Here is a 288,358-nt window from a genome sequence, read left to right as displayed (position 1 = left end):
ACTTAAGAAACAATATAGAAACAGAGGGCTTTAAATATAAATGTTTTCTTCACATAGGAACCAGAACATACTAACCCAAAGATTTCAGTGGTTTGTAAAGATTCAGTGACATCTGACTGCATTTTTACCCCATACAAAGAGGTATTTTCCATACAAAGTTCTCCCCTATGGTATCGTTCCTCCTGCTAAACCTTTAATCTGGCCTAATTTCTATCAGAAGGACTTTAGTCTACTCTGCTTTCTTTTTTTTTTTTTTTTTTTTTTTTTAATTTGCTACTCTCAGGACAAACCTGAACTAATCTTTTCCTTCCTTCATGGATAAACCTGAACTTGCAATCAAACAAGAAAACTGGGAACCAGCCACTGCTCTGATGTGAGTCCTTTCAAAAGCACAGGTACCTATATGTATAAATCATCTCTCTATTAAACCTAACGAATGCAGGTCAACTAACCATGGACCTGTGCATTAGGAACACGTGCGTGAGTGTGTACAAGTGTGCATGAAGCAGAAGATCAGAACATACTAAGTAACAGTGTTGGATATTAGAGGGGGGCTGTGGAAGAGGCATTTAGGGTTTAGGGAGATGAAAAAGAGCAGGACAAGGGGGCAGGTGTGTTTGGACATGTTATGTGAGGCTAGAGAGAAGGGAGTGAGAATGAAATCCAGAAAGGGCATTCTGTAATGGATGGAGATAAAGGCAGACTGTTCTGGTGAGAGTGGGATGAATAAACTGAAGGAGAAACAGCAAACCACAGCAATGGACTAAGCAAAGGGAGGCTGGTGCAGAAATAGCAGACATCTAGAGTTCAGAGCATCACTGTGTCCAGAAAGGTGAGGCTCTTCCCTGCTGCTGCTGTGTTTCTCTTGAAAGGCTGAGAGACAGTGAAGTGTTCAAAGGCTGTGGCTTTTACTTCCTGCTCTCAACCCCAAAAGGCTGCTTTAAGGAAGAAAACTAAGATTTTAAGCTGGTAAGGAACAGAGAAAGGAAGAACAAGTGAGAGGGAAATAAGAGGTTGGGCCCAACTTAGCTTGTGATTTTATTTCATGCTACTTGCCAACAATAGTTTAGTTATTTTTCCGGTTATCATTAGATAACATTAAGTTGTGCATCAGGTTGTGACCTGTTAAAGGTGTTCAGAAGGCTTTCAGTCCTCAGCAGGAAATGATTTCACTGCTTCCCCATTTAAAATATTTAATTTGGCCAGAGCATGTCTGTGAGTGCAGTGCAGGACTCCAGCTGGAGCAGAGGGGTGGGAGGTGGTCTCTGCTGAAGAGAAGTGAGATCAAACTGGAAACTAAGCTGTGAGGAGCTTGTAGGTGTGAATGTCATCTGTAGCCTTGTATCACATTGAATTAAAATGCATTTGTAATGAACTCTTCCTGCCTTAAGAAAGATTTGGATCTATTGATGCCCTGGAGTGTAGTAGAGCAGCCCCTGGCAACCTCTCCCTGGCTGCCATCACTGTTCCCCCAGAGGAAGGGAGGCTGTTGGGGCTGAACCAGCTGCCCAATGGGGCATAGAAGTTTAGATACCCTGCTTGGCCCGTGAGGTCTTGACTATGGCTAGTTTTGATGGCACTGAGGAGCCCCTCCTCAAACCCTCTCTCACCCCAGATATCTTTATCGCTTGTCCCATCACCCTTAAGAGTGAAGAGGAAGGCGGTAAATGTTCACGGGATACTACCACTAACCTCCAGGGATTAGGGCTCCAGCGCAAAGGCGCTGCAGCACCCCTTTCCCTGAGGAATGGGGTCCTCCGTAAGCTTTCACTAGCGCAGCAGTAGGCTCCCAGGGTTAATACTTCAAAGCAGCTCTGCTAGCCAGCCTAAGGAGCAAGAGAAGGATGAATGGGTTTATTTTACCCCTTCACTGTTTCCCGTCATCAAATAATGGTGCAGGCAGCAGTGAGGTTTCATAACACACTACGGATGATCTAATTAAGAGTTGCTGGTTTTGTTTTGAAAAAGAATTGACAAGTTGCAGGATTGTCAGCTTTGGAGCCAATTTCTTGCAAAGAGTATCCTGTTTCATGTTGCTGGCTAACACACTCATATTCCGACTGTACATTTTCCTGTCCTCTCCATTTAATAATCAGATTCATTTTCATTCTTTATTACCATTCCTTTAGCTTTGCACAGTTTATTACTGTAAATCCAAATAATCCCCATCTGGAATATCACTTCAGCTCAGAGAGCCAAAGTTTTCATATTACTGGGATTTCATTCTTTTTCAGTTTTGAATTCAGAATTCAGTTTTGTCAGTGTTTCAGTTTATTTAACTCTGTCTTCAATTTGTTTTTCTTTTTAGTGGTGAATTGCTGGAAGGATGTTAGCTGAGGTTCTGAGTGTATTGCACTAGATCCTCATTCTGATTTGAAGGTACCAAGTGCTAAAACTTGACAGTTGTGTCACAGAAGAGATTTTACATGTTTTTCAACAACCGAGAAAAATGGTTATAATGAATTTCTCCTTTGTCCTCCTAATGCTATGCAGTATCTTCATGACAGACAGTCAAGACAGGCAGTTTAGATGAGCTTTCATAGCTGTTCAGTTGTGCTTCTAAATTTCTGTTATTCTTTCCTTGGAGAGTCAATTTTAGTGGTTGCTTTTTTTCCTTTGATTCTGTACTTTCATGTCTCACTAATCTCCCCTAAAATGTTTGTAGTTAATATCAATCATGTGAACTTTTATATAGCTTTACTTGTCTTACTGTAAAATTAGTTTATTCTGGTGTTCTTTTCCCACTTATCCATACAATTTGAAAAAAGCTGTTAGAACAGACTTGTTTCGTGACCAAACTGCTTAAATAAAAACAACTAAATCCTTCTTCTCTTTATGATTTCTATGCAAGCAGAGCAGAAACCAATAAAGTAAGTCATTCGGGACTGGTTCTGTCCTCTCTTTCACAGAAGTAAATCTGGAGATCTCTGCTGACTGCTCTGGAGTTATTGCCAATAACAGTTCAAATGAGAACAAAATTTGTGCTTTTATTTGTAACCAGCACTGTAGTTCTCTCATTTTCAGCAAGATGTTCATTCCTGGGTGTGTTTAGTCACTGACTGCAGGATGGTTACAAAGACGGTCATATCTCTTTTCAGCATGCTGTGAACTTATGCTGGTAATTAAGGGTGCTTTTCAAAATACTGCAGAAATTCATTGCACTATGAATAAAGACAATTTTTTTCACTTTCTCTTCAAATCTTAATGCATTATAAATCTCTTTGACCTTGCTGGCCTTCCTCTCCCAAACTATGGAATTACAGTGCTCCTGCACTAGGCTGTAATACCTGATCACAACCCTTTGTGATCTCAGAGGTCATCTGTTAATCTCGTATCTCTTAACATTTTCTGCTTTTTATTGGGACTAAAATTTGGCAGATGCACACTCCATAAGAAGGGTTTTTGTAGTATCTGTTCAAGACAAATGTCTTGTGTTTGAGACTTAAGCAAGCCAAGAAAAGGATTTAAAATAAATTACTATTTTTCTGTTTATTTAGTATTGCTGAGTGGTCTGAGATTTTCTGGTAGAAAATTAGTCCCCAGGTTGCTGATGTGATTTCTGTGATCTGCAGTAAATATTGTGGAAATTAAAAAGCTTGAAAAGGAGTTTTCACTTTTCCTGGAATTTTCATCAGTCTATCCTTCTAGTTATCCAATACTGTGTATTCCAGTCTTTGCTTGTGCATGCAAGTTAAGGAAATTCTGCCCCAATAAATGGAGCTTTCCTTCAACAAGCAGGTCTGTCAGAGAATCCGTGTTATTTTCCGATGCTTCGCAAGTAACTCGTTCCGCACAGATAAGCTCCTTTCTGCGGGCCAGCATTCTTGGGCTCAGATCCTAGGCTGCAGGGAAATAGGAGAAGGCCGGATTGTTAATTCCTTGGCATTTGCCATTTCTAAAGCCGGACTGGGTATCCTGCTACTAGAAATGGTAGGCTTGATTTGTGGAATTCAAGTGCCTATGTTATGCCAGAGTGCGACATGATGATATGCAGTGGTGCTGCCTGGCTTACGAGTAAACGAAGAGATGAAGAGGCATAGAGAGAGAAGCTTGTGTTCCTGGGGAGTCTCCTCTTGCAAGAGGAACAGTAAATATGTTTATATGCACAGGAACTAGAGTTGGAGAGGCCTAGATGACCTTCAAAATATTATTTCCTAAGTTTCATGCACTTTGCTTAATATGCTTTTAAGGTAAAGGTTTTCCCATGGAATTCATCTGTAATATGAACACTTCTGACACTTTTATCCCTACATTTAGATTGACGTTCTGCTAAGATTTATTATTTTTATGTAGTAATTGTATTCTCCTCCTGACAGAGTAGTGCTGACGCAGTACTGACAGGATCGATGCAGTATTCCCATGTGTCATTCAATCTGTCAGAACACATTTTTTCACTTCTGAAATTTTCTGAACTTTTATTGACTGATCTCATCAATATGCTACACTGAAAAAAATCAAGGTCTGTTATGATACATTTGCTTGCTAGAAAAGTTTATTCTTTTTGTGAGATATTTACTAAAACTAATTTAGTTTTAGTTTTAGAAAAGATGGGAGTTGTATTATTGTTTTTAAAAATTGCAATGATTTCAATAAAGCCCCTTTTTGTAGCTTTTCACATCTTAAGGAGCGTAAGTTTTCCATAAAAATAATCTTTTATTTTTCAAAAATGGCTGATTTCACTCCAGATGCCAAAAGCCAAGACACTGGAGAATGTGAAAATCTTTTTCTATTTTCATTGGCAAAGAAATCCCATTTCTTATGATATATGATTTTACAGCTTTTTAAGGTGATATGAGCCAATATTATTGCTAACATTTATTTTGTTTTAGAGGAAAAATCAGCAGGGAAGAATATGAGGCTTTGCAAGAGCATACAGAACATTTTAAGTACATTTATTATCCTGGCACTTTTAATACTTCTTCAAATAAATTTATCTTGGTGTTAAGCTCCATTACAGTTAAATGCCAGTCAGCTTTTCAGTGTTCTAGTACTATTTTTAGGACTTAGAATGGTACCATATGAAATCGTCTCCAAGAGGCCCAGTGTATATTTTTGCAATAAAGCTAATTGTTTAGAAAATCGGTTAGCTTGTTTGTTTTTGTTCATATCCCTTTTGCTTTCCAGAAAAACCCAAGATTTTAAGTAAGTGAGTCTGCTAAATTGCCATATAAATTGAAGAGTTCCTTTTAGATGTGCATATCCTGGAGAAAGAACGACTTGGTCAGAGCATTTCAAGTTCACCGTGATGCACGTAGCTGAAGCTCACCTCCTGGGTAGCGCTAATTCCGTTCGGGTAGCAGTCATTCAGTGCCCGCTCTATCCCTCCCCTCCCTGCTCATCCACACAACAAACTAAAGGCCTGGGGTCGTGCAACGGCAATGAATGCTGAAGCAGTTTTTGTCTGTTGCACGAAATGAGAGGATGTTTTTGCAGTATTTGAACATCTGACCTTCATGGTCATATAGAACAGGCTTTGAACAAACTCGTTCCACCTTGGAGAGCTAAAGATATAGAGTAAACCTATAGATAAAGCAGGAAAGCTGCAGGAAAAAAAAAAAAAAAAAACTACAGGCCTAGCTCTCACCTGCTTAAAATTTTTTCCATAAATTTCAGCGGAGTCAGTCTTTTTACTAAAACAGGACCACAACAAAGCTCTGAGTTTCTATTTCAGACAAAAATGATTCTACCTCAACCTGCAAACTTCTTCCATATTGCCCTGCTCTCCGTTATCTGTTCTTCCCTCACTACTTCTACTGCCCCTCTGCTTTTTCAGTACTGCTGGGATTTTTCATAGGTCCTTCTCTCTCCACACCTGAGCTAGGAGAGAGAAGAGAGAAGAGAGAAAAGAAGAAGGGAGAAAAGCCCTTCAGCATGCCTCCTCATTAGAAATCAGCAACAGTGGAAATCCAACATGTGTTAAAGTTAAAATCAGAACCTAGAACTTCACCACCACTTCACCAGAGGTCACAGGATCCCATCCACTCTGGTACTGATCCCATACTACATAAAGACCCTGGAGAGCAAGCTACCAAAGGAGCTGTGGGCTGCCCCTCCCAGCACAGTCAGGCATATTCCACCTCCCTTCCCCTCTCCACCATCTGCTGCCCTGTCCTGTATTGGTCATGAGTGCAAGCACAAGGAAATATAAACAGAATACACTGTTTTCAAACTCAGAAGTATGAAAATGATCTTTCCCTAATAACCTTCAGTTCCTGAGAATGAGGAAAGTGTAGAAGAGAGGCTCAGAACTACCCCTCTCCCTCTTCCTCTGGGCCATACCAGAGTGAGCAAGCTAGTCCATTTGTATTTTCAAAGCATTCAATCCTATTTTAACAGGGAGATAAACTGCAAGAAAACATGATTATTTTTTAAGTCTAAGAAAGTAAGTAAGTGCATAAACACAGCAGATCAAAGCTACTTTCCAGACAACTAACAAAATTCAGTCAATTAAATGATGAAAATACAGGGTCCAGAACTAAAGTTGGCAGTCTGGGCCTATTTCCAAGCAGTTCTCAAAATACATCTTTTTGTTGTTGTTATTTAGAAACACTAGATTTAATCCTTCACATTGTAACAATGAGCAGAACTAATCAGCTTGAACATAGTACAAAGTTTAAATATTCAGAGAGAACTCAAAACAGAGTAAAAATAACCCATCAGATTTTAGTTAGGACTAACAAACAAACAGAGCTATAGTCTGACATCCTTATTTGGTCCCACCATTATTTGTTTGATGTTTGCACTTTGTCTGTTATGGCATTCTAGACATGTACAATACAACAAAACCCAAACAAACAAAAGATGAACTAATGAAGTTAATATGATGTCAAAATTAACCCTGAAAGAAATCCCTCTTCCACAAAAGAAAAACAAAACCCTCCCCATTTGATCCCCTCAGAGAAAGCCCCAGGTCATGTCTGTACTGGAAGCCTGTGTCCCCTAGAACCTGCAATGGTTCGTGCTGGCTGACATTAGAGTATCCTGAGAATACATCTAGACTGGTATTTTGCCAAGGGCTGAATTTTAGTGAAGATTAGGTGTCTTTCAGGAAGATGGTTTTATTCAGGTGACAGAAAGGCTAGGTTTTGCTGGCTAGCATCAAACATGTATACAAATATATGCAAACCAATGGTGACAAAGGCATTTTCTGTTGATAAATCTTTCTAGACCAGATCAGCATTTCCCACCAGTTCTGGAGGTCTTATAGGTTTTGGAAGCTAAGGGAAAGACTCAAATTCAAGAGTTCTCCTTCGAAAATAGCTACCCCCAGACCTTTATGTTTCGGGCAACCAGATGAGCTGATCTCACCAGCACATGTAAAGAGCCAGAAGAGCGGAATCCTCAAAGAATTCTCAAAAACATCTATGCACAGTCATAGACACACTTGAACTGGCTGTAAACTGCATAGCATGGATTTCCATCTAGGTGTAGTTGTAGCATCATGGAACTTGCTCCCATACTTGTAGCTAGCATCTTAGGTAGATTCTGCAGCTTATCCTTAGGTTCATGTTGCTATTGTTTAGACCGCTGTTAGCACTAAAGCCAGCAGGAATACCTCAGGTCCGAGACAGTCACCCTAGCACAATTAATGTAGAGATACCCCTAGACAGTGTCCAAGCCTTATAGAGCTTTGGATGACAAAATAAACATTTTAACTGAAAATTAAGTGGAAGTCATTGCAGTCTATATAAGAGAGATGAAATGTGCTCTGTGGATGATGCAGAATGGGTACAGCCTTCTTTTGTACTAGCTCAGATTACCTTTGTTCTAGCGCAAGTGAGTGCAGCGACCCAGGATGGAAGTGAGAAACGCGCGAAGGGAGGCAGCAAGGTCCTCGTCCAAGACAGGTGCTCACAGGCTGGTAGTCAGGCTCCACTGCAATTTGGACATAGAGAGGCAGCCAAGGAATGCAAGCTGTAAGAATAAAAGGCAGGCGTATGATTAAATTCACAGGGAAGGTCGCAAATATCTGCCACTCCATCCGAGCAAAGTAAATACAGTTTTTACTGAATTTTGACATTACCACAGAGAGCTAGAAATCTAAAGCTGGAAGAGATTTCCCAGTATCATTTAGTCCATGGAATGAAATATATCAAGCTATTCCTGACCACCAACATGGAATGAAATATATCAATATATCCTGACCAATGCTTCTTTTCTGAACAGCTTCCAGTGAAAGTGATTCTACAATTGCAGGTAGCATTCCTTGACCCCCATTTCATTTCTCTTCTAGAAAAAATCTCTAGGAAAAACCCTTCTATATTCTCTAGAAAAAATCTTCTAGAAAAATTTTCTAATTGCTAATCGAAATCTCTTTTGTTGCAAAATTAAGCTAATAACTTCTTAACTTCTTAACCTCTTGCCTGCACCGAACATAGACAACAGTGATCTACTGGGTAACAACTTAAAACATACTTAAAAGATTGCTATATTTCCTCTTCCCTCAGTTTCCTGTGGGTTTTTTTTTTTGTTTGTTTGTTTTTTGTGTGTGTTTTTTTTTTTTTAGCCTATCTTCCTTCTATCTTTCCTCAGAGGTTAGGTTTTCTGAGCTGCCTGTCATTCCATTGCTTCTCTGTCAACTCTTTTTAGTTTTTCTATGTCTTTTTTAAAACACAGTGCCCCAAATAAGCTGAAAAATAAAAATTCAGTACCAAACAGACCAGAAAAGTGACCTTCTTTGTTTTTTGCATGACCCTGTTATTAACACTTCCCAGAATGTCATTTGTCTGTTTTGCAATCATATCACATGCCTGACTCATATGCAGCTTACGATCCACATAACCCCAGATTTTTTTTTCTACAGAATTGGCTGATATGGACCCTCCGTAAGGATTTTGTGCTCACCCTAAAGGAGAGACTAGGATATTGTGTTGTGACACTTACGAGAGAAGGAAGCCTCAGGACCTATATTCACCAGCCACAATCAAGCTGGACACAACTCAAGTAAGGTACTGTCAACAAGTTTGAATATTAACCTGGGTGGAATCAGTCCCCAGAGAAATGCTTAATCCTGCCATTTGCTTTATGAGTAGATTCATGAGTTCATCAGATCATCTAGTACAACAAAAAGCAATCTAAAACAGATACAAATGGAATCCACGGGCAGAGGGCAACAGGGAACAGAGATGCCAAGTGCTGCCAATCAGTTCATGCACTTGCAGAACACAGTTCTCAAGACTGTCCAGCCTGTCACCTGTTCCTCCTATATGCTGAATAAACCTGAGAGAGAAAGGGGGATTCACAGTATTAGGTGATGCGAGTGCATTTTTCTTCATTTGTTCTCTCCTTGCCTTGCTTCTTACCTCTCCCTTAGCACAGGATTCATCTCACCTAACTAATCTAAAATTGGCATCATGTCTAAGCTTGCCTTTAGGCTTCTTCTACAATCCAGGAAGGGAAGAACTACCCCGTGAGCTCTGGGTTGATCTCATGCCGAAATAAATCTCAGATACTCATAATGAATCACCTTCTGAAAATGCTTTCTCTCTACATTTACTGGAGAGGGAGAGTAAAGGACAACCTTAGACCAGAGGTCTAATTCTTTCACAGAAAGAAGTGTTTCCACTGAAAAGAAAAATCACAACTATTTCTTTAATAATGAGTGAGGCTCTAGTCCAGCTGATTACCTTTCCAGAAAAACACTCAGAACTGTTCCTTGCATAGCCAAATTCAGTGTATGTATGAGAATCCATAAAGTTTCATTTAAATGCTGAATATCCACTCTGTTCTTTCTTCTACGCATCCTCTGCCTCTATCTCTAGTTATCTATAGCAGATTGTCTTTTCCCAGCCATTCCTGGCAACACCTCAATAACCAGCAGCTGGGTCACATTCGTGGAGTCACAAGAAACAAGCAAAGCTATCAGTTAAAAATGATATGGCCTCTCCCAGGCCTTTCGTTAGGCCTGGCATAAACTGACAATGAGATGTAATTTTCTTTTTTACTTGACCACATTTCTCATAGCACGTAGAAGGAAGCGTAATTTGCTATCACAGCAATTTTTTCCCCTTCACACTTGGCTAACCACACTGTACATTTCACACAGATCTTTTCACTCAGCTGCTGCAAGTTATGGTCCCAATATATCAGAAATCAGAAACTACATTCTCTCAGCTTCATTAGAAGCCATAGAATTCTATACTAAAACTATACATTTCTTTTTTATTGATCTTAATGCAATCAATGCTTTGGTAGCAAACCAAACCTTTTTGACAGAAAAGCTTTGATGGTAGATTTTTTTGCAGACTTGCATATGTAATTATAGATCACATACACTTGTAATTATGGTTCGGTTTCTGAAGAACTCCCTGTAAGAACTGGAAGGTCAACATCATTCCCTAGAAAGGGGGATAAACATCAGCTAAATTTAGGATGCCGAGGGCTGCTGTTATGGCTTGGGTGAGGAGCAGGCACCAGTCTAGGAGAGGAGCAAAATCATTTTCTCCATCTGAGCCATGCCTGAAGATTCATCTAACACCTCCTTATTTCTGTGATAAGTATTGTACATTTGTCACTAATGGGCACACATCTGTCCATTCCTGACACTACGAGGAAGCCTGAATTGATTTGTTAGTTCTACTTCTCACCATGAGACAGAAGAGGGATTGGAAGCCATACCCATGGAAAAGAGTCTGCATATTCTCCTCGGGTATATTTGTATTCCGCACCTGGAAAAGCTTAATTTCATGAAATTAATTAGGGGACGGTTGCCAGCACCACTAGTTTTTATTATAGTTAAACCTTTTCGTAGAGCTACTCTGTGCCCAGAGGTCTAGAGAGTTAGTCTGCATATTCAAACACTAGGTGGTGCCAAGGGTCTATATATTAAAAAAAAGGCTAATTTAAAAAGAAAAGAAAAATGTTCCATTTAATGGCAATATTAACGTAGTTTGGTCTCTGTGTGATTCTGTGAATTAGTTCAAAATCTACTGTTAAAATATCTCATTATCTAGGAGGTGACATAAAAAAATATATACAGGGAGCTAGTAACCCAAGTCTCCAGAGAGTACAGCAATTCAGAAATGAAGTTTCAGTAAAAGGATGTTACTAGTGCAGATGGGTCATATTCATCTAGTCCAAAACCCTGTCTCTGACAGTGACCAGTGCAAAGTGCTTGCTCCTGTAGCAAGCAGACAGTCAGATCCCTATCTTAGCCTTAGGTCTTAGCCTAGCACCAGACACTTAGAGGTTTGCTTGAGCACAAGCATATGCAACCAGACTTTTCAAAAAATGTATTTCTAATTCAAAAATTGAATGTTTTTACTCAATATATAAAAACTAGGTGACGAATTTTATAACTTAACTACACACGTAGTTTGCAAGGTTTAAAAATTCAAAAGGCTGCAAACAGGATCTGTGCTCACTTAATATCAAAGAAACTAAAAATATTTAACTTTTTCTAGATTCAGTGTTTTCTCAAATAGCAATATCATATTTGCTCACCTAGTAGGCTTATTGGTCTCACTACATGTCTGAACTCTTTAGTGAATGAGAAACAAATTACCATAATTTTAAATCAGAAGTACATAATGCCCACCACATATTAGGGAATTCCTATTATCTATAAGATAATCACACTGATAGTTTGGAGGCAAACTGTTATTAAGTTACTAGCAGGAAAGGGCAGAGAGAGAATGAATATTTGATGCTTTATTAGCATTTTTATCCTGATATTCTATTGTTTCAAGTTCTTGACATTGTTCTCTTTTCCCAGTACAGATTTTCCTGTTTGTACACATCTCAAGTTCTTTGGAAAGAGGAAGTTTTGCTTGTCACAAACATGCAAGAGGGCGCAACTAGCTTTTCTGGGTCTCTGGAGGAATTCATGTGCTCATTTGTCAGTACAGATGGCCCTGCTATCAGAAGGGTTATCTTAGGTTACATCTCATGCACGTCAATGTAGCTGGGCAGAGGATCTGTTTTCTCAGTGGACAAGTGAGTATCATTTTTTCAATCTTTCCAACCTGAGTTTGGTGGATTGTCTACTGAGCATTAGCTTCTAATGTGATTCTGTAGCCAAGAGAGCTAATACAATTCATAAATTTACAAACAGATCAAAAGTGGAGAGCTCTATTTGATATTTGTTTGATTGATCTCCACTAATTTAGTATTGAGACACTGAAAAGGTTCACAGAAGACACTCGAGTGCCATTAAAAACTGGAAAACATTTTGTAGTCAAAAATTTCAGGAATGTGCTTTGCTTTACTTTTGAAACAAGCGTAACTCCATAACATCTTGTACAATTGCTCTGCAGATCAGCTATATTTCATATGCCCACTGAATCCAATGTGTCAAGCTCACTGCACCTGGGTAGATTAAGTTCCTTGGATGGGTCATTTTCAATCCCCACTTGACAGTCACATTTTGCAAAGATAGATTAAATATTGTTAAAGGAATAGAGGACCAGTGATAACAAATGAGTCTGTTACCCATTTATTAGGGACCTAAAGGAACAAGAGACTTTGTTTTAAAATCCTTTTCTGAGAATCACAGAACCACAGAATCACAGGATCGGTAAGGTTGGAAGGGACCTCTGGAGATCATCTAGTCCAACCTCCCTGCTCAAGCAGGGTCACCTAGAGCATGTTAGACAGGGTTGCATCCAGGTGGGCTTTGAATATCTACAGAGAAGGAGACTCCACAACCTCTCTGGGCAACCTGTGCCAGGGCTCCGTCACCTTCATAGTAAAGAAGTTATTCCTTATATTCAGGTGAAACTTCCTGTGTTTTAGTTTGTGCCTGTTGCCTCTTGTCCTGTTGCTTGGCACCACCGAAAAGAATCCGGCCCCATCCCCTTGACACCCTCCCTTCAGGTATTTATAGATCCCCCCTCAGTCTTCTCTTCCCCAGGCTAAACAGGCCCTGGAGAAGCTCTCGCAGCCATTCCTCCTAGGGCAGGTGCTCCAGCCCTCTGATCATCTTTGTAGCCCTACGCTGGACTCTCTCCAGTAGCTCCATGTCTCTCTTGTCCTGGGGAGCCCAGAACTGGACACAGTACTCAAGATGAGGCCTCCCCAGGGCTGAGTAGAGTGGCAGGATCACCTCTTCAACCTGCTGGCAAAACTGTCGCTAATGCAACCCAAGATACTGTTGGCCTTCTTGGCCACAAGGCACATTGCTGGCTTATGGTCAACTTGTCATCCACCAGGACTCCCAGATCTTTCTCTGCAGAGCTGCTTTCCAGTCAGCCACTTCAGGGTTCAAGTCATGTTCATCTACGTGCCCAGCAGCTAATTGCTGTTACTCCACTGCCCAGAGAAGCCTGGACAAATAGAGCAATCAGCAGTACTCTGATATGACAGAATGATGATGGGAAAGCTGGTGCCTGGCACCAGTGGGATTTATGCTTTATTATCAATTGTGCTCACAGGCCAAAACTAACAGCCCCAGTTTCAAATATTCCCATCTTCAGGATAGACACTCTCCTACCTACAAATCCACCTCAAGCCCAAAGCCGGAAATCTGAAGACTAAATGATACTGCTGCAATGTTCCATAAGCAGATTTTCCCACTGACAAGCAAGGAGTCACATAAAAGATTTTAATCTAACCCTTTTTAACTGGAGACAAGAGAAAAGGGAAAATAACACCATATCCGCTGCTAGGACCTGGACTGCCTGAAAAGTACATAATGCACAGACATATCACTTCATTCCCAATATGATGCTGGGAACAGACCCAACCTAATCTTCTTCCAAAAGCTATCAGGGCTGGCTGAGACAGCAAGTTACTACTTTCCTGTGACTATACTCACACTGATGTCCAGGCACAAAAAAAGATGAACTGATGAGCTGGTTTATGAGCAGTCCATGAAGAGGCTGCTCATTCTCTTGCACATTGGCAGCTGGCTTAAAAAATTAAGTTATTTTGTGGTACAGACCACATCAGAATTTTCAATCTACAAGACAGAATTGTTCATCGAGCCTTAAACTTGTCTTGGGTAAGAATTATACTTTCTAATTTCTCTTTTTTATTAAAACCAAACTTACTTTGAGATACAGATCATGCCAGAAATGTCACTACAAAAAGTGTTTTGGCTCAGGGTAAAGAATCATACTGATTCAGATCACAGCTCATTTACCAGTTTTTATGGCCATTAACAAATTTCTTAAATTATCTATGTCTGAATTTTTCATCTGCAGAAAAGAAATCTTAGGATTTACATACTTTATAGTGAAGTTAGAAGGTCTAATTTATTAAACTGTAAAGTGTGGTGAGATCCTCAGGTAGAAGATGTGGGGAATAAACAAGGTCTACTTAAAAGTATAGAAAATGATCTCAACAAAAACCAGAATTGGGTAAATTAATAGGAGGAAGATAGACTTTGCTCCACTCTATTAAAATGAATGGCATTTTGCCTGGAATATGAGTCACAGAACAACTTTATTTTCTGAGGGTAAGACAAGGCTAGACAACAAAGAAAGGGGAATAGTAATCTGAAGGATAAATTGCAGGAAGAAATAACCAGGAGTATAGTGAGATGATAGCAATAGCACACGAAGAACTACTTTAAGACAAAAGGTAAATTGCATTTTAATACTGTGAAAGCCATTCACGTTAAATGGTTCAAGGCTTCTGCTAAGAGAATAAACCAGATCACACAGAAGGAATGAAGCACGTGAGAGCTTAGGACAAAGTATTCTCAGCTAGGAAGACCTGGCTCCGGAAAGAATTTTCAGTAGAGATTAGATGAATCACAGTCTGAGCTTTCACGATTCATTTCAAAACCTTCGTTAACACTTGTAGACCCAAGTAAACATTCACAATACTGACTGAAACTCCCAGCTCTTTACTCAGCAAGCGCTCAAAGCCAGGGAGCCTAACAAATGATATGAACTCATGCTCTGATATCTAATACCACTGTATAGTGCAACACTTAATTATTTGTTGTGCTGTGCATAAGTGTATCAAATATCAACTGTACCACAAAACAGGGTATTTGCCATAGGGTGAAGGCATACAAATAACTACCATGGTGCATCCTGACTACCATACAACAGCTTGCTACTCCCTGGTAATTTGTCCCTGTTCCTGAGGCCTCACTAAAGTTTCACAACTTCTTATCCCTTTGGAGGGATAAAAATGCTTCTGTTCAGCTCTGAATTTTACCTCTTTTCCTTCTGGCATTCAGGCACTCAGGCATTTACAACAACATGTTGGTTTCTACTTTTCTTGAAGCATCCCACTTGTTTGCAGTACAAACAGTGTATTTGTTTATTACTGCAATGCTATTTCGTTTTTCTACAAAGGATCCCCCTGGATTAGTCTCTGGTCACAGGCAGTCATGCTGTCGGTGCTTAGGAGATTTTGGCAAAATGACAGTAGCAATGCTGGCATCTATCTCCACACACAGCAATATCTCAGCTTGTGATGGCAGAAAACTCCATTTGCTCTTTTCCTGTGGACTAGGGTCACCTTTTTGTGGTATTTTTCAATTTTCTCTCTCATTTAGAGTGTCAGAGTGCTACTCACTTCCTGAAGGTTCACTTTTCACTGAAAAACTTCATTTGCTCAGCAAATTCTAGTTGTGGTTAATTCTGAGCCTTCCAATCATTTCTCTGAGTGTTTTAGAGTCCAAATCACAACTTCCCACAGTATACATGTGGAAACATGGGCACCAACGCCAAGTTCATGCAGCATGCTGCCAAGGCCCATCCACTACTCTGAATATCTTGGTGTCCACTATGTGGCCCAAAAGAAGGTGCACTGCCTGACTTCCACCACTATATAGTTCCTTATAAAAAATGGGGACTGACACCTTGATCTTTGGCTTTATAGAGTTCCCAACAACCTCCTTGTCATCAGACTCTCACTGGGCCCTCACCTACATTTATACCGAACAACTCACGAAGCATCTTTCTCCATAGGTTTGGCCAGCCTGAACCTTAATATACATGAAGGCAAATACAGAATGTGGGAGAGAAGAAGGCAGTGCAGCTAGCATTGCAAATGATCAGGAGAATAACTGACACAGAATAACTTTACCATAGTAAAGAGTCCACATTTCTGCTGATCATCATGCATGGAAACCCTGCAGTCTTGACAGCTTTGCACATCCTGACCTCTGCCCCAAACTAATTCCAAGATTGTATTGTAAAGAGAGACAAACATCACTCTGGGATGCATTGAAATAAATGCCTTATAGAAGACTAGAGCTAATCAATCTGCCATACATCAGCACAGATGAGCTCTTAGTTGGAATCCTATGTCCTACTTTGTGTATCACTCTTTAGCAGAGATGCAGAGAAACCAGGGAATCCACAGAAGGAACAAGAGTAACAAGAAGTTTGGAAAATCTGACCTGTGAGGCAAGGTTAAAAGAACAGATTTTAGAAAAGATAAAAACTGAGCAAGGCATAGGATAACTTTTCCAGAATGCAAAAGTAAGGATAAGAGTGTACTTAATAACTGTTTTCCATTTCCACTGTCAATTGGATCACTTGTAAGTGGTTTCATTTTCAATAAGGGAGATTTATACTAGATAATAAGTGTCTTGTACAAAGACAGTTGCCCTGACAGAAGACACAGAAGACTTCTATCACTAACAGGTGAGATAAACATATACCAGGAATGACCTACAGTGCACTTGAGACTTTATTGTGTTGGATAGAAGGTAAAATCACAGCACTGTAAACTCTTGTAATTATTGCATGGATCTGTAATCTGTTGACTTAAGGTTTCCAGCTCAGCTTTCATTAAAAAAAAAAAAAAAAAAAAAAAAAAAAGAAAGAAAAAAAAAAGAGAGAGAGAGGAGAAAAGTAAGTTAACTGCTTCTAGGACTACAGTGAAAGATGAAAAATATTAAAACTCAAGACCTCAAAAATAAAAAGGCCAAGTCCCTTCCCCAAAAATTATTTGTGGCAAAAATGCTACGATTTCTAAATCAGCTTCACAGTTTGGAAGCCTGATTCACTTTTAAATGTTTGGTAAACTTTTAAACACTTTTAAATGTTAATGCCTCACTCTCACTATGCTGGATAATTTATTTTTTGTGCTATAATAGTGCCGAAGACTCTCAACAGCGCTCTCATCATACTGTCCAAAAAGCCAAAACTTAAAAAGGGAAAAAGACAAGTAGCATGCTAGCAAAATAAATTTTACTAAGAGTACCCATGCAAATGGATAAAAGAATTGCTGTTTAAGCTACTACTTTGTAGTCTGCTTTGATCATTGTACAAAATTGAACTGAAATAGATGTTAGAAGACCTTCTGCAAAAGTGTATAAGAGTGCATCATTATTTTTTCTATAGTCACATATAAAATAAAATACAGCTTAGGCAAACATATACGTGAATGCTTATGCATATTTGAAAAGCTATTTGAAATTCCAAGACACTGTTACTGGTATTACAAAAATGATTACTGATAGTCCCATGTAATTCTATATATAATCTACTGCTCATCCACTGCGCCTAAATTTCTTCAACTTAGAAACTATTGCAAGAGCAGCTACACTGTATACTGCTCATAAAAACATCTAAATAATTTATTAGCTTTACATACCTGGTTGTCTTATGCTACCCTTGTAAGAAAAGTGCTTGCAGTGTTCAGACTGAATTCATATTCTTCTACATTTCCAGTGCATTCTAATCAATAAGGAGGATGCAGAACCACTTCACCCACCACCACCACCAAATGAGGGCATCATGTACGGAATTTCAAGGAACTTACTGTTATGTTATTTATATGCTATAACATTTTTACAGAATCAGAATCACAGAACAGTTGGGTTTGGCAGGGATCTCTGGACATCTTCCGGTCCAATTCCCCTGCTCAAGCAGGGTAAGCTCGAGCAGGTTGCCCAGGACTGTGTCAAGCTGAGTTTTGAATATCTCCAAGGATAGAGAGTCCACAAACTCTCTGGGCAATATGCCCTCATAGTGAAAAAGTGTTTTCTTATGTTCAAGTGGAATTTCCTTTGTTTCAGTTTGCGCCCATTGCCTCTTGGCAATAACGTTAGTTCCATCTTTGCTGGTATTTTGATACAACACTAGTAGTAAAAGGAACTTTTTATGGTTTATGGCACCTGGTCTGTTCTGAAATTAAGGGATATTCATGAATATGTTTGGTCCTGAAGTTCAGAAGAGGTGACATCAACTTAATAGAAATCCAGTCCTAAAGCCTACTGCCCGCTGATTTCATTGGCTACATGCTTACAGTTAGCACAAAGTATGACATTACTATCTAACTGCTCATCAATTACTTTAATTTTCTGTACATCTGTCCCTACCATCTACACATCTTCAGGATGAATTCTTGAAGGATTGCTCTTCTTAAGAACTGTTAGGCTCTCCCTATCTGTCTTTCCAATTGCTCTTCTCTTAGTTTTTTTTTTTAGTTCTTATTCATATGGTTTCTGTGAAGCCCAGTTGGAGGTTGGAAAGGATGCTTCCTATTCTCATTCCTCCCTTAGGCTCTTTTAAAGTACAATACAGGGAGATTCAATGAGCTGGTCTGATTCAAATACAACAGGCATCTCTGCATAAGTATCTTTCATCCCAGGTGACTGCTATGAGCAGAAAGCACTTTGATGGTTGGGAAGGGTTCTTCTCTTTTCTTTTAAGGGTGCCTATAGGTGGTTGGTTGTTAGGGTTTTTAGGTTTGCTTGTTATGAAGAACTGTGAAAGCTGGTAAAAAATCCACACTGTGTGGACTAAGACTTGTTTTGAAAGTTCTGTGAGACAGGAATTTTTTCTCCATCTAATCACATGTAGGTGGATTAAAGGGGGTAGGCAAACTTTGGGAGAATTAGAACAATTTTCTTTTCTGTAGCAGAGTCATCAATTAAAAACAGACCTTTGTAAAAACATTGTTTATAGTATATATTTTAGCTGAATAATGATATCACATGCCTGAAAATGTTGGTATACAGCTTAATATATTTTAATATAGAAAGAAAACATATTTATATGAGTGCATAGCAAAAAAATATAAATAAACATAAATACGCATCTTAGACAACCATTCTAGGTATATTTACCTCATATTTTCCAGGATACTATTTATTTAGCATTTGTGATCTGTAGCATTAATTCTTAACTACTCTCTAGATAAATATGCAGGCAGATGTACTTACTGTACAGAACATCATTGTTTCAAGAACTGCACAAAGTTAATGATGAGTGATATGCCTTGCCTCAGAGAGTTTTTTGCCTAAAAGATGAACTGGAATGGAATTTTTGAACCATAAGAGTGCAGGGCCAGGAGACAGCATAGTCTGACTCTATGCATTAAAGCCAGCTCAAGCATGTTTAGATGGAAAGATATTTGTCTGTTTTCTTCAAGCTACAATGAAGGTAATTATGCAGCATTCCTATACAATCCATTCTAGCACTTAACATAATAGGATGATGAAAATAAATTGCAGCAATTTTCAGCACAGAACATACACACTTAATATAGGACTATTTTACTACAGTAAGGACAAAGAACAGCTGAACATGGCCATTTTTATAACATCCATTTATGCACTGGAAAACTGTTGGAATCTCTACCCATAAGCTTCCCTTTTTTTAAGCAAACAAACCCATTCCTTAAGCTTTTCTTTCAACTGTGTTTTCTAAAATCTGTCATCAGGACAGAGTTCTCCCACTGAGTCTTTAAAAGGATCAAGTAGAGCAGAATAATTACTTCCTGTGTTTAAAATATGACAGCCCTGTCCATTCAGCCTAGAATGACACTATTTAGTTGACTCAGACGTAGTTTATAATTCACCTTTGTTCCCATATACTTTTCTACCATAGTGCTACATAAGTAGTTATTTTCTATATATACATCTACTGTTTCTGCCTTGCTTGCTAGACTAGTTATGCTCTTAAAGAAGCAAATTAGACTCGTTTGTCTGTTGACAGATTGGCGTAGGGGTGTTGTGGATGCATGCTTATCAGCTTATATTCTAGGTACTCACATATTCTTTCTTCTGTGTTTTATGCAATAAATCTCCTGGACACAAAGTTAGGCTGGTAAGTCTATCATTTCCTTGACCTCTCTTTGGAAAGGGATGGGCACCATCTCTCTTGTAGATATCACATGTTGCTCCACGGGGTTCAGAGATTAATTTCAGCCATGGGCTTGAGTAAAAGAAAAACCAATAATGCCATACTTCCTGTGAACAACAAAATCAGAGCACATGCCCAAGTTATCTACCGTTTGATCCAGAACATCCACTACTGTAAGTTGCCCAATGCATGCAATGTTGCCCAAAAATAATATATACGAACAGACTTCACCTTGTTCTGATCTGACAAGAACAGAGCCTGGCCATTTCTCTCTGCTGTCAGACACGGCAAACCTGTCTTTTACTTACTGATACGTACAGAGCTCCTGCTAGTACTGGGAGGCCCACACCAGTTGTGTGTCTGCTCTAACAGCTTTACAATCTTTGTAATGAACATCTTCCAAACACAGCACAAAACCGATTTCCTAGTAACACGAGCTAAGTGCAATCACTGGGAAAAGCCTGGATGGTTGGATTGATATGATACATGAATCAAGACTCATCAAGACAGGCTGTTTACCATCACCCAAGGGCAGCTTTAGCAGGATGTGAGATACGGGAAAGGATGTGCAGAGATGCAGGTGCCAGGCAGCATGGAGCAGAGCTGAGGGGCAGGCAGCTGTGCCATGCCACACCAAACTGTGCTGTGCCAGGCCATACTGTGCTGAGTCCTTGCCATACTGTTCTGTGCCAGGTTGCACCATACTGGGCCATGCTGGGCACCAGACTGGGCCCTCACTGGCAGCCTCAAGATCTGACTAACAGGATGGAAGATCACTGGGGCAGACAGGAGATCCTCCAGGCAGGACAGGCTGTGCTCCAGGCACAGGCACCTATGGGATACCACAGCCTTTTCCCAGCTGCAGGCAAGCCTGTCTTGTTGGCACGACACCACTTTTACCTCTGCTGTGTTTTGCTCACCCACTGCTGGATGGGTATATCTCCCCTGGATTTGCCTTTTCCTGATTTCTCCATCCCAGACAGTGTTGGTAGAAATTGTCATCTGTAAATGTGAAATTAATTGTTCAGCTCATCAGTGCTTAGATTTTCTTGGCTCAAATCACTACAGATAAATGGAGTCATGCATCACCCAGTAAGGTCTGCACCTTCTGAAGGAACGTTTTGACAGTTTGTGTAAAGAGGTCCTTCCCCTAAGAAGATAAAATTCAATACCAGTCAATAAGGAGAGGCATTCTCAGAAGTTGAGATAACTGGGTTCTTTTCTACCTATTCCCTTCCTAGCTGTGAACAGAGGTCCTTTTGCCCTGTCAGGTCCAAAAACTACAATCATGCTGGTCTGACAGGGTTATGGAGGAAGGCTCTCAGAACCTCCTCATGGCTCGGTCTTAATGTTAGGACAGTGTGGGGTCCGTCTCTGATCCTCTCTTCTTTCTGCTCTCTTGACGTCTGTTTGCAGAGAGCAAAGCTCTGGTCTCTGATGAGAGACAGCCATTACACCTTGCTGATCACCCAAAACTGTCTTTTCAACAGCTAGTCCATGACAGTAATATCATTTTATATCTTTCTTTTGGAGGTGGCTTCTAAATTCCCTGTTACATCTATACTTCTAAACACGTCTGTAGCTTGAGGATTGAGAAAAGCGCTGAGCAGGAATGGACAACATACAGCTTTTGAGATATACCCCAAAAGCGCTCATGCATATGCTCTTGCATGCCATGCATAGCTCATGGCAAGGCTCTGCTGTGTGGTAGGCATCCAGCTGTGCTGGCACAGGGGGTCTTGAAGAACCAGCTGCCAAAGGGACAGAGCCAACTGGGCCTGCTGGTGCCACTATCTTGGAATCACTCCGAGGCTCAACAGGACACTCAGACCAGCTACATCCCCTTCCTCCAAAAGGGCAGGAGAGCCCCTGGGCAGTAATTGTCATTTCCTAACTATGAACCACTTCAGGAGCCCATGGGTTCCTGAGGTAGGGGAAAAAATGTCTTACAGATCTCAGCCACGGTAAGATTTCAGCATGTGCCTCCTAAGGTCATGAAAGACAAACACTCCTGACACAAACGATACAGCCTAGGTGCTGGCTGGTTTCTTCTTTTCTGAGCAGCATCATATTTCTAGTTCTCGAGAGATTATTTTTACTTAATGAGATGTTCTGTTGCTATAATAGACTATTTGAACTGATAGGTCTGCCCTGTCAGATGTATGTGCAAAGTGTCTTTTTAATGGAAAAGTTGTTTCTTTGTTAAGATAGGAAAAGATCTTGCTTCCAGAACTGCCCAGAGTTTGTATTCCTTTTCCTCCATTTTTAATAACAAGAATTATAAATAATCTGAACTTTACTCCCACACATTACATTTGTGTGCTCTAGCTTCCTCATCAGATTCCTTTAGAAATCCATTATAAGTATTATTACTCCTACTATTGCTCTTGTTATGTTTTCAACGCTGGATAAGCACATAACGGTAGGTTAGAAAGTCCCTTAATTTCTTTCGGTGAAAGTATGTCAAGGATAGGCATTTTAGGAGGGTTTTTTATGAGACAGTCAAGATAAGGCCAACTAGAAAGAGAAAAACCAGAAGTAGTCACAAACATATTTGTCATTAATGAAACGAAAGTAAGAACAAACGGTCACATAAACTATTTTGTTTTTATCTTCCACTCTGAGAATCCTTTCAAGTGCCATCTTAATAGGCTTCCCCTTCAATTATGTATGATAATCTGATCGTACTAAAAACAAAGACCAGATCTCGGAAGCCTTTATACATATGCACTATCTCAGTTCACACGGAGTTTGCTGGAGCTAACATGAGTAAAGTGACACTCATGCCTAAGTGCTCACTGAAGCAGGTCATACATTAGTTCAGAGTCCTTATGGCCCGCACTCTTGAGACCAAGAAGACTGTCTAGGAGCAATTTAAAGAAAACGAACACTCAGCAGGTGACGAGAAAAAGAGATTCGCAGGCTCATCCCTTACACTTAGTCTGATTTTGTCTTCCCTTTCTTTCCCTGGGTTGATCTGGCATTTTCCTCTCTTTTTCCACTGGCAAGCTGCATAGTTCTTTGATATGTTTCAGGCTATGATAACAGTGTAACATTGTTAAGAGCTGTTAAATGCATTTTTAGGTAGCACTGCAGCAATGACTTACAGAAGGATTTAAATGAAGAAAAAGGCAGACAAGCTGTGGGGAAGAAAGTTACACTATGGAAAATGTAAAAATTGCTTTACCCACAAAACCTATTTAAATAAATTGCCTTTTCTTCTGCTCAGCTTTTCTTAATCCTGGAACACTTCTTTCCTCTCAAATAAATGCTCATTATTTTTATCACAGCTTTCTGGTCTGCCATCTTTTATTTGTGAGATGGAAAGTAATGATTTATCTAGCACTTTTGCCATGACTCTCATTTCATTCAGAGATCATGACATCTCTGTGTCGACTGGATTTTTCTTTCACTGTAATTCAAATGTTTGGCACAAGGTTTCTCTAGTGCTGCAGTGTGCATGGGAGAGCTTTTTTTCTCATCCCCTCATCTCAGCCGTCTCACTACTTGTAAACTAGTTTGATTTTCAAAAACTTTTTCTGTATAACAAATCCATGGCATTGACAAAATATTAAAAACTGACTTTATAAGTATTTTAAGAAATTGCATTTAGAAGGACATGTCACTGTGCCTTGACTTGCAATCAGTAAAACAAACATTCTTAATCCTAGAAATTTGTCACATTGTGACTAGGATTGAAATTTGTCAGAATTCAAACTTGGTCAAATCTCAGCAAAATTCAGATCCAGGTGGATGGTTCCAGTCAGGAAATGCAGTTAAGTCAAAGAATTTGAACCCATTTGAATCCGAACTTTATTGAATTAATGGAAAGAGGAAAGGGCAGGTTTGAATGCAAACTCCTACCTCTTCTTAGAACTACTGAGTCTTCAAAATAATTCTATAGGTTAACTGCAGGTTTCTTCAGGTCAGAATACATCTCTATTAAAGCTATTTTCAAGAATTGGAATGTATGTCTGCATTTCCCACTGGGCAAATTTCTCTTTGGCTTTCTAGGCTGTACAGCTCATTTGTTGCCATACCACCTTGTGGTAAAGTGCTATCCTTTTACAGCAGAATTTTCCATAGGTCAAATATTTCCTTTCCATTGAAAGCTCATCTCTGTCCTTTCAGGTCTACTCGGTGATGCTTTCTTTGATGAAGGTCATAATAAAGTATTTGTCACAGATATTGACCTGCTATCCCTCTATAAGCACCACTTTGTCTCTTCTTTGACAAGTTAGTTGTTCTCCAGCTATTTTATGGCAAAGGTGTGTTTTTCAGAGTCTTGGATTTTGTGCTCAATTAAATGAAATAAAAGGGGAGATAACAGTAAAGGGAATGAAGGAGGAAAAAATACTACTGTGGTACTGCTGTTAATGCCCAGCAAAGTAATACAGAATACTTAAAGAGATATATAAAACACAGTCTATTAAGTGGATAGTTTGAGGAGCATGAAAGGGGAATTCATGGGTAACTATATGATAAAGCAATCCAGAGCTCATTGCTGCAGATACCCATTAAAAGTGATTAAGACTTACATTTACTTCTACAGCTAGAGGTCTGAAAGCTGATGGCCAACAAATTTAATCCAAATTTTACATTCTCTAGCTTCATCTCGAAATCCTTCTGCAGCTGAAACTCACTGCAGTTATTTGTTAAAGTGACATGTAAATAAACCAGTAGATCTTTTTCTCTCCTGTAGCATTTCCTTTTTTTTTTTTCTCTCTTATGCCTTACACTTTGTCTATACAAGTGCTGCTTCCCTAAAGCTTTCTCTTTTTATATCCCCAGTACTTATTCCAGGGTATTTTTTTTTAAGTTTATATAATTTGGAACGGGCAAGGATAGTACAGCCTGCTAATTCAGCAAATGGAAATTCTTTACTTAAATGGTTGATTTTATCTTCTTTTCCATTTCCATATTTTTGTTACTTCCCTAAAGAAGTTTGATTCTCATTGATTGGTCAACTTTAATACAAACTATAGCAAAATACAGCCTCTGCATTAAATTGTGTCTTCTTTTTGCTAATGAGTAAGATGCACTCTCTACATATACAAGCACTTATTCAGCATGATACGCCTTTATTCAGATTTCTAATGCTTATATTTTCTTAGAAAAGGGCTAACTGATTTCTTAGAGCTGATTATTTTTTACTCATGATTAGCATTAAGCTATATTTAGATGGAAATTGGAATTCAACTATAACACAAATATCCAGAATTTTAAAGACATATTTTATTAGTTATATAAAATCAGATTACATTCCCAGATATAAGTGTTAAAAGGTTTGTCAAAATAAAATTTTTATTTAAAATCTCATCTTCCTGAACTGAATGATTGTTCCCAGGGACTCCATCCTTCAAAATACGGAAGACGATTTTTATTCTGAAACTGAGGGAGAAGCATAAGTGTTGACCGTGTTTTCAAATCCAAAGCAGTTTCTCAAGTGCTCAGTATCTCACCTGTAAAATCTCTCTAAATGTGTACTGTCTATCTACAACTAACATGCTTTACGCATCTGACTTTCTCAGGACTTTTTCAGAATTCCCAATGCTGTAATAAATTTCCTGTTGGTACTAATAGGAAAACATGCAGGCTCGAAAACCACAGTTTGAAAGCTCAGTGTGTACAGTCTTTGGTTTGTACTTACACTGCTGTGACCACGGGCAACCCCATAGACTTGGCACAGAAATCTGCTTCAGTCCTTAATTTAGACTTCACCTTTTCTTCCAGGATCATTCCCATCATTCATTTGGCATTTATGCTCTTTCTATTTTCAGACATACATTGAAAACTTACCAAGAAAGAAAGTTGGTTGCCCTATGTGAACTCACAAAATAGCTATGTATATATTCACAAATAACCTGTCAAGTGCCATAGGAAGGGCGCAAGAGGCAAGTCTGATTTTCAGAACAAAGATTAAGAAGTGATGAAACCACTCTAAGGGATGGATTGGCAGCCAGGACTGAAGTCCTGATACTGCAGTAATGCTGTGCTTCCTGCGAGCCACACGGAAGCGGGCAGACAGCTCTGCGGTACCTCCTCTCCTGAGCAGGGAAAAGCCCTGCGGGGAGCAGCTACAAGGTGCACGGCTGGAAACCACCCTCCACCCCAGGTCCTGGGATACCATCTCCCTTCCACAGTAGGCATATGTCTTTTACAGACAACAGCAACAGATTATCTGCTGTTCGTTTAAATCAACAGCAAAGATTATGTCAGTGATCTCAGATTTTTTTTTCTGTGGGAAATTAGGGTTTACATGTTATAATTTTTATATGTTTTATATAGTTGTTTGCAGCTCTTTCATGGCAGGACTCTTCTGAGTCATGGAATTACTGTCTTTTCTGACATTTTCCAATCACATTTTTTGAAAGCCTGCATGCAAAACACTGGCCATCATCTACAGGCAGAAAAGGGGTGGCAGGAGAGTGCTCCCTGTGAGAGGTGTTTAACTGAGGAGTTGGCTCCTCACCCCGAACAGAAATAGCCTCTTAAACATGCTGCAAATATTTTCCTATTGCCCAGACTTCTACACAGGGAGGGACTTGACAGGGACCTAAGTCTGTATGAAGGCTATATTCTGTTACATGTTCAGCAAAGAGCTAACCACCAAGTGCACATGTCTTACTGGCAGCTCCTGATGGCCCTGATGGTCATTTGCTACATTTGCCAGATTAGTTTGTAAGGTATCAAATAATGAAGATGCTTCACACATTTTTTAAAAAAATCCACATACACAACATAGAGCCAAATACAATTAAATGTTTGTCAGTGACCTTTCTATATTCCTAGTGTATTCTGAACTGCAGCACACGGTGATATTGAAGCTGGCTTTATATTTGTGGCAACAAGGCTGATAATCCACTGAAAATAGAACATACTGACTAAATACGGTGTCTTTGTTTTGGTTGACAGTTATCTCACTGGAAAAGCAGGGGTTTTCATACGCTGACTACTGAAGATTGCCAATATATTTATAACCTACATGGATTAAAACGAGTGGGTGCTGATGCAACTCCAGGCTGATAAAGACTGGGTTTGGAGGGATTGCAAGTGGCTCAACCACAGCTGAACCACATGATGTGAGGTATGTACTTCACTGGCTTATGCTAATAGCAGCATAGGTCCCTAATGCTTCCTTTAAATGAACCCCAAGACTACCATAACATTCACATAACATAGACTGTAATAGCAACTTAATATTCAAAAAGAAATACCAAAAATATTTTAAGAGAGAATTCTACGAAGCAGAATAGAGTAACGATAACCAACATCTAAGATATTATAAATGCACTTGTATGTCAAACTCTTTTTTAACCAAATTATATATTGTTGTGTACAATCAATTTTTATTTCTTAATAGCCAGGGTAATAGCCTTTTCAATACAGAGTATTTGAGTCACATTGAAATGTTTTTAATTCAGGAAAATACATTTATTTCTCCTGTAATATTTTTCCACAGATTTGTTGAAATCTATAGTTGAAGACTGTAAGGTTTGTATCTTTAATTACAATACATCACTGTGCTAATAACTATGTTTTAAATAAATGAGATGCTAAATTAAGAAAATGTACGTATGCACATCTCAGTATGCAAGCATGTTGAATTCAATCCAGGTTGATGATTTACTTGAAGTCAGGCATCTCATTGAACTAGAATCTCCTCAGTGTGACTTACTGGCTAATATCATCTATGAGCCAAGTATCTGTATCCAAGTGTTCACATGAAGTGAAAGCAGTATGGCTCTAACTGTACAGAGGGCCACATATCTAGCAAAATCAGAAAAAATGAGGTACGTAAGGTATGTATAGCATGATATGTAGACTATGTCCAGGCACAGTATTTACAATCAACAAAAGTATTGGCACCACAGAAGATGTAAGAAGCGTTGAGGAAGTGTTCCCCCTTTCTGCAAGAACTAGGTAAATGCTCAGTGCGGAGGCCATCTCTGATAGCTAGCCATTGAGGAAAGCAGTCTTCATGGTCCAGGGAAACTTAGTTTAGAAAGGAAGAGACCTTTTGTTAATTTTTGCATAATCTACAGACTGTCAGAAACAAAAAATACCTGGTCTCTAGATAAAGAGCAGAACTCAGGGCTTTAGAATTGCCAATCCAGTACTCTTCACAAGCCCTAAAGCTTTGGAAAGATAGTAATGAAATGCTTCTATTACAGGAGCGCATTTAGTTACTTGGTGCTAGAATTTGAAGGACTGTATCTGGCGTACAGTAGGATCATCTCACCTTCCTTTGCAAGGAGTATCAACAGTAGCAATAGGGTTTGTAAGATCCTAGTTTTTTTTCTGTAACTCAAGAACAGCTTACCAGATTGTTCTTACAGCTGCTGAAGCTCTGAAACCTGCTGGAGTGCCCATGCAGAAGCACGGTAATTCCTTATTTTTAATCACAGTGCCTGCTGTGAAAAAGTCAAGAACAGCTACATTTTCACAATGTGTGAGATATCATTGTCATCTCCATCTTGACCAAGTGAGATTCTGAGGTGTGTTGCAAAGCCGATTCAGCTAATGACACAGATAATGGGACTGCAGCGGTGTCCTTTGCAGCTAGCTCCACAAGAAACTCTGGTGTTCCTGTGCCTCGCCATCAGGCCAACTCATATGCAGTGGGATCTTCAGCCTTGAGATGGGCCCTGCAGCTCTCCTGCACAAAAGCCTGTGTGTTGTTGGGGGCTGAAGCATGAGATGCTCAGAAAGCAAGAAGCTGAGCAAAAAGCTACATAAGCTGAATCCATACCTTATCTCTCAAAGGTTGTCAGAGTATCTAACTTCCAAGATGAAGAAAGGAACTCGTTTTCAGTTAGATTCTCAACCATATACTCCATTCTACATAAAAAAGGATCTAACTATTTTTATGGGAAATAAGAATACACAGTGAGTGCTAGAGAGGGTTTCTGATTAAATGAAATATACTTAAATGTTGATTATTGGAAAACAAATATTGGCTCATTTCAGAGCTCTTTTTCAGAAGTTAAGAACATTGCTCCTGCAAACTTTTATCCAGACATATAAGATTTTAGAATACTAAACTGAGATTGAACATGTAACAGATCACTTTATGGACAACAGGGCAGCCACCATCATTACGCTTGGAGTCCAATAAAAAGATCCAAAATCTAAGGAAGAATTTGTCACTCCAATCAAGAATTAAATAGAAACAGCTTCTGAATCACAGTTTGATGGTACTAACAGGAAAAACAATTGCCAGAAACTGATAACCTGATATTTGGTATGTTTAGAGAATCCTCGCATGAGAAACAGCTATTTCACAGCTTTGTTCTCACTTCTCATTAACACACCTTAGTCTCCTAAAATTCTTGCTAAAGAAGCAAGTATTTAAGTTATAGTTACCCAAATGAAAAGAGACAAGGTGTTTTCCCACTGTTCACAGTATGTCACTATGACATTGTACTAGCTTGAGTCTAAAATGACCTACTCATCCTTTCTCAAGAAATCAAAAACAATCTCATCCCAGTGACAACCAACAAAGCCTAGAGAAGACAAACTTAACCCCAGTTTCCCAAAGATATTCAGATATTAAGCAGATTTCAGTGAGTGCTAGATGACTGCACACTTTTAAGGATCTAGATCCTAATCTTCACTCTTGAAGATTGTGTCCCACTTCAAAGGATACTGTTGGTTACCTTTCCAAGGACACTTCAGGGAAAATAATAAGTCTCCTCAGCCGGTGTTCCCCCCTATGAAAACAGCCAGAAGATACAGTACTGATGTAATCTGCTTCTACACTGTCCTCTATTCTTTCTGGCTGGCAAAATTAAGGTGCATGCTAAAATTACCAGATGGCATGAAAAGACAGGAGAGCCACAATGCCTCAGGAACTGCTGTCTGGGAAGCTGCCATTTGGAAGTCTTATCCCACTGGAGAAATCGTGAGGCAATTACTTGCCCATTTCTAAGAGTCACCAGCAGAAATTTGGTTAAGTGGACTAGAATGAAATATGGGTAAGTGCATGTGGAGAGCCATTGTCCAGAACTGATCCTTTCCTCAGCATGAATGTTTCCACATCTCGAAATTAGGATTCTCAAACACATACAGTTTTTAATGTGGACCTGCTGCAGAATCTATAGAAGAGAGGATGAAGATGTATTTGCTTAGCCGTCTGGTGCAAAAATATGTTTTAATCCTTTTCCTTAAACTGAAGCAATTTCCTAGGATACATTTGCAAAGGGTTGCATTATATCACAGTAAATCAGTAGTGTACTATTAACCTGTTTCAACATATGCCGAATGTTCAGTCACCAGTTAACAGGCTAACTCATACCCACAAAGCAACTTATTTGTTGCTAGATTGGAAATCTTGCAAGCAGAGATCTTGTTTGCCACTTTTGAAGAAAACACACAATCAACAATGTGGCACTAGGATTTTTCTGAAGATCAAGATCTCTGGAATCAAATCATCTTTCCAGATCCTAATGAATAGGGAAAAGATCTACTACTACTATATCACTATTTGCCTTCCTAGTGGCAAGCTGAATTTTTATTATTTGGAATAACCCTGCAGTGACCAGACAGCAACTCTAAACTAGACAGAATGTGTCTCCAGGAGATGATAAATATAATTATTAGGAGGCTGCTTTTTGTCCTGTATTCATGCTGTGCAGTACTTTCCCACACAGTTTGATGTGAGCAACCATTCTCAATGAAATTGAGAATTCGGTACTAATTAGATTCCTAACTACCTCTAAACACCTGGGCTTTTGAACCAAACTGGGATCACTATTTGGAGAAAAAGGTACTATTTTACATCAGGCCAAGTGGCAGACTCTGACTGTTAATCTGAATTTGAATTCAAAGTTTATCTTCTATAATTTTTTCCCCTTGTCAGATTACTGATTGATTTAATATCTTTTTTTTTTTTTTTTTTTTCCCAGCATTCTCAGTTGGAACAATTTTATATTACCTTTTTCACACACAAAGGTATTTTGACATAAAGTTGTGTAATCCTTAAGGTATTGTCATCCTGTTTACCCATCTCGATAAAAACACTGTCCTACAACAGTCTGCAATGTGCATTTATCTTCAGTGGAATAAGAGAATGTATCATAACCCATAGGTGTTCAAACAAAAACAAGTTTTACTGATAAATATTGCTTTGTGTGTGAAACAACACAAATAAATATAATCATATATTTCTGACCTAACTTCACTCAAAACTGAAAATTGAACTCATAAAGAGAAGAAAATGTTTATATGAATAAAGTGCTGTATAACTCAAAGTATTCAGTACTTGAGCTAAAACTTACGTACACACACATGTGCATATGCATACACACTAAATGTTACAGAAAAATTGCTTGAGTGGACTTCCAGTAAAAACAAATAAACAACAAAAACCCCTTCTTTCTTTAAATACCATGTTAAAAACTATTTGGTTACTGAATTAGCTAATTCCCTCATTAAACAGTCTTTCACGCCAAACTCTCATCTTAGCCTGTCCTGGTCACACAGAGATCAAAAATATTTTACACCTCAAGGCCACACAGAGACAAGTCATCTCCTAGCAGTATACATATGCCCCAATTTTTTAAATGAGCTCTAACACCAACCTGATACCAGCTCCCTTGGTAGCCTTGGACAAATCAGCTAAATGCTTCGTATTTATCTACCTCACATGGTGTTGTGAGGGAAAATTAATACTTGCCAAGGGCTCAGTGACAGAAGTACCTAGGTGTGTACCACACACTTTTATTGTTGCTAGTGTTACAGTTTCCTGCCTCAGTCTGAGCATTGATTTTTCATTACTAATAAAGACAGAAATAAAGCTGGAACAGATGGTATTTTATGGCAGAGCAGTCTTTATAAAATTGCATTTCACATCTAGCACGTGACAGGTGCTCTCGTCAAAACCTGAGTAACCCATATATTTACATCCAAAAATTATTTATGTCATATTTAGCCTAATATATGAACAATCCGAAACGTTTAATTATTTTATCGAATAAATTTAACAATCGTTTGGAAAACTGTTCCTGGCACCCAATTCCCATGGTTTTGAATAAAAACATCTTCATATAATCTTTTATAGAATAAAAAGGCATGGAGATTCCAAGTGATTTTACATCCCTAGTATTTGCATGATCATTTGTTTTGAACTTAGCTGAGATCATTAATTTAAAAAAGTTTTCTCCTTTGTAATGAATACATGTGACATTCTTTAAAAACATTTTTATACTTCATGTACAGGTTGTCTATTTTTAAATTATTTTTATTAATGCTATATTTAAAGTTCAGTGACAACACATGCCTGTATGTTAGACAGGTATAGGAGGGTAGTTATAATACAAAATCTGGATGAAATAAAAAATATGGAGGTATTATCAGGAAAATCTTAATAATTCAATTGCTTTCACTGTTCTCTGCAAAGTCCTCATAAAAGCTTCATAATAGCTTCACAGGTCAGTTTTTGAAATGTTGAAATTTGAAATCTGCAACAGACATTAAATTTGAATATTGACTCCTAAAGCATGAATTCCACTGCCCTGGAAAACAAACACATTATTCTTAGCTACTTCTAGAACAGGCACATGGAGCCTTTCTGCACAGAGCCACCACAATAACACTACAGGATACTGCCCAGAGTGACTGTGCCATGCCCCTTCCTTCACCTTCACTGAAGCCTCATCAAATCCATGTAGATCCACCTTGGTCTGCATACCTCTCCACTCCCTCCCAATGTAGGCTGGAAAATTATCTTCGAGAAATGTGCCATTTTGGTGTACTTCTGAATGAAGATTTTACATGTCCTGATGAGAACAAGCGCAATTAATGCAACTAATATCCAATCATCCAAGCAGGGATCTATTTTAAGACCTAGCTAATCCAAATTACTGTTTCAGGCTCTCTGCAAACTCAGGCTGACACCTTCGAAATACGCAAAAATACACTTGCACTTTTCATGATTTCTGTGAAATCTTATTAGGTAGAGACTACTTTAAAACAAAATAAAATAAAATAAAACAATCAAACAAATAAGTTTCACAATCAGTACAATAAATTTTCGCTTACATCACTTTTGTGTACTTCCCATCCTCTAGAAAACAATGATTTTAGAAGCCAGGAAAGGAAGCAAATCACTGAAATTGCACATCATCACTTTTTTCCAATAATCTTCCATGAAAAGATAGATATTTAAGACAGCAGAGTAACCATTTTGCTTAATCCAATTAGCATTTAATAATCTTAATTAACAAAAAATGGCCGTGCAACAGGGCTAGACGCCCGCTCCCTGAGACCAGTGAATGCCTCTCCACATACAGCCTGTTGCACTGAAGGGTTACTAAACAAAAGTATCAGAACCGTGAAGTGTTAGAACAACCTGTGACCTTACCATTTTTACTCTGTATACTAGCAAAACCAGTAACAGAAAAGTAATGGTGGGGAATAACTTCCTGATGAATGGCCTAATAATGATATGTTTAAGATGCCTATGAGACCCATGAGCCAGTAGAAAATGGCAACTGCAAACTTTGTGCGTTTGTATGTGAACCAAAACAGTTAACAACATTAATATTCAATCATCATGGCCATAACGAGGAAGAAAAAAAAAATCAGCTTTTGTTTCTCCAACGCCTCTTGGCAGACAAGCATATAATATACTCTAAGCATATACTCTAAGCGCTTATGCATTATTTCTGAAAATCACCCTGAATGAATTGCTAACATTGTGGAGTTCAGTTTGCACCTTCAGTTGCAAAGAGAGAAACAGAAAGGATGAAGTAATAGTTTCTAGAGCTTTTCTACCACTAGAAAGGCAATCTGGAAATGTCTGCTTAATAAGATAGTTATTTGGCCATCATTTCAGTGGTGCCTGAATAATCTACTTGCTATTCATTACAAATGAGTTACAGCAAGACAAAAAATAACGGCATTTCCAAAATGTCCTCACAAACCCTGCAAGTAAATCATCTTTATCAGCAAAATCCAAAGGGAGATTACTCCTCTCAGCCTTTTTTGGTAAGATTTCAAACAAAATCTTCCAGCTCCCTTTGACACATCTGTTCCTGCTGCCTTAAACAGGGAGAAGCAAGTACTCCTTATCAACAGAGAGCTCGTTCTCTGCTGGTGTTAGCCAGACATGATGAGCACATGTATATCACATCTATGTTTGGCCTTCTAAGCAAGCTACCTTCCGCCCTGCTGGTGCAAGCCAGCAAGAAATCAGTTTGTGAGCAATTTCAGATGATAACTTCTTTCACAACAGCACATGTCTGCAAGAAAGAGAAGCAGTTCAAAACCAACCGCTGTTCACTGTAAGACATTTATAATCCTCACTGAAAGAAACATCTGGCTCTGTTATTTGTCAGGGCCATCATCACGTCTAATCAGGTTGTCCATCCAGTTCTGCTGACAAGGATAGCAGAAATATCGTTCCTTCATAGCAAACCTTTGCTGTGATATGGTAATGTGTTCATTCTCTGATGATATTCAGGGTGAATTTTCTGTCACCAGTATTCAGTTCTGCACCCTGCCACTTCCTTTCTAAACCAGTGATCTGGTAAGATACTGTAAGCATGAGAACCCCATGATGCCGAAACAGCATTCTTGGATAATACAGCTACAGTATTTATTAAACAACTAATACTATAAGCTAACGATTGGCAGTAATATCTTAAAGACCACTCCTGGATTCTCCAACCTCCAGAGCAAATCACAGAAATTAGCCCATCTTTACAATATATGTAATTACAGCAGTACAGAAAGCCCAGTTCCAATCCAGAAAAAATTAATGACTTGTCTCTTACCTCCAGAATCTTATGCTCAGTGTAGAGGTCCCATCTCAAATTAAACTTCATCCCAGAAAAGATAAAAAGCCACAGCTCTGACTCCATGTTACTCTGCCAATAATGGCAGATCTGATTTAGGAGGGTTTCACACAGACATCTGTCTGCACTACTTTCTAGTCCCTGCCTCTCACCCTCTCACTCTGCTGGACACAGTTTCATGGTTTACTTGGCTAGTCCCTAACCTGATTCCATACCGGCTCCAGTAACTTCCCTTCCTGAAGCTTGTTTCTTTTTTTTTTTTTTTTGTTTTCTGTTTTTGTTATTAAATCGTATCAGTTCACCAAAACAGGTTAAAAAGTGACTATAGTCACTTTATATAATTGAACTCACGCAGCTAAGTGGAGGTCAGATGGGCAGAAGTGGCTAATGTGACAAGACGGAAGCCTGTTAGAGCAGATCCGCCACACAATGAAAAGAAACGTGAAACCACAGGCTCCTTCTACTAACTAGACGCATTGCCCTCGTACTGAGGGCACTGAAAGCAAGACCTCTTGATGTGACCAATAAGCATATCTACTTCAACTACTAATGCTAATTTAATAACCTGCTAGCTGTACATGGCTGTGCCGCTAGAAAACTATATTCAAACAAATTCAGAAGCATTATGCTCTTGGTTTCAACACTATGTTTTGAACTCTTAGCACAGAAAGCTTGGAGATACTAATGTTCTCACAGTACGTTTCCACATGTACCATGAAAGCCTTTTTTCTGCTTGATCATATCCCCGAGAAACCTTACATTTGCTTTCTTGTTATCTACAAAGTGCTTACTGTCCCTAGCCGGGTAACTTGCTCCTTCTCTTGGTTTACTGTCTTTCAAAGAACAATGAATATCTCATGCTGCGGATTCTCTCCCTGGCTGGGAAACTTGCACTTTTATGTGTTGGAAAAATACAGTGACATGGTCCTTTGTGTTGCTTCATGCAGCTGTTTAATTCAATCTATCATTTTTTAATTTTGGAAAAATACCTCTCATGCTTACAGATAGCACAAAGGCACTATTCATTCTTGCCCCAGAGCTTGTGACAGTGAGATTGGCAAAGGGTCCTGGCCTAACTGTTCAGTGCCTCTCAGTACAGTGATGCTCAGCTAGTACTGAAAGGGAGTATTAGTGCCATGTTCTGAGGCAGTGCGGAGATGTGCTAATGACAGGAAGTGATATCAGAACAAATAGATAGGTGGAACAGGGTTATAGCCTTAAAACTGTACCTCTCAGTTTTGTTGAAACATTTGTACAAGTCTGGGCCATTCTCAAGAAAAAGTCAATGCAGAGAGATCGGTGATACCCCTGGATATAAGGCATAAAGTTTTTCTTGCCATCCTTCCAAAAAGAAAGGGACAGAATAAGCCTAAGAGGAAAAAGAAACATTTCTACAGGCAAAAAATTAAAATAGCCATAGCATCTTGGTATGGCATTTCTGAATGACTATCCTGAATGGTCTTTTCTCTAGCTTACGCAGCAATATGAACAGGGTAAAATCACAACAACACTTGGGAAGGATGGGAAGAATACAAGAATGCCCTGATACAATGAGGACACTTCAATGGTCCCTGTTAGATTTTCCTGTGACTGACTGCTACGTGCATGGGCACTGGCTACATGAACAGTAATACTTTTGGTATCACAGGTAATCCCTTTCCTGTCAATCAACACCTATCAAAATGTTGTTTATACTTGGCTCAAGCCAGTTATCATGCAAAAAAAAGCAAGGACAGTACAGGAATTCAGTAGTACTGAAGAAAATTCTAATCCAACTAAATTTGGCAGCACAAATCTCTTATGTAACTTGTGATCTAGAGGACAGTCTGATCATCTGGGAATATTAATGTACTGAGCAGAATACATTAAATGGAAATGGCAATATTCCACTACAGATTTTTTTGCTTTTCCTTACGTAATGTCTCTGGAAAGGCAGCAAGTGCTAGTATGAAATTCTTAGTATCAACATCAAATGCTTTTATATAACTATTCAATCAGAACAGAGCAATACATAAACTTAACTCTTAAGTACTTGCTTACTAAGATCTCTTTGAACTTTGGTGCAGTTCTGAGATACAGGAGAGGGCTTGTGCTCTATATCTAAAGCAATGGGTTTCTAAGACAATGCTCTTTGAGGAAAAGAGGCTTGTATGAAAGTTGACTATTACACCAACAAATTTTACAGACTCTCATGAGCCTGAAAAGGTTTGAAATCTTCAAACAGAAGATCCCAAACATATACACATCAAAAACAAACCCCACTACTCATCTCCACTATAACAAAAAAAGCCAAAACCAAAAACAAATTCTCTTCCTTTTTTTCACTTGAGATGCATTCTAACATGCAAAAGCAGCTGTACAATAACAGAATATAGATAAAAGCTCTATTCACAAAATAATTATGAGCAGAGGACCATACTATTTAAATGTACAATGCTCTTAAATAAAATGCAAAATGAGATAAGACTTTATTCAAAGCCAGTATTTACAGAGTGCAATAAACATTCAATTTGTACAGTGGATTCAAGAGGAGTCATGCTTTGAAAGTGAAGATACTGGCAAACGTTAGAAAGACAAGAAAGGATGTTTTATTCACAAAATGGCAAAACTAGTCTGACAGAACATATCTACAGAGCGTGAAAAGTTCTCTAATATCACAGAATCTGCCACCCTGAAATCATCTGTAGCAATTTGACCCAAAACCTGAATTCATGCATGTGAAGAATAAATTGGAAACATGCTGAACATCTGCTAATTCCATAAAGGAAGGAGAAACAAAATTAAATATACAGATTTATATATATAACTCAGTCTCCCAGAAAAACACAGTAGTCCTACCAATATATTATAGATTATAAATCTCATTTGAAATTTTTAGATTTTCATTTATAAGCTTACTTTTTGCAACCGTTTTTAAAATGTTCCTTATTAGCACGAAACTGATTCACTTAGCTGTGTAGTTAACCCAGGTTAACTCTTTAAAGTGATTAGAATGACTTAGTTTGCAACTGTCACTTCTAATATTCTTCATACATTTAACCCTATTCTACTTGTACAGTAATGAGTCCTAGTTACAGAAAATACGCTGAAAGGCAAAGGACAGAACAAAAGAAGTCAGAGAATTAGCACTTTCAAGTAAGTTCCTTTGATGAAACTCCTTTACATAAAACCAGCACAGTAACCAAATTCAAACAACCATCTCTTCCCTCTATTTTTTCCAGCATGAGAAGGATTTCCTCCAGAACACGCTCTCCACACTAACCATGGCCTCCTCTGTGCCCCATGGCTGTAGCCATGGCCCATGGATCACTGTTCACTGTAGCAACAATTCCACATAATAATAAGTATGTTTTCCACAACCATCAGATGGTTCATATCTTCTCAGGTGGTTTAATCATTTTTAAAACTATATGGGCATTATGGATTACAGCTCTATCTTTTCAAGGTAGGAATCAGGCACATGGACTTACAGAGATGTATTCACATTTTGTTGCTGCAGCCAAGACAAGCAACGTTACCAAACACTTTTGGCCCCATTTTTTGCAATTATACATAAAGCCTTCCTTTTCATGTCTACAGCCGCTAACTTAAGGGTACAAAAGATCAAGAAATGGCTTCAAAATGGACTTTTCTTGTACCTGCTACAGCTTGCTGAGCTCAATTGGGGGACTGAAAAAAGACAATGACTAAGCAAGAGGGTACTGCAGAAGAGACTGTGGCTGACAAGCACCTACTGCAAAACGTGAAGCCAGTATGAGACATTTTGTACTAATCTGTATAAAGGACGCTCCAAATTTAGAGACCATGCATTAATATTAGAATTCCTTGAGCTGTTTGGAAATAAATGGCCAGCACCACATGGAAATTAAGTTTCTGGGCTACCAGTCACCACCAGCTGATCCACATACCTTGGGCATGTCAGCTGGGGCTGTTAAAAAAGCAAGCTGTTCAAGACAGTGGCTTCTTTTTTAAGGCTTAAAGCTTCTCAGGAGGTAGCTGCTGCTTCCACATTCCAAGTTTTTCTCCCATTCCTGGATATAATTAGTAGACTGCCTATGTTTCTACCTCTGTACACACTCCACCTCAGATCTCATTACTAGAAAAGGTTGTTTCTCATTGTACTTCAAGGCCACTGCAACCAGCTCACCAACTGTAACAAGTCAGAAGACTTCACAATTCCAGACTTAGTTCCCTGTCCTTACTGACAGAAAAGAATGGCAATTGCTCACACAGGTGGAAGCTATTAGGATGAAGGGCAGCAGCATTCCCCTTTTCTTTTGGAGGAAACCCAGTTTGTTCAATCCTGACAAAGCTTTTTAGTAGACATAAATTGTTCAAAAGAACTGCTATTTTAGCAATTGCAGAAGGTCAGCAGAATTGGCAGGATGTGTCAAACAACCTTGCTTTCAAGGGCTACTTACAGCACAGTGTGGCAGGAGCTAGGAGTAAAGAGAATAACAATATCCTAGGTACTCTTTATTTTCTCCCACTACTATATCGAAAAACTGTGCAGTCTCCATTACTTAAGCAGTTGTCTCAGGAACAGATAGCAGAACAAAAGGAAAACCTAAACCGGAGTATCTATTAATAGGGATGTTCCCATTGACAGTTTTTTTATTATGATTGAAAGTTGCAAAAGCATAAGAGGTTGCTAAGAGGAGTAAGCACTTAAGGGAGTCTTAGTTAAAACTTCACCCCATATTAGTGCAACGTTTTTTTCGTTTTAACTGTTACAAAGAATCCCTGCAAACAGTAAGTGCTATTCTGCATAATAGAATTTGTTTTCTTATGTAGATACTAACCAAAAGAAATGCAGAGGCACATTCAGGCCAACATGTTAAAAGATGTCTATTTAAAGTCTTATCTCAAACTACTGCTGAAGAAAGGGTGTTTTGATTTTTCAAATTTGACTGTTACATAAGCAATCACATCACAGAATTCAAGAACCAATTTCAAAGTGAGTATTTAAAAGGATGACTAACTCGAGAAATGACGAGACTGAGACCTAGCATTAGAAATTGCTGCTCATTTTATTGCCTTGGGCCACTAGGTGCCATACGTAAAAAATCCTTTGAGGCTGACAATAGCTAATCAGTCTTACTGCAAAGGTAAGAACTAGTAGAGTAACACACTAGATTTTTATAGTTAAACAGTTTGTGATTTAGCCAACCCTACAGTATACAGAAACAAATCTCAGAAGCCCAATTACATTAAAACCAGAAGAGCAGTACTTCAAAGCAGAGCACATAACAGTTTGGGATGAGAATAATTATAAATACATATAAGCATAGAACTAAATGAAGATACTACTTTAAGAGGGTGATAAACTCTTAATTTACACATCCATAAAACATTATTATCATACAAGCAGAAGATGCAAGATATAGCAACATAACAATAAAAATATTAACTTCAAGGATCTGCATTATCATGGTAGTATAATTTCAGCCTACCTACTAAGCTCTCACTCATTTTGAACTTTATCAGTTGCTACAAACCTTTACCTTTAAATAACTGTTAACATTAGTGCTAAAACAAAATTCAGCTATCATACACACTTCTTGGCAAACAATCTGACTTTCTTTACCTCTCATCCCATTCCAAGATTTATTATCTTCTAGAAAGTAAAATTCACAAATGATTTTGGAGAAAAGTTACTGTACAAAGATGCAGAAGTTAAAGTTCATGAAAAGACCAAGCAACATAGTTAGACAGAGGTTTGCTTGTAGTTCTTCGTATCCAAGACTTTCTTGCCACACATTGAGCAGATGCCTATAAGCACACAAAAGGTGCATAAGTTATTTAAAACTCACTAAAATTTTCTTCAAAAGCATAGTTATGTTCTTGTAAAGATCTTTTACAAAAAATAATTATGAGAGCTCTCACCAGATATTGCAAATTCAGAGGTAGTAATATGCCTTCTAATATAAATTAGTATTTGCAGCAAATATCTAAGTACTTCCACTTAAAAATAAAGCTCTATAAGCTCTATTCTGAGAGTACATAAAAGTGCCTGAAGCCTTCATATTTTACCAAAATACTCAAACACAGCCAAGAAAGGCTCCTATCTGGCAAGGGGGTAAAAACATCATGTTATTATACTTTGTAAGTCCTATAGTCACATTAAGGCCCAGGAGGGACAGAAAGCAATGAGGCTAAGAAAATTTACTCACCCACATAAGCTCACTAACTGAAAGACTAACAAGTGGGAAACGTCAGACAACTGAGAAAGTTAGGAGTACAGTTTCATATAATTAAGCTATTTACAGAGAAGTGGAAGAGAGGAAAATGGACACCAAGAACATATGAAAATTGAAGCAGAGCTGACCACTAATGTCATAGGGAACTTTGACCTAATACCAAAGAGCAGCAAGCAGAAAAGCTAGAGCAGGGAAAAGTATGCAAGTTTGGGGGTGGTGGTAGTGTTTGTTTGGGGTTCTTTTTGGTGGTCTAAATATTTCCTGTCTTCTGTCTAAAACAGAAAGGCGCCAGGTCTCTTGTCTGGTAGGGCAACATATCCTTTTACAAGACAATACATCAGCAAATGAAAAAACATCAAGTGACAATTCCTCTTGTTGCCTCACGCTGAGTTACATGCCTTCACATACTGACATCGTGATACTGGACACGTGTAATAGTCTACTAGGGAAAGTAACAGCAGGGAACATACCACATGATTTATTCTGGAGTGCAAAATTCAACCCACAGACTTTTAACTCCAGGTCTAAGTAGAGTAACTAACTTTGGAACATTGAATAGTCTCTAGATTTCAGAGATACACAACAGCTGAAGTACTAAGTTGTAAGACCACACCTGTTTCAAGAAACACATCATAACCATGGTCTCTGATGGTCAGAGCTAGAACCTAAAGCAGTTAAAGTTCTGACTTTCACGAAGAAATCAGTTTCTAGCTGGACAGATATACAAGCAGACAAAACAAAAGTCCTGAAGCCCACCCAAACCAACTATAAATTTAAGAAAGAACAAGGTTCTCTCATGGGGGATTCAGGCAGCCACCCACTGAGCATCCAGCAAACCAAAAAAAACACCAATCATACAGCAGGTGCTAAACCACTGACACACTGCACAGCTGTAAAAGAAATAATGTCATTGCATGAACAACATTTACTGCTGGTTAGATATGCCTCTACAGCTAACAATTGGTTTAACCTGTGTCTGTGCTGTGTGGACTTTTCTGAAATCAAAAATATAATTGAGTACATGCTGCCACTTTTCCTCGGGAAATTACAAGCTTGGGCCTTCCTTCTGCTTACCTACTCAAATTCACAAGACTAGTAAAACTTTTATATCTTAATGTTCAACTTTTACACAAGGTTTGCTTGAAATTGGTCAAAAGTTCCTTGAGGAAAACGAAAACCAATTTTTAACAATCCTAAAGCCTTGTTGTGAATACAGGAGACAGAAAGCTTCCAGGTAGAAGCAGAATTTCAGTGCAATTCTTCATACATCATTCATAAGTACAGAAAAAATTTACATATTATATATCACATGCTGCAATATCTTGCTTTCTAGGGATAAAGATTTAACTCTTTTCAATTTTTAGTTGCAGCTTAAGCTAAGCTTGACTTACAATGCAAGAAGCACATTCACAATTCAGGCACAAAGATACAAGCGTAATTTTCCTTCAAAGATACTTTATTAACTCTTTTTATAACAGAATTTGTTTTTCTCTTTGCCTTTTACTCCCCAGGTATTCTATTTTTATTAGATTAGTCTATTACTTTACCAAGATCAGAAGTCCTTGGGACAGGTATTTAGAATTTTAGATTCTTTATAAAGGGGGAGTGGAGGGAACAGAAGGAAGGACAAAAGTGACTGCAACAAGCAACTGACTTTTACAGAATCCCCTTTTTTATATACTAAGAGAAAGATCAAGCTTGCTATAGGTGACAGTTTTTTATGCAATTATCAAGATTGAGCTTACAGTTATTTTTTCAGTTCTATTGCTTTAGAAATCAGAACCATTTTAGAAGTAGCATCATAGAACAACTTATGTTGGAAGGGATCTCTGGTGCTCTCTGATCCAACCACGCCCCACTCAAAGAATGGCCAACTTGTAGGGGGCTCATGATTTTTCAAGTTGAGCTCTGAATACCTCCAACAGAGATTCCCCAACCTGAGTCCCTGTTGCAATATTTGACCACCCTCACAGTGAGTTTATTCTCCCTATATCTTACTAGAATCTTCTCCATTCTCACTTCTGTCCACTGCCTCTTATTCTATCACTGCGCACCTCTGAGAAGAGCCTGGCTTCATCTCCTCTAGACCCTCCCATTAGTAGAGGAAGAGAGCTGTTAAATCTCATCTTAGCCTTCTCTTTGTTAGGCCAAACTTACTAATTTCAAACCGAATTGGGGTAATTCAATCCTCAGTGAATCTCACCTTTTTTATAGGCACATCCTTGACAATAGTGAGACCCTGGCTGATGGACAGAACTCTTACAAATCCGACATATTGCAAATTTGTTCTTTCCATAAGGATCAAACCTGAGGAAAAGGAGAAAGGAAACATGCTCTATTTATACACCATGAAGTACAGTAATTCCACTATCTCATCCTAAAAAGTCTAAGCCAGCCAGAAATTCCAGGGGAAACTACAACTTAGAAAAGATGGATTCAAAGTCTCCAGAAAGACAGAAAGAGAGGCTTCCTGCCTTATGAAAGCACCAGGTGTCTTTTTATTAAGATACTAGACTATTTTGAACTAAACACCTCCCAGCAATGGCTTGCCCCCTGTGCAAAGAATACACTAAAGGTGGCAGAAGGTAACAAAATAGCCCCCAGACATTAAGTATTGCTGAAGAGACTGCAGAGGTGGTTTTGGCAACAAAGTTAAGTCTTTCCAGCTTCTCTTCTAATATGAATATCAAACTTAACATTCAATTTTTTGTGATGACTACAATAATATATTTGATCCAGCAGAAAGCTCCTATGAAATACGTAAGAAACATGCTTTTGCTAATTATTTACTAATAACATGCTGCAATCCCCATAAAGAATTTTAAAAACAAAATGCATTTTGGACATGGTTTGAGTAGTTGCTCAGTTGTGCAGACAATAGGTCTCAATTACAGCAAACTGACTTTTTTAGCCAAGTAAAATCAGGATTAAATACTAACCTTGCTTTCTTTGAAGTCAAAGCCTTGTTTTCATTCAGTTTTCGGCCACCACTTTCTACCAAAAAAAAAAAAAAAAGAAAGAAAGAAAGAAAACGCAAGTAAATGCCCAATTAATTAAATTAGCATACTAGGGATACTGTGAAAGTACAGCAGTCAAAACAAACAAACAAACAAACAAAACGGAGTGGTTATTAGTCTTGGCATAGGACTGAACAACAATTGCACAAGTGGCTTTAAAATATCTGAATGAGAAGTGCTGAAGCCTCCCCACAATCAAAAGTACCTGTCGTGTTTCTTGCGCCATCCTTCCACGTATCAGGCGTGATCACCGTACCGAGCTTTTTCTCGCCTACACGAGGAAACACAGGCACAAAGCAGAAAGCTAAAGTGGACTCGCCTTAACCCCGGCAGCAAGCGCTGCCCGCCCGCCCCGAGCCCCGCACCCGGCACAGGCGACCCGCGGCTGCTGCTCGACCCCGCGGGCAGGATCCGGATCCGGATCCCGATCCCGATCCCGATCCCGATCCCGGCCCCGGCCCCGGCCCCGGCCCCGGCCCCGGCCCCGGCCCCGGCCCCGGCCCCGCTCACACTTCTCGCACACCATGGCGGGCCTCCACCACAACAAACAGCCGCTTCCGGCCACGCCCCCGGAAGTGACGCGTCCCTCCGGGCTTCCGTTGCGCCGCGGCGGGGCGACGCGCCGGTAAGAGCCGAGCCGAGCCGAGCCGAGCCGAGCCGAGCCGAGCCGAGCCGGCCGCCTCCGCCCTGCTCCCGGCTGCTGGGGCGCTGCGGCCGCCCGTGGCGGGGTGGCGGAGGCTCCGTGGCGAGGCGGCGGCGGCCGCTGAGCCGGCAGCGGGGCCGCTGGGGGCCCTGGCCCGGCGCGGCGCCGTGTCCTCCTGCGCGCGAGAGCGGGACGCGCCGCTCTGAGGGGCCTCGAGCGCCGCGGCCTTTGGGCCTGGGCAGCGTGGCGAGGGGCAGCGCTGGCGCGGGGCCTGGGGGCGGTCTGCTGGGTTCTGTCGCTTAAAAAAAAACGATTTGAGCTCTTGCCACAAAATATCGCCCCCAAGCTAAGTTCAGAGTTTCCGCTGGTGTATTTCAGCTAGGGGAAACGCGAGTGGGTTGTGCCGCGTCCCGGTGAGTAAGTGGGGCTTGCTTTCTTGCAGGTGGCGGGCTCACAGAGAGCACCATGAGAGAAGCAGAAATAAAGAGGCTCTTGGCTGCAAACCTACTCTGTGTTTTCTCAGTTATTTTAACAACAACTGTTCCAGCTTTTTTCTTGGACAGCTTCTCGGTTTTGGGAACACACCTCACCTGGCTGTGTATTTGTTCTGCTTCCGTTAGTGCCCTTAATATAGTCTTGTATTTAATCCTCAAACCACATCAGTCTCCTAAGAGAAGTTCGTTTGCTCACAAGGTAAGACTTTTTATTCTTAAATTACTACCAGGCAGCACTGAGGGGAAGCTGAGTTTTTTTTCTTCTTTTTTTTTTTAATAATGAAACGCAAAAGAGAAAACAAGTTACAGTTTTAGGTGGTGAAATCTTGTTTTCTATAAATGTGTGAAGAAGTATGTTTATCAATATTTTCAGTGTTAAGTATTTTCTACGTGCAAATAGTCTGTACAGTTGAGTGATTCCTTGCCTTTCCTTTACCTTTCTAATATGTTGTGGCTTGTAGTCTCAGCCCTTGATCCTCTAGCAGCTTGCATACTGGCAAAAATCAAAGCAAATCTGAATGGATGCAGGAATCATTTCATGATCTAGGCTGAATCCCAGTGTTATGAAGAGATATTTTTCTTCTGAGTAATTAGAAATTACTAATAACTAAACATTTCTTAAACTATGGGTGGTAAAAGAGAAAACAAAGGGCTCGCTAAAATTTAAGCCAAGCTAGTAAATTTTAAAAGATGAAGTGGAAAAGCATTGAAATGGTTACATTTCTGTGAACAACTAAGTCTGCACGCAGAAGAATTTAAACCTGTGACAAAGTTTTGTAGTTCCTATTTGTAACAGAAGCATTGAAGATGTGAATCTCCCAAAAAACTTCTGAACAGTGCAAATTTGGAGCAGCACTCAACCCTTCCAGGAGTAGTGGAATACAAATGCATTCAGAAGTCAGTCAGCTGGGTAGTCTTGCACTCCCAGCTTGTGGAGTCAGACAAAATTTAATGTTCTTAAATGATGATTCTTAAAAAGTTATGCAAGTCAAGTATCCTTGAAAGCAGTAACTTTGCCTATAAAGCTTCTGTCTAATTTTGCTGGCTGAGGGGGGCATGAAATATACAAAATAATTACAGAAAACAAGAATTTTAACCATATGTATTTAAAAAACCAAAAAAAAAAAAAAAAACAAAGCAGGCTTCAGGTTTTAGGTGAGATTTCATCCTAAGTAGTATTGGAATATTTCCCACTTTTCCTCCTTCACCCTCCCTCGTTCCCTACCCCCCCCCCCAAAAAAAAAAAAAAAAAAAAGTATTCAGGTGAAACTGGGGGATTTTTTTTTATATGATATAGTGGATACCCAGAAACTGTTGTTTAAATTCATGGAAAATTATACATATTTTGTAGCTTTAGAAAGTCATGGACATTTCTCAAAAGGGTTTAGACTTGAAGGTGGCAGTTTCAAAATGCAGTGTATTTTATTTCATGTAGTTTTAAGTATTACATTTGATTCTGAATATCATATATATATATATTATATAGATTCTTTTAAAATAATTTTGCGCATTCTGTGAAGGATATTTTTTAACAAATGGATATAATGCTGAATTGTAAAACAAACATAAAAGTAGGCAATATTTTTTTTTGCTTATCTTGTTATTTCCAGTCATTTTTTGCATGTTTGGTTTTTAATAGTATGATCTATGAAAAGATTTTTAGATTGAAGCATGATCATGTTTTTAATTAATGATTTAAAATACTAAACATGGGGAAAACTGTCAAGAAATATACCAGAGTGTAATCATACTGTGCTGCAGTTGAAATCAAATATCAAAGGAAGCAGGTACAGTGAGGTGCTACTGATAAGATATTGACTATATACATTGCTCATTGTTCTCTTTTCTTTTGAAACATTATTCTGATATTTCATTGCTCTTTTTTAGATATCCAGATTTCTAAAATGCTGTATATACTTTTTCATGTCTTGCGTACTATTTCATGTGATTGTTGTTCTTTATGGAGCACCTCTCATAGAGTAAGTTGGAAGAACCTTTCTTTCTCTAACCACTTTAAGGGGCAGTTCTTGCAGATATTGGTTTAAGTTCTTGTGTGGTACATTGGGAGTTAGAGGATAACCTCCTGGCTAGAGGAAGAAGAATAGCTATTTTTCGTAGAAGCTGGCACTTACAGTTTCTGTATATTTGGAGACATACAAATATAGACATACTTTACGCTTGTATGTTATATATATGGTTACAAACATTTTCCAATTTTCATTTAGTCATTTTTCTAAAGAAAGACTGCTTCACATCTCTCCTAACTGATTTTTGAGAGAGATGATGAATTACTGAATAGCGGTGTCGTCATGTGGCTTGATTTCATGGTTGCTTCCACTAAGTCAAACTAGAAAGATAAATAGAAAAATAAAGTAAATACCTGGGTGTACGTAAACTAGAAAATAACCTTTTATGTAAGGTATTGCTGTGTGTGTTAAAATGATACAGGTATCAGATATATAAAATAAGCTGCTACATTTCAAATTTTGAGATAACGAATGGATGTTAGAATTCTTTCCATCTTTCTTTTCTCTTCTACAGAGTAAGAAGAAAAACTTTTTTTCTTACATAAACTTAAGAAAGAATGCTTTCAAGTTGATAGTTTTTTCCTTTTTCTTGGAACTCTTAGAAAATTAGTAATTCTACCTCAGTTAATTTTGTTGCATTCCTTCTTTGTAGGTCAGTGACTGAGACATTTTTGTTTGCAGTTCTCCTGTCTACCTTTACAACTTTACAATGCTTGTGTATGCTGGGACCAAACATTCAAGCATGGATACGAGTATTTAGTAAAAATGGGTAAGTTCTGTTTCAAAATTTCCCTGTTTTTACCCATGGAAAAATGGATAGAGTTGCCATAAACAGTATATCATGGAGTTTCTTGTAAAGCAAACAAAACATCATGAATTATAGGTTATTTTCACATTCATAATTAAGGGCTTGTGAAAGTTTCTCTGGCAAAGAGAACTATTTTCTATTTTGAAGATGTTACTGATTTAGAAAACTTTATTTCTGGTGTACAGAGTTTAAATCTTACTGTAGATGCATTTGGAAGAAGCAGAGTTTCAAATGAGCATTTAACTGGTGACAAACCGTTGTGAATTCTAGTACTATGATAGTCAAATAAAGAAGAGCTCTGTGGATAAACTTAGTACCCTCATAAACATAGCTTTTAAAGTAGAAGTAGCAAGACAAAACAAACATTATTCTAATGATATCTTTAACTTGAATATAATTGTAAAAATACGTAATTTACTGTGGTCTTAAGCATGTAATCCTTATCCACACTCTTTTTCAAATTTCAGAGAGCTGTTTTTGGTGTGAGTTTTCTAGCATTAACTTTTTTAAGAGTATGTTTAAAGTAAAATGAGCCTTTTTTTACTTGTTGAAAGCCATAATATTGGCACCTGTCAAGCATAATTTATTTTTCAGAAGTATTTTCTAATCTCTGCTACCTTTTTTCACTCTTCAAATAACAGAATTGTGGGAAGACTTAGACTCTGAAACAGTAAAAAAAAGAAAGCCCCGCATATACTTGAGGTTCTAATAATATGATGTTAGTATTAACCCCCTTGTGATGTGTCCTAAGAGTGAAGTCTAATCTTAAACAAAAGTAAAAAGTTGTATAACCCTGCTGACCTAAGGAGTTACTTTTGATTTAAACTTGTGGAGACAAGGCCAAAAGTAGACTTTTTGCAATAATTTAATGTGTTGGCTTTTGTAGTAAATCAGTTTTCAGCTTACTGAAAAATATCTTGAATCCTCACTCAAGTCAGTTATGCTAGTTTTTTATTTTAAGGGGTGAATAGTGTAATAGAAATGACGCCTTGTAAGAATTTAATAATAAGATGGAATCTTTTAGCCAGAACAAATTACTGTTAATTCACTTAATCGTGTCTGGAATCTTGCATCGGGAAATAATAGAAGTAACAGATGTTTGACAGCAGTCTCTCTTTGTGCCAGGCTGGATTTTTGAATACATGTCAATTTATTTCTTTCCTAGTCTAGATCTTAGTATTACTTCAGCATAATTATTGCATAGGAAACAAGGGTTGTCGTGTTCTGATATTTTTACTATGACAATTTGCACATACTTCTTACTTTCTAATGAGCCATGCAATGTTATCTGATTGAAATGCTCATTTAATATAATTTACCTAGGCTAGCCTCTTCATGAAAGTAGACGAGAAATAAATAGGGTAGGATTTTTTTTATGCGTCATAGTAAACAGCTCTTTTAAAAAATAGTTGTGTAGTTTTTCATTTGACTGTATGAACGAGGTGTAGTTAGACATGAGCTGAGTGTAGGCATGATTTATTTGCAGGCTGTGTCCCCTCATTTAACCATGTAGCATGAGGTCAGACTGGTTAATGGAGGGAATGCACAGTTAGGTGAGTTCAATGAGCCTGTTTGCCTTGAAAGAAGAGTTTAGTGAATTGAGTTTCACTGGGACAGCAAGTTGGAAAGTCTGGCTGAGAGTATAGCTTAGAACAAATGAGGATTTTTTTTTTTTTTTAATCTCAGAACAAGTTTAGACTCAAGTTACCATCGGAGTTTATTTTTCATATTCTTATTTGCCTGTGCAGTCATCTTAAGGTCAAGGTGTATTTTTGTCCGTACAGAGAAAGAAATCTAGAAAGAGAACAGTATATTTTAATGTATCAGGTATAAAAAAGTAAAAGATGTTAATATTATCCAGCTATTGCTTTGTATAGTTTTGAAAAAATTCTATTTTTAAGGTTGTCTAGGATGAAAATATTGACATGCATAGTATCTTCTCACAAGACTATTCAAAGTTGAATTCAAGTAACTTCTGTGTAATCCATTGCATAATAATAGCGAAGGTACTGCTGAGACAGCTTTGCATAAGTATTTTCTGGATGATCCTGCAGAGTGCTTACGCTTCTTTACAGGTGCTTAGCTGCCCCAGTTTTCACTTGTAGCTTTTGAAAGCAGTCACTGCTGGTAAAATCACTTCTGGAATGTTTTTACAAGATCAATCTTTAAGGCTCTCTGGCTCTAAAAGGAGGATTAGTGTCATGATAATATGTAATCTGTGACGCTGCAGGGTTTTTTTTTATTTTTTTTATCTGCGTTACAAAAGTTTGGTGATGTTGAGGTTTTGTTTGTTTATTTTGAAATACATGAAACAAATGCATGAAACACAATTGTAGGTCAGACAAAATTCACATACTTGATGTTTTCAAACTGAGTGCACTTTTGGATTTGAAATGTTGATTTGATGGACCAAATAGATTTTTTTAAAGTACTTTTGTTTTAAGGAATTCAAACAATTAGTTCTTACTTTAGTTTTATAGTCTATGTACATTGTGGAATGTGTGAGAAAAGTAAGCTCCTCTTGTCTGTCATAAAAACTTCAGTCCAATTTTAAGTAAGCCCTCACCTCCCTGCTCTCCTACTAATTCTGCATTTGGGAATATGTAGGTCTATGCCAGCTGTCTCTGGATTCAGTGTATTCTGACATCTAGTGTTGTGACCAATGTCATGACACTGATCCCATACTACCATGTGCTGCTGCAAGCAGAGAATGGGAAATAAAAGCTTTAAAAATGGTTGTTGGTGTTAATGGAAGCAGGAGACTGTTCTTTGAATGGCTTTTCAGTAATTGTTGGCTAAAATAGCATTCTGTATAAAAGCCTTTAGATATGAACTTGCAATTGCTGACTTTTATTGCTTCTTTGGGGAACAGTTTATTTCAAGACAGTAGTCTGAATAATTGTGTTGAAATTTCTGATATGATAGCAATTACAAGATGTCACCAACAAGCTGTCAGAACTGAGTATCAAATAGATTGTATTTGGAGCTTGTCAGAAAATAGTATAGCACCATAACTTCAGGGCTCCATCCAGTTTTCATTTCTCCTATTTCATTACTCGCTACATACTTTTATAGACTTGGAAATGTCCTTTGCAAAGACAGACATCATTGAAATGGTGCGCAGCTTTGTATTTTCGTCCTGCCATAGTGCATAATTTTCACAGAATCACAGAATGGTTGAGGTTGGAAGGGACCTCTGGAGATCATCTAGTCCAACCTCCCTGCTCAAGCAGGGTCACCTAGAGCATGGTAGACAGGGTTGCATCCAGGCAGGCCTTGAAGATCTCCAGAGAAGGAGACTCCACAGCCTCTCTGGGCAACCTGCTCCAGTGCTCTGTCACTCTCACAGGGAAGAAGTTACTCCTCATATTCAAGTGGAACTTCCTGTGTTTTAGTTTGTGCCTGTTGCCTCTTGTCCTGTCGCTGGGCACCACTGAAAAGAATCTGTCGCCATCCCCTTGACACCCTCCCTTCAGGTATTTGTACACATTGATAAGACCCCCCCTCAGTCTTCTGTTCTCCAGGCTAAAGAGGCCCAGCTCTCGCAGCCATTTCTCATAGGGGAGATGCTCCAGGGAGATGCTGCAGTCCCCCTTATCATCTTTGTAGCCCTACGCTGGACTCTCTCCAGTAGCTCCATGAAATTTTGGATCTTGTCTATCTAAGAGCTGTCTTAGTAAATTCCATATGTTAACTAACCTCTTAATGTGAGCATTATTTTAAAAAAAAGCACTTAAGGTATAGTTTTATTTAACAGATTCAGATAATTATTTTAGGCTATAAAAGGCCTGTTTTACTTGTGCTCATTAATCATCTTAAACATTGCTAGTTTTGTCTCCAGAATAGCTTTAGAAAACATTCATATATAAAATATATATTTTATACACATATTTATATGTATAAAAATGTTAGTTTATTTATATATATATATATATATATAAAAATAAATGTTGCTGCTGCTATTAGCATGAAACTGAGGGATTTTTGTAATAGGTTAATGAATACCTGCAAATATCCTGATAGATTACATTCTATGCAAAAAAGAGAATAAACAGAACATTGTTACCTTTCTATGAATCATTTGCATAGAAAGCTGAGGTAGTGTTAGTGGACAAATAAGGCTTTGAGTAGCCAGTGTTGGTGCTGCAGACTGGGTAAATTAGCAGCTCAAATTGTTGCCAAACTACCTATGACTTCCCTTCTTTGCTTGGGCACTGTGCCTTGCTAAATCTGTCATTTTGCTTTTGGACCCAATCTTATATCTCCATATGGTTCAGCAGTATGTGTGTAGACTTACCAGATAAGATGTCTTGTTGAGGAGTTAGTGTACCTCACTCAGCCCTCAGTATATTTTCTTGGCTTTTGCATTACTTTAAGGCTGTGGTGAATAGGTTCTTTCCCTTGCTGGCTAACAGCTCTCTGCTCAATTATTCAGCTTCTGAAAATAATTTCTAATAATAATTTTCAATGTTGAGACTCCTAAATATTTTTTTAGTTAAGTCAAGACTTCTCTTAAAAATTCGAAGTCAGTAGGATCGTGCATTGAAATCTAATATAATAAAAGGATGAGGTTAATGTAGGAAAAAGTTCCTCTTTCCACTACAAAATGTCAACATTGCGCTGCAGATTATAATCTGTATGACCTTTATCTTCATGTAAACAATAAAAATTTCTGCCTTATGAGCAGTCAATGTCAATACGCAGCAGTGGGTTATACGCACTCTTCAGTAAAGTCGGAAATTTTGAACTCTTTAAATAACGTTTACGGTTAAAGCTTTCCTAAAGTCCAAACCTCACATATTCTGTTTAGGTTGAATCTTTATCTGTCTAGTATTCTAGTCTTAAAAATGCCCACCTTTTTCCCTTCTGTTGGCTAAAGCTAGATTTGTTCATCATCAAACCTGCATCCAGATCTCTTACCTTCCTGATTTGGAGCAGGAGCTCGAACCCAGCCCTCCTGTCTCTTGGAATGGTGCTTTACTGTATCCTGAACACTTGCTGTTCCTTCTTGTTTCTTAATTCGTACAAAGCACTCCAGTGTTCGTGGCATGAGAAAAGCAAAAGAATCACTTGGTGGACCAATGATGCAGAACAAGTGCTTCAGGCACTACTAAACAGAAACCCACTTGTTCAAAACTTCTGAAATCACTAGTGATAGAAGGCTACGAACTGAGAACTGTAGTCATTAATACCTGTGAGAATCCAATCTGTGCCATTGTTGGCCAGGCAAAAGAAATTTTTCAGTGTGCAGTAAACTCATCCTTCAACCAGTGGAGCTGAACTTGAAACTTGAACTGGGTGGCAATTTTGAGCGTTCTGTGAAAGGTAAAGTTCCTAAAGACCTGCAATATGCAGACTGCATTTACTTTGCAATATTTCTTTTCAGCTGATGGAAATTTGTTTTGGAATATTCACATAGTGAACTTTCATTTTAAATTTCAAATTGTCATAGTCATCAGATTAATGGCAACGTATCTATACCCTAGAGTACTTCGCAGCCATGCTTATACTTTTTTACACAATCCTATACTATCCTCTCATGTTTGTTTTTTGTTTCTATGCCTACAGTGTCTTTGTGATATTTCAACTTGCTCAGCCAAACGGTATCTAAGCTTAATAGGAGTATTTCTGGATTTAAATAGTTTTTGCAGTAAACATTTCAAGGGAAAAAAAGTCTCATGAATGCATGGTATAGAAAGACTGATTATAGCTAAAATATGCAATTTACATTTTGCGTATAGTTCATGTATCCTTGTATCAATAACGTAAGGAAGATATCTCACACTCCAGTGCTGAGATTCTAAGGCCATATCATAGTTTGTTAATGTTTATGTGTTGATAGATGATTTGTGTATCTTATTATGAAGTATTTCTATGTGGAAAACTGTACTGCCATGTATGAACTGGCTAGAAGCACTAATAGGAGATCAAAGCTCTCAAGGATGCCTTGAGCAAGAAAATCTTTCACCCCTGAATATCTCAATTGTCATCTGCTGTGGCAGCAGTATTCTGTAAAGTATCCAGACTTCTGTTGTTAACCACAATGATCTTGAACAACTTGCAAAAATGGAATTATTCACGGATCACATATGAGAGGTCCATGAAAAAAATAATACCAACTCCTTTGTCTTTGGGCCGAGAGAAGACCACTTTTTACTTCTACTTGTTTTTGGTGTGTTTTTTCTATATGCTTCTTTTCTCAACAGGGCAGAAAAGCAGTCTGCTATCCTGAGGTGGGAGGGATCCAGCTAGTAGAAAGTAAACCAAAAGAATTCTAATCAAATGCACTGTAAACAAGTCTGATGCCAGCTTTGTAGAGTGTATGCCACTTTGATAAGGAATTTTCAAAGCATTGTTCTGAATACATGTATACTTTTTTATTTGTTAAAGTTGGTCAGTTGTGATCATTCTAAATTCCTGTTATGATTCCTTCAGAAAGTTAAGCTTTAGATAAAAACTACAATACTTTAAAAAAAAAAAAAAAAAAAAAGTTAAAGCAGTAAAGATTCTTTAATGATTCTCTAAAGATATTCAGTGAAAGCTGGGCAAAACCTTTTTCTGCATTGTTCTCCCCCTTGGATTTGTGCTGCAATCACCTCCTCTCTTCTGAATAAATCTTGAATGCAATTCAGAAATACAGATGCCATTACAATATACTTTGCTTTTGATTCCTTCATCTTCTACCTTATGAATATTTTCTGAAATTCAGCCTTCATAATCCTTCTGTCTTGGAATCTGACCCCAGATGCTGTGCTCTCCATGGAATGGTTTTGCATTTTTGGGCAGCATCCTTGCACTGTGGTGCATTGCTGGAATTTGCAGATGCTTCCACCTGCTTTTTCATGCTGCCTGTGGAGTTCTGTTTGTTAGGGCAGGCACATCATCTGTGACTGCTGTGCCTTAGTCCCCTAGGCTGAACAGAATGTCCTGTGTATCAGTGTATCCTAGAGAGAGCACCTGAAGTCTGCCTAACCTTCCCAGCTCTTAAAATTGGCATGCGGGCAACCTCAAAAAATCCCAGACTTTTGCTTCAAAGAAAAAAAAAAAAAATATATATATATATATATATATATATATATATAATTTTTCTGTGCTTATATACTATTTGTGAGTATGCAAATCCCATATGAGAATTTGATTAGTTTTGTGTTAAATCCAGTATAAAGTATCCTATTAGTTCTGTTACTCCTGCTAGATAAAGTAAGCTCTCCGTTTTCAGTCTATCAGCTTGCTATGCTGCAGAAGTGGAGGATAAGGATCATCTAACCCTTGAATGTAGAGTAGGTATAAATTGGGAAAACATGTTGAGTCTTCACCCTGTTGTCAGCCATGACTAACAAAAATATTTAAGGCCTGTGTTATATGTAAAGTGATCTTTAAAATTGCAAGGAAGGTTTTAAATACTACCAATTTTTCTAGACTGAAGAGAGCCAAAGCATCTTCTGCGTCTGCCTTAGCAGTGGGGCATTGGTTGCTCCAAAACATTGTTACACTATCTCTTCTGGAAATTGTTCTGCCCTGTATAGTCATCTTTTTAATTTGTATATCAAACCATTAATTCCTAATACAGATGTTGCTTGGAACTGCTGGCAGCAAGAAGCTCTTGCATCATCTGGTCCATACTTGGGAACTTTGTAATGCCTTCAAGGCTTCTCTAGCAGTGGTATGTTTTTCTAACAGCCACTGGGGGTTATCTTAGCATACTTTCTATATCATGCCTAAGCTTGATTCCGTACAGTATGGAACTTCTTTTGAATGATAGAGTAAAGGGGACAAAACAGCTGTCACCTGTTCAATGAGTGGCATCATTCCAAAAAGATGGGGTTTTTGCCCTTTTGAAGAAAAGATTAATTATTCACAAAATGTATCACCCTTCGTACTAGGGCAGTGGTGGGTTTTGATATAGATCATTTCACAGAACATATTACAGAGTGGTCAGATGAGTTGTTAGAATGGGACAAGGCAATAACCTCAGGTGAGGTAGGAGTGTAGAATTAAGAAACTGAGGCTAGAGCAGGTTGGTTGTCAATTAGGATCAGCAAAAGTAAGGACAGTTCAGCTGTGTGTGATCTTTTAAGCTAGGTTTGCCTGCTGAAGACCTGGATTTCATATCTAGCACCTTATTTGTCAGGGACTGAGAGTGCTGCAGAGATGGTATGCTGTTTCTCTGTGTTTATGGTTTTAAGATGACACAAGTGGAAAGTGACTCATTCTCAAAACCTGTTTTGAAAACAGTGAGGAAAATATGTACATAGGAATTGTTGGTGTTTTGAAATGAGAAGTGAGAGCTATTTGTCCCTTTTGTATCTGTTAGGAGAAACCCACATCTTACTTATTAAATATGCTGATTTTTATATCTGTTTGTAGTCTCAAAAATCTTGGTAGAAATAGTAGATCACGCATTTTCATATGGTGACTTTTGCTGCTGTTGTAATACTGTAATATACTATTCTTACAGAGCTATGTCCATCTGGGATAACAGTCTACAGATTACTGTAATATGCAGTATACTGGGAGCTTGGTTTGGAGCGTTTCCTATTCCTCTTGACTGGGATCGGCCTTGGCAGGTTAGTATCTACGTGCTTATTATAAATACACACACATTTATCTTCTGGATATGCAAGTTATACAAAAATTACTCTGAAACTGAAGTATTTTGGACTTACTGATAAACTGATTCCACAGGATTGTACCAAACCATATTTAAAATATCATTGTAAGCATATATTTTCATGTTGCTTGTAACTTTTATCATGAAGTAGAGTTATCATTCAAATATTTTGATATGAAGAAGCTATTCAAGTAGAAGGAGAAATGTGAAATCGTGAAGATAGCTCCGAGTATCTACCGTCAATCTTGCATCTTTTTTTGCTTGTAGGTAGGGAAGAAAAGATGGTTTCCTAGTGTTTTAGTTCCCCTTTATCTTCCATGAAAGCACTAAGCAGGAATGCATTTTAAATGGATTCAGATTGATTTGTGGAAATGGTGTGGCTAAGACACTGCTCTTGTGATTTCAGAAGTGCTGACAAGGATTAGCTTCATGGTTGCACAGTAAAAAATGTAAAGCTGGCATTGCAGATTCCATTTTCATAAGTTTGAATGTTCATGCTATACTCTTATTTAGTGGGATCATTTTTCCATGCCAATAAAAATATAACCAAAGTCTGTAATATAAAATGATGACATTAGTAGCATTTTTTCCCTAAATGTCCTCAGTGAGTGTTTTCTTTCCTCACATTACCAAACTCATCCACTCTCAACTGGGTAGCATCTACCATGCCTGTTCTGAAGCAGATCATTTCACTAGTGTCTTTCAGAAATCAGCATAACAGGCAACGTTTGTTGTTTCGGGTCTTGCAAAGACATTATGGCTCACAGTTGCACTGGAAATTTGTCTTCCATAAGCAACTGTGAGCTTACTTGTATGCGACTAACTTTTCTTTACATCAGTATAATGAGATTACATCAGTATAATGAGGTAGTTACTAAAAATTCTGTTTCAAAAAATAATAGTAAAAGAGTAAGTTAATATATTGAGTATAAAATCAGGTTTCCTTCCCTAAAAACACTTGTTCTCAGTTTTGCAAGATGTTTCTCTTGCGTGTTCTTCTGAGGAAGGGAGCTGATGGCACTAGTCCGTTGTTGATGGAGATTCCTGAACGTCATTTAAAAATCAAGAGAGTTAATTAAATGCAGCTTCATGTCCTGAAAGTCTTACTTTCTTGCCTTAATGAGAGACAAGCACTTTTTCAGCTAGGATATTAAAATGGCCATGTCACTTCTGTGAAGTAACGGTTTATTCCCACCTCAATCATGGTTTGTTACATGCCTTCACTCACTGTCATTTGTGCTTGGAATCACTCTGTGTAAATGGTGATTAAAAACTTCCATTTACATAGACATACAAGGGCATGTTGTCCATTTTCCTGCTTTGTATGTAGTAATTCACATGTCAGAAGTCCAAAAATGCGCTCGCTCTCTTTGCGTGATGTAACTCATTGCAAATGGGTTACGCTAACAGCTTTTCTTAGTACAGAATTTGGTTTTCTGGGTTGAAAAGTTGGGTATGTAAATAATTGCAGAAAACATTGGACAGAATTTTAAGTCTATATACATGCATTACTCAGTAACCTAAATGTAATATTGAGTGCGGTTTGAAGCAACGAAGAAAATCACGTGGGACTGCTGGATATGGGACAGGCCCTAAGGGAGACCCGGGCCTTTCAGAACAGTAGCTAGGGCCAGGCACAATAGCTGAATATCTCAAATGGCACTGAGCACCTGCGCCTAGACAAATGAATCCCACCCACACGTGTGCATTCTCCTTCTTTTACACAGGTACGTGCCTGTGTGCACACATGCACAAGATCTCAGACTTTGCTAATAAGCCGTGTATAAAAACTTTACTGTACAATACCTTTTATGCACCAAAGGTATAAGCAAAATATGAAAATCAGTAAGCTCTGGTATTAATAGATTAGGACGGATGCTGTAAGTACAGTTCACTTTTGGTGTCACTTATTTGTTACCTCCCTCACAAGTAGAAGTCACAAGTTTGGTAATGGCCTGGCAGTTTTTTCTGCTTGAAAATAGTTCAAAGTCAATGCAAGCCAAATGTGACTGATTAAAGTTGGGCTCTATATATTTAGACCCCTAAAAAGAGATTAACTGACCAGCAAAGCATTTGCAGAAACCTCAGATATCTTGTCACTGGTTGTTTCTGGGCATGAATGCTCTCCAGGGAATTCAGACAGCAACAAAAACTGTATGTCTCGCTTTCCCTGTTCCTTCACCATCTCTACCTTCCTTTCTGACATACTCCTGATACCAAAGTCTGCTGGGGAGTGCTTTCCAACTGTCAATTTCTGCGTTAAAGGAACTTTCCTGTGACCAGATCCAGAGCTTTTGTGTTCTCTCCATTACGTTCTCATCATTTCTTTCCTCCACATTTAACCTTAGAGGGTTTAAAATATTGAGGTAGGGAAAGAAGTTTTACTTTCCAATTTGGATCTGAACTGCTTGATCAATTCTTTAATTGTCATCTGAGCTGCTCAAGAGGAGCCATTGAGAATCTTGTTTACCTGTTTTGCAGGCTATCGCTTCAACTTCTGAAAACTGCAGTTTTAAATGCTGATTTTTTTTTAAGATCAGCTGTATGAGGGGAAAATGGAAGAAACTTTTAAAAATATAAAGCAGTTTTTCAACTTAAATTATCTCAGCAAAGCACCCCAGTGAAGCAGCAAAATGGTAACGTATCTTCAAGGCAGACACGAACCTCTTTAAAGCAGCTTGTTAGAGAACAAAAGGCTTCCTATTCATGACTTTCAGAAGTTGACAATTACCTATTGATAAGTATTTTTGTGAGTGTGATCTCTTAAATACTGGTCACCAGAGCACAGAAGATGACAATGTGACCTGGTCAGGCATTTGCAATAGTTGCCCAGGAAACACTGCTTTCCAATCCAGCCAAGCTGAGATATGTGTGAATCAGCTTTTCTGGAAATATCAACTTCATGCAGTAATTAACATGAGTCATCTGTCTTTCTGTCTCCACTAAGTATTGATCTGACAGCTCGGCCTTTGAGTTGTGATGTAGTAGCTCTGCATTGCTGTCTCGGAAATCTTGGGAGTCAGTAGAGGTTTCTGTTTGCAAAACCTTGGGCAGTAGTAACAAAACCTCTGTAAGGGAAATATCCCTTCCCTACCTGATGTCAGGCCATCAGAGAAACTCATGGCAGACTCTTTCACTATAGCGATGACAGAGGAGAGGCGCTTTGTTTCAACTTCAGCCTAGGGCAGGGGAAATAAGAACGGCCCTGTTACAGAAATATGCTGCTGTTCCAGATTTTGCTGGTTTGGGAAGAAAATCTTTAGTGCAGATCATCAGTGTCTTGAGTGACTGATCTGAGCCCTGAATTGCTGGATATAAAACTGGATATAAAATTACATATACATGTACATACCCAACATAGTTGGAGGAAGACTTTTTTTTTTTTTTTTTTTTTTTTTTTTTTTGGTTAAGAGATGGGCTGGGACTATTTTGTGTGGAGCCTAATCCATCTGATATCCTCAGGGACACACATAGAGATTAAGTTCCAAGCAAGGTCTGAAAATTCATGCAGATCATATATTCCAGGTTGGCATAAAAGTAAGCAAAGACCAGTCAAAGCCAAATTACTTCTAGGCATGTGTGTGAACAAAGCATTAGGCTGTCAAGCCTTTGACATCAGTTGTTTCCCATATTAGCCCCAAAACAGAGTTTGAGGATTATAATTCTGGATTTATCCTTCACAGATCCAAAAAAGGTTCTTGAATGGAAGTTTTTCTTTGGACTGGAAACCATTTTTTTTTTTATGTAAGAACAAGTTTGATGATTGATTTCTCCTTCACATTTGTGAATCTTAGCTGCAAACAAAAATAACTAGGTAAGAAAATCTGCAATAAGAATGGTTCTGCTCTAGAACAGAAAGTGTGGTTCAGATGTTTCCGTTGGTTATTACAGCTAGTGTTTATGGTATAACAAAATGTGTTATGGAAAAACAACTGCATTTTTATCTTCAGCTTCAGGCAATTCATTATTTAAGTAATACTGTAGACAAGGCTAAAAAATGTTTACAAGAATCAGGTCATCAGTAGTTAAGGAGAAACACTGTACAGTAGGGTAAACCAGAGATGGTTGCTGCTGCTGCTCTTGGGCTCATTTTGTGGCCCTGAAATGTCAAAAGTTAGCAATAACATCTGAAGTTCAGCAGGTGCTTAAGCAATGAGGTGAAGGAAGGAAAGGAGAGTACTGAGTATGCTGGAATTTCAGTAGAGTATTGAATAAAACTGCCCACGCTCTCAGTGAGGCACCCCTTGTCTGAATGAGCATACTGCTACACATGACAGTTCTTCTGATATCATTTTGTGGATCTTCGTGGGAAACAGAGAAAGAAAAAAAAAAAGCAGTTGAGGCAAGCATTATATTTATTTTTTGCCAGTCCTTAGCTGTTCGTATTTAGCTGACACTAAAATCTTCTTCCACAGTCTCACAGAAGAACTAAAAAACGACAAGGCTGTCCTTCCTTTACGTCATGATTGAAATATAGGAGAGGATATGATTGAGATAGGAGTTAAGATGTTTATAGTACCATTACTTGTGTCTACATCAGAAAGTTAAGATTTCAGTTTGTCTGGTACATCTTTCACAATAATTTATTGTCACTTTAAAGTACTTCAAAATTATATGGAGTGAACTTGATACGAAATTCATCATCAGGAGTTCCAACTGGTCTGCTAATGGCTATAATCAGAATGCTACTTCATTCTTAGTTTTTCATAAAGCAAGGAAACCATGGAAAGCAAGCGAACTGGTTCATTACACACACACAACAAAACCAAGATAAAAACAGATGTCTCAGAAAAATCTTTTATTTTCCATGTTTATATTTGGAAAAATATACTTCATACAGGGGATATTCAAACTAGTGGGCCTGTCTACATTTAAAAATAATAATGTAAAATGCATTCTGTTTCTTAGTATACAACAACTTTAAATAAAACTTAGTAGGGACAGAATATTGTTTTGGAAATAAAATGATACTCTATTCATTGTCTGAATAATTTTTCAAAATGAAAATGAAATATAAAGCATTTTTGTTAGAAATATAAAATATATTGCTGAAAGGTGGTTGGTATCCTGATGATTGATTGTTCTTCATCGTTCTGTTGAGCTTTAAAGAGAAGTAACTTTTTATATATAATTTGATTTTTGTAACTATGCAAAGCAGGGTAAGTAGACCTATTCAGTCTGCAGTTCTTGCTGTTACAGGTGTAATTCTGCAAACCTATCTGAGGCAAAGGTAAAGATGTAAAAATAGTTGTCTTTATAAGAATGCAAGCAAGTTAGTCCCTACATTAAGGTTACATTATTACTTTTCAAGACATCCTCTGTAGGACATTTCAGGTTATTACAGTTGTCAGAGTTCTAGAATAAGGATTTACAAATGTCTTGAGGTCACTGTCTAATTCTTAATTTTAAAAATAGTTTTGTGAGATTTAATTGTGATCATTTAAATTAGGCTATCCTAGATGTTGTTCAAAGTACTTAGTCGTGCATGCAGATCTTGTTGCATAGAGCCCTCTGATCCATAATTGTAATGTAAGGTTTAGGATTAGTTAAGATAGTTCTAGCAAAGAAACAGGAAATAGTTTCCTTTGCTACAGATGCTGACAGTCTTTAGGAACACACACACGCTCTCACTCTCTAAAGGTGCTTTACAAAACACTACTTAATTGCTGTGCAGCTCATAAAACTATCCTGCAATCAGTGAAGGGAAACTTTACCCTCTGTGCAAGTACTGTCACCTAGGTGGTGGAACACGATCACTGCTAACACTAGTAGTGCTGCGTAGATGTGTCAGGCTACCCAGAACACAGGCAAAGTAACAGTTAGAACCTGGGCAAACTAATGTTGAGCTTTGCTAAATATTAGCATTCAAATCAACTTGTGCTTCAAAAGAAGTGCTACGGAGTCAGATTTGTATGTCTGGTAGTCTTGTGAGACATCTGAAACAGAGAAAGTTTGCTTTATACCATGGTCATGTGAACATTCAAAAACAGGTAACTTCAGATTGACTATTTCAAGTTGATGTTGTACTTTTAAAAACTGAATATTAGGATTGCAGCTTCATGGTAATCTGAGAAGTGGCACCTTAAAGCACTATTGTGCCTGCATCATGGAAGCAGAATGGAATCATTTAGGTGTTACTAGATGCATTGTGACACATCCTTTCTTTGCATAGCTAGAGATAATTTAGTTGCAGAACAAGGTTGTATAATTAGACTAAAATTTTTATCAGCATGTTTTACATGCTGTAGAACTAGTACTCCAGACATCCCATTCCTCTTTGACAAAAACTGAATTTCAGAAATAGTCATGTTCCTGGTTTGATTGCATATTTTGATACAAGATTCTTAAAACATCTTCCTGTGTTCATGTGGTGTATGCACACACATGAACACTCCTGTGTGTTTTTTCCATAGTATAGTTTTGATCTATAACAGCTGTTACTACTGATTGAAAAGTGACTTTGAAACAATATTATGCCTAAGGTGTTCTCATATCATTAAGTAAAAGTGAAATCAAAGCATGTTTCTATTTTATGCTTAAAACATAGTATGTAGTGTTGATTTAACACAAGTGAGTTGACTAGTATGTAATTTAGCCAATGTGACTGTAAATATTAGTCTAGATACCTCAAATATTTGTAATCTGAAAAAGCAGCTGTGGAGAATGTTGGGTAGAATGGATAGTCATTTGAGGGAGCTGAAACAGGACTACAAATTCTTGCCCTGCCTTGCTGCTCTTAATACAGGTTGGACTTGTATTTGCTTTTCTACTGTGAAAGTTTTGCTGTAAAGGAAATTGTCTTATGTGAGTAGACAGGGTAGTATCCAGTGCTCTTTTAAACAGAGGTAGAAGCTTGTTCCACTTCAGTGGGGTTATCATTGTTTATTTAATGGTATGTTTTCTTCATGTAAACCTTTAATGGTGAGATCAAAGCTAGTTATGCTTTCTATAACTTTAGAACACAAACCCACAAAAACAGCTTAGAGTTTTTTCAGGTTGGCATTTGTAATTCTCACTTTCCACTCCTCAGCATGTGCTTGTCAATGCACACATTCTGTACAGTGTGATAAGACACTTCCAGTTAACACATGAACGCAACCAAAATAGATTAAAGGCATGTAGTGAAATTTTTAAGACACTACGGATTAAACAATCAAGAATTTAAGGCATGTTAGAAACTGGGAGGGAAAGTAATTGTGCTCATTTATTCAGTTTTTAAATGAAACTTACTAAAGTTCTTACATAGCTTTTTAATTGACAGAAATGGATCTTTTGAAAGAGTACGCACACAAAAAAAATCACAGTTCAGGAGTATGAGAAGAGCACTCATGTAGAGAATGGAACCAATTTACTAAAAAGCAAGTACAGAAGATTGCCCCGCTATATTTGCATTTATATTATTAAACTTCCAGCAGTCAGCTGCATCCTTTATATTATGTTAAACAACTTTATTATGGTGTTGCTGTCAGCTTTGGCCTGTAAGAATCTGGCCTTTATGTCCTTATCTACGTATATACAATTCCCATTGCATGGGATTTAAGTTGCACACTTGTAACTGAGGGCAAACCTATCATGCAGTCAGAATTGTAGATGCATAGTACTGCAGAGCTAGATACTGTGCTGTGAGTCTGCAGCATGCTCTGCTGTCCATGCAAGAGGCTAAGCATTCTCACAGCTGGACACTTGACAGCCTAGCTCATTTGTGTCCTAAAGGCTGGCATTCCTGCTTGGAGTCCTTTTTCTTAAAATAAGTTCCAGTATATATTAGAAACTTTGCAGTTCTGTAGTGCCTATTCAGCTAGGCTAGTAAAATCCCTGTTAAATATCACTGCAGCCAGGCTGGGGTGGGGGTGGGGGTGGGGAAACAGGTGCAAAGAAGATTTTTCCTTGAAGCGAATTGCAGAGGTCAAGATTGTTTTGCATTAACTGCTGGCCATGCTCTGTCCCTTGAAATGCAATTTTTGTGCTTGTTAAGCATGGCTGTGAAGATTTGTTTTTCCCAAGCAACTGTTCGGATTGCTAGTAATCATATATGTATTGTTAGAATTGTCCTGTTTCCACACATATTTGACATGTAAACTGACTGTTTTCACATCAGGCCGTGAGGGTGCTAGGTGATGCTTTCCAGGTGCTGGAATAGACAAGGCAGTTCACATGTTTTCTGAAGAATGTTCTGTCCTGTCCTCCTTGCTGCACACACTCTTCTTTCCAAAAACAATCTTCTTCCACTCCCAAAAAGTGCAGTTAGGGATGCTGCCTAGTACCTTTTACCCCTGCTGCTGACCCAGCTTAAACATGGCATCAGTGACGGGGTAGAAGCGTCGGTTCCCTTGGTGGCAGAAGGGAGCATGAAGCAGGAGAAACTGAGCTGTGTAGTTCTCAAAGGGTGAAAGGTATGGATTATGAGTTGCATACTTTAAACAAGAGGAATGGAATCTTTTTGAGTAGGCAGATGGGTAGTAGCCATTTAGATTTTTATCATTTAGTCAGAGGCAGTACTGAGTCAGGGAGGCCAAACCAAATTTAAGAGATAATACAAAAAAACAGGGCAAAACTAGACCAATAAGAAAATCAACTTTAAAAGTTAAGCAGAGAGAGACTGGATCTCAGAAAATAAGGCCAGAAGCTAATGCAAAGTAAAGCAGCCCCCTTTCATTGATGGACAAGTTGCACTGCATTTACTACAGAGTAAAAAGCATACACAAGGACTCTTATTTCAGTGTAGCTGATGTGCTGAAGAGCCACTTAATCTGCCCTTTGATAACTTACTACTTTAGATGCACCCTTGGGTGCATCTGGCTATATGCAGCCTGAAGGCCATTCCAGTAATCAAGAATCAAAGGTGTAAAGCTAATAAATACCACTGCCTTCAGGGGATTTTTCCCCCTCCTTGCAGGTTACAGGAAAAATGGCATAAGGATAGCAACTCTCTTAAATCCAGACTTTTAACTCCTGTGCTTAGAGAGGGCCAGCTGGCCTCAGAAGGCCACTTAAACTGCCTTTTGAACTGCTCTGGGCCATTTGAGCAATATAATAATACTGAGTACCTGGCCTAGTACCCTCTCTTTTCTGTGCCACTAGAAGAGATGAGTGGTGTTTCTTGGCTCTTTTATAGTCAGTGAGACAGGCTGTATGATTTCTCTCCTTTGTGCCTTATCTCTGTCAGCTGCCATTGGTGAGGGGTGGATTTCAGAGGTCAGAAGGTCATGTGTTGAGTGACAGAGTCAGAAACTCCTGTGAGATAACACTGATCTTTAAAAAGAGAAGCAAGAACTGCACGCTTCAAAAGGCAGATAGAGGCATTGTTAATATAAAAAGTTGTAATTCAGTCAGGTAGAATACAGCAATCATCGGAGATCTTTTTAATCAAATCAATAATGGCCACTATACACAAAATGCCAAAAGATACAGGGGCTATGGATTATCAGGGATATTGACTTATTACCTAAAGGAACACAAAAGATTCAAACAGCAACATCAACCTATACTTCTGAAAAGCAGATAGGCAACCACAGATTCACCTAATGTAGGTGAAATTTAATGAAGGATTATTGATCGGTCACAGACAGCGAACCTGATGCAAAAGAAAAAAAGTCATGAACCTTTTGTCTATAGTTTTGTGGTTATTAAAGAGGTATTTAACTTCGCCATTGAATAGGAAAATATGACTTATGTTTCAACTAAATGTTACTGAGTGAGCAGCTTTCATAGCTAAGGTAAACATCCTATCTCTGCAGGGGCTTTTTTGTTGTTTTGTCCTTTAGACATATGTAATGGCCTGCAAAAGACTAGAAATAAATTGATTACATATCATTTAAAAGTTCAAAAGATCTGCCTGAAGCTTAAGTTTAGCCAAGGCCACAAACTCAAGTGAGTTTTAAATATGCACAGTATCTTATCATGCTTAAATATCTCAAGGCTTTTTATAGAAGATCCACAATGACACTGTTAAATGAATGAAACAAACAAATCTTTGGTTTGAAAGGCAACAGCCAAAATATTCTGCAACAAAAACAAATAGCAGAAGTGCAATGGCCAGAAATAGAAAAATGAAACAAGGTCAATAAAGAGTACCTAAGGCACCTTGTTTATAGTCATCTTTGCTACACTCCTTAAGACCTCCAAAAAAACATATAAAACTGCAACTGTTAAGGAATGTGAAGATGAAACAACGGAGGACAACAAAAAAAGTTACTCCTAGTTAAAATTCCCATGATCAAAGGACATGAAAAAATGTACTTCTCCAAGCCATAATGGAGAGAGAATCAGAGCTAGAAAAATGAGTGAAAGGAGGAAGAGTAACATTTAGAATAACATGATTTGATACTCATGCACTGCAAGTCAAAAGAAAATAGAGAAGGAAGCTGGAAACTGAGATGGGAATATTTTTTTTAATGTCTAGTGCATTTCTCAGTCCCATTAGGGACTGTAAGGTGGAAACATTCTGCTTACTAAAAAAAGAGGGGAAAAAAGGGTGGGAGGGAACAAAGGTGAGGAGAATACAGTCCATATTTGCTTCAGGAAAATGTGCTGAACAGCAGAAGCTGTAAAATTGTCCTTGAAAAAAAAATATGCAAAGGAGGGGTGATGGGAATGCAGTTTATTCTGCAGTAAACAGTTTTAATCACCAACTGAGCTGAGACTTCATCAAATACAATATCTAGTTGACTAGTAATGTCTGCCACATCTCAGGACAGACTGGTAAAAGTTCTTTTTGATCCCTCCTCCCTGAAAATCAGTACCAATTTAAAAAGTAGGATGGTGGAAATCCCATTATTTCTTTGCCTCAGTGCTAGAGGCTTTGTGAAAGTGAGTCATCTGTATTAAGTCAGTATGACCTTATACTAGGAAATTAATCCTTCTTGGAGTCTTCAACATAATTGGCTTACTGTGTGTTTGCTGAACTGGGTGCAGGATAGTTCGTTTAAGTTTTAAATTCCCTTTTTACTGCTAGACAGAGGGGAATTCATCCCTTTGCCTACTTTTCAAAACCAAAATGAAAAAACTTCTATTTCCATCTCAGTACATGGCCTTATTTGAAATTTAGTTCATTTATACACACCTCTAACAGTTTCAGAATGCCATGGAAGGTTGGAAGAAGAATTTACAAAGAGATCTTTAGTTTCCAAATGCATGCAGCAGAACAGGAAGTTAGATTTTTCAGTAAATCTAGCTGAACTCTTCAGGGAATATAAACTTAAGTTGTTCAAGTAGTTTTGGGAGTATCAAACTAAAGCCTGCAATAACCAGAAGCCTAGTTACATTTTAATGCACGTTATTTAAAAACTATTCAACAGCGTTTAGTGTTCATGATAATGTATATGTGATTTTTATACTTTTGGCATTTTTAGGAAAGCATATCAAGCTTTGAAGTACAGTAAGACCGTATTGTCTTCCAGTATGTAGATTACACTGAGAACTTGTGCTCACGAAGTACAAAAAAACACAAATGTTTTTCTTATTGTCTGCTTTTACCTGGTATGCTATCCTCAGGTATGGCCCATTTCCTGTTCCCTCGGAGCTACCTTTGGCTATACGGCTGGTCTGATTATTGCACCTTTGTGGATACACTGGAACCGGAAGCAGCTTACATATAAAAGCAGATAACTGGAGCAAAGAGAGACAAGGTATTTCTTTGTGCAGATTCGATACAGACTGTGCAAAAGTTTTATAGAGATATATTTATATATATGTATATATGAACGTATAGTCAAAGCAAAAGGCTATCCAAATTCATTTTGAATATTTCGGCCAAGCATCTCCACTCAACAGCATCACATGGATGCTGATTCGACATGGTGCAGTTGTTGCTTTCTCTAGACTTTGTAACCCTGAGAGATTATACCTTCCAGTCTGAATAAAATATTTGCAACAGATGTGGTGGTTTCTTATTACAAGTTCATTGAGTTTGATTTTATTCCTCTGGATTTCACTGGTTGTAGAAGGCAGAATCATAGTTTTAGTTTTCAAACCTGTAACAAGTTTGCTGTGTACTTAATGCATTGTATTTAAAGTCGATAGAATTTCACAGTAAGCCTGGCCATTGTCAAATGTATCTCACGTGATCAAACAGCAGTTTATGCATCTTGAGCCTATTCTCTTCTTCACCGTGTGTTTCTTTGGAGTTAGAATGGCTATAATAGCTTCATCAAAAACAGTCTTCAGTCCTTTCTGTGTTAAAGCTGAACACTCCACATAACAGTAGGCTCCTATCTGTCAAGAAAATAATTTATTTCAATCGCAATATATTTCAGCTATTCAGATCTATCTGCATCTTCTGCAGTTTGTTTCTATAGTTATACTTCAGTATTTGGCTGTGATCTAGAAAAGTCATCTCAGCATGGTTTCCCCTCTAACAAAAAAGAATTGGCCAAAAAACACAGATCTGCAATTTAAGTTGCTTTGGTTTCAGAAGGAAGCATGTTAAAGCAGCTCTTTGGATTGGCAGTAGAAACCTCTGACATTTTTGATAATTAATATAAATAGCAAAAAAGAATTACACGACCAATTTATGTTTCAAAAATAAGTCTTTTAAGTGTCCTGATACAGAGAGTCTACCCAATGTGTTAAAAAGGTTGTACAGCATTCTGAAATAATTTCCTGAAGATGCTTCCAACATTCTAATTATTTCTAACTTGTGCTTACGTAATTTTTACTGAGTTTACACACACAAAGTTAGCGTCTCCCTATTAGTAATGGTTCTATTACATAAGCATGCTTGTTTGTTTGTTTTATTCAACAATATAATTAAATCGTAAGATTTCATATGTTGACAGGTAAAAGAAATGAGCAAAACAATAAAGAAGGAAAAATTCAATTGGAAATAGGTTTTGTGTTTCTCTGCTACTCAGTTTCATTTAGGAATATCCAGTTTACCTCTTTTGCTAATTTCTGTCCTTGATCCACAGATATAGGCTTCTCCTTCATATCATTCAGTCTTGCAAGAGTTTTTGGGTCATCACGAAGATCAATCTAGCAAGAAAGATTGCAGTTACATGGAATAGCTAGATTCATTTTAAAAAGAAGTTTGCAGGCTATATGATACCTTCTTTCTAAAGCAAAATTATTTATTTAATGCAGTATTACTTGTATAAAAAATGGAATCATATTGCAGTTCAGAACATGGATCCTTACTGATCTAAAAGTCTGGGAAATTCAGGCTGTTTAGCTCTTTAATCCAGAAAGAGTAAACATTTTTTTTCTAATTCAGCTTTTCAATTAGCTGTGGTTATCTCAGAATACCAGAATATATATCCAAAAGTGGCAGCAAGATTAACACAAACATAATAGCAGTGTGGGTCACCTTGTAATTGAAATCCAGTTCACAGCCCACAAAAAGCAGGAGGAAATTATCTCACTTTTTACCTTGCTCCTTAGCTTCAGCAAATACTAGATCTGATCAAAAGTTGCAGACCAAAGTAATTCTAATACCCCTCCCATGTTATTACATGAATAACGTATATTCATATAATAGTACCACATTAATATGAACAGGCATTTTTATGTAGTAGTCTCATGACTTTTTATAAAATCACAGAGAAATGCAGCCAATCTAGATAGTCTGTTTAAGATTCCCACATACTCATGTAACGATGCATTTCTTTTAACAAAACGGAGGTGGCTTATTAGAGAGAACCACAGATCTAGTTTTTTTTCATTACAGTAGTTCCTCCAAAGCCTCCACCAAAAGGAGGTGCTGCTCAAGTCCTGCTGCTTGTGCTTCAAGCCCAGACATAGGGCACCATAGAGTGATCTGAAATATATATTTAAATAAACTAGAACAGAGCCAGATATACCTGTGTTCCTACTAATAAAAAAGGTACATTAGGTGCATATTCCTTTAACTCCGGTACCCACTCTTCCTTCACATTTTGAAATGAAGCAGGGTTTACCACTGAGAAGCAGATAAGGAAGACATCGGTCATAGGATAAGATAAAGGTCTCAGACGATCATAGTCTTCCTGAGAAAGAAAAATTCTGTTATCTGCAATATTAAACTGTTGCTTTTATTTTGTTCATTTAACAGTTATATTCAGGAACTGTATTCATATTTCAGGAAGTTTGCTAAAGCAAACTTTTTGTTTACAGCTATTCCATGTTGGTGTGGCTGTTAATGCAAAATCTGCATGTAAAGGTAATTATATGTAAATACAAATATGAAAAAAAACCCAACTTTGGCTGTGTTACTACCAGTAGAAACTTACCTCTGTAATAAGATATACAGAAGACTATCCTTAAAAAAAAAATTCATTTAAAAAAAAAGAAAGTTTATGGTTAAAATATACTTGCAGAGCAAAGGCTGGGATTTGTTTGACTGAAGAGAAACAAACAGATGCACCTGCCATAGAGCGATCCAGTTTCACAAAGCTAGGCTAGATTATGGCTCTTCTATGTACTTTACCAATGGCCTGTTCTCTTCTGGAACTTGACTTGAGGTGATATTAAGTCCTTCCTTAGTCCTTCCTCTTTCTGTCGTTTAAAAACCATACTGTCTTTTTGCTAATGATCAGGTCAGACACAGCAGGGATCAGAAGGGAGTTCCTTTGTGTAAACTCTGCTTTCTGTAAGCAGAGTAACCCCAGCTAACACTGGGAAGGAACAGAAATTAAAGAGCAAATGTGTGTTAAAGAGCAAAAAATTTAAGAGCAAGACAGTGTTTATCAGAAGAAAAGGCCACCCAAAAGACATTAATGCCTTCTTGCAAAGCGGAGAGAAGGATAAAAGTGAATCAGTGTGAAAAGGTTATTATTCCTGTCATTTACAGCCATAGCATTAAAGCCACGAGCCTTACTGCAAAGGCATGCAATACCTTAGTAACAGGGGTACCTAGCAGCGTTGTCCCTGTGGTAAAATAGGAACAGGCCCTCCAGAAGTAAAAATGGAAAGTGGCATTCACCATGTTTTTTGGCTAAGGGCAGGACAGAAGAAGCCCCAGCTTCTCTCTGCAAGGCTTGTTTTAGTTTACGGCATTGAACCAATGCCCTACTGTTCCTACCTCATGCCTTTTTTTTTCTCTCCCCCTAAAAAACCATAAATAACTAAGACTGAGCCCAGGCATTGCACAGACAGCAAAGAATGCTAGTTTTGTGTTCTTTTTTTCCACAGTAAACACCAGTGCAGGGTTAATCAGTGGGCTGCAGCTGCCTCCCTCTTTCCATGTAAGCTGTAAGCTCCCCATCTTAATTAAATCTCACAAATATTGGAACGATTTGTTCATTAATGCAAAGACAGAAGTGTAGTTCAATTCCATGTTTGAAACATGCCAGAAAATTCAATTTTCATTTCCTTGACAACTGCCATATTAACAGATATTACTTGTATAGTTGCACCCTCAAAAAGGCCTTCATTGACTAATTGTTAAATTTGAACGATTGTATCACGAGAATTTCAGAAAACCTGTAAGCAGTTCCACAGAATAGTTTCTGATAGACCATCTATTCTTTTGGAGGAGGATACCTATGGGAAAAGGGCATTTCTCCCATCATGAAATGCAGGGAAGACATACGAGAACATACACTGTAGTAGTGTGCCATGTAAAGAGGTGACCATTTGCAAGTACTATAAAGTGTCTATTTACAGAGTATTTTTATTTGTAGTCCATATTCTCATGTGCAACTGGCTATATAGGCTCAGCCAGTTTTGTATGTGCTACAGTTTTGTCAATAAAGAACACCATGCTTAACTGTAAACATGGTTACACAATATCGCAACCGTAGCAGATGATAAAATACTTGGCAGGCCTTTTTGGAGACAGTTGTTTCTCAATTAATGTCAGCTCCTATCCTGCTTCACAAGAAAAACCTAGTCACCATGGCTGTGCAACCTCAGTGGTATTTATCATAGAGGGCAGAAGTAAACTTTACAGAAAATTACAACAAGAACTTGAAACTATTCAGTATTCAATTTTTAGGTGTGTATTTTATGTTTCTCTTCTACTACTTAATGTAGTTACAGCCTGTTCAGGGTAGCCACTCCGTTTTCTCAGGTAGAGATCAAAATTCTAGAAGAAGTTTCTCAACTGCAAATTAGACTGGTCCCTACAGTATAAAATATTCATATTAGTACACAAGAACATGCAGGCAGATCAGTCAGTCACTCTCAAATTCAGCTTTACTAAATCGTATGTTGGGTATTATTGAAAAAGTAACTTAAAAAAATAATTTAAAAAAGTAATTGAAAGAAACCCTAATTTACAATCATAATTTATTCCTACCACCAAAGAGTTTTCTTCAATACAAAGTCTCGTCCTGGGTTACAGTAATTAGAGCACTGTCTGCATTAAATATTGGAATGGTAAAAGCATTTCATTGTCACCAGAAATTACTGTTAGTCCAGTGACTCTAGTTAATCCATTTCAAGTTGCAGACACACCTTTCATGCATGGCAAATACTAATCATTTTCAGATCTCAAAGGCAGGTTACATTTGCATGACTTATTTTAAAATTTGCATGTTTAGTTTATCTTTTTAAGCCCTATTGGATACTAATCTTTGTACATTTATCCACATCTTGGTACTGCACCTCACTTCCTAAATATTTATCAGTGAACATCTGGAAGTGAACAATTTCGCTGCTTTTCAAGCAGTGTGCAATACTGCACTCCTTTCCTGTCCCTGCATCTCTTAATATGCCTTTTGATTTATACCCTGTTCCTTCTGCAGTAGGCCAGCTATGGGTCCATGCTGTGTAATTAAAATGTTAAACTGAAGACAACTGCAGTGTGATTGGACACTTTATGTACTACCACCAGAGCTGTACGTTGTATTCACTACAGTAACTTCACTGCATTTCTGCTTACTTAAATTATCAGAGAATTTGGCTATACCCACCCATCCTGCTGGCTGAAACAAGTCAAGGTTGTCAGTGCTACAAAAATTACGTTCATACTGATACTCATACTGGTCTACCACCACTTGTTTTAATGAGACCCATAATTCTAATACAGCCTCCCACCTCATTCAGTACTATGATGATTAGACTGGTCCTGGGACCTCTTAAGACAGATCATGGCTCAGGTATAAGCAACACCTAGAAGTCCATCTATGTTAAAGACTTCTTACACTCCCTAACAACACTCAGAAATAATAAGCAAAAACTAAAAACTTTCTTTCGTGTATTAGGCACAAATAATTGCTGCATTTAGTAGAAACATCAGAAATACCATATGAATTTAGACTGCATATTAGAGAAGCCTGCAGAAATCTGATTGCTTCAACTGCAATTTATTTCCTGAATCTAGAGTAAGTGAAATAAATGTGCTTTATTCTAAAATTAAATGCAATGGCAATATCTAATTATACTAGTCAGTCAACATAAATTCCAATTTGAGTGCACACAGCACACTGTACAGCAATTAAACCTACAATCTAATTTGGGGAGGCACTGTGTATATTTTGGGACATTAAAAACATTTAAAGAATTTAACTGGAATATTTTAAGAATATGAATATGATGGGCAGGAAATCATCTAAGGATCAATAATGTACAGTACACTTCTCAAAAAATTCAGTGTAGGGAGATAGCTCATTCTTCAATATACTCAGGAGTTTAAAATTGTATGCCATCTGCTGAAGCAGATGGATATAGATAAGAAAACATGGTGAAAATATAAGAATTGTAATACCAACTTCCAACAAATTGGATGCAAGTATATCAGATGAATTAATGTTATACAGAGCTTCAGTCCTCTATAGACACCCTGTAAAAGGTATTACATTGCAGTAAGACTGTCCATTGATATCACTGTGATAACTCGAGACAGCTGCCGATAGAGAAAAGACACAAGATGTAGAAACTAGTGACTTGTCTCAGCTTCTCAGCTACAGACTGGAGAGGCCTGGTAGGTTTGTTTTGTTTTGGTGGTAAAAGAAAGGGAAATTCATACTTTTCAAATTTTGTTTCCCTCTGGTTTTAAATTTCTAAAGGTAAATCTTGCATTTCCTTTATTTTAGCTGTTTAAAATCTCTCCTTCATGTCTGTTTTTCCATCTAGTATAGTACCTAATAATCCACCTCTCTGGGTTTTTCTTTTGCCTTGTACTGGAATACTGAATCACTGGTTTTTCTTTTGCTTTGTATTGGAATACTGAATCACTGAATTACATAGTGCTGTGTATATTTGAATGGATTTGTTTTAGCACACGCAAAACCCAGCTGTTTCTTTTCCTGACCTTTAGCTGCTCAGAAAAAGAGGTCTCTAGGAACTTTTTGCCTAGAGACTGAAGAACAGTCTTGCAGGAGAATATTATTCTTCCTTTCAAGGGTTTGCTCAGACTGAAAGCAGAATGCACTGCTACATTGTAAGCAAGTTGTATAATTGATTTTAAATTAATACTTTTGGCCAATTCCATGGATGTGAGCTGGAAGGCACAGTTAATAACAGGCAAACTGTATTCCCAACTCTGCCACTGACAAATTATGTAGCCCTGAGCAAATTATCATCATCTCTTTACTTGCATCTTCCCATCTGTTAGGGCACCCCATAGGGGTTTGCTAGCTTAATAATACATTAGTCTTTGCAAAGCACTCCAAAAGCCTTTGATGTACATAGCTTATGTGCAATAGGATTTTTTTAAAAAAATAAGATATACTGAAGTCTAATAATTTTCTGGACAACCTTCTAGACCCACAAAAAGCCATACCTCCTTGTATTTATTATGAAACGAAGAGTGCAGTCATACCTGAGATTCTACATTATTAGAGTCTGTGTAGCTCCCCTGTATGATCATATCACCTTCCTCCCCAACCACGTTTAAGTAAGTGATGGAGACAGTGATCCTTAACTGTCTCTCAGTAAAGTGAGACCACAGGCCTCTTCCTCCTCTGAAATGATATTAGGGTCTCTCTGTACCATTTGGAGAGATGAAAGATAATTAGGGAAGCCTTCTCTGTAGTCAGTACTTTCTGGCACCTTGACAAGATATTTGGGCAAATTCACAGCTCTTAAGTCTGCTGTTAAAGGTCATCAAAAGATTTTAATCCAGATCTGTTCATTTGATTTTTTTTCCTCACAAATATAAGGACTAGCTTCTGTAAGCAAATAAGAGAAACCAAATTCTTAAATGTCATAGCATTAGTGGGAAGGTGTGTCATGCTTGTTTTAACCCAGGCCTGGTCTGTTGTACTCTTAGGAAACCAAAGAGGTTAAGGATTTTGTGTGTCTTGCAGCTTAACTATGCATCTCCACATAATACTGATACATGCTTACAACAAAAGGGTAAGTGTATATCTTTTATATCCTAAGAAAGTATAAGACTGGGGGAGGGTAAAGCTTGCACTGCTCTGGAAGAAAAGCTGGAACTTAACAACTCCAGGTTTGTGATCTCTGTGTTAGCAACCATCTGTTGCTTTCACAGCTTACAACAGCAATCATAAGAGGAGGTTCTCACTCCCAACCATCTGTTTTTAGAGGGGAAGCCAAAAATAGATATCAGGCAGAGTTGCTAAAGGAATCCAACCTTTATGTAGTGAAGGGTAAAGACCTTTGCTGCTCAAAGGGTCTCAGTGAGGCATGCAAACATAACTAGAGCTGGTTTCTGTGGAGCAAACTTGCAGCTACAGATCTAAGTTATAATCCATTTCATCGGAGAGCTTGGTAATGACCGTCTAAAGGTCTTCTCTCAGTTTGAACTGCTGTGCTTTAATTTTACCATTTTGGAGTGCATTTCAAAGCTGTCCTTCAAGATTGCATTGGTGATTGTTTTCTTCACTGAAATCTCCATTTCAGAAATGGCTCCTGCAATATTTTGGGAATTACTAAATATAATACCTGAACCATAATCACTGTTTTATCTAATGTGTGCCCCAAGGACTTAAAAGCAACTCATAGTTACCTCAGTGGGCAAATCCTATTGTCTCCCACAGCTTATTTGGAATTAAAGGCTGATCTGCAGCTTTGCTGTAAGCACCAAGCAAAGCCTCTGTGAGCAACTGTCTACTCCAGAAACAGACCAGGAAACAGATTTTAACCAGCTGAATCACACTCTGGTTTCTGATTCTCCTAGGTACAGGGGTGGGGGAGGACAGAGAGGGAAGTGGTTTATAACAGCCCTATACAAAGCACAAATTGCTTCCCAGGCTACAAAAACTCTGATTTTTTTTCAGCACACACCACATATACTCTGTAACTTTGCAGCAAAGGCGGGCAGAGCTTCCCCAGCATACCCTCATCCTAGTATTGCCACTCACCAGACACCTCTACTGCAGGCCTGTTTGGCAAGTTGCAATTTGGTCTGACACAGCATTGCCACAGAATGACTGTCTGTCCAATTCTGCAATCACAATCAAAGCCCTTTTATGCTAATCACTGCATTTGTTTTCTCACTTGCATAAAGTCTGCAGCCACTAGCTTCTGAACATGCAAAACAAGATCTGGTGATTATTCCCTGGCTGCTGGGAAAAGCTACACTACAGACCCTCTGTCTCTTTCCAGGCTTCTGGGGATACTGCTTGCATTTCTAAAGGAAGCATGTTATGTCTTGTTAACAAAGCTTTCCCAAAGAATGCAGAAAGCTGCTGATTTGGGTCCAGCATCTATTTTTAATTTATAAAAAAGGCTGCAAGAATACAGGGTAATGCTCTCTCATCGTATTCTAAAAATGAGGTAAGCTAATCTAAATCCATCTCTAAATTCCTATGAGGAAGACTGCTCAAAGCAGGTATGAATTATACATTGAAAAAGCCCAGGGTTTTTGAATTTTTCTTTTGATAGAAGTTTCCTTCTGGCATATTTGAGCACTATGCAGCTGCTTACATGTCTGAAAAGCTTTTTTATAGAAAAATATATAGAGAAATAGAGAAATTTCTCTTTTTTATAGAGAAATAACTAGTTGGAAGATGGAGCTTATTAAGATGAAATTTTGCATATTAAAGACAAGGGCAGAATATTCCCTTTATTATACATAATTTGCTTTTAAGTGATCAAGATTGAGTCTTAATATGGAATCATATACTGTCTAAATCTTGCATCTTGCCATGTGCTGGTACTAAACTATTGCCTACACAGTTTTAACAATACACTCCCTCTCTCCTCTCCCTCTCTCCTCTCTATCACAACAGTAACTTGACCTTGTTGACTTCTTCATGGCTTTCTAAAAGTAGGAGTCCCTGAAATTTCTCTAAAAGCTTATTATTTTAGAGTCTGCAGCAGCATAACGTGGATTCAACTGACTGCAAGCAATTTCAGCGAGCAGTTTCACTTAAACACCTCTATCAGTTACTGGTCCAATGTGGAATTTCTAAGAAGCAGCAGAGTAATTGGTGATGGCAAGCCATTTCCTTCATTTGCCATGGAAAATCACATGGCTGTTTTGAGTTGCTGTACATTTTCTTTCTCAGAATCAGGGAACTTCTGAATAGCACTCTTCCCACACTGGATTTTCACTTTCTCCAGGAAAAAAATTCATCCCAGGTTTGGTGATTGCGGCATGGACCAATCAGAATTTTTCATTCTTTTCTCTCATGGGGACTCAGGCTTAAAGAAAAAGAAAAAGAAAAAAAAAGAAAAAAGAAAGAAAAGAAAAGAAAAACAAAGTACTCTAGGCCAGAGAATCTGAACAGACCCTCTGCAGAACCTGCATTCTTACAGAAGGATATGACCATCAACAAATCTGTTATCTGTTTTCTGGGGCAAAACAGATTATAGAATAGAGATGATTTAATGTAATTATCCGTATCATATCAAACATGTAGAGACATGTCATTAACTAACTACATAAACCCTGTCCAGAGAAGCAGGACTGACCAGTTACATTATCCCATTCTCTTTTACTTTATACAAACAAAACCTAAAAGCATGTTCTTCAGTCCAGTGTTAAAAAATAGCTTTCTAAAATAGATGAGTAAGAGTTTAGACTGACTCCTCAAGATTAAGTCCCATCATGCAACTATTAAGATATACAGTGACAGCGTACCAGTGTTGTCATGTACACATTTTATAAACGATAAACTTCGTGAATTAAAGGAGTTGAAGGCATGAGTCTTCTGCACACATTTTACATTAAGTCCTGATGTGTCAGGAGTGCATAGTGCAGGGCTAACAGCTTTCAGTGAGGAACAGCTTTCAGAGTAAAACATCTAGTAATTCCACTGCAGCAGATGGAAAAGCAATTGGAAAACTGCCTAGAGTTTTTTCTTAAGTGAAGAATATGTAAGCCATCTCACTACCCATGGTTGATCTGTGTGCTGGTGATAAGTAAAGATGCAGCCCAGATTGTTCCTGGCATCAATCCACTCTTCATTCAGCCTCTCCATCCCAGTTGGAAATCCAGCCCAACAAAAAAGTAGCAACAGGCCCTACAGATGATCTTTCAGCATTCACTGCTACATCTAATCTGAAGTGCAAGCTGCTTGAGGCAGATTCAGCCTATGTTTTATTCACCTAAATTAATAAGCTCACCTAGGATGCTGATTAATATTCTTCTGTTCTAGAGAATAGTAGTGCAATCTGCATTTTTACAAACTCACCAGCAAGTGCTGGACATTGCAAGGAATTATTGCACATGTGCCGCAAAACAGATGCAGTACAGAACAGTATTAAAAGGGAATGGTAACAGTAGCATCTAACCAGTCAAATCACACAACCTTTTCAGAACTGCTGAAAGTGTCGCTTGGCATTTGGACACAGGTTTCTTAACACAAATCATCCAATCACCAATCCAAACCAATAAGCTACTAACATAGAACAGAGTAGTAAAAATGTTCAGTTTCCCTCCTCTTCCCCTTTTTGTGTTTTTTAATTACAGAAGGGACAGTTTTGTTAGAAACTTAACTGCTAATTTAAAGGTCAACCAAAAGTTCTAAAGTTCTGTCCCAAACTACCCATTTTAGTAATGCTTTTTTTTCTTTAATAATTCACAGTAAAACTGCAGGACTTTAAAATCAGTGTGTTTTATATTATTTTTTAAAGCTTGGTTCCTGGAGTCTCATGACTATAGGACAAAAAAAATATCACATCCTTTTCACCTTAAAATGAAAGATAAATTTTTAGTCTCCCCAGTTATAGAGAAAACTTGAACACACAAAGCTGAAAGACTTAAAGAAAAAACATATACAGCAAAGGGCAAAAGAACATGTCCCAAAGCATTTTGATTTCAGAGTTTTTAAAGGTACTTCACAGTGGTGGTTGAGGATAGAACAGCTGACTCATCACTTTGAATGCCTAGGACTGACAAACCGTCATTATTGCTAAAGTAAGTTTTATGTTCATTTTATCCATGCGCTCTCAATAAAGGATCTGGAACAAGGCATATTCAAATCAGCAATAGGGTGCTGCTGACACAGAGCTTTGGATCAGACTCTAATATACATGGCAAGAAACAATGAAAAAGGACTAAAAGTATTTTGACTAGGAGAAAGGGAGGTCTTTGTTAAGGAGGCAGCACTCTAAATTAGATTTAGCTTGTTTTAAGAGGTAGTTTGGAGGCTCAGGACAGAGTTAAGATTATAAATGAAAAGTAGTGAATTTTTGGTACTTTTCATGTTTACTGAAATATGAAAAGTCCTTTCTAATGGAAACAGATTCCAGTCAAGAAGTATGATTACAGACCTTCCAAAAATTTACAAAAGGTCTCGTACGTTCTCTATCAAAAAAACTATGCCAGCTTGTACCACCTATACACAGTTGTCTCATTTTATCACTCTTGCCTCCTTCAGGACAGTTCTAGGTTATGTGATAATTAAATGACTGCAGCTCTGCACATCATCTTAAAATGAAGCCAGGAAATATGAAGATATGCAGTAACATTACGTTGGCAGAGCAATAGTTCTTGCTTGCATTCAATATTGCCTTTTCAGATTGTGATAGTTGGAGAATGTTGAGAGGTGTCGCTATATCTCAAAGAAATTATAAACAAGAGTGAAATTCAGAGGGAATTCTATCTCAAATTAAGAGACATCTACTGACTGTTAACCCAGAAAAGACAGATTTTTACCTGACTACACAATCAGGGTTTAGCAAGAGTCTCTCTAGGTCAGCAGACTTCATGAAAATGTGCTTGTAACATCATAAAGTGAAGTTTTAGAAAAGCTCTCACACTTTGTTTGCTCAGGGTTCTTTACTCAATTCTGCCATTAACTTGCTGTTAATTTGGCCGAGGCATTTTAGATCTTCATTTTCAAACATAGCTCTTATATTTTAGGTAAGATAACTCAGTTCTGATTTTCAGAAGTGCTTTGGGGCTTTTGACACTGTGAAAATTAAACATAACTATCTTGAGTTGGGCACACACATTTAGTGGATGCTTTCCGAAATTTAGAGCCATATCTCTCATCCTGAGTCTCCCCATCTGATGATAATCATACTTCCCTGTCTTTCTAGGACAGATATGACACTTTTAAAGTGTGAATCGCAGTTAATAATGAAGTGTTTGAATGTAAACTTTGCACTGGTATTAGTATTATTCAAAGACCATTTTAAAGCCAGTCTGAAGATCCAGAGTCAAGTCTTTTTAAAGAGAAAGTCTGCCTTTGCTTAAGTATTTGTTTACAGAACTCTCAAAACACATATCTTAAGCTCACACACATCACTTCTTTTGCCTTGAAAAACTTGAATTGCAGAGATGTAATCTAGGCACATTTAGATTTTTAAATAATCTGCTTACATCCAGTTGTTGTTGCAGAGTGACTAAGTCTACACAACTGTCAGCGTCCTTAAGCATACACTGGCTTCAGAAGAGGCTGAGGTATTCACGGAATAAGGCACTGGCCTAGACTGAGTTCACAGGTTCCCAGCAGCAGCTGCCAGCTTGGCTATAACAATATAATTGGAGCAAGAGAAAATGTTAAGGGAGAAAGAAGGTGCAAGGGGGAACTCGATGGGGGCAGAATGTTAATTCCAAACATTTAATTTTGAGATCTGCCAAAATCATGTTGTAGATGTAAATATTTCCAGCTCCACAGCCTTTGTGTTCCATGGAATTGTGCTTGCGTGTTCCAGATTTGCATGTGGCCCTACAGCTGAGCCGTATATACAACACAGAAGAAATAGATGTGATGTAAGGAAGAAAAATTCTATTTTAAACAGAGTAACCAAGATGATCAGCAGCTACCTCACCTTTCTGTAGGATATTGAATGAGTACCTACTAAACCAGGTCTAACTACCAAAGCCAAGACAAATAGCCAGCAAGGATTACAAGAATTACTGCTATTTCTGGATTACAAGGATTACTGCTATTTCTTGTTATATTTATAGCAACCACTGCAAATTTTGTGACCATACATTTTCACAGCCATACTTCTATCCTTTCCCCTTTTCCACAGGCACATTTACAGTTACAATCAGTTTTCAAGCCTGGTCTTAACACAGGCACTGATCTTTCTAACAGTATTTGCATTAGCTTTATGCATCTCAACAGTCTGACCACCTTTAATAAAAAAATTGCTTTTAACATCGGGGATTAAGTTACAACAAAAAAGTCAAGAGTATCTGAATTAAGATGGCTGCAGCTACAACAACAGTAGCCACCAGTATCTGAGCTGAGAGAAACCAAGAGCTTGATCCCATACTGAGCTTTGCTGCTACTGTTTTGGTGAGAGTTGAGAAAGCACCAAGGGTTTTACTGTACCAGATGTACAGCTTGTCCTACACACATAAGGCCTTTAAGGCAGAAATATAGTCAGAAGTGGGAAAGCTGATGCTCCAGGAACACCATTTACTTCATCACTGTCCTCTTTCAGCACAGAAGAATTTTTGATCAGCAGTGGGCAACATAGACTGTGCTAATATCACAACAGTAAAATTAAGTGATACCGAAAGATTATTATTACACACTGTACCATAGTAATGGCCATTCTACTACTTCTGTACCCCACTCTGTATTGCCCAGATGCTGGGCATCTGGCCCAACCTGCACCAGACAGCCTCACTATGCCTCTCTTCCTGGGGAACCAGGACCAGCACAGCAGGAGCTCTGCTCCAGCATCTTGCCTGTCCTTCTTCCAGTTACTGACAGTTCTTTACAGCACAACACACACACACAGAATAAGGCTTCCACAAGTACGGGATCAGCACACACATGAGGAGAGGCACCATACTGTGAACAAAAACCCAAATCAAAAGGGATGATGAGGAGGATAGACTGAGTGCCATTTTGAGTAGCATCCTTCACTATGGAGTAAAACTGCCAAGAAGCAAATCCTATGTGTCCTCCCACCTCCCACTTACTCAGATCATTCTGGGTTTGGGAAGGGTACAAACAGCACACCTCTCTGTAGATCCTTAAAGAACTTTCAAAGTTCTAATATCATGAGAGTTGGCAGGTATCGGGGCTTTTTTGGGGGGGGGTATTATGTAAGATCAAAATGATAAGCACTTGTTACTAGTTCAAAAGCACTCTAAAATGGTAAAAAGACTCCTGATGAAGTCAAGGTTCCCTTCCCAGGGTAATTTTGCTATGTACCCCTAATCCATAGAGATCAGTACTGACACACAGTTACTGTCTTAGAGCAGGAGAGGCTATTACAAAGTCAAAGGCATCCAAGCACCAGTATCATGAACAATTCAAAAACTTCAGTGTACTTATACCTCCTGCTCTGGGCAGAGTAGGAACGATCTACAGGGTCTATAGGGTCTCATTTTGTGGGGGAGGAGGAATAAGGTGGTAAATTGAGATCCAGACAAACTATGACCTACTCTAAATTCATGCAGTCTCCTTGGTCTCAGTGAATGGCCATGTACAGCAATAAGGCTAAAAGGAGCTGCGGGCTCCACCTCTGGGAGGAATTGCCTGTGGAATGTCCTCTCAAGTATGGCATGGCCATCATAGGGACCTCATTCCCATCTGCCTCCCTGCAGCAGAACTTAGCCTCCACAGCTGCAAAACAAAAGAAGCTCTGAGAGCTTCCACTGTCTAGCAGCTGTACTGTCTATTTTCTGCGGAACTGGGACCTTAACATTTTCAGCTAGAAAAAAGTCTGCCTGAATTCACACATACACACACACGCAAAGTTTGTGAACCACCAGTGTCATTCCTCCTCATATATATATATATATCCCCAAATAAATGAGACTTTACTAGATTTATTCTCAATCTGTTTTAAATTCATAAAGTTGTATGTGATCAGTATAGTTATTGTGTATGATTTTGTGTGTGTTGAGGAAAAACAAGCTAGAAATGAACACTGGATTCCATGAACTCAAAAAGCTTACAGCCCGTCTGCCAAACAAAAGTATATCACAAGTTGCTAAATGCAGAATCACACAAGTTAAGAGACCCACAGACTGGTAAGGAAAGTCAGTATGTCAGACCTGTAAGCCTGCTGGGCACCAGCTAAAAATCAAAAGGTGTTTAATCCTTGCTCTGCTACATGCTTCCTGCATTAATTTGGAGTTGGTCCTAGTCTGAACCTCACTTTACTCCCTCACTCATCTCCCCCTACAAAATGAAAATGGTAGACCCTACATTCTCTGCCCAGAGCTGGGAATATAAATGCACTGAAGTTTGTGAATTGTTCGGATACCACCATAATCATATGCTGCCACATTTTGAGAAAATAATACTACCAGGCCAGTATTTTATGGCACAACTATTTGAGGGTGAAAGCATTAGAAATAAAAACAGAGAGACAGAATTTTTACTGATGTATGCTGGCACAGAATTCATAGGACTTTGAGCAGTAAAGAATTCGAGCTATACAAAAGTCTGTACCAACAGCAGGCTACCAGATGAAGCATACTGTTTCATCAATATGGAGAAGGCATCATCAACTAATGCTTTTTCAGCTTCTTTGCGTGTGTGTGTGTGTGTGTGTATATATATATATATATATGTGTATGTATGTATGAGTGTGTGTGTGTGTGTGTGTATGTACACACACACACACACACACACACACACACACATAAAAAGCTTTTAAGTAAGTGGGAAGAAGGGCTTGTCAGCAAAGGGGTCTTCATGCAAAGGGTAATAAAACTTGCAGAATTCCCCACAAGAATCTCAGTTGTCCTAGATGTTGGGATGGAGCTTTTGTGGGCAGCCCCAAAACTCTATGTTCCCCAAATATTCTGAACAAGGGCAAGAATAATGGTAAAGATTTTACGATCACTGCAGGTCTGATTAAGTTCTGTAGGTACCTGCTGCCAGCCACTATCCCCATTCCCTGTCACCTTCTGAATTCTGTTGCCTCTGATAATTTCTCCTCGTGCTTTGAAGGGAGCAAGGGAGCCATCAAATAAGAGCACTGCAAGAAAGAGTACACATTTTGATTTTTCATTTTTCCACAGATTTTCCACAGGGTATCCTATCCCCAGCTCTCTCCTCCTCAAAAAGATTCTGAGCCTTTGCCATCTCCGTCAACCAGCACCACTGAACAGAAAATCCCAGCTAATAAAAGGCCACCAGCCCTCCTTCCAGGCCACAGACACAGGGGATGTACCCACACATAGTTTGAGGGGTGCACAGACATGGGGAGCACCCACCCACCTTCTCTCACTCCTTTAAACTTCAGTTGTTGGGATAACTTTACAAGGGGAGTTTTACCAAGACTAAGTAAAATTCAAAAGATAGCCCCACTAAAACACTGTATACGAGCTAAGGCTTCTCTGAATTTGGACAGCAAAACCTGGTCCATGGTATATTGGAGGCTGTTCCAGAATTTAAACTTAAAATTTTTGGCTACTCATAATTTAAAAGTGCTTACCTCAACTTTGTACATGGTCTGGATATACAGTTTAATACTGAAAAGTTTTGCTTAGTGTAACAGGAATAACTTCACTTGCGGTTTGCTGCAAATTAGAGAGTTTATCCTACTAGCTTTAGGGGAGGCCAAAAGTCATTTGGTTTTGTACTCAGCACATTTAGACAGAGTGTGATACCACAAAACTGACTTAGTTAAGGCTACGCATAGTGAACAAGACACGCTCCCATGAATAGCAACAGCCCAGCATAAGCAGTTTGCGCCAGCATCCACAAATAAGCTACGCATACATTCAGCAGTGTTAACTTCTATTGTATTTTAGAATGCTTATTTTAAAAAAGGATACATATTAACCAAAAGCTTTATTTGCCCAAGCATTAGATCCTTATTTTGCAGCATACTATAGGCAGTATTTCACAACAAACTGGGTATTGAACCATTTACTTCTGAGAGAAAGAACTGTGACAGTAGTAACATACGAGCTTGGTTTGTGTAAATTTGACTAGTTTGTGCTTGTATCAATGAGATCACGATCATGAAGTCATTCTTTTTTTTAACAGTCTCACCCATCAAATACCAGCTTTCTGGAAATGAGGCAGGTTCCCATACTTCTCCTCAAATAAATTTTATTACTGTTTCTGGCCCAACAAAGATATAGAAGACCAGCAGCTACTGTTACTTAAGGCTGCTTCCCATACTTAAGGTTGTATGAAGATCAGAAAAGGTAGTTTAGACATTAGCTGTTCAACTAAGTACAGGAATAACCTGGTAAAAACGTATGGGATTATCTCAATGAGATTATTTGACCAGTTGCTCTTTCTTTACAACAGTCTAATGTCACATGCATGTCTAATGTCACAGATCATGCAAGATCAAAACACACAGTCACACTGAAAGAAGAAATCTGAATATAAGGAACATGCACACAACTTTGCAAAAAGACATGCAGCTGTTTTGTATGATGCTCCACATCTCTGGAGGAGACTCTGGCAGCTCAAGGGGTCAGGCCTTTTACAAACTATTTTGTTTCAGATAAGCCATCTGGAAACAGCTCCGAGTACCTTAACTCGCAAGCCAGTGCTATGCCTGCAGCTAGGGCAGTGAAAGTTAAGCTGACCAAGAGGAGACTTGACTAACAGAACCTTTTAGTAACCACAACATCAGAGAGCCCTCCAAGCATCAAACAATTAATCTGTCATTAAAACTGCTTAAGACCCATGCTGCCATAGCATCTTTCACAACAGCCTGCAATAATCTCAACGAGAATCATTCGAGTTCTTGAGAAAAGGAAAGAAAACATCTCAAATGCAGTAGCTGAGAACTGCATTTTATTTTCTTCCACCTTTGCATCTGAGAAGGTCCTTTTAGTTATTTAGGAGCTGCCGAGTGTAAACAAGACTGCTTGCAGTAGTCTGGGTTCCTATCCGAACCATTCCTGGCGTTGTGCGAGACGGCAAGTTTATTGCACGCTGGACTAGAGCACGCTTCCCCACGTTCAGCGCGCCAGCGGAGCCGGGACCGCGCCGCCGGACGAGCTGGGGCAGCGGAGCGCGGCGCCGCAGCGCTGCCGCCGGCGGCCGCAGCCACAGCGCCGCCCCCCGGCGCGCGGTGATGCCATCGCCCGCCAATGGGAAGCGCCAATGGCCGCCGCCCCCCGCGCCGCGGCTCCCGGGGACCTGCCCGCTCCCAACTGAAAATAAAAGTCTACCGCGGCCGCCGGCCTTCGCCCGCGACAAGTTTGGTCCGTGCTCGCCTTTCAAAGCTCGCTTTTGCAGTTGTGCTGCTGGGTTTCTATCAAGCACCCGAGAAACGCGGCCCGGCGCGGAAGCGGGCGAGGAGTCGCGGGGAACGCGGCGGGCCGGACAGCCGAGGCAGCCAGCCGCCGCGGGAGGGAGGAAGGGCCGGGCAGGGGGGGCGCGGGGGGCGCGGGGCGGCCAGCACTCACCTGTCCGGCGGTGTCGTACAGCCCCAGCAGATACTGCTTCCCCCCGACCGTGACGCTGACTGCAAGGGAGAAACAACGCGCGTCGCTACCAGCGCCGCCGCGGGGCACCGGCGGGGCTCGGGTGTGGGGGGGAACGACCGTTAAACGGTCGCGCGCGAGGAGGCGCGGCGGCAGCGCGGCGACCGTTAAACGGCCGCGCGCGAGGAGACGCTCCGGGGCGGGGGGCCGGACCCCGCCGGCCGGCGGGCGAGGCCGGGCCCGGCCGTTCCTGCGCGGCCGCGGCCCCCGCGGCGCGCAGCCCCCGCGGCGCGCAGCCCCCGGCCGCCGCGGCGCTCACCTGCGTAGTGGTCGAAGACGGTGGGCACGTACTCCTCGGGGAAGGCGTCGTTGGCGTAGCTCATGAGCAGGCACGTCTTGCCCACGGCGCCGTCGCCCACCACCACGCACTTGAGCATGACCGCGGCGCTGCCATGGGCCATGGCGGGAGCCGGCCCTCATGGCCCCGCGGGCGCGCCCCGCCGCGCCGGGCCCCCACGCATCGCCGCCGCCGCCGCTCAGCGGGCGCCCCCGCCGGGCGCGGCCCCGCCGCCAGCCGCCGCCGCGCTGGGCCCGGCGGGAGCGCCTTCCCCGGCCGCGGCGGCAGCGCGCAGGCAAGTGCCCGGCGGCGGCGGCGGGGGCGGCCCGGCGGCGGGGCGCGGCCGGGGCGGGGAGCGCGGCGGCGGCGTTGGGGCGCCCCGCGCGTGGGCGCCCGCGGCCGGAGGGAGATTTGAAAGCAGCGGGGAGGCGCAAGTGCAGGTGCCGGGGCCGGAGGGCCGGGGCCGGCTCGGCTCGGCTCGGCTCCGGTGCGCTGTCACCCCTTGCCGGCGGCGCCCCGCTGCCCAGCCGCGCGTGCACGGCAGAGCCCCGCTCCTGTCGTGCCCGGCACAGTCGATCCTGGAGCGGCTTCAGCGCTGCAGGCGTCTCCTTCCCGCCGCAAGCGAAGCCGCTGGACACCGGGCAGTGCTGCATCACTCGTTTTCCCCTGCTGACCTCCTTACCGTCCCCGCCCCGCTGTGAATGCAAAGAAAACTTAAATCGCACCCTGTGGCATCAGCCTTTAGCTGAGATGATAAGTGTGAAAAGAACCGATGGCAAAACAAATGATTTTTTTTTCCAGCAGCGAGTTTATTGTCTTGGGGTCTGAAATTCATGACTAGATGTGTATTTGTGAGCATTACCACATGGTCTAAACAGTCCTGAGTATATGTTTGAAAGCCTGAAGAATCACAGAGCAAGATCTAATGGGAATAGACGCTGCGTGAAGAATTACAGGCGACACCACGCTTCCTTTAATGACAGTCATAAACCACCCATCATTCAGTAACACTGGGATTTCACCCCAGCACTCTATTTTCAACTGCACGTTTTCAAGTGATGTGGATTACACTAACAGAGAAAAAACATTTGCCTTTTCTAGTCAGTATTTATTTTGAGATTTCTGCTATAAACCCAACCTAATTATAGCAAGAGACAGCACATAGCAGTGTAGTATAGTTTGTGTTTGTATTTGACCTGAACATGCTTGATGCAGAAAATAAATGTAAATCCCATATTGCACAAAGCCTATCTGAATACTCAATAAAACCTGTTTTCAAATCTAGCCAAAATAGAAAGGTTATTGCTTTGCAAGTTTTTCAGCTTAGTCAGTCAAACTTTTCATGGCTTCAGACCACTGAAGCAGCACATCCAAGACTGCTTTGTTGCTCTCTCCTCCTGAAACATCATCAACCCAGACCAGTGAGCAGAGAGAGCTTCTCTCTAATACCAGGAGGTATTTTCTCAGCCCTCCAGAAAATTTGTCAGCTATAAATGGAAGCCAGTACCTTAAGATTTACAGAGAAGTCAGCTGGCAGCCAGCACAGGACTCAGCACCCAGGTGCACTGGCCTCCTAGAGAGCACCTTTGCCTGTTAAGCAGGTATGTCTTGCATGAGCAGCAGTTTCAGGCTGGGTTTTGGGAATAGGTCCAGGATAAGTGCTTGATAGCAGTCTTATTCATTCTACCTCTCAGGGTCTTTGAGAGGTACCTAGTTACCCCTGAGGGAGTTGAAAGTATTTAAATACTCAGATGGGTGAGTGGCCCAGGTGACATCCACATCTCTTTTGTTGCACTTGCCAGTGTACAGAACACATTCAAGAGCAACTAACACTGCACTTACAGGCAACAAGACCCCAGGCTGCAGCCTGCATAGTAAATGGGAAGTATACTTCCTCAGCTGTGGTGCTTGCATAATGCTAGTGTTGCTTCACTATTCCTGTAATCATCACGGAATCACAGAATGGTTGAGGTTGGAAGGGACCTCTGGAGATCATCTAGTCCAACCCCCTTGCTCAAGCAGGGTCACCTAGAGCACATTGCACAAGATCACATCCAGGTGGGTTTTGAGTGTCTCTGAGAAAGAGATTCCACAACCTCTCTGGGCAACCTGTTCCAGTGCTCTGTCACCCTCACAGTAAAGAAGTTTTTCCTCATATTCAGGCAGAACTTCCTGTGTTTCAGTTTGTGCCCGTTGCCTCTTGTCCTGTCACTGGGCACCACTGAAAAGAGTTCAGCCCCATCCTCTTGACACCCTCCCTTAAGGTTTTTGTAGACATTGATAAGATCCCCTCTCAGTCTCTCTTCTCCAGGAACTTTCGCAAATGAGAACATGGAGTGGGGCCATGAAGTAGAATCATGAAGACCTTAATGTGAATTAACCAACAGTGGGAAAAATACCAAGGAAAGAGATGTAGTCAATCAGACCTTAGTGAGAGCAGTAAAAAACTTATTTGGTCTACGGAACCAGACAGTAAGTACTACTAATCTGGTTAAGATAAAGAAATTTTGAAAAGTTAAATCTATCTAAACTATCAACACATCTCTATATTTAATCTCTAAATTTACTCAGTATTATTTTCATCATTTGTACTGACACTCTGTGTTCTGCATGCACTCCAGCATCTCTCTGTCCAAATCCTCTTGGTCGTCCTGTTAGATAACCTGTACAGTCTCACTTGGACATCAAATCATGCACCACTATGTGCCACACATCTCAGTACAAAGTGGATGCTAGGTGAAGTGATCACATGGGAGCAGTCAATAATTGAGGAAATGCATGCAAAAATGCCCAGTCCCAGAAAAATCTCAAAGTGATATGCAAGTAACATTCCCACAGAAGCCATGTTTGTGCTTGCAGTATTGGAGCCATGGCTTGTGATTCTCTAAAAAAGTTTTAAATTTACAAGAAATGTTAAGTTTTTGTGAAAGTCAGTGAAAAGGGCAGTGTCATCTGAATGCCCTGTTTGCAGCATGATACCTGCCAGCTCAATCAATCTCTCATTTGCAAACAAGAGTTCTCCCTCACTGGTGTAAGCAGCAGAAGGTAATACCGAATAGTCATAACACAAGCCCATATTTGAATCAGAACAAATTATTGATGTCATAAGTGATGAGAACACCATTTTTACAATTTATGAATCATATCATTACAATTTTTCTAGTCTGTCCAAGATTATGTAATGCAGAGAATGTTTATGTTTTACAGCTAAGTTTAGAGGAAACAAATTACATATCTCTAATGTGCCAAAAATGGATAGGCAATTCAATAGCTGCAGATACAATTTTTCTGAATGTCCATATCTATTCCATTCCAAATATTCTTTTTCTTTTTAAAAGAGCACTGGTACTAATTTCCTCACAATTTAAAAGCTCCTGACTGTGTGCTTGCTTTTTTCATAACATTCTTCATGAATAAAGTCTTTGAGTAAAGGCATACAATATATAAAATCAGAAGGAGTAAGAATGACACATATTAGGTCATCTGCTGAAGTCACCTAATTACGAGAGCGCACTTGCACTTTAGAATACCCGTGCTGGTCCTTGTCCTGGAACAGTGCTGAGTGTCGCAAGTGATGGAATTATCACTTGTTCACTTGGGAGAACACCTAGGTACAATCCTTTATATGGAAAGCCCTCTCATTCTTCTCTTAAATTGTCTCATTATATTATGCTATTACAGCTTGTGATTCCTTATTAATCACCCTAAGTAATTTCTTTCCTCCTTTGCATGAATGTAACTGACTTGAATTTCACTGATACTGATGGTAGTCCTTAGTTAACTTTGTGTGTGGCTTACCAGCTGCAAAACAATGGCACCAGGACACAGACTGGAACTCACCAGTGACAATGAGATACAATGTTTAAATTTGGCACTAGACACTGAAGAGTGTCACCATCATTCATTTATAGGCTTTTTCTTAATAAGTGTAGTGCCCGAGCTTTAAAGATAATACCAAAAAAAAAAAAAAAAAGAAAAAGTCAATGCAACCATTTTCTTGAGAAGGCAGCTCCTTTGAGGGGAATACTTTTTTAAATCATGTGACTTCCATGAAGATGTTTAAAGAAAGGCAGAAAAATGTTCTGGCATTTCGAAAGCATCCAGTTTTTATATTTTTAGAGCAAAATGTTTCCATTGTTAAATCACTATGGCTTCAATTCAAGGTATTAGTGTTAGAATATAATGTAACATAAATGAAAAGGTGACATAATTAAACATTTGAATCATTCCCAATTTTTTCTAAAAGTTTTTTTATGGAACTTCAAAAATTTCAGATCAGAGTCCTAATTAGTCCAAAAACAAGTCTCAAAAGTGTTCATAAAAGTGCATTTTCATCCTCTGCACAGTTTATGTCCTCCCTCATACTCATGGCAAGCCAAACTATGGTAAACAGTACATTCCTCATAAGCCTTCCTTTCTAACTCAATATTTTTTTTACCTGAATTCTCTTTGTTTGTCAGAGTTTTAAGTAATAAAGTGCCCAGATTTCAACATCATAGCCTATGTAAAAGCACCCAACAAGTACTGTCCACCTCTAGATTGTATACAGTCCTTTAGTCCTTTAAGTATACATCTCAAGAATACATTGGCTCTTGAGACAACAGTATATTGTCACACTAATTAGTTATTATTATACTGTATTACAACAGAGTCTAGTGTCCTTAGTTAAGGTGTTTGATATGAATAGAAACTGTTCAAATATAGAGTAGAAAACAACTTATCTCCTGAAGAATTTATGATCCCATCCATGAAAAAATTCAACCAGCACACAAAAGAGAGAGTGAGTGAGTAAGGTCAGGGTTAAAAATGACAGGAACAAGCTGATACAAACAGCAGTTACATGCTCAACTTTTTAGGTTTCTCTCTCCTAGGAAATAACTGTGAATTTGATTGTTTTTCTCCAGACACTTTTCTTGAGATCTCATTTCATTTTTTTCTGCCTGTACTTTGATTTCTCTAGGTTTATTTATCTCATGCTGACCCTGTAATACCTCCCAAATTAGTGTTTGCTGCCAAATTCATTGGCATGCTCTTTACCAGAAATTAATTAAAATACTACTTCATTACAGCTGGAAAAGAAGATTCTTGAAGGAGAAAAGAAGGAAAAAAGAGAGGGAATAGCCAAAAGCAGGATGAAGGATTCAAGATAGAGATGGAAGGAGACAAATGAAAGAGAAAATGAGAGATGGTAAAGGGGGAGTGGAAAATACATTAGAAGGGGAAAGAGAAACAACCAATACAAAAAGGGAACAACAGTCTCTTGGCCAGTAAATCTCTGAGTAGCTACTTAATTTCAAATATGAGAAGTCCACAGACTAAGCTCATGCCTAAAATGAAGCTTTAATTTTAGTTTTATTCAGGCCAACATAAATTGCAGTTTCCTCCATAAGGATTTAAAGCACCAGAGGGAATAAATCCCTTTGAAATTTGGTGAGATTATGGCACTTACCTCGCAGAGATTTCTTGAAAAATTTGGGCTTTTCCTGATGTTTCCTATGCAAGCTATACAGTATTACACTTCAAAAAATGTTGCTAGTGTGACATGCAGAAAACATTTGAAATGGTGTTCATATGTGCTTGAAAAGGGTCTACTAACCCTACTTGAAAAGGGTCTACTAACTCAGCACTTACATGGAGATCTTTGATTTTTGAAGATTTATTCCATCACTTCGGAAGAAACTAGTCTACACCCAGAGGGGTAGTCCAACACCTCTGTCAGGATTGTGGAATTGACCCTTCTCACAGAGATTCATTGGAAGCAGATGATGGCCAGGAAGATAATCTAGCTCAAGATGAACTTGTTGGTCCATCTTAGAAAACAATCCAGGGCATATGAGATAGACAGAGCCATATCTCTCTATCACATTTCACAAAGAACACAAAAAACAACGGAAAGGAAAAGTTAGAGTTAATTCTATGTAACCATTAACTGTTTTTTTTTTCTGTAATGTCATTGCTGAGCACATAATAAATAGTGACAGTGATCACTATGGAGGAGTTGGGGACAATGAAATGAAAACTGGAGAAAAATTCTTCACTGCACTTTACTTGGTATTTCTTATGAAGGGAAAATTTCAAGATATAACAAGGACCCAAACTATTCCTACCTGCAGCAAATAATGGGACGGTCCGAACAGGGAGAAAGACCCTGCAAAGATCTCAGGTGAAGATCTATGGAACTGTACTTCTAACAGAGAATCAGGAAGCATGAGATCAGGTCTTCTTTCATCTACCACTTTCTTCCTTACAAAAGCACTCACCAGATACCTGCTTCTTGGATTCGATTGTAGCTTCAAACTGTAGCACTTATGTGGCTATCAAATGCACTATCTATCTAGCAGGAGCAGTGAAGATAATGGAGACTGTCAAAACAAATGCAACTTGACTAAAATCAAGGACAACTCAACAGCAACACTAATAAACCAATTCTCTTGTTGCAGGGTAGAGAGAAAAGTGGCTGTAAAGGAGATATTATACCACTTCAAGCAACTTAGGCAACAGTTAAGATCCTAACATAAATGATCCGGACGTAGCGCAGAAGCTATGAGCTACAGCTAGAGATGCCTCTTCAGACACTCTTCTCATCCTCTGAAAGGGAGTACCTCTCTTCACGTGATTGGGAGTCTAGGCTGATTAGCTAGCTAAGTTACTACCTACATTTATTTAGATATCCTTGGTACCTACTTAAATGTCCCCCACCCCATTCCCAGTATCACAGGGTCCTCTTATCCTTCCCCACTCCTACCTCAACAATATGTGGCAATGTGTCCAGCCAGTACCTCACTGACCACTACAACTGTGACACTGCCAAGGCTCAGGCAGAGCGTGGCATGCTTTATCCTAACTCCGATTTCAACCATTTCTCCTTTTCACAGAACTACAGAATGGTTCAGGTTGGAAGGGACCTCTGGAGATCATCTAGTCCACCCCCCTTGCTCAAACAGGGTCACCTAAAGCACATTGCACAGGATCGCATCCAGGTGGGTTTTGAAGACTCCACAACCTCTTTTGGCAACCTGTTCCAGTGCTCCATCACTCTCACAGCAAAGAAGTTTTTCCTCATATTCAGGTAGAACTTCCTGTGTTTCAGTTTGTGCCTGTTGCCTCTTGTCCTGTCGCAGGGGACAACTGAAAGGAGTCCAGCCCCATCCCCTTGGCACCCTCCCTACAGATACTTATACACATTGATAAGATACCTCCTCAGTCTTCTCCAGGCTGAAGAGGCCCAGCTCTCGCAGCTGTTCCTCATAGGGCAGATGCTCCAGCCCTCTGATCGTTTTCGTAGCCCTACGCTGGACTCTCTGCAGTAGCTCTATGTCTCTCTTGTACTGGGGAGCCCTGAACTGGACACAGTACTTGAGATGAGGCCTCCCCAGGGCTGAGTAGAGGGGCAGCATGACTTCCCTCAACCTGCTGGCAACACCCTTCCTAATGCACCGCAGGAGACCATTGGCCTTCTTGGCCACAGGAGCTCATTGCTGGCTCATGGTCAACATAGTCAACCTCACCATCAACTCATCTAGCCTGTACTTCCTGAGCTTACCTACGAGGATGTTAGGGGAGACAGCATTGAAAACCTTGCTGAAGTCAAGCTAGACAACAGCTACTGCTCTCCCCTCATTTACCCAGCCAGTTATTCCATCATGGAAGATTATCAGATTGGTTAAGCATGATTTTCGCTTGGTGAAGCCATGCTGACTACTCCTGATCATCATCTTTTCCTCCACAGGCTTAGAGATGACATTCAGGATGAGCTGTCCCATCACCTTTCCAGGGATGGAGGTGAGGCTGACCAGCCTATAGTTGCCTGGGTCCTCCTTCTTGCCCTTTTTGAAGACTGGAGTGACACTGGCTTTCTTCCAGTCCTCAGGCACCTCTCCTGTTCTCCATGACCTTTCAAAGATGATGGAGTGTGGCCTAGCAATGATGGAGCGTGGCCTAGCCACTCTCAGTACATCCTGTGGGCAGAAGAGCAAAGTGATCTACCCAATCTCATTGCCAGGTAATCACCCCTTCATATTATAAGAGTGTTCAGCAACTTGTTAGCATGGTTTTCACTGCCCTGCATGGCTGGCTCCTGTGATTCAGGACTGAGGTCTTTTGGTGCTACTGCCTACTCAGAGCCTGAACAGAATAAATCACTGTTCAGTTATTTAGTATTGGGTTAAGTGTTAAAAGAAAGCAATTCTCTCTCTCAGGCTGACACTTGGTGACTTAATTACTTGCAGTTCACTAGACATTTTGTAGGGAATAAAATCTGCTTCTCAGTGGGATGTTTTATGCAGTTACCACCATTCCTAGGCATGGAAGAGAGCATTAAACAAGCACCTTCTCTACGCACTTAACATATCTCTTTATGCTACCTATATGGATTTACACACTGCTATAGTATCCAAACATTCCTTTCACAATTGCAGTCACATTCAGGAATAAACACCTCCTACTCATTCCAGTGCTCCAGACTGTACAGTCCAGCATGTGTACCAAAAGGGAGAATGAACTGAGATCTTGGACCTCGGCTCCATACCAAAGACCAGAAAGGCATTCTTCTTTTGAGAATGGAGCAGGATTTTTATAGGGATATGTGGCCTTCCTGTTAGCATATATTTTTGAATGAAGCGAATACTCTGAAACATCTAATTCTGGAAAGTTAAAATACAGCATCTCCTGTACGTTACAAAACATCCTCCAGTTCTGCTAGCCTTACTGGAAGCTAAGGGCATTGTACAATGAACCTATGTGATAACAGGTTTCCTGCTTTATACTTCTCTGTACTCCCAGAGGACACTGTTGCTGTTGTCTTAGTTTGTTGCTTACGCCTGTGATTATCCCATTTGTGGCTCTTGGAGGGTAAAATGAAAGCTTTAGCAATCTCTCATTTTAGCTAAATAAAACCAATCTTTGAGGAGCCAGAAAGGCCACCAGCTATAACTCTTCAAATAAATTAAATTGTGCCTGTTCTCTGGCTGTGAGACCAGCAGTCATGATCTGGTCATGTCCATGACACTGATGTCTCATACTGTGTTGGAAATACTGCCTTGCCCAGGCTAACTTCTGAGTGGTACCAGGGAATCCAAGAGAGTCCTGGTTGCTCCAGCCAGAACTACCTGAGTAACTGTTCCAGGGATGTAACAGTGCTGACAACGAAGTTCCAGCACCCAGCAATACTCCCTGGCCTTGTTTAATTTACTAGGATAGATGTAATCATTGTGATTGCAAGGCTTAAGTGCCATTAATCTCATTTTTAGTTTACATACTAATTCCAATGTGAATTAATTCCCTTGGTTCTTACCAGTGTTTATTAATTCTGGTAAAATAATATTCTCCCCTCAAAAAACTAATCAACCAACAAATCCTCCAGCCCTACACATATGTACATATGTTAATATATATGAAAAATACCTTTTTTAATTCCCTTTATTACAAATGAGTCTCTATCTTAAAGTTCACCTCTGTGTATTCCCAGCCTTTGGTAAGTCTGGATCTGATGTCAACTTTGATGAAATCTGGACCTAATCTTTGAAGCTAATTCTTGATCTGCTTAATAAATTAAACCACGTCCCAAAACTAGTTAATCTTTTGCACACTATTAAGATTCAATTTTAAGGCCAAATGCTGAAGCAAACATCTTTTTTAATTTGGGAATGCTTCACACAGGAAAATTTAAGAGTATTTTAACCCATCCTGTCAACAGTTTCCTAGTGAAACCACTTGTAAAGTGTAGGGTCATGTAGAGGTAAAGAATGGTGATGGATGGGATACTGGGAAATGGGTGTAGGTGGCAGAGAAAAGTGGGATGGAAAGTCTACAAACCCTTCAATCCACTCTCTTGGTTGTGCTCCAGCATCTGAAGCCACTGCACTAGCAGGTAAAGGATCAGTCTTTGGTAGTCCACTTCCATTCCTTGTTATGTAATTTTGCACATGGAGGACACTGAAGGGAATTCAAAACCAAACCTGAAGATACAGATACAGATTTGGGGAATCTAACATATCCATGGGACTGTAAGCAGCTTGCTGTGAAACATGCCAGCAGCACCAGAGAGTATTAAACAGCAAAGAAAAACTCTTTAAATGCTAACAGCTTTTAAAATGCTAGTGGCTTAATAGGGCTGGAAGAGAAGAGTGAGCTGGAAGTTTTCACAAGCAGGGCTCTGTATTTCCTAACAGGAAATAGAGGGAAAAGAGGAGAGACCCATCATTTTTTATGTGTTTTTTGTCATCACACGGTCAATAATTTCACCTTCCAGATATTTCAATGAATGGTGATAATGCCTTTTCCAATATAACAGTGTGCATGCAATGGGCAGAATAATGCCTCAGAATCAGTATGTTCCCTTTAATTCATTTCAGTGTGTCGCTGTTGCGATAGTAATTACAACCACCTAAAGAACCTCTAAGACCTACAAAAAATATGTCTCTGTTAAAGATATTTCTCTGACGAAAATACTTCCCAACACATAATTAAGATTGCTCAGTTATAAGCTCACTTGCTCTCATAAAGTCAAGTTCAGCAAAATTTAAACCTAAGAGAAACCAGAAAATACAGAATGTAACAAGGCAATATTAACTCCAGCCTCTATACAAATGTCTCAGCGTATCTGTCATGCAAACAATTCATCTCTGTGGTGAGTGTCTTTCAGGGAACATAGTGTATAACTACTATAGCACAGACATGCTTTCTCTTTGGAAGTATACTGCGTTTAACAGTGACACTCCCTTTACATGTGTACACTAACCTGATTTCTTAGAAACAGTTCCATAATAACTGAATTTTTCCCATGCTGCTATGCACCACAGAACACTATTTGGTCACATGTATGTTATTAAGCTCACAGAATATTTTCCCTACTTCACTTTATCTAAGTGCCAGAGGCTAAAATGTTCCTGTGTCCCAGGACTGACCCAATATATAAAACTCAATAGTGAAAAGAGGCATCCTGGATACTATGCTGAGAGAGCATTGTTGCAATGTGTTGGTCCATGGTTCAGGATGAGAGAAAACTTGAGCTACTGAGTCCTGAGGTTTCTAGTAAGAAATAGATGCATGAGGGGATAATGGGTTGTTTTTTGGCACAGGGAGTGGTTTGGTTTTTCACATTTTCCTGCTGACTGATTCTTTTAAATGAGGTGAGATTCACCACCATTTTGCTATTATCTTTAGTACTCTTACAGGTTCTGTTTTAAATGACAGTCAGAAAACATTAAGCAGAAATCTTTAGCAGATACATAGAGAGACAGTAACTAGCTTTTGAAAACGCATGTATAACTCTCTGAAGCCTCAAATCCAGCAGCAGTTTACAACAGAGCCCAGCTTTTATTTATGTCCTTAGAAAAAGCATAATTCTCTGAAAATACTCAGGAGATCTCACTGTCACATTTTACAGCTGGGTTTTCAGAAGTACTTAACTGAGCTCTTTGAGTGGTACATGACCATTTTTTTAAAAATTATGATCCCAGCAGTATGTGTATAAAAGAAGAGTGAAGCTTAAGGTTTGACCTAGCACTACAGATAATCTAACCCTTTAGTTCAAGGTCTGTCAAAACCAAGGTATGAACTCATCACTTATTTTTTTAGTCCTTCATCTCCAAAATAGGATGGAAATACTGTGGCATCTCAGAAATGCTGATGAGATAATAGAGGTGAAGGATCAGTGGTACCTGTGTGGATGCACACCTCTTACCCTTCTAGAGAGGTAAACTCTAAACCACAACTGATCTCTTAATAATGGCTGTAACCCTCTTAACCTTGCACTTTCATAACCTAATAAACTTCCTCCCAGCATGCCTGGAAAATGCTGTGGTGATGTAGGAAAAGAAAAGTTTTTAAAGATCAGTGCAAGCATTTAAAACAAAATTTTTAAACAATAATAGGAAAAAAATAGTTTCCATTGGAAAACTGGTATCGTGCCAAGTTATAAATGCTGAAATACCCCAGCAGTTCATAAATTCATGAATTCAGTTGTTTCATTTGCATATGAATATGCAAAGGTGCACTGCTACCAAATTCTCTGCTTCTTACACTCCTGAAACCATCATAAGAAGGTGATAGTCAGCATTGGGTAATAACAGAAGCTCAGAAGCTCAAGGAGATAAAACTGAGGTAGACCTTACCTTATGGTAATAGATCTTGGAAAAAAATCAGAGGTGGCATGAGTCAGCACAGTTGCATCAGCTTTGTGATGTCTGTATTTGGTCTATGGAGGAATCCAAACAAAGCAGATCTCACTTTAGAAGTAAATTTTACATAGCCTTTGGGCTGTTGAGCAATGTAAGAGAGGGACAAAAGGACTTCAGGCATAGACAATTCCCATACTCCCCCTGAGGAAAATTTCTGCAGCAACCAGTGATTAAGTGTGATTGGAACCAAGCAAAATATTTTTTTTAGAGAGCTGTTTTTTTCCTGAGTCAAAATGGACTTGTTTTTGAATTCACAAATTCTAAAATTGAAAGTGGAAGTGTTCTCACATGTTCCAGCTAGTGCCCCCTTCCTCTCCCAAAAATAAATATGACCATACATTCTCTAGAATGATTGCAAAATTGCTAGGAGTAATGGTTATGAATCTCCTGAATTTCAAGACTGATTAGTTGTTTTGGATTTGTCTGTTGGTTCTAATTCTAGTTCCCTTGCTGGTCATCCTGTTTCATGCAGTTATAAAAGCCTGTAGAAAATTCTGCATAATGTTTTCAGACAGAGGAACTGCACTATATGTGTCTTCCTTGGGTTGGAAAAGATAAAGAAGTTGCTACTTCCTTTATGTGGATCTTTAGTATCTTCTTGACCAAAAGAAACCCACAGAACTAGACAGGAATTTAGGAACACAAGTATTTGCAGAAATGCAGTCCATTCAGCAATGACACCAAAGAAAAGTAAAACAGGCACAGGCATCTTCCCCTTAAGATGGCAACATCTGCAATTCTGAATGACCTTCCAGAGTACTCTAAAATGATGACATCTGCGGAAGTCAGTTTTGTGTGTTTACATGTAGTGGTATTATATTACTACAAGGACTGCAGAGTTTAGTTATCATTATTAATTTACTTCTTTTGAAGCCACAGTGAATCAGTACTGTTTACTACACTTTCTTACATGGTAGTCTATAGGAACAAAATGCCTTCAAGCTCAATTGCATCAGCTATACAAGTATGTACAGATTCCCAGCTGACTCCCAGGCTAGGAGCCTGATCCAGCCATACTTTCTAAAGAGAAAGGAAAAGAGTTAAGTGCAAAAAGCAACAGCAGAACCAGAGGAGCAGTGCTTATGCTAATCACAGCTTTTATGTAAGTGCCCTGCCACCTGTATGACTAACTGTGGGATGCCAGCCTTTGGCTCTACTAGGGTACGCCTAAGAACATTTTAATGGGAAGTTGCCATTTTTTTTAAGAGCCATCATTACAGGGGATTTTTTTTCTCAAAAAATTGCAAGGACATTAGAGAATATTAGCAAAAATTGAACAAAGCATTTCTAAACCTGACTCTGTATGTGTGTGTTTTCTTCTATACACATATTGCAAGCTCTTTTTAGCAAGAACCAGATTTTTCTACCATATTGCTTTTATTAAGAACCTAATGAGGTTTATTTTTCCTAAAAACTCTTGCTCTGTGGTTTAATTTCATGAGAGTCCCACTTACTTTGGTTTCATTATAATTTTTGCCCTTCTGATAATGAGGAAAAGAGAGAAATGTGAACCCTAAAGTTTCAAACACTAGAAAACACAAATAAAAGGAATTGAGATTTTTCAGCAAGTATGATGATGGAATTTTGGAGTCTTACAGAATGTTACTGAATGGTTGGGGTTAGCAACACTGCTAGTCACTAGACTAGAAGGCTTGGAAAGAAATGGCTTAACCTCACGCAAGAGTTTGAGCAGGATGTTTCCTTTTGTTTTTCCTTCCCCACCCTAGCCTAGTACCAAATCACATACATTGCTTCAGATTTCCAACACTTCCCAATCTGGATTAATTTACATTTGGAGACAGGGTGTGAATTAAACTGTTATAAAAGGCTCAGATGCAGTGCCAACTTGTTACTATGATCTTTCAAGAATCAAATGCTTTTTCTGTTAAGGAAGCTCTCAGAATTTCTTGCATTTGGAAATCTCTTTCATTGCACAGATTATTTATCAAATGCAAAAGAAGACATATATAAACAAATGCATTCATAGTAACACAACAGTTGCTCGAGAACTTGCCACAGTTGGAGGCTCTGTTGTACTATGGTCTATAGTAAGACATTGCCTTCTTCAAGGAGATTTCAATCTGAATAAATCCAGATGCTTCACAGGGATGCAGAATGCAACAAAAAGCCAGAAGCAACCAAGAGAAGACCAGAGGACAGCAGGATACACAGTAAACTATTATAGATAGCGCAAACAGAACTTGCAGCCTGCAGCCTGAATTGCACGTTTACAGCCCAAAGTGAGAAGAAGGAGGGCCTGACTCCATTTCTTAATTAATTAGATAATGTGGAGGTGACTTGAGTCTGCATGCTACATTGTATGTGCCATAAATAGGATACATAGCAGTGAATATGAGACCCTCCTTGTTTTTTGCAGACATGCAATTCCATTTTCTGCCAAGGGATGCGATATACTTTCTGCCCACTGAGGACTACAAATACCACATTCATACCACAAATTCTAATTAAAACACTACATCCACAGCATTGGATGAAGATTTAGCTGATTCAAATTTGACTATGTCAAACATATGAAGGATGTTCTCCTTCTTGCCATTATTGATACTTGTACCAGAGCTGTATTAGTCCTAAGGTGTTTGCCAGCAAATTGTATTCAGGGCCTGTTCATCCTGCCAGCATTCATAGAAACCTCTTCCTTAAATATTATCTTAATCAATTAGAGCTGCCCCTGCCATTTTTTACAGGCCCCATAGAAATTATTCAGGGGTCACAAATCTCCCAGTGCCTGCAATTTCCATCCTGAACCATTTCTGGCCAACACATCCTCCAGTCATGGCATTTTAGTGAATTAATGTATTTGTGATCTATAACCCTCCCTAACACTCAGCTTACTACCACCTGGGTAAGGCACCTTCATTAGAGCCTTCGTTAGAACTAGAGAATATAGGAAGGAGCTGAGAGCTGAGCATCTTTAGTTTCTCTCCAACATGCCCACAGGAGCAGAAGGCAGCCAGAATACTGAGAGGTAATTGCTGTTTTTTTTTTTTCCTTCTTTGGTTCACCCTTTCCCATTAACAGCTAGAGATAGTATCTCTATAGATACTATCTCTAGCCTTAGAGATACTCCATTCCTCCTTTACCATATTTCTTCTCTCCTTTGGGGGCGTGTGACTGGTCTCAGGGGTACACAGTACAGCTCACCTCCCACATCTCCAGTACCAGTGTCACAGAGAGCCCAAATATTGCCAGCAAAGATGCTGGTCCTTCTTCCCATCAAATCAACTTTCCTCTCCCTGATTTCAGTGACAGTTCAAACTTGCCCTAAAGCTACAGATACACTGGTTTAGCTGAAAGGCAAAATTCCTTTCTATAGAGACCAAAAAAGCATTACCAGGTATCTGCTAGCAGCACCATATCTAAACATTCCTGCAGTTACTAGACTTCGTTACTAGTACAAACAGGGTATCAGTTATTTCTGAGCTAATTTGATATAAAACTGACAAATGCTAAGAGCACTGGAAAACAATAAGAAGTCATATATAACATTTTCCACCAGCTTAAATAGTACACTGAGTTCTGACTTCCTAGGTATACATATAAATGAAACTTTGTATGTATCTGGACTGATTCAAGGTGAGGCAGATGTCAATCAGTTGTTGTAGAATATATGCCTTACTTCTCCTTATTATTTTAAACAAACTTAAAAAACTAAGGTGAAAAGAAAGTATCTTAAATCACTGGGAAGTGTTTAATTTATCCATCAGTATCCACTAACTTATTTATGCCATTTTATTTCAATGCTGCTTAGAGGCATTGGACCCAACTGTGCTGAGGCACACTGAGGATTTGCACAGTCTTCTTGCTTTTGGAAGACTCAGCTAAAGATGTTTCACCAAGAGAAGGAACAGGAGTAAGGTGGTACTCCAGGATGGAGGATACTTCCTGCAGGGCTTGTTTTTTTCCATAGCCTTTGGAGAAATGTAGAAAGACAAGAGGACAGCTTGTTGAAGAAAGGTGTGTATTTGATGATGTGCTGCAGAATGTTAAAAGGCATGAGCTGAATGCAGTGCATTTTAAAAAACCCGTGAGAACTTTTTATAAATAAAATTAAGAAAAGAATACAGAAGAATACTGAAAGTCCCGAGATTATCCTTTAGATCCCCTTCTTCCTCTAAACATAGTTGTTTGCTCTCTCTCATTTGTAGAGATCCCAAATTTGTATATGCAGAACTAACTTCTCTGCCTCTTAATTTGATTAGGATCCAGTAGAGCCCAAGGTTAAAAAACATCCTTCTTTATACCCTTTCTTTTATAGCCTACCACTGTTCAGTATACTTGATTGCACTTTCATTATCTATTTCTACTTCACATAGGTATTGTGCTTACAGCATCAGCAACTGCTGAGAATTTTCAGAGATTAAGCAGGTTTGAAGTAGAACCCATTTGAATCCAATATACCTCTCTGCAGCATGGAAATATGTACAGCTTTCCTCAGCTGGACACTCTGCTATACTTAACCCCCCTCCTTCCAGTTCTTAGCTGTTCCCTCCCTCAGTGAATGAAGCAGAGAAGAGCTAAAGAGTTTGCTGACAAGGTGGCATTGATCCACCAGCCAAAGCAGGCAATCTTGTAGGACTTTTTTAGTAGTTGAAGTGTGTGTGATAGTGGAAAAGGGGAACAGGAGAAAGCTAGGAAAGCTAAGGGCACAGTCCAAAAATAGGTCGGAACACACACCACTTCCTGTGAGTGGGGAGTCAGGTATCTCCACCAGTTTAAAACTCATCAGATTTTAGTAACAGTTTTATTGTGCCCAATATGTGAGATAAATGTGAACTGAGATGTAAGAAAATTATCAGGCAGTAGGTTTAAAACAGGCAGAAAAGAATTGCTTTCACATGATGCATACTGCCATTGTGGAACTTGTAGCAACGAGTTGCTGTTGCAGCAAAAATTGATTATTGCCTTTTTAAAAGGGTGGAAAGATTTGTGGATGGTGGTTCCATCCTTAGCTATCAAATATGATGATCCAAACGCAAACTCTGTCCAGGAAAATGCTAAATGTTATTTGCCAAAAGCTCCCATAATGTTCTAGGGCAAGAATCGCTTTACAGAGAGAAACTCTGTAAGTACCCACTCTTGGCCCCTGTTGGTGATATGATATCAAGCTAGCTGGACTTTAGTATAGAATGAATGTTCTTGCATTTTGTCTAACATTCTGCATTTGGCTAATAGATTTTGCATGGTGGCAGATGCAATACAGGTGCTCATCTATAAGGATTTGTACAGTTCTGGTGAATTTACCACTTGCATCTAAGGATATTACTGGACCCTGAGCAATAAAATACATTTATGATTCTAATAATTCAGGCTTTACCTGCTAAACAGCCAGCACTCATTTTCTCTGCCATGGTTCACAAAGAAAAAAATAAAACTCTTTTACTTTCTATATATATGTGAGTGTCAAATGGAAACTCATAAAGAATGCAAATCTGTCCATCATTTGTGCTTGGAGTTATTTGGAGTCTGATGCAGAGCAGGCTACAGAACAATAGAAAACATTGGTATACTGCTGCCCTTGCTGACATAACTGCAACAGATTCTTTTATACATAACTTTGACTATTCTTTTACAGTCATAAGATAGTCATTGAATAAAAAATACTGCAAGTTCTTTTTTTTCCAGTGATTGCACATTCTGTGCAGCCATGTTGCAGCCGAGGTGAGAATCATGCATTCAAATAGCTTGTAATACAAGTCTCAAACCCCAGCTTCTCCAGGAAGAAGACTATGTTCACTTCTGCTAAGACCAGCAGGCTCAGAGTTCTGCTGAAATGTAAAGGTTAAATTTCACATTCCAAAAAATCCCACCCAGGAGACTGCCTTGGAGCGTTTTACAGGGAAAAGATTTAATTAACTGAAGTCTCAGAATGTGATTTTCATGGTATGCTGCAATATTCAGTACAATAAATGACTGCCAAAACATATGTGTTATGATTCATAGTACTGGTTTGCTTAGACAACTTTTAAGATGATCCCTAAGTACAGAAACAGCTAACACACCAAAGGAGGGGAGGCTTTGCTGAGCAGGTTTGAATGTCATAAATGCACAGTTATGGCTTAGTAATTGTATCACAGTTGACAGATGCTGCAGCAGTCATGTGACTAGAACATGACCTCATATTTCGGCTTTCTCCCCTCCTCCCCCAGTGATGAGCGCAGAGCTGGCACTTAAATAAGCAGAAGGCATTTACACAAGGCTAGTTTGTAAGTTACTTAAAGGAGAAGCCTGAATTTGGACAACACAGATACACTTTATAAGGAAAGGTCACTAAACAACTTCTCAATAGCAGTGGTTAAGCAAAACTCTGTTTTCACTTGGGAAGCACTCTACAGTTGCTGATTGTCAGGGTAAAAATATTGACTCCCAAATCACATGGGCTTAGCTCATTCCTTCCCAATGCAAAATCTGCCGGAGGGGGCTGTCAAGGGAAGAAAGGCCTTCATGATCTGTTCACAGGATTACGAGAGAGATGATGGGGCTACTGCAAACTCAGGAGTCTTCCATGAGTTTGTGGGGGGACACTGCAGCAACGCAGAGGTGTCTCTGCCCCTGCCCAGCGGTCATCACTCTGGATGGTTTCCTTGGAGGTGTCAGAGCCTCTGCCTTTTTCACAGGAGTTCCAGAGCCTAGGAAATTCCCAGAAGGGCAGAACAGCTTGGAACGGTATTTACTTTTCTGGAGCTTTTCCAGGAGGACGCAGTGTGCCTGTCTTTTTTTTTTTTTTTTTTTTTTTTTTCCCCATAGATTTTGGATTACACAGGTCCCAGGAGGGTTCTGGGAAGAAGCAAAGTGATGATGCTCTCTGGGCAGCTGAACACCACTTCAGCACAAAGGGGAACCCACACTGGAAATTTTGAAAGGTGCAATCAGCCCTGTGGAGATAATTTTCTATCATACCATTGTTACACAGGGACCAAAGCTGGGGCTGGCTGAGAGTTAAAAGCTCTAAATTTAAATCCCAGTTTCGGCACTGACCCCTTGGTGACACCAGGCAGATTACATGATGTAGGAAATGACAGTAGCAATTACTTGCTGAGATCTAGTGAGAGGGGCTGCAGTAGTGCAGAGATTTTTGTATTTTTTTAGAGTTTTCTCACAAATACATCTCCAGTTTGAAGCTACTCTTAGAATACAGACCTGAAGCCTCTCAGCACAGCTTCAGTATTGTTAAAAAGCTAAAAGATGGGATTTTTCCATACAGTTATTCTACTCCAGCTCTTTTTTCTCTTGCTTTATGTTGCTTATCTGTTCTTCAGATTGACATGTGTCACAGTTATTCTTATCTACTGATTGTAGTGGTAATGAAAAATAAAACTTTAGTCTTGTTAATATTGTCAGCATATAAGAGCAGGATGGAGTTTCTCTGCTTTTGATAAAGAGGGTTTCAGACAAGTTTTGATTTCAACCCCAGGAAAGCTTTAGCCTGAAAAGCTCTGACTAGACCTGGCAACCTCTATTTTAATCATCCCTTCTGGACTGTTACCATTCCCAGGGAACCAGCGGTTTAGTGGCCCGGTGCCTTGTGCCCTGCATTGTGGCGGACCTGTTATGTCACTTTGTCGCAGACGCAGTGCTTTCATCTGAATTTCACCTGCTTCTTAAGCGCGCTTAACGTAGGGATAAAAAGACCTGTCACGGGTATTATTGCTGGGCCATAAGCAAGGGTCTTCTGCTCCTTTCCTGCGCGCTCCGATGACAGAGCCTGCAGCCCCCAGGGGTACGACCCCTCCTCCGCAGCACGGCTTCGCCCTTCCCTGGGCATGAGGCCACTGCCGCGGCTTCTGGCGCAGCACAGCTGGAGGAAGCCTGACAGTGATTTTGGTTGGGCTTACTGGCTTTCTTTTTCCCTCTTTCCCAGAAAACCTGCTGGTTTCTTGCCTCTTTCTGCGGATGGTGGTTGATGGAGAGGCTCCCTGGGAGCAGGGCGAGCAGCAGCCGCGGGCGCTGCGGCCGTGCCGCGTGTCGAGCAGGCCTCCGAAGGCTCCCGCTCTTTCTCCAGCTCTCCCGCCGAGCCCACTTCCCTCCAGGTCTCTTTCTGCTAGGGAAATCCAGTGCCTCATCACGGCGAGTCCGGTGGCCCTGGGCCGCGCTGCGGTTACCGGCGGCTTTTGCCCTGGCAGCTCTCCAGTGGGAGGTTTGCAGCCCATCCCTTGGCGCCCAGGAACCCAGCCTGTCACGGCCACAGCTCCGGGATGCTTTTTAGGCAGCACTGTCAGTCAGGAAGCCTTTCGGAGGCAGAGAGAAGCCTCTCTGGGTAAAAAACCAGCGTGCTGAAGGACACCGCGGGCCGTGCGGGCGCTCCCGCCGACGGGGACAGCCCCGCGCCCGGCCGCCATGTCACGTGCGGCGCGATCTTGTGGCGGCCGCGGTGCGCGCCGGCGGCGCGGAGCCGGCTGCTGGAGCCGCCGCTCGCTCTGTTACGGAGATAAATAAAAGCATTTCCAAGCGTCATTGGGCTGTCTCCTTCTCCGGGCGGCGGGGTTAGGCCCAGAGCTTCGGCGGCACCGGTCTGCAGCATGGCCCTGCGCTGGGAGTCACGCAGGCGTGGGGCTTCAGGAGGCGGCCGCGTCGCTCTGAGACCGGGCAAGGCGGTTGATTTACCCCAGTTTCGGAACTGGTTTCTTTCTCCTGCCAGGCAGCACCAGCAAAAATCAAAACCACAGAACAGCTCAGGTAACCCTGAAGAGAAAACTGTTGCACCTTTTGAGGGCTTATATACCCTTCGGAGCTAGATATGACCAAGACTGGTCAGGAGTAGGAATAGATAGCAGAAGGGGAATAGTCATGGTTTCAATAATTTATCTGTTTGCCACATCACTTTTCCTTAGGGAGTCTCAGTTTGCCCACCTTTTCGCTAAAGCTTTATAAAAGGTGTTATTAGGCCGTTTGATAATCAACTGTCGCATATCTTTGGGTGAGAAGTTTTTGGAGAAGCCTTCTCTGTGCACGGTGCTCTGAACATAAATGCAGACCTCTAGGCTTCTGCAGGTATCCGCTGTACTGTTATGTGCCTGAACACCTTTGGATACCTAGCTGCTGGTGCTTAGCTCTTACTTTTCTTCTTTTTCTTAGTACTAATTAATTAATTAAATTCGTTATCAAGATATTACACTTATTTAGTTTAAAAACTGTCAGGGTGAAAACATCAAACATTTTGCATCTAATTCATATTTTGTGGCATTCATGTGACAAAGGTAAAATACTGCTTTTATGAGGTAAAGTGCAAAGCTTCTGTGTGAGCATCACCCAAGCCCCGCATATTCAGGAGTGGAGAAAGTTCATTTTTACAAGTCTCCAGCAAGTCCACGTGTAGACTGCCCATGACTTACACACCAGACCTCCCTGGCTGGCCGAGGAGGGGAACTTAATTTATTATAGAAGAGCCTCGGGATATGGCCCCTTATGAGTATTAGGTGTTGCGTTGGATGACGTTTTATTCTAGGAGTAGATTAAATGACAGTATCATTGGCAATTTGTCTAGGGCTTTACAGATTTCTCTTTTGACTTGAACTGGAATTAAATTAAGCTGCTAAACTCTGCTTTCTTACCCACAATTCACATAATCAAAGCAGGAGATCCTCCTGAACATGCCAATGCCCAAATTGCTGGTAGGAGTCCCTAAGAGACATCTCTCTTAAATTTAGCACAGCCCAGAATAGTAACTCTTACATAACTTATACACAGCCAATATGGGACTTGCTATAATTTCAGTTGAGACTGTAAATTTCCTGTGTTGCAGAATAACTAAAGCGGACAGCATTAGAGTTGTCTTTCATATAAAGAGCTTGAGCAAATGAGCTCATTCTTAGGAAGCAGAGGATAATGTTTCTGTTAGATATCAGAAGGTATTGACACCAAATGGACTGTGACAGATTCTGACTCTGCCATGTGTCTGTGACTGGCACTGTAGCCCCTGTTTACCTCAAAACCCACAAGTGTCCTGGACCACCTGTTTCTGAGGATAGAGACAGCGAGGCAAGAATGTGTGCTCGCACTGTGGACGGGCCATTGGGGCTACTCAGGAAGGAGACTGCTTAAACACTTACCACTGCTTACTTACAGCTCTCTGTGGAGCTTGTACTCTTCCGTGCAGTTTGTGCCACAGATGGAAGATCCTTAAGGAGTAAAGAACGGGAAGCAGATCTTTCTGGCATAGCAAGTTTGGCAGGGGCTCTGGCGCGGGGAATGAAATAGACCATTAATCCATTTTCACCCCCAGAAACTCCCTCCCGCCTTCTGCTGTCTGTACCTTGATGCTTTTTCTTTCTGCTTTTTATAACAGGGACACCAGAGCAGTTTCAGAGCCTGCACACTGTATGATTGTGCCACAAATGGAGCAGGATCTCTGCAGTGTTTCAAAGGGTGAATCAGTGAAATGCTATGCGCTGTAAATGCTCCATGAGGAGTATCTCTGTTTCTTTCAGGCTGATACCTCCTGGGGGCAGCAGCTGGCTGAACTTGGTAGCAGTCAACTATTCTGATAGGCCAGACACTAGGTACTATGGCCTCCCAGGCAGCAAGGACTTTCTTAGCCAGATGGTGGTAGTCATGCAGATTCTTGGATGGGATTTCAGCTTCAGTGGGATCCACAGATACAGTGCCCTAGAACTGCTGGGGTCTTATGTACAGAATACAAGCTGGACCCGGATTTGGCCCTGTATCATTTGGTAAGACTATTTGCTCAGACAAATTTTCTTAGCTAAGAAACATGTCAGTTAAGAAATTACTCCCATACTCAGAGGCTTGTGGAGATTAATCATACCAACTTACAGTCCCTGTCATTTCCTGGGGTGCTTTAAAAATTGCTCTTAAAAATAAAAATTTTAAATATACCAGAAAGGCACTAAAGTGTTAGACAGGTTAGCCTTAGTTGTGCTGAGTCAGCTTTGGAAGTTTTGGTCTGATGAGAACTATCATCTCTGATGATTTGATTATTTGGTGAGTACTTTTCTCACATAGATGTAACTGATTACATAAGGCAATGAGGTCTCAAAACCATTTCACTACCTAAAGGAAATATATCAGTTCCATTAGAAGGATGATGTTGCACCAATTCAACTTATTTCAATTTAAATGTGTGCCCATTTAAATCATGCTTTCTTGGTGAGTTTGCCCCAGACCAGTACAGAGTATTCACATATACACACTGCTGCACTAGTTTAAGTACAGCAGTGTGATGCCTTATCTTTAGTTAAACCATTTAAAACCCCAAATTCATATTTAGGTGTAGCATTTATCCATCCCTCAGACTCGTGTCAGTGTACTGATCCTGCTCTTGTCTCTGTTAAAAGCTAGGCTATGACTGTTTTCTGTGCTAATACAAAAGGTTATGGATTAACATGTCTGGGTTCTTCCTTCCCGCTTCCTCCCCTGCAGACTCTGGGTATTCTGGGCCGAAAGGAGTGGAAGGCAATGGTTACTAGAAATGTAGCTTGAATGCTAGGCATTGGTATTTATACTATTTCTGCTCCCACAAAGTCCCAGGAGTCACAGGCCATCCAGGACTCCTAGATTCTGTGCTTTCATTCAGTGTCATGGTTGCTGGTCAGAAGAAAGTTAGCCTATGGGATAGAAAAAATGAGCTTGCGTGTATGTAGAGGGAAAACTGGCGATAAGTCTCCAAAAAAATAGAAGTGAGAGTGCTAGCCTGTCCTGAGTACCAAGAAGTTTTCCTGAAGTTCAGGTTATAGCTGCATGCTTTTAACAGTAAAGGATAATTAGATGTTGGGTGTACTGGATTCCCTATAGTTCATAGTCTCTGTGTGAAGAGAGGATGCCTTCCTGAAAGTCTGACTACATTTCAAAGGAGAGCTATGGCAGAAATTCCTAGTTTATTTCATTTGGTTGATCCTTTGGGAGAAGTCAGACTAGAGGATCATTATAGTTCTTTTGGACCTAAAATCCATTGACTTGGTTAAATCTGAACTCTTTGGGACAGTAATTCTGTCATGCCTGGTACTACTGACCTTACAGGGAGTTTAACCTACACTGGGTGAGAAAGCCAGTGTGAAGCGGTGGAACTGCAGTGAAATCACAGTGCTTGTGTTTTTGGTAGGGAACCCCTACATCTGCTAAGGTGCAGGCTCCAGCAAAAACTCCAGCACACCAGTCTCCTGCATTCTGGGACATACGCTGGAGGACTGTAAAAAAGCAATGATTTAGGATATGAAGTCTGGAATAAAATGTATAATCCCAATGTAGAGATTTAAAATAGAGAGTCCTTGATTAAAAAGATTAGGAAATATTATGTTTACATGAATATTAGGAAATATTCATGTTGAAGACATTTAAATAATACACATACCTTTTATAAAACACAGCACTGGAGTTTACAGAAAAATTCAATAAACTTTTTGGACCAGAGGTTCCTCCAAGGAAATGTCATAATTTAATTGGATTCTTGCTGGTGTTAAAAACCTGCCCTTACAAACACTAAACACCCTGGGCTACTCCCTCTTGGTTACAGTTACTTTTGTGCAGAGAGCCATCACAAGTCTCTGCTTACAGCATCAGAACTGAACTTAAATGATGGATAAATCTTGAGCTCTCTACTGTGATTTTCAGCCTCTCTATATGACAATAGAAGCAAATATTTTCTTTAATCTTCTGTGGCTTCTGTATTAAAATGAGCCTTGATACTAATCCCTGGCTATCTGGATTTAAACTGACATATATCCTACAGCTCCAAATGCTAGAACATTTGAGTTACCAATACGCTCTTAAGCCCAGAGTATCTATGTGCTTAATCACACCAAAGGATAGAAGAGTCATTATCCTCCCGGTGTTTCCATAATACTGTGGTGGGTTTCTTCAAAAACCTAGGCAGTTTTGCTCACAGTATTTCCCTTTACTGAGCATTTGTATTAATCCCTGTTGTGAATTAAGAGAAGATAAATATATTGAGGTAAATATCACAGCAACACATCAGGACTGTGTTAACAACTTGCATATCTCCAACTATACAAATTACAAAATGGGGCTTGTACTTCAATTTCACGAAAGTTAGCCAGCCTCTCTTGTATGTAAGCAGGTTTTCCTGTTGAAAGGAGACACACAGAATCCTGAGCCCTGATCATAACAGAGTTGTCAAACACAACCAAAGGAAAATATTCAGTAAATGAAACTACATATATGTTTATAAATATATATATAATGGCAATGTGTCTGAACAGTGCTCATGTAGTGGTAACTTCAGCAATAAGGCACTTCTTGATGTACATGGTATCACATAAATAGAGAGACTTGTACCTTGTTGTATCACTAAAAGTGCGTGGGCACAGTGTAAGATGCTACTGTTCTGTTTGGGTGTAAATGGCTAAACTAGTGTTTGTCTCCTATACTATATAGACCAATAGTAAATGTTGAACTGAGCGAGAGCCGCTGTATTGTGCCTTGAAGCTGCTTGCTCCCAAGGCTCAGCACCCAACTCACTTCAGAGTTGTACTTCATTCTGCTCAACCAGTGAAGAAGAGAGCAGAGCTGAAGTTGCTGAAGTGATGACCGACAGTCAAGGTCCACAGAGAACCAAAGTGGTAGCAATAGGATTATGTAAGAACTCTTAGTGAAAATCCAGGAATTCCTCAGGTAATAATTGTAATTATTTATTGTTTCCCTTTTTAGGCTTCACAATAGGCTTCAGTCCTGCAATCGTTAGCCACTGGAAAAGAAATGTTGATTCTGTGTCCCACATATTCCCCGTTCCATGCTTTATGGCTAGGGAATAGAAGTGATCCTAAAATTTCAAGAGCTGTTGAAATTATTCTTAGATGGAGCTGGAAATGGAATTAATACTTTCTTCAGAGGAAGAAATGCACATTTATTTCAAAGGTGCTTATGGAAACTTTAATTTGTTGTTTGCAATTCAAGGATTTTTGCTTTGGGAATATTGAAAAACTTTAAGAAGATTCAGAACAAAAATTCTGGAGGTCTGTAGAAAAACAGTGATTTAGGGTATAAAATCGGGAATAAAAAAATATCAAATACAATTATCTGCTAAAATTCGCAAGAACAGAAACTTGGCTACTTACTTTGCTGCCCTCAACCTTTGCCAGCATTAATGTACGGATTAGCTGGCGGTAAATGTTTTCTAACAAAAAAAATCTCTCCTTTCTGAAACGAGTGGTGTTTTTTCTAAACATAACTCTATATTTGAAAGGTACATGTTAGAAAAAATGTAGGGAAGTCAAAGGCTGTTGTGTATTCTAAGAGTGTCTCTCCTTCTGGGATGTATTAGCTGATAATATGCACAGTGAGTATAGGTGTAATGGGAAGCAGTAAAACTGGAAGGCTGCTGATTTTCATTGCTATACTTCTACTCCTTAGGAATTTCTAATTAGATACTCGTGTTAGATTTACTGCTGCTTATCATTAACTGATTATCTGATCCAGTTGCCTAATGAAAAGTGATCAATATCCCATGTTGCATGTGTTCATGATCTCTGCTGCACAGTATTTTTAGGTGACGATGGTCACAAAGAGGAGTAAAAGCAGGTGGAGCACCCACTCTTTCAGTCTTTGCTCTGTAAAAACTTTCACTCCAGGAAGAAGTATATGTCTTATCACCAGCATTTGACTGTTTGGCTCCTTAGCACGCACTGAAATTGTCCCAAACTGTCTAGACTTCTGATTCAGTGTTGTCACTATTTAATCTCTTCTGATCAAACAGTTATTAGTAGAAAAAAGAATCAAACCTCTATTTCAACATATAACAGAGCTAGAGAGAAAACAATGCCTTTAACCCCAGTGTTGGTCTTTGGAAGCAAGAGCCTGTTTGGCAACACTTGTGGTGCTCAGTGAGCACCTCTGTGATAGTCAAGAGATCTCCCTTCCCCTAAAGTTTGAAGCAGGTTGAAGTAGAAGAAGTTTCAGAAGTTATGTGCTGAGAGTGCACTTTGTAAAGGTACCTGCAGAAGGGAAACTGAGTATTTTTGGTCAATTATTACTCAATATTTATTGAACCAACTACCTTTTCGTACAGAAGTGATCTCCTCTCTAGTATGATCCTGATGCTCTGCAGCATTGACAGAAAAAGGGAGCACAGCAAAAACTAAGCTATAAACTTATTAAAACAGAAGAAAGAAAAGAATAAATTTGGACAAACTCCTGCACAAAGATAGCATTTCAGACTTAAATGCCTCCCTGAAGCATGTCCATCTTTTGCAACGGTAACTGATATTGTTATAACAAAATTAAGTTAAAAATGGGCAGCTGCTAAGAACTACTGCACTGTATTTATTTCTTCTTCCCCTCTCATATGCAGGATGCTTCTCAAAGAACAGTGTATGCACTAAAACTGTATTGAGGACTGTGCTCGTAATGTTCTTAGTGCTACAAAGACAATAGTTTACTCTTTTTTTCTAAGTCCACATTTTCAAAAATCATGATCCAGTCTCAAAATCATGAATGAGGTAAAGCTCATAAGACTTTTCTTTTTAAGCTAATAACAGCCTTAGAGTTCTTTAATTTGCCATCTGATTTCTGGGCTTCCAGTCTTGTTCTGAAGTTCGTTTCTTAATTAGGAGAGCTGGAGACTTGAAAAGAAAGCTTTATTGTGCCATCATGTAATTACATGATTACTGACAGCATTTTGCAATAAAATCCTTAAGAGCCAGCAGTACTATTTTTGATTTGTATCTGCAGCTTTCACAGTGATTAAAAAGAAAAAAGAAAAAAATGAGAAGAAATTTGGCTTCTGTATCCTAGTTCTGAAGAGGGACATGATGGATGTGGTGCTCAGTTACTAGATTTCTACACTTCAGGCAGAAGGGGAACAATTGCAAGGCAGGGAAGCAAAAATATCTGAAGTTACCTTTGGATTCATACCCAGGAGTCCTGCAGGGGCCGCAACAACTCCTACTGTGAGCTAGAGACACTTCAGGGCTAGTGTAATTTGCTCTGCTTTATAAGGTCCAGTGAAGTAGAGAATATCAAGTGCTTAGCACATACCAGCTATTCTCCTGAACTTCCCTATACACTGGAGCTGGGAGAAAAGCCAATGTGGAGTTCTTATACCAATTCTCCATTGCCCAAATGGGCCCTTTGAGCCAGGGGTACACTCAGTAAGTTATTTGTGTCTACTATAAGGCTGTTTGTTGGTGCCCAGAAGGATTTCCAGGCTGGAATTACCAAAGCAAATTTAGCAGCATTCTTAGATGAGCTGTTTGAAATATGCAAATTATTTTGCTTTTTCTTTTTATATATATTTTTTTCCAATGCAAGGGTTTTTTTGAATGAAAAGAGAAAAAGAAAGGTTTCCTGAAAACCAGAAAGTCACAATAAAATATGAAAAAAAATTGCTGAAAGAGCACTTGATTTTAATTTGTGTATTCAAGAGCTGGATTTTTAGCACCACATTTCACAGACACACACATGCCCAAATTAAAGTGACTTTATTTTATGTTTAAAAAATTGTTATAAATCCAAAACATACTGAAATTGTACTATGTTTTAAGATAAGTGACCTTTGAACCAGGATCTGTTTTACAAGTGAACAAATTGGATACAAAATTTAAGTGAATTGATGAAGGTTTGTAGAAGGAGCACTTGGCGCTTTCAGCCATGGAGCCTCAAAGCCTTGTGTCCTAGTTGATGGAAGCATTTGTCTGTTAGCTTTCTTTTACTGCAGCCAGTCTTCACCGTTGTCTGCTGCTTGAGGCAACTGCAGAAAAAATACTGTCTGTGAACTCCACGTAAGGTCTGAGTCTGTTTTCCTTAAGTAACAGGAGGTACTGAGTCATTTTGGCCTGATGTAAGAACGGTGAGGTAGGATGGCAGCAGCTGAGGCACCGATTAGCCTCCAGACTTTTGAAGTTGCCTGGAAGAGTATGTGTTTCCCCTGGGAGGGTCTCTGCCTCTGCCATCCAGGAAGGGGGGCCATTAACAGTGGCATCTGAGAAAAGAGTCTCAGCAACATAATTACTTTGATGATAATAACTAATCTTAAATTTTCTGATCTTAATACATGTTCTCTCTCGCACAAATGCCCTCTGATACTAGAATATGCAATTGAATAATGGCAGCAGGTTCATCTGCAGCACAAAAATCAGCTCACAGATGCCAACACTCTGCCTAGGCAAAACTGAATTTGAGCTTATGACTGTGGATCAGACAGGCATAGTGGGGAGTCTGAGCACTAATGATGCTGTGATTCCAGGTAGACTGATGATTTTGGAACTTCTGGTTTAAGTAACTTGCCAGTGGACAAGTAGAGGAGCCTGTGGAATAAGCGAGACTCAAACTCAGATGTTGTAGCTCTGGGGCCCGAGCACTGTCCTCTTAAACAAATTTGACATCCAGTGGTGATGATATGGGATAAATAGAAAGGCTGGGATGTTATATATGTTAATTGCCTTTTTAAACCCCATTTTCATGCCGGAAGAAGACTATTGTGTAATAAGGAACCGTATTTTATGAAGGATTAAAAACATCATAGATTCTGTGTTGTTTAAATTCATCTTATATTCACTGTCCCACTAAGATCCTTTCAAAACACACACTGAGAGATAGGTACTGAGTCATGATACTGTGCTTACTGTCATTTTCATAACTCTAGTGAATAAAAGCCATACTTGCTGTTGCATATGTATATAAACAAACATATATATAATATATAAAAATAAATAAAAGTGACTTCTTCCCCTTTTATCCAACACTGAGATCAACGCATTATTTTCCTGCTCACATCCATATGCATTTCTTATGCAGTGCTAATAAAAATCACAAATTTACTTTACACTTGGTAGGTTTTGCCTTTAACATTCACTCCAGTGTCCACAGTGAAAAATCCACATTGATGATCTGAGTTTGAGTAAGAATCTCACTTGTTAATTTAAGCTGTAATGATGCATGCAGTACTGCTAAATTTTGTTTTGTAGTCAACAAGTCTCCTAGTAGCTCATCAGGCTGTATTCTGAAGCATTTCGGTAGCCACAATTTTGTTGCTAGTATGACCTAAGCCTTCCTGCTGATTTGTGAAAATGTCTGACTTGGCTTTGTCTTTTGAGAGCTTATGGCTGAAAAAGATTCAGAGAAATATACTTAGCCCAGAAATAGGTGTGCAATATCTTTTGAGGAGCTACTGCTCACCTTTACTTCTTGTCAGTTATCTTCAGCTAAGCCATGAGATCTTCAGGGTATTTCCAGGCATACAGCATGTTAACCACAATTTCTGCCTTCACAAAAAGGTTTACTTTTCGTAGCTGAAAAGAAAAAGCACCTAATCTGCTCCTTGTTTATATACAGAGTCTACATGGCTCTACAGGAGCCTACATGTTCATGGCTAATTATGTCACCAGGAGACAGGGTATGTACAAAATTAGGTATTGCCTATCCTTAAACACAGATTTAGATGGCCCTTATATGTCTGAAAACATTATGTGATAATTTAGAATCTCTGGCTCTGATTTTTGTGCCTGTTGTTGTTGGCAAATATGCCTAGTTCGTTCAGACACCTAGGGACCTTACAGCACATACAAACGAAATACTTAGACAGCAACATAAAGACATAGCCTAAACTACTCAATGGTGAAACTCTGAATAGTAAAAAGCACTGTTTCCATCTGTGATTAAATGTAGTTTAATGCACATCTATAGCCAGTTTGATTTGGTGGTCCAGTTCCCATAAGTTTGCTTAAAATCCCTTCCCAGTCTGGGAATAATGAGAAACCAAGCCCAGCTGCACTACTTCCCCTCACCCCCTCCTCGGGATGCACGTAGAAGGCTCTGATACCATCTTTTCTCTCAAGCTTTGAGCTGTGTTCCCCCCCGTGACTGCTAACCGAGGGTTGGTTGCTGTGCCTGCCAGCTGCACACTCGCTAGCTGCCCGTCCTTAAGGCAGTGCCTGTCTCTCCTTCCTGTTGCGCCTAGCCTGAGAACAAGGTGTTGAGCTGTGTGCCAGTCCCAGTGTGCTGGCACTGAAAACTTGAGCTGCTGCTTGGCAAGTCTTTGCTGGGGCTGAGAGTTGCCCAGGAGAGCCAGAGCTGAGCCACCTACTCCCGCCAACTGGCTCTCTGCAAGCAGAGTTGCGTTTCCCTGGCCGCAGGCACTGAATGTGCTGGGGCTGAAGATGAAACTGAAGTGGCCACTCCTAAAGGGTGCGACTACGGTCAGTCAAGCCCCATGGCAATACTGAAGGAACACTCTCCTAAACTGTGCCCTCTTTTGCTTCAGTGCACTCTTGTCACACCAGGAAGTCATCAGCTGAAAGAGATGAATATGAAGGAGCTCCTTTCCCTATTACCATTTTTACATTGCTGCCTGAGTCCTTATCACAGCCCAGCACTTACTCTGCTTTCTGTAGGGAAATGCAGCCAGAGTAGCTAGTCTGTCACAGATAAGTTGTGATGACTGCAGTTTATCTAATGCTGCACTGCTTGGAGGGTACTTTGGGAGTGGGACTGATTGCAAGACTGAACAGTCATCCTAATAGAATGAGATTAAAGATAAGAGAAAGCAGAAGAAAGCAAGCTCCTGAAATTGAAACAGCAGCAAAACGGAGATGCACAGCTTGTCAGATTGCTAGGGTAAAAAATAATTCTACTGGTTAGGAAAGCAATTCCACTCGTTAAGGAGACGTACATCTTGCAGTTTCTATGGGAAGATTTCACTGCAGACATTGAGAGTTCTTGCATCTTTCCGTAAGAGCCCTGTTCCTATGCCCCCACATGCTTTTTCAGACTCTTGCTTCCTGTGTAACATGGGCAATCTGTGTAGCTTCATACTTTCTATGGCCCCTTTTCCACCCCTCCAAGAGGCAGCATTCTCCCTCTGCTGTAGACTGTGTGCTCTCCAAAACCCGTCATTCTCTCTCCCAAAGCAAAGCACCTTCCATTTGTCCCAGTACAATGGTCAAAAGACTTCCTTCAGTCAAAGTGCACCCCTTAACATCCGTGTTTTTAAGTCACTTCCTATTCTTTGTTCTTTCTTTTCTGCTGGGATTTTTCCATGACTTCAGCCCCAGCTCTTACAGACCAGTGGGTGCAACTTCAGCCATATGTTTCTTCAAAGACAGCCCTGTTTAAATGGAAGACTATTCATGTCAGTGACTCATTTGACTTTTTTCCCTTTTGAGGAAGTTATGTGCCACCAGTTTTGGTAGCAAATTGCTGATTCACTTTGTCCCAAGCCTTTACTTGATAAAGCAATTTTATAACCTTATTCAGCATTCATAAATTCCAAAGAAATGGATTTTCCTAGCTGTCATTCTTAGTTAATTAAGACAAGTTTTGACCTCATATGAGCTTATGGAATTGTTTGACGCAGCCTTAAATATGAACAATATGGAATGGAAATGCGGGGAAATTATACTCTATGTGCTTAATTATGAAGCCTAAAATATGAGAGAAAGTACCAAATACAGGATATGCCATTGCTGTGCGTTTGCCATCATTTGCAAAGGTTCAGTGAGGAGTGCACAACAATTTCACTTGGTGGTTGCTAGCAATGTAAATGTAAGTGTAAATGACTCAACATCCCACTGCACAATACAAAGTCCTGTCCAGATTTTTTTTATGTCGAATGTACTGTGTCAACATGATGAATATCTTACTGAAAGGAAAAATGATGACAAAAGCCATACTGTTCCCAAACAACATGTTGATATCTGCTATGGAAAAAAGGCTGCTGCCTTTTCACTTCTTCCTTTTCATTTCCCCAGGTAAAGAATTGAACTGTTGGGATTTGTTTATGGAAGCATAAACAGATACCATCAAAAATTATGAGGTGAAGCTGCCCAGTAATTCACGTGTAACAAAACTACATGTAAACAGGTATAGTTGCATGCAATAGATTGATTATCTTTCTTAATACTTTATGAGACTAAACTGAACTATTATTTTTCCAGTGGGGAAGATTGATATGAAAGAACTCACTTGTACGAACCAGTAAAAGAGCCAGCGGTTTACTCAGTGTGCTAGAAGAGGGGTCTGGTTCAGCTCACCACTAAGCATTGCAGCTTTTGGAAATGCTAGAAAGTAAGGTGCTAGGGCTCAGCTAAGGCTCTTCTGACTCAAGGGGAGAAGCCAGATATGTAAGGAACAGAAAATAACTGGGCGGCCACTGTATTGCTTGCTGTATACAAATGCTTTCAACACAGGACTTAGATATAATGGGAGAGTGATGGTTTCTGTGCAGAAAAATTTGTACATGCCTGAGAACAGGGGGCTCTTGGGTGTAGAATAGAAAGGAAGGAGTGAGAACAGGGATATGGACTTCATCTTTTTCCTTACTGCAGAGGTGCATTCTGAAAGCTCATGTTCATAATGAGGTTTGTGCCTACAAAGATAAACCAACTTTTCTCCTTTTTTTGTACTTTGATAAATTGTTAAAAGCTTACTGTGAAGTTTTGTCATTTTTTTTTCCTGGGCAAGGTTTAGCAAACAAAAGTGCTTGTTTTTTCACCAGACTGCTTATACTTACAGGCTTATGCTGAGAATATGGACAAATAGAAGTGAATGAGGGCTTCTGTATGCTGCTAGAGCTTATATGCTTCTATATTCTTCTCTGTGCTGCTGGGGCCAATGAAAGAGGGCTGATGCAAAGTAACAGGCCTTTTCATTTTTGCTCTTGGTTGAATGTAAATGCAGACTTGTATGCACTGTGGTTAGAAGAACATTTAGGGTTACTGTGGTTTTCTGTCTGTTCTGCTACTTACGCACATGGCCTATTTTTCAGTCACACTATTCTTTCACCTGGGGGAGAACTCTGCTGTTATTCTGATGTCCTCAAGTGAAATGTAGAGCTGTTTCAAGACTGCTCTAATTGACATAGCTGCTTCTGATTATTTTCTGTTATCCTCAATATAAGGAAAACCTGTATTACAGCACAATGTAGGCCTCTCCCAAGAAACTTTGACTGGTCCCTCATCCGATCTGAAGCAGTGGACTAAAAAACAAGCAGGTATAGAGCTCTTAACCTTCTCGGAAACCTTTCTACATGTCTTTTGCACTCCAAGGCTTCTATATGCTGCTAGTTCAGCCTCTTGGAATTTTGCTGTCACTGAAAATAAAATCTTCGGCATGAAATCAGGCCAGATATTTAGTCTCTCTATAATTCAGTTTTCCCAGCTCTACATGAAGCTAATAATACTTGTCCAGCTTTCTCCCAAGTTACATGTATCTGGCATTCCAGTTTGCATAGCATTTGAAGGCCCCCAGATAAGTACATTAGAAATATCATTACTATTTATGCATTATTTATTTGATTTATCACTGTGCTCTGGACACTCTTGGCCCATTTAGGCGAAGAAGATTGGGAAGGATACCCCATTCAAGTCTAGTTACCTTGCTACTGAAAATATGTATGTATAATTACTCTCATAAACTGATTGAGCTCTAACTAGCTAAGTACTCAGTGTTGTTCCCGTCTTCTACTTTCATGGAAAGACTGTTGCAGAATATCATTCTCTGCAGATAAAAAATATCCTTGTTTCCACACCAAATGTATTTATGACCCATTTACACCTTATTTGCCTTTGTGCAAACACTCTTTGCAGCCACCCTTAACTTAGTCCCTAGTTCTTGTCCCTTCCGAGGCTTAAGTCACCTAAGATGCTTGTGCAACGTGTTCGTATCTGCTCTCAGTCTTTATTCTGCCAAGCTGTCGGCCAAGTTTTTTCTATGTTCCTTTCTAATTACAGGTGGTCCATTCCCCTTATCCCCCTTTAAAGTCTTCTCTGCAGCTACATTTGTTTCAGTCCACCTCTGTTTAAATGTGAGCGACCAAAATTGCCCGGAGCATCTGAGCTGCGGCCTCTCGAGCGCACTTCCACTGCGGCATTTAGTACTTCTCCCTCTTCCTGGAAATACTTGGGATCACATTTTCTGTTTTCACAGCTGCATCACGTTGGCAGCCCGGATCCTTCCTTTCCAGGTGCTTCCAAACTGCCGGTGTCCCGCTCGGTAGCGCACACTCTGCCTCCCCCAAAACCCCCAAACGCGGGGGCTCGCACCGATCCCGTCCCGTGGGGACGCCGCCGGCCTCCGCCGCAGCCCTTCCCCGCGCCCGGCTGCCGGCCGTGCCCGGGCGCGGGGCCAGCGGAGCCCGGCGGGGGCCGCGGCGGAAGGCGCCGAGCGCCTGCGGCCGCGCCGCCCCGCGCGGCTCCGTGGCGGCGGCGCCGCGGCGGCTGCCGGCGCGCACGTAGCCCGGGGGGGACGCGGCGGCCCCAGGAAGCGGCGGCCGCGGCCGCACGTAGCCGCTGCGCGGGGCGGCGGCGTCAGGCCCCGCGGGGCTCGGCGGGGCGCGGCGGCTGCCAGCGGGCCCGCCGCCGCTGCCGCGCTGGGCTGCCCGGCGGAAAGCGGCCCTTGGCCGTGCGCTGCGAAGCCCTTACCGCGGCTGCAGGACTCCGCTCGCTCTCGGAAGCAGAGCCGAGCCCGTTTCTAAAGCAGAATTCTGAGTGGAGTAAAGCCCGTTTTCTATAAATCCCAAGCTGGATTTTGTAGCAGATGCGTTAGCAACTGGCCCTTACATGGCTTTTATGCCTCTCCTTATGTCAGAAAAGCTCTCAAAAGAAGTGGTGCTTGCAAAACGTGAGATCATCTGACCTGAAATAGTGAAAAGTGTTTTAAAATGATTGCCGGTTGTTTTTTCCTGCCTTATTGTCCTTATATCCCGTAAGTGCTGCTTTCCCTCGTACGCATTCTAATGGAGGCTGCTTCAACCCTCATTTTATGGTGACACATAACAGATAGGCGTAACAGTGTATCACTTCCTCTTTTCCTTTAGCTTCATCATGCCTGTCCCCTTAAATCTTCTGTTTAGTTCTTCCCTGTCCACATGGCACTGTTTCTTCTTTTAATTTCACCTCTCCTTTATTTTAGTAGCTTTCATCTGCTTTTCCTGTTACTACCCACTCTCACGCTACACATGCCAACACTTGCGCCTTAGCTCACGCCATGGGCCAGGAAAGTGAATTAACAAGGAAGGGGTTGCAAGCTGGTTGCCCGTCCTGCAAAGAACCCTTAGTAACATATGTAGGATGTGCCTTGCAGGTCTGCTTCAGCTGGGATCGCTCTGCCGCTATAGAAGTTAACAGGGCGCCCTGAAAAAAAAAATGCACCCTGGTGGGTGGAGATAATCCAGCCACATTCACCCACTGAGCTGACGCCCCTTAGAGTAAGGAAGTGTGACAGGAGTCAGTTCCACAGAGGCCACTGGGTCAGTGAAGCAGGGTCTGATTTTAAGCAGCTAAAAAGTGTCTCTGAGTCATGTAGAGACCAAGCTGGATCCTTCCTGCTAACTGTTTTTTGTGACAACTAAGTTTAGCCTTTAATGTATGTGTATTATGCAAATAGTCATCTTAGAAGCCAGTCTAAGTGGCTGTACAGACTGTCTTCTGTAGCTGGGAAAGAATTTTAAAAATCTGATAGTTCACCATGCTTTTGGATGTGATAGGAAAGCACTGTGGGAAGACTTACTTGAAGAATTTGGTTATTTTTTGTTTTTCTTCAGAGGTAATCACATCTCACTTCCAAAGAGATAGCATTCCTCTTGAACCCAAGTCTTCAGGGTCTTTATAGAAATCTGTTGGTTCAAGTCTGATCAGATCCTCTCAGTCTTTTACCCTGTAAAGAGAAAGGGAGTAGGCTCCATATATCTCACTGTACGGAGCCAAGGCATTTGTTTGGTAACAGGCAGGTGTTTGTCCAGACACAAATCTGATCTTCGGTTTTGGCAAGAAGTGTAGGCATCCACCAGTGTCCTCACTCCACTGTGTCCCCAGAAGTTTGCAATCTTGAAAGCACTTAAGAGTCCTTGCTGCTGTGTGCTACTCAGTGCAAGCTGGCTAATCTTTATTCCACCACAGGCTGCTTTCAGCTGCAACTGACAGAGAAGTCCTAGGATCAGACTGCAAAAATCAGTATAATTTTGTGATGTGATTATTGCTTACACTGAGAAGCATACACATGTATGAAAGCACTTAAAACTTTCCACAGGGTAGCTCTGATCACAGTTTCTGAGTAAGAAAATAAATTTTCTGATGAGGTGATGAGACAACCTCTCATCAGTGGTATTGTTCCATGACAAGTCTGTGTGACGCTCCATTCGTGAAAAGGACCGAGATGGAGGATTATCCAGCCTTCCAAATAACGGCAGAGCTCTCACACTGCTGCCCCGTCTTCTGGGTCAGCTAGAGTTGCTTCTCACACCAGGAAAGAAATCCCTTCAGACCAACTCCCCAGCACAATTAGAAATCCACCTTGTGGCCTTCTACTGAAATCAAGATAATTCTCTTTAAAAAGCAAATAATCATTTTTTTCCCAAAGACAAACAAACAAAGTAGTGTATGTGGTGAGACAAGAGCCTATCTAAGAGACAAGAGGAAACCTTGCCTACCATTCCTCTTTTAGGACTTTAAGCAGTCTGCAGATTGTGAAATATTTATACTTACCTTCACTTATCCCCTGGAGATATATTTTAGTAGACAGAGAACAGCTGGATGGACCTGAAGGTCAGGGAAGGGAGGGAGCGGAAACAGAGAGAGAAGGTGTAGAGATCTTAGAAGCCACAAAGACTCCCACAAGGAGAGTGACAGACACAGCTGACTGTGTAAAGGAATGATACGCTTGAGCAGTGGGCAGCTTGCTTTCACCTTGCAGGAGTGAATTAGTGGACTGGAACTGCAAAATGGCAGTAACTTACTTTTTTCTTCCTGAAGTGAAGAAAGCCAAACTAGCTGCAAAAGCATCCAGCCAGTAGTGCCAATGCAAAATCTCTTTCTACTCCATTCAACTCAAAATCAAGCATAATGTTCCTATTTCACATTCTAGCTGCAGTAAAAGTTCTTCCTCTTTATTAGTGTTTGTGTCTAGCTGATAATCCAGACTTGCATGGGCAATAAAGTTTAATAAAAAAGAATCAATAGAGAACATTTTCAGAATTTATGGCTTTGTTATTATACCAAATAGTACAGAATGAGGTTTTGATATATGTTTTGCCTTTTTGCTTGCTCATTTTGAGCCAGTCTAAGTTAGCATAATTTAAATAAAAAATCTTATGCTTTGAATTATAACTCTGCTATGCAAAGTATCTGCTGAATTTATGCTATTGGAGGAAAGGGAGGCAATGGACCTTCTTGTATGAATGGCTTTCAATATTTAAATAATTTAAATTAATAAAGCATAAAATTATTTTTATGCTAAGCTAGCATAATTTAAATTTAATAATGCCAGTGAAGACACTGGCATTGCACATAGTATTTATAATAAAGCCAAAGCTGAGGCTCATAGAGGACTTCTGAAAAGGAACAGTGTGATTTATGACTGGAAAGAGGTTTTAGTACATGAATCTATTCTTTCTAAATGGCTTCTAGTCTCACAGTGGGGTTTTTTTGTATAATGCAGGTTGAATTAGAAAGATGAGACTGGAACTGGCTTCCTGATTTTTGTCACCAGCTATTGTAGGCAGCCATGCCATATAATCCCTTTTATGCCCTTCAGTTGACTCCAATCAGTGTAAAAATAATGGATTGTGTACAGTGCCTCAGGTGAACTTCCTCAGCTCTCAGAACAAACTCTTACCACCCTCTGTTGATTCCAGCAATGTATTAGGATTTTAGACTGGAAACTTCAGTCTTCCTTTTAACAAATCTTTCCTAGTATTTTCTTCTCTTTTTCATTCCTTGCTCCTCTGATCTTTTAATAGTTTCTCTTTCTTCACTTGTTTTGCTTAGCAATTGCTTTTCTTTTTCCTGTTTAGCAGTCATCCAGAATCAAGGAGCCTGACAGAAGTGTCTTTAATCTGGAGTCTAACTGCTCAGAGCTGTCTAAAGTGAACACAGTAAAACAAGGTAAAGCCATTACTTATTAAGAGTAGAGTTCTCAACTAATACCTGATGATAAGGCATGAAAGTATCAAAGGGAAATGTAAGATGTCATGAGATGCTCCTGGCGATAGCTGTTGTACTTAAGAATAGCCTCCCATGGGAAAGTCAGATCCTTTTGCTTGGATTATCTAAGATGGCATTGCACATAGTATTAGAGAGGATAGTTTGTTAACTCCCAAGAAGCTGATCAGATCGGGTAGCCAGTCTTTGGTACATCCATTCTCTAACTGTGCTAAATTAGTTAAATGTTTTTCTGAAAGACAAAGTAGTTTATTATCAGTGAAATAGGAAGAAGTGTTCCCCAAGAGCAAAGTGCCAAGAACAATTAAAAATGGCTCATATCGCATGACTAATCCTTCTTGTAAGGTGTCTTTCACCCTCACATTTGAACACTGTGTATTACAATTATTGGAGAGGAAGAACTAATAGCAAGCAAACAATTCCAAAGATTTTTAGTGAGGTATAACATGATCACTGCAATAACAAACAGGTAATACTTTTCAACAAAAAAATCCAGCACTTCTTTTGCTACATAGATAAGATGCATGAAGATGAAGCAGTACAAGAACAAAGCAATTTGTCTTGGGGTACGCAGAGGACCTGTGATCTTTCAATGGACTGTGAAAAAAATAGAACAGGAACAGATGCTATTCAGAGGAGAGTTTAATCAGGTGGGGAAATCTAATATACTCTTTCTGCCCTCCTTACTGCTGTTCATGCAGCGGTGGGCAGTTTACCTCCTGTCTGAATTACAGCTTAATCCAGCCATGAGTATTTCAGGGACATGTATTTTATATTATTTATATATAAATCGCAGGTGGCTAGTTAATAGAAGTGACATGCAGAGCCTAGTGACTTGTGTATAAAATCACTTGAAACGATTGCTGCTACTAATTTCTGACTCCTTTGGAGACTTGCTCTTAGTACATAGCCCAGTCACCCAGAACAGGCTTCTGGGACTTTTGTTGAGCACCCTGCCCCAAACGCTCATCTGTTTGCCTATTACAAAGACAGCATCACACTCTGTATTAGGCAATCAGTAGCTACTTTAACAGTGGGAGGTAGGAATTTTTTTCTGGTGAGGAGCAAGGATGAAATTAAGCATGGGTGTCCCTTTAGAGTTATTTCTATTCACATGAGAATTAAATTAGACTAGGGTTGTTTTTTTTCCCTTGTGGTCTTTGTCACTGCTAGGCTGCAAGAGTTAATATTTGGTGTCACAGAAATCCCATACTGCTACATCTTCACACTCTTTCACTGTGCTCCTTCATGGATTCATTTTCCTATTTCTGTGCTGAGTTATCGAAGGAAGAATTGTATGAACTCAGGAGAGGTCCTGGAACTGACCTCATCTAGATAATTACGCACAGAATAAAGTTATTGGCTGTCATGTTATTTAAGGTTTAAGTTATACCTCTACTTTCCAAAGTATCTGCTAAATCTGTGCTATTGGAAGAAAGAGAGGCAATGGACATTCTTGTATGGCTCTTTGTCCCGATTGCCGTAGTAGATTTCTTAGCATCACCTGCTCCGTTGGGTTTTCAATTGGGTAATTGTTAAAAACCAGCCACTTTCTTGAGACACGCAGAGCATTTTTGCAGTCGGTGGTTTGGATCTGCACTCAGCAGTTTGAATAACTGAAGACTCTCAGTTCGGGGCTAGCTGAGTTTCCCCACAGCTGGCCTGCCATCTGGCCTGTTTCTGTTACATCATGCTCCATGTCTCATTATTCTTTTCCTATGAGCTGTCCTTGTGTCTATTAACCATCAAAACTGCTTGTTTTCCCTTGCCCAGGATTTGGTCCTGTAATCTCCTCTTCAGTTTCTTCAGAATTTATTCAGGCACAGGATATTTTTGAGCTGATAGAAATGATTATTCCCTTGCCTCAGAAAAAAATGTGACCTCTGTAATACAGGTTCAGACCTCAGCTGTGCCTTGTTTGTATTTCCCCTCCAACTAAAGATGTTTGGGGATATATACTCCAGGGAGGCAGTCATAGCTGAAATATAGCAAGAAATTCTGGAAAGATGACTGTACTGGTAATGTAGGAGAGAGCGGGCTCTGGGCCTTTCCTCCTCCTTGCAGAGGGTAAGGCTGTTTCTGAGGTACTGCACAGAAAGTTAGCTGGAAGGTGAAACACAGGAAAGGAAGATTTTTGTGTAGTCTGTTCCTCCAACTGTCTGTTGGAGGGCACCAACAAGCCTGCAAGTGTCTGGGGACGGTGATGGAGTTTGGGGCAAGGAAGTGAAAAGGGAGTTGTTTCCGTTTATGAGAGAGGGTAAGAGGAAGCTTCCTCCAGCTCTGCTGGGCTAGAGGGAAGAGGGGGTCACAGCTTGTCAGGAAGGAAGGAGCCATGCTGAGGAGCGGCAGGGGCTCCTGCAGGTTTTTCTTCTGCTTTCTCTATTGTGCATTTTGTTACTTTGGAAGATAAGGATCCTTTAACTGAAAGGCAGATTATCCAGCTAAAGTAGGAAGCTAAAGCTTAGCTCCCTTTGGATTGAGGCACAAAACTGAGCAGACAAACCAGTAATAAAAGTTATGTGGAATAACTTTTCTACTATGCATATTTCAAGGCTCTGGAAACATTAAAAAGCATGAAAGAGCTGTAAAGTCATATTTATGACTTGGAGTTATACTGAATGGTGGTTTTCCTCAAAATCTCTGGAGAATCCATCTGCATTATGCTGAATAAACTCTCATTTGATACATGCAGACAATTTAGTATTTCATTTGGAACCATCAGGTACTGAGCACACATCTGGGATTATCCCACCCTTCCTCTTCACTTTCTAAGCAAGACTTACATGTGTTGGTGATGTTTGCCGCTAAAGAAGCTCCACTTTCCCTTTACGCTGCCATTTCCTTTGCTCCTCCTCATACTGGCTTTTCAGCGTGGTTGCTTCCATATCCAGCCTCAATTTCTCGAGCTCATCCTGAGATGCTTTACTTAACCTGCAGTTTGTCTGTCTCCTCTTCAGCTATGTGTTTATCTCACTGTTGATTAGTTATGCTTGAAAATAATCATGTTCTTCCCATGCCTTCATGTGCTTGTGAATCCTCTGATTTCTAACTTCTGATGATGGTCAGGTCATCAGGGAGATTTCCTGGAGTTTCCCCTAGTGCAATTTGAGAAACAAAATCCACTCTTACTGATGTCATGCAACCAAGGCAAACAAATTGATAAGCGTTTGTTTTGTTTGTTTCAACTAGTAAACTGTGGCAGATTCATCCCAACTTATCTGTTATATGTGGAAATACCTAAAGCTTATGAAAATATGAATATTTTTTCTTAACCAGACTTGACTGGGAGTCAAGTAGGTAGAGTTTTGTAGTGTTACTAAACCACATACCCATAAAGAGATCAAGGCCTTTGACCCCGATTAGTGATATCAGGATAAAAAAGGCAGAGTGATTACTGTGACTGGAGTTGAGAATGAGCTAAAAATTAAAATGGTCATCAGTACAAGTCAACTGAATGGTGTATGGGTATAGATTTAACCCAAGGCCTTCCCCTTACAATTCTGGTTTAGCCGGGGTCCAGCTACACAGAAGCCAGAGTTATTTGTATGTCTGCCCTCTAAGGATAAGGAAATTCTAGCTTATTAAGGCTACTGCAGTTGGAATTAACATGCATTTTACATTCTTACCTTGTATTTTTTTGCATTTTCCTGAATGTTTTAGCATCTCCAAGCTGGAAAAAATATTTCTGAATTGAGTATGTGGAGTAAAGCTAGTTAATGGTAACCGGTTTACTGGTTATCATTTTCAGAAACTTAATTATTAATTTAAGAGGCTCTTGTCCCTTCCCAACAGAGATTCCTGCCTTTTCCTTACTGCTTGCTTAAAATGTCTTCCCCTGTCATCTGCGCCAAGTGCCAAGTCGATGATGTGTGACTGAGCTGTAAATGATGGTACAAATCTCTGGCAGGAGAATGACTATGACATTTTTACTTTCTTTTTCTCAAATAGAAGGTTTATTATGCTTGTAAGCAGAAGAAAGCTAGAGAAAACTAGGTTGTTTTCTCTGCTACCTGATTTTTTTCAAGCTTATCTCACTTCTGAATCCTGTTATATCACATGGACTCTTCTGCTTTAGCTCTTCCAGTCTGGCCGGTCTTCCAGGCCCGGTGCCCGCATGACTCAGCCTTTGTAGCCTTTGTCCTTGTTGTCTTCAGAGGAGAACAGCTTCATACTGACTGTGACGGGAGGCATCTAGCTCCAGCTGCATACAAAGCCTTAAAGAAAGAACGCATCAGGTGCTTTTGTCTGCGCCTGAGCAAACTTGCACAGTCGCATGCCCTCTTGAAGTGCTGTCCGTTGAGGGAAGCTGATGGATGTTGTCTGAAGACCTGCTTCTTTAGGAAGTAAGTGCAGGAAGCCTGTACAAGAGCTTTCATTAAAAAAAGATCAGTCGGAAAAGGCAGACTCCCCCATCATAGTTGTTAAATTCTGTCATAGTTCAAAGTCTATATAAAATAGAGGGAGTAGACATGATATTGGACTCCTCTTACCATTGAGGAGTCAGGTTCAAAGCGAGAGAGGGCTAATGCTTTTTACTTTTATTTACATTTAAGCAGTAGCCTTTTTCTCCCAAGCCTCCCATTTGCCGCAGCAGAGGACTTGGTGTTGCCTGTTTCAGTTCAGCTCAGCCCACACTGTGTCCTGGCTGGAAGCAAGACACGACCATCCCTGTGCTGACCTAGCTGCTGCCCATGTGCTGCCCACCGTGCCTGCTTTGCCGGTGCTCCATTGCCTGGTTTAAAGCCTTGAATACTAAGCCATCTTTCTTTTCTTCTCTCCTGCCTGATCACTTGTTTACTGGTTCTGTGGTAGAGGAGATGAAGTTTCTTCTAAGTGATGCTGCATGCTACAAAGTAGTCTTCATTCACCCTCCAGAAAATTCATGATTATCCAGAAGACCTGGAGGAGAAAAGACTTAAGAAGGAATTTGAAGCATGTTCTGGTGAAGCTTTCCAGATTTTGATAGAGATTTTTGTATCTTGTCATATGTCATGCCTGCAAGGTCAGGAAAGTTGTATGAGTGTTGGTTAGCAGAGTAACAAGGACTGGAACCATCATTCTATATCAAGGGAGATCTAATGATCATGGTGATGTTACCTGGTGGCAGTTGTTAAAGTTGTAAGAAAGAAACTTATGTGTAAATGTAATAAGTGGTAAAAGGAAAGCAAGGTGAAACAGGAGACAGTATCTGGTGTAGATGAGAGGCAAAGGGACTGGAGGCCGCAGAGCTAGAAAAGTAGCGATGACAGTAGTCAAGCAACAAGATTATCAGCCCCTTGGCAAACACTTTGGCAGTCTCTCAGGCGCATGATGGTCTTTGCAAAGTTCTGGAGGAAGGAGTGATAAGGTTTGAATAGAGCCAAGATAAAAGAGAGCCGGGAAGGGGGACAAGGAAAGACGGTGCCCAGCTTATGCCTGATGAGTAGAAAGATGATGTTGTCATACATTATGAGAGGACAGGGAGAGAGAGAGGAAAATGGGAAGAGATTTGAGCCTCATTCAGTTTAAAACAGACCTGCAGCAAACACTGAAGTATCCTGGTGATTAGATAAATGGTGAACATCTTTTTAAGAGAGTCACAGGAAGTGTTTCTGAGTTACTGCTTCCTTCATGCCATTTCTCTCCTCTCTGCTGAATTGAGCAGCTGAGCACAAATGTACATTTGAGATGTCTAGTTATTTTGCCCCTGGCTTTGGTGAATCACCATTTCTTGTGAACAGTTTTAATCAAGAGAACAGAGAAAGCTACAGAAGAAGAAAAGATGAGCTGTTTCCTTTTGCAGAATACAAAGGGAAACAGACTTTGAAAGCAGAAGCACTGTGGGGAACTGAATAAAGAGGGATAACTGTGAGAACTGATCTCCAGAGGAATTGAGGCAGGAAAATAGTTAATGACAGCTAGAAAACTTTCTTTTGCAATGTGCATTGGACAAAAAGAGATCCTAGAAGAGGGCAAATTACACTGGTAAATGTACTAAGGCAGATAGGAAGAATTGATTAGGGTGTTTGAACTTCTCAAAGTCTATTGTTTTCCACACAGAAAAAAGGAAACCTTGTACAAAAAAAATTGCGTATGATAAAGTAAATCAATAGATGAGTTGATCTCAGCTACAGTTTATAAAAGGTTGTTCTCTGGCAATTGAAATTGTTGGATAATAACTTCATGGAAGTTCAAAATAAATACATAAAAACTATCAAAAGTGGAACATTTAATAGTGTCAGAGCCATTGGAAGAGCAAATGAAAGTATTCAGTAGCATCACCATTGTCAAGGCCTGGAGTGCAGCCCTCTTCTGGGAGTTTAATTGCCTCAGTTGAAGAGTTTAGCTGGCTGAGTCCAAGGTCAGCTCCTTCGATGACAAGAGCTGTCATGAAAAAAGATAGAAACTCTTTTCCCTTGGGAGTGGCTTTTAATCTGAGACTTCACTGCTAGCCTCCATCTCTGCTGTACTGCAGGTGTGCAGCAGCTGTGTCTGCACCCAATCCTGTACCGCTGCCAGCATGACAGTGACCCAGCCTGGCTTCCTGGCTTGACCTCAGAGCTGTTTCATCACTGCAGATGTGCTGGGGGATCAGTGGACTGTGTCTGACCTTAACCACGGTCTCTGGCCCTGATCCTGACCCGACTTGCCACTCTGCGTCCTGGCTGTGTGTTGGAGAGCTCCGTCACCGCTCGCACCTGCATTATTACCACGCTCCGCTCCTGGCTCACCTTCCCTTGCCGAGCAGCTGGCCCGCGCTGCTCTCGGCAATCTCACCGTGCATGTAACAGAGCAGAGGAGGTGACCGGCAGTCAGACTCGCCATCAGCAAAGGGGTAATGCAATAACCTGTAGGTGCCCGCTATATACATCATTAAAAGATAAAAATCCTGTAAAGGCGTAGAGACAGTAAGCTCACAGTAGGTGTGATTTGCCTCATGCACAGTGACAGGAATGTCAAGCACATGGGAAAGTATGTGTGAAGTGCAATATCATTTTCACTCTTTCACAAATGCACCTCGCAAGTATGCAGAAAAGCCCAGAGTATAGAGTCTGTATAACTGGAGAACAGTTCAAGCAGTAGAATATCACCAACAATGATACTGTTATATCTTTATCACAATATACAGTAAGGGAAAGAACAGTGACAAAGGATATGGAATTCTTTTAATGGATGCGGAAGAAGTACTACAGTAAGGCACAAGTAAATGGAAATAACATATAAGGCAGCACAGCCCATTCTAAAGTATTAATGTTTCTTGTATCAGCAAGACTTACAGAATATAGGAAGTATTTATTTCATACAGCTGGGATATGCAAATATAAATTCAAGTACAAGGAAAAAACATCAAAACTTACATTTCTATGTAACAAACGTGTACTAACAAAAGGCGTGGAACTGAAAGGCCTTAGTCTGTAAAGCCAATGAGAACCTAGTGCCAATGGAATCCTAAAAGGATCGTACATTAGAAGTAGGGATTAAAGAAGACCTGGATAAAATTTCTCAGTCTATATAAATGAAAGTACTTCAATACTGCATTGGAAGAGCAAGAAAATGCCCAATAACCTTCAGTGTCTGAAGAAACAGCAGCAGAGATTATAATAAATTGGATGGAAGTGTTTCAAAAAAGTTTTACAAAATTCATTATGGAGAAAGAGGAATAGCCTTTCGTGGGGGGAATGACCTACTGTAACTGAATCATTCTCAAAAGCCTTAAAAATAAATCTTATTTGCCTCTCCACTATGTTTTATCTTTTTTTGACTGACAGTAAATTATATAGAGTGCTAAATACAGCAGCAGTATTGTTTGAGTTTCTTTTTTTTATCTTTTCTTTTTAGCTGAACTATGTGTCTGCTCAGTTGTGGATCTCATTAGATGATCGTGTGACTAAAACACAGAATAGACTCGGTCAGTCTAGATTCATTGTCCAGACCTCCACAGGCTTTTTGTTGAGCTTGGACAACCTAAGGTCAACCCTAACAATCAACAGAAATCAATTGAGATTTGACCTTTGTATCAGATCTTCAGCTGTTAGAAAGTAAGTTAATAGTATTTCTTAATCTTGCCCATTTGCTCTACAAGGAGCGTGCTTTTCAGCCTTTAGCTATACTGATGCAAATTAATTAATAAGTTTGGCACCTCTATTTTTTTAGTTAATGAGAGCCAGACATGTAAGCTGGTTAGTTGCTCTTTAAAAATGGCATTGACCAAACCTTTGTGTAATTATGGAAACATTATTAGGTGCGCTGTAACTTCTAGAAACCTATTTCCTAAATTTCTGAGGCAGATAAATGGAGGACAAACCCAGAGGGGGGACTTAGAGGACTATGATGTTCAACAGTAGCTCGGTGGAATTTAAAAGCTCCTGTTCAGTATCCCACCTCTTCAAGCTAGCTATCAGGAAATATCTGAGCTTTCAAATGCTGCTTGAATGAAAATATTCAGTGTCCTCATTAACTTAACGCCCTACCTAGTTCTTACATATTCTCTCTGGTCTACCGTATACACAATTATTTCTACAAAATGTAGCAACCTAAACAGGAGAGAGATAAGAGAGAGTCATCCAAGAATCAGGGCCTGCTTTCAGATCTATGTTTCAGGTGAGTATTGAATTAATCTGTTGTGGAAAAACATTTTTTCTGACTGTATTGGGAAAATATTTCCCCCAGGAGTTCACTAATGGCAGGATTCTAGGCAAGAGGAATTTCAGTCCTAAGAGTTGTGCTCACAAGGACTGAGTTGGCTCACTGGGCTGACTGCAGGTATTTGGGGCAAGCCAGAAAGTAAGACTATTTGTACAGAATAACAGACAACCAGGGGTCTGAAGATAAGACGAAGCACCTTTAACTCTTGGACGCAGAACTGTGAAAAGGAAAATCCTGCAATGTCAGCACAGTCCAGACTGCACTGCAGCAGCTGTACCTGCGCCGCAGGCAGGGCTAGCTCCCCTTCCTGCCAGAACCCCGTCTGGGAGACAGAAGCCTCCGCGGCTAGGGGTGGAGGGTCTGGGGAGAAGGTCGTGGCAGTATTCAAAGTCCAGGAGCTTTGTTTGGGGTGTTAGGTAAAGGGGCTCAGGGAACTGGTGAGGTCTAAGATCCCTTCGGGTGGTTGGGATTCAGACTTGCAGGGAAGATTGCACAGACAGGAGCGGGGACAGCTGGAGCTGGAGCCACAGAAGATGGGGCAGGCGGGGGATAGGCAACACAGCTTGTTACACTGCGGGGAGAGGGTGCTGGGGATGTTCGGCTGCTCGAGGGCAAAGTTTGGGTCAGGCCACAGCTAGGGCGTATGTACATCTGAGGGAATAGAGAGGAAAGAGGAAGGAACGCAGGGAACAAGATCCAAACTGTTATGGAAAAAAGAGGAGACTAATTAAGGAAAAAAAAAAGAGAGAATTGCTGAAATGAAACATTGAGCAACTACTCAGTGCCGGGACCTGTGGGACAGTACGTACCAACAGAAACTCCAGTTCTTGTGGAAAGTGAGGTGCTGAAGTATATAGCATTACACAACAGCAGAGCTAAGGATCTCAGTGGTATAAACTGTTGCAGTTAGGTACTGCTTTTTAAATATCTGGCTTTGTTGTGAAGAAAATCTTAAGAAATGGACAAAACCACATTTGGAAATACTTCTCTGCATTTCTTTCTTAATATAGGTAAACATGGCAGATTGATGTTGACTACATCCTTTAATAGACAAACTGATTATTCTGAAAACATGCTATTACATCGTTTTTTCATAAGCTTTGGTTCACTCTGTTTATCACAGAGAAGGCCTGAATTTTCACTGACATTTTCAAATGCTACTTCTGCATAGAAATTAATTATAATTAAACAATATGATTTTCTACTATCTATATTGCAGACACATGAACTTGGATAGCTTGATAAATCCCAAGTCAATTTACTTGAGCGAGATTCTCTGTTGATGTAAATACATGCAGTCCATTGAAGCTGGATGCATGATACTTTGGCTTGGTATGCTGGTTATTTCACAGACGCAAACACCATGTGCCTTTCTTAGCAGTGGTTCTAATATTGTGTGTCAAAAAAATAGCAGACTTTTAAATCAACAGACAAACTTAGAAGTTATTTCAGATTAACTCAAAATGTTCTGTTCAACCAAAACAAAATCTTTTGTTTAAAACAAGAAGAAAATGGTAATTCTGAAATGAAAATACCATTTATAGTAGAAAATACTGGCATTTGCATTTCAGAAATATATAACATTTTTAAAAATATTGTGTGTTAGACTTCAATGTTCAAACACACTGCTGAATATTCTGGCCTAGGACCTTATTGTTGCTTTCACTCTGTCTTCATTTGGATGAGGTGTGACACATTATGGTGATCTAGCTTTCCTTAGGGGTTAGGTAAACACTGAAGTCCTGAGTCAAGTGAATTTTTCTTAGCAATCAGAATAGCATTTTTCATTTTTAATTTCTTTTTCTGAACTTCAAGGTAGAACTCATGATACTTTAATACGCGACCTCATCTGCCTGAGCTGCCTAAAAGGGAGTAGTATTTTGGCTTTCTCTGTGAACAGGAGACACATTGCACTACAGACACAATCCTCAATCTAATCTAAAAGAGGCTGAGATGATTTCTGAAGAATACTTTCTGAAGGAAGTAGATATTAGCAAAATATAGAAACATTTTAACAAGTGAGCGTGGTACAATATTTCTTTCTGTGTCCTACCCAACCTTCTTTTTCCCATCCTTACTTATTGATTTGTGGGCTGACTGTTGACATTATCTCCTTGATTTCCTCCTCAAACAGTTTTTACATTTGGTTATCTTTATTTGTGTGTTTCAGAATCCCGTTACATCCCTGCGAGTTACATATCATCTTCTGTGATCTTCACGTCTCAAGGCCATCCCAGCTCTGGCAGGCTGTTTGACAGATACAGCTCCCTGAATCAGCTTTGGCAAATGTTCACTCAAGACATACTTTTCCATTCATTCTCCTATGGCTTACCTACCAGTAAATCCGATGATCTGACAATGACCTATACAGATAAGAACTGAAAGGCTTGTGACACTTTTCATAGCAACAAGCTTGTCTGCTAAGACTTGTCCAATGTGCAGTCCTTGGAGAGGAATGATTTTCTATCTCTAACCTTGAACTCAGCCCTTCACTGCTTGATAAACTGCTTGATAGATTGCCTAATGAGCTGAGAGAGAACCCATCCATTATTCAAAGCTGGCACAGTTTCCTTTCTCTTTAATAAGTGTTTTCTTCCGAGCATCACCTCTTCCCCATTTCATCTTCCTTCAGATGCTGAGTGTGAAACATCTGAGACACTTTCAAAATCTCTTCCTTTCTATTTTCCTTTTGTCTCTGATCATAACTGTAAGCATAGTACCAGTTGGTCATATATTAATAGGTATTATATCTCTTCTAGTATGTATTGATTTGAGTCATCTAACCTCAACTTTAGTTTTTGAAGACTGAAGCATAATACTTATACATCGTATGTTTATGTTTTGAACTGGCATTTATCACCAAAATGGCACTAAAATCAAGAGCCATTTCTGGTGGAAAATATTTAGTCTCATTCCCAGTTAGTTAATTTCTGGGGAATACAATGATTTACATGAAATGAGTTGTGTATCATTGTTGGTCATAGTGGTATTGATAAAGACATTTTTCTAGTATTTACAAAATAGTCTTTGGATTTTCTGATTCTCACAGTAACATAATTATTATTCCCCTTTCCTTTCTTCTTCCCTTTCCTCCACAATAGGTGATTGAAAACCATGCAATTTTCTGACCTGACTTGTAAGACACTGAGTTTCTGAGTCTGTTTGACTCCTCCCATGAGAGAAAAGGTATATTCACAGGCAAATTCAGGCCTCTTCTACAGCCTCCTACTGTATGTCTTCACTCCTGCAAATTGGCATTTCCACTCTGTATGTGCCACCTGCATCACTCCAAAATCTCTCACTTCTGTCTCCCTCTCATTCACACATCAGCAACCAATACAGTCTCACATCCCAGACCAGAAGCGCAGCTCCTAACGTCGCTGAGTTGTTGCAGCAAGCACTGCAAGAGACACAGCCCGTCGGCGCGGAGCGGCTGGCACTCGCAGAAGCAAGCTGTTGCTGATCAGTGGGTGGAAATTAACTCCCTACCTAGAGGAGGGGTTTTTTTAGTACTGTCTACTGCTGATCTGGTAGCAAGATCAGCTAAATGCCTCCCCACAAAAAAGAACCAGAAATTGCCATTGCCCACCTGAAAGTGATTCTGAGCCCATGTTCTCAAGAGTTCTTTGGCATCTCGGAGTCCCTGCTCCAACTGCCTGATCATTTTCACTGTGAAGAATTTTTGCTAGTATCTGGTGGTAATTCCTGCCTGTCCCTGCTGCTTCTCAGCCCTCAGTGTGCTCCTCTGAGAGGAATCTGGCTCTGTCATTTCTATAGCCACCTATTAGGCAACTGAAGGCAGAAGTAAGACCTCCCCCCATATCCTTTTATTCTCGAGGCTGAACAAACCCATCTCTCTTACTCATGTATTCCAGTCCCCTAATCATCTTAGGGCCCCTCTGCTGGTCTTGCTTCAGTTTGTCAGTGTCTTTTATGTACTGGGGGAGCCCCAAAAGGACTCCGGATGTGTTCTGTCTAGCTTTGTGAATGCTAAATAGATAGAATCATCACATCCCTTGATATGATGTGTGAAACCAGCCCCTGCTGGCTACATTTTTGCTACTGCAACCCAGTATCGGCATTGGAACTGCCATTGACCCTTATCCCTGTAACAGCACACTGCTGACTCCACAGACACCCAATATCCTATTCATCTGTTGGGAGGGAGGCCATGCAGTCCAGTGCTGCAGCAAAGGCTCTCTGCTCTCTCACCAGATAAACTTTTTCTGTTTGTCCATTTCCTTTTCATGTTCTTGCTGAATAGTGGTTTCTGCATCAATGAGAGACCCCTTCTGTTTCTAAATTGAATGTAAAAGTAAGTTTATGAACTTCGAACATCTTGTGAATGAAGTCATGTTGCTGTTGTCTGGTTCTGCACACTGGTAACACATTATGTAGTAACCCAGAAAATATAATTAGACACACACATGCTCTGTGCACCCTTTTGAATGTAGACCACTTTTCCAGAAAGCTCAGTAATGGAGAGAAGTCTCCTACAGGCTGCTCCTCTCTAGTTACATAATCATCCCATAGCAGTCTAATTTCTATTTGATTGGAGACACAAAACATGAGACTATTCAGTGTTGTGTTTTCTCCATCTCTCAAAATCACAAATATTCTTGGCTTTATCATTGACCAACACTTTATTAAAGTTTGTTATGTTTTTTTTTTATTTGTGTGTGTAGCCAAATAATTTGCCTACCTTCTCTTCATGATTTTACATCTCTAGCTGTTCAATCCATTCACCATTCCCGAACTCACTCTAGAATGGTTTGCCAACCCATATTAGGATGATATTCTTTCTTTGACATTATTATGTTGCCATGGTAGTCTATCCTGGAGCAGGAATGACAGCTATAGCAGATCATTTTAGGGTACAGCACTTTTCTTCTTTATCCTATGAGCCTGTTATTCCTCATAGCATTGCCTTTAAAATTTTGGGGTAAAGGAGACTTGACTGTTAATGATGATCAGCATCATTTCTGAGTTGTGCTGTATAGGCACATGACTGTGTGCTGTATAAGCATATGATCTTCCCCTTCCCACTATTGCATGATGTGGCCATTTAAGAATATCACTGGAGGAACAGCAGATAAGTTGAAGAATGGAGCCAAGTGCTTACGAGCTACAGACCTCCCAGTTAAAAGAACAGCTATTAGCTGCTGTAAAGAAATGTCAAAAGGGAAGCTCTGGGAGTTGCTCCTTGAAAGAGGGTATCATTAGGCAGTTCTCCTTAGAGATTTTAGCTGACAAGACAGAGAACCTGCAAGTGTTTACCTTCAGGGAACAGGAGGCAGATAGCCTAGATGATAAAGATGAGCCTTGCTGATTGGAAACCTCAGCAGGAATAAGACTAAGGCCTGAGTATGAAGATCCTGAGCCACCTGTGAAGGCTGGGTGGATAGTCCTGTGTTGCTTGTTAAGTTTTTAAATAAGTGCAAATCCCTAGAAGGAGAAGGTTCTCTAGGTCTTTTCTAACTTGCTGGGAGAATGTGACGGAAGCTGAGAGGCATAGTGTTTGCAGGGTTGCCCTCTGCCAAGGGGATGCGTGCTCTGGGATGGTGCTATGTTGGCATCCTCCCCATGTAATACACACAAATGCACACTGAAGACAGAGACTGCCTTTGACATCAAGAGTGTCTATGTTCAGTTAATATTTCTTTGCTCTTTTGGCTTCTCTCTGAGTCATCTATTGTTCTTTGTTCCTAGAGCTTCACCATGAGGGAGTTCAGTCTTGCTGATATTAATCTGCTTTGTTTTTCAGGAGCAATTGCTATTTAAAGCTATTTGTTAGCTTTCTTTCTCTACTGAGCACGTGAATTCCACTCATTTCTTCTTTTCTGTCTTTATCCTACAGGGATTTTTATGCCTTCTTTTTTGCCTTACTTCTCTAAAACACTAAGCATTATCTCCCAGATTGCTCCTTATATGTATGTCCTCAATTGTCAGCTTTCACCTACCAGACTAATAAATGCTGTTGTGCTCTTATTGACTCTTACTATACTTCTAGTGCCTTTTCAGGAAGAAAAAAAAAAATCACCTAGTGTAAGTGAGTAGTATACTCACTTTATAGAAGTAGAGCCATGCCAGGAACAACTTGAGTATATATCTGACCTTGGTTTAAATTGCAAGATCCTGAAGAAGGGACTCACCTACTGTATTTTTATCAAGAAAAATACTATTGGTGTTCAGTAAAGTTAGTCTTAAAAAGGAAAGCACCATCTCCAAAAGTTTATAGAAATGACGGATGTGTATTTTTTTTTTTAAAGAGAAAAATGTTGGCTTGATGATTTGATAACTGATTTTTTCTCTTTGCAATAATGACTATCTTTTCTATAAGGGAGCAGCTAATAACCGAGAAACATATTTCAGATGCTAATGTTTTACCAAGAAAGTTCTGGCTTGAGCAGCTTGAGCAGGCTGAGTAACTCGGCTGATATTTAGTATGAGTGGTATTAGTGTGGGGATGCTTCTGAACACAGCTGTCATCCTGATCCAGTTCCCAGGGTAGGAGAATAAGAGAAGCTATCCAAAAAAAGTTATCATGTCAGCTTTATGATGGCATTCCAGGCTTGAACACAGGTCTGATTGCAACAGCAAGTGTCGTACCTGTCTGTTTTCAGAATACAAGAGGACGCTTCCCAAGTAGCTATAATCCCATCTCCTTCCTTTCTCACGATACATCCCAGGTTTTTCAGCAGAGATAAGGCCCACTAATTTTAGTGGATCATCTCATATATAGATGCCTAGATACACAGAACATAGATATCCCGAATATTATGAGTTTTGCCAGTAATGGAGAGTGATCTTACACTTTCAGTCAATACGGTCAACTGCTGCTATAAAGACCATGACGCAAAGTGGAACAGCCCAAAGAGGAGGCACCACCCAACATGCATGTAATAAGAAATGACATTTTGTCAGTTGATTGTAATTCTCTGAAAAGAAATGGTCCTATATTCCAACAGATCTGCAGGCACTTGTGAAACTCACGTAGAAATAAACGATGGGAGAAATCATCTTCTGATGAGATGAAGTCTGAAATTAGGGAGCCTCCAAAATTTAGGCCCAGTAGATTGTGAGAACAGGTCTGTCAAAGTTCCATGAAATGTTGATGTAAGAGGCCATATGGATTTAGGGGTATTTAGGGCTATTTACCAGATAAAAGAACACAACTTTATTTTTAGGGCCTCCAAACTGTTATGAAATATATTAGGCCAAATATATTAGGGTGATGAAAACTAGCAACATTTCATGGAAGAAAACAAAGTTTTGCTAACCTATTCTAGCTGATAATCTGATCCGGGGGTGGGGGAGGGTTTCATGTCTTCGTAATAACACCCGTATCTTCCAGACAAACCATTACTCAGAAAACTAATTTGCCCTAAGGGGTGACAAAAGTATATTTCCTATTTCATTCTTCTGTGACATCTAGATGTCGTAAAGTAATCATATATGTGTGTGTGTGGTAATTAAATCTAATAGGCTAATATATTTGTTCAGTTTTAGCAAATTAGTGAGCTGTTTTCTTGATGCACAAAGAAAAGAAACTGTGATAAATCAGCCCATAAAAAGGAGGTACCCCAAAGCTGACAGAGGGATGGAATGTATTAGGCAAACTGTACATAAAGAAAAAAAATAAAAGAGTTTCAAGTTAAAATTAGACTACGTTCTCTCAGTACCCCGTAAGTATTTTTGTCGTCATCATCAGGTATGTAAAACCCATGTATTTTGTGCTTCTCTTCAGGAAATTCAAACATGTATTTTGAGTAGACATAAGAATTCACTGAAACGGTCAGTGATGCACAGTTAGCTAGGATAATTTTAAGTGGTTCACTTGGGTCTGAAGATAAAAAAAAGAAGTCAGCTTAACTGCTAAAGAGGTTGGGAATATTGATTATCCTAATGTTTTGGCTGCTATTCTTGACTTGGGCTATGTATACTTTAATTTCCTTGAAACATATACTCTTTTCTTGCATGTAAGTTTTGTCCAAGCACAAAAAGAGGAATTTGACCATTTTCCCAGAATTTCTAGATGTTTAGCATCTTGGAAGTCCTAGTGAACGTCCCACTATACAGAAGATTGACTTCCCAGTGCATGCGCCAGACCTCCAGTGTATTCAGAATGTGTTTGAAGGACTATGCATGTGTTAGTAGTTGTGTCTGTATATCTGCTTAGGACTTTCCTATCCGTGCTACTCTTTCTGGCCTCTGTACCTCAGTAATAGTATAACAGTATCTATTTTAGAAGTGCAATATAGGAGAAATATGATACTTGTTCCTTCAGGAAGAGTTTCATCTTGTCTTCTGCTGCACTATTCAGAAGGAGAAAATATGATTAAAATAAGAATGGCAGAGCAAATAAGGCATCAGACTAAAACTCAAGTGTGGGTTTGTCATTTATTTTAATCAGTGGCTCAATTCCCCATATGTAAAGAGAGGATAATGTCTCTTACCATACCATTAATTCACTAATGAATTAAAGTGCCTAAAAATCTATGGCAATTGTATGTGTGCCACAAAAAGGTACTCATGTGTTTCCTAAAATGTGTCCAAGAAAGGTCTTCTGAATATTTTGACATCCTCGAAACTGTGGCCCTAAGGAAATATGTTGCCAGCCCTCTTCCCATCTTTCTAAACAGCAATGTGATCCTGTGTATTGGAAGACCAAGCTGGGAGGAGTGGCTGATACACTAGAGGACTGTGCTGCCATTCAGAGAGACCTGGACAGGCTGGAGAGTTGGGCGGAGAGGAACCTCATGAGGTTCTACAAGGGCAAGTGCAGGGTCCTGTACCTAGGGAAAAATAACCCTAGGCACCAGTACAAGCTGGGGGCTGACCTTCTGGAGAGAAGCTCTGCAGAGAAGGACCTGGGAGTGCTGGTGGACAACAACTTGACTATGAGCCAGCAATGTGCCCTTGTGGCCAAGAAGGCCAATGGTATTCTGGGGTGCATTAGGAAGAGTGTTGCCAGCAGGTCGAGGGAGGTGATCCTGCCCCCTCTACTCACCCCTGGGGAGGCCTCATCTCTAGTACTGTGTCCAGTTCAGGGCTCCCCAGTACAAGAGAGACATGGAGCTACTGGAGAGAGTCCAGCGCAGGGCTACGAAGATGATCAGAGGGCTGGAGCACCTGCCCTGTGAGGAACAGCTGCAAGAGCTGGGCCTGTTCAGCCTGGGGAAGAGAAGACTGAGGGGGGATCTTATCAATGTGTATAAGTACCTGAAGGGAGGGTGTCAAGGGGACGGGGACAAACTCTTTTCAGTTGTCCCATGTGACAGGACAAGAGGCAATGGGCAGAAACTGAAGCACAGGAAGTTCCACCTGACCATGAGGGGGAATTTCTTCCCTGTGAGAGTGACCAAGCCCTGGCACAGGTTGCCCAGAGAGGTTGTGGAGTCTCCTTCTCTGGAGATATTCAAGGCCTGCCTGGATGCAACCCTGTCTAACATGCTGTAGGTGACCCTGCTGAGCAGGGAGTTGGACTAGATGATCTCCAGAGGTCCCTTCCAACCTTACTGATTCTATGATTCTTTGATCATTTAACTGTTTCTTACAGAGAACTGAAGCAGCTGGTAAATATCTGCCTATATATCCAACTCTGTTTGCTGACCTTCAAGTTTATTAGCTATCATGTGGAGACTTACAGTACCTAAATACCAAAAAAAAACATATAAAGGAGAAAAAATCTCTAACAATTCAGTATGAATCATATCAGAGAGACTCAGGCATAAAGCCAAGAAAAGACACCAAGTTCCTTTTCTGCTACTCTAAAGGATAAAATCATAGTCCTGTAAAATAATTTATTGTTGCCAAAATACATATTTTGTCAGTGATGTTTGGTTGTTTGGTAGGATTTTTTTTTTTTTTTTTTTTTTTTGGCCCATTATTATCTAGATTGTTTTAAGATCCTCTTGTTATTTCCATCTAACTATGCTGTTTCTATCTCCTTGCACCACAGAGAGGTCTGGTAATACCTAGCTACATTGTTATAAACACCAGGGATGTAACAATAGTTGAGGAATGTCTTAAAACATGTTTAATTTTTTGCTTATTAGGCAACATAATACTATTTTCTTACTATAAGAAATTTAGCTGGTGTTTCTCTGTATTTGCTTTTTCTATCCTTCTGAGATGCAGACTGACAGCATGACAAAGCATTACGTTTAAGAAGCTACAATCTGAACACTAGACTTTGAACGCTCCCAGTCTGGAACATCTACTAGCTTTATAATAATTATTAAAAGTGCTTTCACCATTGCTTTTGAAAACAGTACCGGTCTCCACTTACATTATAATCCCTTCTACCAAAGCAGCTGTGAGCATAGCTGAGAATTGTGATCTATAACTAGGTCTGCATTTATCTCCATAGTTTTTCTTTTCCTTAAGAAATATATATTTTCCCCTAACAACGTTGTCAGACTTTGCTACTGACAGCTTCTAAACTTGATTATGAGTGCTGCACAGCCTAATACTATTCTTGTTGCCAGTTACTGTTAGCAACTACTACCTTCAGGTAGGTCCATTTTGCATTTACATTATGTACTCATGTCCTTCCTATAGAGCTACAAAATATTCAAGCCACCAGAGTATGGCCTTCAGGATCTGGAGCAATTTTTCTGACAAATTTTTTTGGATCAAGAGTTCTTAAATCTTTTAGGCTTTGGGCTAAACAGTTATATTTGTTGCTTTTCAGTCATAAGCAAGGTATCTGATTTTTCTTTCAAGTGGAAAATTTGCACTTCCATTTCTACTCAGAGTTGTTGCATGCAGTTACATCTGGAGCTGGCTTGTTACTCCTATACCTGTCCCGTTACCTGTCTTGTGTTTATCTACAAGCTGTTGTTTCTCTCAGATCTTGTTTCTGTTCTGACTTCAGTCATGGCTGTATATCCTATTTATACCCCATGTATATCATGGGAGAGCCAACTGCTAAAAACAGCTCCAAAAAAATCGTGTTCTTGTTGCTTTAGGGAGCTACAGTGCTTTTTGTGGGAGAAACCTGCCAGCTTTCAGTTCCCCACTGTGCCCCGACATGCCATGGCCCAATCCCCACATTGCGATTTCTTTGGAATATTCTCGATTAGACCTTGATAACTATGTGTATTCAGTCAGCAGAGCTACTTCCCTTGTCAAACGTAAAATTTGGTCTCAAAGAATAGCCTCCCTCTGCTCAGCTCTTCTGATCTGCTATGTTGTGGAAAACTGTATCCTCTCTAGACTTGTAGTTAACCTTCTGTGAGTATATATCAGTCATTTTTTCACATTCTAGCTTACTTCTTGGAACACTGCCTACTCCATCTTTTCCTCATATTATCTTTGTTTTTAATTCCTTTTATCCTCATACTTCATCCAGGTAGTTCAAGCTCCATCTATTTCTTTTCCAGCTCTGATCCAATAGCTAAATATTGTTTACTACGCCTATGTGACACTCTCTTTTCATATTCCTGATTTTGCTCACATATCTGCTTCAGCTTTTTTATTTACTTTTTCTCATGCTCTAGCTTCTTTCTGTTCTTTTCCTTCAGGTCTATTAGCAATCAGATGAAGCTCTATTATATTTCTCAGTTGCATTTGAGCAGATGCTTTGCTGCATGAGATATCTGCCTTGTCCACTGAGTGCTGCCTGTTGATGCATCTCCTCCATCTTCTCTTCATGTTGCCACTCCTTTTCTTTTCCCATTTGCATTTTCTATTGGTGCTATCTTGTCTTTCTTGCTCCTCATGACATATTTCAGCTTACTCAGCTCAAATCCCACACACATCTTTTCTACCTCAGTTCCAGTTATTGGCTCTAATTTGCTAGTAGGGTGCTCTGTTCTCCTCCAGCCTTTTGCTTTGGATGATGCCTGTTGACCCATCTATTCCATCCTTTCCTCATGTTGCCATTGCCTTTCATTCTCCATGTGTTGGTATTTCAGTGTGGTCAACTCTAAGTCTCTTGGCATCTTCTCCAGTTCAGTATCAGAACCTTTGGCCTGTTTGGCATTTGTCCGCTCCTGTTCTTTAGAACAGCTGATCTTGGAACATCTTGGGAACAACTTCTGGTTGTGAAAGGCCTTCATCATGACTGTCTTTGGTGTGGTTTCCAGTTTTGTCTCCTGATCCTTATTGGTCTGAGGTTCTGACATGAAGCGAACATGTAGTAATGGAGTATCTTCACCTGTCACCTGACAGAGAGGAGGAGAAGCCCAAACTTATTTCTAAAGTATGTGCAACACACTAGTTTCAAATTGTCGAATCTCATTGGCACTACTGTGCAGAGTCACTATTCAGTACTTTTAACAGGCAATATTGATTTTTTTAAAGCTATCTGAACTGCATGGTATGAATTCACAGAAACTAGAACTAAAAAAGAAGTGATAAGACATTTAGTCTAGCAATACTGCTATTATCTGCAGCATAATTTCTATTGTTTTGTTGATTGATCTTCATAAAACTTCGTGCTCCTTTTCATCATTTTAATGGAGATACTGTTCATGACATCATAACTACATATGCTTTTCATACCTGAATAATTCATCACTCTCTTGGTATTTAGTCACTGTGATATAATTCACTAATTTGTTATTACTAATAGAAACAAACTGGCATCAATATGACTAATAAAAAATCTGCTAAGATTTCCAGTCACCTTTATAATATTTTCTTTTTTTTATAAATAAGTGAAATCTTGAACCTTATTGAAGTAAATGGAAAAGCATCTAGCAATGCATTAACTTGTTTTTAACTACAAATTATACATTAGAAACCATCTATTAAAGGTATTAAGTTATGTGAAGAATTTCAAATGCAAAATCCTCATCTTCTTTATGCACTAATTTACCATTTAAAGGCTGACCAATAAAGGAAATAATAAACAGAATAGTCTTTCCTATCAAAATGTTAGGCATGAGACCACAGAAAGAAACAAAGCTAGGACAACAGGGGATTCACAGGCAGCAACCACATTCTTGTGGAGAAAATGCAAATACCAGTTAGAAACTGGAGGCAAAGAAGTCAGCCCTGAACCCCTCCAATATCAGGTAGGTCCCTGCACGGTACTAGGACACTATCTCTGTCCTCTCATCAACAACACTCTCTGTTGCTAACGTCCCCTGTGAGGGCCTCAGACTGTCATATTGCATGGGGCTTGTGTTTTTTGTGTATCAAGACAGTAGACAGTCAGAAAACACCAAAAAGTAGAATATAAGCAGCAGGAACCAAGCATGGTTTTGCCATTCTGTGATCTGTGTTGGCACTAAAAATACCAAATCCATCTCTCTGCTTGTGTGATCAGGCAGAGTTCTTGTATGCAAACAAACCCAGGAATTTTCCTTCCTCCCTAGACCCAGGGAGAATTGAGCCTTCTTCCCAATGTTAGCATCCATCTGCTATCCCTCCATCTCGGCATATGTTCCTGCACCACATTTGGCATTGACAATCCCAGACTTTAATTGTTTCCCTCCCCCTTCTGATTAGCAACGCATCTCTTCCTGCTATGAACTCTGGTTCAAAAGAGAGAGACAGGTGCTCTGCATGCTCACATTCTTGCAGAGTGATGTTGATGAGCTGATTGACAAAGCCCGTATGCATTTCCTAAATGAGTGAACCCCTGTATTTACTCTTTAGTTTATTCCATATGTTGGTGAGAGGCTGCTACACTTATTGGGCAGCAAATTTTACTTGATTATATTTTGTTTTCCTTGTGTTGGATAACAGTTTTATTTCAGTTTCTGCCTACCAGCTGTGGTACTAGGTATCACTTCAGCTGCAATGGTATCCTCTGGGGAATTTTTGCTCTCTGAGATTTTAACAAAAATGATCTTTTTTCTCATGTGTTAGTTATTCCTTGGTATGTAGAGTACAACCAGTGCTACCCACAACTCCTCTCCCTTATTAAATAGATAAGAGTATCAAAGGATAATCAAAAGAATAGTCAGCTGTTTGATAATATTTTTGAAGTATATTTCAATGTACTTCTAACCTGACCTAATTTTAGTGAGTCTGAACTAATGGAAATGAACATGAAACAACCTCAAAAACTCCTCGAAACCATGATCTGTGTAGGCATTCTCAGTTTCCTTCGCTTCCTGCTATTTCTGGCCTGATTCGTGCACGGATCTTGTTTCCAAACAGGTTTTGGAATTGCCTTTTGCCTGTTGCACTCCACAGATCTCCAAATCCTGCAGTTTGTAGGCTGATGAGGCTAGATGAACAGGTTTTTGTGCTGGCACAGACTGATTTTGTCATTCTACACAGATGCATAGGGAATGAGGGAAAGGATGTGTAATCATCCAACCAGCTAGTCAGTGCTGATGTGATCAGGTCTACAGTTCTCCACTGTGCAAAATAAATCTGCCTAGAACGGATGCTATATTTACTCACCCTGATTACAGAAACAACTTCCTAAAACAAAAATCCTTTCTCAAAATAAGGGAACTGAGACATTGCTTCACCTGTGCTGCTCTCTGTATCAAATAAAAGTTGATTGAGAACAGAAGAAAGCACATGGTGCACGTTCAGCAGAAGCAATGCAGTGGCATATGCCTGCTGAAGTGGCAGAACTGTACGGAGTTCTGTCCTTGAGGTTATCCTTATACAGCAGAGCATGGCCTTAATTTCACTCATTTCTCTCAGAGCACATGACAGAACCTGGTTCCAGTTAACTTGCATCAGATCTATTTCTTTGGAATTCTTTACAGCTGCTCATGATCCCTATTACTAACAACCTGCTCTAAATTTGCCCTCCAAAATAGATGCGCATATAACTTGCACTAGACTTTTTGGAGAAATGAACTTCAAAAATACATTGCAAAGACAGATTTTTAAAACTAAACATGAACTTCTTTCACCATCCAAATATATGCAGTTCTCCTAAACATTATATGCCCTACCATGTCCTTGTGACTGGAAAAATCATATCAAGAAGGAAATGAAAGACAGCATGATTTTTGAATCTTTGTCAGTAACTGCAGCACAAATAACAGCAACAGTGTACCTTCCTGTTGTGTGTTAACTTCAGCTCTGCAGGCAAAGTGACAGCAAGTTTGGAAAGATGAGAAGAAAGTAAAGCAGATCAAAAGAGATCAATAGTTGAAGAGATGGAAGTAGTATCCTCTACTTCTGGGGGCGTGACCGGAAACAACATTAGCTTCCTCTCTGGTTTGAACATGAAGGCAAATATATATAAAACAACGAATCAAGATCAACATCCTGTGGGATACCGAGAACTTCACAGCTCTTTGAAGTAGCATCTGATGAATCTGGTTGTGAAAGACTGAAATGGAGAATGAATAGTTTTGCAAGTAGCTGTTTAATATAGGAGGTTTACTGAGTATTTCAGGGTCGTACATGCCTAACAAATAGTATCTCATGCCTCCCACTTGCCAATTAAGTCATTCAGCAAAAAAAAAAAGATTGATTTCTTAACTCCACTATAATGTTTGATCCTTGCGCAGAGATGAAAATCCTTTTTTATAGTTCTTCCATAAGATTTATGGGGAAATACTTTCTTGAGGATGTCTTGAGACTATCTGAATAAATATATCATTAATAAGCATTTAAGGCATTACGATGTCTGCCTTGTCCTGTGGGGATTCAGGAAACCTAAATGCAGTAAAAGCACAAAGACTGCCACAGTGCCATTTTAGCCTCTACTTAATTTGTATCACCTTTAGGAAGTGTAAGGTAAATACATAAACAGACACATACACATACATATCTGTTACATCCGTCCTGCTCGTTTTTCTGATTTTATGATACTTAGGGCCTATGTTTAATTGGATATTTGGATCATCAGCACAAAAAGCAGTTAAGAACTGTATTATATTCTCAGTCAAAAGTAATGACTGTCCAGGCCTCGGTCCAGGACTCCACATATCCTGACTTCAGTATGTCTAGGGATTTGAAAATCCAGCTGTAAACTGACAGAACACTTGATAAATGATATAACAGTCTCAATAACTTAGTCTGTTCTATCTTCAGTGGACCTATCATCCAGCTCTCCACACATAACCTATCAAGGAAATACCCTGATTTTGCTCTGACGTGTTTGACATATGGAACAGGACAAAGAGGAGTTGAGATTGTTGTGTTTATTTACATGACATAGTCTGTAGTTAATAGATACTCCTCTGAGAGGTGCTTTATACAAACTACTAACAGTAGAAAATTTTTGTTCCCTTACTCATCAGTAACAGCAAATACAAAAGTTTTATCTAAGATCTGAAAGGGCCCGTTTTACCATACTACAAGCACGTCCTTTACTATATTCATCTCCACAAGATCGCTATGAGCTTGCAATCACTCGCTGCTAAGGATTCCAGTTTATAGATTGAAAGCTGAATTGCTGTCATATCTACAGTAGGGAATAGAAGGCAGGACAGAGGTTCCAAGGCACTGTTCCTAAAAATGGGATAGGTATGTTATGGTGCTTCACCTGATCCAATAAACTTGCCTCCCAGAAAAGCTTACTGGCTTTTGGCGCAGGGACGTGCTGGGAGACCACAGATTCCAGCAGAAAGTTTTGCTGCATAGTGTCGGTGCATTTATAAGGGAGACAACAGTGGCCGTACAGGATGGTCTGTAACAGAGGAGGAGTAAACTCAGTCCCCTGGAAAAGCCTCGCTATTGCCCCTGCCGACAAACATGGAATATGGCAGAATGTGACCTGGCCAACAAAAAGCCTGAGGTTTCTTGTGGCAACAGGGCAGTTGTGAAGTCAGACAAGAACAGAATCTCCTGCTGTTGAAGTGGCCAGGCATTCAGCTCTTGACTTTGAACTGGGACAACTGGTTTCAAGTTTTCTGCCTGAAAAGCCTGTGAAGAGCGGGTTGTTGCCTTATATGTAGCCTATTACTTGCTTCTGGCTTTGGGCATCTGTTTTGGGCATCCATGGTATTCAGCTCACTTTATTTTCTTCCTCTTCTGCTCCTGCTCCTTGAACTTAGTAACAAAAGAATTAATTGTCTTACTTGCTTAAATCTTTTCTCAAATGTGAAATCTGTGCCTCATATCACTTCTATAAAATGAAGCAAATACTATGGGCCTGGAAATAAGAGGCTGAACCCTAATTTCATGTGCTGCAATGTCTACTAGGCTCCAGTCTGTTAAAAGGATAGTATTAGTTCTAGCTAGTGATTGAACTTCACCTTTAGTGAAGTTTATTCCCACAAAAGAAAAGCCATCCTTCCTTGAGCTTTATATTACATTTTAAGTGAGATATGCCATTCTTACCTTCCATGGGGCCTCTAGCCAGTTTACTGTAAAGGGGAGCGCTACCACATCCTCACTTTAAAAAGCCTACAAACAGGATTTTCTCAAGAGTTACCTGCAATCTACATCCAGTAGAACTTTTCATTCTTATCTAGGCAAGGACCATGATAGGATTTCAATGAGAGTTAAGTCGCTAGCTATTTTTGAATATGCGCCAGTATATCCTATGTGTATTTGCCTACATGCATCTCAGAATCACTTTGTTATGTATGAGTCACTCATTTCATTGTCAACACGTTCTTCTCCCTGCTCTGTTCCAGGACATCCAGGGAGAGGCTTTGAGCATTGGAGCTATCTGATGTCATGACAGAATCTCTTTGTTAAAGACCGGGAAATACAAGAAGATTTGGAAAAACTCAGCATTCTAGAGGGATCAGAATATTCATTCCAAGTGAGTATGGAAGAGCTAAAGGAAAATCAGACAGCTATTCAACTTACTGTACCGAGATCCCAGAATAACCATAACAAGAAGCAGGAGCATGAAAAGACAGTAAGTGGAAACTGTAGTCCTGCCAGATGTAATGCTACAATGCGTTGTAGAGGATATAAGTCAGCTAGGGAGTTAAAACTGAAAAGGAAACTGAGGATTGTGAGATATTCAAGTTATACCTCAGGGGTAAAGAACATCATGCTTCACATTTTCAGGGTTAGTATCAAATCTGCAAGATACAAAATTCTTCTGTTCATGGTGTTTGATTTAGGTCAACCAGGCCATCATTAAATATTTTGTTTAAGTACTTTCAAAATAGAAAGCTGCAGAAAATTTTGAGGTGGTGGATGTAATATTCTGTGTAATATATAAGACAACATTCAATAGAAGATTTCTTACCCAACTCTAGGAATGAACTTTTCAAAGGGAAATTATGGGTACTGGAGAACTAGTGAGTCATTATACAAATATGTGAATAATCACTCAAGTGAATATTTAGATAAAGTCAGATGAACCTATTCCACTTACATCTATCTGCTTGAATATGAATTTATTCTCTCTCTCTCCAATTTGTAGCAGGAAGCCATCATAGACATGCCAAAATCATCTTACATCTCAGATAATACAATGGAAAACTTGAATGATAAGTGCCATATGGCACATCTGGATCCTTGGGTGAAGGGAGGAACCAGTGCTTTGCAGGCAGAAGGATCCACCGATATGGAGGAGCTTGAACAGCTCTGCAGCAAGCAGGTCACAGCAGCTGATACTCAGTTGGAGAGAATGAGGCGGGATTCTTCACTGGCTAGACTGAGATATGGATAATGAGGATAATGGATAACATGATATGGATAATGAAGAGCAAAGGCTTCATGAAGAGAAAATGGAACAGATTCATCAACAGGCAGCAAAAAGATCAGTAAGCAGGGAAGGGGGAAAGGGTTGAATATGATAGGAAGTGAAACAGTTCACATTCCATGTTAAACAATGCTGTAAAGTTTTGCCCTTTTGTGTGTTGTATAGTACTGTCACGTCTTTTAAAATTAGACCTGAGTAGCTGATCCGCACTGCACATACATCCATGTGCTCGTGGAGAACAGTTATTCTTCTCTCTAAAATAAGAGTTACGATAACATTCATTGCTGTAAAATCTATTAAAGAATGGTTAACTCACAAGTTTATGAGGTAAGGGTCCAGGAATATTTTTTTCTTTTTCTTGAATGACAGAGAAATTGATTTGAATGCCAGTTTAACCAGTTTTGGCTTTTACAGTTAGATGATCTGATAATAAATGCACGAAGAAATTAGCAGATAAAAGAATCTATCAAAGCAATATAAAATTTCTACACAATTGGTCAGATTTTGCAAGCCTGTTGTTTACACAAGTAGCTGAAGTCATCTTATGCTCAGGCGCTGAGCCCGCTGTTAACAGCAGTCCAGTCCAAGAGAGATCATTCTACTTGGCAGAGGTTAGCAAATGTGACAGTTGCAAATCTCAGCTGTCTGGGCTTTTCCTGATCACATTTGTTGTCTTTGGGCCCAAGTCTCTGATTTAGTGCAGTTTGTCATTGGACTGAATTAGAGAATAAGTAGAGTATATGAATCTAAATCATCTGTTTTAGAAGTACTTCTGTGTTTGTCTTCTCTTGCATGTTCAGTGCTCTACATCAGGACAGGATAGCAGGGTGTGTTTTACATATTACTTTTAACATTTGTTAAAATGTTAAAAAGCTCCTAGGAGCTATGATTGCACCTAGGAGCTCAGGTCATGCACTAGGATTGCACTCAGCTAAACACTGTAGAATCCCTGAAGTCTTCTTCTGTATAAGCTAATCCCTATAGCTGGATAGGATCTCACCTAAATTTATGTGAAACAGCAGGCATTCCAGTGAAATCAATGAAGTTGTACCAGAAGAAAACAGATGAGGAACAGATCCATTATATATTTAACTAAGAGACTGACATGCATCTCGACTAACCAAATTAACTGCTGATTTCTTTTATTAAGTTAAGGCCTGAAAGTTCCCCCATAAGCATGTGCAAGGGTATGAAAATGACCATACAGTAAAAAAAACCCACAGGCTTCAGTTGTGCCACAGTCATAGGGATGGATGCACGAAAGCTTTAGCACAGGTGTGTGCTTACATCACATGAACTGCTCTGCGTACCTACACTCTTTCCTGCAGTAAATAGGAGGTCACTTAACCTTCATCTGAGAGAGAAAACACCTAGTTTGTGTTACAGCTATCAGTGGGAACATTCAACCTGTTGTTTAACACAAAGGAACTGATTTGCTGTAAATTCACATGCTGGCTTATCCCATAGCAGCTTTTTATGAACCTGTGTCCTGAGAGGGCCAGGGGTGCTCAGAGACGCATATGCACTTGGAGCGAGTGGAACACAGCCAGGCAGCTTGATGCATCTCTTTTTCTTTTTTCACAGTTTAGCCAAGGACTCCATGACCTCTTCTGGCCCCCAGATCAGTGTGCCTTGTTCCTCCGCTGCTTCATCTTTACGCGTGTAATTTATATGGTAAGGGAATTGGCCTTCTTTTTTGTTATGAAGCATTATGTTTTCTGTTTTGCTATTGTACTCTGTTTCATTCTCAAAAAGTTCTTCCAGGATTACAAAAATAAGAAAAAATGTTCTTAAAGAAGGCAGTTTATTTTACACTTGTTCTACTCCTCTTTTCACTGCCTTTTTGTTATTCTTTCTTCAGTACGCCAATCATACACACAGAATTTTAGCTATCATGACACAAGCAGTGGCCTAAATTCACAATGTTAACTTATTTCGTCAAGACAGTTGTGAATGAATAACATCATTGAACTTCAGGCTGTTTCACTAAGATGTTCAACCTCATTTGGGGCATTCATCTATACTAATAAACTGATCTGCAATAAGAAATCATTTTGGAGTTTGTTCTATTTATTCTCACCTCTTTGAGGTAATGCAGTGACTTTGGCCTTACCTGTAATGATTTTTCACAGAGAGGTTTCAGAGGTTTTATTCGATTGGAGGGAGATGCTCAAGAGATTTTAATATTCTATGATGCATTCACTATCACCTGCTTGGCAGACACCTTGCTTTATATTAGGGGTCTCTCTGCCTTTGGGATAGAAACATTCCCATCTGTGCTATGCCAATCTCTATAGTTACACACAGTTTCTGTCAGCAATAGAGCAGCAAGCACTGGCAAGCATATGCATTCTTTCTAACCAAGGTATCAAGATTTCAGAAGTTTCTGCACTGATAAGGAGAGAGCATCAAGTATAGCCCCAATAAAAATGCATTTTGTCTGGTAAGAATATGACTAGATCCTTTCTACACTATTTTAATCATGCAGTAGAGGACATTTCCAACCGAGAGACATCTACCATATGGTATGTCAAGTTAGAGCAAGTACAATCTCATCAACTTTCTAACGATGTTAGAATCAGAACATAATTCACCCGTATAGCCTCATGAATATGCCTTACTATATTTATTTCAGTAATTCTTGTCTGAGTCTGCATTCTCTTGGCATTGTGATCCTAACATGGAAACAACCTAAACGGTACTTGGTAATCAAAAATACCCCAAAACTTGTTTAAATCAGGCTTTCAAGGATGAAATGGGTGTAAATTAACCTTACTTAGCACTGGATCTCTAAGTTTGACCTCAGTCAAGAGGGAATGGGGAATGGGGAGTTCCAATGGGAACTCTTTGGGAATGCCTATGGCTGTATGTTTACAAAACCAATGCCACATACAAGAGTATCTGAATCAACATAGTAGAGGGAAGGCTATCTCAGACCAGGGGTAGTAGCTGAGTAGTGTCCTGATGATGCAGAATGATTGCAGAGTCCAGGATCTTCTTGCATTTCCAGAGCCTCTGTGTTTCTGAAATAGCAGATTACCTGGAGGGTCAAGTAGACTACATATGCAGAGAAATCTGCAGAAGATTGAAATGAACTATGACACAATCTTTATGAAAGTTTGACAAAGTAAGATGAGGTTGCTTGCTGCAAGTGTGATCTACATGTACAGATGCAGAGAACTAGCCTAATCAAAAAAAAGATAAATGAATTAAAGCCTTCTCCCAGCTACAGTTCCTCTTTTTCTAGCAAAAGTGAGCATTAGGTCTCTCTAAAATCCCAGACAGCTCACCTGCTTTGGGAGGCAGTGATTAGACTTCATTTTCATAAAAGACCTGAGAGTAAATACCTGTAAATAAGCTCCTTTTAAATCTTTGGGCGGTTCTTTTCTCGTAGTGAAATCATAAGAATATCACCTAGATAGCTAGGAAGAGAAGTCTGTGTTTTGTTTTCAGCTGAATCTGAAAATGCTTCCTGTAGATAACCTGTATATACAGGATTTACAGTAGGACAAGTGACTTAGAATTCTTCTTTTCATTTTTGGTAACCCTTAGGTTTTAATCAACAAGAGAGATGCTATCAATCTGCATTTAATATTGTTAATCCAAAGACAACTGGAATTAGTTACAAATATGAGGCTACTGGAAGTTCCAAAACTTAGAGGTTGCATGGAGGTAGTATTTTTAATACTTGTTTGGTGCCAGCTTTTGGAGCGGGGCAGAAGGGATCTTTCACATTATTTGTACTGAATACTGGAGCATACACCTGCAGGTAATATTAAGTAGTTTTGAGAGTGCTGCCCCACCACACACACATACACACTCCAAACAATTGTGTCCAGAAATTGTAAAATTAAGGAGAAAAATAGATTAACTTTTTCCTGATATGTGCTCTCGTAGCTACGTGGGTGCCCATGCTATACTTTTAAACTTACTTCAACATGGATGAGAGCTGCATTTTTTTAAGTGGCAATTTCTATGTAATTGCCTGCCTTCTGGAATTACAGCTCAAAAGGAAAAAAAAAAGAAAAAACTCGAAATGCCATGAATCCAGTGATAAAGTGACAAAAACTAGTAGTGCAGCAGAGAACAAAAAAGTCCAAGCTCCACCCTAACCACTGCGAGTCGAGCTCTGATCAGCTTTTGCTCTTTGCTGAGGTGAAGAATACACCCTTTGAGCGGTCTGACTATGCCCTGTACCCGTATTTTACAACAGTAGGCACTCATCACAAAGAGGAGAGTGCATGGTTTCATGAGAAACCACAGGAAACTTGGCGGTTTCAGCTATTTTAAGCATAAAAGTGGGCAGTGTTTTACAGCTGGTTTAATTTCACGAGAGCCACAACAAGCCAAAAGAACTTTTTAACCCTCAGGCTGGTGGCAAAAAGCTATTCTGACGTCTCAGAGGCCACTACAAAGAACTCTATGTTAATGGTTAAAAACGATGCTGTCATAATTTCCATGCTTTTTTGGCAGCTAACTTACTTGAGTTAGGCATTACTAAACTCCCAAAAAACCAAACACTAATTCACCTACTAGTCAAGACGACATTTCAGAGAGTTTAATTGCCGCGTCCTCCCCGGCGAGGTTAGCAGCACCGAGTTAAAGGGCAAGCTTGAAGTGGAAGGAAGACACCCCAACCTGCTAAATAACCAGAGTGGTTTCGTACTTAGCAGCTTCACTTTGGGGCTGGTTAGCCTGAAATTCTCCTGAAGTTTTTTTTTTAGAATTAACAAGCCCAATCAAAAAAATTTTTCCCCCTCCCCCCAGCGGCAGGCTGAGGAGAGGGGAAGAGGAGCAAGGCGATGGAGCGGGGCAGCACCAAGGGAGGTCTCGCCTGAAAACTGCCCCCGGCGCGGCAGCTCCGCCCCGGGGCGGCGCGGCGCGGCCCGGCCCGGCGCGGCCCCGCAGCGACCGCCCAGCCGCGGGCGCGGGCCGGAGCCTCCCCCGGGAGCCGCAGTAAGCGCCGAGGTGAGCGATGCGTGCCGCGAGGTCCATGCTCTTAGCGGGGGACAAGGTTAATTTAGCTTACTTTGGGCTGTACGGACCCGGACGGGCTGTTCGTCGGATAAGAAACTTGTACTAAGTGGCGAAGCGCTGTCCCGAGGGGGAACGCGGTGGGAGAGGAGGAGCAGGAGTCGTGGTGGTCTGCGGGCGGCAGGACTCCCACTCCCCTGATCTTAGGGAGCGAACTGCAGCAAGGAGCCAGGTGCAGTTCTGCTTGCAGCACGGGGGGCTGCTGGTGCCCTGGATCCGGTGCTTTTCCCCCAAGTCTTTTGGGAAGCGCCTTAAAGGCGAGCACTACATTTGTGAGCAGTGATGAACTTCCAAATGCGCTGTGTGCACGCTAGGTCTGGGGTAGTGGGGGAAAGAGACTTTTGGGTATTCTGAGACCTCTTTTAGATTAACATAACTGTGCTGGAGAAAGATGTTCTTAGGTCCTGTTTGCTAGCTTCAGCTTAAAGACAGTTTTGTAGAACTTACAGAGTGAGGTTGGTGTCCAGTTGCATTATAGTTATGGGAATAACTCGCCTATATGCAAAACTAGGGTTAAAAAGTGTGTGCTTGTGTATGCAAGTGGCTTGCCCTTCCCTTCAGTGATGGGAGGTGAGGCCTGACTCACTAAGTGCTTGCACCTGGGATGCCACTATCACACCCAGCTGTGACCTCAGGCCCTTCAAGGGGCACTGCATGCCATAAATCCTGGTGCATTTAATCATCTTCCATGCAGAGATGCACTGTGTTGGTATAGGCAATTGTTTTGCTGTTGGCTTTTCTTTAAGAACAAATGTTTGTAATGCTGTGGCTAGGCTAATTATCTCTGCATTTAGGGGATTCCTTTCTTCCTGCTTGAAACTTGGGAACTGCACTTCCCAAGCACTTCATGGAGTAAAGTCCTTTTAGGCTACCTGAAATGCATAACACTGGATGAGTGTTATTGAAATGGTCCTTTGGCTTCTCAAAAGTCACAGTCTCTTGAGATGTTTTGTTGACTTGTTGTGAAGAGAATTTAAAAAGATTGCTTTGGTGCCTTCTTCCAAGGACCTCACTACATAAGTAGTCTCCCTGCTACAGCTTGATCCAGCTTTCACTGAAACCAGAGAAAGTCATTCTGTTAACCTCAGTGATAGCTGGGTTAGCTTTTCTGGCTTGAAGAAAGTGCTCAAGAGTATTACCACTGCAGAGGTCTATGGGATATTATAATTGTAAAGTCTCATTGCAACTGCAAAGCTTCCTAGGTATTTCTACTGGCCAAAAACTTTGATCCGAGTTGTTCAGTAGTTTCCGTGGTGTCCTTCTGTTAGCAGCAGGACACAGATTGTGTGGGTTCTTTTATTTTACTTAAAAAATTTATTTTAGAGAAGCAAGCAAATAAATCCCTTTTTGTTTTGTTTTTCAGCCTTAGAATCACAGTTAAGATATTCCATTTCCATTAAGATATCTCTCTCACTTCTATTTTGCATCCTACCCCCAGAAGTTTTATCATTGTTTTCTCTCAATTTATCACTAAATCGGTGTCACTGAAATCTGTGAAACTCCTGATAGCTGTAAGTCTCATTTTGGGGGCGGGGGGGAGGGGGAGGAGGAGGACACACCTGAGTGTATGACCTCTCTTGTCAGCCTAGTTTCACCGTAATCAAAGTGACCAGAGTGAATAAAGGTAGCTTCATTCCTATGAGACTAAGCAGTTAGCTTTCTGCGAGCCAAGAACTGGAGTTTTAAGAACTCTTTTAACTGCAAGATTAAGACACTTGCCTCTTCTGCAACAGCATGGTTGTAGTAGTATTGGCCTGGCAAGGGACTTTTGCTGCCTGTACCATAGAAACAATCGCTTGTCTGGACACAAGGTAGTGGTTGCAGGTTTGCCTACCAGGACTCATGGATGCCTTTGAGTGCAGTGATTTTGTTCTTTATTGTGAAAAAGAATGTGCTATGCAAAATACGTCAGTAATGTTGTTCTTTTGTAGTAACCAGAAGTTATTTCAGGCCTCTACCATTTTCATGTGGAAATAAGCATGCAATTCTTTAATTGTTCAGAACTAACATTCTTGTTTTTTAGTCTGTCCTCAAAAGTCTGAAGGAATTTTGAGGTGGTTACTTTGCTATGTTGTTTGTTTGTTCCAAATTTTCAATTAAAAATGGAGCAGCTGGGGGAAGCATCATCTTTATTGCTTAAGTATTGTGAACTATAGCTTTGAGATGTTACTGAGATGCTTAAAACGGATGACTGGACATAAGTTTTGGAGAAATCAGATTAGGGAACACAGCCTGAGAGAGGATCATGTTTCTAAGTGGGTTTGTACAATAATGAGAGGGCTTCTTTGATTAAGAAAAGGTACAGGAGGGATCTTGTGAGCATGCTCTGCTCAGCACAGTGAATGCATGGAAGAGGGAAATAGTGGAAAGTATGAGATGCATCTCAAAGACACTGAGGGTGATTCTGTCTGAAGGAGTGGAATTCACTGGACTCTGGTTTCACTGACTGTGGTGAACAAATTTGCAGATTTTGCCACCTGTAAGACAACAGCAGATGAGTGTTGCAGGGTTTAGGTGTGATTGTTTGCAGCTGGAGTAAGGGCCCTAGCAGGACACTTGTGTGTATAAATCAGAATCATGTTGTGCAGGTGATCGGAAGTAACAGCATGCTCAGAGCGATTCCCCGATCCCTAGCTGCATACTCATTTCTCCAGTGCTGCTGGAGGGCAGCCTGTGTCTGCCCCAGCACGTGGTTACTCTGACTCTGATACAAGTGCTGCTGCCCTGGTCTCTGCTGCTCTGGGTATTATTTCCTGCATGCCAGCTGGTAGCTCTGCCCTCAGCATTAGTGTGGAGATAGTGGCTTATAGGAGATCGTTTCCAGTCATATTTTCTTCTAAGTGCTGAGGATCATCACCCGAATAGGAGGTGTCTTCAGGGTTTGGGGACTGCCACCAGTTGGTGCTTAGGCTGGAAGTATCAGTATCAAAATGATGGCTCTAAAGCATCTCTAAACCCTCTAAAGAGGGTTTGGAGGCAATGTGAGGTGGTGGAAACTTTTGCCTCTTTACAGAAGCTAGTCCACTCACTAGGAAGAAAGGTTCTGGACAAGTTTTGGGCTGACTTTCCAGACAGTCTGCACTAAGGATTTGAAGAAAGGTAAGGATGACTCTGTTGTAGAATAGTTTTCTCTCTCCAATTTTTTAGGTAGAAAATCTTCTGCTCAGAATTAAAAACAGACAGCAAAGCTGGGATAGTCTAGCTGGTAGATAGTAACTAAATGAAAAACACAGAAGAACGTTTATTTTGGATGGAAAATGGTATATAGAAATTGCAGTGTTTTTATTCTTATTTTTGATTGTGCTAATATTTGGTCTTGCAGAATTTGTGTGATTGTCTCTGACCCAATCCTACTGCTGATGGACTCAGAAGCAAGGAAAAGTGCTGTGCAATGAATGAGTTTAAAGGTGAGTGTTTAAAGGTGCTTAATTATGTAATTTTATGTTGAACTGAGATACATATGGTCTAATGTGCAGAATGCTGTCCCGGTGTTTCACGGCCCGTAAAATGGGAATAATATTACCCTCCTCTTCCAAGCTTGCATGAGGCTAGCTTGTAAGTGTTTACCTATACTGTGGTTTTTGATGGACAGTGTATCTGAGAACCTTAGTATTTAAATAGCATAAACTGTTGTGCAACTTCAGCAAGGAGAATAAGTGGAGTGGAGTGGGAAACAGGCGTGACAATAAAGAATAAATCCCTCTGTGTCTCAGCTCTAGTCTGAGACTGCCCTCTTCTGGGGTTTATCAATTGCTGTGCTAGGTTCGGAGGTGTTTCTCGTGACACTCCTCCTTACAAACATCTACGCGTGGTAACTGACCCTGCTTTTGTATGTATATAAAAATGTTGGTTATCGTTTTAGAGGAAACATTAGAAAGTTTCAAAATGATTCTAGGCATTTACTACCCCATTTTACCGCAGGGCAGACAACTGTTGCAGGTGACTTTTTCCTGGAAACAAGGGGGGCTGATGGGCAATCAAGGCTAAGGAGAAGATACAGCAGCCTTTCAGAACATCAACTTAATGCAGCACTAGAGTTGCAGAGAGCCAAAAAGAGAAAGGTGACCAAACCTCACTGAATTTTTGAGGTATTTTAACATTTAATTACCTCAGTGCCATCAGAAATCTGATCCTGCGTTGCTGGGCAGTGACCTAAGTTTTCTAACTGATCATATACAATTTAAAAACCAATTATATTCAGATGCTTTAAAGAACATATTTTTAGTAATCTGATGAAGGCGAACAGGAAGATATTTGGATGAAAAGTTGTCTCTGACTAAAGCAGCACTGAAATGTTTGTGAACATTTAGCTGAACTGGCAAGTTAGGGTGGTAGATCTATTTATCCAGCCTAATTCTAGTGCCTAAGACAGAAAACATTATTTTACTCATCTGTCATGGTAAAATGGTCCCCCAGGGTGATACAAGCTTGGTGTGGTGGTACTCTTTTTCTCCTATCTTGCTCTTAAATCATGTTTTCATATGTTTCAGTAACTTAATGTTTGTTTTCATGAGAAAACATATTTGAATATTCTGCTGACCTAGGAGCTGATCTATCTTATTTTGCTGGAGTGCTCACATGGAGCCTGGTTCTGTTCTGTTCCATGGGAATCCTGAGGCCAAAGGGGGAGACTCCTCCATTGACCTGTGTTCCCGGGATAGCCAAATATGCCCTTCGTGTTAAGGGAATACCAACAGAGGGAAGATGTCAAGGTTTGCAGAAGGAAGACAGTCCAGTACAGCATTGTAAGCACCTCAATAAGACTACAATAGCTTAGCTTGTTTTCGGAGAGGTCTTGGCCAGACTGAGCCTGCCTGACTTCAGATTGAGAATCAGAAGGGGCTAAATTACCTTTTGGCTTATCTGGGTTCATGTTGTTTGCAATTCCATTAAGGAATGACGGAAATTTGAAATCACTCTAGTTTGATCTGGCTTCAGTGTCTGGGCCAGATGAGGATTTTAAAAAAGCCTTTAACTATCACGTATTCCAGACAACATTCTTCAGCTCACTGAATTGGTATCTGTTGTCAGTCTGCAGTAATTCCAATGGAGAAAATGGTTGTTTTGTTTTTTTGGCTTTTGTTTGTTTGCTTGAGGAGAAGCAAGGAAATTAATGAACTCTTCAGTCAGCTCACTGAACCTTAAAATATATCTGAACTGAAAAGGGGTCATTCTTAATTTCTACATCTGATAGGACTAACTTTTCAAGGGTGAAATAGGTTATCTTCTGTATTCTTCCTGTACTGTGAACAATCCTGTCAATGCTTGAACATGCCAAGCTTTTGTTCTCTTTTCTTATCCACCAGAGTTGGAGAATATCCTCAAGATGGTAGGAGCATATTCTTTTAGAAACCTAGAGGGGGTAGAAAGTAATTAAGGCCTCGATTCTTAATTCAGAGGTACTGAATCTGTAGCCAATCTAATAGAAAGAATTTTAGGCATATCCCTTTTTAAGACGCTTCAGACTATGATAAGGTAGAACAAATCCTTTAAGACTGGTTATTCTTCTGACACTCTGCTACCATCTGAATCATAACAAGTGCTATTCTGATTGTATCCCACCCAGAATTATTGCAGCAAGGTTTAGCCTGGATTTTGAATTTGTATATAAGCTTCAGTTTCTGAACTCCTGTGGTAGACTGTGGTTCACTTAGCTCTTCCATACCAAAAATGGAAAGAATTAGCTAGTCAGTCATCAGTATTTTTTTTTAATGATATCCTTCTACATTTTAAAGATCAGAGCAGTCTGAAAGGACTTTTGCAGAGAGGTCTGGAACATTTTTTGATATTTCCATACTCCAGGATTGTGACTTCTAACCAGTGAGGTCTAAACGTGTTTCAAGTGAGGCACTGGGCTGCACTTACTTTCTTGTCCCCACTTTTTGCTGGAGAGGAAAAACAGCTGCAGGACAGGCAGATCAGCCTGTCTTTTAGCCTCTGCTCTGCTAAGATGTTAGGTCTGATGTGACTGTGTCAAGAGTTCTGCTTTCTCCAGGACCTTCTGCTGCCCGACATCCCCCTGTTCCTTCTCTTCAGTAAGTCAGGAAGGAGTGAGCAAGGTTTCTTCAAGAGAATTTCTCACACTGTCCAAATAGCTCTCTACTCTCACCCATCCTGCAATGATCCTCTTGCTCAACATTCATTGCTGCCCATTTGGTGTAATTTTTCATTCAAAGCTACAGTTACTTGCTTCAGGCTTAATAGCGTCTAGATTACCACTGGTCCTCCACATCAAGCTCTAATTTCAGGCAAAGAGCAAGTGGGAGAGGAGGAGGCAGCAGCCTAGTGGAGTGGAAGACTTCTTCCAAAAAGGCTGTGAATGGTTGTTCCAGTAGACACATTGAACGTCATAATTTTGCCTTATTCTGTCTTGCAGTATAAGGGCAACATCTAGATGCTTTTGAAAGACAATGTCTTCAGGGTCTCCTCCTATGGTGATAGAAGAGAGCCTGAAACTTCAGCTCTTTAGATGCTGATTCAGGGTGGCCTTCTTGATCAGGTTTGTAAGATAGTTTAGTTGGCCAGTGACAGGCAGACTTGTGTGAAACATACCCCTTGAAGTAATTGCCCCCAGGTGCTACCACAGAAGGCGTCTGTGGTAGGTTGAAGCTACATAGTACCTTGTCTAGGTGAGCAGGTGAGAGAGACTGAATGCCAGTGTGAAGATCATTTTTATAAAAAGAAAAATGAGGAAGAAACAGGTAGACCAAGACTGGGATCTCACAGTGGGGTGCAGCTAAAGATTGCATCATGACGTAAAATGTTTTCTAGTCAAAACAGGCAGCAGACATGTAATTTGCTAAGTTTCTAGAACTGCTTACTGATGTCTGGTTTCCTTTCTAAGTCCCTGATGTCTAATAACACGGTTGAGCTCTGGCTGCAGTCTGTCTGTCCCTCCCTCTATGAGGGTATTACAGCTATCTTTCCTTTCCCTACTGATTATCATGACTCTTGTAGGACCTTAACATCCTTGAGGCCTCTGTCTCTCTCCAAATGTGACTGAAATCATGCAGCTAGATTTAAAAAAAGAAAAAGAAGAAACCCACCACCAACCCTGTTCTAGTGTGAGGAGCAAGAAGGATGGCGGAAATGACTGACTGGGGGGCTTCCACTTCAACAGAAGTGGTAACACTTTTACAAGAGCTCAGCTTTTGCACTACTGAGCTCTTTTGAAATCTGATGACCTATTTTGATGTCAGACTGAAGGCAGAGCTCATCTGAAAATCCTAAACCAGTATCTTTGAAAATTGTGTTTCATGCATGATATAAAAATGCCCTCAAATGAGGCATGAATTTGAACATAACTTATCTTCTTAGCTTTTAATTTTCAGGAAACTAGTTGGGATATTTTTTTTTATCTGAGATATTTTCCCTGTGTCAAATGTGATTGAAACTGACTCATGGATTGAAAAAGTAATAGCAGCAGATGAGATGGACAGATTCTGAAAATGTACCTTGCTGCTTCAGAAAAGGAGTAAAAATCTAGCAGAGTTCAGGGATATTCTTGTAAATACTCTTCTTTCCCCTGCTGGAAATAAGCTGACAACTTAATACCATTTGACTTTGCTAACATATAGTCAAATACAGAGGTAAGACTGGGATGAAGTGTCCTCTTTGTGCCCAGCCTCTCAGACTGTTCTCCAAAAGGTGGCAGTCTCTGCTAGCAGGAGCGCGTTGCTCTCCGGCAGATGGTTTTCCTTAAAGTTCATTCAGTTGTGAGTTGTGTGTTGATTTTCTTCCTCCCCCATAACCTTTATCTTTCAAGTGAGACCAGCAGCCTGTCTATTGGACAAATAATTGTCCAGTACTGTAAATGCATACAGGCTTTAAAATGACCCTCAAGTTAAACCACGGCAGCTTCCCACACAAAAAGGAGTTAGTTCTAGTTACTTTTTTTTCTTAAAAGCTGGATAAGCAGAAGTTATTAGAATGCATGCTGTGAGTGCTTCATCTCCGCCTCTGCGGCTGAAGTTCCACAGCTTTTTTCTAAATGTCGTCACGGCTACAAGCGGTCCCTAAATACCGTGCCAAAGGCCCGCTCCTGTGCTCTCCAGTTAAGCAAAGCTTCTTGACTTCTGACCTCAGACTGAGTGAACGCCGGAGACCTGGAGGGCTGTGTCATCACCCAGCCTCGGTGGAGCTGGCAGTCTTTCCCAAACACCGACGTTGCTCCGACGGTGCCGTGTTTTACTTCCCGAGCCGGCCGCTCGGGTCGGGCTGCTCCCAGAGGTGCCTCCTGGCACGCGGCGGCTGTGACGAGCCTGCGGGTTCTCTGGCCAGCCCCAGCCAGCCGTCATCCCGAGGCTGGGGGGAAAGAGTTCGTACCCTGTCGTCTCCATCCCTCCTGTCCCCCCCACCCCGCATCCTGATACACGTGATTTCCTCATCTAGTTCTCCAGTCCTCTCCCTGGAGAGCTCATAATGAATCTAAGGAAAGGAGTGGAAATGCCTGAAGAAGCAGCTAATTCTGTCCTTCCATTCAGGGGCAAGAAACCCAAGTTTACCTCTTGGGATATACTCAAAGACATGCTAGTTGTTGCTTAAAAACAAATGGAAAACAGACTTTACGGAACGGACCTTTTGCAGTTTGGAGCCTGGCAGTTATATTTCAGCCCCCTTTTGAGATAGGGTTAAATTAGCAAAGGTGTTCTAGAAATATAAATGCACTGGATCTGATCTCTTTAGATCTCTTCAGAGTGCCTGCTGTTCAAGCACTCTAAAGGAGCTTTGTATTTACAACACAACAATTTTCGTATCCATCTGGATGGAATAAAAGGATCTTCGTAGGAATAATAATTCGAACTAGCATGGTTCTGTTAGAAATTATGTTTAACTAAGCAGAAATGTTTCTATCAGTGATTGTGTTCCAGGAATGCTTTCTCTCTCTCTCTCTCTCTTTTTTTTTTAATATTCATTGCTTAACAAATTTGATTTGCCTTCACTCAAAAGCTAGTTGACTTAGAGTGAAAACTTGTTGTGTTTTGTTGTTTGTTTGTTTGTTTGTTTAAAGAATGCATTTGTCTGCCAGATCATGAGGAATTGAGCAGAGTATCTGAATTTTGCATTCATCACTAATGATTTTTGGAGACAATTTAGTTTGGCTGTTGTCCACACTGAAGCTTCCCGAGATGGGATAAATAGCCAAAAGCCAACAACACGGAGAAGGGCTAAGGGTTGTTTCACATCAGAACAGATAGAGCAGAACTAGAGGAGGTTCAGAACAGAGCAATAGTGGTTATTGAAAGTAGGGAAAGCTTCTGTACTACAATGGATTAACTTGGGACTGCTTTTGGGGGGAAAGAAGCCACTGAAAAAGGATGTGACAAAAATATTCCAGTGCTACAAGTGAGGAGATGATGAATTGATTGTTTACTGCTTCTTACAATATAAGACCTAGAGGGCACTGAAAATCTTAGGTTTCAGTTCAAAACAAAAAAACAGCTGTTTGTAGGTATATCTAAGCTTTGAACAGAGGCTGGGGGTGCCAGAAGTTCATCTGGCTTCAGGAGTTCTAGATTTAAGGAGTCTCCCAGTTGCAAATTATGTTGACACTGGGAGAATAATCTGGTAAAATCTTACCACCTACTTACTCTAGTCTTACATTTTCCCTAAGCATCTAGTATATGCCTGTCTCAGACAGGCTACCTAGGCTGCAGAAGCTGCTGTGGCCAAAAGATGGTCACGTCCAGTATGGATGATTGTGCTGGTGTGATTTTTTTTTTTTAAAATACCATAATTAAAATAATGAATTTTCACATGAATAAGAACCAGTTTGAAAGTCAAAATAGTATAATTTTTGAAGCTTTCTAAAAAAGTAATCATGACTTCTAACTAATTTTCCTTCTTTTAAAATAAAATATTTCGAATGAGTAATAGGAAATCAGATGATACAGATTATTTCACAATCAGTGTAGAATTTTCCCTTCCCCCTCCTTTTTTCTCTTTACCCTCCCCATCTTCTTGGCTTGGCCTATTGTAATTCCTCATTAGGGACCAGATCCTGGGAGACGAGTGTCACAACTCCCACAGAAAGTTTCCTGGAGGCATTTGGCAGGGGAACCCCCCCCAGCTTTTTCTATTACAGAGCTTGAGGTTTTTCTTTTGTTTTGTTTTACTGATCACATTCTGGAACATTTGTTTTGCTCATGTCTTGAGTAAACCAAAAAAGGAAAGAAAAAAAACAGCCCTACTGGTTCCTCCCTTATGGATAGGGGTGCAATGGCTGTTTTGGCCATGTGCACACTGTAGACAGTTATTTAAATGCAGACAAGCTGCCACTGGCATTAAAGTCACTCATGAAAGTGTTCCCATTAAAGCTTAAAAAAATATCTCCTTTCCTTCTTCCCCAGTTAAGTTCTCAGTTTATATTTGTCAGTGGTGTTTTGCCTTTGTGAAGCACTAGAAACCTACTTTGCTAGATGCTATTTAGGCTTTCCAGGCTGGTGGAACAACCAGTAATCTTTGTCTTGAAGATTTTGTGCTTGAATTAATTGAGAATGTTCCTTCTTAAAAATAACAACAGAAAACTTAGCTCAGCCACAACTTACAAGGCATTAATAAAGTTATATAACATTTTTTATGCTGTTTATATAAGCTACTCGGAAGTAAATTTCCTAATAAGATAAGGAAAGGAATGAATGTTAAATATGCATTGCTTTAATATAGACCTGGAGTTTTCGTTTGCTTGGATCTCTGTTGCAAAGATGTTTGGATCAAAGCTTTCTTTAATGACAAATAAATTACATTAAGTACAATTATATGCCTTTCATGAAGATTAAAAGACAGAGCTTGTCAGCCATGCAAACATTTTGGTACATGCATTACAGGTTTCTTTGGGCTAGGCAACTTCTAATTTAATTTAAGAAATGAGTGGGAGAGAATCATATTTATAATAATAAAATCACTATTTCAGAAGGAAAGGGTAGGAGCCTATTAACTGACATCAGTAGTCTTCAGATCAGAAGCAAAATTATCACAGTTATCTCTAATGCCTTTAAAATTATTATAATAATCTTTCTTTTCTTCTCTTCAGTATCCACGTGGAAAATCTTGTAATCTCTGCTAATTTTGAGGCAACAGTTTCCCTGGCTTTATCAGAGGCTTTCCAGAACTGTGTTAATGAACCAATGAGACATGACAGGTTGGGTGTTACGGCCTCGCAAGGATATGCCTCGGAGGTTAATGGCACTTGGCTCTCAGCCACCGTTCGTAGTCAGCATGTGCCGCTAACTGCTTAGGTGTAGCATTATTCATCTATTTTGGCTTACTGCACGCTGTGTGCGCATCATTAACACATCCAGTCCCTCGATCTTCAGCCCGAGCACAGCCTGCATTTGAGAAGAATTGTAGGAGTTAGCCAAATAAAAGGAATGCATCTCAAAACAGTGATTTTTTTTCCCTCTTTTTCCCCCCACCCCTGTTTCCGGGGCATGGGGCTGCCTCCTGCAGGAAGCACAGGAGCAGAGGTGGGACGAGAGGAGCCTGAGCCTGCGCCTGCGTTTGCAACCGCCCCATGCAGACATGGGGCAGGGGCGCTCGGCTGGCTCGGGGCGAGACGGGCAGAGAGTCGTCCTTTTCCTCTCCTCTCCCCCTGCCCCATCTCCTTAGGAGACATCAGCAGGGCTGCACTGCTTTTGCCATCTGCATGGTGAAGGCTTCAGCCTTCGCAGTTAAATCTTCAGTGCGAAGGGGCAGGAGGGCTGAAACGCTGCAGGTGAAGTGGGAAGGGAGCCCCGTCTGCCCCTGGGCCTCTCTCTGCTGCTGAATAACAGGTGTGTATACAAAATCAGTGTAAAACTAGTGGTGTGTGAGGGGCTATTTTGTTTAGCTCAGGTGTACTGATAGTTCTGGAAGAGGAAGAAACCCAGAGGCTTGACAGCAAACTGTATTTGTGCTTTCAGTTACAGTTCAACCCCTCCTCCAAATCCTTTTCCTATAGTAAAAATAAGAAAACTGAAACCACTTATTTCTTCATGCATTAGCAACACCAAACAGGCCTGGGGATATGAAGTAGAGCTCTGACTGTGTGCTGCTGCGAATGACGCAGATGCTGCTCCTGAACGAGAAACCACCTGCAATTCTGATTTTGTGAGTTACTTAATAAGCCCAAGTGATGTCCTGCATCTTGCAGTAAAGGACCCAGAAGAGCAAATGCAGATCTCCTGATTCTTACCCTTCCTGATGAATTTTGCCAGTGGGGAAACGGGCTGGGGACTCCAGCATTCACAAAGTCTCTGCCTTTCAGAGACTGCAGTTGCCATCCCATGAAGCGTGTGGAGCGTACTCTTCTGACTTCCCATCAGTTGTTTAACTAAGAATAGCTTCCAGGAGGAAATGTGTCCACTGTTTGCAGGCAAGGGGATGTAATAGTGGTGTGTATTTGGTTCGGTGTTTGTCTAGTAGAGTGATTTCTTGTGCTATGTTTTTTCTTTTATCGGTGTTAAAAATAGAAGTATTTTCTTAGCAGTCATGTAACTAGACACAAAGGGGGTGTTGTTTGGTGACAAATATAGTCTCTTACATGGGAGGAGTAATTATGAATTTACTGCAAAACAAATTCCTTAACTTCCACCCAGAATGGGACAGACAACTGATTTGGGGCAAAGAACGTTAAAACACGGCAATTGCTGCGTATTGCCTCCTCGCCTACTGCTGTCTGCTGAAGCTTCAGTTCCTGAAGAGATTCCTCCTGCGAGATTGCTGCCGTCTCTTCTCCTGGGGCTGTAAAGCAGCGAGGCCGAAGCAACGTCTCCACACGGGAGCCGCACCGGCGACGGCCCCGCATGGGGGCCCAGGTGGGCGCCGGGACAGAGCGCTGGAGGGGGCTCAGGAAGTTGCTGCTCTATTTCTGGCCCTGTCGAGGACCTGGTGTATGACCTGGGGCAGGGCCCTCTGCCTCTCTCCGCTCGCGTTTCCTTTCCTGTTTACGCAGGCTGCACGCTCCTCCAGGCAGCGGTGGCTGTGAGCGTGTTTGGAGTTGAATGCCCGGCTCTCCCCGTCCCGAGGGCTGCAGCCCTTGGGCCCCGTGGTGAAAAAGGGAGCAGGCGGGCAGGTCCCTCTTGAGCCTCGTTGGGGCCGTTGCCTGTGAACAGCACACACATCTACTCTTTCCTATGAAAAATGATGTTTCCTTCTGTCTTTATTGTTAAGTTACTTTTTCCCAGTTGTCATGATCCGAGTTCCAGAGATTTATTAGTATACTAGCCACTGTGTAAATGTATCTGCTTGGGAAAGGATGGCTCAACTTCAGGAGTCTGTTTGTTTTTAAGTTGAGAACAGACTTGAGAAGATGGGGTGCTGAAATAGTAATTTGTTGTGTATGCCTCTCTCGAGGAAGGAGAGCGTATACTAAAGCACACTAGTGTTATGGAGTAGTTCCAACAATTTCTGCGAAAGAAATAATAATTCAGAAAAGAGCACCTGAATTTAACTTCATAAATGTCTAGGGAAAGGGTGAGTAAGCGGGAAAACCCAAGTTTATAGCTGGCTAATTCCAGACCACCAGATGCTTAGCATCTGAGAAATGAACACATCATCCTTGTCAAAATGACACAGTGAAACCTAGGGCAAAACAACGTAGCTGCTTTTCCATATTAGCATTTCGTTTCTCACTCTCTTGTTTTTCTTAACATCGTTCTTCAAATGCTAGGTACAAAACCATAATTAGTATGCAGAGCAGATACAGCGACTTCATAAACAAAAATCAAGCAGTAAGTGCTAAGGCAACATAACCATGTTTTGGTTGTCACTAGCAGGTTACATAGGTGATAATGATAAACCAAAGTGAATGATTTCATGGGAAGATGAGAAGACGTTTGCGAAGGTTAACACAGTTTTGGCACAAAAACTGAAGAGCTTTATTGGGTGCTGCTGATGTTGGTGTTACAAACTCAGTTTGGTGCTTGTGGCAGGTTAGGTTGCTTATCCTCCTGGTTAGTAAGGAAAAGCAAATAGCTTTTCTCTCTCTGCTCTATCATCCAGTAATCAAATTCCTCTGCAAGCTACTAACCTTCTTAGCAACCTGGGCAAATGCCAGACCTGCAAACAAGTCCTTTTTCCACCTTCATGCATGCAGAAATGGCGTCTTTTTCAAATAAATAAGCTGGAAGAAAGGCACAAAACACGAATCTTTCTCTTTCATGCAGTGCTGGGTAGTAGTTGCATGTCTAGCACAGAGCAGCCTTTTATGAAGAAGCACTTGCTCTCAATTTGAGCAGACTGAGTGCGAGAGTCTTAGAGCTCGTGCGAGAGCTCACTGTGGAAATGCAAAGGGATTAGTTTGCTGCAACGCAGAATCAGATAACCTGATAGCATCTCAGGTCCTGTCCACACTAAAATATTGTACTGCCTTAGGATCTATGCTGGTAGAAAGCACTTAAGTATAACTGTTCCCGTGTCTTTGCACCGATGGTCACAAACAAAAACATTTTCTCAATGTCAGAGTGACTGTCTGGTAACACGGGCAAACGCTGCGTGATCATACTTCCTATAAGCGAGCGTCGGTGCGTATATAGAAGTCTAACTGAAGTCCACAGACCTATGCGTGACTGGTAGTTGAGGGAGTCTTCTCAGCGAGAACCACCTCGAATGCAGTTGTCCACCTACGCAAGAGGCCAGCGGCAGGCTGACGCTCGGGGTCTTCCTGCAGGAAAAGAGCAGGATGTCCTCTGGGAGCAGGAGATTTACTAGGTGAAATGCAGCTTAGCCTCATCAGGGTGCCTTCTGCCTTGCCAGAGCTTCGTAAAAAGAATTAATAGAGATGAGGATTGGGTCAAAATGAGTTACTTGAGAAGAAGCGTAAGTTAGAGTCACAAAATTTGGCCCTGAAGCATAACCTAGAAGAAGAAAATGGCATGAATGATAATGCTTTATGAGACACAAGGAAAAGGAGGAATAGAGTACAGATGACAATTTGCTGTCATCTGTGCTAAGCTAATTGAAGTAACAGCACTTCAAAGTAAAGGTAAAACATAGATAAACATGTTTTTCCACCTATGACCCTACTACCCCCCCGCCCCATATTGGTTATTCTGTGTTTTGGTCAGGTGGTTTCTAATTCTCTTCCCTTCCTCCGATAAAATAATTTGTGTATTTCATTGAGGTTTTTTGAACTGAAAATTGATGCCTGGCACTATTTTATTTCTTTTTTTTTTCTCCTTTTTTCCCACGAGAACCTCTCACTTTGTGGTTGCTTGAGGAAGTTGACTTAAGCAATTTAAGATGTAGTCGCGGCTTATTTAGAAAGAGGCACTGGCCGTTAACACAAAAATATATGCCTAAATATGCTAACAGGTGCAAGAGCTGTCTAATCACATGATAGTTACAGGAAACCTATTAACCATAGTGTTTGGGTTAAAGATGGGTCATGCTGATAATTAAATGCAGAAAGTTAAATTTTTGCCAGATCTTTTATTTTCTTTTTTTCTTCTCTTTCCTGCGACTGCTTCTGCCTACAGCTGGAAGTTGAATTTTTCTCGTTCTAGATTTATTATGAAAAGTTGTGACGCTGGTTAAAATCAGTGACAGTCATAGCTGTAGTAGGAACAGAAATAGAGGTGTGAGGTTAAGCAGATGTCAGCATTCATTCTGAACTTCTGTGCTCTTTCAGGTTTCAGGTCACAACTCCCAAATCCTTTCTACAGCTAGCTTAGTGCCTGTAAAACAAAGATCTTGAAAACATGTCGTAAAAAATAAAGCCCGTTGTCTTGCTGCTTAGATCATCTTTGCCTTTAGCATCCTGATGTTAGGCAATGTTTTGTGTGGGACTTATTTTTGTTTTTGTTGGAAGGGGCACGAGGGCTTTCTTCCTCATTATAAGGAGAAAACCAAAACCAATCTTTGGACAGGAATTCAGCTTTACTGAGGAGAGGCCCACTGCTATATACCATCTATTCTATCAGATTTGCAGTCTGGTCATACAGGCATATTCTATCCAGTCTCATAGCCGGCTGAGTAACAATCTTTCTGCACCCCAGATTCCTGTAGGCAGGACTTCCTTGTAATTCATCCTTAGCTGTGATCCAAAGCATTCTGCTCCCTTGCTGTGAATGTGCTTTCTGGTTGAAGGTTCGATGGGCAGGGTACCATTTCACTCCGTCTGTCTGTCTGTCTTTTCCTCCTCTAGTCATGACTTTTAGTTGACATAAATTATCTGAAAGTTGGATGTTTGAAATCTACTTCCTAAAGGTGTTTAGGGCAAATCCAAGATAGCTCAGTTTCAGCTTTTGTCCTTTCCGTAGCAGGAAGCACGTCTCTCTGTTAATCTGCCTGTCTACAGCAAAGCCAGTTCTTCTGGAAGGTAGGTCCTCTGTGCTGTGCCTGTGTAGTAGGTTCAGTCATGTGGCAGCAAACAGGTACGTGGTACTGCCCTGCCAATGGAAAAAGGTATGTGACTCTTCTGGTTAGAAGGCTTTGGCTCTCTGGCCAAAAACAGATTAGGCTTGGGAGTTTCTGGGGCAGATAAAGTTCAGGTTTCTACCAAAGGCTCTCCTCTTGTGCCACCTTTTTTTGTTTTACTCTCCTGTCTCTTTGTACTGGAACATCAGTTGCTCCTTATTCCTGCCCTGTGCCTATTTTAGCTATTTAGAGTGTTCATGACAGAGACTGAACTCTTTGAATATCTGGTTCCCAATGGCAGTGCTCCCCAACAAATCTCTTTCAGGCAATAAAAAAGTAGAATAATGCACTTTTGAGGAACCTTTGTATAGACAAGGTGACCTAACCTGGGCAGGCTCATGCAACATGGTACAGAAGGCTCTCTAAAGGCAGCAGCTGGTCTAGACTCTGGCGAGAGAGTGGGATTAACACCGAATAGGCAGAGGCAAGATAGGCAGAAGTAATTGGTGCAGCAAGTTGGTGGGGGATCAGTAAAACAGCCTTATTCAAATAGTGTTGGGTTGTTACCATTGAGGGGAAGTCCTTTCAATTAGCTGTTCCCATCCCACCCAGAGCAGCTGAGCTCTCCAACCCTAGCGCTGTCTCCAATGGCAGAAGGAGCCTAGCCTTTACGCTTTTAAGGTAGAGAAAAAAAGGCAGTTGCGTAGTTACTCTGGAGAGGCCATCAAATGGCTTGGGATGGGAAAGAGATGGAGTAACTTAGGCATTTTGTAAACACCACATGAGGAGAGTGCCTGACATCCTTGTCATGTCCAAGACAGTGCGTTTCTTCTTTTCCCCACCTCTGCAGCACTAGCTAGCGGGAGCACAGTTGGAGCCAGCTGTTGTCTGGGGCTGGGCCTTGTCTGGCTATGTTTCATCTAACCTGCCTGTTTTAATGAACCTGGGAATAGCATTGTCTGAATGCACCTACGTTGTTTTTGGTTTTGAGAAGAATCTCTTTGTGGGGCTGCACTACACGGTATCATATCAGCCAGCTTTGTGTTTGCTCATAGCCCTGATGCTGTTTCCTCTTATCTATTGTGCTCATACACTAACTGGTTTACTTCTTTAAACTGTCGTATTAGGGTTTTTAAATCACAGGAGTTTAATTTTGATGCTGGTGAGGAATGATGATCAAGTGATTAAGTAATTGAGTCGAGTTACTTGTTCTGCCACAGATTTCTTCGTAGCCTTGGGCATGTTGCTTAGACTCTTTGGCCTTAGCTTGCCAGCTGAGGATAATGGTCCCTATCTTAAAAGATAACCATAATGCTAAATGAGAATGAGAATTACATGGAAAACTCCTGCCTCATAAGAGAGTAGTCTGTGCTTCTTCCTCCCTGATATTTCACTCATTGCCTCCTCTGTAACTAATCTGACTGCAGAATAACCTTTTATTAGAATTGTCTGTTAAATCTCAAGTATAAAGTTTATTATTGTTTTAGTAAGCAATTATTGTTATTCTTTTAGCTTCACTATTCTATCCTTACACTGTTTAAGTGTTCTGAGTTGTATAAATTTGGTCTACTTACCTGATTTATTTAAGATTTCATTATTTTTGAGTACTTTTTCATTATGACAGTTATGTGATTTACCTAAGGGGGAAAAATCCAAGGCAGGTATCTTCTGAATATTCTCTGGCAGCCAGAGTAATGGCTTCTCTGTGGTCTCCACATCCTACTTACTTTCTTTGCTTGAAACTTCAAAAAATACCCATCTCCTCACCCTTTATATATATATATATATATGTGTGTGTGTGTGTATAATTTTAATTGCATAGCTGTAGGAGGAACTGTAGAAAAGGGGCATAAGGGTGATTTGATACTGTGACAGCTTGTTCTGCTGTGGTCTCTCATATCATAAATTTCTTGTCACATTTGATTGGAGAAGGTATTCTAGATGTGGGCTCTACATATTAGTAAAGGCACAAAGAAGCAGCATTTTGTGCCATACCATATTTACACCAAAATTGGGCAGATTCATGGGTACACAAATACACACAAATATATAAAATTATATATATATATATATATGTGTGTGTGTGTGACTAAATAATATATATATATCAAAATAAAAATGTATATAAATATATATATTTAATCAGCAGAAAATTAGAGTGAAAACTGAGCTATCAAAAGATTTTGGTCAGGTACGTTAACTGGAAATAGGGCAGATTCAGACAAATGAGATGTGGAAAAAGGGTATTTGCATTGCAAAAGTATACATAGCTCTTCGCTACTCAACACAGTATTCAGTAAAGCCACAACAGATGTAGCAATATCAAATCTGTTCCTCAGAGAGGAGGAAGCCACCTTCTCTAGTTAGTGATAAGTCTTGGAGGGAGCTTAAAACATTTCATTTGTATGCACTTCAACTGTTCTTATAACAGCTTTAAGAACAGTTTTCTTCATGAGAAAATTTGGATGCAGCATAGACATTGCAGTTTTTGATCTTACGGAAGGAACAGCATGAGCCTGTGTAAGTGAGGAAACAGATGGGCTCCTCAAAAGTTGTATCAGTGTTATCTTGCTACCTCAGCCTTGCTCTCCAGTCTAAATATCAGAGCTGTCCCCACTGCTTAAATATGGCTTGTGCCCTCACTCAAGTGTGGAGCAAGTGGGGTGACCCTTCTACTGGGAAACACTAGCATTAGGTGGGGGAGGGTTGTCATAGTCTTAAACTTTGCTCAGAGAGGCATACTGTTTTATCTACTACAAAAAAATGCATGCAGGATGGTGTCTGAATGTTGGGAACTCTTCTGGAACTGTTTTGGATATATGGGTAGCAAGGCCCTTATTGTATCCTAGAGGAGACCAAAACACTTGTCAACAGCTGGAGGGCAGTTGTGAAGTTGGCTATATCAGAAAACAATAATCTGTAGCAATTACATAGCACCTATCTGAAGGCAGCTTTATCAAAAAGGCCTGTTGATGTTAAAAATATAGAAATTAACAATCATGTGTGCCTCAATCCTAGAGGGCTGAACTGGAGCCTTTGGTTCTTAAGTATGTGTCTATCTTACGAGGATTCCCAGAAAGTCAATGCAGCCATTACTGCTAAGCCAGTTAACAGTTGTGCTATGTTTTCCTGAGAGCACTTGTGTAGCCTGGGGAACTTTGGCTTTAGTAGGTGTCTGTCTTTGGACATTTATTGCCATCCCTCCTCTCCAGCAGAGATCTCTATCAAATGTGGTACGCACTTCCAGCATTTGCATGCAGATTGCCAGCAAGCGTAGTAGAAATCCTGGACTCAACAGAGTAGAACAGAAGGGATTTTGTTTTTATTGTGGGACTGGAGTATGCCCCAACAATTTAGTTAGTAGATCCCAAGGCGCCTTTTCACATGCAACTTTATCTCTCTTTCCCACTCTACTCCCCTATTATACCTCAGTCTATCCATCCTGCACTTCTCACCAGGTGACTTCTGCAAAAGAGAGTGAGTCTTGAAAATATGGGTTCTGTAGCTCTTTTCTCTGAGCTTAGGAAGATGCAGGTAGTCCCACCAGTGGGATTAGTCTTTGTCCTTGAGAACAGGAAGTCCTCGGAGGCTAGAGAAGGCACTGACGCAGCTGTGGTCCTGTCCTCTGTAATCTGAACAAAAGGTGTTTGAAAATCTGTCTGCAACTCTGTCTGCAATGACTGCCTCGCTCTGCAGGTAAATCAGAGGTGGAACAACAGCATGGCCTTCGGGCTCCACATGCCTGGCTGCAGTGCAGGACGTCTGGATCGCCCTGTGCTGTGATCCCTGTTGTTCTTGCTGGTAGAGGCACGGTGAAGATGCAGAAAAGTCAGAATAAATGCTGAGAGTTTGAGGTGGGCTGATAATGTACTTGGCCTCATGGAAGAAGAAGGACATTTTATTACAAGATGGAAGGTCTGAGATAGATGACCTTATAGGTGAATGAGATACCTGGGAAGCCTCAATGTGGCCATCTGCATGGGTATGAATCAAGTTCACCTGATTCACTGAACATGAATCATGATTGAAACATGACTACTAAAAGTAATAGATCTATTCTAAGATACTAAAGCAGAAGTACAAAAAGTATTTGAAAATTGCCATGGTTCTGTTGACAAAAGAAAATACTTTTGTGCTCTACTGAATCCATTTTATTCCATAATTAGAGATGAAATTGAATGCCATATACATAGGAGAACAGTATCTGATGTGCTTGCTTGTAATACCTATTGCATTGCTATTTGTTTGCCATTGCCCAGGAAAATATTAATTCCTCAATTTTCTGAGTCTTTTTTTTCATTTTATTCTTTGTCTAAAATAACAAACTTCCATGAGTTGGGCTATATGTTGGCAAATAGTTTAAAAAAAAAGAAAAGAAAAGAAAAAGAAACTAAATGGGTAAGCAGAAGGAATCCTTAAGAGAGAGTGTTCTGAAATACCTCATCTGGAAGGGGCTACAGGAATTCCTTTGTAAATTGGAATCTGGGTGTGGTTCTTGCATCCACATTTCTTTTGTGGCTAAAGCAATACCAGATCACGTAGATATTCATTTGTATATTGTAGATATGTGTGATTAAAAAACAGGTTGAGAAGTATTTTTCTTATTCTACCATGATGGCTGCATTAGGGAGCAAAGTGTAACGATGTGCTCTTCAAGTTTATTGCCTTTAGACACTCACTGTGGATACTGAGGATGGAAGAGAATTTGTATGCATTATCGTGAGAAATACTACAAAGAAGATTTTAGTCTCTAAATGCTTTGTCCATAATCAGTAATGACCTAGGCTTATTTTTACTTTACTTCTAGAAAAACTAAGATAGGTTGTGCTATTTCTTCTCTGAGCTATCTTTCATTTTCATGCCAGAGCAAGAGAGAAATTTAATTTTAGTCTGCAAGCAGAAGTCTGGATTACTACATTTTATATCTTATATAAGATATAAAGCTTATGTAATATAATATAAGCTTATATTTTAGCCTTGTATTAAAAAAAATGCCTGTATGCTCTTCTGGCCAGATCTGAGTAATTCTTTGCTGTAATTTTCCATGCTTATGGCAAAGCAGATATAATTACAAAGTCTCCACAATGTTTAGGCACAGTTTATATTTATGAAAAGACATTACCTACTCAGCTTTCTAGGATCAATAAACCAAAGGAGAATATCTGGACTAATTCAAGTGGTTTATAGACATGAAATACCTGCAGCATATGAGAAGCAACAGCAGGCATGGGCATGGGCATGGGAGTGAATGAGATGAGTCATATGCCTGCTCGAGCGGTCTGTCTCTCTCTCTCTCTCCTCCCTTCTCTGTTCCCAGCAAATAGTAGTTACAATTTATGAATTCCAGTCTGAAAATCTTGAATAGAACCAAAGAAGCAGGAGCTGAATACTTCTGACCTTCCAAGAACCCCTAAATGAAGTATGAAGAGGAGGATCATGTTCACATTTTATAGGCAACCAGATAGTTTTAAAATGAGGCTAGTGTGTCTCAATTCTGCATTAAACATTAGAGAGCTTATTTTTCACAGGGTTTGTAGGACAGAAGTGTTAGGGGGAAAGGATGTAAAGGAGAGTTCAGGCGGTGCTTTTATATCCTGTTGTCCCCTCAGAGGAAGGCACTAGGTAGGTGACCGAATGAATAAAAATGAAAATAAAGTAGAGAGACAAGGTACCCGTCGTTTCTGTACGAGACGGGCATGCCTTTGGCCATGAATAGTGATTGACATTTGAGAATGGGCAATATGATCACATTTGACAATGAAAAGCTCATGCTCAGAAAAGATGTGTAGAGCTTGGATGGCACCCTGCTTGCTGGGCAGCAAGCCATGTGAAGGGGGGGGAATAAACTTCAGCTTGTTATTTGCCAGTAACTGTTAAACTGTATAGTACAAGGTTATTGCCTGTCCAGCAGCACTTTAGCAATATTAGCAGTTTGCCTACCCTTTCTCTTTTGATTATTTTTCTCTGCTATAAACTTCCAGCTGAGGAGATGATCTGAACTGTATCAAATGTTACAACGGGAATGGTTTATCCCCTCATATTCCAATATTCCAGACATAAGAAACTCTGATTCTGATCTCAGTAGAAACAGTCAGTCCTAGTGTGCCCTTAGAGGCCACCGGACTACCAAAATCAAGCCTGCCACAGAGAAGCTGCTGTGCTGCACACAAAATTTGAGGTTTCAGTTAGGTCTGCTCTAGGTTTTGTCTGGTATGCAAAAGATCAGAAGATGAAACTAAATAAGCAAACTTAAGAATAAATTAACAAGTTCAATGGTTTTGTGCATCTCCTTTCGTTATGACCATGTGTGCTTTATCAGGCCTTTGTATGTACCACCGAAGGAAGGCTCTTCAGGGCTGTTCAGTGGTGGCTCTGAGTAGCCCTGTAGAACAATTTATTACTTATCATTGCCGGTAGAGTGAACCTGGAAAAAGATTTGCCTTCAAGGCTATAGCTTTATTTTTGTGATATCTGTTTCCAAAAAGGATATGAAGTCATACCGCAAAAAGATCATTCTTAAAATATAGATCCAGAAGACCAGGATTTTTCTAGTCCTCTTTCATATCTAATAATACGTATCCAATATTTGGATAAAAAGGCACATACCAGAAATGGAGTTTCTTGCCAACATATCAGGCAGCTGAGTATTAAAACTGATAATTATGCTCCTGGCAACAGATTAAGCCAGATGTTCAGGGGCAGCTGCTATCGACCTGTTGGCAAAGTTAGCTGTTTCATGGTATTATAGAGTGATTCCTGGCATCTTTCTGAGGAAAGAGGGCATGAAAATGGGGGAAACTTGCATTGAATGCAACAACATGTCATGATGACAGAAATGTGTATTATCGGTAGTGGAGAATGGAGAATCTGGCAAATGATGGCTGCTCTGCAGAGGGTAGAAAAATACCTCCTGGGCATCATTACTCAGTGATTTATGCTCATAAAAAGGGGCCATTAGGAGCGGCAGCTGGATCTGTTTCAAATAGTCTAGCTCTGGATTGTGGGAATATGACCTAGAGGCTTTTCTTCCATCGCAGGTACTCAAAATTCAGGCATTTGGGATCCCTTTGCTAGTAAAATTTGTGAGTAAGGGAAGTAGAAGGTAAGTGTAAGGTCAGAGATACTTTACCACTGAAACGGTGGAGAAGTGCATGATAATATCGAGGTATAAGATTTCTTGAACTCACATGTCCTTGTGTAATTTCTCTGTCTGTCCTTAGTAAACAAACCACAGGGACACAAGGCTTCTTGGCAATTTCTCAATGAAGATGAATTGCGATGGCAATTAAGATTTTATAAGTTTTCCATAGATAGGTAGACCATACAAGAAAACTTTTTGAAGGAGCTTTAGTCCAGTGTTTTCTATATATTTTGAATTCAGAAGCCAGTTTTCAAAACTTGGCTTTATAAACAAGAGAATGTGATGAGTTTTCTTTGCATTTTATGCCATGCTGGAAAGTGTTTGGAATGGGATGGATTTACGTCTATATGTATGGCTGCGCAGTCCGTACTGTCTCACTTGTACATTAGCATGGACAGTTCAGATCAGAGTTCACTTGCATTTTGTCATGCCTGTGAAAGGCAGACTTCACTCTGGCTGTGAAATGTACCTTTTTTGTGGCATGCATAGGGAAGCTGAGCAGCACAGAGAAGAGGCAAATATTTATTCATGTTATTTTTTCTCAGTATGGAACTCATGCTTTACATGTTGCGTGGTGTTTCTGTAGGTAAATGTGATATAACCTAGCTCTTTTTGTCTGAGACTGTGGGTGCATTTACATAACTGAATTTTCACTCAGCATGTATGTGAAACACTTGATACCATGCATCTGCCTTCAGAAGCCTGATGTTGACCATAACTGAGTGTACTCATGACCAAGACCAGTTTCTCACCATGAAAATTTTAAATTCCAGCACTCAGAGCCTCTAGTTCTAAGATTTTCTTTGCACTAAGTCATAACATTTTTACTCAAAGTACCTTCAGATGAGATCCAAAGTCTCAGCCTTTGGTATTCATGCACATGTTTGCACACGAATGTGCTTACATAAATAGGCCTTTGTGTGCTCCATTACTTCACTTTTCTTAGGTAAATGCTAGCGATAACGTATGCATACATCTGAGAAGAGCCCATTTAAAAACTTATTTCCAGGGCTAAACTGTTTAAACCATCCTAGAGGGATGACTGCGATCATTCTCACATGGTTTGTTGTGTTCCCCTAGTTGTGTCTATCAACGCATATTACTTAAGGGAAGCCTGGCAGAAAAATAATGTAATTTTACCTGTTGTTTAATGGAGAATCATAAAGAATACTCAGCTTTTTAGTTGTTGCATACTTGTTTTAGTGAAGAAATATATGATACAATACTTGTGTTGGTTTAGATATTCTTTTTTGCTTAATTATCCCAGAAGGCTTAGATGTTTTGCTTTTTTAATATAATTCTAACCACTGGGGAGACTTTGTGATCAGATCCACTGATGTTAATGTTTCATTTAGGAACTAAGAACAAGACAAAATATTTCTTATATCGATGAAAGATGATAAATAGAGTGAAGCTAAATATACAAAAATTAGTGTTGTATATTCCCCTTGAATGAGTAGGAAGGGCGGATGGGTAAGAACATGAAACAAAAAGCTTCAAGAATAAATTTGAAAAAAGTGATGTTCCTTTCTTATTGGTGGTGTTAAACTATATTGTTCTCTTTCGTAACACTTCTGTGTTAAACTCTGGGACGTGAAAGCCCTTCTTTAGGTTACTGTGTGCTGGAGCATCTCAAATCTTGCCAGTAGTGTGTGTATGGCGGGGAAGGGCAGGAGGGCTGGGTTTTTTCCCCCAATTGTGTCTAGAAAACTGTATATGCCTATATAGTTCCTACTTCATTAATAGTTTGCCTTAAACCCATCCTTTTAGGTGGGCACAATAACGTGACCTGACCTCCTTGCTGGTGTATGTTATCATTTTTTCTGTAAATAGTTTTGCTTATCAAAGCAGCGTTATGATTGTTAATATTGAAATGAAACTGAGACACATTAGTTGATTTGTTTGTCTTTGCTCATTTTGTGTGTTTGAACTTCCTCCAGACTGTAGTGGTTTCTAGAGAGCATTTGAAAACTGAAAGAAAAATAACTGGTCTGAGAGATGGTGAAAGAACAACAGAAAATGCTGGAGTGCTAATTGAAATTCAGACTTTTTTGGGGGACAGGAACAGGCTTGTTAGCTTGCTGTAAGATGGGTCCAGGTTTCCTGGATCTCATTGTATCTGGGGTGGCCAGGACACCAATCCATGGTTTGTGTGACTTGAATGAATGTATATTAACTAATGCTAGTGGAGTCACTCCTGCCACTATTTCGAATTAGAATTTGGTAGCTTCGCTACTGAGAACTGCTTAGCTACAGTGACACAAATGCCAAAGACACAGGATGTTTCTTCATCGGATAGGGAGAGAGCCAGACCCCTGGCAGTGCGGGGGAAGAGTGGGGAGAAAGGGTTGTAGTGAATCCGTGGTACTCTTGTTGCCGCTTTAGATGCGCTTCAGCCAGCGTGCGCATTGATTGCGTGGTGTGAAATGGTGTCTTGTTTGTTGTTTTTTGGTGCAAGGGCGATGGGACGGGCGCGAGAAGATGGGAACAAAGTACCTAGAGGATTCTGGTATAACGCCGATGCAGCGCATTGCTAATCCCCCAACAAGGGAGCAGTATTAGAGCAAAAGCACTACTGGAGAGACGCAGATGCTTGGAGGTACAGGCTGATGTAAACACCTCCTCCGTGTCGTCATCCTGTGCAAGAAACAAACAGAAAACAATAGACAAAAAACCCGACAACAAAAAAAAACCTTTTTTTTTTTTTTTTTTTTTTTTTCTTTCTTTTTTGCTTTGTATTATTTATATTTATGGAAATTTCAGTAGAGCCACAAGTACCATCAGGGCTCCATTACGAGAGGCACCTTGAAAACCGATAGAGAAAATCGCTGAGCCAAAGCACTGGAAATCAAAATGGAGTAATGAAACGGCAAAAAAAAGAGGTATTACCCCCATGCTCTGTGTCGGCTCCTGGGTTTTGGAGTACCTCCCGGCCACCCTCAGGAGCTCTGCAGACCTCTAGTGCTAAAATAACGGAAGAGCCCTCTGGGGTCGGCTGGCCTCGTCCCCCTTTCTCGGTGCTGCCGTGAGGACGCCGGGGCCCCGCAGGCGCTCGAGGCGGGCCGGCGCGGGCCCTGGGGACGTTCGGGGGCCCTGGCCGTGGGAGAAGAGCCGTCGCGCTCCAGCGGGGGAGCTGCCCTCCGTTCCTCCGCTCTCCCCGTGCTGCCGTGCGGCCTCTCTCTTCGGCGGCCTCCCTCCCGTGCCGGCGCGTGCTGGTCGCCCCCGCGGAGCGTCCCGCACCCCTGCCCCGCGCAGCTGGGGCGCGCAGCTGGCGCGGCGCTGGCCGGACGCGAGGGCAGCCTCCGTACCAGCTGGATCCTTCCCCGGGAAGGCGGCTGGAGCCTGCTTGCACATCTGCCGGGGAGGTGACGTGTCTGCCGGTTCATCGGCCACGAGCGGCTCGCTGCCCTTACAGCTAGGCAAGAGCCACGTGACACCGTCCCCCCACCCATCCAGGACACTGGAAGATGTTTGCGAGGTGGCAAATCCCGTCCGCTCCCACCAGCCTGCGAGTGCTATAGCACGGAGAGGGCTTTCCTCAGGTGGGATCGTGCACCTCTGCAAGGGCAAAAAATACATTGCGCTGAAACTGGGGGAGAAATCCAGAGGTGCAGCGGGACGGAAAAGGCCCTCCTCCCTTGCTTTGAGGAGCGTGACCGTCCTTTTCCACCACTCCTGCCGTATTTGCCATAACTCCAAGCAGTGTTTTATTTTCTCCCTTTAAGCTCACTTTCCATTTTGAATGTGCGTTGCAGCATCACCTGCTCTTCACCACGCGTTGTAGTTTGTGAACTTCCCACCAGGATACCTCCAGAAATCTGACTCTACTTGCTTTCAAGCAGAAGACAGTTTGTCTTAGGGAAGCAGTTGTTAAATGAGACAGTCTTGAATTAACATCTTACATAAGCGTTGCTGAAAGCAAATGGGTTCCACCTACTGTGCAGCAGCTATAATGGGGCTTCTTAAACAGCACGGTTTGAGAATAACCCTGCTTCTTAATTAAGTCTCTTTTTCTATGCCAGAAACAAGCTGCTCAGGCAGTTTTATTCTCTTCCCACGTCTGGGAGGCAGCACAGTGTTTGAAGATTTCAGTACTGCTCGATGTTGATTTCAAATAACATCTGTGTCTTGGGGCTGATTGCGGGAGATCACCGTCCGTCATTAGTCAATCATCTTGTTTAAGCTTATTACTCAGTTTGTTGGTTTCAGCAACTTTTGTCAAAAATAGCTGTGCTTGGAAGAAATCTGACACCTTTTTGCTTTTCAAGAGATTAGTTTGCTTTTCCTCAGCTTCTATGTGAAGGGAGTCTGCCACCCATGAACAAGCTCCTGTTCAAAATAGTGTATATCTATGAAGTATTCATGAATAAATTCAAGCTTTTTATTTGTTCCTTAATTATTTCTAATTTAGCATTAAAGGATCACTGAGGATAGCTGGAAGCTAAGATGCTTTGTCTGTGCAGAACCCTTTAGATCCATCAGTTCTCAATTATTTACCTTGCATGTCACTACTAAAGAGTCATTCGGGTTTGTAAAGCAGCAAGACAAAAGGACTTTCCATTGCCTTCTTGTTGTGAATGGATGTAGTTGGCTGGCTAATAGGTATCATTCACACATCCTGGTTAGGTGGAGTCCTTGTGTCTCGCATGGGTCCCGCAGAGCCTCTGCTGCTCTCCTGTGCCTCCATGCAGTATAAGGCATGTGTTGGAGGGGCATGTGGCATCCAGGGCTTTATAAGGTGTTCACTGTTCAGCAATGTGTCCCCCAGCACAATGTGGCCAAAACGCAAAGAAAGAGGGCTTTGAAGTTACTGCTAGTATGAACCTCTCTTCTGCTGTAAAACAGTGCTGGAGGAGATGCTATATATCATAATGGCACAATTTTGAAAGGTGAGATACAAGCTTTATCAGGTGTGTTTGCTCTGGTGGTAGCCATGAGACCGCTTCTGTGACCCACAGTGTGCGGTGCTGCCCAGTGCTCCCGTGTCCGCAGGCAGGCCAGGCTCCACGTACAGTGGTGGCGCTACACCCGGGGCTTCTTTGCTGCAGGAGTGGGACGGGGATAGGGACAAGGCAGGAGGTGAACAACCTTTCTTTCTTCTCCCCAGTGATTTTTCTTTTCCATCTTTTCCCCGAGAAAGGCACTGAAGCATAACTAGGCGGAGGTGTAACCAGGCAGAGCTGATGCTCGGGTAGTGTTGGCCTCTGCTGTGGCATAATAAATCTGCTCCCCATCTCCATGGATTGACGTGATAAGTGATTGCATGCTGCTGATCCTCCAAAGCCCCCCCCCCCCCACACACACACCTCCCCAACTCTCAGTTCATTAAATTGTAGTAAAGTACTAAGGCTTCTCTCATAGCCTGGAATGTATCGTAGCTCAAATGTATTTCTTGTGTTTCGCTTCTAGGTTTAGGAAGAAATTTATTGCCCAGATCTTCTGTGTAGACTCATGATTTGAATGGGAGCAATCTTTTCCCCAGATTTAAGCCATGGGACTGGGCTTGTTCTGGTATCATCAGGCTAAGGAAGATAACCTCAGCCCTCCACGCCTGCCCCCTCCATCCCCTTTTAAGGGTATATCCAACATTTCTCAGACAAGTCTGAACTATGGGTTAACCTAATATGTATAGTCACATTGAGCTATTCTAGCGATGCCCACGGTAGTCTTGATGATGATTGAGTGCCCTGTGGCCTCTTAACTTCGCAGTGTACTTGTCACTCGATCAGCAGATGCTCTGGGCTGCTAGTTTGGTATCTGGAGGGATGAGATTGCTATTTTATACAGACTACTACGTTGCTTTCCAAGATCTGACAGGGTGGGGGGAAGATTGTGTATGTTTCATAAGTGTGTGGTATTAAGAACATTATTTGAGAATGAGCAAATTCAAGCTGAGAATGCTTTGGAGTTATGATTTCATGTTTATTGGAGTTGTGTGACAGTTGACAATGTAGTTGTTTGTGGCACAATCTCATTATTGTGCCTATTCCTTTGTAAATGTTCTTGTACGTCTATTGACTCATGACGAAACTCAACTCTAAGGAGCACTTGCATGTTTGTATTACAGCCTGAAACAGTTCAACAATGAATCCCCGAGTGGGAATTTCCATCTCCACTTATCCCTTCCATCCCCTGCAGTGGATTATCTGTATACATGTGGCTCATACTTTAGATGGGTTTATTAACCAGGAAGGTTCTACTTCATATCCAGGTCCTGGACACACTGTACGCTGAGGCAGGAGGAATGCAGCTCCTTCATGTGGGAGTTTGATCATTGCAGCATATTCTCCTTGCTGCCTGCAGATGGGCATTTGCTCACTGACCATCTTGTGCTACCAATTTGGAACATATGGAAACTATTTGTAACCCTACTGAAGCAATTCGTAAGATTTTATTTTTATTTAAACATGGTAATGAACTGGAAAGCACTGTGATTCCCTTGCACAAAAGTACGGTTCCAGCACCTGTAAATTAAAGGGGATGAGCTGTAGTAAAATTGCCTTCTTCCTTTAAAGTTTATAAGAAAAAAACTGTACAGCCATTTTTTTGGCTGTTACTTCCAAGCAGGAATTGAATAAGCAAGGAAAGATCATTATAAATGTGGTTTTAGAGGCAGTTCAGCTTGAGACAAAGGGATTTCTTCACATTCAACCTCATTAGTCTGATTACTGGGCTTGTAAAATGAAGCATGAAAATGAAACATGACGTTGACATGCATTGATTGTACTAAAATCTACATGAACTGCGGGTTGGAAATGAAAGTATAATCTTCTCTGAACTGTACAAAAAGTTAAGTTTTGAAAGTATGTGAATTACATTGCTTGTAGCTCTTAAGGGGAAGCACTAAGAAGCTGAAAAACCCAAAGCAATTCAGTAGGGGTTTTTTACAGCACAGAAAAATCTGAAGATGTGACAAAGTTATTAGCAGGAGGTCACATTGGGCAGGATTGTTTTAAGATTGGGAGGAAATGCAAGAAGGTCTATACTGATTTTTGTTTTAAATGTTGAGAGAGTAGTTGACATTATTTTCAAAAAAATCTTCTCTATCCTGCTTACTTATGTCTACAAATGCGCTTTGTCATGTTTCCTTGGTTATTATAAAAATACCTGGTTGACTGGATCTTGATTGGAGATGCCGAAAGTAGATTGGGTTTGATGTTTCCAGTACTTCGACTAGTTCAGTTGCTTGGCACTGTGTGATGAAGGTGCACCATAGTCTCTTACATTTCGCCTTAGCTGTAGAGCTACAACATACTATCTTTAAAATCAGTTTTCGAATGCCTACTCTTAGAGCTTAATCCTACCGATTTATATGTATTTGGGTATGGGTTGATTTAGTTTTACATGTATTTTGTACTTTCAAAAATGCAGTTGTCAAGCTTTATTATATTGTGCTGTGTGAGAGTGCATGATGCTCCATGTTCTTGTTCTGTAACTGGCTTTAAAAAATGAAAAAGAAAATCTGAACGTATGTTTTGGTGCTGCTGCAATGTTACTTTCCGAGATGAGTCAGTACAAACACTGTCCCACAGCTCCTTTTGCAGTTGTGTGGTCTGCGTTTCCTATAAGAGCGTCTTGAAAAGGGTTTTCTAAATGCTTTGGGGCATTGTGAAAAACCAAGTTGGCAATATTCAGCTAGGAGAGGACTTCAGCCTCTTGGTAATTAGGGAGCGAAGGGCCAGGCTGCAGGTTCAGGTAATGCAGGTAAGTAGCCGATCGCCGTCACGTTATCTGTTGAGAGCGGGTGAGAGCACCGGCTTCTAGACAGGGTCTGGCAAGCCAGGCTCTGCTTGAGGAGCCCTGCTCTGTTCTGCACGCCTGCAAAATAAACCTGCGAGCTGTGAAAGTAGTGCGTCGCCAGGCTTATTTCCCACTCCTGCTCTGTGCAGAAGTGAGTTGTGCATTACCTGTGCTAAACCTAAGTTTCACCTAGGGTTTCATGGAGATGGCCAATGTTGGGGACGATGCATGAAAGGACCAGCTTGCCCTGCAGCTCCAGGGCCACCGGCATTTGCCCTGTGCGGGGTCGGCGTGCTGCCAGCACGGGCCAAGAGCACCCTGCACCCGGCTGCACAAGAGCCGTTTCTGGGGGGCTTGTGAACGATCGCCCTGCAGCAACTGATTTGTAGCTGAGGCTTTGCAGACATGTGGGATTTATTTCCTTGGCGTGAGTCATGGCGCAGTTTTGCCTATTGGACTCAAAACAGGGACTCATTTCCATGGAAAGGGGGCTCCACGTGGGAGCAAGGGGCGAGGAGAGGAAGGTAGATATCCCGTCTTGGTTTCCTTGACCATCTCTGGGAATGGCTCAGCTGGAGAAGGTGGAAGCGTTTCCGGCACGCAGACGTGGCATGTTTGGGATTGTACGAAGCATCGCCACCGGGGAAGGCATTCTCCTGGGAGGCTGGAGCAGGTTTCAGGACCAACAGTCTAAATACACCCAGCGGGCAGCCTGCCAGACACCAAGGCACCTGCTCTCCTTCTCGAGCATTGAACACAGGCGTATTTCACTCTATTTATTATTTTCAGCATCAGCTTGTGGAATTTAGGTACTGAGCAGGACAGAAGAAATCCTGGGTGAACAAAGCCTTATTTAGGAGTGTGTGTGCAGGTTTCTAATACAAAACCTCAGAGCAAACAAACTCTGCCCGCCAGGGGCTGTGCTCCAAAAGGGAGAATGAAAGCACTGTTGGCTTGAATGTTCCTTCTTTCAAATGCACATAAATACATTCCAGGTATTTCATTGGTTCCTGATTCCTCTGCTGGTTACCCAGATGAGTAATCTGGTGACTTTCTGTTTTTCTGAAGATGCTTTCTTCTTAATTTTTTGCATGAGGAGAGGAAAGACCTGTAAGGGGTGAGGTTGGAGAAGTTGCTCTAAAAATGAAAGTGCAAGTTAAAGTGTTTATTAGATATATAAAGATGTAATTGATGGTGTGCATAAAGCCAGGCTTTTGTCTACCTTGCAGAGCATTTGGGTGGCTTAGCCTAGGCTAAGACACTGCTCACTGTGCATTTGAGAAAGGTAGAACGTGGTGCCGGGTAAGAGCAAAACCCGTATATAGTTTGGCTATGTAGTATATAGTTAAGGTGTTGCCTACCATAGAGCAGAACCTTTTCTGCGGCAGAACAGGAGAGAGGTTTGGGAGAAGTTTTCTTTTTTTGACCAAAAACTAGAGTACTCAGTGTTGGTGTCCCCTTTATCTTTAAAATCTCTGCAGTGATCCAGCTGGCTCTAAAAATGGTGACACTGTGTAGTCCACTGAATTGTGTACAAGTTGTGTTAAAAGATGTAAATATGGTAATAAATAGGGGATTTGTGTAGCTAAGGAAAGCACATCTTCATGTTTGCAATTGTAACTAAAATAACAGAGTAAACTGTTTTCATAGTAAACTTGTTTTGTTTTCTGTTAACTCTGATATGTTTTGGAGGTTGCAGTTAATGACAGTACTATCTATGTTAGCAGTAAGATGATAGATACAATTAGCATTGCATGCCCTTCCAGGAAAGAAGCCAACAGATGCCATATGACATATCTGAAAATGAACAGCGACTGCATCTATTTTATGCTTCATTTGATGCAGTATAATAATGTTGTGGTGCTGCCCTTGGAGGAGGGGCTGAATTAAAAATACACGTATTTGAATTATCATAAGGCTTATCGTATGATGCAGCTTTTGTGGTTTGCCACTTAGAAGTTCACACAAATTCCAGCACCAAATAATGCCAGGGAGCTGTTGGCTTCAGGTTGGAGTTTTGGCAGTTGTGGTTGTTTTGGATTTGCACTTTCCTCTTCCATGTAGAAGTTGCCCTTTATGAACATCTTGAGAAAAAGAGTGCAGGACTTTTAAGCAACTCTTTTTTCACTGAAGAATCGTAAATAAAATCAGTTGCCTAAATAATTGTAGATGGGAAAAATGTGACCTGTCAATGTCTTTAGATGCAGCCTTATTCTGGAAAACTTAGTTGACGTGTCATTGTGTTCATTTTACTGTCAGTGTCTCTGGCTGATGTACAAGTGGATTTTAGTTTGTTTGCGAGAGTTGTAAGTTGCTGACTTACACATTGGATTCTTATTGGTCATTTTTCTTTCAAGGTATGCTGGTTTGTTTTTTTTTTTTTTTTCTTGTTTTGTTTTTAGGGGTTGTTTTTATTGAGCTCTGCAATGGGTAATATTTGGCATGAGTACATCAGGATTCTCCAGAGCTGAAAGTGTAAGTGGATACAGCTGGATTTAGAAATCACTCTCTTAAGCCTATAGCAATTTTTTTTGTGTGTCTATCAAGCATGTAGTGGGATGGAGAAGCACTCTGAGGGGAACACTCACCTCTGCTGATCAGAGGCTTGGGTTTTGTCCTGAATGTTAAATTAGTTGTGTGGGGAGCAGGTTTGGAGAACCACAAATTGGGATTCTCTTCTAGCTACTGTTAGTCCTACTGTGCTAATAGGACTAAAAGGAGCAAAAGCATAAGAGTTTAGCTGCCTGGGGAAATAGCTCAAGTCTGCTGTCATTCCCAAGACTGCAGTCTGTCACCAAAACGAAAAGAGACCAAATGTGCTTCTGAAATTTGTTACAATTTTCCATGAAGGAAGCGTCAAGGAGATGATGAAAGAGAAACTCTGTGAGCCGTAGTCACCTTTCTCGTCTGCACTGACACCAACGCTTGCTTGAGCAGCAAATTGAAACAGCCATGTAGGAGCTGAAGAAAACATTTGAAACTGATTGGTAGCGTTGTCTAGCTCTCAGGGGATGTGCTAGCCTCCTGTGACCACAAACTTGAAATCTGCTTTTAGGCCAGGGCAAGGATTGTGGTCAGCCATGCCCAGCGGAAGACCGGGAATGGGCTTTGTTTGGAAAATCTCAACGTGAGCTCAGGTGAGGAGCTACAGAAGCAGGTGGCTTGGGCAAAAAGGGCTGCGTGTCGGGCTGGTGGCTGTATCAAGCTGCCAACCAGGGCAGGATCTCCAGGGATGAACCTGAAAGAGCCCCACTGCGAGCCCAGGGATTGGTGCTGCAAACTGCTGCCTGTACCAGGAGACACATAGAGATGGGGTGGCTTCAAGCAGGCCTGTGAGGTGGGGAGAGTAAGAGGGGCAGGGGGAGGCAGCCCACCATGGAGACCGGAACATCAGAGTGCAGGCTAGAGTGCAAACTGGGAGCTAGAGGCAGAAATGGGGTCTGTGTTAGAGAGAAGGTTCGGACTCAGGACTAAGCAGAGAAGGCTGCTTGCTGCAGTGTAGAAGCACTTTGAACAACTGAGAGACAGGAGGACTCGAGATGCTTGATGGGTGGGACTAGCTGGGCTTGCTGGGGGCTCATGTAGGACCTTGAGGCCTTCTGCGATTACTTGCTCCAGAGTGATGCTGATAAGCCTTGAGGGGCAGCTTCAGAGGCAGGTTTCTGGACTCCACCACAGCAGACTTCTCTGTCAGTTTGCCTTTCCCAGTCCTGTGGGGGAGCAAGTTCAGTCACTTGAGCTGTCAGTGCAATGCTTTTTCTTATAAAACACAGCCACTGCCAGTCCTTTGCTTCCAGTCACATTAAAAATCATGATATATAAAAAAACGTTTAGGGTGTATGTGCTTCTTGTTTTCTTGTGTTAATGCCTTTGAGGATCTAGCTTGCCAGCTTTGTTTATAGCTCCAAGACCTAAATACAGACTTTTTTTTTTCTTTAAATGAGCCTGTTTAAATGTTTTTGATTTTTTTTTCAAGTGTGACCCAAGCCTAGGCAGTTCTTCCAGCCACTGTGGCTAAGACACAGCAATTTCCATAGCAAATAGCATACAAGGGAGCGAAGCCACTTTTGGTGCATCCAGCCGCCTATTACTTTCCAGTGCCAATGGCAGTAGCTGATGCCAGCTGGTTTGCAGGTAGTCCTTGCAAGCCAGATTCAGCCTTGTGCTTCTGAGTCCTAACAAGATACCTTAACAGCTCTTCACCACGTTACTAATGGAAAGGCATTAGTGAAGAGAATTAACTAGCTCCTTGATTACAGGAATTTCGGACTTCAAGAAAAATGTTCCATGTGAGACGTGTGATAAATCACAAGCTGCCAAAACTGCAGGCTGGCTTTCGGACAGGAGAAACATCACTGATGCCTTGAAACAGTACAGCTAATGTTTTTTTGATATTTATATGAAGCCATTTTTAATGTGATTACACAGAAATGGGGTGCATACCAAATGCTAGAGCTTCTTTTATAGCTGCAGTTGACTAAGAGAAAAAAAAAAAACAGTACTCCATTACAGAAAGCAGGAATAATGAGGAGAGCCCAGGGGTGTGAGAATGCACGCGTGGATGCCCGTGGAGGTGGCAGAAACCTGCAGGCACGGATGAGCCCACTGGGCTCACACGCAGGCCCAGATAACTAAAAGGCCTGTGTGTTGGCTTGCACAAAGGGAGCAAAAGCTCAGAAGGGTTGACAGGTTTTGCTATTGTAAGAAAATATTGGTAAGGCTTTTTTTCTTTTTTTTCCCCTTGGAAATCATTTCTTTTTCTCTTGGGAAGTCTACAATAGTGTTGGGGAAAAAAGGAAAACAATGCTGTTTATTTAAATGTGAGTATTTCTGCATCTCTACTGTTGCGCTTAACAGAATGATCTCTGGAGTGCTCAAAAAAAAAAAAAGTCTGCTGTGTATGTGAATATATGAAGTAACTGATGAAATTTTCCCCAGCTAGAACAAGAGAAGTCATGTGTTAGACCAAAGTGTTATCCAGTGCTCTTGCAAAAAAATGTAATGGATTACCTACTCTCCACAGATCTCAGCATTGCTTAGGAAACTGGGGGCTTGTCTGAAAAGATATACTTTGCTCTGAGTTATTTGGACATTTTTGCTGTTTTGTTAGTGATCATGTTTTATATGAGCATATTGAGAATTCCCTGTAATGTTTTAACTGTTTGCATGATAAACAGCATGAATCTTACCTACATGAAATATATGGAGCAGTTGGGGAAAATGAGAGAGACAGACAGACAGACGGACTCCCACTGCTGTTCAGGGCATGGGCTGAATGAGCTCCGGATGAGGGAGGGAGGGGTGCGTTAGCCCAGGTTTGCCTGACAGGCGCTGCACCCACCTGCAGACCGTAACCATCCCGTGGTGGAGCATCGCCTCCTGCTACCTCCTGCTACCTCGAGGGAGCCACAGCATTCACGTTTACTATGTCTTTATTATTCAAGTAGACATTACAAAGAAATAGTGCAAACGTTGTTAGGTTTCCTTGTGTTCCTCCCAAAAACGCCTCTTGAGGTTTTGCTAGGGTCTGACTTTGAACAGCAGCTGCGGCAGTGATGGCTTGTTAAGTGTTTGTCCTTCGCATGCAGGACAGGTTCTGCTTTGTCACCCTGATACCAGTTTGTTAAATGGGGGGGTCTCAAGAAAAACTCCACTAAAACTATGCATTTAAAACTTAACCCGAGTTGGGGCAAGGAGGGCTGACTTGTGGCAGTGGGTTTCTTGCCTTTTTTCCACTATCCCATACAGAAATTCCTTTTCCTTTGCATTTGAAAATAGAGCAGTCCTTGCCATTTTTTTTCCCTAGTACTATCCTTAAAATGGCTGAACCATTTTTAAACTTGTTTTTTCTTAAAAAAAAAAAAATGTTTTGAACATTTGTTGGAATGAGCAAAAAAAAGATGAACTTGAAAATTAGCCCAAGTCATGAGATTATGACAAAACTGTACTACCTGGTTTTCAGCAGAGCATAGTAAATGTCAGCCAACATAATTGTGACTATTTCTGTCTATGCTGTTAGAGATGCCAGATTATAATGATAAGATATGTTGCTTTTAAGCAGCGAAAGATGCACACGGAAATAAGCACGTCTACTGGCCTACTGAGAGAAAAAAAAAAAACTCAAAAAGGTTTTGAGAAAAATCTTAATAAAACACTGTTAAGCAGAACAAAGCTCAGCTATTGATGCCATCTGTATATTACGTTTCTGGCTAGCGTTTGGGTCTTTTTTGGTACAGAAATTGCAGTAAGAGGTTGGCTCAGTAGGACATTCATATGCAAACACAAAGCTGAATACCATGAGGAGGCTTTTGCGGCAGGAGAAAGAAGCAGCAGCAAGCTGTAGGCAACAGTGGTTCTGTTCTTTGGGCAGTTATTTGAAAGGGGGAAGTGGAGAACAGTTGAAGCTCTTTGGAAAAAAGCGTGCTAGCAAGCATCATCAGCTACATTTGAACACCCAAGAACTAGCACCCGATGGTTTGTGAGCGTAGAGTAATAGCAGTATGTGATTAAACTATAACCTTGCACGACTGGGCCTGACCTCTTCTGATCAGTGCCTATCTAACTGGTTGGCTTTTCACCGACAGAACTGTCAAAGTGTCCCAAAGGTGAACTGGCGGCTTTAAATGGGAGATAAGGTCCACAGCACCAGCCACGCTGCACTGCCAGGCGTTTGCTGCAAACTGATTACTCTTAATTACGACAGAGCTAGAAGCAAGGGATTGTGTTTTACTTTTTTTTTTTTTTTTTTTTTTTAACCTCTGTCCAGCCTCCCATCTATATTAAATGTGGAGATGAGAGGCACTGCCCCCTCCATAGGCAGATAGTTCAGCAGCTTCACTGTTGAGCTGTTTTAAATGGCATTAGGTGATGGGTTAAGCACCAGCGACTGCCACAGAATCCAGTTCAAATTTAAGTGTGTGGCTGAAAGTGAGATTCTTAATGTGTCGATCAGTATTACATGATCAGTGTCAACTACACAGGCAAAAAGTAAAATCTGTAAGGACCAAGACAGCCAAGACTGGCGTGCACAACGGAGTCGTGACAGGGGGCTGGGTGAAGTAGCAGCATGTCTGGTGGAAAGCTGTTATTCATGGACTTGTCAGGATTGCCAGAATATGACAGTTTATGTTACTGCCACAAAAACTGAAATAAGGATTTGTAGCAACTCAGCCTCTAAAAATGAAAGCACATGCCTCTAGGCAACCATTCATTTTGTCAAATTGCTGTTCTTGTTGGTTTTTTTGTCTTGTTGGGTGTTTTTTTTCTTGAGTAGCGTTAAAAAAGACACCCTTACCTCCTAGACAGAAATCCATTTTTGAAATTGGTGCAGATATCTGAATCGTAAGAAAGGTTTCAGAAGACCAGTCTGCAGGGCATGTACACGCTGTTGAAGGAAAGCTGGATTAATCACCTGAAAAACCCTAGCACAAGGTTGACAGTTTGCGCCTTTGTCAATTTACTTCCCAGCTTTCAAATACAGATAACTTGTTTTGGTCTTTCATTCTTTAAAGATCAATGCAAACCTTTATTTTCTATAAATAATTTAATAAATACTTTTGTTTTACAATGATACAACAAATGACAAATTCATAGCAAATGAGTCGCAAAGAATTTAGGATCAGTATACTTTAATAAGGTATCAGTGTCAAAATACATTTCCTTATCAAGTTAAAGTTCCCATACAGTTATAATATTGTCAATAAGAATTCAGCAATATAGATTATGAAATAATTATGATGAAAAGTATGATTAATATTAAGACATGGAATATTCTTTCAGAGTGTTTTAGTAAACTGTTAGGGTATAACATTTTTAATGCTGAAACTACACAAATAAGAAACAGAAGAGCAGTATTCAAGTGTCATTAATCCTTGAAGCCTTTAAGTCCTTGCCACTGCAAATAATTTGTCAAAGCTGGCTTGCCAATTTTCATCAGATTTGATGCTTACAATATATTTTTCCACATAATTATAAGTAGGTTCACTTTAAAAGTAGCTTATTTTTGGTAATAAACTCTTCAAAGATCTGCCTGCAATAGGGGACTTTTTTTTAATGTTATGTACCAATAGCAAAAGAAGATCTTCAGCTTTGTTTTTTATATATATATATATTTTTTTTTAAGAGCGCATAGTGTACATGGTTAAGATTAACTTAACAGAATGATCTCTGAAGTGCTCAAAGAACTCGAGGCTCCTTCTATGCAAGTGTCAGTGCATGATAGAGGCAATTTTAGAAAACAGGCTTCAGTGGAATTGGAAGTCTGAGAAGGACAGCTTTGCTCTAAGGACTGCTTTATGGGCCAGACTTTTACCTTGTGTAAATTGCCACTGTTCCATTTTCTTCAATGCAGCTACAATGATTTATACCAGTGGAGGAAGGAAGCTGAAATATTTCAGCAAATATCTAGGTTTGTATGGATTTCAAAGTCAGAACTGCTCACCTGCCTTTTATTAATGTTAATATTTTTGCTGCTTAGGTAGTCTGCAATTTATTCCTTCACATCCTTTGAAAATATTCAAAGCCTTATTTTTTTAAAGTATGTGCATAATGATGATGATTGATGATAACTGAATGTGGATGATAGTTGAAAAGTTCGAGATCTGAAAATGGCTGCCTTTTAATGACATTTCAACTATTGATTAATATAAGGCAAGTTAAAATGATAGAGAACTGTCTGCTAGCTACTGATCTCACTACACAACCCTTAATTCTTTTTTTTTTTTTTTTTTTTTTTTGTCTACTTATAATTGATCAGCCTAATACACTGGGAAATACTACTTTAAACTTTTAGTTTTAATGAATCAGTATTGTAGGTTATATTGCTAGTTGGCATATAAAACATATAAAAGCTAACAACACTAGTCAGAAGTGTTAGTACTGGCCGCTGGTCAGACTCTGAAAGTATCAGCAACGCTATAACAAATACTATAGTTCTAGCAGAAACAGCTCTTAAAAAGTTGTTGTGTCCAAGATATAGCAAAAGTACCAAGAGATGATTAACAATTGACCCAGAGAGAATTAAGAAAAACCCCTCTGTTTTGTGTAAAAATAAAAGGAACAAAACAAGAAAGCCCCATCAAAAACCAAGACACAAGTCTAAATCCTCCACTGGGGTAAATCTGTAGGACTCCCTGGTCCGTAGAGCTAAGCCAGGTTAAGTCAGCTGAGAATCTGGCTTGCTTCTGAGGAAAAAAGCTTACGACGTGCAACTTTCACAGATACCCACAAGCATTGCAATTCACCATTCACATTTCTTTCAACAAAGTGTATTAAAATAAGGGAAAAGGGGAGGGGTCAGAGGGCTGTATTTTTTTTCTTCAGTATGCTTTTCCAGAAGCTATTACAGTTACAATATGATAAATGCTGGTAAATAGAAAGACTCAAAGGATTTTCATTTGGCAGATCAACAGAAAACTGTGGTTGGAGATCAAATTTGTTTCATTTATCTTTGGCAATAAAAAGAAATCTTTGCAGTACTGCAGCCAAAGTATCACATGATGAGGCATTTATACCACAGCCTTTTATTAGCATAAAAATTGAAGAAAATTTTAGAGTATAAATTACAGGCAACGAGATAAGGGGAGGGCAATCAAACTCTCTAAACAACACTTTAATTGCAATAGAGAAAATACAGTAGATGTATTTCTTTATATGAATAATAAAGTGAGTAACTTCAAAAGGCCACTATTTGGTAACGTGGACAGGTTCAATATCTAAGTAAAATCCTGTAAAAGTGTATTGGTATTAGAAATTGTCTACTTGCAAAAATATATTTAAAAACTGAAGCTGTTTGAACAGTATAGGCCGAGGAATATTGCAGGATTGCTCAGGTTGCCTGGTCCAGAGCTCTGAGCAGTTCACTTCCCTGCAGGAGCGTAGAACTGCCCAAAACGGGGACATTAACCTCACAGTCATATCTCGTCAATTCAGGCAACAAATATGGTTCAAAGGAGGGCCCCAGCAGACGACTTGTCATACCTGAAATAAATAGATTATTCAAGTAAGTAAGTGTTAAGTAAGACCAGAGAGAGAAAGAGAGGCCCTGTTTCCTCTCCTTCCTCTTCTGTTTACACCAGTTAATTTTATTCTGTGTTTAAAAGTCAATATGCCTCAAACCAATAGTTACAGTTTTCAGCACAAATCTATGCATCAGACTGCCTTCAGCTGCTATAGGAGTGTCACACTGACACTTTGTGAAGCTTTCCACCTCCACCCCCACATTCAGGCTGCTTGAGGAAAATGATACTGGCTCAAATCAAGAAAGGAGTAGTAAGCAACAATTTTCTAAATTCACACTGTCTGTTTTGTTTTTTCTTTTTTTCCCCCTTTAATTTTTAGAAATGCCTCCAACTCACAAACCTCTGGTATCAATGCTGCACTTAAGTTTAGTACAACTTAGTCAATCCCATCATAAGGCAAGAATATGCAAGAGGATGACTGGACCTCTACGATAGAGAGGTATTAACTAACTTCAGCTGAAATGAAGGGCATAAATCATTTCCCCCACCATATATAGCAAATGTAAGCATTAAAGTTTCAAACTAAACAGAATTCATTTTTCACTCTACAAAACAGTTTATATTTGCTTCTAGGTTTATCATCTTCTCTAGCTCCCCCCCCCCCCCTTCAAATCCCTATTTTTTTTCTTTTTTAATGTTTCCTGTCATGGCATCAGCGCTGGAACTAAACTGCAGTACCTTCCAAACTCTCTATTTGATCGCTCTTACCTGACACTTTATGAGTTGGCTGGACAGTAAAGTCCTGATAGTGGGAACTGTAAAACTGAGGGGGGAAAGTTCCTGTTTTCAGACTCTCCCCAGGACTGCCACAGGGGGGTGGTTGTTGCTGCTGCTGCTGTTGCTGCTGCTGCAGTTGGTTCATTGGTTGGCTCAGACCTCTTGAGTTACAAATAAACTCATCTTATTTAAAGAGGGAAAAAGACAAAAAAGGTAAATTAAGCCTTTGTTATGTGACAGTAGATAACAGTAATGCAAAGCAAAGTGATCATCTTCTTGAGGTACACCTGCATCCTGTAACAAAGGAAGTCCAGAAGCAGTGCTAGCTCTGGAGGCAGCAGTGCACTCAAGGTAAGTTTGCATAATGAAACACAGTGTTGTAGAGAGAAAGTATCAGTGCAACTTTTCTAGCTCTGACATGTCCACGCCTTGGTTCAGTAAGCAATGGTGTGAACATGTATGAAATGATCTACTTGGCCATTTTCAAATGTACCTTGAACTGTTCAGCTCTTAGTCATATAACCTGATCTTTAATTTTAGCTTATTGTAAATTTTACAGGGCTTGTTGACATTACCTTCCTTTTGAAAGAGTTTTTGTTTCTATTCAAACTGACTTAAAATTTTGTTTTTGCAATGTACAGTCTTGAAACAATTTATTTTGTCTTACCAGTAAGAACACTTGTGCTGAGAGACTTCTTTTCTGTAACCAAGGAACAATTTTCACCTTTTAGAAATTTCATTCTCTTCCACATTAAATGAGACGGGTTAATGACAGATGGGTCGCCCTAGAATTTGAAGAACAGCAAAATGAATAAATACATTCATGATCTTGGTGTGCCCAATATTTTGAAGGGAATGCATTTCTATGGTTACCCCACTCAGTTGTTGCAAGGCTTGTTCTTCATAATCCAGTTGTCGCTTCAGTTTCAAACTGTTAGACAGAGCAATTCTCGCAGGATTTATGTCTATGCGTCGTTGCCCAAAAGCATCCAGTGGCCTGTTAAGAAAAGATCTCTGGGTAAGTGAGCAGGCAAGCAGATCTAAACCACCTTGTTCAGTTACAAATTCTTCTTTCATTTAAGGTGTCTTTGACATGTAACAGTAGATTGACCTCAAGCATTTGATCAAATATTTTTATTTGTCAGTTGTTTCACAAGCCTTGGAGACTTTTGACTTTTTGGATCAAAGACTAATGAAAGTCTGGTATAAATTGTCTCTAGGAATCTCCAGACAGACATAAAAATGCTGTGGAATAGAGTCATGCAATTTTTAAGTATAGGGATTTGAGAGCCATGCCTATCCCCTTGTTTTGCATACTAAGTCTGGACACAAATGTTGCTGTTCAGGGACAAACCTTCTCTTTCCGACTGCAAATTCAGACACTGGTATTTCTGCCAATAACTAAAAACCCCCAAAGTAAGCTTCAGGTAAGCTGCACAGCTTTATGTTTTTAAATGACCTGTGCTATTTTGTACAGTTAAGGTATACACTCTGCACACAGTTCAAAAGCTCTTTGAAAAAGGTAAGAAACTTATAGGGCTGTAGGCTTTGATCTACAGTTTCATCCAATGCTGTCCACATGTGTAAGAAAGTGACCAAGGTAAGGAAGGCTGTAGAAAAAAAATGCAATTTTAAATCTTAGTTATAACACTTGCATGTAGCGACAATAAATGTACTTGTCCTATTCACTGTTCTTCCTTCCCTCTCTCCTGGTTTCTATTGTGCAAAAAATACATGCAAGGTAAAGTAAGCATGATTCTCAGCTTTCTGCTGGATCATGCTCTCATCTGTAGGTTTTTCAGAACTTTTCTAAACTGCATAAAGTAAAGCTGGTTTTGCAAATCTTGTGCAATTTTTTTCTGGCCAACAGAAAACCCACTAATGTCTCCTTACAGGTAATGAAAAGTTAACAGCCCACCTCTGCTGCCACTGATGTTCAGAGCTGTTCAGACTTCTGTTCAAAGCACCACACTGATTTCCCCATAAATAGAGCCTGAGCTGCCAGTATTCCTAATGCCTATCTAAACAATTTATTCCGTCTGAACTGATAAGAAGAATTTTTCAAGATTATGACCAAAAAACCTTGAGTAAAACACACAGTAACAACACAGAACTTCTTACCTTTTTTTATATGTAGGCACGTTGGGAGAATGTACAGGTGGCCCTGAGGGGGAACTTGATAAAGATCCTGAGTATTTATCCATGAGTCTCCATTTAGTAGGAACATATTCTAATGGGGGATCAGGTGGCCACTGGGTGTTTGGTCTTCCTCCCATTGAAGATAAAGGAGTGCTGGCTTGGTCATGGTATGGTGGAAGTGATGATCTACTCATATTGTTGAAGAACACAGATGACAGAGATCCATGACCAGGGTTAATGTTTTTATTTGATAGCTGTGGGCAATACTTCTCTGGGAGGAACTCATTCTGTGAAGCAGAAGCTAGGGGTTGGAAGATGGTACTCATGCTACTTAGATTCTGCTGGGTATTTTGTGCACTTTCAGAAAGAGGACGTTCTTCTTGGCAGATTGGGCTGAGCTGGAAATCTTCTCCATCCATAGGAATGTAAGGAGCCAAGGTTTCAAGGTCCAGTTCATTGAAATCAGTCTGCACAAAAATGAATTATGGAGGTTCTTTAAGTCCATAAAGAAAGGTTAATAATAATTACGGCAGTCAGTGTTACGTGAAATACTAGTAGATACAAGGCTGAAGAATCATCATATGCTAAATTTACTTAATTAACCAGGCAGTTTCTATTTATAGACATGTCTTATTTCTGTGAATGGCATATATGGTCATCATATCATAATCAGTAAAGTAACAGGATAAACTGAGGCAAAAACCCTGCTAGACTCCCAGATAAGCAGTATTTGCTAGAGCAGCTTGAAAACACCCTGGAACATCAGTGTGATGTGAACTAGATCTTGTATGTCACTGAGCTATGAAACACACCTAAACAAGCAGATACTGAATTTGACAGAATTCAATTTTGTAGGTGTCAGGTCTTGCACTGATTTTGATCCTGATCCACATTTTATCCCTCATCTCTGTCCATCCTTTCTACTGGTTTTTTTTGGTTGATCCTATGTCCAAACTTATACTAAAATTTCTTTGGGATATGGACTTCAGCCTACCTTACTTAAATCCATAAAGAACCTCCATAAAGTCCATAAAGAAGGATTAATAATAATTATGGCAGTATCTTTTACTAAGTAAGTTTGCAAGTTACTCTGGCAAATCGAGGTACCTCATTTGGGCTAAAGACTTCGTCCTCAGACTTTCCATAGGACTAATAGAAGGAGATGAGTGTCTGAGGTCTCAGCAGCGCCTGTTCCCTTCTCTTGATCGTTGAAGAAATGTAAACGCTTAATGAAGGCATTTCAGTTGAGTACCTAAAGTTAGGTGTGCCGAATCAGGCCTACAACTTTTATCCACTAGCTTGCTTGATGTAATGTGGTACCAGTGGAGGACTAAAAGAGTTAATAATAGAGGGAACATCTATACTTATACTCTGATTAGGGTGTAAGGAGATGGAGACTGCAGGGATGTCACTTTATGTCCAAAAAATTTCTGCATTTGTCTGACCTACGTGGGAACAAATCCTCCAAGAGTTTAGTCAAGAAGAGTATGTCCAAAGTGGCAGGTTTCATTTTAAAGTTACTGGAAATATGTGGGTACAAGGGGTGTTTCTTTTTCATTTTGAGATTTTGCAGGACTTAAGTTTATTTATATTTTTCATCTAGAAAGGATGTTTACTGGCTAGTCATCAGATGAGATTAAAAAAAAAATGATGCTGCTTGTTGTATTCCTTATCTAGCCCACAGAAGCTTTCACAGTCTGAAGGCTGTCAGCTTGTTTTTTCTTAGCTATTTCATCAGTGACACCAAGGGCCAGAAATTTAGACCTAAGCTTTTAGAAGTGTATGGTTTTGTTGCTATTGTGTCTCAAAATCTTAATGTACATGTGCAAATGTGGCTTGCATGTTATGTACATACAACGTGCATCTCTACTACCTGCTAGTATGGGACTGATTTCATAGAATCAGTAAGGTTGGCAGCGACCTCTGGAGATCATCTAGCCCAAACCCCTTGCTCAGCAGGGTCACCTACAGCATGTTAGACAGGGTTGCATCCAGGCGGGCCTTGAAGATCTCCAGAGAAGGAGACTCCACAACCTCTCTGGGCAACCTGTGCCAGTGCTCCGTCACTCTCACAGGGAAGAAATTCCCCCTCACGGTCAGGCAGAACTTCCTGTGCTTCAGTTTCTGCCCACTGCCTCTTGTCCTGTCACACGGGACAACTGAAAAGAGTTTGTCCCTGTCCCCTTGACACCCTCCCTTCAGGTGCTTATACACATTGATAAGATCCCCCCTCAGTCTTCTCTTCCCCAGGCTGAACAGGCCCAGCTCTCACAGCCGTTCCTCACAGGGCAGGTGCTCCAGCCATCTGACCGTCTTCATAGCCCTGCGCTGGACTCTCTCCAGTAGCTCCATGTCTCTCTTGTACTGGGGAGCCCAGAACTGGACACAGTACTCAAGATGAGGCCTTCCCAGGGCTGAGGAGAGGGGCAGGATCACCTCCCTTGACCTGCTGGCAACACTCTTCCCAATACAGCCCAGGATACCATTGGCCTTCTTGGCCACAAGGGCACATTGCTGGCTCATAGTCAAGTTGTTGTCCACCAGCACTCCCAGGTCCTTCTCTGCAGAGCTTCTCTTCAGAAGGTCAGCCCGCAGCTTGTACTGGTGCATAGGGTTATTTTTCTCTAGGTGCAGGACCCTGCACTTGCCCTTGTAGAACCTCATGAGGTTCCCCTCCGCCCAACTCTCCAGCCTGTCCAGGTCTCTCTGAATGGCAGCACAGCCCTCAGGTGTGTCAGCCACTCCTCCCAGCTTGGTATCATCAGCAAACTCGCTGAGGAGGCACTCTGTCCCCTCATCCAGGTCACTGATGAAGAAGTCGAACAGGATGGGACCCAGTCCTGAGCCCTGGGGGACGCCACTAGCCACAGGCCTTCAACTAGACTCCACGCCACTGATGACGACCCTCTGAGCTCTGCCTTTCAGCCAGTTCTCAATCCACCTCACAGTCCACTCGTCGTAACTCACACTTCCTGAGCTTATCTAGGAGGATGTTATGGGAGACAGTGTCAAAAGCCTTGCTGAAGTTAAGGTACACAAAGTCCTCTGCTCTCCTCTCATCTACCCAGCCAGTCATTCCATCCTAGAAGGCCATCAGCTTGGTTAAGCAGGAAGATTTTTTTAGTTCCTTACCTGGGAGTTGCACTGACTCTTTGATTCTGTGTCCATGGCAAAGAGTTTTTCAATCACCTCAATCTTAAGATCTTCATCCACAGAACTGTAGTAGTCCCCTGGGCTGCTTGGCTACACAGAAATAAAAATCCGTTATAAGCAGCAAGACAACCACAGTACTCAGTTAACAGCATGCAATTTGTATTGTGCTCTTCAGTAACAGATCTTTAATATGAAAGGCAAATGGGAAGACTGTGTATACAGGATCCTCAGAACCCAAAAGTGTGCACTTCTATCTATCGCATCTAATAGAGGAACCTAACTGTCTTGCTAGGTTAAATGTTTCTGGCAGCTCGGACCAGCACCATGAGATGTACGCTATTAATTATTTTTGTCGAGAAGGAGACGCACTTAGCACTGTCCCAGTGTCCTCACTGAAACTGGATATCATCTAGTAGAGGCCTGCTAAGAGTGCCCTCCAGCTCTTGGGGGCAATGGCCTGAAAGTCACTGCGTTAATTCTTGCAGTGGGGAACTTCTGTGGACCCGCTCTCAAAAGCTGGAGCTGGGAAACTTCCTGGAGTAAAACTATAGCTTCTAGTCAACAAACAGAAAGAGGATAGGTCTAGAGGAATTTTGCTTTGTGACTACACTATCTGACATCAGCACTTTATTTAAGGCTAACTCGGTGAAAGGTGGTAGTGACTTTTGCTACTAGATGTAAAAATTACTGAGGGACAGCTGGGAGAAAATAAGGATTGCAGTGTAAAGGTAGGCATAGTTCCCACATGATAATTTCAAATTGATACAATTCATCACAAATTGATATTTAAGATAAAATGCAGTGCAGCAGTGATATAGATACACTGGCCCTTTTCATAAGCACTGAGACAAGATTGCTAACTTGGAAGTGTCATCTGCACACACTGATGAGAGCTACATACAAAATTTAACTTGGAATTTTTTTAAAAGCTCTTCTTACCGTGGAACAACTACTGTTGCTGCTTGCACTTGGAGTGCTGCTGCCAGGTGCAATTTGAGGCATTGTAAAGGACGGTATCGTCAGTGTTTCACCTTGCGCAGCGTGGCTCTTCACTTCCACTGGCCACGGCTTGCTTGGTGTCAAAACAGCACTGCTGAAGGCAGGGGAGTCTTCAAACTTCTGTGTCCCTGCGTGGAGGTTTAACAATATTAATAGATGCTTCTGGCTTGATGATCTAGTGCTGTGTTATCATATAATTGCAGCTATTCATTAAAAATAAACCCTGCTCCTAGTTGCCATGACAGTAAGTTGGCATAGGCTTAATGTATATTGTTTAGTCAGCAAGAAAGACAGATTCTGCTCTCATTCACAGAAATTTTCCACTGGTGCAAGCATGTGGCTTTCTATGGCCACTTTTGCTGATTTATACACACAGCAAACAGACCTGGCCTACTACATTCCTAAATGTAGGCTCATCTGTGGTTCTTTGTTTCACAAAATTTATTTATAGAAATACTAACCAAAATCCAGGGAAATAATGGCATCGCCGGGTGTTGGTGCCAGCTGAGCAAGTTCTTCTGGTTCTTCCTTTAATTTAGTAAACAAGAAGTCACTCTTCTCAGCCATGGGGATCCCATTCTCATAGGTGGTGCTCATCGTCATCAGGTGAGGTTTAAAGAGAGACTCCGTTTGGTCCATAGAGAACACAACATCATTCTTCTCAATTTCACTAACAAGAAAATAGGTTTTAGGCATTTTGCACTCTAAAAAAAAGAGATGTGGATAACATGGGTAATAAACTCTTTAAAAATCAGGCCTTTAAAAATGTTTTGGCCTCTCTCAACTTGAATGCCAGACTCTTGACAGGCCAGGCATGGTTCCAGCGTTGCTGAGCACCACAATCTCAAATGACGCAGAGAATGTGGTCAGGATTTCTGTGGGAATACTCAATGCTTTGTTGTTCTGGTTTTTAAAGGGATGTAGCTGAGGCTATAATGACCCAGACTATCACTCAATTAAGTATTTCCTATTTTGGCCTCATCTATGACCAAAAATACTTGAGCTTTGCCAAACTAACTATCTTGTAGTCCTGATTTTTTGAGGAGGAACGTAACTTTTCCTAGCAACACAAGATACAATTACTACTCAATTTTATCTCTCTCTGTCACAGTATTGGAAAAACAAAATATACTATATTATACAACCAAATCTTTAGTGCAGGTTTTGTACTTCATTCTACTAGGAGAGCAGTGACCGTAGAAAGATTGCAGTGTATTTTGACAGCTTGCATGGCAATAGGCACGCCACATTTTTAATCAGTGTCTAACGCTGGTAAACAAGAAGGAACAAATATGACTAAACTGATTTCAGAACACCTCCACCGAGTAAATAACCAACCCCTTCAAAAAAATTCCTCTCGATTACTGTGCTCCTTCCAGTGCATGAATTCCCAAGGGGTTTCCATGCTCTGTGCGACTTACCTCAGCACATAGTTGACACAGACGATACACTGAGGCTGCAGGTTGCGCGTGTTGTAAATCACAGTCCCTTGAGTCTCCAGCCATACGTATCCACCGTGCTTGGCAAGCATTCGGTACTGGCCAGTCACCACTTGACCTTTTGTGCACACTGAAAGATGAAGGCAGGGAGATATTGATAACGGAGCAGCACAAGTAAAATAAGTAATGCTTGTTTTAAATAAGGCTGCTTGCGAGTTTTTATTATGCAAAATGGCAGAAATTGCACTGAAAATGTTTGTTAGCATGGCTGCTTAACAACAGGGAAGATCAGCCACTGAAGATGGCTGGCATTTGAGGTTTTTTAGATAGCTAGCATTTATTTTAATTTAAGATCCTAATTGTCCTCCCCCAAAACAATGTCTACTGACTGCGAGTTTCTCCAAAGCCCCTATTGTAGATGCACCTCAATTTAGGCTCCCAAGATGACATGTAGGAAAGAAAAATTATCCATGCAAAACAGTCAGTAGTTTCCATATTTAGGTGATGCATATTCCCAAGAGCCAGATGATTTAAAGGAAAAACACAGGAAGTCTCATAGCTTAAATCCTTATCTATCCTCTTTTTGTGCCTTGGAGTTAGCAGCTGGAGATATCAATGTTACAAGTAAAGCGAAGATGTTACTAGCAGGACATGGGCCTTACTTATGATGCTGAAGAAATAATATCACTCTGGTATCAAAGCCACGAGTGATAAAAGGGACTGTTTGTTTGCCTAATAAAGAAAACAAGGCTGAACTATTTTATTTCTCTGGCTGTTTGAACTGTGTTGTTACTGTGGCTCTGTAATAGTTTGAAGACAGCAGGCTCAAAGGAGCCAAGACTCATATGAAAAACAACTAAATAATGTTAATATAAGTCCCAAGTATTTTTTGACCTGTTTGTGAATCTCAAGCAATAAGTTGACAGTAGTACAATTCAGGTTTAAGATATTGTCAAGGTGCTTGAAAGGTGATGATCCCCCCCAAAGAAGTTTTTTCATAATATCTGAAGAGAAAGAGATTCCAGTATGGAGTTTTGGACTTCTGAGATGTAAGGTTTTATGACGTTGTGCCTCTTGTCAACCCTTTCTTAAAAGTAATTAATAGTGTTGTGCAATTTAAAGTTGTCAATTGAGGAAAAATATTATTGATCAACAGTGATACGACGAGGGCTGAAGCATGCAACCACTGTTAACTAACTAACTAATATCTGCTGAGAATTGGGCTTGTAAGCAGAAGCAGTCAAGCTGAGCGGGTACTGGCACAACTGAACCCCTGAGCACTTTGGCAAACTTTCCTTTTAAGAAGGTTTTGTACATGAAAACAGTATATCATCAAACTAATACACTAAAATAATTTGACTAAGCAAGACTGGAACTTGGTTCTTTGTACAGAAAAATTCCTTATGAATGTGGTCAGTAATAGCAGCTATTTTATTTAACAGGAGTTTTTCCTACATAACCACCATGCAAATGTACAGTCCAGGCCTGTAAAATGTAACACCTGTTTTGCAGATAATTGTTACTGTGTTTCTCTTCCTATAGCTGAAGTTTGTTGGTTTGTTTTCTTCCTGAGTATTTAATCATCCTACATTTATTTAGATAGAGTAGAACATTACCTTTATTGATTAAATCCTTCTGGTGGAACAAAATCAAAAGGCTTTCATTTCAAAGTGTTTCAGTAACTGGACTGTTCTGCTCTGCTTGTGAAACATAATTACACTGCTTCCTAATCATCAGCTCATCAATAAGAGTCATAGTGTAGGCGCCTGTTGCATTACAAAGAAGCTTTTTACTGCTTTAATCTTTTTTATTATTATTATTCGAAGCATGTCATGTTCTGATATAATAAAGTACAGCAGAATCCCTCCTTGGAGTAATCTTGCAAATTACTAATACACTTGTAAACGCTGACTTTGTTACCAACTCTGTGCACAAGTCTCTGACTTGAGAGTGAACTTCTTGCTTTCTTATTTAATATACATTACCTGTATCTTGATAGAATTAGGAACAGCCCAATGAAATATGCTGAAATTATATGCCTTATCTTTGGCTGAGGAAAGGGGGGAGAGGGGGCAGGGGTGGACAATTGGACACAAAGTTTGTTTTTTAATTGCTGAGAAACACTTGAAAAATATGAATCATTTGGAAGGCTTGTCAAACGTCTGCTATGTACTTCCAAGTGACATGTCCCAGATGGTCACATTCAGCTCCCCACTCAAGTCAAAAGCAAAATTCCCAATAGCTTTAATGGGAACAAGACCAGACCCTAAATGGAAGTAGTTATAGACTATTAGTTGCTGAATTGGAAAATGTAGCTCTGCAGTCAATCTTTTGTGTAGTTTTTTTGTAATCAGACAAAGATTTTCATCTTGCTTGCATAACCTGTGAAAAACTGGGTATGCTAAATAGTGCCAAATAAATTCTAATCTTCCATTTGATGAAGACTAATTAGGTCTTTCATACTGTATATGCAGCTATGCTTCCAGCCAAGAACACAAACACTATTATGGCTTTTTTGAATGCCGTGTTGTTGTTTCATCTCAAGAAAAAAGATCGCAGTATAGTAAAACTGCAATAAGCATGACTTGTCAGTAAATTGGAGGGAAAGAGAGGGAGTGCATTCTGCTTTATCTAAAAGACTCATTTGAGGTTTCTCTCCCTCCTTCTCTTCAAACTTGTGTCTCCTCCCTCTATTTCCTATGCATCTTTACAACACAGCAGTTAGTTGGCATTGTCAGAATTGATGGCTGTGCTGCTGCATGAACATACAGTCAATGCATAGCATATGTTTAATAAAAATGATTGTTTAAAAATACAAGTGCGGTGAACATGAATTTCATGTTTGGTTTTGTATTCTGACTCGTGTCTCTTTATAAAATGTATAAAGGAACATGGCCAGGGAGAACTAGTAAGTTCTGTACACCTGCTTGGTTATTCTGTGCACTAGCCAACATCTCATTAATATTGGCATGCATTACGAAACTGAGGAGTTTCCTATTCAGAGGACTTATAGACCCTTGCGCAGTCACAGCTTGTTACCTCTTTGCCTTTGTGGTCACTCAGCAAGATGGTGGTAAGCTTAACTGTCCTAGAAGACACAGGGCACATTTAACTCTGTATGACAAAGAGAGTCCAATTTGCTGATGATGTAAACTGACCATCCTGTTATGGGCAACAGCATTTACCAGTTTAGCATGGCAGAGTTTGGTCCATTCCTTCCAACAGTAGAGATCATCCGTGCTGATCATGTGGTACTATGTACACTATGGAATCACCCACTGTAGTCTGAACCTAAATATTTTATTATCCACATAGTGCACAGCGCTTTTGAGCAGCCACGTGCAATTTTGATAGTGTAACCGATTCCTTTAGACCTTCCTTTGACCACTTCATGATCAGGCCTCATGCCTAACAGCACATGTTTGCAGGACACGGCCCTATTCAGTAGCCACAAATGGCATCTAGATGTAACTTGTGCTCTGCGTGAGCTGAAGGTAATTGTCAGAGTGAGGAGCAACCTCTGTCAAAGCCTGCTTAAGACAGTTGCTAGAACCTATCCCGAAATCTTTACAGGGATGAGTTTCGACTCAGTGGTCGCATCTAATTCATTGCCACCATGGAGTCTCCCTCCTGTTACCCAAGAGGTTGCCAATGCTCATTCCAGTCCCCTCTGGCACGGTCCCTTTCTTACAGATTTAACTCAGCAATCGGAAACCACCAACGCAGCAGCCCCACTCATTACTCACAATGACTCTTTGATAACTCAGTGTCGGATATGCACCCCCTGCCATATCCCCTGCCTATGGGTACCACTAATTACTTTTTGCTGTTAGAAGTATAAATAGATTTCCTAAAAAACAATTTTAACAAAGAGATTTCAGACAACTTTCCATAAGTATGGTATGATATTTTTTTTGACAGCTCTGGAAACAGGATGAGTCATACCAACACTGTTCTACAGCATAAACTTTAATCACTGCCAAATATTTTTTCAAATAACATTTCAACGGTAAGCTGTCCTGTATCCTTGCCACTATAGCTAATACATATCCCTTGTCCCTGTCAAACGGTTATTTTTTGTTGCTACTTTTCTCTGAAAAGTACAGGAATACTTCTCGGGGGGAGTAACTCCCTACAGGCATATGATGTTAGTCATGGGCTTTTTTGCTGAGACACAGCAACCTAGATCATAGTAACTCCAGGGTGTTTTTTTTCACTTATGGACTCCAGTCGAGCAGCTCTTTTCTTTTTTCAATAATAAAAACAGCAGAAACAGCCGTTGTACTGGTTCTTTCCCAACAGATCTCCCATGCATTAGTTCAGTGGTTATAACAGAAGTGGGAAATATCATTTGTACATCAGTGCATCTACGCTGTCTCCAACCACAGTGCCACCTTTAAGGATCGAAACCTAAGATGTGTCTCAAAATGACTTGATTCAAATCTTATGTGAGGGAGAGGAAGTGTGATTTTGTGGCCTTTTGAAGAGGGTTATCGGATAGTCAAGCTAGTATTGCCTAACTCAAAAGTTTTTCCAGTTTTCCCATGATCCATGTTATCCCTTAGAGAGAGAAGAGATTCTCTTAGGAGTAACTGTCACCCAAACTTAGTTAAAAGTATGGCAAAATCAAACCTGTGGAAGTATCAGCAGCAAGTTTCAGCCAGACATACCCGGTAGCACAAAAGCTTCTTCTTGCAAGTGGTAAATTCTGCCCTCTGAGAATATACGCACATGAAAACCAGCCTCACACACAAGGTGTGTTTAAATTTTCAACTACCTATTGAGGAACCTGGAAGCTGTGCTTTTTGTGCAAACTGCAAAGAAAAATAAGAATATGACTTACAGTTCTGATGACTTTTGGTCATATTCTCTGAGTCCAAGGCATGGTAGAACTCATATGCTGAGCGGCCCAGTAGCTCCTCTGGATGGTAACCAATCAGTTCGGTTATTCTTGGTTAAGAGAAAAACAAACATTTTAAATTCATGTTGCCCTAGCCTTATGTTTACATGTGAAGAGCAGCTATTAGTTCTAGTCCTCAGACTCACAGAGCCAAAACCACACTTCGAAAAATTTGAAATTTCCTAACACATGAGGAGCTATCAAGGATGTCTAATCATGCTCCAAAATGTTTCTGTGTTCAGAATAAATTGCCTTTTACTACTTCTGTAATTAAGATTCTTAGGGTAGTCATTACATGTGCTGCATATTTTCCCAGGCCTACTGCATAGTAACTCTTACAGAAAAATGACAGCTGGAAAACCATTGCTTACAAAGTGATTTTCTCAAAATGACATTTCTCAAAAGAGATTTCTCGAAATGTCTACTGCATACAGAAATCCCCCACTACCATCATTTGGAATAAAACACATGCAAGGAAGAGGGTGACACCATCAGATTTAGAAGTATATATATTTTAAAAAACATACATAAAAGGGTTAATTCACAAAGGGTATTACATTTAATAAAATAAAAGCGCAAGGTGAGAAATTAATGGTGGTTAAAAAAAAATTCGCTCTTCTATTTAGTGTTTCTCAATTATATTAAACTTTAGCTCATGGATTAGGTTACTTGGGTGAGTAATCCACAAACTAAGTAGGATTTTATACAAAGAAAGCCAAGAGCTCCAGAACTAGACTGTTTTCAGAGCCTTTATGAGTGCTCTGGCGAGGCAAGATTTCTCACAAGTTCCTGAATAAATAAAAAGAGCTCATCAAACTGTGTAGCCAATTTTCTCTTAGTAAGGGAGTAGCGGTCTGGTTTTCCTAAATTACATTTGAAATACTGTCACACACAACTTTACAGGAAATACGGTTTGTAACAAAACAAAATCCTCTATATGCTGTCAGAAGCAAAGATACCATATCTGCTGGGAAAATAAGGAAACATCCCTGTTGTTTCAAGTGAACCGCAATGCTCGTGCATGCCTTTTCCTACTTTCTAAACAGCAATAATAACTTGCAATTTTGCCGAGAGCAGCAGCAAAAACAACTTCAAACGAGTTAGCTGACTGCTCGAAAAGCTGGGGCGTTTGGGAAGGAAGAGTCACGTCTCGGCCCGTAAGCGCTACCGCCACGCGCGGTGGCATGGCCAGGGGCTCTGCGCTCTAACCGACTCCCTGGGGAAGGGTCCAGCTGCTGCCCCAAGTTTTGATGAGCGGCACTGCTGCGTTACTACTTCTGAGACATGCATCCCCAGTCGGGCGCGCTCCCGTGAAGGGTGGTGTTGGCCCAACGCGCTAGACAAAAGCGTGTCTTTACAAGACAGACGTGTAAATACTGTAAAACTAACAAAACGAAAGCATGGCAGTCATCTCCGAGATTGCCCTCAAGCAAGGAAGACAAAGAAGATGTAGCTGTTTTGTATATGGTTTGAAAGCCAACGTGTTGAGTCAGCTTTTCCCTTGCTGCTACAGAACTCGATAGCTCATACCCGCAGGACACCTTGGTTGTGTCACGCTGAAAAATACCCTCTGTCCTGTTTTCCATGGAATGAGCCTGGGTTTATAATGGTTTAGTTAAGCAAACACTGTTGTTGATTTTATTGGATTTTCCCATTGCTGGTCATCAATTTTCTGGATAATGTGTCTGACACATCAGGAGGGGAGAACTGGCAAAAACTCTTCCTTTCTGAAGGTCCGGGTATTTACAGCATTGACCTTCCTAATTGTAAATAACCTTTTTCACACGTACAAATAACGAGTCTTAAGACTTGTTATGAGTTAGACCAACAAAGGCCAAATTATTGAATTGTGTTTCAAAAAAGGCTGAGATTGCATTTGCATTTTTGTCTGCTTTCAGTGACAAGTTCCTAAGCTTTTAAATTGCCTCCCAGTCAAACATAGAACTTCTCTCCAAAACCACAGTTGTTTTTTTTCTTTTTAATAAAACTGTAAGTTCTCACAATGAAGTTCTCACAATTGATCATAGGAACTGGAGCATCAGGAGAAAACACCAAATGCAGAAGGAGTCCTAATAAAATTGAGGATCCTGAAACACAGTTGCTACTTCTTTTTATGCAGTCAGCTGGGATGCACTGATGTAACAGGCCAGAGACTTTTGCCAGGAGCAGTGTAAACAGAGTCTTTAAAAACAGGAAATATAGCCCTCTGATTAGATAATGGCATGGAATCATTAAACTATCCAAATGAGTTTGGAGTTCATTGAGGAAGGCTTTTAAAATTCAGGAAGTTCGGGATTTAATCTTAATCCCGTCATCTGGAGGTCACAGTCAAGCAGGGGTTGGGAGGGGAGAGAAGAAAAGGGAAATAAAAGTAAGGAGAAAAAAAGAAGCAGCACTGTGCTTTCAGCAGCATCAGTGTAAACCCAAAACTCTACCACAGTCTTAATCGGGTGTCAACATGGGAATTGAGACTGCAGGAGGAAAAAACGTGCATTAGAGGAGGCATAGGGCCTCTTAACGCTTAGCATATAGGAATTGCAATCTCTGTGCCAAATGTTTTATTCCAGTCCCGCAATGCTCCTCTCACATTACTCCTCACTAATCTGTTCATAACTATAAAATTACCCTTCTTGTCATTCCACGGCACAGAACTTGCGGTATGATCCTGCTGTGAGGATGTCCAATTTAATTAGATCTAATGTGATCCTGGATTAAAGATAGCAAGAGATGGGTTGATGTCCTTACACTATAAACAACTAAAAAGTATACAAAACAAAGATAAAGTATCAGAGAACTTCCCTCAGTCCACACAATACTGAAAAATTCTAAACTCACGCTGGGTAATAGTGAAATACCAGTCATGATCAATTGTTCATTTAAACAAGCTACTTTTTAAAAAAATTGGCTAAACTGCCTCCATGCCCTTGTTAACTAATCTGCTAATCTGCTACCACTGCTGAGCTTTAAACACTCTTGGGAATAAACTGGGGTTCTTTAGTAGTTTACAGGTTTTTTAAAAATTATAGCATCTTTCTTTCTCCCACCCCAAAAAACTAAAAGTGGCTGAAAATGTTTCCTAGATTTATTTCTAAATACTGCGGGTTTTTTTATGACAGCTATCCTCTCTCCGAGAATTGCTAATGGTTTTGTTTTGTGCTACTTGAACTGGCAGATCACACACACTCCTGTACTCTTCCTCCTCCTCCTCCTCCTCCTCCTCACTCGGAAGCTGCCGATTCGGAGGCGCCTCGGAGCCCCCAGGCTGCCGCCTCCTCAGCCCTGCAAACCAGACCGGACGCAGCCGTGCCGTGACTCTCCGAGCAGCAAGTACCGGCAGTTCACCACAGAAGCCCTAAGCAGCCGAGAGCCTAAGCGGGCCGAAAATGGGAAAAAGGAGTTCAAAAGCCTCCGCGCCCTTGAGAGGCGCTCGGAGTTTTGCCACTGAGGTGCGTCCTCCAAGGCTTTCCACCGCCGCCTCCGAGGGACGAGCGCCGCCGAAGGAACGCGCAGAGGACCAAGGGCAAAGCAGAAGGCAGGCTGCAGAGCCAGGAGAAAGAGGACAAACCCGAAAGAGCCCCGGAAACGGATACGGCCCGTGGGACCACGCGTTTACGAAACCTGAGTTCAGAGCACAGGACGCTTCACTTTTACCGGGACACTAGAGAGAAAAATCGGTCTCTGTGCGAGCTGTGGAATGACAAAACCGTAAAACAAACTGTCTGGTGGTTTTGGATGGCATTCCTGCCGTGCAAGGCTTTGTGTTGCCTTTGCATTTATAAGAACTAAATTGATGCTAATTAGAATAATAGTAATTTTACTTGAAGGAGACAGGTGGGCTGAGAGGCTGTTTATTCTCCTGTTAACCACTCTCCTCTAAAAACACAAATACCGTTGGGAGAATCTTAATTTCACCCAACTGGCACTTCGCTAAATTTGGCACCATGATGTAACTGTGGTCAAAATCTCAGAAAACACATTAAAGAGATGGGCAGTAGCTCTCAAGTGCAGATCTGTCCCAGCTACCACTATTTAAATACTTTTTGAGCACTGTATTTCAGTTTTTCTTAATATATCCATCTTTAAGGGTAACTGAAATTTCTTGGGAGGTGGAAGGCATCCAATTTGTGTAGGCAAAGTTTGTGTTTAAGGTAGGTGATGGAGAAACAAATGATCTGAATCCTATTTCTGAATTTGTGTGACTTTAGCTCATTTTAGTTCTCTGAGACATGGCAAAACATATACAAAGCTCACTGCTTCAAAGATTACATTTCTTAGAAATAGAAATGAGTTACTTTTTTACTTTTTTTTTTTAATTGGGCTTTAGTGCTTTTCTGTCTCTTTACAGGAATACAAAGCTTTTTTAGTCCATACCATTTCTTGAGTTAAAATAGTATCATAAGAAGTAACAGGAGTGAGAGGTCAGGCTCTTTGTGAAAGACTACTGTAATGTTTACTGCTCATAAAAAATAACTAGGTATATATTCTTAAGGCCTTATGTGGACTGTGCGCATGAGGGTGTGGAACTCTAGACAAAGTCTTTCTTTATTCAACCTGTTACCAAGTTATTGAAGTTAAATTGGTCTTGACAGGAACAAACAAAAAAAATTATACTTTTAAAGCAGAATGAGTTAAAAAAAAATAAACCCAACACACATTTCCTCTGGGATAAATCTGGGTAAACACTCTGCCACAACAACGTGCAGCTCACTCTAGCAGGCTGGCAATCCTACTAAGTACCTAAATTAACTGTTGAGAAGGAGCCCCAGATAATCCCAAAAGGCCGTAAAAAGTGGAGACATTTGTGGCTGCTTCCACTCTAACCCAGGCCAAAAACATGCAAAAACCTGAGACCCCTGCCCACTGCTCAGAGGGACAGCTGTCCGGTTTCAGATGTATCTGCTTTGCTGGTCAAAAAAAGAAACTAGATGGCTACATTAAAACCTTCACCAGAACTTAGAATCTCTCTTACTCATGTGGTCTATCTAGAATAAAGTTTATTAACAAAAAAAGCTTTTCCTGCTTATTGTGAAGAGCTAGTTTTGCCAAACGAGGATCTTCAGCTTCAGATATCATCACTGGCATCTCGATAGGATTTGCAGTCTCACATAATTTAAAAATGTGTTCCAAATATAGGTCAAATGGTTAACTGACTTTTAAACCCTTATGTAAGGCCCTAAACCTGCATATTTCTGTTTTACATGGACAGAACTGGAAACACAATACAACAACACAGCTTTCTTTCAATCGGGCATAGACTGGATTCCACGTGTACATTCATATTAGAAGAATCTCCTAATTTGGATTGACACTACCAGAATTGCATCTTTTTGTATAATCCTAAACGCATCTATTTTGAATCACCACACATCCTCCATCTCTCCCTTTTCTTCCTCACCCCCTCCTTTAAAATGTTCCAATGAAGAAAAAGCAAAAAGAGTATAACTAATTAGGTTTCTTGTAACCATGAACATACAATTCTCCAAATCAATCATGTCATCAGAGCAAAGGCCAACAGAGGCTTTTAAGCACCTCAGTGCCAGGAAACGGGTGGTATGTGACACAACCTTTGGCATCACTGCGCGTACCTCTAATCTGCTCCCAGTGTCTGGGATAGATTTATTTCCTTATCTGTCTCTCCCCTCATGCATACTGTCTAAAGCAATTACAGGCAAAGAGCGCTTCCCCCCGGCTCGGGCACCTCAGAGAGAATACGCTGTGTCAAGGTGAAGAGCCGATCGCGCCCGCAATGCCATGGCATCCTTTGTGCTTGCAAAGCCCGGGTGTCCGCCCAAACACAGCCCTCGGTTTTCCCTTGTTAAGGGTGAACCATGCAGGCTCAGACTGCTCGTGCTGGGGCGATTTCGTGCGTATTTTGCATCAAATTCAGACGCAGTTTCCACTTCTGTTTCGTGGCTTTTCTGCCTCTAACTGCCCATTGCCCAAGTGGCTCAACACAGGAAGACACTGCTTAGCATCAGTTATGCCTCCAAAGTAACCAAATTCCTTTTATACACAGACTTGCCCCCTTTTTGGCCTAAAATCACCCTCACCAGAGATCTTCCCCAACACAAAAGCACTGTATAGCTGAAATAAACCCTTATTTGGATTATTGAATTGTACCACCAATCAGCATTTCTGCATCACGGCTAAAATAATCCTTCCTTTAAACCACTTAGCCAAGATAAGCAGAGAAAGGGAATGTTTCTAAATGGCTCTCCATTAATGGCAGAAGCAGGCATTTAAGAGAACAGCAACTTGAATTGTGGACCTTATTTTTAATATTTGTGTCTCAAAAACCTTTCTTTACAGGTCCAATGCCTCACTAAGGCTTTTTAAGAACACCAGCATATTCCACTTAGCCACAGGAGAGTCATAGGCCCACAGGTACAAATTATTTTTGGAGGGCAAAATAAGTAGGATAGTGCATCACACATTCAAAATGAGGAAAGGGAAACTTCTTTGCTGCGGAAAGGCAAGAGTACTTTGAAAAGGGTCTAGGCATCTGACTGGCACATGCTATTTTTCCTCCCCCTTCTCCTCAGCTTTCCTTCAGACTGCATTCACATTCCTGGCATAAGCTGTTCCTTTCATGCAATATGTCTAGCAGCACCAAATTTGATAAGAACAACGGAGTGTTTTGCACTTGTATGTGTCTACTGAGGTGTCTTCCGTTGGAGAGAAATCAGCATCCTTCCAGGCGGGAGCAGAGAGCCACAGGGCTGCGCTGAGGGGAACCCGGGAGGTGCCCGAGGTTTGCCTCCTCCTCAGGCACACGTCAAAATGTTCAGAATTTATATCAACAAATTTTTCTATGCATAATTGTGTGTATATAAATATTGCTCTTGTGTGCACTATAGGGAATGCTTTTGAAAATGAGTGCTTCTTTACCCTGAATGTGTACACATAAAGGGTAGTCCCCTGTACCTTCCTGGAGACAGTGTCTTAAATCTCAGTTATTGTATTTATTCTCTGAGAATCCTAGCAGTTTTCTTTAAAGAATGGCTAACCCGCTTTCATATAATTACCTTCTACTTATCAGAGCAGAATAGACCCCTGGTGCAATCCACAGTACTTTTCTATTTACAACATATTTGCTGCTAGATGCTCAGAGAGGACAGAAGATCAGTCACAAGTTTCACACTTGCAATCTTGCATTCATCCACAGCTGCTAACCCTACCAGTTTGTACAGTTGCTTCAACACATTATTTAAAACAATAATCTTGCCTAGAATAAGTTAAAAAAAATCCCCAAAAGAACAAGAGATAACTCAGGTCTGAGTCCTGCCATTTTTTCACGAGGTTCAAGCATACGTAATCCCATTCAGTATAATCCCATTGGCAACCCCTTGGATGTCAGCAGTTGCAAACAGCTTTGAATTCTCGGAGACTAGTGCCACTAGCCAGAACTTCACATCACTTTCAGAGAAAATCTCATAAACTTTAGAAAAGGTAGGACAGGCAAGACTTTCTGGAAAAAGACAGGACAGGAGAAAGTTGCATTGGAAGGGATCTCTGGTTCACTCACACTCACTGGGAAGAGGGGTCCTGTAACACTTAGGCAGGGAGAGGAGACACACGGTATGAAACGCCATGGAGTTCCCCAGGGAAATTATGCAGGGAGATCTCAATATTTTCACTTGAGGGAGGCATGGGGGAGTGGAGGACACAGGCCTCTCACCTGACCCGAGATCTTTCCTTCTCCTCCATGTCATCACTAAAAGAAGCAGAGAGATAACCAGCAAAGGTTGTTCTTTACTGAGCAGGAGATCGTAACTCTGTTGCAGAGCTGCAGATGCTCTGGACTCCTTAGCAATTCTTAGCTAATCTTGGAATAAAGTATTTTCCAGCTAATTGATTATGTTATCTTGTGTCAAATCAACCACAAAACTGTCCTTGATTAAGGTCTGTAAGGCACGTCCTTAGAGGCATTCTCTAAAAAAATGTTACAAAAATGCTCTTTACTCTTCAGTTTAAGGCCTATGATGCTTATCACTCTAAATTTTCTCATCTTCTGCCAAAGAATTTGAGCTCATCGCTCAGAACGAGGAGGAAACACAGCAAGAGTACCATTTTTCCTAAACTGAGATTTGAGTTGGATTAAGTGAGCCACTGAGTATCTGTCTTGGTTGGTAATAGAATGTGTTTTCTTCCAGTCCTTCCCTACCAGGTCCACACAGTAAGAAAGTTTCGAAGGACTGGCTGCTTGTTTTGTTTGGGAAGGTAGAAACAGCCACGAAAAGGAACGATCAGTGGAGTTTACCTGTCATCACAGTAAGTAAATTTCATGTCCATGCTATGGCGACTCAGGAAGGTCTTGCTGTCCAGGGGGATATCGATGTTTGAAGGATGCTGAATAGGCTCACACATTATTATAAGGCAGGTGAGAAGAGGCTCTTTATACCCACACAGAGTGTGAGGAGGGCAAGTGTTATATACTTTAACTTGTCCAGTGCAGTGCAAAACCTGAAATAATGATTTTTGAATGAGACACAAACTTAGAATGTACTTTTGCTACAAGCCAAAATGTCTTTTTAAATCAGTAACACTTTTTACAGCTAAAATGTGGTACCTTCCATGTGGCAGATTTGAGGTTAACAGTTCTGCCTCTGTTGGTAACAGTGCATTTCATCCTCATGAAGAAGTCACGCTCAGTTGACATCTCCTTGCTTTTCTTTCCAAAGCCTGGACCTAGATAAGGAAAAGAAAAAAATGAATCTTCTCACTTTTGCTTCCTAATTCCTTCTATTTAAAAGCATGAAAGATTTGTAAGTAATAATAGACTACTTGTGAGATAATTTATCTGCAGACACCACTAAAGATGCAAGGACCTATGACGTACAGTTTAAATCTGAGATCTGAAACTTTAAGTGGAACTTATGTGGGACTGTGCATTTAAACCTGTGTTTTAGCTTACAGCACATAAATCTTTGCAAACATTTACAAGTGAAAACATTATGCCTATCTTAACTTGATGAAAGGAAAACAGTCCTTACCAAGTCCTGTTTAAGGACAAGCAGTCCTCATTGGTATCATACTTAAGCATATTTGGCAAAACAAAACTAAGACAAATTTGCAAAGCACTGAATAACAGTTAATGATTACTCCAGGAATGAAAATTCTCTTTACCAGGAGTAACAGATCTCCATTATCAGCCAATTACTTCATTTGGTTATTTAAAAAGCAAACAGCAACTCTTTTGTATTTTCAAGATTACCATTTTTCAGACTTAGATTCTCTCGAATTTCTTCATGGTCACATGGGTGAGTGAAGTCAAAAATGCTGTGTCCAGTTAATTCCACCTATTCAGAAATAAAAACAGTATTTAGCCAAAAAAAGCAACTGCTAATACATAAAAGATAATATAAAACAAGTAAAACGGAACATTGAGACAATTTCTTGGAAATCCTTATTTTTCAACGACAATTTCAGTTGCTCATTTATCTATTTCTAAATATTACTTATTTATAACAAACCAGTCAGGAGAACTAAGTGTACTGATAACAGCTGAAGGATCATTTCCGAAATTTTTGAGAGAGGAAGTAAGACAACATGCTAAGTCTGACCACTGCTGTGTGCAGTGGATCACAGTGAGGTTTAACTCAGTCTTCTTTATTAGTAATTTGTCGTGTGTCCTGTAATTAATCTGTTTACATTGACTCCACAGCCACATCCAATTGGCAACTCAATAGGGTGCGCAAAACAGCACATGAGATCTGATCAAAATCCTCTGAAAACTTTGGCTATCTTTTAATAACATAAAAATGTCCATTCTGTTCTCCACAGCAGGATCTAGGAAGGCAAGCCTTTTTTTCAGTGACACATAACTGTTTTTCTGCATTTAGGCATATGTCTAGCTTCTAGGAATTGTATTACAAAGGTAGGAAAGTGTTAGGGAACAAGTTACCTGGGTTAGACCCATGTACTTGTTGACATTCTCTGACAAGAAGATCATGTCTCCATCCTGTGTCACCACGGCAATAAATCCCTCCAAAGCTTTCAGGTACAAGTTGTCCATCTGCTGGTCTGCCTCTAGTTCATTCTCGTTGTCAGCGCATACTGAAAAAAGGACAAAAGCATTTAAAAACTTCAGCTTTTCTAGCTACCATTTTTCAATACAATCACATCCAATAAAAAAGACAATAAAATACTTTTCTGCTGTTATAACTTCCTTTCTATAATAGCATTCTGGTAGGAGAGTTCTTGAGAAGAAACCAACCTGTATAGTATGTGAAGGGAAATCCATACTACTAGAAAGGCAGAAGAATTTTTTTCTAAACCTTTTGGTAAATATATGTGATAACCTCTTTACTCACTTTATATTATGCGTGTTTCTGCAAGATCTGTTTTCAGTATCTAAATCTATGTTAACACATATATAACCAGACACGGAGACACATAATCTTAGCATGTACTCTTTTGGCCTCAAGCATCCTTTATATCTCCCGACAAATACAGAGAATGAAGGTAAGCAAAATTTGTGCATTCCTAGCAAATGGCCTAACAAAAGGCTTTTACATGAATTCAAGTTTCCTAAGAAGTTCAAATACTTTATCGACGGCTTCTCTCATTAGGGAGACCTCTGTTAACAATGTCTTTAGTATAAAAATGTCTCCCTTGGCGTCTTTTTGAGGAAATTCCCTTTCATCTAACTCATCTCAACAATTTGCAGGAAAAACACACATCCATTCCCTGATACCTGCTTTTTCAGTTGCAGACTTCTGAACTCCTTACGTGCCGCTCTACTGAACTCCGACACGCTCTGCTATCTACCTACCTCCTGTCCAGCCAGGAGAAAAGACTCCCTCTCCTACTTGCATCCTATATGTTTGTGCATGTAGAGGAAGGTTCAGGAATCCAGCACGTCTTATCTTTTCCTGGGGAAGTCAGGCTACTGTTGCGATGAAACCTAAAGCCACGCTGGCATATTTATGAAAGCATTTGTGGTTTTTGGTTAATCACCTCACTGTTGTGTTTTTTTGGCTTTCCTCTGCAGGCAATTGCCTCTTGCCCTCTCTTCAAAATGTTAAGATTGCTAAAAGTTTAAACTCCACGAACAAGAAGCCTGCAGGAGATGATTTGCCGATGATTAGCACAGAGAAGTTTCTGTGTAGGAGCAGACCCAATAATTTCTTGCCATGTTTTACAGGCAACTTCCTGGCATTCTGGGTTTTCTTAGGAAATGATTTTTAGGTTTCACAGCTGTTCTGTGCCCCTCAGCCAGCTAGGCTAAGCTTATCCTAACAGCTTTACCTAGAAGCCTGCACATTTGTGCTCAGGCTTTACAAATCCATGTAGTAGTAGAGCAGGCTCTGAATAATTAAAAAAAAAAAGTCCTTCTTGCTTCAGAACAAAGGATAACAAACACCAATCCAAAGCCTTAGCCACTGTCAAGCCAGCAGGGGTAAGTCCCGTCTCGACTGAAGGCGCTCCGTGGCCAGAGGCAGCCGGAGCGGCCCGCGAAGAAGCTGCGCGGGCTCTGCCCTGGATCGCTCCCGGGCGCACAGCTGCCACGGCACATCCAGCCGGCCAGAAGGCTCCAGTCCGTATTGCATCAGCCTTCGCTGCAGGAACAGCAAGAAACTTCTCCGTTTCTTGGAGAACTTGGTTTTATTCATTGGCTTAATGTTGCAATTTCAGCATACTGTTTATGTTCTCTAGTACACATCCTACTAACACAAGAGACTATTTCAGTTTTGTTCTTTTCCTCCCTGAAACAACACATTCATCATTTTTCTTCGTGTTTCTTGTGGAAATACTCATTTTAGAAGAAGTCTAGAAGCATAAATTCATTTGCTTCTGTTTGCATTGCTTTGTAAAACATGCATTAGCTTGTTTTTGGTTTTGGGGGGAGGGGGGTGTTTTTGGTAGGAAAAAGCCTGAGCCAGCTATGCAGCTTTTATTTTAAAGTATGAATCAGTTAAGATTAAAAGATGAGTCCAATTTATATCTTCTGCAACTGCTTCAGCTAGTGCCTAAGGCCGGACTGGGAGCAAACGCAGCGGGACGAGCGTTTGCAATGCAGAGCTGCCCCAGACGCTGTTCAGCGCGGGCAGCCCTGGGCGACGACGACGACACCGGCCGCAAAGAAGGGCATCAACAGACCCAATCTCCGCGCCACTGGGAGCGCTTAGTTATCATCCTCTGCTTCTGAACACCAGCTTTGGCTAGCAGGGAGGAGAAGTCACTTGCTGGGGACTGCCAGCACAGGCTGGGCATTTATCACTGAGCGCCTCCGCACTGCAAGCCAAGCTAGACGTGCAGGGGGGGCAATTCCTCCTTCGTACAAAGCGACCGGCTTCGGGAAATTACATCAGGGCGAGAATTTAAAATACAAAAAAATACACAATAATATATGTGAATAGTATGCACTTTGACCATAATGACATTAAAAAAAAAAAAAAAAGAAAAAAAAGAAAAAAGAAAAAGTAAGTGACCATCTGCTCCCAAGCTTGTTTCTGCTGTGTAAAGAATGTCAAGGGGTTTTTTTGACTTTTCCGGAAGCAAACAAATGGTTTATTCAGCAGGGATCATGGCTACAGCCCAAGACAATCAGCCAAGTGTGGGTTCAGAAAAACTGACTTTTCAGCTCTTACCCCAGACCCTCCTTTCCATTTTTTTTTCCAGCTCATTAAGTTTGCATTAACAAAACATCACCATTCAAAGGCAGGAAGGCTATTCAAAGCATTTGTATTCTTAAATGCCTCCAACAGTGAAAGACAAACACTTTACTTGTATTATCAGATGATTAAGTTTGCTTTTCCATGTATATAAATTATATTACTTATACCAACACACACAGAGGACACAGGATCGCTCACACACTGGGGCTGCAGGTTCAAACTCTTAATGTCCTAATTTAGCAGAGCACTTTAACACAGAGTCAGCTTTAGAGCACGTGGTTGCGCGGATTCATCGGGTGGGAGTTTAACATTTTTATTAAAATTACCTTAGTCCAGCTGGAGGCACCCGGGAAGCGGGAGGGCAGAGGGTTTGTGCTGCTGGGCATCCCCCCGCTCCTAACCCGAAAGCCCGGCCAGCGCGCTTCGCAGACGTCCTCCGACCTGGCGGATGACAAACCCCGCTGCATCCCTCGCTTCCCTCAGCTCCAGCGGGCGAGAGGAGCCCGCAGACGCCCTCGGGGGCAGATCACGGTTTCCTCTGGTACCTAGCAGGGCACGCTCCCCGTCTCTACGAGACGGCGAGGAAGCCGACAGCAAAGAAATACGGCGGACGCTACTGCAGGGCCCCGTGTCAGGTAACTTAGCAATATAATTATACTAACGTGCATCAGTAGCATGCCTAGGACGGCTGCAGTTATGCCTCTGAAAATCACTAACTACTAATATCTTTATACACAGAGAATACACACATAAGGAGCTGGGTATATCAGAAGCAGTACAGTTTTGGCCACTAGCAAAAATCTGGTTTTCCTTAGAATTAATCTACTTGGTAGAAGAGAAGCAAAGCCATTGCTACTGCCAGCTGCTCCCAGAAATCCCTCCGTTCTTTCTTTTTGCTTTAAATATTCTTTATTAATTTACCTTAGGGCTGGCTGGACTGGAGCATTAGCATAAGAAAATTCAGCTTTACAGGAGAAACATTTCAGGAAGCTGGGATCCAATGAAAGTAAGAGGTTATGATGAGGAAGTGGGGGCAGAATTTAATCTTTAACAGTTTTCCATAGGGGTTTGATGTTGCTTTATCTAGGTAGTAGCAGCTAATGTACACTAGCCAGAATTTTCCAGGTCTTACAGAGAGGTAACTATGGAATCAAACAGCACTGGTTTTTAGGTAGGACTTTTGGCAATTGTAAAATAATTGCCGATTAAATTTTGAAATAAGGATGGGTTTTTGTTTTTCCTACAACATTTTTCATTTCTCCCTTAATAATGGCAGTATTTCACTTCAAGAACCATGGCAATAAAGCAGGGAGACTGGACTGAAAATATTCCAATTTGACTAAAAATTAGCATAAATATATAAATTATTTAACTATAACTCAGCAGAATGAAGTATTACAATATCACTGTTCATATTATAGTTACATTGATGGATCCTAGCCAAGATTGTTCTCACATAGCACTAGGAAGCCAGTAAATGAGAGCACGCGAGCGAGGGAGAGAGAGGGAGTCCCTATCCAGCTCAGATCAGGAGATCGGATCAAGTCGGAGGGGCACAGAAAAGTGAAGTGACCTCCCTGGGGTGACAGTCACAGCTACAGCAGAATCAGGGCCAGAGCAATGGTTTCTCAAGAGCCAGTCTGACATCTCATCGACTGTTCATATTGCCCCAAGGCAGTATTGCTCAGTCTGTATCTGATTTTCATCTTAAGCTTTTTCTAATCGCTTCTATTTCAAAAAGTTTTCTAATCACCAAAGTAGGAATTACTAATCAACAAGAAACTTTGAACCGTTGTGGCAAATGCTTATTGCAGTGTTTACGATAATCTTTTATGCTAAAAATAGCTCTTGTAAACAAGCTTTGATTAATTCCCACTGTCAGGATGTGCACTGTTCCCAAGTTTAAGAACACTTTTTCCGTAGATGCTTGCTCATTTCCTTCAGTCCAGCCTCTTGGAACAAGTCTGAAAGCTCAAAAATCAGGCTCTCCTTGCAAGAAATAACTGCTCAGGTATAAACAACCTTCTAGCAAACAGCCTATATTCATTTCAGCACCTTTGATCTGGCTCAGAGGTGCCTTTGTGTAAATTCAGAGAAACCACAGTGATACTAGTCACATCATCCCCTCCGTGTAACCTTCAAGGCTCCCAGATCCTGTAGGCACCACAGAAGTTTCTTGGCTATTACGTGCCATAGACACAAACTGTAACTGCCCTCTTGCTAGCTGCCATCCTTGACAAGGGCTGGCCAACTACGTGATGATGGTTAGCACAAGCTGGGAAGATCCAGCAGGAGCTCTATCCTGCAGCAGACAGAAAGTCACTTTGAGACAAACTCGTCTCTTCCTAATTTCTTGTTTTGCATTAAAGGAAAGCAACTGGGTTTTATTTTGGTCTTGACAGGGCAGTACATCCTGTTCAAGGGGATATTTTCAACGTGTTCAATAAAAACCTATCAATTTAGATATATCAAGAAAAAGCTACTCCTCAACTGGAAGCTTCCTGAAGGGCTCTTATCTCTAAGTGCACAAGCAACTTTTATAAAGAAAACACTTAGGTTACTGGTGCTTTGCAATTTTATTACAGAGTTTGTATCTAGTCAGATTACATAGGTGCTGCTCCTATAAAGGTGCTTCAATTCCTGCTGCGACTGGTTTTGAACAGGGATCTCGGGGGCACAGAGCATCCCAGCAGATCAGGCTTCTTCACCAAATGCAACACTGCGACGCACTTTCCTAGACAAGAGACGGTACTCCAAGCAGCTGAAGCGTAGGTACATAGTGCTCTCACTTCTAGTGGCACGGTTGGCACAGGCCTATTTTTCCAATTTGATAAAAGCAAACAAGCAGACAAGCTATTTTTAAAGCACTGTTTTATGCCACAATGGCCTGAGATTAGCTGCGGCTTGTCCAGACATTCAAAACAATACCCACACCACTTCTCCCTATAGTATGCTCTCCCTTAAAAGCCTAGAGTAAAGCTATTTTTTCCCCTCTGCTCCCTGCTGGCTTTCCGGCTCTGTTGTCTCCCTCCCTTGAAACAACTTCACACTGGCTTCCTTGTGGCCTCCCTTCTCCGAAACAGCTTCCCGTCTGCTTCCCTGCTCCCTCCCCGTTTCTCCTGCTCGCTCCCTGCACTGGAGCAGCTCCCAGCCAGCTTCCTTTGCTGGACCTCTGCACAGAAAAAGCACCCAGGTGACATGCATGGGATTAAAGAAAGCTAGAAAAAATGTGTTTGCCCGATTAGCCTAACTAAAATGTCCCCAGTCCTGACACAGACAGAAACTCATGGATACCAAAGAGTTCTGCTTCCAGTAATGCCTTTCTCTCGAGTCTGGTCAAAATAACCACTCACACTATGGGCACCACGTATTAACAACACAGGCTTCCTAGAGAGGACTCTACTCTTCTCAGTATCAAACAAGTGCAGATTGCCTGAGGCAATTATCAAGCAGCTATCATGTTAACCAAGGCAGCCACTCTTTAACAAAAAAGTTTTTTCTTTTGACATCTATTAACCCTAAAAAGCATTAGGAGAATTTATGCCTGTACAAGCTATAGTAGAGAATAAAAGGAGACATGTCCTTCTGACTACATTAAAGACCATAAGACCCTGACTCCAGGAGCTCCAATACTGGTAAGCATCAGATGGTGATTTCCAGGAGTGACTTTCTGTGGGATCAAAACCTTTACTTGAAAGGAACAAAGATCTATTCTAAACTTATCCCAACCCTTTTAATGCAATGATGGCAAAATGAATAATGCCAATAGAATTAGAAGACAGCTTGAAAAATATTTAAGACGATCGTAATTAAATGATATTTTGACCAACATTCCAATTATACTGTGTACTGTTCTGTGCACAACATGGAAACAGTATTATAAAGCTATTGTTTCAGTTTGCTTCCTGTGATACTAATCTCAATCAGGCCGTCAGACTAACAGCCTGCATTTCTAAATGTTAAAGGCTTCCTCTCCAACATTCCCACACAGAATTGCCTACTGTGAGAATCAAAGGGAAACGTGTTACTAAGTAAAGAAGCAACTTTTATAAAGCAAAACCTGGTATTTTTTACCCTTTTGAACTCTGAGATATACAACCAGCTATTTCCTATTGTGAAAGGAGACAAGGGCCACGCTCAGACCCGCTGGTGCCTGCAGGAGAGCCGCGCTCTTTCGTCCAGGAGCGGGGATTTGCAGAGGCAGGTAACGGGGCAGCGCTCCAGGGCTCCAAGTCGAGGGCCCTGCCGGGGGGGCCCTGCTTGGAGAACGGTGGCCACGCGTTTCTCTAGAGCCCCCCTTCCCAAGAGCTAAAGCATCATCACATAGGCACGGCTAGTAAAGTAGTCTGAGATAGGCACATGAAAGGCCCTACTCCACACCAGGGGGGAAGAAGAAGAAAAAGGAGCCTTAGACACTGGATGCCAACTGCCCGGGGCTGGCAGGTCGCCTGAGGCCATCTCTAAGATAAGGAGCAGGAGGTGGCAGGAAGAGGAGGATACAGTCCTGGAAAGCCCTTGCTCTCTCTGTTCCCAGCAAAATTGCTGTGAAATGAGGTCTGTCCCCGTTTGAGAATCATGCCTGCAAACTATAACATAGCTAGCACAAAATCTAGTGTACCTGTAGTTTTTGATAAATAGTAAATACCAAAAATACTAATCAAGCAGTACTTTATTTCTCAACTATCTTTTGAATTTTTCAAGCTGTGCTGCAAGCTTATTTTATTGACATTATATATATAAACACAGTAAATGTTATTTTAATGTTCTAAGAGATTACAGAACAAATACTACCACTTCAGTCCAGTTTACACTAAGCATCTAGCCCAAATAATCAAAACCGTTTCCACGAAGGCAACATAAAGCTAAGAGGGGGTCTGCGAGCCAAGGCAGTTGTTCATCTCGCATCTACGCAGCGGTTCTTCCCCTGCCCATCTCCACATTGACCTGCTGAGACATTTTTAATCTGTTCAATTTCGCATGAACTGATCAGAAAAACAACACCATAGAGTTTTACTATGCAACTACAGTGCGACAATGTTATCAACCAGTTTTTCTGTTCAGCAAAGCTCACGGGCAAGAAGCCTGCTTAGAAATGCCTGGCTTCAACTTTGCACCCTTACAGACAGCAAGAAACAGTTTCCCAATGGATACAAATTTACTTTGCCTGGACTACAATGGTCCACCTGTGACTGTTCAGAAGTGTGACTGTAGTGTGTGACTGTAGTGCAGTCACAAGGAGGAACAAACAATATCCTGAAGGTGGTATTCTGACAATGACAATAAAAAAGTTCTCTCTCTAACGCTGCCTCTTTATTCTAAACCTTAAAAATTATCTTTCAAATATTCAGGGCTAAATAAACCGTTAGCCTTCTTGTTTAACCTGGTCAATTAAATGTTAGCTATACCCAGAGGAATATAATTAGTGGCCAAAGTCTTTTGGCCTGGGTACAATCATTTCAGCCTATTCTCAGTTTCGGAAAATAAGATCCAACTTTTCCAAAAGAGTTCCCTGTAAAGTATCTCAGGATCAATTCCCCCAAAATGGAAACATTAAAGATTATGCAATCCTGATCTACATCTCAAGTGTCTAAAGATGCAGCTGTGGACAAATCTGCATTTGAATAATAACACTAATTTTAATGAAGGGACTTAATCCAAATCTATATTTAAACTGGGGAAAGGGATCAGATTTGCTGCTAGATTTAAAGTTAAGCAAATAACTGTCACAGATAAAACTCGGAGTATTAAAACACAAATTGTCACAACTGTAGTGTTTCATTTCTGGATTCCTTTTTAACTATTGGGTTGTGGCAGTACTTCAAGCATGTGGTGCTTCAAGAAATGTAAATTAGCTGCATGAATCGCATTCTCTTTCAAGTACCATCACAGAAAAACCACATATAAATACATACATGTGTATATGTGTGTAGGTGTGAGTGTATATACATACATGTGTGTGTGTACAAGTTAAGCTATTTCATTTCAGCTTTACACACACACACACATTATAACATCATCTGTTACAGTCATTCAGAAGTTTTATTTTCCTATTCTTTGACAGCCTCTGGCTCATATCAAATAAACACAAAAACACAGTTTCAGCTTTTCAAATGAGAAAACAACTAACAGATTGGCTTGGTATATAGCGTTTTTAAGAATATTTACCAATTTTATGTTAGCTCCCCCAAGTATTAATTATATTAGGAAAACAGAGATGACTTGCAAACACTTGCAAATAACCTTTTCTTTTTTACAGAAGTAATTGTTAAAGAAATTGGATTCCCTAAGTGAAGATTAAAAGGCTCATATTTTATGCAATAGTCCTAGCAAAGTCCAAAAAAGCTAGAAAAACTGCACCACACGGAAGCAGAAATTCATCTGTCATATTTCAAACTAACCAACAGCATTACTCCTCCACAAAATGAGATACTTCCTAATAGCATTTATTAAGGCAGTTGTTACAGTATGACTCAACTTTTCTAAAGAAAGGAAATGAAATTGTGACTGTATTGGGAGTTTTGCCATTAATGTGGGAAAAGACGGTATCTTGCCTTTACCTTTCACACATAATTCAGGCATTGTTTTGTTAACATATTCTTGACACTTAGAAGTCACCATGTGAAAGTTTTCCCATAATCATCAGTTATTTTCATTAATCCTGTAGACTACTCAAACCATAGATTTCCAAAGTGATTGCTTAAACACAGCTGCAAAATAAGAATATTTTGCAATTTTTATCAGTTTTCACGGAATATGAAAATAATGCTGGTTCACATTTCATACTAGTCCTAAATGATTAAGATTCTAATTAAACAGAATCCATCCATGTCAAGTATTTAAAAGTTGCTTCCTTTAGTTATCTGAGTCTACCATGCCTTAGACGACCTATCTGCTACTTCTTATTGGTGTGTAGGACAACAAGTCCTTTCAAAAAAAGCGTTGGACGTTCAGAGCTTCCAAGCTGCCTTTTAAAGGCACTTGAACAAACACGTTTCCCAGCTAAATCAAGATTTACTTGTGTCAGCATGGAAGCCTAGGAAGTGCATCCAAATTCTGATTAAACTCTTGAAAGCTTAAAATGTTGTAACTGAGCTTAATGAATCCTATTCAAGAGTTTTCAGAATTTTTTGAGCTAGGCAGAACTGCATCAGTGGTTATTGTGCTAAAGGAAGACGTTATGTGACAAGGAACGCTCAAGATTTTCTCCCCTCTGATTAAAACACACGTGTGAAAAAACCCTGCAGCTTAGTATCTAGCTCTATTCCCGCAACGGCAATGGTTGTGCCCTGTTTTGACTTTGGGATCCTATGCTCTGAGAAAACCAGGCACAGCCTTCACTGTGCTGATACCAACTAACACCGAGGATGACCTCATGCTCCAGACGACCCTGCTTGAGCAGAGGGATTGGACTAGATGATCTCCAGAGGTCCCTTCCAACCTCAACCGTCCTGTGATTCTGTGACCTCTAGCCAGACCTCACCTGACGACAAGAGCTTGTGCGTGCGTAAGAAGCTGATGGCCAGGCGCATGATGGAGGCCTTGTCCAGGTGCGAGCTGATGTTGTGGGGCAGCGGCAGCTCGTGGGCCAGCTCGTAAAACACTTCGGTCTCTTTGCTTCGTCTGCATCTCGCGGCGTCTCTCGATTTCTCCTTCCTCCTCTCTGAGCTGCTCCTGGGAGGCAAGGGGGAGAGAAAGGAAAAAGTATTTCTTGAAAAGCAACTCGGAGCTTGAGAGAGGCATTTACAAGAGTAAATCTACGAATCATTTTGGTCAGCTAAGTTAAATCAGTTCGCCAGACTTCTATATCTGTTTGCTCCTTTGGGAATTTGCAAGGACTCCTACAACTGCAGAGGGCTCCAGTTCTCCTGAAGTTCACCTTTGGGCCCCCTCAAGGCTCCGCTTAATGTGATGGGAGCAAAATTTGCCTCAGGCCAGAGGTTCAAAATGAAATGGCAAACCGTTATTCCTGGGCTTAGGGATATGTGAAAAGCAGTGGGATATCTACATCCCTTCTGTCCAATCTAAATTAATTTATGCCAAAAATGCACCAGTCCAGGGTGCCCCTGCTTCAAAGCTGCAACAACTGCCATGGGTATGGTTGTATCTAGATGAAATGAGTTGCAATGGCTGTTCCCTGTATTAAAATAAAGGTAATAACAGGGGATCAAACCATGTTTGTACATACAACTGTCTCAGCTCTTAACCCAACACTACTCTAGAAAAACAGTTTTCCTTGACCATGAAGGATATAAAACAGGAAAGAAAATATTGTTGCATACAAGAAATCACTTTAGTCAAAGTTATTCTAATTAAGTCCCCATCTCTTCGTTGTCTATCAAAATAGATCCTTTCTCGAGTGGAATAACATGACCAACAGAGCCAGCCTCATCCAGACTCCACAGAGGACAGAAGAACAGGAAACAACATAGGGGAGGACATTTTATGAAGCAAATACGCAAAATTAAGCCACCAAGGAGCGTGAAGCAAAACTGAACACTCAAGAAATGCAAGGACTACATGTATGGCGGAACTGGGATGGGATAGTTTAAGAAAAAAATTTTCACTGACTATACTGTTGCTTTACAAAACACAATTTCATTTCAGAACGCGAAGATCCATTTCCACTAAAAGGTGCTAAAAAATCCAGCTCTTCCTACCCCATGCAGCTCTGCTGATAATACAAGAGTTACCTTCATTTGCATTGGTTGAGATTTTGCACTTTAGTCATTTCAGCGCATAATAGATTTATTTTCCTGGCAAACTCCCGAAACACTGTATCAGTTCAAACAGCACAGCCTGGATGAGCACCGAACGTGACGTAGGAAAGATTAACCTCGCCATTTTTGTGGCTGTGATCACACATTCATTTCTAGAATCACCAGTGGCAGCTCTCCATTTGCAAGGCCTTCTAGAAATGAAGCATCTTACAACCCGCTTTTTCCAATCTTAGTATAAAACAATTAGGCTATAAAACAAAGTTTAAAAAGACCTCAGTGAAAGAAGTCAAGTAAAACAAAAAATCTGTAGCAAAACAAGGTGTTTCAATAAATATGCACTCTCATGGGAAGAAGGTGAGGAAAACTACACAATACAACAAATATTAATCACACTGCTTAATACTGGAAGCTGTTCCTTCCTGTACAGTTAGTACAATATAAAACCATATAAAACAGAAAAAAAGTGCATTAATATATAGTAATGTATTTTAACGAGGAAGAAGAGCATTTATGGCAGAGCTAGACAGCCTGTGAAAGCTTCTAGCAGGCAAACCACAGATGGTTTTACAAGTTAGAAGGAGGGAGGAAAAGCCAGGACGCTTGCTGGCTGCTATCGGGAGAGCTGCAGTAAGGTGCCCGCAGGGGCCCACGCCAGGTCTGGCGCTGAAGTTCAGCGCCCGCTTCCACGGGAGGAAGGTGCTCAGGACCCGCCTGCGGGGCCCTTGCTCTGCACCACGCGCAATGGGCACGCCGGTACCCCTTGCTATTTGCTGGGGCAGACACTTCCACGTAGTTTACAGGACGGCGTGGACACCCACAGCTGGGCACGGGCTTCGGGAGTCGACAGGTAAGAGGGCGGGTGTTCCTACCGGGTGTGCTGCCAACAGCACCAGGCCTCATAAATGCCTATGGTATCTTCTCAAGATCCACGGTGACCCCACCGCAACCTACTTTCACAATTATTTTGCCGGAGGTGAACGTATTCTCACATGGTGTCTGCTGCATGAGGTACGCACAGGCAGAGGCAAACGCTCGCTCGGGTACCTAGCAGCGGGATTGCGCTTGGCGAATGACTTCAGGGGCATTGCTAAAGTGAACACCAACCTCACATGAAGGATCAGGTGTTCCCTAGGTAACACTGACTCCTTATGCTTATGATCTGGGCTTCTCTCTGATAACTACGAGTCATTACACTTATGTTCATGAGGGTCGGAAACCCCCAGGGTCATCCTGGGCCAGACGCAGCAAATGGGAGAGCCAGGTGAACTCCTTGCACTGGTATTTCCCTCAAAAGTCCTTCTTTCTCTCAAAAGAAAATATTTCTGTGCTGTGCCTACAAGGATTCCAGTCTGGGAACAATTCTCAATTTCTAATTCTACCAATGAAATCAAAGATTAGAAACAAAACAAAACCAAAAAGAACAAAAAGCAATATTTATGAGAATTTCCAATTGCAGCTTGGAAAATTTAACCTCAACCACAAACGTTTGAGCTCTGGTCTAAATCTAGAGCCCGCAATTGTCACATTAGAACCAACTCGGGCAACAGAAAATCCAATCCCTCTTCACCGAAATGCAAAGATTTGGGTACTAGGGCCAAAGCTGTGTCGCAATGCATGCAGTAAAAATGGGTTGCATAAGAAGAGGGGCTTTCATGACGCCACTCAAGCCACAAAGAAAAACATTTAGCTTTGCTAACCACTACAAATATGATTGTGGAGAGTGGCTAATGAGACAAGCTGGCTTTATGAACCATGGGTTGCTCAAGACTTCTAATAACTAAGGCTGCGAGCAGAAAGTGGCTGTTTCCTCGCACCGCCGGCGCTTGCCCTCAGCCCTGCTCCTCGCTGGAGTGCCCGTTCTCCCTGCAAAGCGGCAGCGTCCGCCCCACGCCGCGCAAGCGTGTGCTCCGATCTGACAGCGAGCCCTGCCTGCTTGCTTTTAGACCGACTTGCTCGCGCGTTATCGTGTTAAATAAACAAACAACGTGCTTGTTAAGCATTTCCCCACGTGGTTTCCTGCACCTCAGTTTTTCTTCTTTCCCTCCCTAGCTCCGCGCACGCCAAAGCTGCAGCCGTACTGCAGCCGGCCAAGCGCACGCGCGCTCGCGCCGCCCCCCCTTCCCAGCCCCGCGCCGCAAGCCGCTGCGCTTCCCAAGGCAGACGGGCCGCTCTGCTTGCTTGCTTTCCAAGACTGTCCGCCTGCACTTATTCATCTCGCTTGCAAAAGCCTCCAAAAACTGCAGTCAGTCGAGGGACGGGGTGCTGCAAAGTGTAGCATTTTCACGGTTTCCCCTTGCGGGCCGTTGAGCCCCTCTGCAGCTACCCCCGTCTTACGTGCCGGATTAGCATTTCAGCCCGGACAAGGCTTGACGAGGTGCAGCTAGGGAGCAAAAACGTAATCGCTCACCAGCCTGCTTGCTTGAAAGCCTGCAAGAAAGGTTTACACCGAATCCTGGTCACACATCATTAGGGTAATAGAGGAAAGGCACAGGCTCTAGCTAATTTATGAATCATTCCCTCCCAGCCTATAAACCACCCACTTCTGTGGCAAAAAAAGAGCACGCGCGTGCGTCACTGCTTGGAGAAAGTGACGCAAGCAGAAGCTCGAACCCCGCTCGCCCGAGCCTCAGCGACACTTTTAAAACGCAGAGGAGGGAAGAATGGAGAAAACCACTACAAATCAAGCTGCCCGTACGTGAATGCGACGCCTGGAGATGCTGCCCGGCAGACTCCTGCGTGTTCCTCCAAACCCGGACCCCAGGAGCCGGCAGGACGAGACGCCGCTCGGCCACGCGCACCGGCGCGCTGCAACTGTGCCATGACTACTGCTCCCCGCAAAACAACGGGGAAGGGACGGAAAGGCTCGAATCTCTGCTATCAACGGAGTGACCCAGCTCGGGGTCCGGCCTGGTGGCTCCACTCAGGACTCAGCTCTGCAGAGGGTGGTTTGCAGGTTTGAGGGGAAGCAGAAGCAAGTCCCAACATCCCAGCAAACATTTTCACAAGGTTTTCTGGCGACGCTTTGGGCCTGTAGCGCTTGTGCATGCATAAGCCAAAGGAAATGGAAGAGTTAAGGACGAGCAAGGCAGTTCGCAGACCACAGAGTACAAGTACCTCACTATACCCCTAGAAAGACTGTTTACACGATTTCCCTCTCACTCCTGCCCGTGTTTAGTTTGGATTCTGAAAATAGACTTTATGGGCCATTGCATGTGAGCAAAGAGGACAAACAATTAGCAAGTATTTGCAGTTTCAGGGGAAGCTCCCAACCTTTCAGGAGCTAAAGTTCTCCGTGTTTTGCCCAACAGCCCAAACAACAAGCCAGTCCAACAGTCACACCCACACACTTGAGCAAAGCCCATAATTCCACCAGTCAAATGCATTTGAAAGGTTTCAGGAATGCCCTGAACAGAACAGGAGTCAGATTCTTATCCTCTTACTCATCTCTAACAGCCCCTTGCAACACAACTTTACTGAACTCGATGGGAATGTCTGCAAACTAAGGTATTACTCGCTCACAGTTAAGATCCTAATCCAGCTTGAAGAAGCCTCTCTCACCCCCTTACTGAAAACGCCATGTGCAGCATCGTTATCAGCAGAACCTGCACCCCCATAATTATTTGTAAGTGGCCTGGCAAAACTATCACGGAGGCTTGGAGTATGTCAACCTGGCACCCAGCGCCACAGCAACACGGAGCTTGGAGGAGACCCTAGACTTATGCAGACTGAAGCAATCCCGGACAGTAGCTTGAGGGATCCTCTCTTCGGCCAAGGGCATCGGTGGCCTCCTTTAAACTCACGTGACCAACTTGCACTGCATCGCGCCAGAGACAGCAACCTTTGATTCACGGTTTCGTTGCTCTGAACAGGTCCGTGTGAGCTGATGTTTGGTTTAAGTTGTGTGTGTATACGCTTGCTCATCTAGGACTGCGCACTGAACTGCGAGCACGGTAATTGCACTGAATTACACTCCCACTTTGCAGGCTCCAAATCACTGAAGTTTTTAGTGAAACTGTAATTTGCATCCTGCATGAAAACAGTTTATGTGAAACCTGGAAGCTTTCCTCATACAACTATACTGTACGACATATATATAAAACATTTTGAATTACGCAGTTCAGATTGATTTACTTCGGTTTACTTCATTATTTTGGTGACCCTTGGACTTTGCTTTGAACTGCCATGTATGCAAGCTAGTAAAACAACAAGCATATTACTGTATATCCAATGGCTGGTTATTAAATGTTTCTAGCTCCAGTACGTTAAAGGTCAAGAATCCACAGTTAATTAAGCTGTCACATGCAATCTCTGTAGTAAATACTCATTTCAAATGGTTTAGAGGTAAAGCTTAAAATGCTAACTTGCAGAACAAGAAAAGTATATTCTACGGATGAAAAATTAAGAAAATATTTTACTGTATGCGTGAAGCAAATGACAAAAGTAATTGGACACTTAGAAAACATTTTCCAATTAAAACCAGTAAAAACTAATTGAAAATATTTTAACAAGTTATACTATCTTACATAGCAACAAAGTTTATTTCAAACTAGCAAATTCATTTTTTGCCACGTGTTCACTATGTTTTACTTTACCTTCTGCCTGGCAAATCCTTACATGATTTAAAACAGCATGAAACCTAAAAAGGAGCCACATTCACTTTGAGGCACTCTATAGCCATCTCAGACCATCCTGCTTGACAGCCACAGAGGATGTGCTTAAATATACACCAAGTAGCCAGCAGTCCTGCTTACCTAGCCTTAAAATTCCCGTAAGAAGCCCTCACGCGGTTCTGTAACCATTCTGCCTTACAAGCAGTTCATTCCAGATGGTGTACTGGGCTTTTAACAGCCCCCCCAGTTTAAGTAAAAAAAAAAAATGTAAAAAATGTGACCATCAGTAAATAAGATGTGGTACGAACAGCAGTTTACTCACTCACCAGGCACTCAGGCCAAAATACGAAAGCTGTGAATGAAACCCATACATGGTACGTACAGATCCTGTCCAAAACCTGCACTCTCTCCAGTGAAAATACAAGAGTTCATCTTGGACAGTGGGAAAAGATGATTTGAAAACGTGTGTAGTGCTCATAACTGTTAAGTGCTAAAGCAAGCATTGCCGCACATTAGGATGTGGTACCCAATATACACAAAAAACACCCTACACCAAAACTGGGATGTCATTAATAGAGGAAATGAGAGTTTGAAGGCAATGTGAAAAAATACTAATAGAAAGGGCTATTACAAAAACGAGGAAGTGAAATACCTTACATCCTTCCTGTAAAGCTGTTCCTTAGTTTGACTGGGAGATTTCTTAGGTTTGCTGCACATACTCACTAAATAACAAATCACTGCTAGTTCAATTAGTATTTGCACCTACTGCCATATCAATACATACCTGGAGAACAAGCTACAACAAGAATTTCAGGGTGACGCAATTCTTTCCTCTGAATTTAAAACAAAAGGCTAAAGGTAATGAGAGCTTATGCTACATCAGGAAAGTGAGACATATGAAAGGCTCAGGGACAGGTCAGGGATGAGCTAACGGTGAATTTTTGTTTTCATTTCATTTTCATTTTTGTTTTCAACAGGCCATTTTAAAAGACACTTAGCACAATAATATAGGACCAAGCCAGAAGAATTAGAATATCAAAAGGTTTTGGTTTATTTAAGCTGAGCGTATTTATGTCCCACGTCACCCCTCGGACCACTACAGCTGACAGTAGCACAGACATTCATGTGCTTTCTTGAAAGAAGAACACAGCAATTACTTAGAGAGGATTAAATTCTTATGAACTTTGAAACTATGTGCAAAATTGTAACTTCTCCAGCTTCTGAGGTTCTGATGGTATATATCATCTTGATAACCGAGCGTTACTAGATTTGTATTTTATTTGTTTTAATGAAAATTCCTGGCATGCATTTCTGAAAAATATGTTTGCTGGGACAAAAAGCATTACACTTTATTTTTTTTACATGCTTATATGACTAGCATCTTACATTTTATGCAGCTATTATGATAAAACCTTGTTGCATTTGCAATTTGAAGCATCACTGCAAATACTAAACCTGTCAAAGCAACTAATAATATTTTGGGAGTTTGGTGTTGAGAACCTTACTGACACTGCTGGAGCACTGAAAATATATCTTTTTAAAGCACTAAGGTTCATCCTATGTCACCAGAGTCTGGTAAATTTAATCATATTAAGCAAAACAATGTCAACAGGATTTATGTTCTACCATTTTCTCTCCAGTTTTATGAGTAACTTGAACTGGAAAGATAAGTTTTAAGATTTTAGCAGCCATTAATCTGGTCTTGGATTATTTTACAATTATGTAAGCACAGCTCAACCTTCAGCCACCACAGCGGCATGAGCCCGGTACTTTGGCAGATGCACCAAACATGGGGTTCTCAGGGCAGGCCCCTGGCCTTCAGAGAAGATGTTAGGCTGCTGTCTGATGAGCACTTAAAGCAGATTAGGGCACTTCCTTTTCTGTCTTCTCAACCCCTTCCTGTGTGTTAGGGCTAAAGCTCAGGGAGCCATCCAGGGGCCCAGCATGGCTGAGAAAATTGGTCCAACAAATTGGTCCAGCAAGTCCAGTGCCAGCCATAGGAGGGGGTAGGAAGGGATGCTCAGGATCATCCCACAGGGCAGCAGCCAACACGTCAGTGGATGGAACCACAACCTTTGTCTTCTCAATTACAAAGGAGATTCGGAGAGAAAGAGCAGCCCAGCAGCTCCTCCAACTGAGGTTTCACTGAGTATTTGAATTCGGACTTCCTTCCCAAGATTGGGTTTGTGCCCCTCTGCTCAGTCAAGATGCAGCATGCTTCACAATTTGTTGACCAAAAAAAGCCTCTTAACAATATGACAGAAAAAGACTACTTCAACGTTGGTTGCCCTAAAAAACATAGCACACAACACCCATCTCAAACGTACATGCTTTCAACCAGCAATGTTTTCTTTTTGGTGGTAAGCGTATAACTTTTTTTCTCCATAAGTGCTCTTCACTTACACATTCAAACTTATCTATAGCAGAGCTCAAGGTGGGATCACCCCGCTAGGGCCAGGCCACGGGTACAAGGCACAACACGAGATCTGTATCAGGGCTGTGTTGCTCTGAGACATTGCAGATTACTATCTGGCGGCATTACTTGTAGCAATCAATCAATTTTGACAGCTAATCTAGAGGGCCATACCGACTGTTGCTCAGAAGCTCTGCAGGTATTGCTAAGATCTGCTTTCAGATAACCCAACTATTTACCTACTCTACAAAACACATACCAAAAGCTGTGCTTTATCTCTTCGGCAGCCGGTTGAAGCTGAAGGAGAGCGAAGTGCAACTCGTGGGCCTGCAGGGCCCAAAAGTCAAACTCAAACTCAAAACCAGCCTCATTTTTCATACGGGGCACTGACGACATCCCAGCCCGTAATACCGAACCACAAGGAGTGTTCGTTAGATCGAGACGGAGCAATTGCAGGTAAATGAGGACAACCTTTAAATTAAGAGCTATTTCAAGCCTAAGGGACAAATATTGCCGTTGCGTGACCGCAGCATCGCCAGTACGCCTGCCTACCCCGAGCGCTTCGGCCGCAAGCACGCTCAGCTGTAAACGGTTGAAAGAGCAATGCCGAAAGCTGTCGACGAATCCCGGTTTTTATGGTCTCACGCTGTGTTGCAACGCAGGCAATACCCACTGACGTTAATATCTGTGGCACCCGGGGCCAGCGCTTCTTCAGGGTGAGACTCGCGGGCCGCCGGTGTAGCGGTGGCACGGACCCTGGCAGGGAGGTGCTTGGGGGCCTTCGTGGAGAGGAACGATGCGAGAGCACAGGGCAGGAGACGGGTGTTGACCACCGAGCGCCGGCAAGCAAAAAGAAGAAAAAAAAAAAAAAAAGCTTTCAAAGGAAGGTCTTTGAAAGCGGTCGTTGCACCCCACCCAGCTATTTTCACTACAATATTTCAGCACATAAAAAACAAGGCAGGGAAAATAAACAGCCAACCCTAAAATATGTCGCAGGTTCTCCAAACCTTGAAAAAACACCAGCGAGACGTAACACCACAGAAATCTTAACCAAGCTCAACCGTGTAATTCAGGTCTACCAACATCCACCTTAACCTCCCCCCAGCACGCGCTCTGCCCTTGTGTGCTCTGTCGTGTCGTTAATGGCTATTCTGAGCGAGTTAGATATCTTTATTTCCAGATTAAAGCAACCAATGTTTAAAACTGTATTGACTTGTAAAGATAGAGAACAGTTATTGGGACCAAAAAATAAATATATTGCTCTTTTTTTATTGTTATATGGGTGAATGGCCTTCTACAATGCATTTCAATTGCAATTCTTTTTGCTAATTTCACCAGTTAAAATTAAAATGGTAGTTACAAGCAATGAAATATTTGAGAAAAATCAGCTGTAAGACGGAACAGGAACAATAAAAGTAATCCCTAATGAAATGGACCTCTGCATTCAGGAGATACTCAAAGATTAGACTTGGTCTTACTTGCTTTACATTACTTAAAACTTTTTTGCCTTTTTAGCATATATAATATTGCAGATGAATTCGTGGCCCTGCTGAGGTCAGTGATGAAATTACCATAAAACATAACAGAGGCCAGCATTTCATACTTTCAGCCTTAGGTTGGTCTGCACTGCAGTCAACAAGATCACTAATAGAGCAAAAAATTGGGCAGAGCGTGCCTTGGGAACACCAAAAAGGGTAGGTCTCCTCCCAAGATCCCGGGCTGCTCTGCGATGCCCTCAACAGCTTTCCTACCCCGACGTTCAGGACACGGACAGGGCACTGCAAGGGCAATACTCCAGCTCAGGGAAAGCAAAGCAGGGCTAGAAATGGTCCCCGGGTCACTGCAGGCCCAGGACTCCAAGGAGCCTGATTATTTTCTTACTATGTTACTTTGTGTGTGCATATAGTCATACATATGGGAATACCTGTATCTTCGTGTGTGTGTGTGTGTATGCATATATATATTTACACACGCACACACGTGTTTAATCTATAGTTATGTTTTTGATTTCTTCTGCTTTCACAGATGGGTCTTTCAAAGAAATAATCTCTGGATATTTGACACTTGCTGAGCATTCCTGAGTGAACTCTAAGGAAAGAAATGTGCCTGGAGCATGTGCCAGGGAAATCTCTTCTGCGCAGCAGTTTGTTTACTACCATTTACAAAGTTTCTTTGACTACTAGAAACAGCTATCAGGTGTAAATCCTGCAAGTCAAACTACCTTTTTTTTCTCTCTCCTCCCCCCTCCCTTGGGGTGAGAGTTTTGCCTGTATAAGCAACCTGGGACACAGTTCTTGCTTGGTTCCTGCTTTATTTTTAGGGAGCTATTATTTTATACAGTAGCTTTTTTTTTTTTTTTTAATCATCAGTCTCGGTCTGAAACAGGCCATCAAATGAACTGAAACAGCGGTAACTTCACACGGTGCGATTTTGATCTTTCATTACTATTTAAGTTTGCCACTTTATTTTCAGCTGGTTTCTGGGGAAATCTTCTAGATTTGAAGCTAAGAGCAGAATCTGGAGTCCCCCGCTTCGGGGGGGGTGGGGTGGCGGCGGGTACCTCCCCACCAGCACCTGCTTGGAGCTGACCAGTGACCGTCCCTCTGACACAGGCAGTGCTGTACCAGGGAGAAAGAGCGCAGAGAAAGGTGCCTCGCTCCAGCGTTTTCTCTCTGCTCTCCTTGCTTCCAGTCTTCACGACACGCCGCAGAGAGCCCTTTGCTCCGACCGCCGGTTCAGCCCTTCAGGCTGATGGGAGCGGTGACGCCGTGCTTTGACCGCGGGCCAGAGCGGCCGGAGTCGTTCCCTGACGCTATCTCCCCGCGCGACGGGTGCTGCACCCGAGATGAACTTAATCTCCCCCCCCCCCCCCCCCCCCCCAAAAAAAAAGCAGCAGTGCACGTCACTGAAAAGTTATTTCTCCGAACAAAACTCAAAGCCAATCTTCGTAAAGGTCTTTTTAAACGCGCCCAGCGGGCCTCGACGCAGGGACTCCTCCGGCTGCCGACAAAGCCGCGACCAGCGCCGCCGCGGCTGGGCTGCCCCTGCGCGTCACCCCCGCAGGAGAAACGACCCCGGAGAAACGACCGCGGCCTGTCCGCGCTCGCCTGCGGCGTTTCAAATGCTCCAAAAATTGAGGCTTGGTGCAGGTACACGAAGGCTGCTAGCTCTCCTGACGCGCAGCCCCGAACAACCATCCGCCGCGCGCAAGCTTTCAAACTCGACCCACAGCCGAAGCGCGGCCTCCACCGCGACACAGGCCGAGCAGCTGGCTGCAGCCCTTCTCTTCTGCTCTCTCCGGCTTTGCCTTTTTCCCTTGCCCAACTGCTGCCTATCGACTCCTCGTATCTACTGGCAAAGGATGGTTAACCTAGAACAGCACGAAAACTGATGATGAATGGGAAGCGAGGCTCGGAAAAGTTCACTACACACACAAAGTCAAATGGCACGTGGCCACATTTCTCCATGTTTTCTCTGCTTTACCATCAGGAATTAACAAATTAATACTTTGCTATTATTCCTATTTGAGCTTTCATTCTCCCCAAAATTAAGCAAACAAAGCACGCATGCGTACGTTGGGCCTGAATCTTATCTCCATCACGGTCCCATTACTCGAAAGAGGCAAGAGGTGGGAGTCTAGAACTGGTAATAAATTGCATTTATGAGGTAAGTAGGTAGAACTCAGTTCTTCCAGAAAAACTAGATTTAAATCAATACAATTCCCATCGTCATCTTAATATTCAAAGTGCCTTACATTCTGCTAATACTCAGATTCTGGACATGTATGAAAAAGTTGAGTTATACGTGGGTCAGCAACAACAGAAGAACGAAACAGGAATGGAAAGATCAGCCATTACGTGTCCTCTGCTCACATAAATCAGCATAACTCCACGGGGGCTTAACGGAGACACCCTGGTTCGCATCTGTCAGGGTGCGGAATCTCGATTTTTCATTATTTTGATTATTTTGCCAAATTTCTGGCAAGAAAGCCCACGCTGCGCACACTGAAATGCTTGCAACTCTGTCAGTACATGCATAAGGGGTCACAAGAGTTGCACAAAACCAATGATGCTTCCCAAGGCAGGGGCGAGGGCCCACACTCATCCCCTCCGAACCAAGATTCTCAGTATCTACCAGCGCTGTTCTGCAAACACACCTTGTGCCTCCTTGCAGCAGTTCTTGGAAAATGCAACTTCCCCCCCCCACCTTGTTCTTAATTATCTGAACTGAATGATTGCTTCAAAAATACTGCTTTCTCAGGAGAAGTAGCAAGAACAAAAGAAGGGGGGAAAGGGGAAGAAGCTACATACCCTGCCAAAAAGGAGGACTTTGTCACTAGCAAACACAGATTGGATGGTACAGAGGCCAAAGATGAGGTATGCTGAGAAACAACAGTACCACAACCCCTGCAGGCACGGCTAGTGCAAAGGAGTCATGAGGCATGCACAGAGAGCACAATGTACCTATATTGAAACAAGCTAAACCCAAAAAGTAACACTGCCTGCATTCATGTATTCTTTTTAATTGTATTTGTACATCAGGGTAGTTAACTACATTTGTTCAAAACATGCTGCTTCCACAAAGAGTAGTGATAAAAATGTTTTATACCTTCATAAATGGGGGGGGGGGGGGGAAGAGAAAGCCTTCTCATACAGAACATGAATATTTAAATCTTTTATTGGAACAGTCATATACCACTGTGAAATGCATTTAAGATTAAGAAACTTTCAAAATGCAGTGCGTATAGCTAACTAACAGGGAAAATTAGTTTCAAAAATTCAGTCCTCTGTATACCTACTGGAGTCAATATGTCATTTAAACATGATTTAAACTTGATTTAAATGTAGCTTTTAGTCAGTGGTGCATTTATTAAATAACTAACCTAAGAAAAATAAACTTTATGGGCGTTCTATTCATTTTATTCACACACAGGTTTTTTTTGATCTTATTCGCTATTGTACACAATAATCACAAATATCTACTTCCCCCCCCCCAAGTCTTATTATCATTTCCTCATACATGTAGTGGACTTCCACCAATTTCTGTTGACCTTCCCACTAGCCTTTCAAAGAAAACTTGAAAACATTGGAAGATAGTCTCCAAGGACTCCAAAAGAACAATAGCCATTAGCAGAACAGACCCACACTGGTGAGCTTCGCTCCAACTGCGCCTCCAATTTACTTGGAGGTCCAATACTGCATATCATTGAATAAAAATCAAATAAGTGACCTTTAGGAACAATACTAAACAAAATACTATTATTTCCCAATAAATGTTTACCACAGCTGAGAAGAGTTTGTTTAGCTTTAATGGAATTCTAAATAGAGTTGGAAAAAGCTTTCTGAACGCGCGGTGGGTAAAATATTCCCAACATCATAACAAGGAACAGCAAAGCACACTGTTCTACTGCATTTTTAGCTAAGCTTCAAATCCAAACAGAAGTAGGGTGTAGGCCTGTGCCTCTGCAGACACAGGGATTTTATTCATTATCATTATAGCATGCTTTATTAAAATCCTGAATGAAGATACTTTCTTCCTGGAGCTCTGGCCTACTACCAGCTCTGCGAGAAGAATGAATTATAGCATCAAACCCTTTCAGTCCAGACAGGACAAATGCCAACAACTTGTCTAACCTGTAGATCAGAAGTTACAGGATTCACTTGAATTAATACCATTTGAATCTAAGCATTTCTTTAAAAGAAAAGTAACACTGTAAAATTTAATAGTTTGTTCTACTGGTCAATTATCTTCTCTGTCAAAGTACTTGCATAAATTTTACTATTCCTCCCTAATAATTAATTCTTATTGCCTATTTTTCACAGGTCAGAAGTTATTTTGGGCATTAAGGTGTATACACCTGACTAAGACTCTGAAAAAACTTCTAATCGGCAGGTCTTCCATCATTGATATGTTCTGTGCAGAATGTGCAAATTCAAAATACTCATTTAAAACAAGAAAACTTAAGGCAGAGTAGGAAAGAATGCAAAATTACAAACTGACATTTGGCCAGAGGGAGAGAAGAGGCAGAGAAATAAGACAGCTTAGCTGCGGTGTTTAAACAAAAAGAACAAAGTTCCTAGAAAATACAGTGTTGTCCTCTCCTCCTGCATTAGGTATGCGTCAGCCTCAGCAAACCATTATTTAAGTGCTTTGGGAATGACACTGTTCCCTGGCACTCACCATCACAGAGCTTTGCCTGGCAAGAATCCTTCTACAGACACGTTGTTAGGGACAGGAAATATCAGACGGGGGCTAAATGTAGTGGCTGGAAGTCTGTTGCCATATGACATCTTCCTAGTATTTACATTGGAAGGGCTGAATTGCCATGGAACATACCCTCTGATTTGGGGTCAAATTTAGGGTCTGATTTAGAGTCAGAACAGTTTTGCACAGCTGTTCTCCACATAGGTCATTCTCGTGGCATTTGAGAATTATAGCTATCTAAACGATCATCATGAAATTTTAAACCCCTCACTTCCTAGTTTTAGTATTAGAAACACAACAGCAACAGAACAAATAGGAGAAAATTCCCTGGTGTGTGTGGGGCAGTCTGTCCCATGCCTGCCCCAGCAGCCTCCAGTTCGGAGCGCAGATACCGGTACTAACACTCACACAGACAGGGAACCTAAACACCCGAAGGACAGCGAAAGCCACCAGAGACGCCGTAGGAACAGTGGTACTTGTATTATAGCAGAGGAAGGGGACACAATGGAGCCCAGGATGAAAGACTAACTGGCAGCTCTACAAAGGAAAAGCTTCCTCTCCACAAGTCCCCCCAGGCATCCAGGGGAGGGCTCCTGCCTCTGGGATCAATTCTGACCTCACCACATTGACTTAAAATGGATTTACTCTGATTCCCATGAACGAGGAATTAAATCACAGCTCTCCAAAATTATTTTTTTCTGATCATTTAGGGTTTTTTTTTTTTCTTTTCTTCTGTCAGTGCCAAAAATCAGAAAATACTTTGCTCTCAAATTCTCTCCTGGGACGTTCACACTCCTTACGTCAGACCAGCTTCTAGCGGAAGGCAATCACTGTTTAACATGGGAAAGAACATCCATGTTCCTGCATCAGCCCTGCTACCTGGTTGTCAAAAGAGGATGGTAAAGGTTTAAAAATAAAATAGGTACAAACAATGATTTGGGGGGAAACCTTTACCAAATCAAGGAAGTCTACATGAAGAAGTAGCTAGTTCTACAAGCCAAAGAAATGTCCACTATTACAGAAAGCTATGAAGATTTCACATAATTTCATAGGGCAAGAATGAATGAATGTCTAATATCTCAATAAAATTATATGATTTTCTAGGGAAAAAAATAGAATTCAAGTGGTATCCATTGCAGTATTCCTCAATAAGGAAAGCAAAGAATGGGCCATTAATGGAGTTTCATTAAGAGATATTCTCTACCATACAGAGACCTGAAGCATGGAGAGAACTGGAAACTAGATTTTTATCAAACCCTCTCTGGAGGAAGTAGATAACACCATTCAGAAAACAGGAGAAAGATTTGGGAGTGCCTGTAGCAGATTTGGGCAGGGGAATGGGAAAGGGAGACAACCAAAAAAATCCCATGGGTGTAGAAAGACTTCGAAGGCATGGAAAATATTTTTAGGTGTAGACCTAGAAATTAGATAAAGAAAGAAGTGGGAGCACTTTTCACCCTGAGCACTTTTTATGCTTCACCTCAGCAATAAGGTGCAAGTGTGGCTGAAATAAGGGAACATCTGGATTCTGTTAAGTTCCAGTTACACAAGTCCTGACCATCTTTATCAACCAAGCTTTGATAGAAGTCTGTAGGACATGGCGAGAATAATTATGGCAAGAATAAATACCCCAAAATGACCATAATTGGTGATAAACAAACACACCCATAAACTAACAGTGATTAATAGTCAGTTTCCCCAAAAAACCAACAAAGCTTATGCCACTACGGACCATAAGCTGTTCCCAGTGTCCCAGAATTCCTGCATCGGTTGTTATAGCAATAATTCTTCATATTTGTAGCTAATCATTATGCCACTATGCACAATTTTGAGGGACACAAAGCAAAATATACCTAGCTTTCAAACTTCCTCTATTTAAACAATATTGCAAAATAAGAACCTCATATTTTAATAGTACACTTATGTTTTTCTTTTTTTACTAAACAATTCTAAGTTGCAGAGGCCATAAAGCACAACACAAGGAATACAGAAGAAACGGATATCATACAGAAAGAAAGCTCAAAATATTATAACACCATAAATTTACACCAGCAATACTCAGACAAAATTGACTCACGTCATTTACAAGATTAACACAAAGGTTTTTTTTCAGATAAAGTGCTCTTGAAAACTCTTACATGTGATACTTCATTCTGCAATGCGCATGAAAGCCAAGATATTAATGCACATTAAAACATTACAGCGACAGTAGCTTTGTAGCACGACATCGTAAGAAGCTCTGTAAGAAGCTCTGACCAGCAGGACTTGGTGCCCCGGCTGACGCTCCGCACCGATACACAGGAGAGGAGATTCCCTCACTTCCAAGGTGCGCTCGTCTTGTATTTTGGGACAAGGAGAGTGACTTCATGTGCTTTCCTAGGTTGCCTGGACCAACAAGGCCCGGACCTCCCAAGGACTGGTAGGTATAGCAGCAATACAACAAAATAATCATTAGCAGCGATAGCTGGAGAGGGAGTGCTGGAGAAAGGGCAGCTTTTCTGAAGGATGGTCAGAGGAAAACCATTTAGGAATGCGACAGGGTATCTGTCCTTGACATTTTCAATCTGGCAAGCACTGTACAGCAGCATTCAGCCTGCAACCACTGACAACTTCTACGTTCTGCAGTGAGGAGCTTAGCAGTTGTTCCTGATTTAGTCATTCACAGCTGAATGTCTTTAAATAAAATACTTTTTACAAATTACATATGTACTGATCAGTATGTCCAGCTATAACACGAAAACAATTCTATGTCTAATGTTTTACCCTGGACACTGTCTTCCTGTCATAAGAGTAATATCAATTCCAAGTATTAAAAAATTATGGCTCAATTTCAATAGAGATTAGGCTGGTTTAAGAGGATGTTAGATTTAAAATTGTGTGTGTGTATAGATTTGTGTATACACATTAGACCCATAATGCACACACACACATGCAAGACAGAAGTCTATATATTTGTCTTTCGTTTCTGAGCTTTTGTTGACTTCAAATTTCTCTCTGTACCTTAGAGTCAATAAACTTAAATAAAAAAGAAGGAAAAAAAAAAGAGAAAGAGATACACAGAAAGACAGAAAAGAAAGAGACTAATCTAAACATGTGAATGTGAAGAACTAGGGCTATCAAACTAAACACCATACAACTCATGAAAAGCTTACAAGAGCTACCACTGCTGCAGTGAGATAAAATATTTTCTCAGTTTTCAATATTAGCAGATACATTCCTTAAGTTAAGGTGGTTAAAGTTATACCAAGACAACACTTCAAACTAGCTACGATTTGTCTCTCCAACTTTATAGTACATAAAAAGAGCAACAAAATAGTAGTTACCTCTAAGAAAGGTAGAAAATCTGCTCAGGTTTAGAATATCCTAATTTTATTGCTCTAGGCCTATACAGAAAAGCCCTTGTCAGCATGGGGTGGGGGAGAAGACAACAAAAAACAGGACAGAAGTAGGTTACAAGCACTAGCAAACATTATCTGTTTAAACTGCTAATGGCAAGCTCTGTTGTTATATTTTTATCATTGCTTTTCTGCAAATTACTTTTATCAGTGATAATTTAGCTTTTATTTCATTATCTAGCACAGCAGACAAAAGAAAAACAGATTTGTTTTACAGCAGCTCCAGCACTTGCTCTGTCCATTAACATTGACAGATGAAGGCAAATTAAAGCTCTCAGACCACATTTTCAGCATACGTGGTACTGAGGCCGCTCTATCCAACCAATGTGTGTTTCTAAAGGAGAACAGAGTGCATGCTAATGCTTTTATTTTCTCCACACAGTTAATGGAAGTTTTCATACTCCAAAGAAAATGACATAGCCTGTTCTCATACTTTTCCCCGTTCAGTTCTATCTGCCTCCAAAAACATCTAAGTGTAAACAGGGAGAATCAATATTTTAAACGAGAAATTAAATTTCAGTCAACTGAAATAGTGAAATAGTGCTTCCCTTCCTCCCAGTTTTCTGAAGACCACAAACCCACAGAGAAGTTGTTCTTGATTAAAATATTAAATATGCATTAAGAACCCTTTTTTAAGGACAGTATGTTCTTCCAGTGCTGTTCTTCATTCTCCCTTTTGTTTTCCTAGTTAGGTTTTAAGCTATGCATTTACTTTAATAGAGGTAAACAGATTGCTTTATAACTTTAATAATAAACTTATTTATAGAAGCTAATGTAACTAAACAGCTGTTCTGGGCAAAAGGTGGCCTTTCCATTTAAGCAATAGTATAATGGCTTTGATTACAAACAATTTTGAGAGAAAAACAACAAAACACTATTGACTGTTCTAAAAATGTAACTAATAGCAGTCATTCTCTTGAGTAATAAAGTCACTTCTGTTCTTGAATGAAATAACCTTTCACTTGCACTTAAAGTCTCATTAGCAAAATAAAATTTCGAAAATCTGAACTTACAGCCAGATGTTCTGAGTTGCTCTGAAAACCTAGACTATCATTAAAACATTAATTCTTCATTTTTTTACATTTGGGAAGTTGCAATTTGAGATACAAGGACTCTGTAAAAAGGTTGTTTCTCCAGGCAATGAATAATGCCATCACTCACTGCTTTCTCCAGAATTGCTGCCACAGCCCAAGCACAAACGTTTTCTAATACAGAATTCAAAATTAAAAGCTATTGTCAAAGTAGTTCAAATAAAAGCATTTTTCTATTAAAAAATAGTTTCTGTAAAGGTAATAGTTCTGCTACTATAACTTTTTAATGAGTATTCAGTTTTGTGGCAAATTACCCATTGATACTTGTCAAAAGCTAGAGCCATTTCATTTTCTAATAAAAAAAAATATTTTTCATAGAATGACTTTTAAAATCTAAGATAAATTTAGTTCAGTTTTTATGTCCCTTCTTCAGGAATCATTACATGACCAATTACAAAAAGAAACTTTTCTGCTGAGGGAGGTCACATTGATGAAAATAGATTGATATTAAAGTACATGAAAATCTTTCTGAGAAAGAAAATACTTCTTGGACTCCCACCAAGGCAATTTCAAAGCACAAACATGAATATAATTTAATGATTTCCTTACAAGCAGGATCCCAAAGTAATGATTCAGGGCTCCCAAAGTAACGATAAAAACTAAGTCTCAGGGAATGTATTTTAAGAGGACCTTTACTGAGAGTGGAGAGGAGGAAGAATATGTTGGCTGTATATTTTTAACTAGCTTTCCACAGATGGGTCTAAATCAAGCTCTTATGATTCTTCCCTGTCATAACCCACTACCACGGTCAAAGGTTGAAGCTTTCCCAGAGGTTCACTGTGCATAACAAACACTAAAAATTCCCCAAATTTAGTTTATATATAACAACCCAAGTGCTCTGGCCATTTGCATCCCATACAGTCCCTTTAGTACTGAATAGGGCATACTTAGGGCATGCACATGCACAAAATCTTCACTTTTTCAGTTAGTTTCTTTATTCAGGCCTGCATTAGTTACAGTGTTTCTTACACTCTTTAAAAACATGCTATGAACAGACTACCAAACAATTCCCCTGCTGCATACAGTTAAATGTTTTGTCATGAAGAGCGTATATTTGACTTAATATAATAAAACTATCAGGGATCTATTGTTAAGCATCACAGAAGCACTTGGGGGTGCTCAACTTTTCGGTTTTAATTACCTTAATGAATAATTTGCCCATGTGAGCTCTCCAAGCAAGACTGGAAGACTAAGTTGAACATCCTGTGGCTAACCTCGAGAAAATCCTGGGGCGCGCAGTCTATGGGAGCATGGCCACCCAAGTCCTTGGCTCTTCTGCTGAGTATCTGACAAGCGGGCTACTCCTGTAGCTCTGCAATTTTTCTTAAACAGTAGGGACACTGGTAGGACAGGGAAGGTTGCTGAATGAGTGTGTTAAACTGCACAGGAAGTTTTCACTCCAACTGGAGTTAGGACTCATTCTTCTAAAACTCCTTCCTATCAAATAACAAAACCAATTATCAAACTTTAACTTTTTGAAACGCTTTGACAAATAAAAGAGCTGATATACTGGAGCAAGCTCCAAAAGAAGGGACCAAAGTCTGGAAGACATGCCCCAAAAAGGGAAAGAGAAAATGTTTAATTTCACAAGACATTGCCTTCAACAGTAAGCTCAATTTAAGATTCTTCTGCCCCAAACTGTCCATACTTAAGAAAGTACAAGGTGACCTTAAAGACACCGTTGCATACACTACCCAGCCTGACCAGGATCAGGTAGTAGTAAAAAGGCCAGAAGGTGCAAGCCTGTTGCTCAGGCCCCTCTTGCCCCAGCTACTCACCGCCTGCTTCGTTTGCCGTGGGCACGCAGGCTCCGCGAGCGGGTGCTGCAGGAGCCACTGCCAAACCCCTAAACGTTAAAGTCTTAACGATGTGATGCCAACAAGAATTTTCCTCTGGTTGTTTTTGTGAACACAGCAGTCACCTGTAAGCCTATTCTTTTCACACTTGCTTGATCTTTGACATTGTTGTGCTCTATGAATATCCAGAACTTGCTTGGCATACAGTGATGTTTCAGAAACAAGAACAGCTCTGTAATTATGGTTTTGTTTTGTATATAAGTAGCAGTAACCACAAAATGTATTTAATGTTACTTGCTGGACATGCAGTTCTATCTAGCATACAAATCCCTCTCTGTTAAACAGACCCTGTTTCCCCACGTTAGCCACCCCAGCGCTCCCCAAGCTTTCCGGAGCGCTCAGCAGCATCGCTCCCTACCTATAGCAGCACTGTCCTGGCTGTCCATGCCTTAGTTCTTCTGTTGCAATAGTCTCCATCACAGATTTTTACACTTTCCAAACAACAACATAGATGAGTCCTAGTATTACCATATGCTATATGCCCATAGTCCCCCATTAATGTCACCTCACAGGAAGCAAGTACCAACTACAGCCTTCCACATATAAAGCTCTGTCCTGGAGACCCTTCTATTAAACCATTAGGCCTCACCTTTCATTTTACCTGTGTTTCCTGTATTCGAGTTCTGCCTGATATAGACTATATTACCATTTCATCCCCATGCTGCAATTTATTACAAGGTAAGTATTGCGTTCTATTGATTTAACAGCAACAAACAACTGAGAGCACCAATTTCTAAGCCACAGGAAACTAGTTTAATAATTATTGCAAAGGTTAACAGCAGGATCCCCATAATCCTTGCAAAAATCTGTTTGTTCGTGGTTCTTGTTCAGTCACTAAAAGAAGATTTTTCTAAGAGCCCTAAATGTTGTTTTCTCTGCCTTCCAAGGCTATAACCCTGTACCCTAATGATGCTCCAGTTTATCAGCAGATGAAGCTAGCCATGGCTAGTATCTTATCTCCGTAATCCTCTAGGGTTAGACCAAGGCTAGAGTTGTTCTAAGGGTAGGTAAAATGTGCTTTTCTGTGGAAAAGTATACATGCCATTTGCAGAAGAGAAGGAATAATTGAAATAGAATAACTATGGCTGCTAGTGGCAAATATTTATTTTCCACAAAACAATCAAAGCAAAAGCAATAAAAAGTTGTTTCATAAGAGCCCTTTCCAACCATTGAACTGAAAGTTGATTCATATAAAGATTCATATGCATATAAACATGAGATAAATAATGATGAAGATGTCTGCTTAAAAAGCATGTAGGACCACTGAAATCAGAAGGAGGTTTTTCTGGCTGATGGTTTGGATAGTGCCAAAGTAAAGCCGATTTGCCTCTTAGGATAATTTGTGACTCTGCTTCTTCAGTCTTGCATATTGCCCCAGCTCCACATGGTTGTCTGCAGACCATCACCTGAGTACACCAAAGCATCAGCAAAGCCATTCAACATTAAATCCTCTAGTAAGCCAGCAGAAGAGGCAACGGAGCTGATGCTGGTCATAACAGCTTTCATAACAGCTTTCTTCATCGCTAACAGTGCTGTGCCACCAGCCCTCCTGGGCAACAGGTGGTCTGCAGCAGGTGACACCCATGTCAGTGGGAAGGACTCTTGGAAAGGGCAGAGCCCTCCGTGTCGCTCCCTTCCCACACCTCCAGCGCCACAGGCACCACACGTCACCACTGTCCAGGAGACAACCTCACTAGGCAACAGAACTGAGAAATGAAGTGGACTTCTCTGCTGCTGTTAAAACTCATATTGCATAGAACTTTACTTTTCTTTTGCTTTAAAGATGTTCCTGCTCTTAGATGTTAAAAGAAACATTATTTTTTCTGATTAGAGAAACCTGTGTGCAAAATGTGCGAGATGTTTTTTCTGGGACTTTTTTGTTGACATTTCAAAAAGGTCTACTTTTATAATTTGACTCTGGACCTCTTGCATCATTCCCTAATACTTTTAAAGTCACCAATAAGCAAACAAAAACCAATGCACCGTAACTAGCGAGAACATTTACCATTAATTTCTGCTTGATTTGGCAGATCTGACAGTCAAAGATTTCCAGATCTCTGTCTCAGGTATTCTGGTTGAGGTTGCCCTTCCTCACCACAGCATTCACCACTTTTTAATATTAATTTTACAGTTCCTTCACTTCACTTTTTCAACCCACACTGATTTAAACTTTCTAACCATACTTAAATAGACAAGCAAAGTAATTGCTGCTAATAAGACCTATCCTCTAAAAGGTTAAATACACTCCATTACTACTTCAGATAGTAAGAGAAGCTGCTCCAAAACTCCTGAGGTCCTCAGCTCTTAACAAGACTGGGTTTTATGGTATGCAATAAAAGTACTATTACACACCTACAACATTCCTTTACGTGCACAGATCCCTAATTATACCATACAAGTTACAATATTGCATGACACATGGCATATTTTGCAGTGACATCACAAGTTTGGCTTTATTTGCTGACAGACTGCAGCCTAGAGGCAGGTTTCATAAGAATAGTATCTAAAAAAAGTCACAAGTATTTCAGGCTCCCCTCTGAACAACACATATGAAGTTCACAGATGTTGCCTACTTTTGTCAGCTGCAGAGCGCAGTTCGCAAAGGACACACTAATACTCTTCAGTGCCATACAACCCAATTTCTAGTGTTTCCAGCCGGTCTTTACCCTGCCTTTTCCTTAGATAAAAACTTATTCTTGCTCCTGTAAAAGTTTAGCCTGAGAAGTGGCAAGCAAGATCATCAGCTGAACGCATGTAGGACTAAAACCACCCGGTGCTAACCACGCTGCTCGCTCCCTTCTCCCTTTATCTGTGCGCACAGGCATTTTGGAAGCGCGTATCTGCCCTAACACATCCTTCAGAGAAGCGCGGTATCTCACAGTACCAACAGCTGAGTGACGGAGACTACTGCCCCTTGCAGATATCTATCGCTCCCCTCCTGCGGCGAGACATGGGTGGGTTGGCGATCGCGGTCCTTAACACCAGCCTGCACAGAGCTCAAGACGCGGACATGCGCTCGGCCACATAAGCAACACAGGGTGTTCCCCAGCTTCTAAAGTAGATTACTGCGTACAGCTACATGCTTGTTTACTTGACCGAGATCCATATTTAGACATGTATACAAGCGCACAATCCTGAGCTGTTTATTCAGACAAAACACCCACTGAAGGCAGCGGGCATCTCTCCGGGTACGCAGCTGAGGATTAAACTCTCAAATGCTCTGAAGTGATCATTTGCACATTTCTAAATCACTGAATTAAAAATAAAAACAGTAAGAAGAAAATAAAAGCAGGGACGACATGACTGTGGACTTTACAAGATACTCTGCTAAGTTTTGTTTCAGACAGCATTTGTATCTCTCTAACATTGCTGATACATGTTATAAAGCTCATTTAGAAACAGAGGCTTGTAATTCTTTACTGTGGTTGGGCTAATCTGTTTTGAAGGAGAGCTTCTAAACCCCGTTACTCTGCATGCTGAATAAATTTCCAACTCTGTGACTTTTTAAATCAAGATTTTTTTTTCTGAAGTCTTTTTAAAAAAACTGTTCAATGACTTATGTAGTAGAGAAAAAATATTATTTAAAAGAAATAGATTATCAAGTCCTAAAATTCACCCCAAATCATTTCTATTTAGAATAGTAGTCTCTCTCTATTGATTGCAGACAGAGATCTCTAGCTGTCCTAATGCAGTATTTTTATTTCTCACCCTTTTTCCCATAGTCTCAGGGCCAACCCCACATCACAAGGCAATTCATATTTGTATGGCTTACCCAGGACTCCAAAAACATCAGTGAGAAGCTAGTTTGATATTGGCACAAAAAGGAAGTGGCATCTACATCACCTGCAGAAAGTGGTCACGCAAACCATCTATTTGGCATCCATCCCGACAAGGCTGCATGGTCAGGCTGTACCACAAACTCTGGCTTTGCACCCATCTGCCAAAAATGCAGGGTATTTATAAAGCCTTCCCAGAAGTGCTGGTATTGATAATACTGTAAAATAGCCTTCTGGATATCAGTAGTATTGCCATGTATTACTTTGACAATTTTCCAAGCATTTTATTAGCGAGACTACAATAAAGTAATTAATATTCTGAGCCTATGAGTACAAAGTCTCAGCCAGTTTTAAGTGACTAACTTTTTGCAGAGAAGCTGCCTCATAACACACATTAACCTGCAAAAGTGAATTTTCCATTGAATTAATCAGATTATCAGAGAGTGTTGCAAGAAGTCATGTGTAGGCAGTATGAACTTTTCTATGTCAAAGTTACTATGACAACTGGATAACCTGGATTCATGGGAGATATTATGGTATGAGATGATTTAAACAAAATTTCACCTAACGGTAACGACTAATTCAGTTCTAATGCATCCCCTTAAAATGAGTCTTCTATCACTTTAGAGCAGATAACATTTAACTGAAAGATCACAAAAATCTGAGGACAGAAACATACAAATCAGTAAAGTCTATTGAGTAAATTCACAAACATACTGAAACAACTAACTTGTAATCATTACTATTTAGCTTTTTAAAACCATGCCAGGAATGAGGTTGCCAAACAACGTGTACAGCAGTTTGAAAATTAAGTTTAGAAAAGGGAATTCTAGGAAGTGTCATGTTAGATCAATGTCTTTTGAAAATGAGTTACCTGACAAAGTTCACTAGGAACATGCAGTGTTATATGCGTACACACATGTGCAAGCACAAATATTAAAAGATTATCAGTGTAAAAGCAGATTTAAGTCATACAAGCTGCTGTGAAATCACTTCCAAAATACATACAAAAATTATCCAAGTTAATAAACGGTAAACATCAATACCACATTTGCTTCAGCAGCAATGCAAAGCAAGTGCGTATTTTAACAGCAGACAATTGCAGAAACAATTTATGTGGAAGCATGAAACCTTGGTAGAATGAAGAGACTGTTTCCTTGAATATCTAAATTTACTACATTTGTTTTAAAAATAATATTCAAGATACTCAGAATGAGGTATTTCAAGGCAAATACACGGATTTTTGGCTGGGCAACTCCTAGCTGTACAGGGAATTTCATAGCGCTCTGAAGAAGTACTCGTTCATTAACGCGCTGCCCGAGGTGTCGTCTCCCTGCTTTTAATTAACGCCTACACTCATCAGAGGACTCGGACCATCGGTGAGGCCCGGGAAAGGCATAGTCCCTCCGCAGTTTTTATCTGGTCCCGGGGCCGAGGCTGCCACCCTCCCGGCTCCCGACGCGCCGGCGTTCCCGCGCCCGCCGGACCCGCTCACGAGACCGAGGCGGCTCCCCGGCGCGCTTGCAGGACAAGCGAGCTGGGTAACTGGGCAGTGACCAGACCGAGTCGCAGTTATACAAGAAGCAAGGAAATATTATGCAAGCCCACAGGAAGCGAGAGGAGACAGTATTCTGGGCAGGCCTGGCAAGGAGTCTGTGTGAACTGCCGCTAACAAGCGCAGCGCGGTGCCTGGCGCCAGAGCCAGCAGAGACCGTTCCCAGCGCAGCGGAGGACAGCGCTCCACATGTTTTTGCCAGTGGGCCAGGTTCCAGGACGCCATGTACCTGATGAAACGTAGATAAACCTAGGTCTTATTTTTCGCCAAGGCTTCATTTATTTTTAAAATTTTGAGCGTATTTCTGTCCAGCATTTGTTAGAAGTGGCAAATGGTTTGTTTTCATGGCTTTGCTAATAGACCGCTTGTTCTTGAGCTCCCTATAATTTCAACTACAATAAGTGACCTACAAAGCAAGTGTTTGGCAGCAGCCTCATTTTTTCCATGCATCTTGCCCATCTCTACCTCAAGACACTCTGCTAATAGGATACGTGTGGATCCTGGATTCCTCTTTTCCTTGGCATTTAGGAATGACCGCTGCTAGCAGACTTGGCAGAAAAAAAATGTGACACCTCACATACAACGATACTATTTTAATACATGCTTCCATGCAGAAAGTAATCGAGTTTTTTGCATCTTTGAGAACTACCTCATCCAAGTCTTATTTGGATAAAACATCAATTAAAAATAGCAAATTTTGTTTCAAGAATGGCAGAAGAATTTGCCCTTAAACTGGCAAACATCCATTGCCTAGCAATGTAGCATGATGAAGGAGAAGTTTTATGCTTTGTTCTAGGAATCGTCTTTAAAACATTAGTGATAAAAAGTGTTTGTGGTGGAAATCCATTGCGAGATTCACACATGCACTGGCAAATAAGAAGTGCAGCACACAAATCGTTACAAAACACAAAACAATTACCAATTGTGATAAGTGTAGACAAAGCATTCTCAAGAGAAGCTATTTTATGTTTGTAATCACCCTAAAAAACAATAGTGCTCTCCTTCCAGCAAATACATAATACAAACAAAAAACAAAGAGTAGTACTGCCTTGACTGGGGAAAAAGGTTCTGAGAAGCATGATAGATCTGCAGGAGATCTGGATTCCCAACAGCAAGGAAGCTGATTTAAGAAGCTTTCATCACCATTGTTTGTGGGAACAGCAAACATACGCAGCTCTTAACAAGACATTCCCACCTTCCCCATGGTTCACACATGAAAAGGTTCCCATAACCTACCACTTTTGCAAAAATAATTAAATGAGCACCATAGTCACACATGAAATGAAAATGTTACTGGTGACAATGCCTTCACTGTCACACTAGTATAACACCAAAATTAATCACCAGTGTGACAACAAAAACTGAACACACACAATTGGACTTTCCCAACCAAAACAGACCTTTCTAGAGCCAGGTCCAAATTTATAGTTGTTCAGAAGCTTATTTGTTTCTCCAGTTGAGGACAACAGCTTGTTTCCAGAATGGAGAACCTCAACAGCATTTTTCAGGTCTTGAGTCAGTCATATATCAAGCACAAATACTTCATGATGAGTTTTTTAAATGTCACAAGAGTTAAACTAGTAAATCATTCTACAAAGACAACAAGTTGCTCTGTCAAACAACAGCACTAAGAAAACCTAATTTCTTAGGGCTCCACATATCTTTGTTGGCCTCTGCTATGTGCAGCATAGTGAGTCATAGCATGGAGCTGACTGAAGTTTCTCCCACTGCTGGGGCACCAATGACTTCTTCGGTCATAGGATGTCTCTAGGCCCTACAGAGAAGTATGTTTGGGCTGCAGCCTTTCCCTTTCCCTGAGGCCTCTTCTGTTTCAGGAGTTTAATATCCTTGAGATCTTTATTGCTGTCAGGAATGGAGACAGAGATGCAATCTAAGTGGGTAAACCCTGTTTCTTTAAGAAAACAAGCTAAAAGAGGATAGCTCTTCTACTCACTGTCTAATCTTCTATTAAAAATAAACCTTCTTTTAAAATTTATTTTGATGATTGAATTTTTCAGTTGTTTAAAAGTAACACTCATCCAGCCAAAATCACTCCCTGGACTTCATGTATGCAATTCATAATCAACTACAAGAAAGCAAAATATACCTACCAGTACAAGCAATAAAACATTTACTTAGAGTGGGGGAATACATTTTGCCTCCAAATAGCTAATATTTCTCTAAGTTGAGGCCCTCTCTTTATTTTCTTTCACTATAGTCATTTCATATTCCACAGCTTCCCTCTAAGTCCTTAAACAACTCCTGGTATGTGAGCAAGCTAAATACTTCCAAAACATTGTGTATTAAAATAGGTTTGCCTCCCCCAAATATTTTCTACTTAAAACTTTGTAAATCAGAACTTACTTCCTACATAAGAACAAACAGTTTCTTGCTCTGCTTTACTGAGCATTTAACCATTTTATTTGCTTACTACACCAGAAAACAGAGGTAGAACCCAAGTGAGATGATCATGAAATTCCCTATTACAAGAATTTCTAAAGATCTCTACACATATTATCAGATTCAAAAGACTTTGGAGGTGGGGTTATTTTGCTGCAAAACAGCAGCCTGCAACTAGAGTGCTCAATCTGTTAAGTAAGTTACAAATAAAAAAAAAAAAAAAAGGAAAAGGAAAAGAAACAACATCTGCAGTGCACAACCCAGTGTGCAAATGACCAATAGATCCATTCCACAGCTGTAACTTGCCGAAAACACAATATAATGTGGTTGCTCCCTGTTTCAGACTACTGAAATCATTTTATGCCTACGCTGTATTCCTTACATCAACTCTCTCCAAAGACACAGTTTATAATGACTTCATGCTGGTGTGATTTGTTCTTAAAGCTTTTAACACATCAGACTCCTGACAGGTTTTCTCTGGTAGCGTTGTCTTCAGGTGGACCCTTGCTCCACCATAGCCACCATGACACCTGAAGTCTTTACTGCCATCTGTAATCCTGCCTTTGCTCCCTGCAGCTATCTACTTATTTTATTTCCAAGGTTTGAAGAACACCAAAAAGTAACCACTTTTAGAATAGGCACCATTTGCAGTCATCCTCCCCCTTTAGAAAAAAAAATCAGAAAGCAAAAATACTGGTCACTGTGGTTCATTGCTTCATGCTTGCCCTTTGAGAAGCTGGAATTTTATTACACTGTGTTTATGGTGGGGTTTAGGGTTGCCTGCCAAATCTTAAAACAGTCAACCCCCCCGCAAAGGGAAAGGAGTGGTGTGATACAGATAACATGACTGGTTGTATTATCTTCTCCAGTGCCTGCTTATACAGTACGCAAAGTTGCCAGTAAAAACCTGCATAAAAAGTTATGTTTTTCTCACTGTATTTTCTTTAAACCAAAGAATGTGCCTACTCCCTCTTCAGGCCTGCTCTGTCACTCGTACGCCGGGGAAGCCTTCACGGAAATGAAGATCCACTAGCTTCCATCCACACGAAGGAGCCTGCACAGGCCGGAGCGTTGGGTCTGCTCTAAAACCAGTTCACATAACACTGTGAGCCAGTACTGCTTTCCTTTGCTATGGCGCTCTGGTCAAAGACTTTGAGACCAAACAACTGCCACCTAAAACTCTACTGAGCTTTCCACCTCCAGCAAACACCGGTGCAATGGTCAAACCCTTTTCAGTCCTGCTGCGCTTCGGGGCTGCTCCCCTGCCAGCTTCGCGACAGAACAGCAGCGAGTAAGGGAGCTGACCATCCCTCAGCCACGTGCAGGCGTTACAGTCCCCCGCCACACAGCCCCTAAACTGCTCGAGGCATCCAAACTGCACCTTGATCTGGCGCGGCAGGAGGGCCAAATTCGGAGGTGATGCGAACGCAGGTTTAAGGCCCGCGTCAGCGTGTGGGTGCAACCTGCACACTGAAGGGTCATACGGAGCGGTAGAGTAAGAAAAGCAATTAGCCAGGCGATAGGGAGACGAGCGGGTGATAACCTAACTCCTGCCATCTGACTGCCTCCTGTTTAATTATTTTTAAGCTAGTTTTGTAACATAAGGTTCTTGCCAAGATTGGTACAGCAATGTATTAGGTATAGAAACAGAAAGTCTCCACTTTAAAAAGTTTACAGTCTAAATAAATAAGACACACAAAGGGTGGAAGGAAGGATACGCTATCATCCCAACTTTCCAGACTGGGGAGTGAGGATCAGTGACGGAGATCAGCCGCCTTGGCCACGGGGACGTTACCGAGCCAGCAACCTCCCCCAGGCCCCGGGCGAGCAGAGAGCCCGGCCGGCGCGAGGCTGAGCCCATGGAGAGGCGGCAGAGCGACGCCGGCTGCGCAGGCGAGACCCGCTCGTGGGAGCTGCTCCTCAGGAGCCAGAGGTGATTTCAGCAGCCACTTCCACCGACAAGAGAGATTGGAGAAGAAACTCAGAAGACAGAATCCAGAAAAAAAAATCATTCCATTCAGCTGAGCTATGCTTGGTGCTATGCTCTGGCCTGGGTCCTCATTTCAAAGCGGCTTTGCTGGGGCCAGCTGTGTGGTTAACAAACAAAAGTGGGGTTGGGGGGTTGTTTTTCTCAAATGAGACTTAATAGGTGTTTCGAAACACCAGCATTAAGTTTCCTTCAAGATATCTGCCCTCGCTTCTATTCCACTTTCAAGTTAGCACTTGCCTAAGCAAGCAGGATAGACCCTCTTGTGAATCACTGGGAACATGCACACAGCTTTCCTGTTATGTAAAAGCCAGTAGTACTGTTAAGACACTTAAGTTTGAGCGTGGAAAGGACGTTCTCATGAAAACATCCACCTGATTAGTAACGATAATAACACATCCTTCAAATCACTTTCAGGGGAAAAAAACCAAGAACTGAAGCTATTAACAGCAGCTGATAATCTTATAGCTTTAACACCTAAACGGATCATCTGCAGCTCAAAGCTACCAGAAAGATGTTCCATTAGTCAAACTGGAAATGTTCACCCATACCACTAATTTAAAAGTATAGAGTTAAGCTGCTGGAAACAATAAAAGGGGTCAACTCCCCCAACAAACACCTACCTAGTCTTAAAAATTTAAGTAATACTATTTTGTTAAGACCAGACCTTTTCTTCTTGTCCAGGTGAACAAGGAGGCAAGGAGAAAATGGGCTTCCTCCCCTGCAAGTGATCATCACCCATCTCACATGGAAAAGCAGCAAATTTGCACCCTCTGCATTCTCCTATGTGCAAGATGACTTCTGGTACACTTCCAGGAGGATGAGAGGTGTAGCCTAGTCAAACAGGGATACATTGGGAAAAGTAGCGAAGTCCCAGGAGTGACACGTGGTGACGGGTTTTCCCTTGTGGTAGAGGTTCCCTAAAAAGAAGGAATGGGGAAACTGAGGGGCCATTCGAGCCAGTGAAGCACAGCCCCCATGCTCCTGCTAGGGGAGGACTCCCACCCAGGTAACTGCAACATGCAAGTTGGTCCCACCAACCTTGGGGTAAGCAGGACAACTACAGTCCATCCAGAAGAATAACCCTGCAAAAGCCCTACAAGGGAAAGCATCAGTCATGTTTCCACCAGTTTCCAGTCTTTTCTCACTGGTTCCTGAATGCACACAGGAGGCAACCTAGACCACGGTAAAAATCCAGGAGCTGAGTACACCATAGCTATAGTTGGTCACTGAATTTGTATTCGAGAGAAATATTACCTAAAATCTCATGGTGTAATCAAACCACCTAATGCTGAAAGCCTTCTCACAATTATACATACGATTTTGCTATTCCAAGAATCATCTGGAAAGCGTTTTCATTCTAAGCATACTTCCTATGACCAGCTTCCGATCAATACTCCCCATAATTACCCAAGAGATGCAAAAATATCATCATTGCTATCAGTTGACAAGTATACTATCCTGTGATAACGGCATATAAAAATCTTACCAGGCACAATGCCACATACAATCACCAAAGATCTTTCGGCGGTTGCAGTAAGCTTAAACCATGACTTCCACAACAGGTCAAGTTTGGCACATCAGTAGTAACATTCGCCATTTAAAGTAAAAAAAAAAAAAAAAAAAAAAAAAAAAAAGAGGTATAAAAATACAAACAGGTTTTCGTTAGCTCTTGTAAGCTTGTAAGCTTGACGGGAGATCTTTGAAGTATTGTGACAACAAGCACCCAGTATCACCAGGACAATTGTGAATGGACAGGGCTGGAAGACCAACAACAGCCACTCCAATAGCCCAGCAACAATGGCTGAATAGGGGCGCTTTGTAGTTTATCACGCCAATGCAAGTGCGACCGATCACAGCCGATACCGAAAGTACCTTTTTATGACATTAAATACCTTAGATATGCTAATGGCTCACACAAGATACAAGGTGTGTTCTTCAAGCATGATGCCACCACATTTATAAAAACTTCTTCACAACCGCTAAAATTCGACTTCATACTTCCTTAAGCTACGCAGATAAAGCTTCCTTAAGCTTTACAAATACAAAAATATATTTTAAAAGGAAAAATACTATAGAACTACTCTTGAATACCACTGGAGTAATTGGAGCTAAAATTTTAAGTTTGTGATGGCTCTTTTTCCCTCTGTTAACATTTTCCATTGTTAACACTTTAAAAAGTTAGTAAGGCCTCTGATGCTACAAATTAGCAACAGCTTTCCCTTTCAAGAAATAAAGGGCAATACTGCACATCTTTAGATCTCATGCAACTAGGGTAGGACATTGTGTTGGCTATTTGAAGTAGTTCAGCAAATCACATTTTATATGTTTTTTTAAAAAAAATAAAGTCTATTAAGAGACTCAGAACATGACTACCTAAAGAAAATGCATGTACAAGGCCAAAGATGAAAATCACCTGGAATCAGTGTATTTCAAGATATTATTATATCAATTTCTAAAAGCAATAGCTTTGCCTGGGAAAGGCAAACATTTCTATCTCTCACTGTAGGTAGGCAGGTTTTCAGGAATGTGGCTCTAAAACTATCAGTCCTTCAAGAACAACCACATTAGAAATTCTGCAGCTTGCTTTTTTTCAGCTGTACCACATTTTGAATTTCTTGTTCATAATATCAGAAACTGATAATGTGTACGGAGAAGTTACCTGTAATGCTATGTTTTCAATTACATTACTGTTTCAAAGCTGTTCACATATTTCAAAGCTAGAGAAGGTCTTTGTCATCAACTAGTCAGACTTCCTGTCTAACCCAAACCAAGAAGACTAAACATTTTCATCAGACCCAGTAACTCGTGGGAGCAATTGCACTCTTTGAAAGACTGTTTGGAGTTCAAGGCCTAAAGCGATGAAGGCTCCATCAGTGGTGTTGAATAAATACTCAATATTCTGGGTTAGCTGATAAACTTAAAAAGCGTCTTCCTGAAAGAAAGACAGGAACTTGATTCAGGTCAAGCCACCAAAACAGACTCATCCACGTGTAGCATGGCTTTCTGTAGAACAAAGAAAAATCTGAAAAAAGATTGAGCCAAACACAAAGGAAAGCCTTTAATTCAGATTACTTAAGTCTCATTCCAAAGAATTTTAAAATGTCAAACTTTAGATGAACAATGCAGTGCAACACAGGAACCCATTAATTTTATTAAAAATGAAGTCAAATCCAAAATTTTTCAGTGCTGTCCAAATGTTTTGACATTTTCTCAATCCCATTCCTTCATTTTAGGCTAATACTAGATCTGTTGTTTCCTATTTTCTGGAAAATTATTTTCCAATAAAATGTTTTTTCCAGAAAATATTCTTTAAATAAGTGGTCAGTTCTACCAATTACATCTCCAGGTAAGCTCTTCCAATCTTTAATAACTCAGTGTCAAAAACATGCACCTTATACCTCACCTTCATTTGCCTAACTCTAACCAAATGTGTTTTGATAGATAATGAGTATTACATTTTATTAGATAATAAGTAACAAATATTTACAATAGACTAAGTTCAAATTTCAGTCGTTTCAGCTAGCACTTCTAAATGATTCCAGTAATCTTACTACACATGCACCTTCGGGCTGCTTGCTATCAAGGACTGTAAGTTACACCTTCATGATTCATCTATTAGCAGAGTTGCTTGGTTTACAAAAACCTCCCCATACCTATTCTAATTTTAACCTCTTCTTGGATAATACAATCTCCTGAGGCAGGTCAGATTGTTCAGACTCCAGTTCTCAAACGTTCTTTGTGAAGTTGGTCGAATACGTGGAGTAATTCCTATGCAAATACTAAGGGATGCTGCAGTGTTTCAGCTCTCTGTTCTGCAAGGACTGCACAGAAGAAAAAAAAAACACCAAAAATCACTTGTGCCCCTGAAGACGTTTACTGAGGCAAACTACAGTATACTGTAGCACTCCGCACTCAGGGCTTTTCTGAAGAAAGAAAACGGTAAGACCCCCTAGCTTGAGGTACACATGCCCCTCAACAGCCACGAGCTCACGGTCACGCCGGCACAAGACCACCCAATGCAACGTCTTTCTTCACTCCCAAGAAACCTAACATAGGTTGCACGCTAGCCAAGATTTATAAGAAATACTGTCCTTCCCCCACCTACTTCATAAATATATCCTTTATGTTATGGACCTGAAGTGCTGAAGCAGATACTGGCAGAGGAATCATGATCCTATTAAATTCATTTTGTCACATTTGCAACTGTAAAATGACTGTTGCATTTGTATAGCAAATGTAGTCCTAATCACCTTTACACATAGTTAGGAAAAAAAATAGTTGAGAAGATACATTAGTTGCTCCTAGTTATCACACTACCACAATGGGTTACTAAGTCTTGAGCATACCAATGATTCTGTAAAGTAAAATATAATAATAATAAAAAAACAGAAATGCACCATGAATTGTCACAGCCCTGTTGTTCTCCACCTAATGATTTTATTTTACAGTCTGCCTGCATTGCAGGCCTGGGCTTTTAATTCATGTAGGTCAGAGTTGAGCGTTAGGGCCAGGCATCAACAAGCGTGGCAGTGGGGGAGGCGTGGACAAGACATGTTTTTGGAGATGTGTTTACTTTGCCTGTGTTTTGTTGGAAACACCAATAAATTATTGAGATCTTTTTGCAAAAACAGTCAGTTTGGTTCTACATATATTCCACAAATATTTGAGATGAAAACATAAGCTACTAAATGTTCTTCTGCTTGTAATTACATCGCTATATAAATACATATACAGTAGAATGAAGCAGCATTTTTAACTCAGCCAGTGAGGAAAAGGGGGAGAGTTTTTACAACACATTTTTATTAGAAACAAATGAGAAAAATGCTAAGGAACTCTATTCTTGTCACTCATTTTTTGTCACTCAAAAAAAAAAAGTAAAAGTAAAAAAGCCTTTTTGCTTTGGCCCAGATGCACCGAATTTGCTAAGAAAGCTGCAATAAGTCAGTATTAATTGTTCACAGGCGAAAATAAAGCACTTGTAAAGTTTCTGAATTTCTTCGACAATCTTTCTGGAGGCAACACCCTAAACATTCCCCTAATCAAAGCAAACTGCTGATTCCACATATTCATACACAGAGGAAGGGTCAAGACCAGGGCACGTCTTTGACGGAAGATCAGACATAAAATTCAACTAAAGCAACTTTGCTTCTTGTCTGACAAAACATATGATGAGTTTCTATAGAAGGGAATATTGAATATTTGCTGGGTCATGCAATACAGTGCACAGAGAAACAGAAAGGGCACTTTATCCTACTCCAAACTCTTTATAATAACAGACAAGTAAATTAAATTACAAGACTAACTGTTTTAAAATCTAAATGTGCTCATTTAATCCAAATTTATTAGGGATAGATTTTGTTACAGTTAAATTTGCTAGACCTAAATAAAGTCACAGAAGAAAGAATGTCAAAATCATAATTAGATTTGATTAGCTCCAAAAGTAAAAATCATAATTAAATGAGTTACTTTGTAACATTAGTTATTTATCAGCCAGTTGGCCTACTGCACCTCATTGAATTGCTTTCCAAATGCAGAATAAAATACTATTTCCCATTTTACCTACTTCAGAAGGAGTCCCCATGAAAAGTGGCCTTGTAAATCAAAGAAAGCAATTACTATTTTTACATAAGCAGTCAAGATTTTACTATCACCAGCTAACTAAATACTTTATTACATTGCTTTTAAATAAATTTAGCACAAGACTGATAAATAAGAAAAAATTACAAGTTATTACACACCTGTAATAACCATACTTGTTGGTTTGCCTAGTTTAGGAGAAGGGTTCTGTCTATATTGTGACAGTTACTAGGAATAATATTATTTATAACTATTTATAACTACTAGAATATACATGACACTATCAATATCTGAGTAATTAAAAGAATAGCTTGATCGTTGCATTTCACAAATTGATTCAGAGGAAAAGCATTCCACGAATCCAGGTTATTTTTAAATATAACCTGCTCTTCTGTTGCTCATTTACCGATCACTATGCTCATCAAATTTTCAGTTTTAAAGAATTATGCATTTGAAAATAAAGTACATGTTTTCTTCTCCTTCCTCAATTACATATTTTAAAGACAGAAGTAATAATGGATTTCACTTAATAGATCCTGTTACAGTGAGTTTAACCGGTGTATTTGGAAAAACCTACACTGAAATTCAGGGCAATTTTGCAATACCAACTGTAATTCTTTATACTAGGCCCTCTTCATTCTTTGCAAATCAGTTCACTGCCCTAGGTGAGAAAAATTCCAATTTCACTTTATTCTTGTCCTATTGCTATTACCACACAGCCTCTACGAGCTATCTCACATGCAAAACACTGCCTCCACAAAAATAACAGCATGGATGCCATAAGTAGGATCACAAAACTTCTTTACAAAAAATAACTCCAACACGCAAGACGTTCCCAGCCATCCAAACAGGATAAACAATAAACAGAAGACTACCAACGTCAGAAGAGGAAGCGTTTTAAAAGAAGAAAAAAGAAAAAAAAGTCATATTCTGATATTCTGGGAGGTGTTAATTTTTTAACTTGTTCTTGGCACAAGCGCCAACCACGAACAGAAGCAGCGCTTGCGAGAGCAGTGCAGTCGCCAGAAGGCCGGGCGGTTTTCGGAGGAGCGCCTGCTTCGAGAAGCGCTCCCGTGCCACCGCGTTCTCGGGCTCCGCGCAAGCGAAGCGCACAGTCGCTGGGGAGCTGAAGTCAGGCCAGGATGCGAAGCGGCAGCTCAGGCCAGGCTCTGCCACACGTCATTGCAGGCGAAGGGGGACATGCGTGCACGTAGCCATTCCTCGTTTCACAGGCCTTTGGGCCACCCTCTGGTAGAGGAACCCTTTCCATGTTTGTAGAAGTTCAGAAAGGACGTTGAACGCAGCAACCAGAAGGGACAAAGCAAAATTCAGCACTCGAGACCTCTCTGTGCACTGGCAGTGTCGCTGCCAGCAATGCTGCACCAATCTCCGCTAAATTACTCTCAGAGGTCTTCAGTTTTCGTAGTAAGTTCACAACAAGAATCTCTGGCTCAGGTGCTTCACGCGCCCTCCTCCCAACATGAGCAAGCTAAAGATCACTGAGTTTTAAACAAGAAGGAGAAACAGAGCATGCTAGGTCCTTCACACCTGTGGAAGTGTCACATCTGACCTATGGACAGTCCTCCCATCAGGTACAGGCCGTCACAGCTGCCCAAATTGTCCCCCAAGTATAGAAACCACCTGGGTCACAACAGACAGCTTGTTGGTGTCATGCAGACCCGTGGTAGAAGTGAAGCCACCCTACAGCTAAACTGATGAGCAGGAGTGGCCAGAGTCATCCAAGATAACCTGATGCTGTGAAGTGCTTGCATTTTTGTTAAGTCCAAGCTTCTTACTGTTAACACACACTAAACAGCTCGTTTCAACATATTGTTCATAATGAATTCAGGAGATTAGGTTTCCTTTTGATAACTCCAGTAAGAAAAGCTGTGAGCAAAAACGTTAACACAGATAGGAGGAGCAAATTAAATACATAGGCTATGAGGAGGGGGAAATGTCAAACAACAGATCTCTAAAAATTTTATGATGAAATCAAGTAACCTGTGCAGTAGTCTGCCAAGGAAAGTTCCTGCAGCTCCATCACCTGAAATTTATAAGATGAGGTTTAAAAGAATATAAGGGACAACCTACACTGGCAAATAGATGGACAAAACCATCTACCCATCATCACAGCAGAACAGCAGATCAGAGGTAGCACAATTTACAGTAAAGACACAGCTTAAAACAAAAAAGCATTCTGGATAGAGCACAACTGAGGTACAGAAACTGTATGTTTCCTGAAAGCAGCAGTTCCTTGTGGCATCCAAACACGTACCCTTCCTGGCATCCAACGCTTGCATTAGGAGGCGGTGGACTACCTGCGGTCTGGACGGCCGGGCTGTCAGGACTGTTTCCTCATCCTGAGGAGGAACTGCCAAAGGTGACCTCAGCTTGGCAGAGTCACTCTCTTGAGCTAAAGGTCAATGGAAATCGAGGCACCGAGTGTCTCATTAGAGGGTCTCAGCATCAAATATGATCAAACATACTTGGAAGTAATTGAATGCAGTCAGTTTTCCAGTCAGTAACTGGGAATAGTATTTTGGTATCCCAATTGCTTGCTCTCTGGAGCGGAAGAAGTTAAACAGATCTAGATAACGTGACATCCCTAGGGTCACAAAGCAACTATCCAAAACAGTGATCTACTTTATAATTATACAGGGACCACTATTACGTATTCTCCCTAAGCCACAAAACTGGGAGGGAGAATGGAACTGGGGGAGCGGAGGTGTTCACATTACTATTTAAAACAGAACAAAAACAGAAAAGCCCCACCAACGCAATTAAAAGGCAAAGTCAACTGATGCATCCTACTCAGTAGCACCTGATTTGTCCTGAGAATGATTTCAAAAACTTTTCTCAAACACACACTCTTGTCCATCCAGAACAGTCCATTTAACAAACCATCCACTCCTAGCAAAACAACATCCCTCAAATAAAATTCACAAAAACATATGATGACTAAATACCTAAAAAGTACACCAAGATGCTCTAAAACACTGCCCTAATTAGTGAGACCTATCTACCAATTGTCACTGTACTGTTCGACGAACACAAATACAGATTTTTTCCTCAGCTTTTATTTTACCATAATGTGCTTTAAACCTTCTCTCCTTCTTTTCCCAGTTTCTAATTACAAGTGTCTGAGAAATATCAGACCTTGTATTTAAGATGATATAAATATAATGAGATTTCTGTTGATTAAGTTAAAATAATAATCACGTTAATCTCAACTTAGTATCTTAAACTAGTTTTTCATGTGACAAATATATAGGACAGCCTATTAAAGAAGTGCTCCAACATTTGTTTCAAAGAAAACACTTGCTCTTTTCCCTTGGCAGACCAGCTTCAGATAAAAACCTGAGGATGCTCTTTGATTTAGATAGACTATTAAAAAGAATCAAAGATTATCTTTCGCAGAGCATCTGTTGAACAGCCAAAGAACTGCTCCTCTAAGCATATGTTCCAGGGTTGCCTGCAAATCTTGTAAACCAGATTTCCCCCACCACCTTTTCTCCCTGAAATTGATTTATAAATGCTATTAGCAAGTCAGGTTAGAGTTCCCAGCCCTATATCTGGATAGAAATCAAGCAAATAATACAACTGTTGAACTCGAGGCAGTAAGTCTGTTCTGTAATGGTACTGGAAAATAAAACTTATCTTGCTTCAGAAGGCTACGCAGAGCGCTCTTGCAGCGATGTGCATACACACACACAGACAGGGAGGCACAAGCATGCTGTCACTCCTCATCTGATAGTCTCCCAGCTCTTGCAAACATTAATTTACACAACAAACCCATGAGCCAGATAACAATTATTAGCCTACTTCTGAGAGAGCCAGAAAATTGTCACTAGAATGTCACAGTACCCACTAAAATCAGTGACAGTGCCAGGATTAGAATTCGGACCCTCACTGTTTTCAGTTCTGTGAAGTTTCTATCTTGTATTTAAAGAATATTTCTATGAAGGACTTTAGCATCACATACTCCAAGATCAGACAGTGCTCATTCTCTTATACTGATTGAAAATAAGAGGTTAAGATTGAATAGATTAAGAGTTCCTCACTAAAAGAGGCAATACATTGAACGCATTGAGTAACAGATTTTCAGTTTGTACACTATTCCATTCTAATACCTCTAAACTACCGTAAAACATTTTATAAGTACATCTTACTGTACAACATTTTACTCCCTTCTTCAACAAAAGAGGATGCATAATGCATAATTTTGTGCTCTACACAGAAGAGTAACACCTATAAATACACTGGAGGCAGTTTTTAACCTAAATTCATTAACATTTGATAAACTGAGACTAGGTATATATAAATTGTATGTGATACGCTACAGTATCTCCCCTATTAGGTGGTGATAGGGTGACTCACTAAAAAGGAGCTATTCTACAAACCAAAACAAAGTTTCCAAGGTATAGCGCATCACCAGCCAGAAGGTACGCACGGCAAACAGCAAGGTAACATTCCCGCTCCATAAAACACATCTTTTATGAACACAATCTAAAATCAGAACAGGGAAGCAACCTGAGCCAATAATAAAAACAGCCTTATGACTGTCGTTTGCATAAAACAGACAGAATAGGCTGTTATAAAACTTAGTGGACCTTTGCTTAGTCTTCGCTCACGTAAGCTCCCTCACCCATCCGTAAGAGCTGTTTACAGCCTTGGAGCCATGACTTGATGCCTCCTTTCTTTACCTCCACCTGTAACCACTACGCGAGGGATCACGGAGGTTTTATTTGATGGTTACCCGCAGGAACATACTCTTTGATGCCGCTACAAAACTCGATTTATTAATTTGCTTCTACTCCCTTCGGAAAGCTCGTTAGAGCAGCACGGAAACGCCTAGCTCTGCACACCCTTCCGAAAGGGGCAAACCGGCCAAAACGCGGCGCTCCGCGAGGCGCCCAGCGCCGTCCTCGGGCCCCGGCCCGGAACGAAGCCGCCGGCAGCCGAGGAACCGCGCGAAGCTCCTGAGATGCTGCTGCTTCACGGAGCTCCCCGCGCTACGCGGCCACTTTCTTAGGCCGTAGCGAGGCGATGTTGAAACTCGTTAGTCTGAGGCCGTTAATAAACTGTTTACATAACACGTCGATTACACCTGGGCCATTTTAATTACGAAACGTCTTTTCAAACCCCGTCCTCACCTCATGACCCGGTAACCAGGCCCCAGCCGACAGCCGCCTGCCAGACGCGCCGCCGACGGCACCGAGCGAAGCCCGCGCCGGACGCGCCCCGCGCTGCGCGGCGGCCCGCGGAGCCCCCGCGGCACCTGCCCGCCCGGCCCCGGGGCGGCGGCGGCCGCCGCCGGCGGGGGGCAGTTTCCCAGGGCAGCGGCCGAGGCCGGTGCCGCCGGGCAAAGGGCAGCCCCGCGGGGAGGCTCTGCCCGGGCGCCGCGCCAGCCTCCTCGCCGCGGGGGAGCCCAGCACTGCCCCGCGCCGCCGCCGCCGCCGCCTCGGCCCGGCCCAAGCCCCGGCGAGCCGCGAACAAGCTCCGGCGACCGCCGCACCGGCTGCCCCCCGCACCGCCCCGGCGGAGGCCGGGACGCTGCCCCCGCCGGCGGGACGCCGCGGCCGCGACACCGTCCGGGGACGGAGAGGAGGAGGAGGAGGAAGCGGCCCGAGGAGCCCGGAGCCTCGCCCGCGGCCCCCTCACCTTTTCTTCTCCTTGTCAGCTGTCATCGCGGCGGCCGCCGGCTCCTGCGCCGCCTCTCGGGCCGGGCCGGGCCGGGCCGGGCTGGGCTCGCTCACCACCTGCCCCGGCGCGCAGCGGGACGCGGCCGCTCCGCGGGGGCGGCCCTTGGCGGTGCGGTGCGGTGCGGTGCGGGTGCCGCGCCGCTGGCCCCGAGGCGGGCGTACAGTCTCAGGACACTGCCGAGGATTGTACGGCCCGCCGGGGCGCGGCGGGCGGACGGACAGACGGACGGGCGGACGGGGAGCGGCTCCGGCCGGGCTGTGCGGCGGCGCCAGGAGAAAGTTCTCACTTTAAAACTTGGGCCGCCGCCGGCCGCGGGGGCAGGTCCGGCCCCCTCGCCCCGGCCCCGGCCCCCGCCGCCGCCGCCCGCCAATGGGGGCGGCCGCCGCCGCCGCCGCGCCCGGCCTCCCGCCCACGGCACCGGCCGCCCGGGCCCGCGGGAGGGGCCGCGCCGCGCCGCGCCGCTCCCACCCGCGGGCACGGGCACGCGTGGGGCCGGCGGGATGCCCGGGCGGCGGGGCCGCGCTGCCAGCGCCTCCCTTCGCTTTCTGCCCCCGCTCCCCACCCGCTTCTCTCCCTTTTCCCCGTTACTACTTTATTTTTCGCACGGTGCTGCCCAGCGCGCCCGGCCGCAGCGCTGCGCGCCCGCGCTGCCGCCGCCGCACCTGCCCGCGGCCGGCTGCCCGTGGCCGGGCCGGGCCCTGCCTCTCCTCTCGCCCCCAACCGGCCCCGCACCCAGCCGAGCGGGCAGGGGCGGGATTTATTTCCAAATAAATAAATACAGCCCTTAATTAATTAATAATTGACGGAAGCGAGCGAGCAGCAGCAATGCTGCTGCAGCACTCAGGCTCTGCAGCAGAGCCCCGCAGGAGCCCGGCGCCAGCCCCGCTGCCTTCGGTCGCGTTTGGAGGTACACACGGAGGAGCCGGGGCGCTGCCCCGTGAGGGGCTTCAGCGCTTTTCACTCAGCGCTTGTGCTTCCAGCCTTTTTTTTTTTCCCCCTCCAGTTTTATTCTCTCTATATCCTGTGATATTTCTGTTACTTTCTTAAATAACCAAACTTTGAGTTTGTAAAACTTACGGTTGCTGCAACGAAGTGAAGTACTTGGGTGGTGAGAAGCCTGACAGCTCAGCTCATGCTAGCTGTTGCTACGGTTTGTTCCGGTTATGATCGATATGAATCCGACTGAGGGGGTTTCTCTTGGTTTTACACTAAAAACCCACCTTGCTAGACAAGCAACTATTAGAACATTTCTGACATTACGCAGATACTACTGGATCACCTCTATCGGTTTGAAGTGCAGTCTTATCCTCACATGTCCTAAGGCTTACCTTTACGTTTGGAGACATCTCAAATCAAAATGCGCACCTTTCCCTTCAACTGCATCACCAGTTTTCCTGTACTTCTGGAAGTACTGCAGGCAAAAAATAAACCAAGCTAGATTTATTTCTTGGTTATTCAAATCTGAGCAACTTCCCTTTGCTGTTTCACAGGCTGTTTTGTGTTCAGCAGGTCAGAGGGTTTTTTTCTTTTGCACGATATGAATGTTTAAAGCAAAAAAAAAGTTTGAATTTGCATATTCTGCTTTCTAGTCTAAAAAGAGCTATACATGCTTACACAGCAACAGCCTAATTATGTGGTAACAGGTTTTTTACTTGTTATACAAGAGAACCTACACAAAAGAAACCCACAAATATTTAAAACCTAAGTAAACTTAGTTAAACAGAATTTGTGTATGCAGGACTAAATTTAACCTTCTGGGAATAAGAGAATGCAACAGGATCAAAGAGCCAGGTCACTCATTTCCTAGATTAAATAGACTTCTTCATCCCCCCATTGATCTCTGCTGATGTCAATGCTCCTTGCTATATCTTAAAGCACTTTACTTGGATAAACAACTTGCTTTTAAAATCAGACAAGAAAAGCATTCAAACTGGCTAAATCTCAAATATTTCAGGTCTAGCTCATCAACCTAACTTCTGTTGGCTCTGGCCACATGGACATACTGTAGCTGATTATCAGTTTAAACCTTTTACTCTCTTGAGCAGCAAGGTCTGAAAGTCCTTGCACAATAGCAGAATTCACATCTAAGCACCACTCAAGAACCAACACCTCCATTTCTCTGTGGATACAGACTGGTGCGCTTCAAAGCGGATCAACGTCCGGCAAACCTACAATCTTGCTGCTGTGTGGAGCAAGCAAGCCCGAGTGATTCTTAGGGCTCTGTCACAAATATTTCGGTTGCCCCAGAAATTCAGAAGTCAGTTCATAGATCCCATAGAGGTTCATCCACAGCATCCGTGACGCAGTCTATACTACTATTTCTGGCAACTAAGCTCCCCATCCTTACTGCTAGAAAACCTACTCCATCTTCTGAAGGCTCCCTCTAGTTGTTAATTCCCTTCCTCTCCATGGCTATTCAGGGAGAGAAAGATCAAATATATTTCACTGCAGTGTCATACCACTTGATCCATGCTGTTACAATACAGCTCCACACCACCGACAAGATGGCAAGAAGCTTTCTCCTTGCTAATGGGTAGCAGAGACATGCATGATTTAATTCTCAAATGCATCTTTTTACTGTTTTGCTCACCTTCACTGCCAGTCAGTATTTTTTCACACTAGTACCTGCAGCAAGATGAATTTTCTCTGTTCCTAGAATACTCAGAAGTTTCAATAGCAACTACACCGTGAACACATTTACTCTGTATAGATGCAGTATTTAATCTGCAGGAGACAAGGGCTGCCAGGAAAAACTTCAAACTGCTTTTGTTAAAGACAGTAAACAGCTCGTCTTCTCAAATACTGTCATCACTGTTGGGCCTCTCAGTGCTTTGTATTCCTATGTTACTCCTTACGCTTTATCTCATATTTACTACATGTTACAGTTAGCTTATAAATGGTAGGTTTATCTCAGAGGAAAGCTCATGGAAGGGGAAAAAGTACTCAGGAAACTTCATGAGCTGACCTTAGCAGGGGTTAGCTTCTGTTTTTTTCCCCTCGAGGTTTCCAGCAGAGTCGACACAGCAGAATTCATCTAGATGAGGTTTCCTTACCCTTGACGGTCAGGGAAAAATACAAGCACTTGTGTCATCCTCTCTCTATTTTAGAAATTATGTAAAGTGACCCACATTGCTCCCACTGAGCTATCCTAGAGATGCTATAGGTATAGCAATTTCTTAACATCCCGAGAGGTTATCTTCAGAAGAGAGGCGTTTGAAATGACTCATTCCCATCTGCCAGCAGAACAGTCACTCATTCTTGAAGGGCCCCTCAGATCAATGGGAGACCAGTTTATGTCAACTGCATTTCAAGTAAGCGGCAGGGAAAAATGCAGGGGGAAAACAAATTGAAGACTTACCCCCAGTAAAACCATGTTACGTTAGCAAGTTCCATGAGCCACACTCAATTTGAATTACATTGAGAAATTAGCAATTCCACATAGTAACTAGGCCACCAATACAGCAGTAAATTGGAAGTACTGTTAAGCTCATCCTGTCAGTGTTCAAAGGCAGGAACACTCTATCACCCAAACAAGTGGGCCAGCTCCTGATTACTTGTGTTTATTCTGAAACACACCACTGATTTAGGACCAGTTATGCTACGTTGTGTTTTCTCAAGATATACATATGTATGTAATCAGCCATCCAAATCAGTGTACATGCAAGTCTGAATGCGTGTAGCTATCACCAGTGAAGTGAAAGCAGGTCTAGTACTGTGTTACGCATGCGTGCTAACAGCACCATATTTACTGGAAAAGTATTGGTAAAACACTCAAGACTGTTCAGCAATTAATGCTCCAGGGTACTCACAATATGTGGATACTCCATCCTTTGCAGGGGAGGCATATTAACAGCAGCTTACTGAAAGGATGAGGTTCTTAAATAACTAAGAGTGATACTCAAAAACATGGAAAACTTGAGTGAACTGGAAAAAAAATGTAAATCAAAACTGCATGGCAAGGAACACTAGCAAAGCTGCCTTCACACCGTTGTACGGAGGCTGATAAGTGCATCAGGTTCTTCAGGTTCATTTACAGACCTTTTTCATTTTCTTTTCTTTTCCTGCTCAGTACTACCAGAACTGTGACAACAAAAAGTTGATGCCTGTAATAATAAACAACTATATCAGGGGAAAGGGAGAAAGGACTAAGTCCTGTTATTGCAACAGAGCTGATCCTTTGAAAAGGCTGGATTCTGTATTTGCTCATATCAGGATAAATCAGTTATAGCCACAAGTTGTACAGGTGATCGCAAATGAGAGTGGAAAATACCAAACATCAGGTTTAGCCCCGGGTGAGTTTGCAAGTAGTCCTTATAAGCAGGATAAAACACAAAAGTCGGGTGAGGAAGTAGGGTATGGCGATGCAACAAAAAAATGCCTGAACTGCGGCGCAAAAGCTGCGGCGGCGTTCCTCGTGCCGCCCGCGCTCGCTCGGAGCTGCCCCGCGCCTGCGCTGCCTGCGCGCTCGCTGCCTGCCCTTTGGCCACAAGCAGCATCAACCCCTCGTCAGCGCGGGGGAACGGCGCTTCGCCCCACAGACTGGTGCAAACTTTAGGATTTCCTCAGCTAATCTACATTTCATACTAGGGGAAAAGAAAAAAAAGACACTTATTAACAACAGCACACGCTGATTACAAAGAGAGCAATACACGCGCTGCTGGCCACGGGGAACCATCCCGGCTAAGGCGCCGCTCTGTAGCGCTCCAAGACCTCTCCGAGGGCTTCCCAACGCTGCACGCGCGCCTCCGAGCACGGCCGGCGGATCAGCTCAGCCCGTCCGAGGCACTGATTGCTTACAGACACATTCCAGACGTTTCAGCCATCACGCTCCCGCAGGGAGAAAAAAAAAAAAAAAAAAAAAAGACATGATGGCCAAAATGTTGGGAATGTACCTGTAAATATTAAAGGGCTTAAAATTACTTGGCTTATCTCTTAGCCTTTTTCAAAATTACATGCTGAGGATGTCTTAGGCCTGTCCTGAGGAAAGGTGGCAAAACAAAGTCTAGTTAACATAGTGATGTGTTGCAATAGGATCAGTTTAAGAAGAAAACCAGTGATTAATGAATACTGAGAAATAATCCTGCCATGATACCAGGAACTATCATTTTGAAACTTTGGAAAAGCTCAATCAAAGAAACAAGGAAAACACAGATGCAATCCAGCTTAATTTAAGGCAGCTTTTGTTTTGATTTTCTTTTTCCTTCTTCAACAGCTTATTATTTAGAAATATCATATTTCACAGTTACTTCTTCCCCTTCCCCCCTTTTTCCTTTTCTCTTTTTTGGTCTGTTTAAGAGTAAAGACTAAATATATTTGCTAAGTAGGACCCCGATTCATCATTCAGAATGCAAACAACTCCAGCGCAGCCAGGCCACCTACTCAGAAGCTTAAAAACTAGCGTGTATGTTAGTGTCCAGCAGATTTAAAAATATTACTGAAGAAGAGCAAGCGCAATCTAGGAATATAGTACATTGCAGTTTACTTTTGATATATAATAATAGCTCTCTTCAATGTAATGAAAATGAAGTATGAAACACATACGGTCTTCATTTAATTTGCAGAAATTATTTTGTAATATTTCTGGAAGACAGGCACTATATAGGTACAACATTAATATTTATCTCGTATTCTGTTTTAACCTTTTCTTCATGCTCCATATTGCCCATGCTAGCTGTCAGCACTAGCGTCAGGCAGAAGAGGTCTACAGGTTCTTTCTGCCCTTTGACAGTAGTTCTTGGAAGGAAACATGCATGCAAGATCACCAGTAGCATGTTTTACTCGAAGCCAACAAAACCAACAGTTAACACGTAGGCGAAGGGAAGGGAAACCATTTCTCTCACTGGATTTTAAAATCCAAACCTTGTAGTAATGTTTGTAGTACTCATTACCTCCTATCTCAAGGAACAGTTGTCTTCACATAGGAGGAGCACTATAAAGATGAGACACTCCCTCCCAAAAGTGCCGTGTGCTGGATGAATGTCCAGAGAGATGAGAAGCTGCAACTGAAGTTTTTTTTTTTTTTTTTTTTTTTTTTTTTTTTTTTTGCAATGCTGAAGCTGGTACCAATCCCTAGTAGCTACTCAATAAATATTTATATTTCAGTCACTCAGCAAATATTTATTCAGAGACAGTGGAACATGCCCATTGCAGAACTTAGAGCTTTAAAAGAGCCAATGGATTTTTTTTTTTTTAAGAGCCTAAACACTAATGGAATCACTGCTCAAATCTTTTCATCAGAGGGTTTGTGTGGCACGTGGGTGATGCTCAAGCCTGTGCTGACTCTCTGTACAGCGGTGGATTTCAGTCTAACATAATCCAAATGACAGCACAGGTTAGAATGGAAACTGGAGCAATGAACTCTCTCCTTAATCCCTGCACTAAATGCTAATTTAACTGCAATTAAGGTAAATAGATTTGGGCATTGTTTTTATACCCCAAAGGCTCTAATTTACTATAATGAAGATCTTGACAAGTGTTTATTTTAAAACAGTCATTCTTAAATTACGGATGTTTAACAGTCACTGAACCCATTAACCCTGTGCATGTTTGTCACCTGAAGAAGGTGACAATTTGTGGTAAAACTGGAAAAAAAAAAACAAAATCAAAAGTTTTCCAAGGTGCTGCAATATTAAATGCCAAATCCTTGCCAAAAAGCAAGCTTGTGTGGGAACAGAAAAAGGATTTTCTTGTTGATGACAATTATCATCGCATCCTTTGAAAGGATCACGTAGTATTGCTGGACCTCCCTGAGTTTTAGATCTTTTTATTTTTCACTGAAGAAAAGTTATTTTAGTGGGTGGAGTTCTTGATAATTTAAATCACAGGAAGCAAGATTAGGCCCAGAGATACTTCTGTACAGCTCCCAGACGTACCACGAATAATCTTAAGCAATTGAAGGCACTCATAACAGCTAACCTTAACCAACTCTCCCTTAGCTCCTTCTTTAAGTCAATGAAGAAACGCAACTTCCATGGGAGAGTGAGGTAGAGCAAGTCTCTTGCTCTGCTCTCGGCAGCACAGGGGGCACGATCAGCTCAGGGCAGCCCCCTACTAACTACTGCAGCCCCACAATGTGGCCAACCAAGCTGCTCACGAGTCATCTCCCAAACAGCCACAAGACCTCAGTCACCTAAATGTTTCAGGTGCAGGTAAAGGTCACCTTTTTCTCCTTCAACCTGAAACTCTTTCTATTTTGGGGAGCCACTCCAGGATCCATTTGGCATAGGGCCTAGCATTTGCCTCTCAAGTAGATCAGCTCCTGCAAATATTTATAGGCTTATAAGTAGAGATAACACATGATACTGGAAACACTGCAAGTGATGCAGGTACAGACAAGGAGGACAAAGATGCCCCCCCCCCCCCCCCAAAAAAAAAAAGAGCTGTCTCTGTGCTTCATATTTTTATTTTATTTGTATGTGTCGCATTACATGCATGAGGCACCTGCTAGCAAGAACGACCCTGGCTATGCACACTAAGTGACATTTCTTTTCATTATACTGTAGTATATAATTTATGACGACATGTGCCATTTTACTGAGAAAGGAAAAAAAAAACAGATTAGGAGAAACCTGCAACTCACATGCATCTCAAAGCATGTACTTCTGTGGAGAAATAGACTTACTTACATTGCAGGTTGCTTGGCTAAGAGAGAAGAGAAATGCCCAAATCCTTAACTCTTTCATTTCACCAGTTATAAGAATGAAAATAAGAACCAACATTCTGGCTTGCTGCAGATGGGCATTAGCAATGAACCAAAAAATAATTCAGTCTAGCAAGGAGTTGGGCCACAATACACCCATCTAAACAAGAGTTCATCATTCCATTTTTGTGTATGCAAAATTAGTATTAGTAATAAGCAGCACCTCCACCAAGGAGAGGTGCTTCAATTTCTACAAAACCAACAGCAGGGACCACACATTATGCAATCACCGATCACATACCATTACAAACAAATTTCAAGTGTTGAAAAATCTCATCCAATAACATGGAATTCTACACACTATCCATCTGTATTATTTCCATCTTCACTACTGATAAAACATCTGGTCCAAAGATTCACGTTGCCTTTCAGTGGGTTTTGAATTAGGTTCAAAGAGCATTGAACATTGACTCTCCGTCTCCAACAAATCTATTAGAGCTTTGCATCTACCCTCTGCTTCAGAACAGTTAGAACAAAAATGTTAGATCAAATTAGGTTGACTTGCTGATTTTATATACATCTTATAGACAATAGAAGCACAGGAGGAAAAAGGAATAAAACAATAAGAATTGTTTTTCTCTTCAGACAGAAAGGCTTTGGGAACCCACTAAAAACCTCCAACTACATTTTTCAAATAGCAGAGCACGTTAGGCCAGTATGGCCCCAAAACATTGGCCAGCCTGACAGGCTCAGCAAGTTTTCCTCCTGAATTGTGCCACCAACTTGGAGACAAATATAGCAGAGTCCCAGACATGCCTCGCATCAGAGTTGAGCAACAAGCAACAGATTGATACTGCGCTGAAGTTTTCAAAGTCACAGGTGGAAGGTCAGCAAATAAGAGTCCTACAGAACACCAGTGGAATTCTACACACTACCCACCTGTATGATTTCCATCTTCACTACTGATAAAACATCTGGTCCAAAGATTCATGTTGCCTTTCAGTGAGTTTTGAATTAGGTTCAAAGAGCATGAAGCTATGAAGCTAAAACCATTGTGTACAGCTTTGAAAAAACAAAGAATCAAAAATAATTTAACCAAAAAGGTGCCTAGATCAGTCCGTTTAAGAGAAATTCTCAACTATTAGCACAAGCTGCTTGCATTTAGCTACATGATCAGTGGTGGGATTTTCCTCAGTCCCCACTGAAGTCAGTTTTCAAGAAAGAGAACAGAGTTCTGAAAATATCTCCCCTATGACAACAACTTAATTCAAAAACAGTTTGGATATCAAGGCTTTTCCTGAAACCTACAGTTGCTCCAAAACTGACTGCACAGCACTTGAGCTGGTCACCTGGGCATACCTGTTGTATTCAAAGACTTTTGAGCTATATCACATTGGCCTCAAAAGGAGCTACGTCCAGGCCTCAAAAAACATGAGAATGACTGCGTGTATTATGTTGTCCGAAAAATAAAAGGATGTTCGTAGTCACAGCAGTGTCTGAAGGCAAGGTAAGAAACAGGGAACTGGTGTCTGACTTAAATAAACCAAGGTTTGTCCTGGAAGCAGACAAGAACTCTAGTTTAAGTCCTTCATTGACGAGGTTACTCATATGATTTGGCTTAACATTGGGAGCTGGCACATTTCCCTAGTTACAGGCACATAAATGACTTCAACAGAATTCTCTGACAGGCTAAATTAACTCAGTGTTCGCATTACTAACAAGGCTTTCACTTTGTACCTAAACATTTTGTTTACTTATTTATTCAAATTTCTTTTTTTCCCGTTTATATACTGTAGTTCTCTCTCCTGAAAATGTTCTGGAAGAAAAATGTTGTTTATTAGAAACATGTTTTTTTGCTAGAAACAGTAGTTTATGTAATTCAAATGCATGCTACTTAAACAGAAATTTATATCCAAATTATAAGCTAATTCACATTAGAAATAATGAATATTTTTGAAAAAAATATTTTCACCGAAAGATAGCCAGGATCCCTGCCACACCATTTAAAATAATGAATACAAAAACATAAGCTAGAACAGTCTATTATGTAAAGCAATCATCAATTCTTTTCCAATAAGACTTGACAAGAATGAATTTGTCTCTGGAGATATAAGAAAGTAATGCATGTTGAACACTTAGATGCAGATATAAGGTACTGAGCTGAAAGTACTGGAAGTTGCTCAGCTCTTAGCATAAGGTATGTAGTTTTGGTTTTGTGGAGAAATACAGGAATCAGACCAGAGCTAGTACCAAGCTCAGTGGCTAGTGCCTTCTCCTCCCATACATCCATGAAATAGCTTTCACTTTGTAGCTGAGGTATTTGGTCTGCAGACAGCACAGATGGTTATTTCCTACTAGTTTAAACAGAAATTGGTCTGCAAAATGTGACTTTGGTGATCTGGAAACTACAGCTGCAGAGTAAGGGTTCAAGCAAGCAGTGAATTGAAGCATAACAGCAGGGCAAAAAAGGGGGGGCGGGGGTAGGGAAACAACCAGAAAACCACTAAATGGTGTTCCTAGTGACCAAAATATTCAAGACTTCAAAATACATTTGTTTCATTTTCTCTTGGAATTTTTTTTTCTTATAAAAGCTGAATCAATTGTAATGCCTTAAAAGAAGCCCATAAAATTATCTATCAAAACAGTTAAATCTTGCAGTTTGGGGAGTCTAATACACGTCTTTTGGAGGGAGAGAAGAATAACTGGGAGATTCAGCAGATTCGAGGTGCACCGCAGCTGGGAAGAAGCCAAGTCTTCTTCAGGCATTGCTGCAGAGCACCAACCCTCAGTCAAGCACAGAGGTTCTCATCACTTTGTCTGCCATCTGCCACTTCACTAGTCTGGTTTCCCAACTACTTTTTGTCCTGCAGGAGTCCCCTGATGAGATGCTGGCTCTTTACTACCCTTTACAGCCTCTTCCCTCCTTCCAATTTTTCTGCACTGACTCATCCCAGCCTCCCCCTTCTCAGCTTGCTCCCCATATTGCAACTGGGATCCAAATGCTCTGCTCAAGACTCATTAAATGCAGTTGTCATAAATCCATAGATTTAAGCCAGTAAAACAAGTTTCATAAATCAGTCTTTACTTGGATGCACTAGCATCTTTGAAACAATTCTTGGACCGAACCCATCACAACTCTCGCTAAGTTACATTGGTGTTTCATCCTCCCAGTTAAAAACCTAAACGAAGGGTGAAACGGCCTGGCTTCTACCTACATCTTGTTACATGCTTTTCTAAATCAACACGGAGATTTTTTTTTTTTTTTTTTTTTTTTTTTTTTTAAGTCCGAGTCCTTTTTCCCAGGGAGATGCTCATGACCTGCAGTCTAGTCAACTCCCATCCTCTTATTTGACTCTGCCAACAGGTATGTTCTCCTCAAGTCCTGCTACAAGCACAGTTTTCTGCTCTTCTAATCATTCTCTGAGTCTCCTGCAATTTCTATATCAGACTAACTGAAAAGCATTATCAAAACAACTCCTGTGTCAAATGTAGACTAACAGTAGGTTCTGTTGATACTATCTAAAATTGTTCTGTTCACCCACCCAAGGATCACATTAGTCCTTAGAGTTAGAGGCGTACTAGATCCTGAGGTTCAGTAGATTATCCAGGCAGAGACTGTTATGCTTCTTTCAGAGCCACTTCACTCCAGGTCTGCGTCTTGCAGGCAAACCTACATTGGTACTTGGCTCTGTAACTGCACAGTAATCCTCAATTTGACAGTACCCAGCTTACAAAGCCACTTCACCGCTTCTCTCGGTTGCTGCACTTCTTCATTGCCTAGCACTTCCCCAGTCCTTGCATACCCTGAAAAAATTTATCTGCTCTTTGTTTACTTCAAGGGCACTGTTAAAAGTGATCAGAGTTGAGTCAAGAACTAAAGTTTATGACACTTTTCTACGAACATTGTTCCTGTTTGCAGCTATATTTTGAGACCTCTCAATCATGTAGTTTCAATGCACTCAATTCACGCCACTAAGTTATGTCATTCTAGTTTTTAAATTAAACAGTGTATGACACGAGGTCAAATATTTCACAGGAAGCAAAGTATGTTACTTGAACACTACTGCTATTATTAGCAAAACTTACAGGAAGACACTCATTTTGTTTAATGAGGTGTATTTTACACTAGAGTACTCTTCTGCATCACTAAATATTTTCACCTTTTAATTCTTTTTCAGATCTCATATTAGGCATTTCATTATTTTATCCAGAATACATCTGTAATTTTCTTTCTAAAAATGCTGCTACAATCTTAAGTTTGTCAAGTCATCTTTTCCAAGGTTTCAAGTAGCTATTTGAAGAAGGGAGGGGAAAGAAATTAGTATCTTGGAGAGCCATTTGGCCACCTCTTTTAAAACTCTCAGGTGCAAGTCCTGTAAGCCTGTCAATGTGCAAGTTGAGAAATGTGTTTAATATCCACTTTCATTACAAGTGATAGTTAAACTTTTTTGGTTCCCTCTTGTGATTTCTGTCACTGAGCTTAGCTCACATACCAAACAGAAATATGAACGGCCAGCCTTTCGGCGTTATTGTTTATTCTCTTTCCACACATAAGTCAATTAATCACATTATTTTGTTCATAATACTTACAAATCCCTCTCAGTGTCGGCCCTACCATTCACAGATTTCTCTTCATTTCCTTCCCTTGCAATTTCTCTATCAATAGCCTGATCCGCATTAGTCACCATGTTTCCCCTTAGCGTTTTGTTTGTTTGTTTGCAATTCTGTATGTCCGTCTTCTTTGGCATAAAAATTAGGTTGTTTTGCCAAATGTGGGCTGCTTCTTTACTGTTGTGTTGTAGCTTTTTGAGTACCTAGCAGCACTTTAAAGAAGTCTCACTAGAATTTGGAAAAAACACGAGTGATATCTTTGAATTATAAATCAAATCAGTTGATCTGATGCCAAGGAGGCCAGGCTGATGCATCAGCACTCTCAAAAAGCCAGCTCTGAGTAGGCTGCCTGCACAGTAACACCGGTGACAGGGCAACATATCCTGCAGAACAGAGAATACTTGAGATAAATACTTTCGCCTTGTCTTTGTCATACGATACTTAAAGTTTGAGCCAAAGTAATGTTAGAACCCCAAATGATTATCTTTGGGAAGAAATAGGGAAAAGGAGGTGTACCAGAGAACGGGAAAAGGCAAACTTGGAACTCTCTCTAAAATCCAAAACCAATCCAGGGCAAATATGGAACTCCTTTTAGATCCCTAGGCTTCACTTTACCCTAGAATTTTTCCAGGGAATTAATAATTAAATTAGCTGTTGTGAGTGGAAACAAGAATAGGAGTTACTAGGGATTTATCAACAACAAATCTTGCCCAACCAGATAAATTTTCTTCTGAAACACAATTACAGTCCTTACAGGTAGGAAGCAATAGCTCATGTTTCTCAAATTCATTACTTCTGCCTGGCAAGCAACAGAATACATTGATACATCCTTTTATTTTCAACAGCAAT

General features: G+C 40.8%; 5 protein-coding genes and 1 long non-coding RNA gene across 10 annotated transcripts in view; 3 read left to right on the top strand and 3 right to left on the bottom strand.

The window, feature by feature from the left end:
* CRIPT (CXXC repeat containing interactor of PDZ3 domain) overlaps positions 1-44,619 on the bottom strand; it is a 49,912-nt gene extending 5,293 nt beyond the window's left edge. Inside the window, exons 1-6 of one of the 3 annotated variants that reach the window (XM_062571929.1) lie at positions 44,523-44,619; positions 44,218-44,283; positions 43,935-43,989; positions 43,199-43,302; positions 7,761-7,914; positions 3,496-3,842 (exon numbers count right to left, since the gene is read on the bottom strand). In XM_062571929.1, the coding sequence (XP_062427913.1) occupies positions 3,758-3,842; positions 7,761-7,914; positions 43,199-43,302; positions 43,935-43,989; positions 44,218-44,283; positions 44,523-44,538 (480 nt within the window). In that variant the 5' untranslated portion in view covers positions 44,539-44,619 and the 3' untranslated portion in view covers positions 3,496-3,757. Of the gene's footprint in view, positions 1-3,495; positions 3,843-7,760; positions 7,915-37,239; positions 40,568-43,198; positions 43,303-43,934; positions 43,990-44,217; positions 44,284-44,522 lie in introns of those variants that run through there. The other 2 variants (XM_062571928.1, XM_062571930.1) reach the window with 2 other exon arrangements.
* PIGF (phosphatidylinositol glycan anchor biosynthesis class F) lies at positions 44,613-68,471 on the top strand. The gene is made up of 6 exons (XM_062571926.1): positions 44,613-44,637; positions 45,098-45,348; positions 47,037-47,128; positions 47,829-47,945; positions 56,443-56,551; positions 68,089-68,471. The coding sequence occupies exons 2-6, from the start codon at positions 45,121-45,123 to the stop codon at positions 68,200-68,202; spliced, it is 660 nt and encodes a 219-aa protein (XP_062427910.1). The 5' UTR covers positions 44,613-44,637; positions 45,098-45,120; the 3' UTR covers positions 68,203-68,471.
* On the bottom strand, positions 63,775-87,709 carry RHOQ (ras homolog family member Q). 3 transcript variants are annotated; one of them, XR_009957874.1, is made up of 6 exons: positions 87,510-87,709; positions 87,173-87,231; positions 70,392-70,556; positions 69,472-69,567; positions 68,071-68,808; positions 63,775-65,829 (listed from the first exon to the last, which is right to left on the bottom strand). XR_009957874.1 is itself a non-coding variant. In XM_062571927.1 (5 exons), exons 1-5 carry the CDS (start codon positions 87,649-87,651, stop codon positions 68,653-68,655), a joined length of 618 nt encoding a protein of 205 aa, XP_062427911.1. In that variant the 5' UTR covers positions 87,652-87,709; the 3' UTR covers positions 63,775-68,652. The 3 variants fall into 3 exon arrangements, 1 of the variants encoding a protein (XP_062427911.1); XR_009957875.1 differs by having other exon boundaries at positions 63,775-64,973; XM_062571927.1 differs by having other exon boundaries at positions 63,775-68,808.
* Positions 87,710-94,405: 6,696 nt separating this feature from the next.
* On the top strand, positions 94,406-110,047 carry LOC134138094 (uncharacterized). Its single transcript, XM_062571306.1, has 5 exons — positions 94,406-94,507; positions 95,257-95,309; positions 95,391-95,529; positions 107,586-107,981; positions 110,010-110,047. Exons 2-5 carry the CDS (start codon positions 95,265-95,267, stop codon positions 110,045-110,047), a joined length of 618 nt encoding a protein of 205 aa, XP_062427290.1. The 5' UTR covers positions 94,406-94,507; positions 95,257-95,264.
* A 48,586-nt stretch (positions 110,048-158,633) lies between these two features.
* On the top strand, positions 158,634-218,710 carry LOC134138373 (uncharacterized). The gene is made up of 3 exons (XR_009957872.1): positions 158,634-158,704; positions 162,093-162,177; positions 216,525-218,710. It is a non-coding gene; the product is annotated as an uncharacterized LOC134138373 (long non-coding RNA).
* EPAS1 (endothelial PAS domain protein 1) lies at positions 197,598-275,548 on the bottom strand. The gene is made up of 16 exons (XM_062571925.1): positions 275,218-275,548; positions 233,453-233,643; positions 223,257-223,408; positions 222,567-222,651; positions 221,922-222,040; positions 221,613-221,815; positions 213,296-213,402; positions 208,435-208,582; positions 207,475-207,683; positions 206,954-207,141; positions 205,994-206,104; positions 202,844-203,328; positions 201,596-201,719; positions 201,390-201,507; positions 200,714-200,905; positions 197,598-199,964 (listed from the first exon to the last, which is right to left on the bottom strand). The coding sequence occupies exons 1-16, from the start codon at positions 275,241-275,243 to the stop codon at positions 199,813-199,815; spliced, it is 2,610 nt and encodes an 869-aa protein (XP_062427909.1). The 5' UTR covers positions 275,244-275,548; the 3' UTR covers positions 197,598-199,812.
* Between the last annotated feature and the right edge of the window lie 12,810 nt (positions 275,549-288,358).

The sequence above is a fragment of the Rhea pennata genome, chromosome 3 (genome assembly GCF_028389875.1).
Source record: "Rhea pennata isolate bPtePen1 chromosome 3, bPtePen1.pri, whole genome shotgun sequence".
NCBI lineage: Eukaryota > Metazoa > Chordata > Aves > Rheiformes > Rheidae > Rhea > Rhea pennata.
The sequence above is the reverse complement of the archived record's forward strand: the minus strand, read 5'-3'. Positions and strand labels throughout refer to the sequence as shown.

Coding starts and splice junctions, on each gene's coding strand:
- LOC134138094 (XM_062571306.1), top strand. CDS start 95,265: ATGACATTCAGGATGAGCTGTCCCATCACCTTTCCAGGGATGGAG. Junction 95,310..95,390: donor TCACCTTTCCAGGGATGGAG/GTGAGGCTGACC, acceptor GCTTTCTTCCAG/TCCTCAGGCACCTCTCCTGT. Junction 95,530..107,585: donor CTACCCAATCTCATTGCCAG/GTAATCACCCCT, acceptor CCTCTTTCCCAG/AAAACCTGCTGGTTTCTTGC.
- EPAS1 (XM_062571925.1), bottom strand. CDS start 275,243: ATGACAGCTGACAAGGAGAAGAAAAG. Junction 207,142..207,474: donor CATTATTTCCCTGGATTTTG/GTTAGTATTTCT, acceptor ACCTCCACGCAG/GGACACAGAAGTTTGAAGAC. Junction 200,906..201,389: donor CAGCACAAGTGTTCTTACTG/GTAAGACAAAAT, acceptor TCTTTAAATAAG/ATGAGTTTATTTGTAACTCA.
- PIGF (XM_062571926.1), top strand. CDS start 45,121: ATGAGAGAAGCAGAAATAAAGAGGCTCTTGGCTGCAAACCTACTCTGT. Junction 45,349..47,036: donor GAAGTTCGTTTGCTCACAAG/GTAAGACTTTTT, acceptor GCTCTTTTTTAG/ATATCCAGATTTCTAAAATG. Junction 56,552..68,088: donor ACTGGGATCGGCCTTGGCAG/GTTAGTATCTAC, acceptor TGCTATCCTCAG/GTATGGCCCATTTCCTGTTC.
- RHOQ (XM_062571927.1), bottom strand. CDS start 87,651: ATGGCCCATGGCAGCGCCGCGGTCATGCTCAAGTGCGTGGTGGTGGGC. Junction 87,232..87,509: donor CGTCTTCGACCACTACGCAG/GTGAGCGCCGCG, acceptor TCTCCCTTGCAG/TCAGCGTCACGGTCGGGGGG. Junction 70,557..87,172: donor TGTACGACACCGCCGGACAG/GTGAGTGCTGGC, acceptor TTTCTTTCTCAG/GAAGACTATGATCGTCTGAG.